At 38.1% G+C, this 240,672-nt stretch overlaps 11 protein-coding genes across 21 annotated transcripts; 6 read left to right on the top strand and 5 right to left on the bottom strand.

Moving 5' to 3' along the window:
* Positions 1-6,592: 6,592 nt before the first annotated feature.
* LOC126374563 (septin-7) lies at positions 6,593-35,203 on the top strand. Of its 4 annotated transcripts, none has more exons than XM_050021255.1 (10): positions 6,593-7,408; positions 21,891-22,226; positions 22,766-22,925; positions 24,531-24,741; positions 25,627-25,882; positions 26,138-26,333; positions 28,413-28,581; positions 31,138-31,216; positions 31,417-31,637; positions 32,758-35,203. In XM_050021255.1, exons 1-10 carry the CDS (start codon positions 7,283-7,285, stop codon positions 32,807-32,809), a joined length of 1,806 nt encoding a protein of 601 aa, XP_049877212.1. In that variant the 5' UTR covers positions 6,593-7,282; the 3' UTR covers positions 32,810-35,203. The 4 variants fall into 4 exon arrangements, with proteins under 4 accessions (XP_049877212.1, XP_049877192.1, XP_049877201.1 ...); XM_050021235.1 differs by lacking the exon at positions 6,593-7,408 and adding an exon at positions 11,622-12,166; XM_050021244.1 differs by lacking the exon at positions 6,593-7,408 and adding an exon at positions 14,840-15,404.
* A 63-nt stretch (positions 35,204-35,266) lies between these two features.
* On the bottom strand, positions 35,267-99,588 carry LOC126374517 (alpha-catulin). 6 transcript variants are annotated; one of them, XM_050021207.1, is made up of 15 exons: positions 99,459-99,588; positions 93,986-94,166; positions 55,618-55,760; positions 53,458-53,667; positions 51,021-51,158; positions 45,467-45,496; positions 44,179-44,436; positions 43,783-43,975; positions 42,757-42,878; positions 42,405-42,683; positions 41,981-42,150; positions 41,747-41,900; positions 41,463-41,669; positions 40,412-40,511; positions 39,673-39,803 (listed from the first exon to the last, which is right to left on the bottom strand). In XM_050021207.1, exons 1-14 carry the CDS (start codon positions 99,543-99,545, stop codon positions 40,413-40,415), a joined length of 2,271 nt encoding a protein of 756 aa, XP_049877164.1. In that variant the 5' UTR covers positions 99,546-99,588; the 3' UTR covers positions 39,673-39,803; position 40,412. The 6 variants fall into 6 exon arrangements, with proteins under 6 accessions (XP_049877155.1, XP_049877172.1, XP_049877179.1 ...); XM_050021198.1 differs by lacking the exon at positions 40,412-40,511 and having other exon boundaries at positions 35,267-39,803; XM_050021215.1 differs by lacking the exon at positions 40,412-40,511 and having other exon boundaries at positions 35,267-39,803; positions 42,757-42,839.
* A 449-nt stretch (positions 99,589-100,037) lies between these two features.
* On the bottom strand, positions 100,038-138,275 carry LOC126374506 (myosin-IIIb-like). Of its 2 annotated transcripts, XM_050021185.1 has the most exons (21): positions 138,077-138,275; positions 116,240-116,431; positions 114,575-114,730; positions 111,553-111,834; positions 111,172-111,474; positions 110,809-111,090; positions 110,541-110,729; positions 110,241-110,443; positions 109,982-110,162; positions 109,727-109,877; positions 109,434-109,644; positions 109,044-109,339; positions 108,580-108,872; positions 108,229-108,503; positions 107,974-108,139; positions 107,346-107,565; positions 105,684-105,827; positions 105,179-105,327; positions 103,143-103,321; positions 101,973-102,089; positions 100,038-101,179 (listed from the first exon to the last, which is right to left on the bottom strand). In XM_050021185.1, exons 2-21 carry the CDS (start codon positions 116,402-116,404, stop codon positions 100,822-100,824), a joined length of 4,320 nt encoding a protein of 1,439 aa, XP_049877142.1. In that variant the 5' UTR covers positions 116,405-116,431; positions 138,077-138,275; the 3' UTR covers positions 100,038-100,821. The 2 variants fall into 2 exon arrangements, with proteins under 2 accessions (XP_049877142.1, XP_049877147.1); XM_050021190.1 differs by lacking the exon at positions 101,973-102,089.
* A 20,662-nt stretch (positions 138,276-158,937) lies between these two features.
* On the bottom strand, positions 158,938-164,175 carry LOC126375421 (uncharacterized). Its single transcript, XM_050022337.1, has 3 exons — positions 164,087-164,175; positions 160,352-160,406; positions 158,938-159,957 (listed from the first exon to the last, which is right to left on the bottom strand). Exons 1-3 carry the CDS (start codon positions 164,173-164,175, stop codon positions 158,938-158,940), a joined length of 1,164 nt encoding a protein of 387 aa, XP_049878294.1.
* Positions 164,176-174,467: 10,292 nt separating this feature from the next.
* Positions 174,468-175,530, bottom strand: LOC126374661 (DBF4-type zinc finger-containing protein 2 homolog). Its single transcript, XM_050021356.1, has 3 exons — positions 175,189-175,530; positions 174,798-175,106; positions 174,468-174,599 (listed from the first exon to the last, which is right to left on the bottom strand). Exons 1-3 carry the CDS (start codon positions 175,528-175,530, stop codon positions 174,552-174,554), a joined length of 699 nt encoding a protein of 232 aa, XP_049877313.1. The 3' UTR covers positions 174,468-174,551.
* A 263-nt stretch (positions 175,531-175,793) lies between these two features.
* LOC126374684 (sperm mitochondrial-associated cysteine-rich protein-like) lies at positions 175,794-176,685 on the top strand. Its single transcript, XM_050021403.1, has 2 exons — positions 175,794-176,163; positions 176,350-176,685. The coding sequence occupies exons 1-2, from the start codon at positions 175,930-175,932 to the stop codon at positions 176,539-176,541; spliced, it is 426 nt and encodes a 141-aa protein (XP_049877360.1). The 5' UTR covers positions 175,794-175,929; the 3' UTR covers positions 176,542-176,685.
* A 522-nt stretch (positions 176,686-177,207) lies between these two features.
* LOC126374694 (sperm mitochondrial-associated cysteine-rich protein-like) lies at positions 177,208-178,024 on the top strand. The gene is made up of 2 exons (XM_050021412.1): positions 177,208-177,495; positions 177,774-178,024. The coding sequence occupies exons 1-2, from the start codon at positions 177,320-177,322 to the stop codon at positions 177,967-177,969; spliced, it is 372 nt and encodes a 123-aa protein (XP_049877369.1). The 5' UTR covers positions 177,208-177,319; the 3' UTR covers positions 177,970-178,024.
* Positions 178,025-178,594: 570 nt separating this feature from the next.
* On the top strand, positions 178,595-183,960 carry LOC126374650 (uncharacterized). Its single transcript, XM_050021341.1, has 6 exons — positions 178,595-178,797; positions 180,162-180,201; positions 180,910-181,280; positions 181,386-181,600; positions 181,914-182,106; positions 183,098-183,960. The coding sequence occupies exons 1-6, from the start codon at positions 178,761-178,763 to the stop codon at positions 183,313-183,315; spliced, it is 1,074 nt and encodes a 357-aa protein (XP_049877298.1). The 5' UTR covers positions 178,595-178,760; the 3' UTR covers positions 183,316-183,960.
* Positions 183,961-186,683: 2,723 nt separating this feature from the next.
* LOC126374596 (uncharacterized) lies at positions 186,684-190,829 on the top strand. The gene is made up of 2 exons (XM_050021289.1): positions 186,684-189,310; positions 189,455-190,829. The coding sequence occupies exons 1-2, from the start codon at positions 189,185-189,187 to the stop codon at positions 190,607-190,609; spliced, it is 1,281 nt and encodes a 426-aa protein (XP_049877246.1). The 5' UTR covers positions 186,684-189,184; the 3' UTR covers positions 190,610-190,829.
* Positions 190,830-190,894: 65 nt separating this feature from the next.
* Positions 190,895-196,385, bottom strand: LOC126374665 (guanylate kinase). Of its 2 annotated transcripts, none has more exons than XM_050021369.1 (5): positions 196,216-196,385; positions 195,875-196,142; positions 195,253-195,476; positions 194,138-194,245; positions 190,895-193,163 (listed from the first exon to the last, which is right to left on the bottom strand). In XM_050021369.1, the coding sequence occupies exons 2-5, from the start codon at positions 196,129-196,131 to the stop codon at positions 193,132-193,134; spliced, it is 621 nt and encodes a 206-aa protein (XP_049877326.1). In that variant the 5' UTR covers positions 196,132-196,142; positions 196,216-196,385; the 3' UTR covers positions 190,895-193,131. The 2 variants fall into 2 exon arrangements, with proteins under 2 accessions (XP_049877326.1, XP_049877336.1); XM_050021379.1 differs by having other exon boundaries at positions 190,895-191,207.
* A 1,442-nt stretch (positions 196,386-197,827) lies between these two features.
* LOC126374580 (G2/mitotic-specific cyclin-B) lies at positions 197,828-202,229 on the top strand. The gene is made up of 7 exons (XM_050021274.1): positions 197,828-198,002; positions 198,087-198,295; positions 198,519-198,648; positions 199,306-199,707; positions 200,174-200,296; positions 200,664-200,884; positions 201,055-202,229. The coding sequence occupies exons 1-7, from the start codon at positions 197,973-197,975 to the stop codon at positions 201,437-201,439; spliced, it is 1,500 nt and encodes a 499-aa protein (XP_049877231.1). The 5' UTR covers positions 197,828-197,972; the 3' UTR covers positions 201,440-202,229.
* The last annotated feature ends 38,443 nt before the right edge of the window (positions 202,230-240,672 follow it).

Raw genomic sequence — 240,672 nt, 5'->3', positions numbered from 1 at the left:
CTTTGTTTGTACATTGGATATCTATTGGAATTGGTATACATTTTGAACGTTTCCACCTCATATCGTGGTCGTTTATGTCGCGTTCCGTTTGGAGGATATTTTTCAAAAAATCAAATTTGCTCACTGACTGTCTGTTGCCAAAGTGTAGTTTTATTAGGCAATATTATTAGACAAAGCAATTTTGTTCAATAATAATTTTCATTGCTGTCATACATATAATTATTATAATCAACAGGATTTCTTCAGTGACCAATAATATTGAGTTTTTGTTTTCCTGTTGGCAAGAACGAACATCTCAAAAATCAATTTCTACCCGGTCCAGCTAAGGGCGGGTTGGACTGTTGACAGTTTGGTGAAGTGATAAAGAAATCAGTGTTTTCAAGACATGTTTTTAGTTTGAAAATTCTTTCTACAGCATTACCATTATGCAGAGATCAGGTAATTTCATTTATGACAATTATAAGGTTGTATTTTGTTATATTTTCATTAAAACTCCATTCGCGCCAACATTCAGTCAATTTGCTTTGAAACGATTTTGCTATGTTTTGGATACACGCAATTCAGCAAATTATCTTAGTATCTATCTCCGAGTCTTGCAAGTGACGTGATAGTATAGACCACATGAACGAAAATACCCCTTTTTAAAATTCAGGCTAACCTTGACTTACCTATTCATAAGGGATGTTCCATTAAAATTATTCTACATAGTCCCGGTGGAGTTATGCTTTTTCTTTTATTATTATAACCTACTGTGTATAGCAGTCACTGTATAAATAAATTTTATTTGCTCATTTTGATTCTCTTTTATAACGAGGAGAGTAGGTATCCTATTACTCTAGTCATCCATTTTTCAATGTTATATCCCCTGTAGTCTAGTTTTTAAGGGTATAATGTAAAGAACAGGGGGGTTAAAAAGGCCACATTGAAGCAATTCATCAAAAAAAACAATATTGCAATTTGACATTTGTACCGAGGAATTGGTTTTGTGGGGTTTTTATTGTACCAATATTTTCTGTATTTCTTATGAAAAATAAACATTTTTACAATTACAATTTACAATATATACCTAAAAGTAAGTGTGCAATGCACACAAATGTCAAATAGCAATATTACTTTTTTCAGGTGATACAGGTGCAGTACTACCACATAAAACAAAATTTATTTAGGTATTTTAGGACCCAGTATACTTAATCAATTAATAATCCTTCTTTATTGTATGTTTGCTCTCCAGATGATTCAGGTAAAACACTAGATCTGTAGTGGATTTTTAAAGATCACCATCATATTTTAATTGATGACAATGTGCATCAACAAAACCTAGTTGCATCAAATAATACTCATAAAAGAGTTTAAACTTGATTATGTTGCATGTATTTCATATTAACTACTATATGAAAACAGTAAGTTTGAAAAATATTACTTTTGTGGTAGGTACCTATGATTTTTATAGTGTAAATCTCATATGCATGGTTTTTACATTGTGTGTAGGTATGTGTTCTTGTACTTCTTGTTGGTATGTTCTACACTAAACTATTCAATTTAATATTTAAAATGTTTTATACATTTGTTTATTAATAGTATAACAGATAGTATATTGATAATAATGTTATCTTTGTACCTATGTAGATAAGATTAAGCAATATTTATCATCATATAATACAACTACCATTTTGTATATCACTATAATATTTGTTAGTAATATTCATTTAATATATTAGTTATCAGTTTCATTTTTATTGAGCCTGACGTGTTCCATGGCAAGCGAAAGGCTTCATTTTCTTTATTATAATTTACTTATTATTTAGTATTCAGCCTTTTTGCTTAAATGGTAGAGATACACAAGGTTTTATGCATATTCTTATGAGAAAATCTAAATATATTGAAATATAATACCTATTTATTGAAATATAATACCTATTCCACATTGCTTGTGGAATGGAAGCTGAAGGATTTATAATTTACATACTTATAAAACATTTTTACTATTATAATTTTAATGTTCCAAGTTGATGCTAAGCTAGACAGTATTCATTTCTTTTCTAAACATCTTTGATATTCTATTGTAATTACATTTAAACTTTTTAGACATAATGTCACATTTTAATGTGAATGTGAAGATGTAAATGGCTATAAAGATATGGATCAAGAGCCTTTATAAAGAGAAATATTAATTTCAGTTCAGACTCTAGAACATACCTACCTCTCCTTTTAGGCTGTATTTGGCACATTCTCCCTCTATTTGCCAAAGGCATTCCTTCAGTATGGCTTTTCTGCATAATTTGCAAGTGTAAATTATTATTATTTAAAATGACCTATTTGTAAATTGGGATTTAAGTATGTTTTTCTTATGAGAAATATTTTATTACCTAAGATCTTTCACAACATAATGCATTTGACCTATTATCTTACCTATTACCTATTATATTTTATTTCAGATTACCATATCCAATAAATGAATACAAAATTAATTATTACATCCCAAATGGGGTGTGAAGGTTATCACAGATATTATAGATTAATGTTATGAATATGAACTAACTGTAAGGGGGAGAAGCAACGAAAAATGCAATGATAATACAACTATTAATATAGGGTCAAAAATGAAGACCATATAAATTGGAAACGAATTAAAATCTCTAGACAGCGACAAAAATTTAGCAGAAGTAAAACCAAAGTAAGATAAGGCTAAAGGAACATACCAAAAGATAGAAGTCACTGGAAATACCTGGCTAGCATTATATATTATTTCTTTGCCTTTGATGGGTTTGCTCTTGGCCCCAGACTATCTGCCAAAAGATTTGCCTAAATAAGATAAAAAATAGTAAAGGAAAGAAATTCTTGGATATACCTAGCCAAGGGCTTTATTACTAAAAGATAGACGATTATTGATTGATATATTTATCTATATAAATGATATGAGACTCCCATCCCAAATGGGGTCTCATATATCCCTGATTTAAACGCGTGTTTTAATTATGATAGATTTTTGTTTTGTTTATGCATATTCTAAGACATGCGCAGTAGTTCTGTTTGTGTGAGTACTAGGGCGGTGAATGTTACTAGTTAGTGTCCACACGTGTGGTTCCTTGTGTCGAGGCATTGTGTCGTGCTCACCGAGCGTGTGACCTCATCCCGCTCCCTCGCGCGGAACCTGGCGCGCAGCTCCTCCGTGTAACCGACACCATCAGCTCAACAGCGATATCTCTCTCCTTGCGGTAAAACTATTGTTTACCTTACCTGTGCACACCTTAAAAAGTAAAATATTAAAACTACGTAGGTATGTTAATGCCACTTTCTACAAAACAAATTATTTCAGAGCGCATATTCATGAAATATTGACGTATTGCGTGTCCGTAAAATGTTTCAAATTCATTAAGTATGTAGTCATTACTACAGGTCGGAAATTCGGTAGCATATTTACCTAAACTTGATGGTAGCCCGTGATATATCATACAACTGTTATTCTACAGTGTTGATAGTACTATAAGAGTTGATATCACCATTTACCCCTTTACCTGACTTTTTAAAATATTTTTATTTGTTATTTGCTGTAAGGTACTCTAATATATTTTAATGTACACCCAAAAATTTTTTTTACTATTTTGAGACTAAACGAAAAGTAAGATTCCGTGCTTCGGAGGGCACGTTAAGCCGTTCAACCACCTCCACTAACCCGCAGTGGAGCAGCGTGGTGGAGTATGCTCCATACCCCCTCCGGTTGATTGAGGGGAGTCTTGTGTCCAGCAGTTCGACGTATATTGATAGATAGATAGATAGATAAAATACTTTATTGAGCACAATGGACACAAAATACAGAGATAAGGACAACAGGATACAACAGGACAACAGGAGGGATTGTTTATATTATGTTATTTTGAGACTAATATACATTAAGTTAAGTTAAGTTTTAATCAGTGTTATGCAAAACCAACCAAAATATACTAAGTACCTACCTATTTTATTGTTCTGTTAATGAATAAACTTATCGCTATTTTAAAACTCAGGTAAACGGTAATATCAACATATTATGTACTATCATCGAGTTTAGGTAAACGTGTCACCGAATTTCCGTTCTCTACTATAGTCATTACATATAAACTATAGTGATAACACACCGCAGACCAAGTCCCAATTCAGTTAATTGATCGGTCATTTGATTGCACAGCAATAAACTCATGAATCTGACCTTGCTTTTTACAGTGCTACAAAAAGCAAAATTTGTATGTAGGTATACGATATGTACCTACATAATGCATTGTATTGCATTTATTTTGACGCATAAACTAATATTGTAATTACTTATAGGTAATTATGCATCAGATTGCAAGTTCATACAAACAAGAAAAACGTACTCAGTTCATGTTTGCGGATGTAGAATAGGTAGGTTATGTGATAAAGTGTTAAATAAAAGATTAAAGCAGCATTTTTACATACAACTGATAGTAACGTTTATATAAATTGAAATTCATATTCATTTAAAGTATTTCTCCTCACTTGTACTTACTTATCAGAAAGTCGGTACATTTACGGAGTGTGAGATCATGTTCGTTGCTATAAGGGGACGGTTGACCTCAGGGGCAGCGTCCGCCGCTGCCACCCCCGGCGCCGAGGAATCCGCCGAGTTGCGAATTCCCTGCCTGTATTGAAATAGCTCGTGCAAGTTGCAAACGAACGTGCGCGACCAGCTCCGTCCTCTCTTACGAGCGCACACTCCGCTTGCTCTCCGACACCGGCGCATACGCACGCACGCTGCATCTCGCATACGTAAACATATAGTCATATATCTCTCGCGTCCTCAACACAAACATCGATAACTTTACCGTCAATATTTGTCAGGAACTAGGTCGTTGAATTGTTTATTTATCGATACTCCAACAAGTAAAGTTCAGCTCAGCCCCAGTGACGCTAGTGTTATGTTTCGGTGGTCGCTTAATTTCTAATGTTCCGTTTGATGAAAGTGGACGTTAGTTTAATTTAAGTTCAACCCTAACAACGTACTTGAAAACTATATGTTAAAAACCTAATTGTCGTCTGAATCGAAGATATGGATACTTCGTGTGTTTCATGTAAGGATTTTTATTTGATTAATACATACAAATCTTGTCACTTGCTTTGTTTATTCATCCTCGTGATGACCTCACGATGATGTCCATTACTTGCACGTTGCACCATTTATCGTAGTTACCGACTGCAGTAGGTATTCGTCTTGAATACAAATGTACATACATTTTACATTCTGCTTGGCTTTGGCATAACTTTAGTTTCTCAACAATCTTGCGGTAGTTTTTTTGCTCTTTGACATAATAGTATGTCTGTTTAAGGCATTATTAAGATAATAGAATAAGAAAAGTGTTTAGATTGGTTTAGATACTAGCTATACACGATTAATTTAGTTGAGATGGTACTATTTCAATATTTTTTTCCATATCATTTGCTACTATACTGCAAATACAAAAAAAGTAAAAAACAATAATGTCGACGATATGCTATCATCCCGGCCATGTCGCTAAAGTCGACTAAGACTTTATACCCTATTTTCGTTTATTATTTCCATCTTACGACTTAAATTACAAATGATTGTGGCATGTTGTCTTCTGGTTATTTGCCCACCCTTCGCACAAATAATTTCAGTAATAAACAATAATATTTTGAGAATGTGGTGTACTTGCTTCAGTGAAGCCCGATGCGGCCAAATGCTTGCCTAATCTCTTGCGGTGGGCGACCAATAATGAAGAAGAAATCTCTTGTTATTGATATTTAATAGTGCACGTCATCTGTTTAATTTCATCTTCGATTTGTAAATAAAAACAATCGGAAAAACAATGCCAGCATATTCATCTAGTGATTCATTTGTCTGCACGCAGAGTTTTGCTGCAACGCGTAGTATGTCTCGTTTGGCCAGACGAATCTGCGTGCTGATAAATGTTGCGAATAAATTTTTGATCGGTTGATAAACAAACCATAAAATATAGCATAAAACTTTGTTAATGGAAGTAGATTATTTGAGCAATGATAGTCTTGAGGACGTTGGTACTTGTTGTTTACCTTGTCTAGGTATGGATTTGTGTCAGCAGAAATTTTATAGTGACATCAGCCCATAAATCGATTACTATAGAAGTGCAATGTGTTTATTCTTACAAAATGATCTTATAAATGTAAAAGCATTTCCTGTAATTTTGTTTTTTATTGTTTCATGTGGCGTTGTTCGATCGATATGAACATCAGCGGTAAGTAACTATAATATTAAACCTACTGTATAGCTTCGTCAAAGATTGATTTAACACTAACACTAAGGAGTGACAGTCGGAGGTAACCTCGTTATACTATAATTTGTGCGTTACCATACACAATGAGTGATATCGAATAGGAGTTATTAGGTCGCCAGGACCGTTTGTCCGTTGGGCACGTAAGTGTTGCGTGCGAGGTTTGAATTACGAGTAGGAATTCGCGACCGCTATACGGTCCTCGAGCGTTGTTCGGGCTTCGCAGGCAGCGTGACACCGATACCATGTCCCTGCGGCCAGCAGTCGTCATGAGTGTAGTGACACTTGCACATTCGGCGACCGCTGCAGTGGCGAACGCGTTTGCTATCTACGACGCGCCGATTGTTTAATTGTTTCAGTAAGCGAATTTGTAATCGCGGAGCGGTCGTTTTTTTGCCAAGTTACTGTGTTGCTAGTAAATCCCCTATCAATTTTGCAATTGTATTAAACTCGCCGAATGAATCTCTTAGTTCTTTGCGTATTGCGTTAAAGCCCTTAGTCTCGCGCGTCGCATAGCACAGGACTATATTGGCATTCGTATCCCTTTCATTCCATTGAACCTATACAACTATTTTTGTTTCGCTCAGAGCCGCAATAAATAGCAAAATACGTCGAGTATTTGTAGAGACCTCTCTCCTTATTGTTAGAAATTGCTTATTAATATTTTAAATAATTCTTATAGAATATGAAACTGAAAGGAAATAGCTATTTTCGTAAGTGAGGCAGGTGTTTGTAAACAGTAAAACGATTAGCATTAGGTATCGGTGCTAGTTCCACCAGAGTGGTGGTTGTCGTAATCGGTTGATTCACCCGGGCGCGGACTGCACTCGACTCTCCTCCGGATGTGATTTGTCGACGGAAAAATGTGGTATCGCGTTTGTTTGTGGCACATTTTGCTGTAATTGTAACAGTATGTTTCCTTCTTAAACAGTTAACGGATGGATGTGCGCGGACACGTTTAATAGTGTTTTTAAAGATAGTATATTTGGAATAAATTTAGAAGTACAGAGTTTTAGTTGATGTGTATATTGTCTCAGTGGACTCAGTGTTTCGCAATGGCTTCTGTGTCAGAATCGCCCCTGAATAGATCGAGGAATAGGCCGGTGCTATCTCGATACAAACCAAATAATTCAACGTCAGAACAGGTAAGTTACCCTTCAACCAAGTGAAATAGGTTTTCGCTTATTTTAACACTATGCTGGTATCATTATAACAACCGCAATGTCTGTATGTATATTTAAGTATATTTCGGAACTCTTAGTACCTTGAGTTTCATGCTGATTCTTCTCAAAGTCATTTGTGGGCGTGTAGCTATTCAATTTTGATGAACCATCTATCACTTTTGCGTAGGATTTCCTTTGAAACATTTAGCATCGCCTTTACTTTTGACAAGATAACATCGTATCGTACGCCTGTGGGATGCGCTCATTAGTTGTGTTGTAATGACGCCATGGGTTTACGAGTGCTTGCGAAACCTGCTAACGTATCTGTGATTAATTATTTATATTAAAATCTAACTAAATTCGGAATTCGTTATCGAATTTTAATTTTGACGGATTTGTCGTACGCGGTATAATATTATGATGCTCTATTTTCGACCTAGTTTATTTCGTAGAATCGTTCCGAGTTGTAATGGTTAGTCGTTTGTGTATTGGGGTTTGTTTTAGAAACATTGCCTGTTGGGGCTATCGCACGTGCCTGTTTGCTAAACGACACGTCCGATTCAGCCGGCCTGTGTATTTGTGATCGGTGATAAATCACGATTTTCAGAACATTGGCGATTCCCGTTTAACGTTTTTATACGCTTTGTTATGCCATAAAAAGGGATAAATAATAATAAAGGTGTAGTGTAGATGCAAACTTGGACTGCGACTGTTCAAATTGCGGCAGTGTTTTTCCTTATAGTATGTTGACGCAAACCACAGAATCAAACTACGGTCAAGCTCACTTACCTACTCGATAATGACTAACCTAAATAGTTAAACGTAGTTAACGTCCATATACATTATTAACTTGTCAGTAAACGTTATCTGTAAAAGTACCTACGTGCAGTGGCTGTAGATAAACATGCTCGTACGTACCTATTAGTTTCAATTATCTTTACCATGTATTTAAAGAACGACATAGTTTTGATGGGTGTGGTATATGAAACGTTACCTAAATGTTTACTAGTGCTAATAAAGTAAAATAAACATGGTTGCTTGTTACTGTTGGCTAGTTTGTGATAACCCAAAACATTCCGCGACTACATACTAACATAAATTACTTAATGAAGCGTGCCAACTGCATGCCTACTCCTTCGTCATTACAAATGTTGGCTCCAGCCTTTAAACGAACTGTATGGCATTCCTGAGTGTATGTATATAAGACGTTGAATTGAGATAAAGTAACCTGGCCTGCTTTAGAAGCTTCTTTATTAAATATGTAACATTCTTTGTTGAGGAATTTAATGATAAATACATTCATAACACAATTTGAAAAAGATGTTTATACCGACGGAAGTTTGAGAGGTAGGTTTAAACTGCCTCGTTTCTTCAGTATATTTTTGATTACGTATCTGCAGTTTTGTTTATACTTCATTAGGCGTGTTTGTAGATTCACATCTTTATAATGTCTTTCACTATGTTTACGGTTCAACAGACTTTCCTTATACGTTTCTAAATGAGAACAGCACAGCGCGGCTTCCTGAAACTGTTTCACTTTCTTATAATTACAGCTCCTCGTAATGTATACAATTTCTTACAGATGACTGCTGAGTTAGTCAATGGATAGCGTAGTTATGTTTTCATCCACCTACATACTAATAAGAGCACAGCATTTTATCGTCTTCTTGATTGAAACTAGCTTTGTTTTTGCACATATTTTGTGAGGAAACTCTTGTTCTTGAGAATAGTTTGTATTGTGTGTCGACAGACGTGAGAAAAAGCAGTTTCTTTAATTTCTCATGTGCTTATTGTATATTTAAGAGAGATCTTCAAAAATATGGTTTTGTGAGCAAGTTTTTACTTTTCAAAAACAAAGATGTCTTTGTATGGGTTATTGTGGTATGTTTCTACAAGAACATAAAACAGTTTTACGGCAGCTGTAAATCGTGACGTAATCGAGATTATGATGTAAATCACATCTTGTTACTTAACGTTATGTTTATTGTTTATTTTGAGTTGTATTATGAGTGGACGACAAAGGACTTCTTACGATATTTATATAGTAGCGCCACCTAGTGGCGTCATGTAGTTGTAAATGCGACCATTGTTTTAATATGAGTATCGTGCGCAAAGCTAATGCCTCACTTGGCTACACACTCGATGTGGTGAACTAACTCGACTGGATGTGTGTTTAATTTGAAAGTCCATTAGATGGCGCTATCAGAAACATGCCTTGTATTCTTATGACGATATTAGAATAGAGTTCATATGCCGTTACATAGTTTAAGTACATTTTAATTTAAAAGTTTAATCTTTTATACAAATTTAAACCAAGACATAGGGTTTATGTCTTGTGGTACCTTCCGCAATAAAAAATATTGGCGTGGGTTAACGTATATTGATATATAATCACTTACTTTTGCGTAGGCATAATAAATCCGCAACGCAACGTTTAAGGAATAGCTAAAAAAATAAATGTAAAATAACGTTCTTTAAAGTAGATCTACGTTCTTTAAAGGTTTTATTGGTCGGCATTGACATTCAGTGCATCACCAGTGTCGTGTGATGCATCGGAGGGTTGTTAGTACTACGTAGAGAGTCGCAGGATTGGGGGTGCGGGCGCGCCTGCGCGGTGAGGCGGTCGATCGTTCACCACATGAGACAACCACGTGCTTATTTCATATTTGCTCATTAAACCAAACAAAATAACTTTACTCAAACAAAATAATAAATAAATCATTCTATTACTGCGAAGAATGAAAAGAAATCTTACAAACTTTGCTGCTACTTATCACCCCGAGCATATCGTCGAACTCTACTAAGGGATTAAATTACGTCACAATATCTAAAATGAACGGCGTATTGCAATTGATTGATGTCTGGTAACTACACAATTTATCGTTAGACACAAATTAATAAATAACAAAAGTGGCACAAACAACAGCTTTGTCTCCTGGGGACTGGCTCGACTATCCCAATACTTATTGTAGGCGTGAGTTTAAATAGGTACGGATGCACTAACCAATCCCGTGGGAAATAAAAAAACTGGCTCAGTTTGTTGACGTTATTTGCTTCAGAATTCTTCAAAGTAGCGTCTAAGTGCCGATGTCCACGCATTACTATGGGCCGAACTACTATGTCCTTAAACGTACTTCCGCCAGTCCCCCAGCTATTTGTCTCGACGTCTTCGGGTCAGGCCGATGAACCACGCGTCACTTCCTTCGCTATTGAAAAGCTATTGAGTAACAGGGTACTTACGACTACTTGCATCATTCTAGTTACCGATACTCAGTATTACTTGTATTTAAAAAAAACTCTCAACTTCTTAAAAATTTTCTAGACGATCTTCCATCGCTTAATTTTTAGTTACTTAAAAAAAATTAAAATGTCATATAATGGTGCTAATTCCTGTAAATACCATCTAATTTTATTTTAGGTTATATCTGTCATTTTCTTATCCGCCGAAAAGGAAAGGGACGGGTAATCGACAAGCATAAAATTTATGGAACACACGTCAATTTTAAGCACAAATCTAAAACAACCGTCTAAAAATTCGCCCGGGTTATTCATTTATTTACTCATTCGTCCTAAAATTAAGAGCTGTCAATCATCCGTCCCTTTCCTTTTCGGCGGATAAGAAAATGACAGGTATAACTTAAAGTAAAATTAAGAGATGTCTGCAGGAATCGGGGCCAATAACTCCTTAAAAACCTTTTATTGCAACGGAAGAGATGATATAAATGCATTGGCTATATCGAATCGAAACGACTAGATGAAAGTAACCCATTATACGAATTCAGATTGTGCCTTTCACATTTGAGATTGAATTTAAAAGGACAAGTCAGTAAGACACCTAATAGGAGTGACGCATTACACGTGTCTTTGTTCTCATAGCAAATGTTGAATCTTGAAAAACATTCCTGATGCGTAAAACAGAATAACAAACTTTCCGTCGACCATCTCTGGAAAAATAAAGTTGAAGTAGTTACTTATGCACTGTTATCGTGCATATTTAGAAAACAAGTAGATCGAAAGCGGTAATATGTATGGGTTGACCTTGAGGGAGAGAAGGAAGTCCAATGCAATTTCAACCCTCTAGTCGGGTGGTGTTGTAGCAATAATCCAGGGTTAGTCGCGGGGTCGACAGCGGCGAGTGGCGACGGCGGCGTCGCGTGCGGGGCGCCGACTGATTCCGCCCGCGCGCCTCGTCTGTACCGCTGAGCTGTCAAACCGCCTCCGACGGGCACCCGGCTCGAACGCTCCTACCTCTATCGCTCGAATTGTAATCGCAACCGTGCAGTCAGTGACTCAGTGTGTGATTTGTAACACTCGCATGACGGAAATCTTAAGGAAATGAACGGCAGTACGACGACGGTGAATGGTGGCGCCGCCGTCAATGGTACCAATGGAACTGTCAATGGAATCGGTGCCGCTCCACGTACCGCTACTCTTGGAACTCCCAGCAGTTATGCATACACTTCCAGTGGTTCACTCCTCGGTCGAGGATCTGCAAGGCCAGTGCCGCCGCCGACTTTACCGAAATACAGTGGATCCTTCAGTGCCGGAAGTACAACAGGTCTTCGGGATCGTGACCGGGAAGGCACAGGAGGATCACACCGTTTAGCAAGCCTCGAAAGATTAGCACTTCGCCAACGAATTATTGAACAAAGTGCAAATAATCAGGTCTCCTTTGGCAGCGGTATTCCGTCCAATGGCGGGCCCACCTCTGCCACAGTCACCCTCACCGACACGGCCACGGTGAGTCCCCTTGCCGTTCATCTTGCACCCTCAAACAGTTCCCCTAATCGTAGTTAGCGCACCCCGAAAAAGGGATACCTATCGTTATTTTAGCGCATTAAACCCTCTTGTACGTGCAGGTTCTAATGTTATGCTTCTTGCAGCTAAACAAACTGTATTGAATTACTCATATTGATATTTTATACACAATGTGAAACAATACAAGTGCTCCTTACTGCGTAGATATTTTAAGTTGTTTAATGTCTTGCTCTACGTCAATTTTGAAACATTTGTTTGTGTTTCATAGGTCATGATTAGCTCGTGCGGTCTTTTCGTGATGGTTAATAACCGTCTTGTTTACATTCTGATCCATGGACGGATAAGTACCCAATACGCTATCGTACACTGGTGTCAGGTGTTGTATTGCATAATTATTGCCATGCATTGGGTATGCAGTCTATATATGTATAACATTACACCGTCGTAGAATCTTTGTACGATCTATATTATTTAACAGTAAGACAAGATTTTATATTGGAAACTAGAGCAAAGTCAGGTCATAACAATGCGAGCTACATCGATGGAAATTCCTTATTATGAAAGTAATGGATTGAAGCGTGAAGTATGATATACTTACTTGTTGTTATACTTTTCACCATTATGGTTGTGAAGTTGATAATGTACACATTGGTCTTGATACGTGTACAATTTTTCCTTCCCAAAAAGGCAACTTTGTGTTGTTTTATTTAGACCGTCGCCGGGCGGCAGTGGTGTGCTGCAACGTCGTGACTCGATCCATATATTCTGTGTTATGTTTTTGCTGTTTTGTACTATCCTCTGCAAAGATATGGCTTACATCCCACCATATTCCCACGCAGTTCCTCATGTGATAGGACTGGTTCGGGTGGCGGGAGGGTGAGCGGGTGAGTGACCCCATGGCTATAAGACTAAAAATAACCCATGCAACGGCGGCCATTCTGCTCACATGTGTCGAATTCACTAAACAGACATTAAACTGTTTCACGGTCGCACCCTGACCTGAAAATTCTTGGAACATTATTATTGAACTTAATAGGAATCCGCTTATTAACTGAGCTTTTTCTTCAAGGTCAAGAAATCCCGTTGTACGCATCCGTGAGCATGGTTAGTTAAGTTTCTTCAAAGAGCCATCATATTTTATAAAGAAACTTAACAGCCTGAGCATTCATTATTTTTAGCATTAGCCGTAACTTGCCTGCTTTAAAAATAATAAAAAAAACAACAAAAATCTAATAATTATAGGGCAGTAAATAAATAATGTCTTAACAAGACTATGACCTGCTCATAAATAACAAAGAGTCTTGCAAAACCATAAGTGCAAATTGGAAACAGACGGGCTATTCACTAAATAGTCTATTGTAGAACGATGAAGGAATCATTCATGTTCTGTTGCCGATAACGTTATTTCTTATGTACATCATGTTATCAATCTGTCCATTTGTATAGACGTCCGTCTACTTCCAGGAATCCTTATCAGTGGGGTTGTTATCACGGTGGGTATGTTGAGAAAGTTGCATAGATAATAGCCCATGAAGATAGCGGTGCGATATGTTCATTATTGCATTGTTTTAGCATTCACACAATCCTGAATACGAGTTCACAAAAACTGTTGGAATCAAAGTTTTTCACCAACCGGCAAAAGCGGTTGGGGCACGTTCTCCTCTTGCATTGTTCGGTCCGATGCACAAAAAGCCAAACGCACTTAAGTGGCACCGTGTTTTCTACTTCACTCGATTGCGTTAAGATTCACTTTGGATTTGTTGAATCGTTTAGTTTATTTTCTTTACTGCGATTGGCCCTTGCTTTGTGTCTGGTGGGTATAGTGTGACGGGCTTGATACTTGGGATCCTTTTGACTGTATACGTAGATATAGCCATAATTAACTTGTACCTGAGTTAACGCGCTTATACACACGTAGTGCTTTTGTGTCGCTTTATTCTCCTGTTGTCCTGCGTATTTCTTCTGCGTTTTTTCTTTAAAAAAGTGGTTGTTTAATAAGTTCAATTATTATTAAAACTATTTTTTACTACCTTGATTGATGATTATCGAATTTGTTTACGAATTCATGTTTGGATCATAAATGATTATCACGTGCTCGGCGGTGAATGAAAACATCGTGAGGAAACCCACATTCCCGAGAAATGTATTTTCATCATGGTGACCTAACCGGTATTGAGCTGGTTTTCTCTTCGCGGGTTGGAAGGTCAGACAGGTAGTCGCTTCTGTAAAAAACCGGATCTGTCAAATCTTCAGGTTAGGTAAGCGGACCCAGTGAATAAAAAAAGGGGTAATGCTAGGGGATGATGATGTTTTTGACTACCTTGACAATGTTAAAGGAAAAAAATGTGATCCATTATAGTTTTTCAATTAGTTTACCAGTGGAATCAAACGCTTTTCTGTTCTATTATAAGGATTATACGAACAGTATGTAGTGGGATAGGATCGTACACCGTAATAGAACTTGTTTAAAGTTATAAATATTCTAATATTCGTGTACAAAAAGTTATAAGTACTTAGTAATCGTGTAAGTTCCATCAGATATAAAAGATGAAGGTCACGCCTTCGACAGATGTTTAGTAGTTTCGCCCCGTGTGCGTGCGGCCCGGTCGCTGCGCCCCGCCAGCCCGCCAGCCGGCACCGACAGCCGGTACCGCCAGTAACCTAACCTCAAACTGACACGGGCGTGAATGTGTTCAGGTTACAACTGCTCGTTTGTCTCACAATATCGCTCAAGCACAACCTATATTTGCAACAACCATTATTTTGACACGTTCCAATACCTGTATTACACTTGTATTTGATAAAAACCAAACAAAATACTACCGCGGTATCGTATAAATGTCAGAATATGCGCTCACCACAATTGAACAAAAGTAAAAGGCCGTTACAAAGGAATTAACTGTGTGCATGTGAATTCAAGTTTTGTAAAGTGAACGTTTTTTGATTTGAAATGCTCAACAAGTAGCTGCAGTGATGTGTGTGAAACGTGTTAAGCGTAGTTTGTGAACTTATGTTTGGCGTCGTCTGTGATTTTTTAAGTCGTGCATAAGCAGATGTGTACAGAATGGCAAATCGAGCTTTGACTAACGGCGCATCACATTCGACCAAGCTAGGTAGATGTGCTAGCAGCGTAGGTGACAGTGGAGCTGATAAAACTAAAGTGGGATGGACTAGTCCTCGCGACATCTGGAGAAACCTTTCGTTGCGAAGGAAAGCTGAGGTACCGATTGTTGTTTTTTTGTAACTAGGTACACTGTATATATGTGGTCGAGGTAGAAAATGAGCTAAATTTAGAACGACGTGATTAGTAGCGACCTGTCGGTAGTTATTGATTTAGCGTCACCGATATCAGCAGCGAGCCGACATATCAATTAGAGGCCCGACTGCAGTGGCGCCTGTTGATAAAATAGGTCGTAAACGTGGAGACATCCACCCTCATTGAGTCAATTGGCTTTTTTGTTTTCGAAGAATCGTATCGTTTTTACGGCACTGAGTAAAATAGTGGGTTAGTTAGTATATTTTTTATATAGTAGTAGTTCATGACGAATAGGTCCCGCTTTCCGTTACTCCGTGCAGAACGAATCGGTGTCCATTTCCTAATCCTCGGTGGCCGGGTCGTTGACTCGCTCTATATTATAATAAGTCACAATCGCACTCGCCGCCTTCGCCTCAGCCTGTTGCACTATCGTACAAGTGTCTCCTATACATACACACACACACACCGTCTAGGAGTTATCATATAACAATTGTAGTGCCTGCTGTATCTCTACGTCTTGCACAACAATGCACGTGTGAACTGCACTATCGAATACTTTCCGATCAATAATCCTTTGTTTAAACCGTAACAGTTTCCTCAACTTTCATTTCCACTTCCATTTACGATAATGAGTGATTTTATGACTAATGTGCCAAAAATTGGTTATAATTAACAACTTTAAAATTATTTACGAACCTTCATCACGCCATTCGTTCAGCACTCTTCCACAATGAGTTTATTTATATTGCAAGAGGAATTTTGAGTACACGTGTGAAACTTTATTAAGTCATGAAGGTTTTAAATAGCTTCCCACCAGAAACATCGGGGCATCGACTTGTGAACGCCTTATTTAACTCTAATCTCTTCAGATACATTTGGTATATATTTCTGTAGTAGTATTTTGTAGACAGTTATAGTGTTATCGAGTTAGAGGTTGTAAATCTTTTCTTTATGTCCTTCAGTGGATATATTACCTTTATTTAAAAGGTAATTTTAAATTAGATACCTTGTTATTTGTTCGTTTATACAGGAGTAGGCTTGCTGTGTTAATTTGAGTGACAATCCATTTAACCTCAATTAAAAAAATTCATGGTCAGCGCGCAGTAATGAGTCTCAAATTGTGCAAAATTAACGAACAGTGAAGTTGGAACGACTGCAAGTTCTCAATGACTTCAATTTAATTCTTGATAAAAATATTTAACTTGCATTAAATATAATACATGTTATAGATGTTGAAAGCAACAGCGGGCAAAGCAATCTGGCCTGTCCTCGCATCTCACAGAGAGGGCATGAATAATGCAACGGGCTCAATGCTGCACTCTGCTTCACTCCGAAGAAACTAGACTTTAAATGAAACTTAACTAATTGCAAGTATTTTGAAACATAAAATTTATGGAGTTGGATTGTAGCTAATTGGCTGTGGTAATTACTCATCTATTGTTAGGTACATACTCTGAGGCGTAATGTCTAAGCTATGCAATTCCATTACATAGATTTCTATCTGCGTTCTACCTCGCATATACGAGTATTCATGTTGAGTGCTACGGGGCATAAAAAGCAGTATTGATTTCTTGCGGAGTGTGTAATTTTGCTTCTGGGAGTGAGACGATAGACACGGATGTTCTACTTAAGGCGAATGCGTGCAACCATTGAGCTCGTTATCGCAACCATCTACCAGTTTGTTTTTCGTCATCTTCCCTGCTCGTCTCTCGTCGATGAAAGTTATCTGTTTTCGTTACAAGTTGTATGCTTCAGATATAATTTCTGTATTCCCTGGAAAATTATTTTACGACTTCAGCTATAAAATGTGACCTCGGGTGTTTTATTATGTCTGTAAATCATGCCATTATTCTGTACATTCACGAAATATTGAGTTCATTCGGTTACTTATATTTGTAATTGATTTTTTGTGTCTCGTCTTCTATTGCAGTCGGTCCGTTCAACTCCGGTTTTGCCCACGCTAAGAATCTTACACCCACCTTCAGTAATGCCTCTAGGTGCATCTATGAAGATTAATTAAGTGTCCGTGGCACTAAGGCGTTTGATATTGCCGCATTGTAATACGGTTTGATTACAAGTGGCGCCACATAATATATTCAAATAATAATTTAATGTTTAAATCCGTGATCAGTTTTGAATTTATGACTAAAAAGTTTTAAGTTCTACACTAAGCTTTTCACTGATTTTCTTAAGAAATATTGAAAATATGCATTTAATTAATATGAAATACTAAATTTTTGCTACTGTAACTATTCAATAACATGAAGTAGTTATTGTCTAATGTAACATTTGGGTTTGCTAGTACGAGGCTCGTCACGTCCTCATCGGTAGTTTATAATTGCTGCCAGAGAAACTTGTACCGCTGAGGTATTAACAATTACCTTGCAATTATTGTATTCAGTATATTACTAGTATTACACAGAAATTCTATACTATTACATTGGCACACCAATATATCTTTACAAGGATACACAAAATATGAAAGCTTCTAGTTTTCAATCGAAGACAAAAACACAGTTATCATTAGGCGAAAACTAAAAATATGATCAAATGTAAAGTGACAACCTACCAATATGCAGTTGTAGTATAAAACACCATAATGTCTATTTGACGAACTGGACTTAATCTATACGTAAATACATCAAATCGACTCTATAAAGCGTGCTTAATGCTTATCCCTGCGTGACTAGTAAAGAGTTTAAATTGGTTGCGATTACAGGTGTGTCGATTTCGAACAATATCTGAGAATTACGCGAATACGTAAGCGAGTTATATGGAGAAAGTAAGGTAAATGATCCGTCGCCCCAAATTGTATCCACTGGCGTTGTGTATGCAGAGAAATCGTTGCAATTAAACTGGTTGCACGGGGTACGCGGAAACCGTTGCAAACCCAAAGATGATTCAGAGATAGTGAGTGCACTCGACTTCAATTAACAGATATGGACTAAACGCGAGTCGTGACTTCTACTTAAATATCGTAGTACCGCAAGCACTTACTACTACTGCGTCAGCAAGGACAGTATTCACTTTATTATTGATTGCATTGGTATTGTTCAGAATGTTCATTAATTTCAGCATGAGTATCTGTTATAAATACGTACGATATTACGTAATGTGTTCAGTTCAGAGCCGAAGCTATATCCGTCATGCCTACGTTGTTGTTTTACAGAGAACAAATCGCAAGCAGCCAAACTGATCGACACTCATAACATTCGACTCCATCAAAGAATAGCATTAGCATTACCATAGAGTTGTGCACGTGCGCGTGTAGACGTTCATTTAGCGTTCACTTCCCGTAGAAGCAGGAGCTTTGTTTTGGAAACAAACACAACTGTTGGACGAAGCTGCTTGCCGTTATTTTAGGTCGCTATGGTTCATAGTTAATCAGTTTAAACTTCTCTCAGGACTGATTTGTAGATATCGGTATGTGGTTAGTACCGATGTTTATTTCGGTTAACGATTGTCTTGCCCTAAGGAGACGAAGATGGCGACAAAAATGAGTCAGAGGCGAGAGTCATTGCGGTTGCTTGTCCGCGCCTTGCGTCGCCGCCGGCAAAGGATTGCAATTATACTGAGAGCGGTATTTTTTACTATCCCCGTCTGTTCAGAACTCCGACGGCGCGACTCCGCCTGCCTCCCGGTTTTTATTCTGCTCAGAATTCTAGGCATGGTCACATCTTTTCTTATAACTTTTGAATAACTCGTCATCCCTGCGTTTTCCTTTTAATTAAGCATTGAGTACGATAAACTTGGAAATTCAAGGCATGCCCGGACAAAATTGTGATCTTGTGACAAAATAGATAGTTACGTACATAAGAAATGAGTGTGCTTTATGTGCTGTACATATTCTCTTGTATCTATCTATCGCATCGCCATGGGACAATGTAGCATTGTGGCAGGCGGAGCCAATCAAACGTGTAATGACTACCGTTACTATCTCTAATGAAACGACACTAAGGAATTGTGTGTGCTGCCAGTAAAGGAGCGGCCGGATACCCGTAAATTAGGGTTCCATTCGATTGATTTATATCTTTATTAAGTCGGAATTATACATTTAAATAGACCACACGTTCAGCAATTATTTAATTTCATACATACCATACGATACATACCAATTCTACAAATATTGTTCAAGTAGGTATTGTTTTCTAATCGTAAACTTAGTCATGGCCACTCTATAATATGTGTTTTGAGAACAATACTTACCAATAATTGTAACATACTTACAGAAAATATGTACCGACAAATCGCATGTTAATTAGTCATCTTTTTATAAGTCTACCTACTATGACATAGCCGCAAACAATAAATAAGTGTAAAATTTAACTCGGTCGCGTAAACACCCGTGAAGGTTTATCTGACAGTTTTACTCAGTTTCCTCGGCAAGTCAGAACTCTGAGCTGCTGCTTCATTCAGTCTCTCTAACTAATTCATAGTCTAATTAATGAAACGTTATTGGGCTGTATTGATTGGCTGTAGTAGCAGCTTATTCAATAGCTCATTAGTTTCTAGTGATAAAATTTACAACTGTTACACATGGTGAATATTAGTTTCGTGTGACTCATCGAATGGTGGCTGGTTCGAAATATGTTGAGACAGTTAAAAAACAGACTAAGCGTAAAAAACTGTAGTGTTAAAAAGAAGTTAACTTGTGAACACCATGAAGTTGGCAATGATGTGAATGTAAGTGTTTATTTGAATAAAACTAACGGATGAAATATAAAATGATGCGGTTAACTTTAGATAATTATTTTGCGAGTTCCGCGGATACTGATTAAATATCTCCCAAATGGAGTCATTCTTACTTCTACTATCAATCGACTTGTACAGGTTGTTTATACGTGTTTGTTCAGTAAACAAACAAATTCCTTTTCGATGTCGAGAACATTTGATTATTTACGTTACTGCACAATACCAGCGCTCGGGTAAACATTAGCCGGATGAGCCTTTACCGTACCAACGACATCATCAGTGAGCATTTGGATCTGCTTGTGTTTACGAGCTTGCATATTTTTTGCTACTTTAGTGTCTGTAAATTTTGTGCGTTTCTATGGTTTTGTCCAAAGGCAGTGTGATATGTAATTTAGAGTTGCCAAGATGCAGCCCTTTTTTGATGCGAAGAGCATCAACGTTGCACCTGATGCACGGCTGTAGCTGCCCACATACTCTGAATATTCTCAAAAGTACTAAATCGGAGCCTGTTATTAGAGACGCAATGGTAACACAAGTCAAACTTTCTATCCCTGTTTTAGATAATGCATGGTGGGTTCATTATAATTTGACATTTAGGTATTTTAACTATCGCAGTATGTGTGACGTCGCGAACCTAGCAGATATTATTAGACTGAAACGTCGCCGCAGACTCGTACGGTCGACGCACTTTGCAAAAGTGCATAGTTAAGCATAATTGCACATCATTTCTTGTTGTTTGCGTGTTCATAAAATATGTGGACATTTTTTATCAGAATAGTGAAGCGTTCTAACTTCTACCTCTGCCATTAACCGCGTCGTCCATTGTTTCGGCGAGTCTTTAATCTTGAGTGTCAATTGTCTTTATGGGCTAGTTGATGTTTAAATAGAGCGGTGAAATCTCGACAGGAAACGTTCATTGGGGCTGATGTTGATGCGACCTTTTAACACTCACTTTAAAAATAGGATAACGCGCTTAATGTTAATGAGTTTACGTAGCGACAAAAGCTTTTAAATTGTATTGGGTTATAGTAGAACAGTGTCGGCAAATGTGAAGCGTTGTTTACCCCGGGGCCCGTTAGCAGCCGAGATGTGTTCACGTGTTCTATAATGACGGGCAGGTTCCGCGTGACTCACCCCGCTTTCGTTCTTCGCACCTACATAATTGCACCAAGCTATCGACAGTACAACATCCAATAACTCGTTTCGCTTTTATAATATATTTCAAGTCGATGATACTGACTAGTATTGTGCATTTAAATTATGAGATTCCAACGAATTTCACGTCCCAAGTGTTCTTCACGCTTGATTAACTATAGCAGATTATACTAAGGCATAATATTGATGTTACTCAGAGTTGTTGATAACGTGTTTGGTTTTACATTTTTTATGCAAATGTTCGTTAGTCACGGTTTTTCGCAGGATACGCGTTCCGTAATTTATTATGGTTATCGACGATCATTAGTGTTTCTCTGATATTATTACTAACCAAGAAACATAACCTCGATTCCGATGAGTCATCGGACGTGAGCCTGGCAGCCGGCTAGACTTGACTGCGTGTACGCTGACAAACCGCCTATAAGTATACTGTTAACCGGCTACAATCGAGAGCGGATTTATGACTTCTCGTGGAGGGAGTGTCGTCCCTCGTTAGCTTCAATTGCTAGCATATTTTATATTAGTCGAAAGTAACGGTGCAGTTCCTATTGAAGCCTATGATTTTTGGTAGTGAGTAGTGATTGGATCGTCGTTGTGTTCCAGTTACAAAGTAAACGCGAGCTGTTCTTCAAGTCGGACTCGGTGAGCGGCAGCGGGGCGAGCGCGACGGGCCCGCCGAGCGGGGCGCCGCCCGCGCCGCCGCTCGCTCCTTCCGCGCTCAAGGACGCGCTCGCAAAGCGCGCGGCCACGCTGCCGGAGCCACAGGAGAACAACCACCACGAGGCTAATGGCACAGCCCCGGGGGCCAAGCTGACCAACAGCGCGTCTGTGGACAAGCCGCCCGGCGCCGCGCCACCACCCACGCCCGCGCCGCCCGTGCCCGCCTGTGCGCCGCCCGCCGTGCCCGCTCCGCTCAGGAGTACAGAGAATATCATCAAGGTGAGACTACACGAACTTCTTCACAATATGGGTAGGCTGACTAGTCAAACTAATGTTATAGTAATTCTAATTCCCCCGAATAAGTTTAAAACAGCTCGCTCGGAAATGAAAAACGTTGGATCATTGGAACACACATTATGAAGTTGATTGAACATTTTCTGGTACCACAATTCAGTTAGATAAATCAATGTTCACCGAGAATGGAAAAGTATCTTCACTGTGACCAAATTAGTCCGGCGATAACAATAGAGTTATCTATCATAACGTCCTAACATGGACTACGAACTCGGAGTTACACATTAATTATAACTATTTGTTTGTTGTTGGTCTTATAAACGACTAAATACGAGTACCTTCATAATAAGTACAATGGGGTGGATAGAGGTAAATATTATACAAACTTCCAGAAAACAATTTAGTGTTATTTCATTTCGAGACATCCTTAGTTTAAATTTTAACCCAGACGTTGCACGGAGATCCGTTGAACTAGAAATAATTGCTAAATAAAAAAGTTGATTATTTCTTTTTATATATTTCAGAAAACTGACCACCCACCCGTTGCGCCAAAACCAGAATTACCTAAGTTAGAGAAGCCAAAAACCAAAGAACTAGATGGATACGTCGGATTCGCGAACCTACCAAACCAGGTGTACAGGAAGGCAGTGAAAAAAGGATTCGAGTTCACGTTAATGGTAGTTGGTAAGTGAAACACGGTTTACATAAAGTATATTTTTTAGGGCTTAGTATCTAAAGGGTTACGAAGTCATTTTATTTAAGCAGTCGATAAACACAAATTCTATATCAATTTCAATGAAAAATGTGAAGATAGGCTGCAAACTCAAAATGGTTATTTTATTATCTTCATAATTTATGTCTTCATTATTTACGAGCCGTGGTAGCCCAGTTGGAAGAACGCTTGCCTCTCACTTTGAGGTCGCATGTTCGAATCCAGCACAGGTCTAAACCAATGATAGTCGAATTTGTTTTCGAATTCATGTTTGGATCATAAATAATTATTACGTGCTCAGCGGTGATGGAAAACATAGTGAGGAAACCCACATTCTCGAGAAATGCATTTTCGGAGGTATGTGACCTAACCTGTATTGGATTTGTTTTACCTTCGCGGGTTGGAAGGTCAGACAGGCAGTTGCTTCTGTAAAAAACCGGACCTGTCAAATCTTCAGGTTAGGTAAGTGGACCCTGTGATAAACGGGATAATGCTAGGGGGATTATCTTTATAATTTAGAGGTAACGTTGCTTTTCCCACCACTGCGGCCGAGATTTCCAGGCACAACAGTTAAAAAATGGGGTTTGGATTTTACAAGGATAGCTTTTATATATTTATGGTATAAGGCGAGACTTATAACGAGACTTTTTGTATTAAATGTCCGGTGTGTGACGTAAACTTGTTGCATTCGTTTCGTTCAAGACCACCGATTCATCAAGTAAGTGATGATGCGGCCTAAGGTACATTTTCAAAATGTCTACTCACTTTAGCCTTGCAAATTCCAAGATTAGTGTTCTACGATTCTTTATCTCAGTCTTTTAAACTTTTAGCAAACAATGATAATGATTGTGAGTCAACGTTTATTTACTATTTGAGGTTAGATAAAAATAATGACGAATAATCAGGTGAAACAGTATAATGTTGGGCAGCCATAACGTTAATTTTATTGTGATATCAAATAGAATTATTTCTTAGTGAAAGATTGACAATTCTATTTAGGGATCTCATGTAACGGTGTTAGGACTTTACAACAAACCAATTGTGGTCACGATATATTTATTGTATAATTTATCCTTAATTTGGCGTTACATGCTTTTGTAACAATATTTCGCAGCACTGGGAAATGAGCAATATCCTTTTTCAGCATAGTTTCATGTTTAGATTGAGTAACTAGTTATTATTATTATTTGTAAAAAGGTAAAATAATAGTAATAATATTATTGTTATTAGATATTATAATTGGCGGAGAATGAATTTAAAGACGTACATTTTTTTACATTTTGTACAATAAAAGACATCAACGCGTGCATGCTTTTGTAGAAATATCTTTTTTTAAATAGTATGGGATTTTTTTTCCATTTATTTAAAATTAAATTAAAAAAAATAATTTCATAAAACAGATTTGCGCAAAATAAATTTACTCGCTGTTTACTTTGTGTATATTTAAAAATGCATCTCAGACTCTTCCCGATACTGGCTGGCTGGGCACAGCCTTCGACTTTATATCAGCATAGGTACCCGACTACTGAATATTTAGGCTGGTACGTCCGAACTAATAAAAATAATCTGTTTTACAGGAGAGACAGGGCTGGGCAAGTCGACGTTAATAAACTCTTTGTTCCTGACGGAGGTGTACGACAAGGACAAGCACCCGGGGCCGTCGCTGCGGGTGAAGAAGACGGTCGGCGTGGAGACGAGCGTCGTGCTGCTGAAGGAGAACGGCGTCAACCTCACGCTCACCATCGTCGACACGCCCGGCTTCGGGGACGCTGTTGATAACAGCAACTGGTGAGTTGGATAGACGCATATTCAATTGTTAGTGACGAATGAAATAAGAATGTGAGAAAAAGGTCCAAGTCCAAACTCCCTATGAAAAAAGCATTTGCTCAACAGTCGGATCATATTAATAGGCTAGACTAGATTAGAAATGTGTGAGTATTGTGGTGACGCGATAACGGTGATGAATGAAAGAAGAATAGTGTTGTGCCGCCCCACTCAGAGTGTGACAGTCAGTGTGACAGTAGTGTGTGAATGTCAAATTATGTGGTTTAGTAGCGCGATGGTCGCACGCACTGCTCATTGTTCCATATTTAAATAGCTTTCTAAGCACTTGTTTAAGGATGTCGGATATCGTTCAGAAATTGTCAGGAAGATGCGTTACTATGAGCGATTAATCCGGCAGGTAGGCTTTACTAGTGGGAAAACATGTCCAAATAGTTCCTTCACACCAGACAGATCTCTGACTGTCGCGACTATGCCAGGTTAAGTAACGCCTGTACAGGTAACGTTGTTTGTGTAAAAGAAGCCATGACAATTGAAATGTAAATAAAATGTATCTAACTCATACGCCTGCCTCGTGCAAGCTTTTGAAAAATAACCTACTGCTTTTCCTAATACGTACTACGATACGATTTTGGACCAAAGGGAATATTTGTATTTTATTGTATGTAAACTTGTACAGTGAACAATAAGATACTTCAAAGCTATTGTAATTTATGTATTGGTACTTTTATATGGCTGTCTTGAGGTAAGCGTATAATTTAAATACTCCATAAATAGGGCGGAATAAATCGACTGGTAAGAAACAGTCGACGATCTAAAAAGCGCGCTTTGTAGCTAGAGCTTCAGCCACAATTTATCATACAAATTCACTTTAAGTAAATACCGTTCCAGTTGGCAACCGATTATCGACTTTGTTGAGTCGAAGTATGAAGAGTTCCTGAACGCGGAGTCTAGGGTGACCCGCAAGGCGGCGCCGCCTGATACCCGCGTACACTGCTGCCTTTACTTCATCGCGCCCAGCGGCCACGGGCTGAAGCCGCTCGATGTCGAGTTCATGCAACGGCTCGGAGACAAAGTCAACATCATCCCCGTCATCGCTAAAGCGGACACCATGACGCCTGAGGAGTGCAAGGAGTTCAAAGAACAGGTAATAAAACATAATATGACTAAACGTAAAAAGGTGATGTTGGTTTTCAAAAATAAAAGAAACAATGTGGGAATATCGTAAATCAAAGTGGTGCGCCTGTTTTGTATATTAAGGCCTCTGGTTCGACTGAAAGAGCGTGTTTGTGTTAGTCATGACGCTCCAGTTCTAGACTATCGATTATTGTATTATATCAATTGACAGAGTATTTTACCCCTGAAGCCCCATCCGCTTCTAACTTACCTACCCACATTGCAGATAATGAAAGAGATAGCTACGCACAAGATCAAGATCTACGACTTCCCGGAGAGCACAGGCGAGGAGGGCGAGGGTGCGGAGGCGACAAAGGCACTGCGCGCGCGCGTGCCCTTCGCGGTGGTCGGCGCCAACACCGTCATCGAGCAAGATGGCCGCCGCATCCGCGGGCGCAAGTATCCTTGGGGCATCGCTGAGGGTCAGTACATTTTACATATCTTTTGGAGTTTAAACTAATCCTTAGGAGCTTGACTTGTCATTATGGTGAAGAGGATTCGCTAATTTGCATTAGATGTATTGGTAAATTTCTCATAAGGTATTTAATACTTCGTTCGGTAGTATAATATGCCTATCTACACTTACCTGCTACGGGCACACATGCATAATGAGAATCCTACATATTGAACTCTATTTTGTTCCATTTTGAGTTAAACAATTCTTTTATACACAAGAGTTGGCAGTGTCGTCACAAAACAACCTAATATTTCTAATTTACTTACATTTAAATGAACAAAGCACCTCACTTTACGTTACGTAAATGGTACATTATAACAGTTTTAATTAGTAAAGACTCCTTAACTATGTGTAACTAGGGTCAAGACATAGGCGTGGGTGATAATCATCACTTCCTACGTGCGGTCTAAGGTTAACAACATAATGGACACATCCGCACGTATGTGAAGTAGTATTGCAAATTACTACTAAAAGAGTAACGAGCGTAATAACAGAAGATTATAATTGATTGCCTTTAATAAGCTTCTTTTTAATTACTATGTTTGGAGTAAAATAGCCGTTGAAAAATTTTCATATTAGTTTTCGAGCTACCTAAATATACAGACTGTAAATTGCACTTTATTGTAATAACTAACTTTATTGTATAAAATGCATAATTCTCTAAACTACATATTATGAATGATAAATTATTTGCGCCTTTGCCCAATCGGGGTGAGTGGGTGCGTATCAGTTGAAACAGTTTACATTTTATCTGAAACGTTATTTCGTCATTTACGTTATCTATCAAGCAATAACAATGCAAGTGCATATGAATGAAGAGTTCAAAGTGCGAAATACATTGTAATTTTGCTACATTAAAATATATTTTTTGCTAACTTAAAATAAAATTACTACTGCTACTAAAATGGTACTTAGTGCGCAATGATACATTAACCATTTGGCAAGTGTGCTATCGGTGCTACGAAGAATTTTCATTTGATATAAATTCGCCTCAAACTGTTAACATTAATCTAGTTTCCAACTAGTCAAATCAGTTACTTTTTACTAAACGTCAAAACACGAAAATAATATGGAATTTGTATAAAAAAGCACACTGTGACGTCATAAAAAAACGTGATAAAATTTCGGACTCTTCTATCGTGTGAGTTGTGAGGTGAATTACGACCCCCATCAACCCTGGTGTCAGGGTTACTATTGAGCCGCCAAAAGCTCTAAACCAATCGTGTGGGTTACGGATGTTTTTCCTGATTAAAATTCGTAAATAAGTTAAATAGAAAAAAGAAAATAATTTTCGTTAGTTAGACCTGTCTTTATTTAGTAAACAGAATTTCATAATTTATCTTGAACCTAGTCCACGACCCATTTGCAGCAGTCTCATTGCAAGTGATATACCTTAATTGGTGTGTAAGACCATTCTAGACAAACATGTTTAAATTCAATGTTGCTAATTGTCGTTTGCTGTAAAGGGTAAAGTATTTCTATTGCAATAGATACGACTCCTAAACGCCCCGTGTTATGTTTGAATTCGCACGACGTTAATTAAGAAATAGCAGAAAAATATGATGTCAGCCTTGGCGGCTCAATAGTAACCCTGACTCAGGGTGATGAGGTTGGTCATTGACCTCACAACCCACGAGAGAAGAATTTACCTAAACTATAACATAATTATAAAATATTATCATCAACCTGTCTACCTCTATGCACACATGATTTTTGCCGTTTTTCCACCTGCTAGCAACATTTTTATCATCAAATGAAAATCGCGGGCTGCTTAGCTTTATATGGTACAAAACTGTACTCTAATATAAATCCTGATCCCCAATTGCACGGCGCTTGTTATCTACTTTGAAGCGACAAATAACGCGGGTTTCCATCAAAATTCGTACTACGTTTATTATTATAAACATAGCGTCTATCTCAATGCCACGGGGGCTGGATGTTTAATAGTTTCGTTTCAACCTGTCATTGTGTGATTTGACTATTATACTAACAACCCGTACGAGTCCGTAAATCAATATATTAGGAAGATATTTTCCAATTACAGTGGAGAATTTGGAGCACTGCGACTTCATAGCGCTGCGGAACATGGTGATCAGGACGCACCTGCAGGACCTCAAGGACGTGACCAGCTCGGTGCACTACGAAAACTACCGCTGCCGCAAGCTGGCTGGGCTCTCGCACGACGGCAAGCCGCACAGGATCAACTCTAACAAGTATGTCTTGTCGTTTTTTCTTTTAAATTATTTTTACGTTTTTTTCTTTTATTTATTTTTTTGTATTGTTGCGTTTTGTGTACGGTCAGACATCGGAGGTTTTTTGGGAGTCAAAAAGTTTTATTTCGAAGCTACCATGGTAAAATTTGTGATGAAGTCGGCAATATGTTAACCTAAAGCGTAATAAAATACATACATAGATAAACTTGCGCAAATTGCCAGATTTCTGTAACATGTAAACTTTGATAGGAAGAGTTTAGCTAGCCAGAACATTGAAATGTATTGCTGTTTTAGTAGACTAAATACAATCTGAAATTACGTAAATAATCTTATCTGGTTCAAAACAAAATATCCTATTGTCTTTGTTAAATCTAATTCGGTTACGTATTAGTCACGGCTTTGTATTACATTCAGTAGTTCAGTGTAATTCTGCCTTTAGGAAAATGCCCGCTAACATAACTAGACGATGAACACAATAGTATTTATATACTGCTATCATTAACTATTACGTGATACCTTATTATCTTGTCGTTAGCACCTGTAAGTGGTCGGAACCATACTTGTTAATGGCTTGTTATTTATCAAGTATGTGGAGCTAGTATCTGGGGCAACCTGATGTCTGGATGTACTTACTCTTATGCAACTTTCCAACAACTTTAGCTTTGGCCGAAATGTTGTAACATTTACACAAACTATTTTGATCGAAAGTTGTCTTAATAATTTAGTTATTCCAGAAATTGATTTTCTTTAGTAGTTTTACTCGGTATAATTTATTTTTATAAAGAAGTCGACTTACGCAGATAAACTAGGCATGGATAGACTTAACAACCTCAGTAGACAGGGTTGGATAAACAAAGTTCATTAATGTACTAACTTTCAATTACGTATGTGTAGTTTCGTACTGCCGTCACCGCATTTAAGGTGACCAGACTTCTAACATTTGCGCCCAATAACATACTCTGAACTTGCTCTTTAATATTAATAGTAATAATTCAAATTGTTTTTGTCCTGTATTTTCATTGCTGCATGTCTGGTCACCTTCAACTGTGCCATTGAATCTTTCCTATCGCAATTGTGTGCTACAGAGCGCTAATTTTGTTGTCATTACGTCCTAGTTCTATTACTTGTAATAGTTGCATATGACATTCCTTAATATTGTGCTTGGGCATGCAGAAATGGAATACTCAGATAACGTTTCGTCATTTAACCTATCATGGATCATTTTAAAAATATACGCTAGTTTCGAGATTCGTTGCAAGTTTTCTAAATGATCCATGTATAAATCCCATGAATCATAATATTTTCTAATCATTGCTTCTACAGTGGCATTAAACAACTGGTGCACCATTCATTGTGTTTGAATGTTAAAAAAGTGTGTTTCACAATCTTGCAAACTTTCACGTTTGTTTATGTTCTTCAATGTCGTTATTCTGTTTGGTTTCATTGTTATGAGGATACAACGACTGTTTGTGAGAAATGAATCAGTTTTATGAACACGTAACCTCAGCACCGGAGTTAGTAACGCCACTGTCGAGTTTGAGTGGGCGAACACAGCCACATATTGTACAGTCGACTAAAGTTCCGCTTCGTCGTCCCTAAGCCTAAATTCGCTCACCGCGAGCAAATACTTTTGCACGTGCCCTGAAAAGATTTGGTATTATAATCCTAGTGGTTGTTGCACGGTACATTTTGATCAGTTATTTTGTATGCGTGAGCGTGTTTTGCCAAGTACCGATGGAGCGGAACCCACTTCGATAGTACATTAACTCTGGTTGTGTTGGTGTTCAGTTTGTGCCCGCAAGGACTGATGAACAGTTTCATGACCGTGTGGTAAGTCCCGTCGCACGAGACGTGTATTGTCTAACACTATATTAGCACTCCTTACCCAGACATTTTACGTGGTCGTTTCGATTGTTTAGTGGAACAATTTTGTATGCAGTTTGTTGTACTATATTTGTTAGATACACGCGACATTCCGACGCGACGTCAGTTCAAGAACCTTTTAATAGTAAACAGTGGAACTGGTTCTGTACGGTCTTTGTGACATTTATGTGTAGTAGATTAACTTTAAGTAGCTTCGATTTGTACGCAAATTGCATGCAGATTCAACCGCTAATCAGTCCGCATCGATGTAAAATCTCTCGGTTGGAATATTGTCAACATCGTATCACGATATAATTTAATTTTTTGTTGAGGTTCACCATCATACTTCTTGTAGTTTATGATCGTAACTAGTGAATGTTGACTCTGAACAGTCAGTACCCGTTCTGAGGTCTCATTAACTAGTTATTGTGTAAAGTTGTAGTTATTCTCCTTTAAGTAGTACCTAGTTGTTTGGTAGTGAAAGTGGACGCTTTTTAATGTCGCTTTTAACAAAACTTACTGTTGTATGCTTCGCATGTTTCTGTTACTTTATTTTTTATGTACACAAGGGTATTTAAAATGTTCATCTCTTTCTCTCGGGTAATAATATCATCTCGATTGACTGCTTTACCTTTATATAATATATTTGTAACGTGTTATGTAATATTTACAATAGTAACTTCTTGTTTCTAGGAATCCTTTGGCTCAGATGGAAGAGGAAAAGAGAGAACACGATCTGAAAATGAAGAAAATGGAAAGCGAAATGGAACAGGTGTGTTTTATTCTTATTTATTAGTGGTTATTATTAACGGAAAGTTATATCGGCGGTCGCTTCTGTAGAAACCCGACCTGTCAAATAATACCTTCAGGTTAACTGCATTTTTGGTTTACTTAGCCTGAAGTAAATACAGACCACAAGGACATTTCAAAACGCTAAATCAAGAAAATAAATTATCGACCTTTTTTTTACAGGTATTCGAAATGAAGGTCCGCGAGAAGCGTGCGAAGCTGAAGGAGAGCGAGGCGGAGATGGCGCGGCGACATGAGGCCACGCGGCGCACGCTGGAGGCGCAGGCGCGCGAGCTGGAGGAGCGCACGCGCGCGCTGCAGGCCGAGCGCGCCGCCTGGGAGCGCGACACCGGCCTGTCGCTCGACGACCTGCGGCGCCGCTCGCTCGAGGCCAACAGCAAGGAGTTAGTATGCAACACACGTAACACGTAATACTTATACATAAGCAACATAACAACAACAACAGCATAAGTAAAGTCACCGACATAGATCGGAGAATTGCAAAGCTGAAGTGGCAGTGGGCAGGACACATAGTGAGGAGAACCGATGGCCGCTGGGGCAGAAAGTTTCTGGAGTGGCGACCACGTGTCGGACGACGCTCAGTGGGTAGCCCCGCTACAAGGTGGACCGACGATCTGGTGAAGGTCGCGGGAAGCCGCTGGATGCGGGCAGCGCAGGACCGATCGTTGTGGAGATACTTGGGGGAGGCCTATGCCCAGCAGTGGGCGTCATACGACTGTTGATGATGATGAAACAACATAACATAAGCACACAACTACATCCCAACTAAACTCTTTATTGTACATATAAAAAAAGCAACTTTATTCCACAACTGAACAGCAGGGATAGATAAGTTAAAAAGGAAACGGTATTGGTACGGGGAACAGAGAGGGTTTTTGTGGTACTCACTCTAGGAGTGGCCACACAGGGTAAGGAGATGGATACGATTTCGAAGGTAATCAGGACACGAATCATTAATAATTTTGTACGTGAAGGAAAGGATGCGCTTATTACGACGAGAGCGAACAGGCAACCGCTTCAAACGCGCGCGATACTCTGACACGTGATCGAACTTGCGAAGTCCAAATATAAATCTTATCGCAATATCGCAACCCGAGAGTATGGTTAGGTAAATTCTGAAATTCTGATTACTAAATAAAGACAAATCTAAAGGTGACAAAGAATGTTGTATTTTTATTTAAAATAAAAATAGTAAAGAAAAATGTAATAATATGTGCAACATTATGTCACTTTTTCTTCTTTCTATGAAGTCATAGGTTGCTTTTTCATACAAAATTACTACTACTTACTTACTTTCGTGTTTTGGCGTTTAGTAAAAAGTAACTGATTTAACTAGTTGGAAACTACCCTATTCTATAACGTTGCTCCATGGTCACTACAACTTGGTAGAGGTGTTGATTGTACTTTAAATATGTATGTTTTTCGATACTTTCGGTAAAGGAACGGAACTCTCACTACAAGTTGTGTTGTACTTTTACTAATTATCGCATCTGTCTGTTTCAGGACTGTGGATGGGAAAGACAAGAAGGATAAGAAAAAGAAAGGTTTGTTCTAAACTCGCGAAGTGTCGCGTAGGCCTCGCACCCACCGTAACTCACGCGTGACTAACTCGTGTCGACACACGCCGCCTATTGACGACCGACCGTCGTACGACTGTACCACACCCCGCATCTTGACAACGATGAGTGAATCGATCGATTCCACAATACCACTCGATTACACTCCCGTTTTCAAAATGCGGTCTCCGATATCGTACCGACGATGTTAACCACCTATTTTAATAGGAGAAATACGAAAGGCGGCTCCAATTTTCTTTGTAAAGCAGTCTAACCTGTATACAGTAACATTACAACAATGGACAAGCACTACACCTCAAGTGAAACATGGTAACTGTACATATCGTACGTAATCGAAATGTTGGAACACGGGATTTGAGATGCATTGGACACAAACAAGCAATACTATTGAGATTTCTTTAAATATTTAATTGGTTTGTGTGCCTAATTCTGAGATTTAGTGCCATTTTCTGTGTTGTGATGAGTATCACTTCTATCACGTGTAACAACTTTTGTTGTCTGTAATAAAACTCATTTTATTTGTGTACTGTGTATTGTATTGTGTTGCTTAGTCTTTGTGTAATGCAAGGAGACTTCTACTCACTGTGCAACCTTACGGTTTACTAATTATTATTTCGTACTTGCACTTTGATGCAACTGAATTCTTTGTGATTTAACCTTCTTGGACGAGGGTAAATTTGATGTGTTATATTTTATGTTGTAAATATCTATAACATTACAGTTAATAAGTAGCTATAGTACATATTTGTGAAATCAAACATAACTTTAACGTTTTCTGATTATTGAATGAATTTAATGAAACTGTTTTATTAATGAACGTGGAATACTTGGCAATGAGATAAGCATGTTTTATATGGTTTCAGATTGGTCTTTTAAGAGTGTTGCGACCGGAATAGTACTATAATGTCGATGAAGCTTGAATATGTGCGCCACATTAAGTGAGTTTTAGGTCTATTTTATAGCATAATTGAACAACGATATTTAAAGACTACATACTATGTAATATTATTATTTCATTTCATAACTTATGAATTGAGTTATTATCAAAATTGGATCTTGAATGAGATTAACTTTATACGTATTTATTTATAAGATTTTTCCATGACAAAGCATTTATTACAATAAGTGAGGCCTAGTTTTGTACTAGTTCCGTTCGGAAAGACGTTTGTAAACATTTTGATACTTATTTATTTGGTCTCTTGGAAATAAATTATGATGATTCCGGTGACGGGGAAGCACAAATATTTTGACAGCTTACAAATCGACATTTTCGTCCACAAGATGCCAAATAGCTTGTAATAATGGTCGGCTTTAATCGACGATGGATGTCTTACTACTTTATTGTATTTATCATATATTCTATGCTGAGGTCTAATAGTGAACTAGTGACGGCGACGTGATTTATTCAGCTCAAAATCAGTGTGAAATTTATACATAAGCACCTTACTCCTTACTGATAAATATAGCATTAGATATTAAAAACGCTAGCGATCGTGTGAGATTTCATGTATTGTTATATTTATAAGTAGAGGACTACTATTTATTAGCTATTCGAGAGGTTTGCATTAGATACTACACCATTCTAAATTTTAACGTGAATTAGATATAAAATATTTTTTACTTCTATATATTACAAGTTAATAATACGATTTTGGCTTAATTGGTGCATTCAGATACCCAACTAAGAAGGTGTGGATTGGCACGGCATATGTTGTATACATCGGTATATTACGCTTAGTGATATTACAATATGCTCATAGTTCAGTTGTGACATAGATTCTAGCTTTAGCTAGGTGTTAGACTTTCTTATAATAATGTGTAACGGGATGAAGAAAGGAAAACACACCAACATTTTTTTTTGTCACATACACACTACACCACAAGTGGATAGTTCTCTTTCAAACGTTCAGTAATATTTCATGATAAGAATCACGACACAAAATTCCAAATTCCCCAATATTAGTTTCACATTAATATTTTAGAAGTTATAATACTTGTATCACTTTATATTACATATTTCTGTAAATATTTTCGTTTAGTCATTACAGTTTCCAGTACGAGTTATGTAATAAAGTTATTTACGCCAACTCTATATAATTGAGCTGCATAATCTTTATTTAATCAGCATGCCATGGTTAAATTTGTATTATTTCCTACACTCAGTATTGACTTCCGCGTTAAACTTAAGAAATTAGTTAGTAAGACTATGCTTAATTTTGTATTTTGTGTAGGGTCACGGCCCACTTACCATACCGATCATTTGCTTAGTCATTACGATGGATATGTGATGTGTGTTGGAGAGCAATCAAGTTCGGACGATGTAATATATTGTACCTTTGAATAAATATAAATAAATACGTAATATATAGGAATCACGTGTTTTCTTTTACAAATGAGTTCATGACTTATTAGGGGAACGGAATAAAAAATAAGTGTTTCATATGAATTCTTTTATTGGTGATGCATTATCCCATACACAGTGTTATACATTCCTCGACCACATAAAACACAATCCATAAATTCACGAACAACCTCTGTTATGTAAACAACATGACTACATCTAGTAATATTATCTTTGGCAGCACTATGGAAAATATACCTCTAGTTACTTTAATGAAAATGCAACTTCAAATATAACAATCACAACAGTTTGTCGACAATACAATCTTTTATCTTTATACACTTAGTAAAGTAGGTAATATTAGGTAAACTGATTTTAAAATATTCGACGATACGTGATTTATTTAACTAAGAACTCTTTTTTTTAAATTAACAATCTATCAAAAAGTAATTTTATTTACAATTTAATTTTATCGGGGTTTTACTCCTTCAGGGTTACATTCATTTACACGTTACATACAATAGAACAATAAAAATATAATTATCAGTAAGTTACGTGTAGGTACTTCGCACCTCAGATCAAAGCTTGTTTGTCATTAGGCTAAGTATTCTACTCTATAACTTGGTTCATTTGTCTCCGCCTCTGCAATCACCCAAAACGTTATTTTAGTACCGATAACAGTTTTGGCATTTCATCTTTATTCATCAATGGGAAGCTCACTTTCAAGATGTGTATATGATATAGATTGTTGATTTCTGAGGTTCTAAAATTCTTAAGAGAGAATAGGCGTACCTCTAAGAAGTGCTATCAAACGCAAGTGTCGGTTCAGCGTGTTCACAGTGGAAGCTGATTACAGATAGTCCATCAAGCTTCCGCATCCTTCACTTCGACCCTTCCCGAACTAAGTTTTGTCTATGTCTATCATTAATTTATAACTATTACATTACTATTGGTGTTCTTGTCGTGTTCCTCTATAATAAAGTTAACTACTATAAAACTTTGAAAATAAAGGACGTTGTACTAAACCTCATTAAGTATCTTGTAATATCACAAATCACTGTGTACCTCTAACTACTATTCCTAACCAATTATTATAAATATTTTTAATGCAATGGAAGTCAATTTGTTTCTATGACCGCAGTGGCGCTTTAATGAGATGATTTATTTATATGCACTGGGTGTAACTGTATGTTACTCGCATGGTGTATACAGTACTATCATTAGAGGCACAACGGCACAGCTATTGTATATTGAACTATTCTCACGGTATTGCTAATTAGGTTCAATACTTCTATCAGCACTTTCATATAGTATGCTGATTACTATGATCACGAATTTATAAGGTAATTTCCAACTGTGTGCTTAACGTTTATATACAGCTTATATCAATCCTTACTTATTATTACTCGATTTATTCAAGATGAGTGTATCGGTTTGGCACAATTAATAAAGTAGCTAGAGATTTGTTCGATACATGTTGGTATCTTGCAGGCGTCAATCTACAATGTTAATTGGACCAACGGTAAGCTAGGTGTAGGTACGTGTGAAATGAACGAATGGACTAGGATTTAATACATTGTTTTGTATCGATAAAATAGCAATGAGTTCGCCTTTATGGCCAGTTATAGAGATCTACAGAAGCATTCAGCCAATTTAAAAAGATGATTGTAGAATAATAGGTAGGTAGTTGATAGAGAGTAGTGTAGCCAAACTTTAGTGTTGCAAGTCAGCTGAGTTGTCGCAGCAGAGGAGTGAGTGAGGAGACAGGCGAGGCTAACTTCGAACCTTATTCTTACATCTGCTAGCTGGCTTGGCTATACGAACTATAATAATTTCTCGTTTTCAAAGAGTACGTGAAAAATCTTATTAAAACTTAATTGGTATTTAACAGTCAAGCAGTTTTATACTAATCATTGAATCTAAAATATTACGTGGCCACAAGTTCGATTCACAACTCTTCATTATAAAGCTTAATCAAGCTCTTTACATAAGTCATAATTTTAACGAGTAACTAGCTTAGATTTCATAATAAGAATTGATACTCTTATTTCTTAGTAATATAAACATTATAGTTAAATTTATTAAGAAGGCATTAAATAAGAGTAGGTAAAGTTAAGACATTATAGTGAATAGTTTAACAATCTTATTACAACTATAAAACATAAGCCAACATCATCAAGTAGATTTGAAGAATAAATGCTAGCGTGGAAACATGCGGAGTGTTATATAGACCGTGGCAGAGGACCGCCGAGAGGGCCTCGGAGTGTGCGGCGCGGGAGGCGGCCGCGCGCGCTGAGGAGCGGCCGCAAGCGTACCATACTATAGCGCGTTCTCAAGTAGTAATTGACAAATAATGATATCAAAAGTATAACTATTGTGATAATTCAGTTCTAAAATCGTCGTACACAAAAATAGCTCGAAAAAAGTTACTTTATCATATAGGCCGATGCGTGTGCAATAATAACGAAGCTAAAACGAAGTATATAACAGATCACCCTTGTAAAAAGGTGCTAAGTAAGTAACTTTAATGAAAACATGCCATGAGACGGGGTTCACTATGTTGTCTCAGCTGCCAAAGGAAACATTGATAACTATCTACACCGTAATAATAGTCTAACAGCTCAATCGTTCTCATTTTAGGCACGATCGACCGTTACCAATTAAATAACAATACTTAAACACTAAATAACGACTTTGTCGTTTCGTTCTGCAGTAGCAACGATTAATCCTACGAGTTTGATATGTTCATTATTGCCGTAACCGATTCTAGCGATAACATTAATGCGACGTGGATATGATGGTCATGCCGGCGATATGCAATGTATGTACAGACGAGCGGGCGAGCCGAGAGTCGAGAGGCAAGCGTCGAGCGCATGCAAGCAGCGCGCGGCCCGCCAGCGACGGCCGGGTCTATACAACACTCGCGTTCCTGGGCGACGTGGGTGCTGCCGTAGCAGCCACCAGAGTCAAGTTCCCTTATCTTAATATTAAACATCCTCCCGTCGGAAAGATGAAGTACGACATCCATGACGATAACACACATGCAACACACATCTATTTGTTCCGTTTCACAATCATGCAATGTCTGACCGCTGCCGCAGGGCAACTCGAAGTGTAAATATCCTAACCGTATTCTAACGTAGTATATTTACACGAAATCGTTGAAAGAGAAACGACTAAATGCGATAACATCGAATGCAAGATTAACAGTGTGTCGTTCTGAAGTAGAATGTAGTGACAGAGCATGTTCCCAAATAAATATAAACGGTGCCAAATCAAATAAGTAGAGGAAGCAGACGTGCAAAACTGAAATCAAAGTGCAGCAGGAGCATGGATGGTGCAGTAGGGTGCAGAAGATCTTAGAAGGCAACAGTTAAGGAAATATAGTAGGTAGATAAATATATAACAGACAGTAGGTACATATACAGGATTTAAAGTATACATAATATGTAATATATTACAGGTTTCATGAAAGGGTAACTTAAAAAAATAGGCTCATCTGTGTTATTGTTTACGTATTTTATGTAACAATGTGTAAACATTACGAAAGTGTCAACAAGTAAGTTTATTATTGTACGATTTCACTCTTCTCATAATTTATTGATCACAAATTAGTTTACCTATTCGAGGCAAAATTCGTTATACGTGTGGAACTACTGCCTGAATTTCTTAAATCCTATAGTAGAGAGACTACAGAAGACTCAGCGAGAGAATTAGACATGTGGTGTTAACAATAAAGGCGTAGTAACAAGTCGACTAAGTTATACATAGTTAGATTTAGATTAGACACAGCCAAATGCGTCGCGTACGCACGCTTGCGATCTACCTCCTAGCAGCGACGAGCTCGTGTCTACCATCGCGTCTACACCACCGCTTGTGTGTCGCAAGTGATCCAAACTTACTCTGTATATCGTACTGTCCATCTTAATATACTAATAAATACTGAAACCTGCGTAACACTTGCAAAACTCTCTTGCACAATGTTAAACAGGTCGTCAGCGTGACCGGGAGTAGAATCACACCTATCAATGTCTACGTTGAATGTAAACATCAACTTGACTCAGAAAATTAATGACTTTCTGAGAAATGTTGATATTTACATGTTGTGACGTAGCGTCTACTGATTTGTGTGGTTCCCAGAACAAGTGCTGAAATGGCGATGCATGACTTTAAGCAGACGCAGAATATTTTTTTAGGCCTATAAAGGTTGGTAGGACCTGTTTGTGTTGCTTCTTTCTTCGTTAAGTATATAATATTCGTTTTATATAGTAGATTATAGATATATGATGTCGAAGAACATTAATAATGAGATTTATCTTTCATCTGTTTACGCAGATTTGTCTACTTACAGTCATGCGTCTCACATAGCGCGACTCGTCCCCCGGCTTCAGGCGACGTTTTGTTTCAAAAGGACGTTTAATCCTTTAAAACAAGAGGAAGCTGACCCTGGTCCGGCGCGCGTCGCCCTTGCCGCGCCGGCCCATGCCGTACTGTCACATGGCCGTGTCGGAGGAGCTCCCCCCCGGCTTGGCGTCGCCGCCGCCGCCGCCGCCCGTGTCTTCATCCCGCGCCGCGCCGCGCCCGCCCGTGCCTGCGCCGCCCGCCGATAGACCCGTGAAGTCCAGTTTGTACTGCATCACACAACAACAAAGTCACCACCCGTCCACAATTAATACACAACTCCCCGTTCACGCCGTCAATTCTCCCAACAGCAGGAAATTGCTCTTTGGGGTTGTTCAGATCGTGCTGTTCTCGCTCCCATTTAACTTTGAACATGTTTTATATTCGTTAGCGAATTGACGGAGAGAATAGGAAGACTACGCGACCGCTACGCAGGTACCCATCGAGATGACAAGAAACACCATGCACACGAATTGATTTCACTGTTCAAAGCAATTTTTGTCTGTATGAGTGATTGTTGAGTTTGATACAGTTTTGATATTCTCATTCATTAGGTAGGTCAATTGAATCGAAATTAGGGGCACAAATCAGATGTATCTCTAGCAAATTCACTCAAAACTTTAAAAAATCGTCAATATACCACACATATGCTATGCTAATATATAACTGCAACATTACATTAACAACATTCAGTTAGCTATATACCTAATAGTAATACACCATCAATCAATTCTACTCTAAGTTTTAGTACACCACGACATTAGTCTTGTTTATTTTAGACATACTGTACAAACTCAAGTCGTTAGAGACTCTCGAGTTTGAACTCACAAATACCTACTTCAACCATTCAATACACTATTTTCACTCTTAAAAGTGGATGCTTTTCGTAAATTTGGCTTCCAATGCATAGGGACTCTCTCAGGCATACACAGGGAATACTGAAAATAGGAAAACATAAAACAAAAAATAAAGGCAACGGAAATAAGACAAAATTAATACTTAACGCAAATTAGGCAATAAAACTGTCGTCAGTGGAAACAGTCAAGTCAGGGACAAAAACTGGGAGAAGTTGGTTAATTCTCTAAGTATTTATTATGTTAAACGACTTTAGCAAGTGCCCACTGATTTACATAAAATCTTAGCAACTAAGTTTCGTCCTCACAGTTAGCGATAACTTTAATGAAGATGAATAAAATATCTTCTATCAAAATACTTAAAATTACGGGCATGATTACACAGAACATGCTGGTTCCACTACATACACAGACACACAGGTAAACATGAATCGGGCGGGATGTGTATGATAATGCAATATAGAGACAGACCGAGTCGTCCCCTGTATTCGCTGAGGATTTGTTTATCGCTTTGTCCAGCGGTATAAGACCCTGGAGTGGAGGGAAAATAAATATAAAACAAATAAATATATTATAACTGTAAATCATATTGGGATTCAAAACAGTTTCAATTGTTCTAATACTATTTTCGAACTAGATTCTAATGAACTATTAAGATTTATTCTTGCTGATCTACATAATTGTTCAATACGCTAACGTACGTAATTTTGTCGTTAGCGAAAGATTAAACAAGAATAAATCTTGAAACTGTGATCACACTGTTTCACCCTCTCCCGACAGTCTAACAGTTACGAATGAAATATAATCTTTAAAGTACTTAACAGGTGCAACACTCTGGTGCCTTTTAACCACTCCCACACTCGCCTCCCACGGCAAAGGTACCTAAGGAACATTACGTTCCAATGCACTAAGATCTTTAAGTGTCCTAAAAATTTTACTAATCTTTCAAAAAAGTGCGGCGTGTTGCTCGTATGGTAATAAGTAAATACATAATTCAAAAATTACACAGATTGCAATAAAAGGTTCAGTGATCACCTTGTTCGCGCAGTCGAAGCATGTGGTGACAACCTTGCTGATGACGTTCATAAGTGTCTTGGTCTCCTGGATGACGTTGTCCACCTTGCTGAAGGTGGCTGCGCGACCCACCGTCGGCTCTTTTACCGTGAACTGTAGTTGTTGCACGTATGTTGGAACTCTGTCTAGTTGCTCTAATAGCTCTTTTTTTGTCGTTCCGGCAGGCACCTGTGAAAGAAACAGATGTACGATAGTTTCACTTCCAGTCTCACATATTTGTAATAACTAAGTATTTATGTACTTACCTGATATGAAAATTGTCGTATAATTTTATATAATCTATTCGCTTCCTCCGCAAAATATTCAGCTTGTGTGAAGAGGTCTTGGGTTGTATTTAAACGACCTTCGCCTTTTGTGAACTGATACATAGCGAAGGCCATGGAAGACATATTTTTTGCCCTGAAAGTAATTGTTTCCATTTTAAAAATTTGATATAGAATATCATTGAACATTAGTTTCAGGTAGAGTTTTATATTCACCTCTTCACAATATCGTTGTTTTCATCTGCTGCTGCTCCTTGCCATTTTTCAGTCTCGGCATCCATCTCAGAGGACATCATTTTCATTTCGAGACCCGATTTCGCAATTTTTGCTTGCTCGTCGGAATCCAAACGCACCGCTTTCAAAGGTTTACTCGTCGTACCGTGTTTCTGAAAATAAAGTTGTGAATCTCAGTAAAGTCTAAGGGTGTATGAAAGAAGCCTATCCCCGAGAAACGAACTGATCCTTTGTTACGTTCCGCTTACCCAGGGAAATCCGTGAACAATTCTCGTGCGGATTAGCGAATCCTTTCACCACGATGGATGGCAAGTTAAAGTAATAATCTCACATGCATCGAATCGCTAACAAGAATAAGATGTAAGTAAGGGAGATTAAACTAAGTAGAAGGATACGTTGTACTTACACCAGGCCTAGGTAAACTGCTGTACTGGTGCTTGTCTGGTCGTTCGTCGGTGAGGTCGAGCAGCTCTCTCGCCAGTTTGGCGGCGTCAGCGAGCAGCCACGCCCACATATCCACGAACACGTCGAGGTTCTCCCGTGCGGCCGCGCTGCCGGGATGCGCCGCCAGCGTCCGCGCCGCTGTCACCACTTGTGGGCCGTATATCCTCAGGTTGATCTCCGCAAACTTCGCACTCACTTGCAGGGTTTCCGACATCGCTATATGTCTCAATAATTTGCATACCTGTCAATCATAACCCTTGTAGATTACTAAATAACTAGCAACATTTTACTGCCACAAGGTACGCAGGACATACCTCTATTATGTGATCTAATTGTTCGTGGAGCCGGCTGGCTATATTGTGCAGTCTCTCTGATTCTCTCTCACCACAGGAACTAGCTGCAAAACGAAAGACAGAATCGATCCTCCTCGACGCTTCTACACCAGACAAAGTTAGGAATGTTAGTTAGAGTTTGTGGTTAGAACAGAAGAGAGTGTTCATGTGATGCAGCGATATAAAAATAAGTACAATGTTTTTAAAAGTCTGAATGGAATATGGCAATATAAGCCTTGAAAGAATACGCGTGGCAGAATAATGTATCCCCTGGCCTAAATACGCGATACTCTATCATATCCGTCAGGCGTTAGCCAAACATGCACTGACTTCAATCAAGATATTATGCATTGTTCTCAAGCCCGAATGTACAATCAAAGAGCAAAAGTGCAGTCAGGGACCCCAGCGAATTATTTGTAAACAGTTGTGAAATTATGAACCTTTAGTTGTCATAATTATAAAATTTGTTTTTGTAGGTGTTTTGGTCTATTACAGAAACGACATGTAACCAGGAGGTCATAAGTGCAACCAGTTAATTTATTACTTTGCAAGAAACTGATTGGACTTTTGCACCTTATCGTACATTTTGATTATGCTATGCATACTCGCATACTACACATGAACGTTGCTCTTAGCACAAACCAGAAAGCAATATAAATTACGCATCACCCGTTATTTATTTGAAATATCAAAAGCGTAAATGATTCTTTTTATAGGTACCTATTTGTCCCGCGCATCGTACTATATCGTTCTCAAAACAGAATTATAGGAGATTCAAACTGTAACTGTCTGAAAACTAAGTAGATTTCGATAACAGTGAATTTTATGCAGTAAAAAAGTTTGCGGTGCTTACAGAATCAATTTATTATCATAAATGATATAGATGGCACGCGGGGAGAAAATCGCAGAAATCGGGATATTGTAGAGCATGTTAGAATTACTAATTAAATGTGTAATGCGAAATCTACTTGCTTTTTGGTCTGTGACTCCATAAATGCACTGCTGTACCTATTTTCCTGCGTAGGTTACCTATGTGGGCGAGGTCGGAGGCGAGCCTCCGAGCCTCGTCGGCGAGCGGCACCAGGTCTCGCGCCTGGTGCCGCGCCGACGCCACCAGCGCGCGCTCCAGCTCAGCCGCCGCATTCTGTGCGCCCGCGCACGCGCTCTCTAGTGCTGCGCCCGTGCCGCCGCCCTCTTCCTCCTGACAATCAATCATTATTACCCAGCCTGTCATTAATTTCCATTCACATATCTAGTAGTTCAATACCTACGACGTCATGGAAATCCATAGATATAGCAGCGGCGACAAAATAACAAAATGCAGGTGCTTTGGACCAGAGTTTTCTGGGACATTAAATAGCAAATTGTTAAGTAGGAACAGATAGATAATAGTCAAACACATACCATGGACACGGCAACAGCTACCAGCCTCTCGAGCTCGTACGCTATTCGTTCGGCGAGAGCTAGTATTCGTTGGCGGTGTTCATGTGAGGTGTAGGCGGAGTCGGTGAAATCGTGTGTGCGTTCAACGAGGGCGCGTAGGGTGGCGGCCATTGCGCGTCTTCTGACCGCGTCTGCGCCGCCGCGTGCCCTCGCAGCACGCACCTGTGACGTCAGGCCGCGCAGTGCGCCGAGCGCCGTACCCGCTTCCCATTGCGCGGCCTGGTACATCGAAGGCTGTTGCAATACAAACAGAAAAATCTTTCCAGGCAGACATATGGTTCCTTGCAGCACCTATTCTTTGGCAGCGTGTTAATTGATAGGACTACACTGACATTGTTATTCTGAAAATAATTTGTTCTAATATTTTTGTATCTTACTGCATATTATGTGAAGAAATCTGTGAAATAGTAAATTAAACAACAGTACATAAGTATGTTTTTAAAAGTAAGTCAGTTATATCTACTTTTTGGTAGTGAGTCATGAATTCATAATATAATATACGAAAGAAGAAGAGGGGTAGGTACAGAAATTGTCAAAATATTTCTGTATTTTTGATAGGTAAGTATGTAAAAATAACAGAAGCTGAGAAAAATATTTATTGAGAAAATTGTAAGACTATTTATTGCTCAGCGTGTGTTACTACTTGAGTGCGAATTGCCAATAAAGCGAATTATTGAACTGTTTACAATAGGTACTGAAGTAAATACAAGTTCTATTTACTCACCGAGCACTTTAAAAATATCTACATATTTTACACAATCTACAATTTTAAATTAGTAAATATTACATAGAAAATTAATTGTAAATGTCATATTAGTTGCTTGAAGCCAGCTAGCTAGGCCATAGTCCTATGCCTAAGCAACTTGGAGCGTGAGTTGTTAGCAAGATCTCGTGACGATAGGAATAACGTGTAAGTACCTAATATTAATTAATTACTCCAGAATGTTGATCAAAGATGAAACTAGTTCTAAAATTATATGTGCGTGGGATAAATAATTATTGCCTCCTCATACCGAAAATAAATTACAGCTTGCTTTTAGTTAAACCAAGTATTTAGTGATCATTGGATAAGACTATAAGAGTTAGTTATACTTAGTATGAGAAAGCAAATTGCTAGGTACTTTTAAAAGATCAGAGCTTTGATTTACCACAAAATAAGCGAAATTCCAAAAATGTTTCTAAAGTAGTATTTACATGTTGGATAGTGATATAACTGGAAGGCACTCGTCTACCTACATTCAAATTGTACCTGTTCGTGACTATCCGAGAAAGGTTGCATCTACAAGGAAAGAAATAAAAGTTGTGTTTATGCATTTAAAGACTGAAATGGAAAGTCAGAGATAGTCGCAGAGTATGAAAATAATCTCAAGTGGTTGTATAGACACAGATTATTTAATAGTTACTACATAGGTTATACAGGGGTTGTCCTCCGTTGCTACTTACCGTTCTCTTTCCAGATAGCTTATATAATACAATTTGAATCTGAAGGCTACCTTATCTAGACTATATTTAAGGAACATGATGTTTTGATATTGTTATTATCATAAAAGGGTTTGGGTATACACCCATATAAACTTTACCATAGCGTATCAAACCGGTTTTATGGCGGGGTTATATAAATTTGAATCATCTTGTCATAGAGATGGAAATTTGGAATCCCTGAATGTCGAAGCGTAATCTAAACTTCGGTAATAGTGGATGTTGCTTGGATGTGTAGTTTGGAAACGTTTATTGTCATTTCAGATTAAAGTGTCCGATGTTGGACAAGTTCATATGGAGTAAAGGTCGGGGCGTAGCTAAATGGGACACTGGTCGACAGGCGCGTTAGATCGGGACATGTTATTGTGCTGTGAGTACAAGCGGCCAGTTTGCCCATCAGATAGCGTGATGATCTTTATCGCGTCACCGCACACCCGTCCGCAGCAGGAAAATAAACTTATTGGACGTTTTTCTATTCGTATACTCTACACTATCGATTACATATGCCCTTTAAGTACTTACTTATATAACTTTTTCCTTAAAATAACAATAAAATGTTCTGCAAAACAGTTGCAGTGAAACATCGACGTAAAGATAAGACTTGAAATGACAGCTGGCAGGAAAATATAATTATTAGAGTTTTCACTGAAGTGGTTGAAAAATGTTATGCTAACTGAGATTGACTTGATTTAATTTTCCCTGTGTGCGTCCGATGAAATCAAATAAACTGATGAAGTACCTAAACCGACCAGTCGCTTTTTGTATCGTTCGTTATGTAGGTTTGTTTGGTTCGTACCATCGCTTTTCAAAAGAATATTTTCCGTGTCGTGTATAACAGCATATAATATGCAATGAATATCGGGCTCGTAAATAAATAATTCGTTTTGCATGACCCATTTATTTCTAAGTAAGTAGTTGCATTTGATAATTTAGCTTCAGCCTTGTTTAAAGTAATATACAGGTGTTAGTGACATGACACCGCACCGAATACTGAGGGGATGATTCAGCTCATGATTCTTTATAGTGTTTTCTTCTAATATTGCGCAACTGAATGCACACTAGCTGATCAAGGAAGTTAAATTTAATACTAGCATTACGCCTGCATTCTCGAAGAAGTAGGCATAATACACCCTCTCGCCAGCCAACGTTTAAAATGTATCAGGAGGGGGCGAGCCTATTTGAAGTAAATAACCAGATAGCTCGATACAGACTGATTTATTTCACCATTACCCTCACATACAATAAATATAAATATACTACATCATCCCCTATTAATACGTGGGTAAGTAATAAAAAGTTAGAACGCTATCCGTTAATCTCTAATAATTGTCCCCGCCAATCCATTAGCTTTTAACTTGGCTTTCACAACAAGTTGAGGAACTCAATAGTACTTGTTAGTCTAAGTTACGACTAGCAATTAGCAGTAAAACATCGTCATCTGGTTGCGTTAATGCCTCCTCACTCGTTTCCGGTATGTGTCGCAGAAGCCTCTCTAGTGCCGCATCTATACCTACCTACATCATAACTACGTGTACCCACCGTACATATGCGCATTACCTACACTACGACCACCTCCGTATTGGTTGCCCCATATACTTACCGAGTATTCCGTTTGTTTTCGCCGAATAATGTATGTTATTGGCATTCGTGTAGTATGCGAACGTAAATATTTATCGATTGCCCAGATAATAGATACCTACTCGTTGGTTCATCGTTTCCTTGAGGAAAATAGTGTATAGTATAAATTGTAATAAGAGTATCGATGTGTGTTTTTGCCTGAAATTCAAACTTACTTAAATATTCAATATTTTTTATTTTCATACTATGATGGTGTACAGGTCTGTAGGTTACATATATGAGTACTTACCTTACTTACTGTTAAAAAGTGGGAGAATACTTATTTGAGGGAGTTATACTTATATCTTTTTATACCAAATTTTAATGTGAAGACTACATGTAGCGCCAAAATAAATTCAAATAAGTACAACATTAATTTTCTTTGAAGAAAAATCTGAAATGACCGTTTTTTCCGCTACTACATATTACACTTATGTTTAAACGTGGCACTGTCGCAGTTTGCTATCAGACTGCAATGTTAAATGCATTTTGGTGTTGCTGTGGTAAAATCTGTTGCGCAATAATTTAGCTGGCCACTAATAGCTGTCCATAAACGAAATTCACCACGAGTTTTGATTAAATTTAATATTAAATGTGTTCATTTTCGGTTATCATTATACTATTTTGAATTAATATTCTATTTTAATAGGCAGACAAAGAATATATGACAATATGTCGATAACACTGGTTAAAATTTTTACTAGGTACTTACCTACTTTTGTCGTTTCATTGTTATCTAAGAATCTATTTTTCGGATAAAGTAAGTAGAAGCCGATTGTATGGCTTTTCTTTATAGTAAGAGTTTGACTGTCTGTATGTTTTTTTAAAGTGACTACATTACTTTTATCTTATGAAAACAAATTTATATTATGAATTGCGCTCAGGATCATCAAGTTGGTGTAAGTGGCGTCCAGTGGACACAGCGTCCTCTAACACGTCCCCGACGCTTACCATACGTAAACGGGTTACCTCACGAGCAACGAAGAAAATCGATAATGGAAATATTACCTTCCTCTGCCATGCAACCAAACTAAATTAGACTAGAAATGCAGTCTGGATATATTAGGAATTGAACGTTAAAACGTATAACTAAAGCCTAAGGAATTATTTTGTTACGTCAATATATATATAACTCACAACACAACAATATAGGCATTCACATTCACACGCATTCACATGGCAATAGGTAAGATAATCATCATCATCATCATCTCCCTAGCGTTACCCCGTTTTTCACGGGGTCCGCTTACCTAACTTGAACATTTGACAGGTCCGGTTATTACAGAAGCGATTGCCTGTCTGACCTTCCAACCCGCGAAGGGAAAACCAGCCCAATATAGATTAGATCAGATATCTCCGAAATACATTTCTCGGGAATGTGGCTTTCCTCACGATGTCTTCCTTCACCGCTGAGCACGTAATAATTATTTATGATCTATACTTGAATTCGAAAACAAATTCGAAAATCGTTGATTTAGGCCTATGCTGGGATTCGAATCCCAGAATTCGAAAAATTGAGAATGAAGCGTTCTACCAACTGGGATACCACGGCTCAGGTAAGATAATAATATACTTGTGTCTAGTTATGATAAATAATCCCACCAAAAATGAAACCCGACAACAGATCTTGGCAACTTAGTTATGCCACAAGAGGATAAATCCAATTAGCTAACAGGGGTTGTAACGTTATAGGTACATTTAATTACTGGGTATCCCTCTCTATGTGCTTACCACTGTGAGAATTATTAATTATCAACTAATATTGGATCTGGGCACTAACTTGCCTAATGGTCGGTATGTACGGTATGATTTGGGTAAACAGGTAAGTCCCGGTAAGCTTGCGTTTCGAATGTGATCCCTATTGTTCAGGACGGTCTGCATTGTCTTCGGCATAATAGTTCAAAATACAAATAGACGAAGATTTTTTGTTTTAATTAAGTAGTTTGAAAAAATAATGAGTCATAGTTTACAATTGTCATGTAATTTACGACAACGCTAGTGTTAATAATACAGCTCCGGGCTTTTTATTGAACCCACTGATAAAATACGACGTCATAAAAATGCACTGAAGTTGACACACATAAAATAAAGCTTGCGATGTGTTGATAAAATAAATCACCGACTACAAAGTAAAATACTTCATGCAGATTTATCGCACTGAACATCTTATATTTGGAGAAACAGAAATTCTGGTGTACCTATTTCGAAACCCAATTTTCCGAGACGACCGAACTGCATTTTTGTAATCCTGTTCAGTTTACTGAAAATCTTGATCAAATTGATGTTGAATAAGAACCTCTCGGGCGACACGCTACCGACTTTAACTAATGAATATCGAATTGGAAATATCCAATACGAAATACAGTAAGGAGAAATTGCTTCTACCTCTGCAATTTGATTGTGAAACTTCGGTTTGCAGTCTAGAAGCGTATCTTATTGCTATGAGTTGATTTCAAAACGTTTTATGCCGGTACATGTACACCCAGCTTCACGAGGTGTTTAATAACATCAGTTTATTCACTGATGTCTACGTGACCTATCGTACATCCCGACCTTGGTCTCAGCTTAACCTTTCGTCACGTCACCGTTTCATATTCACCGTTTCCAAAAGCCTCCTTTTCTTTGATGTTCGCTCCTTTTATCCGCTCTCAAATCGTGACCGTGAGCGCTTAAGGCTGTACTGAAGCTGATGGTATTTATGTGTGCGGCGGAACCGCGAAAATACAGTGTTTTATTCATACAAAGTCGCCTTGAGCATCTGCTGTAATGTTGAGATAAAATACAGCATAAACTGCAAATTGTGTCGTAAGACGTCAGTTTCGTTTAAATTTTTAAAAGGTTACGAGAAGCTATATGAGGAAGTAAATAATATTATTCCGGCCGAGAAACATTCTGAACTAGGACGGGATTCGGCCAACCATTTTTCTTTTTGTAACGAAATCTGTAGAACTAGATAAGTAAGTACGTAATAAAGCAATTAGAACGGATGTGATTGCTTTTGTTGTGGTGTGGCGTATATACTGCCTAGACTATATTTGAATGAAGCGTAATGATCGGTGGGTATTGTTACACGGTCTGGGTACGGGGACACAGAAAAGGGGTTTATTGACAACGTGAAATACGACCACTTTCTGACTATATTACAGAGCCATGTTACGGCACCTGTCGTCATCACTCTGAGGGGCATCTAAAGCATTAGATGATATCAATATAATGCCACTTCCATCTACGGCTACAGTATTACATACGGGTATTGGTACTTACGCAGACGGTTAAGAGATTGCCGGGGTATACCAAATAAAATTATGATAATCACATTACATGTTGATGGATTTTATAGAACGTTGTTCGGTTCGGCAGATGTTCATAATTATGTCAATTATCGATCAATGTCGAAAACCAATATACATAATATATCTTATATACATATTATCAATATATCGTATATATTACGAAGCTTTATCTAAGCTACATTAAAGTTTAATAATTAGTTAGTTTAGTTTCCGTTATTGTGCTGTAAAGTATAATTATTTGAACTAGATTGTTTACAGACAATAAGTCAGTCGAATTAGATATTATAACATCACAAACTTAGGAGGTCAGTAGTAGGTAATAGTAAAGCAAGGGTATAGAGAACTTGTGTTTCCATTTCAAGTGAGGAAATAGACAATAGTGGTAGATATAACTAGTATTTAGTGGTATGGTACCTCGTGGGGGTGGTCTTCGTGTCCCGGGAGGCCGTCGCGCACCACGTAGTGGATGAGGTCCATGGCGCGCCGCATCTGACAGAACACAGTGTCGCGGTTCTCCCGGGCCGACGCGCTGCCCGGGTGGCGTAGGCACGTCTGTTACAATACGAATGTTCAGGTGAATACTTGTGTTATTTATGCAGGTCTTCTTCTTAGTGCAGGTGCATGAATGTGATAAGCTGTAAGTATCAACAAATTATGACAAGTAACTTCGTCACTTAAGTTCATCGCAAAGAGGTAAGTATACAACCTAACAGCAAGAGTTTTTCTGCAGCTGAAATGTTTTGAAAAGCCCCCAACTTAATAAAACGATATATACGAGTATCTTACTAAAGAAAGATCTCTACCGGGCTCTTTATCTGCTGAGTCTAGGAAAAATTTCGCGGTCAGCGAAATATATCACGCGAAATAAAGAGAAAGTTCAGTGTGTTGCGGCGGGGCGAGTCGGAACCGCTGACAGATTGCAGGCTCTGCGGCCGCGGGGGCATTGTTCATGCCACGTACGCTGCTCCAGCCTTTACAATTTTTACGATAAGTACCCTACCGAACGCTCTAAATTTCACTTAAGGAAACGGACCCTTTAGGTAAGTATAATAATATAGATAAAATAGCGAAGCTAGTATAGTTTGCATATCTAGCTCGTAGGATGCTAAGCTGTAGCAATGAATAATGCTATTAAGCGATGTGCGGCGGCGACATTAAGTTTTTGCCGGAGTACGACAGTTGGTAGCACCACACCGACGACGCGTCCCTCCACTAAATGGTCCTCGCCCAGTTTACGCCAGACAGGCGCACTGAAACATTTCATTTCTTAAACCCGAGCAAAATAAAAGTACCATTACCTCGGCCGCCGGTAAATCTCTACACTTAAATGGAACGACGGCTGTTAGTCTTGCAGCTGCTGCGTCGCTGAGAAACTTTTATTTGTACAAAATAACGCTACAAGATCCATTAAGTGGGTTTTAGAAACGACATAAACCGAGTAGTATTATACGTTATCACTGACTATAAAGTCGGATGAGAAATGGATGTCCATAAAGGGCGCAGTCACAAACAAGGACTGCGGTCCCGAATTGGCGTGGTCTTACATAATTGATAGGAGGAATGGCGCGCGCGCGACAGAGCTAATTTACGTGGGCCGCGGGACGTACTGGACACAGGGATTGGGAATTTATTGCGATCCATTGCTCTCAATAACAAGCCCTAGAGAGTTAGGTTAAGGTGTTAATTGAATATCGTTTTATCTGAGAAAGTTATGAGGGTATTCTGTGATTGGTTTTCGAGGAAATAAATACATTACTAACGTAAATTCGAAAGAAGAAGAAATTGAAGATAATAATACTGTTACAGCCGTTTTTAACGACTTTGTAAAAACTTTCAGAAGTTGCACTGCGAACATTTCTTCAATTGCTTTCCGATGCGAACTGAATCATCCGCTTCTCACCTACTTCGTGGTTTGACCTGGAGCTGTTTTTAATGGCTATGGTTTAAAAAAAGAATGGGCATTTTAGTAAGATTTTTACATAGTTTAAGAATTTTGACATACTTATCTATTGTAGTTTTGTATTTAGGTATTATTGAAAATATTACTGATAATAAAAAACAGATAGGGCCAGTCCTAAAGGAAGCAAGCTGTTTTTTATTTTATGCCCGCTCCCATACGTCTTTCCCCATTCCCCTTTAATGGAGCGTTTATAAATAAGATCTCACCTTGGATAGAATAAGGAACAAGGGTAGACTTTGAAGGAATGGTAATGGAGTTTAGGAGTTTAACGATTAGGGTCTGTTATGGGCAGTTATAGGGAACAGCCTTCAAATATTATGTAATGAAAGATCGGCATAAACTCAGAGAAGAATAATAAAAAATATATGCCTTTAATCGTTTTTGTTACAGGATGATTTTCAGTATTCCGTTTGTAATTTATTTGAATATAGTACTTGTAGTTACTTCTAATATCTCTCCTCTCCTTCAGTAAATATTGGTATATCTTACTTCATCAACAGACAAAATAGCGTATGTGTTATCGCTCTCCATAACGTGCATCATACGACATTGGGAACGCGCTCAGTAGAACTTTGTTGTCAGGTTTATGTATCGTACCATGTCTTTGGTATATTTCCGTACTTATGCCAATAGTAAGCAAAACTTTGAAGGCTTATCTTCGAAATGTCATCAATACGACGGCAAAGAAGTCCTACCTGTTTATTGTTATTCAACAAGAGAAGTTTCAATAAATAATTTTATGTATTGTGTATTACTTTGGATGAGGTAAGGAGCAGAGTTCGTCGAATATGTACGCAAGTTGACGCGCTCATGAGCGGCAGCGTCTTGCGACTATGCGTACCGATCGGTAAGTATGCTCAAATAAACTCAGTTTCTGTACCGCGTACGTACCTTGGATGAGGTAAGGAGCATAAGAGTGGACCGTTCGAGCACGTTCCTAGCGGCGGCAACCTGCGCTCGGCGGCGCTCGTCGCGCAGGTCGGCGCGCCGCTCGGCGGTCAGTCTCGCTAGCTCAACCATGCCGCCGCCGAACTCCGTGAAAGCGCGCACGAACTCCGCGAAGTTCGACACCGACTCCAATCGGTCCAGGGTTCTCGCGACCTGTCCGGAATAAACAAATGTTTATTTATTTATGAACGCAATAGGATCGACAAAAGTGACATAAGTACCTGTAGAAAATAAACAGTTACGCAGACATGTCGTTAGTCGACTTCAGCATCATTTCTAAAATGCTCTGTTCAGCTCCCATACGGGACCCTGTTATCACAGTTAATTATAGAACATATTACATTTGAAGTCTTTTTCTTTTACAGGAACTATAAAGTGAATTAATAATTGCTAAGTGTAAACTTAATCCGGGTGAGAGCAGAAAGAGAGCTTTTATCCTAGCACGTAACAAGGTTATTTTGTAGTTGAGTTGTTGAAGGTATTTTATATAAAGCTGAGTAGACATTTTACACCAAGTAATGGTAGTACAATTTCCAAGGTATCAGGGAGACTAGTAATCGGAGGACAAGTGCGATTGGATTTTATTTTAAGAAAATGTTTAATTAGGACGCTATGTGTATATTCGAGAGCTTGAGGACAGCGCTGATATTTTTGATGCTCAATTTTTTATTCGTTTAAACCAAAATACAAAATTCAGCTGTCCAACATACAAAATTAATGGCCTATGCTTTTGAAGAAACAAGGTTATTCATAGGTTTTCTTCTTAGTAACATGTTTCAACAATAACTATAGAGTTACTAATGGAGATGGAAATCTGCTAGAATGACAAGGCCTCGTCTACTATTGCTTAAATTAACATAAACTCGTTGCGTACGTCTTTAGACGTTGGGCTTGATATTCTAACTTTTACACTAGAAATCAGGGCACCTGAGACGCGTGGAGACAATATCGTATTCAACTCACTAGTTACCGGGCAAAGTTCTCCCGTTTTCCCAGTAAGTTACTCCAATTGAGTTCTACTAACACCAAGTCTAATGTAGGTTTAGTGAACCTTTGCCACGTCAATCTATTTGCCACAGTCAAACTCAAACTGTTTTTTGACGTTTAGCGAAGCTACTAGATAGGGTTAGATTAATTGGTCTGGCAAATAATAACTAAGTTAAACAACTAAATGAATGAAATGTAGAACTTGTCAGATGTAGAAATGACCTAAAAGGCTTGGTCTCACTTAGCGCCTGTGGTTCTCCCAATTTATGCTGTAAAAAAAGGTACCTACTCTGATGACCCAGCATTTTTTATTGCAAGTATGTCTTTAGGTAGACTGAAAATTCTTGAACAGTTTATAAAGTACTTACCTCTATTAGCAAATGTACTAGTTGGAGGAAAGACTTCATTATAACTTTAAACATAGATAAGATAAAACTAGAGTGGGACCTCGCCCAAGTTCTTAGCAAGCACAAAGGGGGACGAAAAACATGGTCTAATGATATTTTGTGATGTTGCTTATTAAAACTATTAAATACAGGGGTAGATTGAAAAATCTAGAATTTTCTATTTTCAGATTAATATTAATAATAGGGTAGAGATTTTATGTGCATATCTTAGTAAATGACGATGACAAAGCGTTCTACGGTGGAATTATTAGGTAGTTAATGCCAATTTATTACGTAAGTATAGGATTTGGATTCGAGAGAATAGTATTATATTTTGTCGGACTAAGTATTTGCCATCTAGGGAAAATCTACAATAAGCCACGACAAAAAAGAACTGACCAGGGGGCCCTAACCATGTTTGTTGCAAACGTTCTGATTTCAGCACTCGCTAAGGTAGATAGCGTAGTTATACCTAGAACTGGGACGCCTCGCAGGTACACGTAATTTAATTCGGACGGGTTATATACGTTACCGACTTTACACATCGAAACGTTTGCAACTTGGCGATGCCCTGAGAATTGCCTCGGTTTTCTGAGACGGCAGAGTTTCTGTCTGCAAGTCCATGTTGCGACACAATGCGGGTGTAGTGAACGGTCACGATTTGTATGGGAATCTCGTCGTTAACGTCAATTTACACGTTATGAGGCAGAGTGAGACAGTTTGCACGTACCTTATCCTTAGCGAGTAGCAGTTGTCGCACGACAACCATGTCAGCCAGCAGCAACACCCGCGTGACGGCCGCGAGCAGCGCGCGCGCCGCCGACACCATGCCCGCACCGTCCGCGCCTGCGCACACGCGCTCGATTGCACGCCCTGGTAACAAATATAAATTCTCATCTTAAGCATATTTTTATTTACTTATACTTAACAGCTCATATATACATATGTATCAGCTCATGTATACTTAACAGTTTTTTCTTAAATATTAGGTACCTATACAAGTTTACGACACTTACAATAAAAAAAATCGAAAAAAAAAATCAAATTCATCCAAAACCTAAATAATTATGTTTTTTTCAAAACTGTACGGTGTAGTCAAAATTGTAAGTAAGGTAGGTATTTTGAGTGGCATGGCGATTTCATTTGATTTTATCTTGACTGTCCATTTAAGATTGACTAAATCTCATCAACTAATGCATGGAAAGGGAGTGCCGCGTTCTCCGAAAAAATTAGCCCTTTTCAATCTAATTTAGAAGGCCCGAACCTAAACCAATTGTAAAAGAGGAAAATGAGGGCTATTTTATTGCAAGTAAAACATTTCAGATGCTTTGATCACGCTATTGTAACATAAACTCTATTAACTTATTTGATTTCGTTGCAATCTAGATCTACGATAAATATAACATGAATCAAAGTCCAGAAAGCAATTCAGGGGGGTGATCAACGTAATAAACGCTGTAATTTATTGCAACAACCTGACTACAAAAGAGACGGTTTTCATTTTCGTTATTAAATTCCCGAAACCTATTGTGAATTGGCAGTATTGGCACTGTATTCGAAATACGAAACGGATGAAAGTGAATTGTAATTGAAAGTAGCGATTCTTATTCATAAAGAAAATAAAGTGAGGATGCAGAAACAAGGCGAGTACTTAATAGAAAAATAAAGATTTGCATTTATAACGAGCTGATTTCGCTTTATACTTTCAAAAGCAATAACAGAGTTTTTTATGGTAAGTATTCCCCACCTGATCTGGAATGTATTGATTTTAAGCTTTGCGTTTTCCCATTTAATAAGGGCATATGCGGGCGAATAGCTTCTAAATGAAGTAATTACAAACCGCCGCGATGTAATTGACTTGTTTCTTTGAAAGGTATTGGTAGAAGTACAAGTTATATTCGAATGGAGAATGTGTTTGACACTGTAACAACTGAGTTTTCTTGAGTCCTTTGAGTATGTACACATTAAAGTGGAGGCTGATAACATGTTAAAAAAATCTTCTGCTACATGATGTGAACCTAAGTATATTACGCAACTACCACTTGAGTCTAAACAATGAGCCTTTTGTATTAGCATACCCTTTTAAAATGTCTCAAATATTGATTTAGCGTAAGACCACATCGAGGAGGGAATAAACGAGGCACAAAATTGTATACGTGACAGGGCAGATAAATCCCCAGTCTCACAAATCACTGGAAAAGAGAGCTCGTTTGAGGTCATAGAAGCAATCATGGGTTTACGTGTGTAGGTTCAACGGTCGTGTATCATTGCAGTGCCCGCGCCCACGCTCCGGGCGCCGCCGGGCGCAGCGAACCACCGCAGCGCCCCGGAGAATACACTTATCTATGGCAGCTACTGCCTGCAGATTGCTGCTACTAAGCGATTTAGACACGCTAGTCTGCACACTGAAAAAATACTCTTAAAATCAGTGCATATAGGTGTACTCTTTGGTGCAATGGGAGAATCTAGATAATTATTGATACCAGAAACACCGGATTAGTTACCCGATCGGATCGGTTTTCCCGAAATTCCGAATTCTAGTATTGTGGTGGAGAATGCTCCGTGCTTCGTTCAGTCGATGTATTTAAAGTTTAGGAACGTACGTAAGTTGTTTATGTGTACGTTACGTATGTTATACAAAATCAATCTATATTCTAGTCACGTATAAGTAAGTATCGGAAAACGATGTCAACTCATAAATTTTAATATCTCTGGCTCGTTTGCATAAAAGTGAAATCCTTTCCTAAACCCGCTGAAAACCGCTCACGGCCGATTGGAGCGGCAATCGTGCTCAAATGAGATTAATAAACGACCCCAAATGTGGCGCGATATTCGGCGAGCAAGCCCATATTTCATTATTGCCAACGCCCCGACACTTTTGTTACATAACTAAAACGTTAATTCCGTACCAATTTATTTGTTTTTCGACGTACCTACAGCTAATGTTAAACTGTTTTATTCTCGTTGTAAAAAAAAAATAAGTTCACGGTGAAACATCTTCGCATTAGTTACGAGTATTTTCCTCACGTCGCAAAGTAGATCTGCACCCGAAATACGGAAAGTAACGAAAATAAGGGATAACATTAAAAGTAAATTACTTAGGGTAGCTTAAACCATATTATGTTATAGGATTTTGTTTTTAAATATTGCGATCTCGTTGAGTCAGAATAATATTTATATTATGCAAAGTTAGGGCCACTGAAATTTCAGGAGACTGGCTGTTGTGGCTGGCCATTTTAGCACAAAGGGATCCAAGTTTTAATAGGTTAGGGGGGACCGAGCGGGCTCATTGTACAGTGAGTCTTTAATAAATTTAAAAACTTCCTCTCCGTGCCAATGAGACAGTGAGATTCTGCCTGTGTACTGAAGTTGTCATTTAAGGACAACGGTATCTGCAATTAAGATTTCCTGAAACCCCCTTTAATATTTATGCCGATTGAATATTGAAGGATGAGTTAGTTTCTCTCCGAAATTCTCAAGTATTCGAAACACTTCATAAATTGGACACTTGGCGTGAGGACGGACGATGTCAACAACAAATTATGTGAGAGTTGAACATCGTTATAAAGTTTGTTGCAATAATAATAAGCAGATATTTGTTTCAGAGAAGAAGTCAAGGGTGCTTCTCTTGAGTTTGCAGTGTCCTCGATAAGCACGCCGTCGAGTTATGAAGTCTAGGCAAGGAATTTACAATGAACATGTAGTTCATATAAGCGGAAAGTAGATAGGGGTTATTCCGTCCCCTTTTCCCATGGTATTGCCAACCGGCCCTATTTTAGCGCCGCTGTGGAGAATATTGTGGAGTTATACATAAATGCATGCATAACCTCACGCGTGCAATACGGTGAGTAGAATCACAAGAGGGACGTTGAGTAGAGCTTATGTACGCTGTACAGTTTACAATAAACGATTAATCAAGCAATCGGAAGACAACTTGCGGCGATTCGTGATGCAAAGTCCTTAGATGGATTTGATGGTGACAGTTGATCAACACATCGTTCATTATATTGATCCATCATCATTTTAGAAAGGATAAATGTTCTGTCTCTTTTAACGATATGTTCAGGAAGATAGAAAACAGAGCGCGTTGTATGTTTTAGTTTGCTATAAGGCCAGTTTCAAAATTTAATCAAAACTGTAGTCATTATAACGTAATGTATTGTGTTGGGATGGCACCGGTGGGGCTACGTGGGGGCCCCTGTCAGCATGTCAGTCCCCGTTAAGTGAGCTTCACAAACACAGCGCCATGATTCAGCGTCTGTGAACTGTTTAACATACGTAATTGCGCCAAAACCCGCATTCTCGAGGGGTAGTCGTTAGTTTTTGTTTAAAATGCTATTTGCAGCTAAACCACAGAGTTTGAAACTCGATATTTTTATTCATAATAAAGTAATGGACATAGTTGATTCGAAAAACCGAAAAGACTTTAATTCAGTTATGTTAATAATACCCAAGTTTTACTACCTATTATGAAGAGAACCGCATACTTACATAATTCGTCAGAGTATGATTGTCTGCGATTTATGCGAAGGTAGCTTCGTGTGTGTAGTTTCTGTGATTTTTGACGCGATGTGGTGACGGTGACACGCAAAGTTTGCTTTGGCCAGCGAGTTAATGGCGTGTCAACACGTCGCGCTCAGCGTTGAATTTGCCCCCGCGGTACCACATGGGCCTACTATATGACATGTTTACTTGTATTATGAAAATCATCACACTTCGTTTTTATTCGCTTACATAACTTATTTTTTTTGTAAGTACCTTCTTCTTTACCAACCTCATCAACCCTGGTGTCAGTACTTACTTACATCAGTAAGTAGTAACCGAGACCAACGGCTTAATGTGCCTTCCGAAGCACGGATCATCTTACTTTCGGACATTCAGGTGATCAGCCGTTGGTCCCGGCTATTAGCCGTAAAAACACCTCCACCAACCCGCAGTGGAGCAGCGTGGTGGAGTATGCTCCATACCCCCTCCGGTTGATTGAGGGGAGGCCTGTGCCCAGCAGTGGGACGTATATAGGCAGTTTATGTTTATGTAGGTGATCAGCCTGTAATGTCCTAACTAAACTAGGGATCACAAAGTAATTTTCGTGATATTTCCCCACCGGGATTCGAATCCGGGACCTCCGGATCGTGAGCTTAACGGTCAACCACTGGACCACGGAGGTCGTAAGTACCTGTCGAGTCTGCACTACATCACCCGACTGCAAAACGTCACGGAGATATTAAGACGAAGACCAACCTCCTCTTGAAGGTGCTGCCGCTATGGTCACGTCACAACACAAACTTTATTATGTTGTCGTGGTGTACGTGCCGACGACTAAGCTGGACACCTTCACACGGGAAGATTTCTGGCCGAAGGGTGGTGTATATCGCTCTTCACCGACGATTGCCACCGTGTACCAAAGAAGCGGCACAAAATGTGTAAAACATTGGTTTTCTTATTTTTAATTTAGTGTTAAATATAATATGTATAGATGTATACTCTCGTTAAGGTATGTATTTATTGTATGGACCTTTGTAGCCTGAAATAAATGATTTATTATTTATTTTTTTGCACGGTACATTTCTCCATTATTTCTTTCCCATTACCCTGACGTATGCAATTATGTTTCAACAGTTATTTTCTACACGCTAAGATAATTTATTGTTTCTTCAAAGAGATGTCTCGCGCTAAGCGACTAAATACAATATATTGTGTGATTGATTGACGGATCATGCATAGTGTATTGCTTAGATTTCATGCTTGATCGCATAAGGTATGGTATGTCGATTACTAGCTACAGCATGTGAGTGATAAATTGCCAAGACGCATTTTATAGCCAGGTAATCCTGTTAAAATACGTAGTCATTTAGCGCTGTCTGGACTTTAGTGGCGCATATATACTCTATTAATTAAACCGAATGATGTTAAACCAGACTGATAAGCACGTACGACAACATTTTATATTTAAACGCAACGCTACATTTTACGTGGTGAAAACTGGATACCTTAGGATACATTGATTTAAGTACATGATGTTACTAAGTATAGTCATTCTGAAGCAATTTCAACGAAACTTTGTACCTAACCTACCTACCCACTAAGCGACGGGAGACTTCGAGAACACCGATTTAGAATATTAGAAAGTTAAACGACCTAACCGTTGGGGCATTTGTAGTTGGAGCAGTCCCAGGTGTGAGATTAAAATTTGTTGGCAAATAGCGTTATTAGTGGAATTAGTGGGTCTCTCATTGGGATGCACGGTCGCGGCCCCAAGTTTATCCGGCCTGACGCATTATGAGTTCGTGACGAGAATCAAATGAACCACCTTCATGTTTCACTTTTAACGACGTTGTTTCCAGTGAAAATTAAATAAAAAAATCAAATTTTAAATGAAATGATACGCAAGTACGTACGGTCACGAGCATTAATATGTATACACTTTGGTACCATGTCACATTAACTTTTTTGACAAATTGAACTGTAAGTCTCACTAAATGTCAAATATGTTAGTGCGACAGAGTCCTAAAGTGGGTACATTATATTGCTCATGACTGTACATATTTCGTTCAGCAGAGATAGGGATTTTAAGAAAATTACAATAATAATGTCGGTCAATTATTCAAGTTTGACGCTGTACCGGATTAGCCTCATTCCGTCATCATCCCGTAGGGTCGGTATTGACGAAAGTTCGACTGACAGGCTTAGGGTTTAAATGAAAGTGCCATTCAAACTTTCAGTTAGGTGCGGTGGGTGGATAAAATCGGTGGGGCAGTGGTTGAGTATCCGTGAACACATTTCGACGTTTAGTTTCACTAGTCCTGGCGTTTATGGACGGAGTGGAGGGTCATAAACATAAACACGCGCGTAAATTGTTAATCTTCTGCGCCTTACTCGTAATGTATCGTTATTGGGTTGAGTAGCAAAATGTACTACTAATTATTCACAAACATTGACTTACGTAGACGAGATTTAGCAATTTGTCTCGCAGTCTAGAGGTTATCAATATGTGTGCCTAAGCATAAGCGTGCTACTAGACCGGCTGGTTACGGCGGTCTATGTTGTTAGATCTCTATTTTATTTATAAGTCTCCAAGTATATTCTAACTATAAGCGGAAAACTGTCGTAAATATACCTTTATCAGTAGTCTTTTCAAGTTAGCTCATGGCGAGCAGAACAAGTCTATTGTAAAGGTATTACAAGTGCAATCGTCCTTTGTGCATCTGCGGCTACTGCAGTGGTAATCCGTATTCGTGGCAGACGTCTTCAATGCTATGCAGTGCTGAACCTAGGAAAGGAATGTTTCAATACCTAAATCATATTCATGGGCAAGTCAAAATATTTCATTTCCATTATAGTATCATGACTTCATGACAGAACGCTGTTTAAAAGTTAAGTTTTTTGGTTTTATACTACGATACTATGAAATGCAAACAATAGGGTAGAAGATAAATTGTTTATAAAGTAAGCAACAATTTAATTAAATCACACTTTTTATTCTTCACCTGCAGGTGTAAAAAGGTTTGAGAAACCGTATTCGTAACACAAATTTTGGCTCGATTTACACGTGTAAGATTTATTGTAGTAAATTGTTATTTTGAAAGTATGACAGGAGAAAAACACGCTTTGTACCACACCTGCGGTCGTGTCGGATGTGATATTTGCATGTGTGACAGATGCGTACCATGGAGTCCACCTGTGTGGTGTGACATTTCATGTTTAAACATTGTTTGCTCCGTAGTTATTATGTGTTTGGTACAATGGTATTTGTTTAATATAAATGGTATTTTTTAACGCAATAATCGCTAAAAATATTATCACAGGATAGATTAAGGGCTTGTGTATGTTATGTAAACGTAGTCGATATCAAAGGAGACTGAAAAGATTACGTACAATCCTGGGCCAGGATGTAATAAGATGAAAATGGTGAGAATTGTTAGGTTTAAACATAACAATCCTTCACTGTGAATTCTGTAGGATTTGACAATCGGAGAGCTGAGATCGTGATGATATAGTCAAAGTGAGGTTTGCAATCAGATTGATTACTACCAATTACCACAGTGCAAAAGATGTTTTAACGGTCTTAGACGTTTTTCCAATAGGAATCTCTTTATCCGGGAAAAAAAAATGTATAATTATGTTACTCTCCAGACCTTAAACTCTCTCCAAAAAAAAATGTCAATCCAATCATTACTTACTTATCAACGTGAAAGAAGAAAGAACAAACAAACACACTTTCACATTTATAATATTAGTATAGTATCCGTTACCATACAGTACAGTTCACTTTGGGTCATGGTAAGCGACAGGTATGGATTTGAGGAATGGAATATGGAGATGAAATGTGTAAGAATAAAAGAAGAACATATTTTATTAATATTTTATTCGTCTTCTATTATAATCAAAATGTCGTCGAGAAATTGTGCAGGAGGAACAATATTTTGGTATCTAGCCCAGCAAAGGTACCATATAATGCACATGACGTGAGCGCAGCAACCTACAGTACGTCTCCCTACAATGCCAAGTCCCAGTAAGCTTGACAAACATAGTCGCTACTGGTTACCTAAAAATGGAAAAAAATATATTAAATCACACTCAAAAGTTAATCTTTGGCCACCTCAACTATACTGATTAGCTATCATGATTTATAATGTTTTATATTTAATTTAGTCCTTTGCCTAAAACATTAACAAACTGCTTAGTGCTTTTAAAATTATATGTACCTAATGTCGCCAACCCGCCTACCAAGCGTAGCGAGTATTGGCAAAAACCCCCCATCTTTGGGGGAGGCCTATGTCCAGCAGTGGACTTCTGTAGGCCGAGATGATATAATGATATGTGTAGCCTACCAAGGTAGTACCCATCTGTGTAGATTAGGGTTGTTTACTTACAGATTGAGGTGCAAGCCATCTCCGAATAACGGACAGAATAGTTTCATTGTCTAAAGCTCGTTGACCTAGTGTATTGCAGCGACCAGTTGCTATCCCACAATTAACATAGCGATCCATAGTTTCAACAATATCCAATCCAAAAGCCGGCGAAAAAGTCCAAAATAACAATTCCAAGTCAAAGGTACACGCGATCTTCAGTGTCCAGGGTGAAAGCAAGAGTCGTTCGAGTTAGGTTCGAGTCGGAATCCGTAAAAACAAAGCAGAGGTCGTCGAAAATAGCAAAAAATTGGGAAAGCACTCAAAACGCATCGGAAAACACGGAACGAGTGAGCAAAAACCGGCATTGGCCGGCAATTGTCAATGTCATAGACAATGTTATGTCAGTGGCATAGACTAAATACAGATTTTAATCGATATAAAATCGATAATCATTATTACGTACAATATTTTGTTTTTCAGTAGGTAATTATTTGTTATTATGTATACATAATGCGACACTATTAAGTACTATTAAAATAGTCTAAAGGTGTGTATTGTTACCTACCTATTGTGGATTTTTTCGTAAATGTACTTTAATCGATTATAATATTTTGTTATTCGATAACATCACGGAAAGTATTTTTTCATATTTCTCCTCTTGTAGATTGAGAAATATGTTGATAATTTATATTTTTAGACATAAAAATATGTCCATTTTTTTAGTTCATATTCCAACTTATTACATTTTGGCCCACAATTTTCAATCTCCTTTATATTTGTATTTATATATTTATTTGTATATATTAGTAATAGCTTTCTGTATCCCACTAGGGCAAATGCCTCTCTTCATTTCTTCCATTTCTCCTTGTTCCCATCCTGTTTGTGACACCCACCATTCCAAAAAGCGATTCCATCGCGTCGCACCGTCATGTGTAAAAATAACGTATTTAATAATATATCGCGAGTTTCAAAGTCTACTGGTTGGTACTTTATTCTGCACCTGTGCCCGCTGCGGCAGGATATCCGCATTTGCGGCGGATGCGTGCTCTCAGGTCAAATGGCTTTTGCTCAATAAACGAATTTCTTACAACACTCACACTATTTACAACTGATGAAAATAAGGCGAAATTGACAAGGGTCATGTTAGGAATTCTGGTGACGTAATCTTACTTCAGTGATGTAACCTTTCCACTCCTAAAAGAACGGCTCAGCCGCGCGGCCACCTGCGTACTTCGGGATAAATCTAATCAATCAGCCTAGCGGACATGTCTATCCCAAGATACTGTAAAAATGAGCGTACTTCACGACACACCTGCCGCCTACCAGATCGGCATATGTAGAAGTATCTAGAGCTACGGGTGTACGTGTCAGGTCAATCCAGGGCCGCATTCTGAACCCACCTGCAAGTAAAACCAACAAATCCTCTGAGATTTTTCACTTTCCAAAACAAACCCACATTCACGGGCTACTGTTTGTTTTAGAGGATTTCATGAGGGTGTAATTCAAATGTTGATGATAACCTTTGTGCCCTCGTTCGGATCGCGACAGTTGTTATAAATTTCGGGACCAAAAAAATATTTTTATGGCACCACCTACGCCACACATTGTCACCGGCTGTTGTTAATGTTGTGTAAGTAATATTTTTGCATTTTATCATCTTTTACATTTAAAAGAACGTGTGCCCTAGTCTCGGGTAATGATCTGATGAGACTCTAAAGCACAATGGTAGTTTAGTACAGTTACTTCTAGCCGAACAATACCCTATAAAAATGACGTGTTATCGTTTGTAGAGTAATAAAGAAATATTGTAAGCAACAAGTGGCGACACCCTAAAATTTACGGCGTGTAAGTGATGTTGCAGAGCGATTACAAAGTTTCGATTTTCCATGTAGGTAGGGGAGCTGCCATTCTTGCGTTTAGTTTTGGTAAACACGTCGTGGGGATGATTTCGCGATATAGTGTGACGGGGAGACACGACGGAAACGTGATCTTTATTGGGATCGCGACATCCACGTTAATACGCACGTATATTGAACGTCTCATACACAGTTCGGCACGCGCCGAAAGTTATTCATCTTTATCTATATTGCATGAGAGTTTTATCACATTAACTCTTTTGCGTAAAAATATGATATGAAATGAAAAAATAGGTTATCTCACACCACGTGGATTTATAGAATAACAAGTTTATATAGCACGTAATACAGTAAGTACGAGATAAAAAGTAGGATGACATCAATAGTGGATATTTATTCATATTGAGTGAGTACTTTATGCCACCTACTTATTTGCACATTAACATGATGTACCTACAAACGATATTAAATATAAATAAGTTAGTTGGTAAAATGTATAAAATATCATAATATAATGTGTATTTAACAATTAACTTCAAGTAGGTACATAATAATTGCATGATAATAAGTTTTAACTCAGTTGTTACCAAAAGTGAAAAATTCCTTAAGTATCTATATGTATTTTGAAATAGCTTGGATTGGAGCGTGTAGGAGTTAGATAGTTTCATAGGTGAAATGGACGGTCGCAGTCGATGTCGTCTCTAGTTTACACTTTAAGCTTTAAACGGATAGTGAGTTCGAAATAAAATTGACGGCGGGCCGGGCCGCGCACGCCAACCGCGCTCGCACCGGCAAATGGTTTACGATAGCTTCCGATAACGCCTCAATATCCCTAACAACGTATTCTACGCGCGGCACGCTTGCTTCCACGTACCTCTTCCTGCAATCCCCACTCTTTTATACCCTTTTCCCTAATATTTATTAAAGTACCCCTTCACCTCCATAAACTAAACTCCATATACCTACCGTTAACCCACCTTTTAGGAACTTGTCGCTTGTATAAATCGTTAGATTTATGAACATTTTGCATAATAGCAAAACCTTAGAAAAGCATTGTTAACGAACTGATTAATTACGTTGGCCCCTAATTGGTAGCTGTAAACAATGTTTAAGTAAGATAAACGCTGCTCAGTCAAGCTGTGTTTTCCCTGTTGTTTAAACTTCGTTAATGTAAATAGCAAAACGTGAAAGGTGTGTTTGTGAGGGAATAGGTTCGCTACGGGGCCTTTGTCGATAAATCGAATATTTTAGTACGCAGAGTGTCTGAGAGTAGAGTTGAGGCCAAATTTATGACGGTTGGTCTGCGTGGAAAGGAAATGCCCCACACCATCCACACGAAATTGTTTATGGCCTCAGTTGAGTTACGAACCTGAAATGCGGGCAGAAATTCCTTACGTTGTAATATAAAAGGTTGAAATATTACGCTGTAGTCGGATAACTGAAATGACTGTTAGGAGATATCGTGTCATATTTACAACAATATTTTATTATTATCAGCTCCATGACTTTTTACGAGAATGAATGGAACTAATATCCGCCACAGTTACGTTTTCACGATACGTACAACTTTAAAAATAAAGTACAGAAGTACATAAACAGATGTTTGCGTAATATACATATATCTACAGCTTTTATCATTATATGACACTGAACATCACTGACGCGACTTAATCGAGCTGTAACAACGGGCGTGACCCAGTTCAAGTAAAAAAGTTTGAAACAATATAATGTACTTTTTGCCTTGGAAATGGGAAGAAATAACAGTTAACCTTTCAACCCGGAAACTTAGCCCCGTCAAAACCTTCCGGTCGACAAAATCTGAAAAGAGAACAATCTCATATCGCGTCATTTTCAATCTCTTTTTAGACTTGTAATAAATATAAAGGACCCGTTCAATGATCCACCGACAAATGACTAGACCCGAGATCCTGACTTTGATGATCATCAAGAGTTTGTAAAGTGTTCGGTAAATGTTGTAAGTATAGAGAAGCGTGCACCATGATATCTGCAGTTTATGCCCGAAACGTTCATTGTGATAATAATATCGCGGCTAAATTGTAGTAAATAGCAGAGATACATACAGAAACACTCCAGGCAGTTGTGTGGTTAGTTGGAGGAGCGAGATCAGAACCTCATATCCATAATCCCATTATGCCTGTATTCAAATTCGGTGGTTTGATCTCGGAACCGCCCGATGGCATTCAATTTCCTCACCGGCTGCATATTTAACCTAATCTATAAATCTTTGTGAGGCCATTTTATTTTACAAAATGTTTAACAGATAGCGTTTCTTCCATTTCGTTTATTAGGAAAAGGATAGGAAGATCAAGTTTCACCAACCATCTAATTTTGCCATATTTTATTTATACACAATAAAACAAACAAAGAAAACGGACAGTACAGTAAAAAAGTAGTTAATTAATAAGAGTGGTTATTGATCAGTAGTTCATAAAATAAAAATAATAATCAAAGAAAGTTTTTCTCAAGCCACGATGTTTTATTGTTGTAACGAATCTCTTTTATTCCAGCAATCAACTTGTTTATAACATTTGTCCGTTCGAATAATCTTCGGTGCGGTTCTCTGTTGAAAATGGCACTGTGCACCATCATTCTCTGTGATATTCGAGCGAATTATGAAAGTTGTCAGCATTGTCACATCACCATGACAGTTCATAGGTCATCTCGTGATATGCGGCGTGACGCCCCGTGACGCGTTTCGCTGAATGTGCTGTGTATTACGTCCGAGTATATTTACGAGAAAATGTCATACATTTTGTTATATACTTCCTATTTTGACTCATACACTGATCTCTTATAATGTTCATCTCGTTTTGTCAGTCACAAAAGACACAAAGGGTCATTACTGATAATATATCCGAAGGATTCGGTAAAATATCAGAGCCGGCGGCAAACGTTAAATGAGGAAAAGATGTCTTTGGGACTAGTTGCTTATGTATTTATATACTTATAGCTAAAATTAGTTTACTGAGAAAAAATGATTCCTTCAAAACTGAGAGTAGTTTGAAAAAAAGAAAGGCTGACTTACGAAGAATAAATTCATGTTTAAATATTCAAACAAAGAATTGTTTCATTTCAAAAGAGTACGGTAGCTTTCATAATAAACCCAAAAAATAAAGTAAAAAGGTAGATAAAATGTTTACATAGAGGTATGTCGATTAACAGAACGTGACTTGTAACAGGAATAAGTTTTTTCGACTGTAATCATTAACAGAAGGGATCTCCGCAATAGTAAGTAATTTATCGATCTACAATTGGTGGTAGTCAGAGCACAAATGACGCACAATTCGTTCGTCATGCAGAACTTGCTTGAGCTGCAGGGAGGCCGGGATTCCCAGGACTTTATATAATTTGTATTCGGTACGGGAACGTGGGACATCTGCTTCTTTCGGGGGATTCAACTTTCGAAGAGAATTTAACAAGTCCCTTCCGAATGTGAGAAATCACAATATCTAGCCTTTATTACATTTACGAGACGTGGAGACGACCACCGTTTTCTACCTAGTAATCAAAAAATATAAGTTTATACCATAAAATTATTATTAATATATCATATATATTATATATATATATCATATCTACATGTAGTGTAATAAATGAGACAAAAAGAGCACACATTATTAATTCTTGTCAACTGTAAAATTAGTACCTTATTCAAGTTACTCATTGTTATATTAAGGAAACATTGCAGAAAAAACTGAATTTAATTTATTTAAAAACAGGGTTTCTGGAAAGACATTATTAGAAGTCGTAAATTACATTTGTTCCAATCTATAATGGTTTTTAAGTTTTTATACTGCTATAGTAACCCAGCCCCTGGCAATAAACGAAGGGACTCAGTGGAACCTTTGAATGTGTAATATTGTCATGGACTGTTGGGGATCGTCCAAAATAGCGCTATTAGACCAATCCCAAGAGGCATATAGGACACATACCGGCGAGCTATAAGATTTTGTAGCCGTTATTGAACTAATTGGCTTGCACTGGCATTCTAAACTTCGGATATTCTCACAGCGCAACATGCAACTATTTCAACGGTAATTGCTCGAGAAATCAACGGCACTTTAACAATGTTAATCCATCCATTCACTCAGTTACAATTCTCGACGTGCATTTTATCGTTCAAATACAATTGAATTTAACAATAATAAAGAAGCGGCAACGCTTTGTAAATGTAGAATCGTACTGATATGTGTACATTGTTAACCCATTGTTCCCTTTTATATGAAGGGACCAGCCATAAATGCGTATCTATTAGGAAGGGTATTTTTGATTCAGGCGGCGGCAGCGGCATCGTGTATTTGTGACGGTACGGCGGACGGTCTGTAGAGGAGAAAAATAATTTGTAACTGACCTGGATCATTGGCTTCCAGCGATCTTTCCCGATCCCTCCACTAATATTGGATATATATCAAGACCGTATAGTTGCTCTATTTTTATATTTTGAGCACTGAAAGGCCTATGTTTTTTAATTCTTTGTTAACAGAACGAGTGAACCGTGAATCGTTCGTGATCGGGCGTGGGATTTATAGTAGCTAATATTTATTTTTTTCATTGGAAGGCAGTTTGCTGTAAATAGCCCCATTGACGGGCGCGGGGCCGGCGCGGGCGGGCGCGGGCTCGGGAGCGGGATGCAGGGCGAGCTAAAAATAGACGACCGCCAGTGGGACAAGGCCGCGCTCCCGAGCGAGCGACGAGCGCCGAGCGCCTTCACCCGCGCAGGTACCGCTTACCAACATCCTTGTGATTAATCCAACCGTATTTGCGACTACGTCGAGTGTCGGCTTAGCCGCCCTCGCGCCAAATCTGAGGCCACTTCACGTGCCGTGTTCGGGATTTGCTCCGATATTGATTAAACACAACGAGAATAGATTAAGATAGTCAATATCACAAAGCCGATTGCATGCCTACTGTTCATCCGAGTGGAGAAATCAGTTCAATGATCATGCATAAGTTAAGTCACATCTGAACAATGTAACGTACCATCACTGACCATAAACTGAAATTTTATAAAATAAAAAGACATTGTTGTTAGTCTTCGTACAGCCAAGACGTTACTTGAATAAAGCGAACGTGATCTGAGTGAGACGGAAAATGCCATAAGAAGGACGTTCACGGATAGCTTTCTCAGCGCAGTTTTGGATTCAATGGTCTTCACAATGTCGCCGTATAGTAAATTGTAGTCGACACTGTCGCTTCGTAAAGGCTACATTTAAACTTTTAGAAGTTAGGTGTGAGTCTAAGAAATCTAGTCCGCCAAGTTTTACTTGGATAGTGATAAAGTCAGTTTCAATGGACTAATACGCTGCAGAGATGAATGATAGGCATTAATACGATCTCTATAGTTATTAACGTAATGAAATGTGGTTGGTGGCGTCAGAGGACAATATACGAGAAGTGAGTGCGCGGAGGGCAGTTGTCAGCTGATTATAGGTAGTGATGGATGGCGCGGGTGACAGGCCGGCGGCGCGGCGCGGCCCTCCCCCGACACGTAATGCCGCCCTCATTTCGCTCCGACTCAAGATTAATGCGACGCTCAGCCCTTTTAATTATGCAGCCTTTATACTCCGAATGCCTGAGTTTTTTAATTTGTCCTCGAGGCCTTTGTTTTATCTCGAAATTAGCACTCGTTGTAACGAATTTGGATTATGCTAATTAACAGAACCTAGAGCTCGTAGTCGCTCTCGCAACACAACTCATTCATTTGCTGATATAACCGGATGGAATTAACATTCCTCCGAGTTTAATTAAGATGGAGGATGTACCTACCGTTAGTGTGCCGGGGATAGAGAGATATTCATTATTTTATCTGCCGGGATTAACATTGGGGCGGATTTAATGCATGCAAATTGGAGTCACCGCGAATACTTGGATTGCTCTTGAGATGTTTAATACCTGGAGGCTTTTAGGGGGGAGTTGCATTCATCGCGGAGATGTGTCTGAGAGGCTGTGAATGCCGTTTTCGACGGAGGTATGAAAAGGAAGAAAGCGCTTTGCAAGCACCTGTACATGTATTCATTCCTTTGTTCAGCGGAGCGGTCGAGTGCGCCGCGCCGCCACAGCCGCCGCCGCTGCGACGCGCAGGCCATGTAATTTACGTGGACGCGGATATTACACTTTATCTGTCTGAATAATGGAACACTAGGCTTTTTCTTAAGAGCAAAACAAACCATGATATTATAATATATATTATATGTCTTTGGCTCTTTTATTACTCTAAATAAGCTGGCTGAGAGTGACCTACTAGCGAAGATTTACTGTTTACTCATTGAAAGGTTAAAACTGTCGTTTGAGATTATAGTTCTGAGAGGACTTTGTTGTGATAGTTGTACGCGGTTCTCCGAATCCTCATTATCGCAATTTATTACTTTATCGAACTAATAATAGTTGAAATAAGCAAACTAATTTTCATTCGTAGCGCGATTATAAATATTCATGTGATATTCAACTTGTATCGGGTGTGAGTCTAATCAAAAAATAAAGTTGAAGCTGAAAGTAAATAAACTAGTCTGAAAGTTTGTAGGTAAGTTACAGCCAAACTTTTCAGACTTTGGCGGGGAATATGTGTTGAATGATGTAGAAGTTGCACGAATGGGGTTTTTATGAGGACCGCAGCAAGGAATGGCCAACGGGGCTCGTAAAAGCATACTAATGTGCTCGCCCTGACGTATGTTGCCTTATATTCGGGTATAAAGGATAATTGAGCACATCACGTGTATAAACATTCGTTTAAACTGGAACGACACGTACAGAGGTAAAATTGTGGCTGTTACAGGCGAAGTGAGGGATCTTATTGATGGTTGCGTAGATGTACGGGTAGATGGTTCATCTAAACTTTTTACACATACAATCAGTCATAAAACTGATTGTAAAGAAAGGCCTTGTCTTTAATACACAACTAAACTTGTTTGGTGTTCTAATCTGTTATTATCATTATTATGTACGGTGTAAATACGAGTAACTTTTAAGTTTCTTTACATTACTTAGCAAGTTTATTTTTATAGCCTACTTTAGTTTATCCCACAAATCCCAGAAGAGTCCGGTTTGCGTCATCAGTTTGCTGGACGGAACGTAACGAGGGCCGCTTAATCCTCTGAATTGCCTTGCACTGTTGTGGGTTAACGATGCAAATCCACTTGCGTTAGAGCACTTAGCTAGTTGAAAAACGCAAAGAGCAATTATACTTTACACACGTAGGAAAAAGCTGACGAAATCTCTCAGGGTTTGCGCCCGAAACCTTTACAATTATATAGGTTATACGAAGAAAACAACAGTGTCGAGATGACAAGTCACGATAATGATGGATGCTGTTTAATCTACGCAAAATCACCACGGCATGAATCGCGTGCCTTTTATAAAAAGGAATGGCCTTTTAAATTAAAAAGTAAAAGCGAACTAATTTTCCGGGAGGTGAGTTTGTGCGTAGCCGGGATTCTCGTTAGCTTAGGGCGGCTAACGAGGTGCATCTCGCAACAAATGAGGCCCCGCGGCTACGGCGCGCGCTGCAGCTACGGCCCCGCTACGCCGTAGCAACCGTAGCTTCGTACTCCGTTTCCTGACCTCAAAATTACTCTTTAATTTTCACAGAATGGGATTGTATGCAAACAGATAGGTTTGTTAATCATGTATTTTTTTTAAATGAATTTAAATGTAAAATCGTCAAATATGCGCACTAACATTTTGCAATGTAATAATAATAAAAACTTTAAGGTACTCGTATTTTCAAATAATCATAAATTCAAAAAGCTACCATTTCTTAGACTAATATTATGTTGTCATGAAATTACAACCACTCGGTAGAAATTAACATAAGAAGAGGGTTCCACTTTTTTGAAGTTCTTTCCTCATTCGCTTTTTTATTCCGCTCCTGAGTTAAAATAACTTCTTTAATTTGCATATAGAAAATCCCACAGCCAGAAAATGTAGGATCGGGTAGGTAATACCGTTATTTAGAGATTAAGTACAACAGTTTATTTTGAAATTTTTCAAAAGAAAACAAAACAATTCTTAAAATTGGAAGCCATTGGTGTGTATTCGCGTCTTAATTCGCGAGGTCAGAATCCGCGTACACAAAGCAAAACATGATAAAAGCCGCAGTTATCTAAACAAACGGCTTTCTTTGTTTTTAAATTCATCCGGTTCTTTCTTCTTAAATGTAAACCAAGCTCATTTCAGCATTTCATTTCCTTGGTTGTAATTTACATTCGTAAAGGTAAGACGCTTACGTTACACGTATGTTGAAGCTGTAAGAACGGCAACTTAAGAACACATAAAGTGCTGAAATGTTCCGCTTTCACGCACGATAAACAAGTGAATCTAACAGGTACAAACCAACTTCAGTTCAATAGCAATCTTGGCTATTTCACAGTGAATTAAAACATAAGTTTTGTTGTTGGGAGCTTCGGTACTCGGGCTGGCTACTGTCGTACGGTCGTGACGCGTAATGTCGTGGCACGCGGCCAAAACTTCGTCTTCAATTCGTAGGGGAGGATACAACGATTCTCTTTTCCTTTATTTCACTGTTTTGGACATAAAGGCCTTGAACGCATACTTGAAAAAGAATTTAAGGTCAAGATTACATTCATTTTAGATAGATTAGGTATTTTCAGGAAACAAGTACTTTATCTTCGCAGCACGTAGGAAGGAAAACCAAACATTTGCGCCGAGGTCGGTAACAGTGGACGTCTACAAATGGCTGACTATTTGCGATTTAACTGCTGCTTCTGACGTTTCGACATTGAGAGATAAAAAAACGGCAATTGTCTTGTGCTCCAAGAAAGGGCTATAAATATAAACAATGTCTGAGAAAGCGTCCGTCTCGAGAGTAATGTTAGAGAAACTTATCCAGTTAAAGTTTGCAAGACGTCGTGTGCCGGCTTCTATATGGTCTCTTGTACGCTCGACGCTGGCAACTCAGCTTTAGGTGGGCAGACAACCCATTTGTTTTACTTCATAGTACCTTCCCGATGTTCTTTTGGGTACAAATGTCCTCGTGTAATTGCGTTTCTCATTTATTCCCAGTAGGCAAAGTGATATTTCTCCGTGTGATGCCCAGTGCAAAAGTTTCAGTTTTCTAACTGAAACTGGGCCCGTGGAATACAATTTACTTAATGTGTGCTATCGGGACTTCTTGTTCGTGTCCCAAATACTAGGCGCCTTAATGTACAAACGTCCAACAAAGTAATAGTCTCTTAAGGCCGTAATGTCCTTCAATAATTCTTTCTCTGATCTACTGGCTTTACGAATGTATGTGTGGTACTCCTAATAGTTTTATTACTTGGTCTGGTATTATTTCAAGTTTCTGAATTATTCCCATTATTATAGATATTGTAGATGTATAGAAAGAAGCTATATCCGTGTTTGTTGGTTAAACTATTAATCATCTCCCATTCGCATGTCGATTCAAGATGACTGAGAATTAATTGCCCATCGATGGTCGTAGTCCCGCGTTGCATAAGGCCGCCGTTGCCGCAGCGACGACGCGGCGTTAGAATTATCTTTAATAGTTTTCGGTAGACGTACGAAGTATTTTAGAGTGCATTTGAAAGTAGTAATTGAGGCGGAATAGGAGCAATAAATTGAAAGCCGGCGGCGGGCCTGGCGCCTCCGGGGAAATTATTGACGTTTCTCCTCCAACAAATTGCAATGCTGTTGCAAATCACCATGTCTCGTTTATTTGTCTCCACATTGCTTTGTTGACTTTCAAACCACGCGTAGGTGGCAGTGCTGTGTTTAGGAATGATTTTCTGGTTTTGTGATTTTCCGATTTCAGCTTGATATGGCAATGGGTTTTGAATTTGAAATGAGCATTTCATTTTGGGTTGGCTGAAGCTGTAGGTATTAACAAAGTAAGTATAGTTAAATTCATAATGGACCGACATTATGTCCTTCATGAAATTTTTATCCCCGAGAGTTCACGAGCATATAAATGTGCAAATATTAGAAAAAAAGAATAAATGCCCACTCTCTTTATATTGATTCTAAAAGTACTTGTATGCGAAAAGGAAAGCTGTTTCCACACATGTTGTCTGCAGTCATTAATTATGCAGCATAATGCTAGCTAGAAATTATGCGAGTAATGTACCTAGCGGTAGGAAGAATATTCTTGTAGCCCGTGCCGGCATATGACTCCGCATGAATGAGTCTCTCGGTCGATATCCAGCCCGCCCGGCTAAGTGATGGCCATGTCGGGTTTCCCAACTTCCTTTACACTTGCTCAAGTACTTTTCTGCTTAAGACTGAGGAGTTTGTGGCTCCCACTCGAACGTCCAGCCGAGATAAATATCTGTCGATAAACATTAATGTTCTGTTAATGACGCGCGTTATATCGTGTGTTCAAGCCACCTAAAACACACACAAGTGGCTAGAAGTGCTACTTGGCCAGTCGTTTAGTAAACGTGCACCAATTCAGACAGAATATATAAATAGGTATGTTTCGTTTCACCAAAAGCGAATAGACTATACCAGAATCAGGTAAATATTGTCTAGTTTAATTTACTTAGAAGTACATGTGTCTCTTATTTGATACAGCGGATTTGGGTCATGCAATTTTCTTTGGCTTCAATATCTGTGTGACCAAATCCTCCGCAAAACGAATAAAAGTAGAGCTTTGATTCGGAAAAAGCTACCGAATAAACAAATTATTTTTTACCCGAAATTTAGCAGTGTTTGGAATAGCCATCATTAATACATGCCACGTAAGCTAATAACAGTTTGAACGTGCAATTTACATGGAGGGATTACGGGGTGGTGTCACGACACGAAGTCACGTTAATGTGCGGACAGACCGGCAGCGCGACTCTTTTGTGACTCGTTTGCTTTTGTCATCGGACGCTGATTTATACCCCGGGTTCAGCTGCCCTGACAATGGCGTATGGATCCAGCTTTATTTCTGCAGCAGAGAACACCTTATCGATTATACCTTACGTACATAGGTACGTAGCCGTCCCACTACCTAACGTCGCGATATACGTCCCTAGGCGATAATCTTGTTTGAGCCATTAAACCATTGGATCTTCGGCTTCCACTGAACATCTTGACACGTGACGAAGAGTCACGTCGTAAGAAGTTGTACATCATAATTATTGACAAATTTTGCTAAACATGCGATCATCAATCATCCATTGTTACGGTTAGAATGTACGCCGATATCTCCTTATGTACCTTATTTGCAAATTCCCTTCAGGAGCCAGTGAAATATGACCTAATACCGGCGCAGAAGTTAGTTATAGTTCAGAAATTTTAATAAAATGGAAACTTAAGAGTTATTTTACGAGTTCAGACCTCTTCCATAAAATTTGACTATAAAAGTAGGTCGCTTTGGCCGAGCAATAAAATGTGTAATAATTAGTTGGGGTTTAATAACACCCTCTACGAAGGAAATTCTGAACCATTGTAATATGTTTACGTACATTTACTTTACTTAAAAAAATGTGTTCTGTTTTCATTCAAAGAAAGGTAATTATGAGCAGTTTATTGTGGATAATTATGTAAATGTTCTCTGGACTTCAGAAATATTTGTCACTTTTTTCAAATACGATAGCAAGTAAGAAAAAAGCTATTCGTATAAATTTGTATTTTATAAGTAGCAACTATAGACGGTGAATTGATTCAATTACGAGTGGCAAGCGTCGGTTGTAGCGCTAGTAATTAAGTACAGCACAGCACTATTGATATACTACCTACTAGTACTAATATTGCACAGCACAGACCATTGCCACTAATGAGAGTAAATTGTCTATCACGCGGACGTATCTGCATAATTGACGGCAATTCACTATTTTTTTTCAAACGCTATTCTGCTAATGGTTTCAGGGAACGTCTAATTTTCCCCATACTTTTATTTTACTAATGCATATTGTTTACGGCGCTTAGTGATTTGCTTGTGTTTAATGTTTAAAGTGAAACAGACATAACATAACATAAGCTAATGACTATATCCCAGTTGGGGTCGTCCACCACATGATGAACTAAGTACCCACACCTTACCGAGCTTTCTGTTAGACCAACATGATACGTGGTGAGCTATATCGCCTTCTATAATGGTCTAACAAACTCTTCGGTATGATTTGTTTTTAAAGTGTTTTGAAAAGCCCATAGAGCTGTATCTCTAACCTTGAAATAATTTCCAGTACAATATAACCCGACAATACACCAGTAAAAACAAAGAAGGAACTTTGCAATAAAAAATTACCTTCACCGGCGTACTTAAACACAATTTGCTGGAGTCTTATCAGCCCTTACCTGAAACAAGGGAAGTTTTTATAGTCTCAAGACGAAGATATACGACCGTTATTCCCCGGTGAGTTCTATTCAAACGTTATTTTCTACTGAATATTATTTCTCTTTGCGTTTCCAATTCGTACATTTGCAGTCGACGTCTGTAACGAAATGAAGCAGCCGCATCCACAACAAAGTAAAAGGGTTCCATTAAAAACATTTTTTGTAAGAATTATTACGTACGGGTTAAATTGATAACCTCCTTGTTTTTTGAAGTCGGCTGAAAAGGTAAGTACTAGTAATTACTAGCATTATAAGTGCTATATATGTTTCTTGGCCAGCTGCATTACAAAACTGCCCTGTTTTTTATAACACCCAGCCATGTTGTAATATGGCCGGTTATACAATCGGGCTGCGACATACACACACAACGTTCGAGCTCTCATGTTGTATGAAATGTCAGATGGCAGCAAACTCCTATGTTCCTAGAGTAAAATTTACTTAGAAGTTTCTAGCGGTAACGTGCGATGACTAGACTCCGTATACTTTACTACTAGAATAATATTAGACTTTACGATGCTATATTTTATATGCTGATGTAGCTATCTCACTGCAGTCTGATGGAATGAAATGTCTAACAAAAGTTTGTAAGTAATTTACTTTATTGTCAAATAAATGGGACATGCTGTCGGGCTTGTCCAATGCGCCCCACACAAAAGATAGACAAAAATAAATTGCACTATTGTGTAACATTATGCAAATTCGAAAATGATGATCCGTTTTGATTTTCTGAGAACACGCAAATGCTTTCAACCTACGAAATAAAAGATCCATGTATTCCTTTTGGAGTAAATTTTGATTATGTATCTACCTAGCTCCACTGATAGGCGCAGTTTTATTTTGAAAAATGAATTACTTGTACCAAAAATAGCACTTCACAATCCTCTGACCAAGGTCCGACTTAATTGCGAATAATCTGAGGGAAATGGAGTTAAGCGGTGTTTCCGCAATGTACCATACAGAACAAAATAATAACTCAGTCCGAGTACATTTTCACTAGTTTCCTGAAAATTTTCAGCGGGCTACAAATTGCGAGCGCCTCGATGAATTTCCGCCGGCCGACTCGACATTTCCTGAAAATGACGAAGCACCCACATGTGCCTTAATAAGACGCGATTTTACGCCAAAACGAGTTTTTAACTACCGAGAATTAAGAGTGAATTAGGTAATTTGTTATTTTACTACGACCTATCACAGCAACACATTAGATTTTATAAATCTAAAGCTTTCTCAGTAACATTCAGCATCAAAATCGATTCTGTCTAATAAAAGAACAGAAAGACAAACATAATCGTAAATTATGAAGATTGAGGTTAAAGATGACACGTTACACAATTCCTCATATTTCACAAGGCGCAGAAAAAACACTGCGGCGTTAGTGGAAAGTCAACGTTGTGATTTATGACTTTTCATCGTAGGCATACCAGCGTGTTGTAAGCATTGAACATGTTAGAACAATTTACGATGGAGGTAAGCAAAATTTTTGTTTCTTTCAAAAGTTTCCGTGAACGTGCCACAAACATAGTAACACGCTACTTAGCCGGAAATATAGTTGTCATGTCTTGTTCATGTAGCTGCGACAGCGTGATTATAGACGACTCGGTGAATTTGTTTGACGTGTTTGTTGGAATGGAAACCTAACTTATTTTCTGCTTCATAACGTTTAAAATAAACGACTTTCGCAACCACTCTACTCATATTAAGCTTAGGTTTGTCATTAGCGACTTGCCTTCATGTGAAACGAACAAAGAGCATAGCAAACAGCTACGCGATGTTTCAAAAGGAATATTTGCTCGGTTTCGCTAGCAGCAATAATCCTTTGCATTGCGCAGCCGCAGCGTGCTGTAGTCAGCAAGTGTCCGTATTCGGATGCTAAGTATAACTGGGAAATGTTTGCGTTCATTCAATTTGCGGCGCGAAGCCCCTGAGGGCGGTAATCCCGGGCTTAGGCCTGTTGCGTCCCGCTTTTGATACTAAGACAGAAACACACAGCACTCGCGTACAATTGTTTATTATAGTATCTCACACGACAAATTATATTAGGGAAAAATACGCCCCAAAAACAGCACGTTCGTTTGTTAAATTAGAACAACACAAAGAACAATGGATACTCGAAGACAATACGGAAGTATATCCAAACAACTCCAAAGTTACTTCGTTACGTTGGATTAATAGGAAGAAAATCAGTTTCCTTATATGTTAGTTCCTGCGGGCAAATTAATGTAAACTTACAATAAGTCACGTCAAACTGATTAAACATACATTTATATATTTACGCATAGTCCCAACAAGAATTTGAAATCCTGCCATGTTATTGTCAGACTGGCGGGGCGCCTCACGCGCACAATTTTATTCCGTGCGGGAGGAATTCGCAGCTGAGTGGTAGGAAATACGTTTCACATCATAGGAGCTATAAAAGCGCCGCTTACATAAAATATATTTGGTACGTGTTTCAGGCAAACCGTGAGAATATCGCGAATACGGTAGATTACATCATCCCCTAGCGTTCATCGTTTTTATTCCGAGGTCCCGGTTACCTAACCTAAAGGTACTAATGGTCTAGTTCTTTACAGAAGCAACTGCCAATTTGACCTTGCAACCAAAAAGGGAAACTACTCTAATTACATATTTGGTTAGTATTATGTATTTATTAAAAATAGCAGCCAAGACATACGTGCCGTCCGAAGCTTCCATTAAAAAATCATTTAAAAATGCGATCTCAAACTGGCTGGCAATCAAACTACGTATACTATACTATAGTGTGAAAGAGTTTTTGGATGATTAGTACAAATTAGAACCATAATAATTATAAATATTGGTTTTACCCGCAGTGGAGCAGCGTGGTGGAGTATGCTCCATACGCCTCCGGTTGATTGAGCGGAGGCCTGTGCCCAGCAGTGGGGCGTATATAGGATAGGCTATGTATGTTTGTTGTATGTTGTTGGTTTGACATAGTGTTTGTATTTTTATAGTTATGTATATTGTTATTTCATTAATCTTTGACATTTGTTAGTACGTATTTTTTGTTATTCTTTGAAATATTGGTTGTGGTTGTGGCGTCAAAGATTTTATATTTTAATGTATATATATATTTTTAATTTCATTATATTTTTTGTGTTTCTCTGATTATTGAACACCCCTAGAGGGGTAGACTATAGCAGATGTTGTTAATAATTTAAGATCGTATTATTTACCTATTATAGTTATTCATTAAAATATTTTGACTTTAATGTTGTTATTAAGTACAAATAATGAAGCAAATAATACCGTATTGATATGGGAATGTATTTATTTGTACGTATTGGTATGAGATTAAATAACACTTAAGTATTTACAAATTTTCAGAATTAAGATGGAATGTTGAATTAATGTACATTTGTGTAATTCGGGAAGCAAGAACTGTCGGTGAGTGCGAAATAACGATTCCGTTTTGTACATATTCAAAGTCCATTTGAATTGCGTGTTGCTCGGAGTTTAGCAGTTGTTTCCTAACTAGGGGGAATTTGATAAATAACAACTCGTGGTTAGCCCTCTGGCGCGACGAGGTAATATGCGTCAAAAAGTGCCGGAAGTCGTTGGCAGCTCCACAAAGGTTGTCAGTTGGCATTGAAACGCAAATAAGAAGAATATTCAAGCAAACCTAGAGCCAAATGTGGTAGTAAATATGTTGAAGTACTTTTCTTTTTTCTTTATTATAATTTTTTAGTCTTTGAAGGAAATAATGTAAATGGATGACTGAAGATGAATTTTATATGAGTGAGTGACATCTTTGTAATTTAGCAAACAGCCCTGTGCAGTTAATAAGTAAGGAATCTGACAATTTTATGGCATCAACTTTGTGTGAAGAGTTGAAGACGATGCCGCGTCGTCTGAGTATTCTACCGATGTCAAGGAAAGTACTTTTGACATTTCCGACAGCTTACAAAGTTCCGATGTCGTTAAAAAGACGCGATTTACACTCCCCTCCCCCCTATTGATTGGTTGTTATCAGCTTCTCCTTCGAGGAAAAACAAAAATAATGCCTTCGATGACGGTAAATAATAAGTAGGTGACAGCTTAAATTTTAATTAAAGCCTGAAGGAATTGACACCACAAACCGACCAAGTTGGAAGTGGCAATTTTACTTGGGTGAGTTTTCATAATTGTTATTGTTGGAGCAGCTAGGGCACGCAAGGTTACTCAAAAGGTTGCCAGTACCTACAGTATTATTTATGTATATTTATCTTAATAAAGTACGAATTTCTATGTTAGCAATCTTTACGGGCGTAATCCAACAGCAGCAACCTCTATTAGTCTGTTACAAGGCTCGAAAATCGCTGCTAAGTTTTCTTTTTCGTTTGTAGTGGTCATGAAATCCTTCGCCTCTTAATATCTAGTGTGAGGGATAGCGGGCACAGCGTAAAGAGCTTATTTGGGCGTGGAGGCTGTACCCATAATCCTCAGGGTGCGGATCCCTCTCGAGGAGCACATTATCGCGGTATTATGCTGATGCGTCCCGGGCTGGTGACGTCACTTTATGGCGGGTTTATTCCAATAGTTAGTCCCACTTTCTTTAATAAATTCTATTACCTACCTACCGTTCTACGATATAAGTATGTCAGGTGAGATCTATAATAATGCGATCGTGATAAAGTTTAGGCCAAGTGATGGATGTTTTAGTATTGTACTGTATAAAAATCCAACATAAATCTTGGGAACCATGATAATACACTTTAGTAGAAAATGAGTAACCCTTACAGATCGTCGAAATCACTTAACAACACGTTGTTCTTATAGACGGGTTTACTAGGGGAAGTTCTTTCCTAAAAATACCCTCATAAAAAGTAATGGATTAGTGCTCACAAATTGCGACGCTGCGCTATCTGCGAAAAATGAGGAATTTACTTGAGGTTTATATTGAAATACTTTGTAGAAAGCCGGAAGAAATGCTGAATGAGGTTTTAATGAAAATTAATTAAGATCGCAACAATTTGTTACGTCGCGGGCAAAGCGTGGTTTCACGTCATTTTCTAATAAAGCGATCTTGCATGGTAATTTAAAAGGATAAACTGAAATTCCTGGTTCTTAGAACAATACAACTTAATTGAAGACCTATACCTACATTCTTTTAAAACTTGATCTAACTACTTTAAAACGTTTTAATTATAGAATATGACGTCTGGTTGAGGTCCCTTCCAGCAGTTTATCAGATATATATTTTTCGTCGTCTGTTTTTTCAACTCGTTATAATCTGGGAGTCTTCACAGCTAGAGTGAATAGGCATTTGATAGGTAAGCGTGATCCACCCTAGATCACATCGTCACTTACCATCAGATGAGATTGTGGTCAAACGCGAGCCTATTTTATAAAAATAATATATATCTGCGTGATTGGTTTTAAAATTTTTAACCGGTGATAAAATATAATGTTCTTCAATGTAAGCGATATTCAGTTGTACTATGTGCGATCGACAGTAAGGCTGTATAGTACATATACATCCTCATGTACTGTGCATGAGGGTATACTCTGCATGTAAACAACAGCATAAACGATTCCACTGAGCATCCAGTGCGTCTTAATACCAGCTATTTTATTCCTTTCGAACATAGCAGACATCCTTTAAATACCTATTATATAAATACCAATCTTTAAGTTCTGATTTATTTTCATATTTGATGTTAATAGAAATAAAGTTAAGTTTACTTCGTAGCACGAATAAAATATCAGTTTAACTGTCCAAGTGAGCCGACTGTTCATATTTGTTTAGCTTCACTATTGTGTGTATAGTACCTATACCTATAGTAGAGCTGCAGTTGCGATATGACGTAACTATGATATTTACGTTTTGGAAATGAACGTATGAGAATTATATATAGTATGGCGTGTAAACTATTTGAAGTTCCAAAGTGGAGATAGCGGTGCTCTCACCTGGGGTGTGTTATTGTTGGAAGTTGTCTTCGTGACGTGCTACCGGATAGTTATTGGTGTTGGACGGTCTACGAATAGCAATAAGGAAGTGTAAATATGGCGAGGGTAATGGAGGCGTATCAGGATGTTTGTGTAGGGCAGGGAGTAAACTCCATCACGTCTGAAGAGAAACACCTCCACTCAGCTTTTTGTTTAGCCATGTTGTTGTGTAAACTTCGTCATTTTCACGCCTGCTTCAGACGTAATCGGACATATAATTATATTTTTTTGCTAAATAAATGTATTAAAAACATAAACAACGAAATAAAACGTGACATATTTTTCTTTCAAAATCAAGTATGCTTCTATACCTATTTGGTATTTAATTCCCTTGTGTTTGGCTTAATAAAACGACTTCTGTCTCATAAAATCGAAGGGTTCTTCGTAATTTTTATGCCAAGATTTTGGCAGCTCTACGGAAATAAACCACGGAACCGTTCGATGAGTAGACCATAAATTACTTGGGTCTCAACGTCGAAGCAATATTCGAATTAGGTTCACGAATCTCGTTAAGCCGTTAAAGTGTGTTCAATGTTGTAGAAACTGCTCTGTGCAAGCGTAAGCTCACGCTATTGAAGTTATGTATAATGGATGTGACTTCCTGTTCTCGGCAGATATAACACATTACATTGTATAACAATATGTTTGTGCACTTATTTACTAAGAACTATTAAGTATACTTCTGTGAGACGTATATATCGGGACAGGGCCCACAGGGCCCTCCAAGCCCACCTACCCGCATCGTGTCGTAACTACACCGAGTCCTTACAGCGAGCATCCAACTACTCACGCAGCATGGTTGTCCAGGACGTATTATGTTGCCTTCAGTCCTCTTGATGTCCTTGTGGTCTCTTCTGACGTCTTATAAACTATGACATCTGTCTATAGAATTCCCGATTTGAATTTTATACCGACGCGTTAGGAGTTCTATGTTGCTGTTTTATGACACGCTGCATGCTCTCCGACACGGCCTTTCTCATACACACATCCTCGTGTGTTAATCTCGGGTCGCGATTATATTCTAAAACAAATCTTTTACTCGACACTTTACATTTTGTTCATCATGATTTTAGGGAATTATAAAATAATTATCTCATTCATCAATAGTGACATTCCAAGTATTGTAGGTTGTCTGTTTCTGGTCTGGTCTAGGTTACGACTAATTCAAAATTTTACTCTGGCATTCCTTATGCGGTTCTTCGAAGATCTCAGAATATGAATATATTCAGACGTTTTGTGAGATATTTAAGGTTACTTATACTTATATGTACATATTTTTAACAATTCAGCAACTAAAGAAAATGGATTTAAAGGAAGCTTTTTCATCTCTATTTAATATTACAATAACTGGATATAAAGCGAGGTATGTGTGAAGCAATAAAGCGATAACGTGGGCGTTTATCGGAGAATCACGCGTGGTTGGCTTCCACACTCCTCTTTATACTTATAGCTCGAGTAACTCGCGCGACACTTGACCGAACGACCGCGGGGCCGCAACTTAAGTATAAACTTTACCACAGATAACTTTACTTCTACCCAGGGAGCAAATGGAACGTCTTCTAGAACAATCACTAGTACCATGGTCATGATATTAGACTAAAAACTCTGATATCATGGCCGAAATTATATATTATTGTTTATTTTTCAATAATAATAATATATGTATTTTAAGTGGAATGAGATTTTGTATTGTATTGAAAATTAATCAATGATTAATAGTAATCAGTAGTTTCAAGAAATAATTAAAGCTCTGTTCTCTCTCTGTTCAATAAAAACACAAGTAAGTACGTTAAAAGAGTATGTTGGAATTACTTTACTGCATTTTCTTTCTTTAAAAAAGAAAAAGATTTGGACGCGTAGAGCGGATGAAGGATAATAGGATTATGTTAGCAGTATATGAAGCCAAGGTTGGTGGTAGGACTGGCAGAAGAAGACCTAGAAGGACGTATATTGACCAAATTGGAAATGTCCTTAGAAAAGGTTCAGTACGATCTACTCTCAACCAGCGTGCGGGTATGAATCGATTGATGAATGTGGAAGAAGCAAGAGAAGTGTGTCAGGATCGAAGCAAATCGAATTCCATAGTCTCTGCGTACCTCGGTGGAAAATAGGAGTGAGTATATGTATGTATATAAAAAAGCAAAAAACCGCATCTGCTCGTTTATTTGGAACCAGGGAAAATATTCCATTAAAGTCCTTAAGTCTGTTTGATTGAAATATTTGTACAGCGTATTAAAGTGCCAGCACACGCCCTTAGCAAAGAAGGTAAAGTACTTACAGGATAAAACTTACTTCGGACAAGTACGCTGCCTGAAGTTAAAGTGTTGTAAAGAGACGTTATCCAATAAAGCTTTCACAACTTCTTCTTTACGACTCTTCTGGGAAAATACAGTTAAGTGCTGATCATTATAGAAAGTGACAATAACATTTCGGTAAGGGACGCCGGCGTCTGTTAAATTCTATAAACAACAACAGACCGAGCTGATGTTATTTTTATTCGATGCCCATAAAATTTCAAAACGAATTCTCAATAGAAATGCCGATAATAGTTTTATATTATTATTCATCACCATTAGTACATTACTTCTTGTCTGTACACCTGTAGGCCAAATTAATGACGACCATTTTAATTTATTACTTCGCGCGCCGAAGCTGTCAGAGTATTAATTCTCATTTCCAAGGTCCCGAAGGATTCGTCTCTACATAAAGCTATAACCATAGACACGCGTACATGCTCGTTCGAACTTACATACATACAAGAGGGTTACTCGTATGTGATCAGTGCTTTGTTAATATTAAATTGTTGATAGCGGCAATGTTCATGAATAAATGGAAAGCAGATCCCCAGGTAGGCTGGTTTTACGAGAGCACGTGCGCGTTCCAAGAAACAATAAAACTTGAAAGGAAGTTCGGAATGTATGTAACCATCACAACATTGGGATGTTTTGACGCAACACAGTTTGCTCGCGGTCGTATTTACGACTCAAAACATTGAATATTGCACTCGCTACTGACGCTGTTCGCCAACTTCTCATGTTTACGTAACTCCAACAGATGAGAGTGAAAGCCCCCGCCGCCGACCTTTTAGGACTGAGCATAGTAAATAGGGCGCCGGTAAGCAGAGAACCCTCATACCTTAGAAAGGTTTCCAGCGATATACGCATACAGCAAGAAATGATTTTTTAAATTTTTTATCACGTTTTTAGCTTTCTGCCTTCTTTTACTTGTTTTTTTTAAAGAACAAGTTATACGTAAAACTAAACGTAACTTATATGCGGTTTTAAAATAATAATATAATTTTCAGCTTTCTAGCACGAAAAGAGTTACCAGTATAAATAAAGCATAAACAGTGTGAGATAGCGCGTTTTATCCACTTAAACCTCTCATTTGTCGAGATACCAGACACGGTAAAGTCGCGCGATTTTGTATGACATTTGTATTTAATTTAATAAATTGAAATGAGTATTTTTTTAAAGTACTTAATATTTAAAATAAATACTTAGATAAAAATGTACCTAATAAAATACATGAGAAAAATATAAGTGCATACCTACTATTTTTTTTCTCGCTCGTAGATGTGATAGTTTGTATGCACACGAGAGGAAATTTGTTTTATGTATCGTGTTTTTAATTTACTCACTGCGCTCAGTAGTCTATATTAGAATTATTCACTACGCTCGTGATTCAATTCGAGACTACTTCGCTGGTCTCTAATTTAAACTCGGCACTTAAACTGCAAAAAGTTACAATTAACAATTAAGTAACTGCAAAAAGTTACATTAAGTAAGTAGTGTTAGTGACATCGTAACGAAAACTTTGAGGGGTGATTGAGACCAACTTGATATCAAGTGGAATTTACCATCGCAAAATTTTCCGAGAGGAAATTCCACTTGATATCAACTCACAATCATGGTCTGAATCATCCCCCTCAGTATTCCTTATGGTGTAATTAACACCCATACGTACCTGTACGTATGGTTACCTGTACACGACGTACTTGTAAGGGGTGTAAGTGACATCGTACGAATACTGAGGGGGATGATTCATTTCATTATTCTGAGTTAATATCAAGTGGAATTTTTCATCGGAAAAGTTTAGAATTAAAAATATTTTTAAATAATACAAAAAAACATGAATTTTGCTACGGAAAATTCTACTTGAATCAGCTCAGGTTCATGGTCTGAAATTCAGAATCATCTACCTCAGTATTCGTTATGATGTCACTAACAACCTGTATGTGTATAAATTCAATAAATTCGCAAAAAGTATTTTCTTTATAGCATACGTCTGTTCTATTCTATTCATGAACGAATAGTTTTCGTAAATAAATAGTTGGAAGAGTATAGTGGAAGGCATTTGGATTGTGATCCATTAGCGTAGAAGTGTGGGAGCGGCCGCGAAGGCCGGCGTCGACACCTGTAATTTATTAGATTTGTTTCAATCCCGGATAATCTCGTTACGGGCGCGGGTGACCCATTCCACGGCCGTGTGACCAGTTTTTGTGGACGACATGTAGTGTTTTGTAACTTTCGTGTTCTATTCTATTGCCCTTAGATGTCAAATAACTCTGCTTCGAGACTTAGTGTAAAAGTAGTGAGAGAAAGCTCCCAGTTTTACGCAGAAAATAAAGTCTAAAAGAAAAGTTTCTTTGCCAAGTTCGACTCTACGACCAGCATACATTACGTAACAGTAAATTGTTCTTTTTGTCGGATGTAACATCTTCCCGTTTGGAGGTTTCGCCTTTTCACACCACCTTTTGTATTTATATTTTTTGTCATTAATGTATACAATAAAGAGTTTATATATTTTTATCAATTGAAACATTTTGAATTTCACAGGACGTCGCGAGGAATGGAAATCAGATTGACTAATACAAATTTTCTTACACGTGGACTGCTTCGAGTCGACAAACACATACGGCACGGGGGTCACGACTGCTACGTCGTCATTTTTCGACAAAACTGGGTTAGATTTGTATTGGCACAGACTCTACTGACGCTTTGTGATTGATGACGACTGAGATTGAAATTGAAATCGGGTTTGGAATTGATATTTTCCAGCTGTATCGAAATATTTGTCAATTTGTTGACTTTTATTCCAGTGCGTTGATCCTGTTTTCCAAATTATTTCCTATGATGCTCAACTGTTGAATTGCAATTTTGTGAAATCAAGACAAAAGCGTTTTATCATCGCTTTATGATTTATATCGTAAAGACGTGTCGACGACACTAATACTACTTACTTAAGTCAAGAAACACTTTTGAAATCTCTTTTCATGTCGTATTCCACTTATATGACTCGTAAAAATGACCTCGTAAAATGGAGTTCGAGAAAAAACGATTTGTTGCAGTGTGATTTTCCTGCACGAAAAATGAAGTCGGTACGTATTGTTGTGTTTGTTTTATCAATTATTTTCATTATAACTTAATAAAGTTTTTGGTAGTAAGTATGTTATGAAGCCGAGAATTATAACAGGGGACTTGTTTGTGTGGATCAAGTCGTTTTATTTTGTGACTTAAAAACGTAGCAAAGGTAAAAAAGGAACATGCCGAGAGGAAATCTAAAATGCACTTAGATCAGCTATTTTCGATTTATATTTTTTGTATTTCGCTACGAAAATATTGCTGTGTCATTTATAAGTATTTATGTACCAGCTAATTCATAAAACAGGGCGTTTTCCGTTACTCGGGGCTATTGTTTGCATCTTTTGTTTGTTGGCATGCTGGATCCGGTAATAACGTTCGACCATTAAAATTGGGGTCACGCCGTTGACACAAATTTATGAGGGCCTTACAAAATGCTAGCCTAGTCTTCATTTTCCGTAATGTCAACTGTTTATTGAAGATTTCAGCATGAACAGATTTAATTAGCCAGGAAAGGAGCAGGCAGGTGCAGTTGAATGTTTGCGGTTTAATAAGACGCCCGACTGTGAAGAGCAACGAATCCGTAAATGTTATTATTAAATTATTGTTTTGTTGTGAATTTGGCACTAGGTATTATGCTTTACTAGCACGGGTGCTAACGTACTTGCTAATAATTACGAGTTGGTTATGAAGTAGTATTATTTTACGAAATAATAGTTAAATTGTTTTTTATTTTGAATTACCAATTAAGCCTTCAAGACCGGGTACATTATAAATAAAAGACACACGTACCTAAAGACGAGCGCGGCTCAAGAGCTTATTCAAAAGACGTAGGTACCTAATGTAATTGATTCTTCCAATCCCTGTCAATAAATCTCAAACAACGTAAAGGCGGGATACGTTCGTTGATATACGTAGTAGGTAGGGTGGCATAATTACAGCGGCCTAGGGAGACGCGACAAAAGGAGGGTCCCGCGTGAAATGTCGCAATAGATGCGAATTGCGAACTTTAAATTAAAGGCCGAAAGCGGGAAATTTGTTCCTGCGGCCGTTTTGCTTTACCAATTGTTTGGTTTGTATTGACTTAAAAACAAATGTAACCCCAGTTTTGCAATGAAATCCTAAAAAAAGAAGCATCTGGAAATATTTGTCACAATAAACATAAAAAATCATTATCTCCTTCATTTCATTCCAAATTAAATGCCCACCTATGTATCCTTGCGCCTAAAATTCCTAACGGGGCCATTCGTCAAAAGACAACTTGAAGACACTGAGAATTGGGGTCTGTATGACAGATTACCAGCTAGTCTAAATCCATCGCGTATCTGATCGCAGTTTCTCTATTCGTCCCAGATCATGCATGGAACGGAATATAATAGGCTACATTACAACAGTATGGTGCGGTATGTGCATTGTGCATGTACAACAGACGCAGCGCTTCCGGGGATTTATAGGTCATTTAGCAGCCATGAAAAAGAGTCTCTATTTTAAAATCTAGCCAGCACTGAAACTTTTGTTAAAACGAGTTGAATGTTAGAAAATTCTTGTTTAAAAACCAGTTTTTCAACACTCGAGCAAACCATCTGGATTTGATTTGAGTTTTTGACATCGAATACTAAACTTTCATCGCTGTTAACTCGGGTACAGTAACGTAATATAGCGGACGTAAATTATTTCATGTTTCATGTGCGGCTCAAGCGATGTATCGGTTCATCAAACTGCTGTGAGAGTGAGTTCATTCTCTCATCAATTACAAAGTTTACAGCTTCCCCGTGACATATATTGACGCATTAAAATTTTATCGATACGACAGCCACATTATCAATGGCTTATTATTCTTGATTACGTTCCGTGAAGGGTCTGGGACCAAAATAATAACTTACAATGTTTCTTTTTTGTATGTTTGGGCTAATTTGTAGTCTAGAGTCATACTAGGAAGTAAAATTATTATTGGATAAGCGATGAATTGGGCAACGGTTTGTCATCTATAGTAAAAGTGGGTAAAGGGTAGCCTTTCTGGTGCTATCAATAGGGGGTATCGATTTATCTATTTTTAAGCAAGATTATGATTTTTTTATTAAAAATATCTAACTACCTAACTATTTGGTGAAGAGTCGCAATGGACGCTAACTACTCCAAAACTTGCTGGATTCCCATGCAAATTTATGACGATTCCAGCTCTGGAGTCGTTCAAAGTTGAATAAAAGGCACGGCAAATGAGCAAGCGGTTTAATTAGAAGTTGAAATAAAGTTGTTATCTCTTCAATTCAATTTTCGTAAAATTTTGAAATGAAATGAATTTATAGGTACCATAACTAAATGTTTAAAGAGAATAAATGTGCGTTTTATTAATTGCAGTCAGGCATTTGAACACTTAAAGTTATGTGATTGTTGATCTGCCTTACTTGTTTTAAAATATAAATTAAGTAATAGGTACGCCTTTATAGAGCTCATCATCCTCTAGCATTATCCCGTTTTTCACAGGGTCCGCTTACCTAACTTGAAGATTTGACAGGTCCGGTTTTTTACAGAAGCGACTGCCTCTCTGCCTGTTTGTGTACGCCTTTCTAGAGCTAATTTCTAATAACACAGGGTGTTACTTACATCCTAACGAATACTGACGGAATGATTCAGCTTATGAATCTCAGTAATCTTAGTTAATATCAAGTGTAATTTTCAGTCGTAAAATTCATATTTTTTTTGTGTTTATTTTACTATTTTCAGTTCGATACTTTTGCGACGGAAAATTGCACTCTTATCAACTCTGAATCATGGTCTGAATCACCTCTCAAAGTTTTCGTTACGATGACACTTGTATATTGCATCTTGTAATTTGTGAAGATTCTTCGTCAATTACTCTTAAAGGAAAATTCACTACTTGGGTCTGGTGCCATGTATTGTGCGATTGAAACAAGCTTTTGTAAGTTCATTTGAAGTCTCCAATAGCAATACTTCCATTAGACCATGCAAAGAGAACATGACAAAGGCAGACCCGACCGAATAATGCATGAGAGAATTAAACGTACATTTAAACAGCAAAAGAAAATACGTTCTTGTATCTCTGTATCAAGAGTACGTGACGATTTGTTCTATATTTTGATCTCTGATCTTTTAGTAAAGTTGAACCTGCAATCTCCATTGGACTATCGTGCCCGTCTCAGCGAGTCCGCTATGTATCATGTCAAAACGGTGCATACGCTATCTTAGGTATTTTTTTAAGTAATTAAAGACGGCCTTCGCTAAGTAAGAGGGGGTTTTGGAAACTGGATTTAGGTAGTAAAGAGAGCGGTTATAAATATTAGAATAAACGATTTGTTTAAGTGTTTGCATCAATATGCCCGAAACAGGCATCACACATGACAAATACTTGTACGTTAATTTGTATTTGCTTTCAGTATGTAGAGCAGTCCTACCTGAAGTTGTTTGCCTGATAGGAGACAGCTCGCACAAACAGGTCAAAACATTTTATGCACTATACAGAAACATTGAACTTATGCTCAATATTAGGCTCAATATTAGACCTATTAGTAATTATTAGTAAGTATTACTATTGAAGGAATTGAATAGGGCTAGGCAAAAGCAAATAAGGTAAGCAATAACCTCGAGATGACAAATGAGCAGACAAGCCCCTTTAGGTCTATAGACATTACCAACGTCTAAAGTGTTGCTTAAAATTACGCACGATGAAAAAGAAATTAGACATCAGAGGGGTTAAAAAGGCCACATCGAAGCAATTTATCTAAGAAAGCAATATTGCAATTTGACATTTGCGCATATAAAAGTAAGTGCGCAATGCAAACAAATGTCAAATATAAATTTTAACTCCCATCAGATCACTAGATGTTACATAGTGAGGAAACCTACGTTCCCGAGAAATGCATTTTCGGAGGTATGTGACCTAATCTGTATTGGACTGGTTTTTCCTTCGCAGGTTGGAAGATCAAACAGGCAGTCTCTTCTGTAAAAAACCGGACATGTCAAATCTTCAGGTTAGGTAAGCGGACCCTGTGAGCGGGATTATGCTAGGGAGATGATGATCTATGTACAACATATTTATCCAGATTATAGGAAGCTACTTCCTGCGTAGCAGTTCGAGCCAAAAAAAAAGAATACAAAAAGATTATAATCCGAAATTCAGTATAAATCGAACTGTGAACAGATAATAAGTTGAGTTTGCCATGGTGGCAGGCTTCCAAAAGTCTACTTAATACTTTTTAAGTCGAGTAAGTAATTCAAAATCGCTTTGAAAACCACTGGTTGCGCTTTGAAGAAAAATAGATCATAATATATATATATATATATATATATTTATATATATATATTTCTCAGTCTGTAACTAAGTACTACCACCGACAACTAGTCTTACTAGTAAGTAAAGCTTGCACAGCTGTATGAACTGTGTGAGCGATGGCATAGAAACCATATTTCGATCGTTGCGAGTCACAAGAAACTGCAATTTCTGTTAGAACAAATGCATACAATCTAATTCAAATGTTACAAAGAAAAAAATACAATTTTATGTAATATATTCCCTCTGCTACTATCCTACGAATGAAACGGTGTCTAATTTCTTAAATAAGTAAGTGATTTGAAGTACTAAACTGTTTTTACTCTACATATCTGCGTCGATAAACCACAGTCCACATTTGAAGAAAAGCCCGCACCGCATGCAAACACCGCGCCGCACCGCAAAGGACCGCATGGGCATAAAACTGTAGTAAATCTTCCGAAGTGGACCTAACCTGTGTACCTAATCAGTCTTGAAAGTGAAAAAGCAGCTGTACCTGCAGCCCTTGCCTCCTTGCAAGCCAGCACCATGCTGTGGCGCACGTCGGGGTTGTCGTCGGCGATGGTCTCCCCCACCGCCACGAAGCGCTCCACGGCGCAGCACACCGCCGCCCCCACCCGCTGCACCGCCGCGCCGCCTGCCCCCGCATCGCCCCGCGTCGCCACCAGGCTGCTGATCTATAACACCAATTTGAATTAGAAAACTTGACACCAGATTTGGTGAGGTCACCAAATAAGAGGAACATCGACCTTACAGCCCACACGAAAAGAAGACATAACTCATTTCGTTTTTATAGCCCGTGTCCGTGTTTAGGGAAAACTAAATATGCATAAACAGCCTGTGTATGCTCTTTTCTGAGCACAGGCTTCTCTTCAATAAAAAGGAGGGGGTATGGACCATGTTCCACCACGCTACTCGACTGTGAGTCGGTGGAGGGATATTCACAAAAAAATTGTGATGAAAAATTCTGACTCGGACGGGACTTAAACCCAAGATTTCAAGCCGGAACGTCGGGTTCTCCTCCTGTTTCCATACAAAACTTTTAACATGTAAAGTCATTATGCCGAGGTTAAAAGTAAAGTTATAAATAACAATTATGTTTTTTAAACTATAAGTCCAGAGAAAAATTATATAAGTATGTACTAGTAAGTAGTATAATATCATACATAAACTAACAAACTATGTTTTTAGGTACTAGAAACACTTTGACAAACACTCATAATGTTACTGTGTATTCAACCTTCGCTGTTTGTCCCGTTTCTACAAAACCCAGCAAAAGCATTTCTTTTCATCCATATGCTTTTTACCTCCATAGACGAAAAGCAATTTGCCCAGTAAATGTTCTTTTGAAGTTGTCATTTATGGTATAGTTAGATCGGAGTGAAAATGGCACACTATTCGGGGACCGTATGAATGAATACCACACGTCTGCCTAGTCTGTCAAAGCCGAGCTAGCAAAGAGACAAATTGGTCTGTCGAGAATCTTGAGAAATATTGGCTTCATGCCCCAGCGCAAAATGGAAAAAAAAATGCTAAAACCTTTCGCCTCTATACCTGCTCATAAGCATACGCAACTACTGCTCGTGGTTATAAGATACCCCCATACTAGCGTCTTTCGACTGTCGTCGTCGTGCCAGCGTCAGCGCGACGCGACGTCTACGCGACGTCGAGGCCGCGGCGACGCGACGTAAGCGCTGGCCGGCTGCCGAACGCCGAGCGTGCGCGGTGCCAACTCAACGTTTTTTGCGAATAAGTACAGTCCACAACGCAATCCACTATTATGGGTTTCTTGATATTTTATATCGTTCTGTATCAATTGTAATAGTTCGTCAAATATTCGTTTTGGCATCCGTAAATAATTATAATCATAGAAGTGTTTTTTATTATTTTTTATATGTTGACATTACAATACGAATTTATCGCTTTCCTGAACTCTAACACTGCACAGAGACGATATTTCCTTGTTCGTTTACGTAATTTTTGGATCAGTAATATCAACAGCAGTGTTTCTTCGTCAGAATCCATTTTCACATTGATTGTACGCGACAGGAACCGCGGCTACGCGACGTCGACGTCGCGGCAACGCGACGCCAGCGCCGTGGCAACGCGACGCCGCCAGCGCCGTGGCAACGCACGCTCGGCGTTCGGCAGCCGGCCAGCGCCTGACATCGCGTCGCCGCGTCGTCGACGTCGCGCTGACGCTGGCACGACGACGACACTCGAAAGACGCTAGTGTGGGGGTCTCTTAGTGTCTTACTTGGTTTGCAAATAACTAGAAATTATTTCAATCTTAGTGATTCTCAAATAAAAAAATACAGACCTTATTTTCGTAAACTACCTACTAATAGGTATTGACGAAGTAGATTTGTATGACTTCAAGAACTTCTTTTCGTTTTATTGGACTTAGACATGTTATGTTGTATATTCAATACTGTATTATGACCTTAAGAGAGTCCTAGTTCTAAAGTGTATTTGCAGTGCCTTAATAGCATTAAGTAAGTACGTAAAGCTTTAACAGAAAGTGGGATAATATTTTCTTTTTCTTTACATACGACTAATGAAGTGTATTTGACGTGACGAAGTGTGCTAAACTCACCCAGATATGCGCAAAAACTAAGCATCACGTTGGTAAACTTCATAGCAAATACGGTAAGTATATAATAGTTTTCAAGAACGTCTATGTTCGCCTCTGCCGAGGTTTCTTGCAGCAACTTTTTATCGGCTATACAGGTTGAGTTGAGAAGCTACGGTAGTTTTTGGTGGATGGGACGTCCAACAAAATAAAATGTACTTAAGTACGTTTAAAATAATATATAACTAAATGACAATTCGATTATCATACCAATTGAATACTTAAAGATATTGAGTTTGAATTCGATTAACCGTAAGTAAGTAGATGCCAAGGCGATACACAGTGATTGTGTTTGTTAGAATATTGAAGAGACTAGACAAAACAGTGAACAGAGGGCAACTAGGCAAACAAATAAATTAATGGCAATCGAAGCGTATCACAAAGCTGAAACAGAGATTGACATAAAAGGAAAAAGAAAATCGAAAAAAAGGCAGCGCGCCGGCTAAAACATCAGGATCTTATTGATGGTAATGGGTATGTGAATTTGTAGTTTTGTTTTATTTTATTCTACCCCTTCATGCGATTTTTAAATAGCTTGTAATGTGTGTGTCTTTTAGTTTACACGGTGTTACACCTTTCACACTTCATACATAATACCTCGTTTTACACAGACACTACACATTGACGTTATTGTACACGCGCATTTGTGTGTGTGACGTCTGATGACCGTACGATTGAAGACTAAAGTAAGGCCGAGGGGGGTGAGGTAAACCTAGTTCAGCCGCTGGTGGGGAGCAGAGAGAGTTCCCGTTTTATACGAAGTATTATTCCTTATTCTATGACGGTGTATACAATAGGGTACATTGTCGCATTACAGTGAAAACCACGTAAGCACCTTCTTAAAAAATCACATTCGCATGTGATTTTTGTTAACAAAATGTCGCAATGGACAAGCTACTTTCAATGTAGGTAAAAAAATGGTGTCTCAATTTAAAAAAAATTGGGATCTGAAATTAATTGAAAGAAATAGAGGTTTTGTTGAAGTAAATCACATCAGAATGTGATTTTTCAAGAAGGCGCTTCCATATTTTTCAGTAGGCGTCGAAATCGAGATGATACAATTACAATGATGATGTTACAATTTGATAGAAATAAATATAACCTTACGCTCTCTTCTCCATCCGGACAGTATCCATACTGAGTTTAAATTTTCCCTTTTAACTAAAATGTTAATGAAATCCAAATATCTTCTGCAGGATTGAACAATTTTCATAATAAGCCGTCATACATAATTAATCATTCTCTGTCCGTTCCTTAGTCTGTCAGATTCCATTGAAGATTAAAACGATAGGTATATTAATAAATTAAATCGCTTCATGTAAGTAAATACTCCTACCAAATCTATCTTCATACGTTAAAATTTATAAGAATTTCGTTGTTCCCTACCTACTCACAATTAGACGTATGTTCTTTAAAACAATTTTATGTAAGTAGCTACTCGTACTTATCTTAGCTATAACCCACAATATAAAAATGATACAAAGTTTTATAACGGATTTCAAATATCCACTATGTATGCGCCCCACTACTGAATTCATGCCTCCTGTTCTTATCGGGATAAATTAGAGAAAAAATCACCACACGTTTAACTTGTCCACTGCGATTCGGACGGAGGATGTCCTGTTCAAAACACTTTGAATTTTATGAACCTCTACTTAATCATTGCGGTAAATTGCTTCAGGGTTCCTATATGAGTAAATTGTATCCATAAACCAGATAGTGTCTGATTAATGGAGGTGTAATTTCACAGGGCGATGGAAGTAGCCTGCGTGACTTATAGTAATCTATTGTTTCATTCGTAGATTACGATGGACAAGCATAGATTGGTTCGTATTATATTCGTATCCACTTTATTTTAAGAGCTTCCGTTACATCAATGCATCAATGTACACACATTAACTACGCGGGGTTGATATATTTATTTAAGTATTGGACAGTATTATTGCGATATCTTGGTACACTTAATTTTGCCGTTTTTATTCTGAGAATAAAATAAAATATGAAGATTACGTCGTTTATTGTATTATGACTTCGTCCAGGTTATCTTTTCAGTATGTAAATGGATTTTCTAAATCGTCAAGCTAGCGATACAGTTAGTGAGAAAGTTCTTAAACGTACGCTAACTCATACACGGAGAGCAAAACCAGTTGATATAAGAAGTACAGCGTCTACGTTGGAGGTCACTCTCCTTACGACAAAATTAATATTTTTGTGTTTATTAACATTATATTTAAATTGCTCATAATTCTTGTTTGCAAAATTAAAACTCTAATAATAAGTAAGTATTCCTTAAAATTTCGGGGTGGCGGGCCGTGAGTGTCTTCGGTGACGGCGGGGCGCTGCGGCCGGGAAAACGGCGCGAGACCGCGCGGCGCGAGCTCCGATCAAGGTCGTTCTTGCACGCGAGCTTCTTTGCCGCCCCTGACTACTTGTTGCGCTTTTTCAGGATCACCCAAGGTGATCGCGCCAACTGACTGCTTCGGTAACTAATCCTAACAACTAACTCGATCGTCTACGACAACATACCTGAGCCTCGCGGCGCGCGTATTCGTCATCATCTGAGAGCGCGTCCATCTCGTGGGGTGTCGCGCGCGGCGCGCCAGCGATGGTCGCGCGCTCGGCGGCGCGCAGTCCGCGGGCGCGCGCACGTGCTCCGTGGCGCTGGGTGTCGCTGCGGCGCCGCGCCGCTCTGCCCGCGTCCGCCGCGGCACTGCCGGGCTGCCGCCGCCGCCGCCGCCGCGCCGGCCGCCCGCCGCCGCCCGTCACCATCGATCCGTTAGCTCTTAGTCTGACCCACCCCCAAACCTACCACGTGGCCGACCCTTACACTTGTCCATAACCTTTGCTATATCTAACTTTACCTAACACTGACGGTAGGGCCAACGAGCCGATAGGATCTTTCGTGGTTCAAAAACATAATTGTGGGTCATCCGATCGAAAGACACAATAGTATCGAATTAAATAGGATCATTATTGGAATATAAACACGTTTCATTCAAAACGACCGCTTTCAGGGTCGCACCTACTGCGACGGCGTCACTTCATGCAACAGATAGTCGACGTGGGCGGGAAATTCTAACGACGAACGTCACACGTAGTGAAAATGCGTGTGGAGACGCGATGGAGGATATCGCAGTAGGTAACGCTCCCAAAATAAAAGACGATTTTAGATTGCGCATAAATTCGGAGTTTATCGTCAGTTTCGAAGGAACGACGTCATCACGGACCGTTCCGTGAGTCGGTTCATAGAAGCGAACGTGCGCTGCAATTGCGAAATATTGTAGAGCCACGACAGCATTAGCAGAGGGGCGAGAGTTGGCATGCATTTTTATCATACCTGCTTGATGAGTGGGAGTAGGGTTCTCTCGATGGAGCGCGTTTTTATTTGAGAGAGGTCGACAAGCGGCAGGCCAGCGGCCGCCATGGCTGGCGCGAGCGCGACTGCGCGGCTGCGCGCGCACGCGGCCGCCGCGCGCCCATTGGTCGCCGCGCGCCGTCACGTGGCCGCCACCGCGGGACCGCCCGCCACCCGCGCGCCGTAAACAACACCGTGTGTACTCTACGAGGAGGTTAAAACTACGGCTTCACGTAAAATAGCATTGTTATGATTACTACATACACCAACGTCAATTTATACAGGAGTGCACATCGAAGCATAACACACGTTTTCACTCGTATTTTTTTGCATATTTTTTTTATAAATTGTAATGGGTATATATGTAACAGATATTTGTGCAACATTACTATACGTAGTATAGATAGGTTGCTTATACGTATAAAAGAGTTCAACGAGTTATGAACCCGTTGATATCTATAAGTTATTTGTGCCCAATAAAGTTGTAAAGCATAGTAAGCGCTGTACTTCTGCTACTGAAACTTTTATCTTGGTCACGAATGTTAAAAATAAATACACCTATTTGGAATGCACACGTTTTATTCACAGTAACTTTTCATATGAACTAACATGGATAAACTTAACAATAATCATTGGCACATTATCACAAAGGTTGTCAATGATTTATATACTTTATAATGTAATATAACAACGGACAAATGTATATATATTATATATCCTGAATAACTCATGGCATTATTTATCTTTCAAACAACTTCTCGAGTGAGATCTACTTGTGGACAACAATAAGACACTTTATATAAATAATAATACTGATTGAAATATAATCATTAATATAGAATAATAACCATAATTATATATTGATACCTACTATCATAGATGCATTTAATTTGCTTTATAAATTTACTTAAAAGTAAAGACTTTGGTAGTTTTTCTTAATATATAAAGAATAAACTAGGCTAAATATAGAAAATTGGTGGTAAATAAAGACACACATACTTAAATAACATGATGAGTAAGCTTTAGTAAATTGAACGAAACTTTAGTAGATCAAATTCTCTTTAACCATTATATAATTTTTATTTTTTACCTGTTTCTAATATCAGATAGACAGATCTATTACTATACTAGTCTAGATCAAAAATTAGAATGACACATTAAGACCTTTATACACGACCAACACTTTACTGCACTTTGGCTTTCTGTGTCTAATTCAAGCCTCATCATCCAAATCATGTTGGTTTAGCAGTAGTTTTTGCAGATTTTTCTAGCTCTTACCATACCTAATAACAATTATTTTGATCTTCCGAAAATACATTGCAGCTGACAACTTTTTAACAATTACCTAATTATAATACACGCCCATACTGATTTGCGGCCGTCGCTTATTATAAAGCTGTTGTTTAGATCCTAAACTGTCTTGCGAACTGTCCGACATCCAGGGACTTTGACTGGAGGTGTTTCGGACTTTTCTTTTGCGGAGGCTTTCAGTTGGTCCTAGGGTTGGTCTTAGGAGTTGTTTGAATCTGAATGGACCTTCGGTGTAGTCGTCATCGGAGCTGAAGATAGGAGTGGCGAGGATCTCTGGTGAGTTGCGCAGGATCTTGCGGAGGTCAGACTCAGGGTCATAAGTGGGGTTGTACACCGGCCGCGGAGGGGCCTCGGCTTTGTGAGCGTGACGGACCAGCTCGATGATCTTGTTGCTGGAAATTTGAGAATACTATGAATATTTGCAGAAGAGATTTCAATTAAATGCTATGCTAGTACTCTAGAACTAGATTGTTGCACGATGCATTATATTTATGTACAATATTCATGTGGATAGACATACTGCATCATTTGTGCTTGCTGTATGCAGGGCATGGGGTTTTGTATGATACCGTAAATAAAATCGCGCAGTCTGCTTTCCTAGCTCTGTATACATCAAGCTTTATAAAATCTTTCATACGATGTTTGGATAGTCCGCTTTTAAATTGAAACCAGTGGCCGAATTAAGCGATGTTTGATAGAGCGAGCTTTTGGAGAGAAGTTTTAATTAACACACAAATGCGCGGGTACACTCAGGGGAAAACCGGGTTATAAATTTAATATAACTATGAACAAGATTTTAATAGCAAAATCACAAATAACATATTAACATGGCAAACATAAAGTAAACAATAGAATTTCTAAGCGTATATACATGAACTTCCACTACTTGGTGTAAGACAGGAATATGTAGGTACTAAAATAAAACCAGAAACAAAACACATGAGCATATTAAGTGCCTCTGTAAACAAAAAGCGCCTTTATTGCTACGCAAAATTTTCAAATAATGAACTTTACAATGACTAATCTACAATAAAAAAGTAAACAATAAACTACAGGTAATCAACGAACAACAAACATCCATACCCATTTCTGCTAAGATCCAAAGTGTAAAGCATGCGTAAGAATAGAGAGATCTGTTAATAGAATCAGGGCCAGAAGGTGGTAAAGTCATGGAGTTGGTCGTACCTGACGAGGCCGCCGCACTGCCGGCTGCAAGGGAGGTTCTGCCAGTTCTGGTTGTTTTGAAGGTGACGGTCTTGGTCCGAATCGTGACCGTTTATCTGGTTGTGATTTTGGTTGTACCTTGAATTTGACAGTGAGAATTGGTTATGAGCGAGTGTAGTTGGATTGTAGTATAAACTTAGAGATCTTTAGGAACCTATCTCATTAAAACACTAAGGATACCTCGCCTGGTCGCGCAACCAATTTGTTGCCGGTAACCGAATCGTGAATAATTTTGCAGTTGGCGCAACCTTGGTGACTAAGTACCTATGATAATACGCCTTAGTTAAAATGCAATAATGCGCGCCCCTGTCCGTTTTCTTTCCCGGGTCTGTGAGCCTCTGTGCCTATATATGCGATACACACCTCTTCCCATCGCTTTACAACTTATAAACATGATGCATTATAAATCAAACCACAAAACACAAAATACACCTAAGTAACAACACAAAGACAACACTTCTCTACACATAAAAAGTGTATCATCATTAGCCACAAACCTTGAGGGTTTGATAGCATATTCTTTACTCAGCAAGGGTTCGTCCCAAGGTCTCGCTGGACTTTCCAGAAACTCTGGCGAGGGACTGTATGATCCAGGAAGCATGATAGTGTGCAGAAAAGAAAGGTAGTTAATAGACAAAGTTAATAAGTAGAAAAGTTTGTGAAATATTTAGAAACAATTATAGAAGAAATCTGCTAATTTTCTTTACCAAACCATCATTGCAAGATGATCTAAGTACTCACGCTTCACCTGAGCTTTTTGGTAGACGAACGTGATAGGTGGCAACTGATATGATGCATATAATTAATTTAAACGACAAATGCTCTGAAAATATGATCATTTGTTGTAAAATCTTTTGGGAGTCTTTAGCAGCTCAATAATAACCCTGATACTAGGGTTGATGAGGTCGTATCTCCACCGAACACGACAGAACAAAAACTAAAAGACTTACTGCTCCAACTGCGAGGGTTGTCCTCTGAGTATGTCGGGCAAGATTGCGAACCCGGGCAGGGGGCAGTACTCTTCCGGCGGGTGCTGCACGTCCTTCAAGTGGATGCTCGGCTTTTTGTGACGCATTGACCGTACAGAGATACACCCACCCAGATAGAAGAAGAAGAATCTATAAAATATACCTCGAAAGACGGCTAGCGTCCTGTTCCAACTGCGAAGGTTGTCCTCTAAGTATGGCGGGCACGAGGGTGAACCCGGGCGGTGGGCGGTACTCCTCCGGTGGGCGCTGGACGTCCTTCAAACGGATGCCCGGTTTGTTGCGGCGCAAGTTCTTGTGGACTTCCTGATTCTTGTCGTGCACCTGAAATGGTCATTTTTATTATTTATTCATCCCTCCAAAAAAGATGGCGTGACGATCTTGCAGCCTGCCGGAGAGATTGGTGGTAGTTCGCCGAAAACCGTGAAGGGTAGAAGGATGTAGGGGTCTCTCCTTTGTTCAGTTTTTGGACAAACTCAAGAATTCGGTACATAATTATAGTCACGGTAGTTATCAACTCAAAAAGACTGAAGCTTGTGTTAAGGTTTAGATACTAAGACTACATCAGTGTACATCCACTGCAACCACGGTAACTCAATCAACATAACCGTTATTAGGACCAATGTTAATCTCTTTTGTGTAGAGTTTTTAATTAAGTAAGTATATCTTAGAATTTCCAACTTGTGAACTCTATAAATACACTCACTCGAACACACTCACATACACACACCTATTTATTTACTGATGACCCATATCTATTTGTTCGTATTTTTTTTTTTATGATATGTTTATGTTTATGGTAAATCGTATTAATGTGTATTTATTGTAATTGTTATAATTTTGTAATACTAAATAATTATATGTAAGTAAGTAAGTTTAAGTAGTATGTATCTATGTACATATATATACCGCGATGTCCGTGGCCTCACTCGGCAGGGCCCGCAGAATACCAGCGTCGTGGCTCACGCCGCGACTTATGCTGAGCGAGGTCCTTTTATTCCGGACTCCACCGCAGATGATCGGGCCGTCAGTGCGTTATATTTAGAATGCTTTGTTTTATAATTATTATTTTTATGAATTTGGTTTGTTTTTCTTTTTGTTTTGGTATTTTATTTTTTTTATATTTTTTTTTTGTCTGTATACTTACTGATTTCCGTGTGTTTTCTTTCCTGTATTAAATGTAATGTACCTGTCTGTCTGTGTCTGTGGTGTCCGAAAATAATAAATGTTTCTTTCTTTCTTTCAAATAGCTATTGTTGGAGACGTAAATGAAATAAACACATTAGCTACTTTGTTTCAGTGTGAAATTAGATCCGTGGTGTTGTGCATTAGTGGGTAACCGCATTTTGCGCGGTGAGCGTACGGCCGGCATCAAGAACTATCCCACTGCTGGCGAGGAAGCGAATGACGGAATATTTCCTCAAAAAATACTGGATAAATCACTAAATTTGAAAACATAGGATCAAAGAATTTTCACCCGGTGATCAATTTAGGAAGATAACGAGCGAATCGGATACTATTCTGAAATCATTCTAGTAGAGAGACACTTATTTTCTCAAGAAACGTACAAATTACGCTTCGATTCAGTGAAAACGAAAGAGACGAGTTGATTGTTCAGATTTCATCATTCAAAGTACTTAGTACTCCGTATTTTCCTGAGGAAGTAGTTCGAGACAAACAAAAGTATCGCTCACTCGCCTACAGTAAGACAAGTGCCTGATAAAAGAGGTGTACGCCACGCAGTCATATTTTCGCTCTTTTCTACTGTTGAGATTTTATGTAAAATATTTTTCTTTTAGTTTTGTTAATACATTACTACTACATTGTATGCCCAGAAGCAGAATAGTAGGAAGCAGACTCCACGAGCAGCCACTTTTGATACTAAATCCCAAGATGGATACTATAAAACGTATGGTGTTCAGCCCGTTGTTGGTCCCGAATACTAGCTTAAACACCCCCACCAACCCGCACTTGAGCAGCAGCGTGGTGGAGGATTTTTAATAACGTCTAGGGCCCTGTGCCGAGGCTTTTTTGCAGCTACTTTTCTTCGGCTATATAGGTTGTGAGAAGCTGCAATAGTTTTAAGCGGATGAGACGTTCTACAAAAAATATATTTACCAAAGTAAAATTGAGGATTCAAAGTGATGTTACCTAACGAATAAAGATATTTTGAGTTTGTACCTGGTCAGAAAAAGTGCGCAGTTGTGAGGCGCGCTCCTGCGCAGAGTACTGTTGCATGAGGCTGGGCACGGCAGGCGCGGGGTGCGCAGGCGGCGGCGGCGGCGCGCGACCCTTCGCCCACTTGCGCCGCGCTGTGTAGCCGCGGAAGTCTGCAATATACATTCCATAGTGTCAGGTGGGGGCAAATATTCAGGAGATCAATTTCAGACACTTTTGATTTGATATTTAAGTTGGATGCCTACGTCCAAGGTTTCTATACCACAATAGACAGAGTTCAGTAGACAACGAATCTTTGGGACCTACTCGCTTTTGGTAGGTCAATATTATCCAATTCCGCAACTCAACTTGTTTCATAAACATATAAAATGGGACCCAAATGACAACGGAGCATAGCATTTGGTAATAACTATAACAAAAATATATCTAGGTCGATTATTGAAATATAAACGAACTCCATAAAAAGAACAAAAATGCAAGTCTTTGAATAATTTATATCTAAACTTACGACTCTGAATGATAACAGCAGCTTTATTGGAGTCGACGTTTTCTTTATTGCTTGAACTGGTTTCATTGCTGTCGCTGTCCTCCTGTGACGTCATCCTTCGTAGGATCTTCGCCTTCATCATCGCCTTGTTTTTGTTAAGAGCGCCTGTAATTAATAAACATAAATAATATTAATTTCGGAATCAATTGATCGTTCCGTGTCAGACAACTAAGAAAAGCAGAAAGAGCATAAAAGTAGGACAATATTATGCTTAAAACATCACTAGCATTTCGTATAGGTACTCAAAGAAATCAGTAGTTGCATTTGTAAAGGCGGTTATTAACGTTAAGATAGGATATTAATAAATAAGCATAGATTAATCTCCTAACTGTTCGCGGCCAAGATCCCGGCCGCCATCAATCAATCAAAGAAGCAGATAGCGCTAAGCCAACGTTTTGTCCTCAAATAATAAGTTGCTTCATAAAGATTACCCGAGCTCGCAAACTTTGTTACACCATTAATCAATGAGGGACTTTCCAGGCTACTTTCCTCAGAAAGAATATAGATGGCGCTGTAAAGATTTTCCTTCGTGAAACCTTCTAATTTCATGAATAACAAACATATTACACCCAGGCTTAATTACATCTTCAATGGAAGCATTATAGGTAGCAACATAATCTATTCATAATGTGATCCAAATATCAAGCAACAATATTTTTTTTGTATGCTCCTGTCTTTACATTGTACATAAACTGCCTATATACGTCCCACTGCTTGGCACAGGCCTCCCCTCAATCAACCGGAGGGGGTATGGAGCATACTCCACCACGCTGCTCCACTGCGGGTTGGTGAAGGTGTTTTTACGGCTAATAGCCGGGACCGACGGCTTAACGTGCCCTCCGAAGCACGGAATCATCTTACTTTTTCGGACAATCAGGTGATTCAAGCCTGAAAAGTCCTTACCAAACAAAGGACAGTCTTACGACAGTGAGTGATTTCGACAATGTCCCCATCGGGAATCGAACCCGGACCTCCAGATCGTGAGCCTAACGCTCTAACCACTAGACCATGGAGGCTGTTAACATTTAGGCTTTACATTGTATTTTTGAATAATTATGTACCCCGAGTAATGAGAAAAATAGTTAATTATCACGTTAAATATGAACAGGAACGTAGCCTGCAAAGCCACGAATTGAGTAAATACCAAACTTCAAAGTGCTTTATTTCAGAACTGTCTCAAAACATAATAAGTGACGCAGCGAATGTATTTCTCACCGCAAGTTATTTCTTATTGAGTTAAGTACTTATAAACCTTTTAGCACCCTACATTTTTTTTGCACCGTTACAAAAATTGCAAATTGCACAGTAAAATATTAAGTTTAAGTAATAGGACCGCATTTTCATGACATCTGCTAATTAGGGTTTCTTACTTTGTATGAACGTTATGATTTCGCCCAGTATCCCCGACACATATACAGTTATAAAATAATCGTAAAAGGGAGAATTGTATTTTTGCTGCTTTAATTAGTCTATATTGTAGAATTCATCTAAATGATAATCCTCTATTGAACATATACATTATATAAGACTTAGATACCAAAACGACTAACATTTTTGATCGTTACCTACTCACTTCAATAGAGAGAAAATTGGCATGAGTAGATACCTCAAGAAAATCTTTACCTGGCTTATGATGTTTCCTGCTATCTTGTTCCATCTGCTCTCTCTGGAACTCGCGCGCCAATTGCCGCTGTCGCTCTTGGAGGCGTTTCCTGGTGAGCCAACCGCGCACGTGTTTCTGAAGAGTAAGCACCGAGATGGCCATTTGAGCCTTCAGTCGCTGGAAGTGACGACGAGCCAACCAGCCGCGCACGCTCGCTTGGACTAGCACCACTTTTCTTATCTGCAATTCAAAAGCAAATTGTAATGTTAAATTTTCGTCGTGTTGCATTTCTTGTCTACTTGCCAATTTATAAGCGGTGGCTACTGTGCTTAGTACTTTTGCTAGGATTGCTTCATAAAGTAACGTACCCCGTAATTGCATAATATAAATACGAAATAAGTTGTTGATGGTACAAGTTATTTACAGCTTTGGTACTGTGGTACCTACAAATATGAATCTAGACATATAGGTTTATGCCAGATTGTACTGTATCTTTCGTCCATGTGTGTAAAACTTATTTTGTAAATAAGTTAAGTATAGTAAATACAAATATACTTTATTGCACATAACAATGTGCAATAAAGTATATTTGTATTTATATTCATAATGACGGCAAGTCTTTGTGATATTTTTTTTATTACAGCTCACCTGTTCCTCATAAATCCTGGCTAGTACTTCGACGTGATAATACTTGAGGAAAACCTTGGATTTGCCAAGCGCCCACCCATCCATTTTCAGTCGCAAAAGAAGAAGACGACTTGTGTCCCGATTGGGTTTCACTTCTTCATCATAACTGAAGGCCAGGAAACCATATCTGCCAATATAAAACATGCGTAATATAAATGAAATGTTATTTAAGTCGTTAACGTCTGTCGTGCGTGACCTCCACTTTGTGTGACATACCTTTTCAAAAAGTCTTCAAACGTTAGACGGTGGGAAAATCCATTTTGTCTGATCCTTATTGTTTCTAGGACTCCCGTATATCGAAGCTGCTTTAAAATTTTTGCAGAGTCGAAATGTTTGGGAGACCGTGAATCGTTTGGTTTTAAACATCTCACAAATTGAGGAGTTCCGCTGACCATTTTCTGAAGCAACTCCATGAGAGAGTACCGAAAATACGTGGACACAGTTTGTTGAGCTCTAGATTGAGAAGCCAAGCCCCGACTGTTGAAACGTTCCTACAAGATTAATGAAAGCGTTAGCAAGTGTTCTCCGTTAAATTGCGTCGCTATCAAACTTGCACAAAGTAATTACCCGCGTATCTCCAGCTAAAGGACTTTCCAAACTCCTCGAATCCATATCCCCTTGCAAAGGTGAATATAAGTTGCCAGTTTTAGTGATCGGACATTGGAATAAAAATCTGATGATATCATACTGACTCTGCCTCATTAACTGTACAACTTCAGGCGGTAAGAAATTGCGATTTTTTTCTAAGAAACCATCCGCTTGATACACCACTCGACCGGCAAAGTGATGAATCGCAAAACAAATTGCATCAGATTTTGGCCGGACGTAATATTTGCTCTTTATGTTGTTATGAAACTTCTCTGCAACAAAAATTTCAGATTACAAATTACATTTCATGTACTAATTAGGCAAGCTAATTATTTCAGATAAAAGCTAGTGCTGATAAAATTTGGTATGCAATAAAATGCACGTAAATATGGGTTTTGCAAAAGGATTATTAATTACCATTAATTAACTATTACAACATTTACCAATTAGGGTTCTGTCGGTGGCTCGTGGAAAACGGCTCTCTTCATCGAGTAATGCCAGCAAACCCATCGGCCTCGACAGCAGCATGTCTAACACCGGCCTGTTATCGGAAAACTCCACGAGGTCTACCGGCACTCCTTCTGCCATGTATTCTTGTTGCTCCCACGTAAATATGTGTTGGTTGAAGTAATACTGAATTTGTTCGTTTGCAATGTTGATGCAGAGTTGTTCGAATGAATTTCTTGAGAAGTTTTCAAAACCGAAAATATCCAGGATTCCAATTGACAATTGTTCGTTACTGGGAAATAGATACAAGGTAAGATTAAAAGAAATGAGTAAGTACTAAATATATTAGTAAAAGAATAAGAAATAATGCTGAAATTATAACCTACTTCTGTGGTCTATTTTGGCACAATAAGGCGTTGATTCTTTCCACGATTCGGTCAAAGGCTCTAGCATAGAGGCCACGGGCAGTCGCATCTCTTGCCACTGCTGCTTCTGTAGGGGAGCTGTATCGAGCAATTGTTTCACCTCTAGCAACAACACTGCTGCTTGTCAGGCATTCACGAAGATCAGAGGTCTCCACTCCAAGCAGACAGGATGCTATAAAAAAAACAATAATTGAGTGATGTCTGTTGTTGTCGTATTTACTAAGTATCGAAATTTTAAAGAATAGCTTACTTACCTCTGTGTAAAGGCGCTGTATCAATAATAGACGCTCGATTATCGGCATTATTTTCACCCGCCGCCTCTCCGAATTCTATATCACCGAGATGTAGTATAGCTGCAAGCATCTTGTATATTATTTGTACTTCTTCGTCTTGGAATCCAACCACCTGTAATTCGAAAAGTGCGGAATTTATAATATTCACCATTTGTAACCAAAAATATATTGATAAATAACAAGTTGATTTTGATGACGATGTCAGAAAACACTTACTTTAAAAGCTTGATTGAGTTGTCTCCAACGATGCACATTGTGTTCCCGATGTGCAACTGAGAGGGGCTGCAAATAGCGATGTCTGGATTTAAGCTGTTCGTCAAAGTAAAACTTCCTCCAACGACCTTCGCTCTCCAAACCATCGTACAAATAATAGAAGACATGAAAATTACTTTCGCCTCTGGAATAAAAAAATAATGTCGTTCATATCAAAAATGCAAACAAATAAATCATAGATCATAGAACATATTAAACTTACAGAGCTTGATGAACTACCCTGGATTGTTCGAGAAGGTAAACAGATATCCGAGCACCCGATATACGCCCAACTCTCATCATAGACAAATCCAAATATTTGCCAAACCGAGAGCTGTTGGCATTGATTCCTGTTCGAGCGTTACCAAAAGCTTCCATAATCGGATTAACTTGAAGTATTCTTTCTTCTAAGTGTTTGTTTTGCGTCTGGAAAACAAAGACGAAACGTGAAATAGTTGGATATCATAACAAAATTACAGTTACAGAGTTCTTACATATTTGGTGTTATTACATACTAGCTTACCTTTGATAAAAACACTAGCTGTTTTAATAAGAGGTTAGCAGATTCAGTTTTGCCGGCCCCGCTTTCCCCGGATATAACTATGGCTTGATGTACTTTCTGATGCATGAGAGCTTGGTGCGCTGCGTCAGCCACTGCATAGATATGAGGGGGATTATCCGACCGGCAACGACCTTGGTAAATTTGTTGAGTCTAAAAACATAAGATAATTCTGTTAAATTTGCTGTACGTAAGTGACTCAAATTGGTACGTGTAGTGGCCGTGTACTTACCTTAGTGGTATAAATTCCAATATCTGTAAATGGATTTACTGCAACTAAAATATCTCCAATATAAGTATAAATCTGATTTTGAGTATATCTTTTTTGTAGTTGTTCGACGATTGCGTCTTCGGTTAAGACCTCTAGTGTTGCTAGGTCGTCGGTGTACATTTTTTCAGCACGAACCTTTCTGTGAGATTTCAGTTTCCCTCTTTTAGTAGTTGCTTCAGCAGCGCGACAACTTCGGCCTTCCGCCCTTTGTCTTTTGATTTCTGTTTGGAGCTCTTTTCGGATCTAAACATATTAATAAAATAACATTGTAATACTTTCTGAAATTCATCATCAAAAAATATTTATTATTATTTTGTTACATACCTTATCCTCAAAACTACTAACGGCTAGTAGTAAAGGGTGTTCCAAGAGCTCCCTTGCAAATGGCCTTTGGTTCATATCTTTTACCAGACATTCTCCTATGAAATCTACAAGATGTGGCGAGAACACCTCTGGATGTGAAAGACTTGGTGGTGGGTTCCGTGGGATTTGAAACAAGGCCCTCATTGGATGAAGGCCTGAGAGAGGCGGTTCTCCTTCCGCTAATTCTATGGCTGTAATACCTACTGACCATACGTCGCATCTGCAATCGTATGACTGGTCTAATTGTTGCTCGCATGCTATGACCTATAAGAAATAAACATTTTAGTACGATTTGATAGGTAAGTACTTCAGTTATTTTATAATGTTTTGTCGTGTATTTACCTCTGGAGCCATCCAGTATGGTGTACCAACTGATGTATTCCTCCTAGCAACGGTTGCAGCCAAGTGTGAAGAAACTCCAAAATCTACAAGTTTGACTTCAGCATCTTCTGTAAGTAGAATATTGTGTCCTTTGACGTCACGATGCATACACCGGTGAGCATGGAGGTGGGTCAAGGCCCGGACTGTTCCCCGCAATACGTAGGCAAGTTGGGGCTCGGTGAGACTCGTTCCTCGGGCGCGCATGCCCGCGCACAAATCCGTCACCGAACCACCAGTACAAAGCTGAAATGTCGATAGTATTCAGATTTTCTCACTTCATATAAAAATTAAATAAGTAAAATAATGTGAGTTGTAAGATTGATTGAATAAATAATTAGGTAAGTATAATATTAAAAACAAAGGAGAATGGGCGAATCTGGTCCAAGAACCTCTACTGATGAGACTTATATGTAATGAAAGCTTATGCTTTCTCTATGAATCTGGCAAAGTTCTATCAGATTCTGTCCCGGGGTTCTTTTTTTACGGCCATGTTTAACCTGGCTAAAAATGTGATAAAATACAGTGGGAGCTAAAATCGTCTCAAGATTTGTTCCTGGATAACTAAGTCTACATAAATAATTATGTATCATATTGTATATCATTTTAAAGAGGATCTTTTCCAGAATCCGAAACATAAAAAAAACAAAAAAAAAATCTTTTTGTAAGCGAATTATAGTCAATTTATATCTGCAGCGCCATTGTTTCTCGGTAGCTAAGTTCAAGTTTCATGCCTTTTACCCCTTCCAAAAGTATCTTACCGATTTTTTTTATATTGCTTCCGGAATTTGATCTGAGTGATAATAACAATAAAAATAAATAGACACCTCTCCGATAGAGACCGCCTAAGCTATTGCCTATTGCAAGAAATCGTCATCATTAGCAAGTCATTAGTACGGTATTGCATATTATAAGCTTATCAGCAACTTGGAACTTGGTCCAAGAACCTCCACTGGTGAGACTTGCATGTAATGATAGCTTATACTTGTCCTATGATTCTGGCAAAGTTCTATCAAACTCTGTCCTAGGGTTTTTTTACGGCCATGTTTGTCCTGAGTGTACAGTAGTGGACTGCAAAATCACCTCAGGATTTGTTGACGAAAAACTATTTAACTAAGTCTATATACATAATTATATATCATAATGTATATCAATTTTAAAGAGGAAGGTTATCAGAATCAGAAACACAAATAAAAAAAATGCATTAAGTATGTAAACGACTTTTAGCCAACTCACGTCCGTAGCACCATTTTTCTCAGCAGCTACGTACGAGTTTCGCGCCTTCCAACCTTTCCAAAGAAGCCTAATCATTTTTTCCTTCTTCTGATATTGCATTCTTAACCTGACAAGTGACAACAACAAGAAATAAAATAGATACCATTCCGATAGAGGCCGCGTAAGCTATGGACCTATTGCAAGATAACGTACTCAAAGGCTAGTCATTATAATCCAACAGACGTAACATGATGCGGACATGATAACGGAATGCGGGAGGACGCAAATGTAGTATGTTTTCTTTCACCACAATCTTGTTTTATTAATCCAGGCTTATATCTTGTCTTATAAACAATGCCGAATGGTACAACAAACGTATCGTAAACGTAAGGTTGCCTGGTAGTAATTGCTACCTTGGCAATAAAGCCGCCTTTTGCACCAGTTATTGCCTGAACTTGTTTAATAAATGTGTTTCTTTTGTATACAATAGAGTCATTGTATTGCATCTTGATTAGAATGACTTATTTCTTGTTTCTCTCGTACTAAGCTGTATACTGTTAGTGTTAAAGAGACACATATTTCGTCTCTTTCGCATAAGGCGATGTACTACATTTCCGTCCCGCCGCATTCTAATCATGTTACGTCTGTTGGATTATAATGACTAGCCTTTGAGTAAGTACGTTATCTTGCAATAGGTCCATAGCTTACGCGGCCTCTATCGGAATGGTATCTATTTTATTTCTTCTTATTTTTTTTTCTTTGTTGTCACTTGTCAGGTTAAGAATGCAATATCAGAAGAAGGAAAAAATGCTTGGGCTCCTTTGGAAAGGTTGGAAGGCGCGAAACTCGTACGTAGCTGCTGAGAAAAATGGTGCTACGGACGTGAGTTGGCTAAAAGTCGTTTACATAATGCATTTTTTTTATTTGTGTTTCTGATTCTGATAACCTTCCCCTTTAAAATTGATATACATTATGATATATAATTATGTATATAGACTTAGTTAAATAGTTTTTCGTCAACAAATCCTGAGGTGATTTTGCAGTCCACTACTGTACACTCAGGACAAACATGGCCGTAAAAAAACCCTAGGACAGAGTTTGATAGAACTTTGCCAGAATCATAGGACAAGTATAAGCTATCATTACATGCAAGTCTCACCAGTGGAGGTTCTTGGACCAAGTTCCAAGTTGCTGATAAGCTTATATGCAATACCGTAATGACTTGCTAATGATGACGATTTCTTGTAATAGGCAATAGCTTAGCCGGTCTCTATCGGAGAGGTGTTTATTTATTTTTCTTGTTATTATCATAAGATCAAATTCCGGAAGCAATATAAAAAAAATCGGTAAGATACTTTTGGAAGGGGTAAAAGGCATGAAACTTGAACTTAGCTACCGAGAAACAATGGCGATGCAGATATAAATTGACTATAATTCGCTTACAAAAAGATTTTTTTTTGTTTTTTTTTTATGTTTCGGATTCTGGAAAAGATCCTCTTTAAAATTATATACAATATGATACATAATTATTTATGTAGACTTAGTTATCCAGCAACAAATCTTGAGTCGATTTTAGCTCCCACTGTATTTTATCAGATTTTTAGCCAGGACAAACATGGCCGTAAAAAAAGAACCCCGGGACAGAATCTGATAGAACTTTGCCAGAATCATAGGGAAAGCATAAGCTTTCATTACATATAAGTCTCATCAGTGGAGGTTCTTGGACCAAGTTTCATACAAAAGTGCCCATTGTCATTTTCTAAATACTAACCTCCATAACGAACCATATCTGATCATCATCGGCACTTAAACCTCGTTTCAAGAAGAGGCCGAAAAACTCAGGAATATTGGGATGAGTGGACAAGTCTCGGAAGACCAGAAATTCCTCTTCTATCTCCTCTATATTTTCTGTTATATTCTCTAAAATCTGAAACAATAGGAGTATTTATTTTAATTAGGTAATGACATCATATTCATATAACAACCTATTATGTATGTTACGTTGTGCGTGTACATTGACACTAGGCGATGTAAAATGAGAGGCTACTGTATTGTTTAGTGGCCTTGACATCAATACAAAGTTTTAAGATATCATCTACACAATCAATTACAAGCGCTACTCCAACAATACCCTCCATAATATGCGAGTGGCCGCCTATTCTTTACTCACCTCACATAATTACAACGAGTGTATATAGTTATTCGTAATAAAGTTATTCAGCACACAGTACATTACATTATGCATGAGGAGGTTCTCGCCAATTACTTACTTATCAAGTTATTAACATAATTTACTGTTTATAATAATTATAATATAGGTATTCAGAACTTATTGCCATTGCATTTGTAAGAGGAGAAATTTTAAACGGTACATATTTTGAATAAGCAGACGGACGCAAATACAGCCATGAACAGGTTTCTTTATAATACATACGTACATACATAAACTCACGCCTATTTCCCACCGGGGCAAGAAGACACTGGAATTCCATTTGCTTTGAACCTGACACACTTCTCTTGCTTCCTCCACATTCATCAATCATTTCATACACCCACGGCGCCGGTTCAGAGTAGATCGTAATAAACCTTTTGTAAGAACATCTCCAATTTGGTCTATGTACGTCTTTCTAGGTCTTCCTCTGCCAGCCCTACCATCAACTTTCGCTTTATATACGTCTTTCTTTATATATAATATTTTAAATGTTAGTCGATTAAATGTAAAGAATGTTAATACTAATAATTTATTTAGTAAATGTCAACTTTAACAATCCCGATGTTGCGTGTGAGACATTTAAATAAAGTTAACACAGGGCATAAGCCCATATGTACTGTGACCGACATTTCTCGTGTGTCGGATTTCTCCGACCTTGGTAATAAAACGACTCGCAGAGATTGCTGCTCAGTTTCGATGTAGCTTAGATTTCAATTTCAATTAGCTGGCACTAGCAGTCTGTAGTCCCATGTTACAATTATTTTCGTACTACATTGTATTTTATAGCACTTAAATGTGTGTCCTTGTTCTGCTATACTTATCCCTTCACTTGTAATGTGATAGAATACCTAAATGAAATGTAACACTTCGTTTCGTTCTACGGAGTAATTTTAGGATAAACCTTATTGATGATTCTGTGCTTCGGAAGGCACGTTATGCCGTTGTTACCTACTATTATTTCCCGTAAGTACGAAGCACTAATAAACCCAAAAGCCTTAAGCCTTAAGTATGAAGCGTTAATACGCAGTCGCTAAATAGACCATGTCAGAGGTGGCTCAATAATAACATGCCTACCAGAGCTGATAAAACAAACCACATGAAAGACGAAGTTCTTTAGCAGTTCGAATCTTTAGCTCTAGTTGATAAATAAATATACTGTCTCTTCTCTATTATTTTTTCGATCGAGGTAGGATATGGAAAGCAGAACTTGATAGATGAAGTTACCTTAACAGCGACTCTGCGGCCGGTCTTCTTGTCCCTAGCACAGTAGACCTCGCCATAGGTGCCTTCCCCGATGAGCTCCTGCAGATTGAAGCGGTCGCGAGGGTCCGCCGCACGGTCCAACTCTACGTGCTGCGACAGCCCACGGTACGCCATGTCGCTCCGCATGGCTTTGCCTTACCTTGACACAAGCATCTGAAACCAAATACGTCATGTTAATATTGATATGACCACTCGTACATGACATTTTTATAAATAAGCCTATTTTCTACGTCTCATAAAATAACCACAATGTGTTACGCGACGTAGAAAAAATATAAGATTAAGAACTAAAATCAGACACTATAGTCTATAACCATTGGATAATCAAGACGATTCTAGAGATAGGTACCTCATTAAATTTGTTAAATTCTAACAGGTGGTTTAGAAGTTAGGTTAGAACGGACCCTTTTTGCTTCGCCGCAGTCGGGTAAAAATAGGTGCCTATTATATTATATGGGATGTTGCATACCATAAAGATGACCGATGAAGGGGCAAAGAAGCTAGAGCAGGGGATGCGGCGATGCATGACAAATGATTGAGGTGATGCATGTTAAATATTCCTCAGTAGGTACGGTCACGAGCATTAATATGTATACACTTTGGTACCATGTCATATTAACTTTTTTGACAAATTGAACTGTAGGTCTCACTAAATGCCAAATATGTTAGTGCGACAGAGTCCTAAAGTGCTCATGACGTACAGTGCTGATTGATATTGGTAAGTTCCAAAACATTTCAAAATTGTTTCGTTTTTATATGAGTTGATATAATTATCTTATCAGTAGATATTGTAAGAAACTTTGGCAATTAAATTCTACATCTATTTACGAGGTTCCGAAGTATACTTATTGTAGATTATTCAAATATGATGTGAGGTCATGATCGCATGCAAATAATTTGAGGTGCTTTATATGTCACACTTCGTTTTAGCATAATATTAGTGTTTTCATTCACAAATTCCACGCTAGATTGTTTTAAACAAGAGTTTTTCGTTTTCGTTGACTATGCGTCCAAATACTATGCCGTGCGTGCGTTGTATGAATAGTGAAATCGGAACTGCTGACAGCAAATTGGTGAGAAAACTCCAACTAATGAGTACTGTACTTTTATTGAATTCGGTGATGCGTTAGAACGCGACCGCGCGCAATCACGAACGATATACAAATGATTTGTATTAATTAACACAATCATTACAACCGCTTCTAAGAAAAAAATATAGCAATTAGCACGTGAATCCGCTGAAACGTCCGGTAAAAATCGGGGCTATTGAATGTAACTCAAGAAAGTTTTTATTAATTTCTATTTCATTATTAATCGGGAAAATCACCACTTTCTTAAAATTTTAGGTTTGCATTAAAGCGGATACAAATATTGCGAGGAATGTGCCACGTAGGCCATTCTTTTTTTTGACGTGACTTATTGTAGATTTGCCGCAGATGGCATTAACTACTTGGCCGGACAAATGGGGAGCGCTGAAGGCTCTCACCCGGTACAACTTTTAAGACAACAGCCTGAGGGTGCCCAGTTATGCCCAGTATGCCATTCAACACCAGCACTATTGTACTATTACTAGTGATATTATTGACACTGGTATTATTAAAATTAGGCGGCTGTGAAGGTAACAATTTATTATGCATAAACAGTTATCCGGTCATATTAGTGATGCATGCATAATAATAACGTCCATCATCTATGCTTAATAGGCAAGCATCGGCGGTCTTCGCAGCGGAAAAGGAAAGGAATGGAATTCATAAACAAATTGACAACGAATGTACCGTTGTTGTATGCGCCAGCGCCTGCACGTCCAAGTCACGCGTGCGCATATCGCCCGGGATGCCACGCTGTATGCTGTCAGCCTGTCATATAAAATACTAACCGATGTCAAGCGGACCCTCCCACTTTCATAGAAAATGTGCGTGATCATACTAATCTAAAGATAATCACACGAGTCATCTATTAGGTTAAAAAACAACAAAGCAAAGCGTAAACAGCATTTCTAGTGATATTAAACATAATTCAAATGCGCGGATTTCAAGCCTGTTCCATTCGTAGCAAAATAAATTATTACAATATTTAAGTACACAGCGTCATAATAAAATTCATTAATTGCAATTCAAATACTTTCAACCTCTCCTCACTAACTAAGGTAACTATTTTGTCGAAATGTGGGGGAAATAATTTTATTAGATCGTTAGAGGCAGATCTTGAAGATAACTTTCATATTCACACATAAAACGTGCGAAAGTTGATGTCCCAAAGCTATAATTTGGTAATGATGGTTTAATGCGAGTATTAATGCATCATTACAAAATTATAGCTTTGGGAATACAGATGATGCTAGGAAAGTGGTGCTGGATGGAAGGCACCAACTGTTTTCTTGGCAAATAAGGCATGTTAAAAAAGCAGAGTATGTTGGCTGTATGAAGTATGCAAATGTTACATATTGGTTACATTGGCCTGAGTGTCGTAACCCACGTTCTTTTATTGACTTTTTTACACAAGTGCTGTGTCAAATTGGTGTCAACCTTGTCGCGTGGCGCAACTTGGTAAGGTGAATCGACAAATATTTGTATTGTACTGTAATTTGACTAATTTGAGCCAATCTAAGATGACTTGACAGTAATGTAGCAATAATTGCGACAGTTATTATATTACTACACAGAAAAAATACTATAAATGTCACGTACATAAATGATTAAAGTTACGCTACCAAAAAAGTTACAGATTTCGATAGTTGAATTAACACTTGACTTTTCAATACCTAAACAGGTAGAGAAAGTAGTGAAACTGAATATACATAATAGAAGTTGATGATCAATCATTGCCCTGAAGGGGTTAAAAAACGTGCATGGATTGAATACGTGGAGGTCGCACCCAGCGAGGCGTTGAACTAATCCATCAACTACGTCAGCGACAATTAGCCCACACAATGTAGCGTAATGGAAGCATTAAAATAGTTTCATGCAAAAAGAGGCGGTCGCCGGTCGCTGTGACGGACGTCGGACGCTGAAGAGACACTTTCACTGTTTGTTTTTGTTCTGAGCACATTGCTTTGTGAACGATTTGACACTACGTACCTAACCGAGTTAGTGTTGGTTCTCACAGGAAAATTTAGTGTTGCATCATTTAAGTTTGCGTCTACCTTTGCGGTTTCTGAAATTGCTTTTATTAATTGCACAGTAGGATTAACAATTTGAAATCTCGTAAAGATAGCTAATTCAAAAATAATAATAAACACGACCTATTCATAACACAGGTACCTAATGTAAAGAGCACATCTGATTGTAAAACGATATTATAAACGCATTTGCAAAGAAATATTCATTTCCTCGTTATCAAATTCACGGATATGTGAACTGGTGACTCAATAAATAGGAAATCAGATGGATACCGCTCAAGTGTCTCGTTACGTGGTCCGACCACACCTAATGCCATTGTTACTCTGTTCCTGTATGTTAACAATAACATTATGTTCTCAAACCCGACTAAATCTAGATCAAGTCTTTTAATTAATATCTATGAAAGCTAATTAGAAGTACAAGAATTTAAGAAAAAATCCTTTGTATAATCTCAAGCGTTAAGAGGGCAATGTTTTCCCATGAATAATGTATGCAAACTACACCAAAGTTCTCAGGGCCCGGGCACGTTCCATTGTGTATCATAATATTTCCTGTTGTAGCTTATTGCATGTTAGTCGCTATGTTTCCATAGCTTGGCGTTGCATACCTATTTCAAACAAAGATTTCATTTCCAAGGTTAAAACTATTGTATATGCAAATTGGGAAAATTATTGTTGGACAATGGCAGAAAGTGTTAAAATAATGGCGCGGCAAGGTAGAAATGACTGCTATTCTCTCGCAGCGAGCACGTCATTAACTTTTGGTCAGCCGCTAGTGATACGTAATTTGTAAAATTACCACCAATGAGCGAGATGGCGCTTGGTGTGAACGCGATTTTCCCCCTTAGAATCCAAATAATCAATTTAATGCTTTTGTTATTATATGCTTTGTAAGAAGCGAAAGCGTTGAATTACACCGACATCAATCTTTTTTTTGCTGCAAGCTATAATTTTATTTTAAAGAAAATGAGATCTACTTTATGGTGCACTATTTGAGTATAGAATACAATATGCGAAAATGCAGATAATTCGTAACAATACGCTTGGTTGACGCTAACAAAAAGTGCGACAATGATTGTAAAGGCTTTGTTGGCGCAATACAGCGCAGAATGAAGCCCCACAGCTGCATAGTACAATCCTTTCAAAGTATTAGAGAGTGCTCTGTACTGTAATGCTTCACCGCGGCCGTCGGGAGACAACTCTACCAGGCGGCAAACACTTCGCGCCCTGTTTGTTTTTACAAGTATTCAAGCCTACAAGGTGTTGGCTTGGACACTTTGTTTATTGCATTAAAATCAGTGCAACTTACGTATATTTTAAAACTCAAGTAAATATAGTGTGAATTTTTACCTAAAATTTGCTTTATCTACCTCTACTAATTCGAAATTTTGTACGGCCTAAATGCATTAGATGTGTAATGTGAATAATGACATTGTAATTCATTTTATTATTATTTCACAATTAATGTACCTACTGATTGACATTTAAATTATCAATTTTATTTTATTTTATTTTCTATTTGCATGTTATAATTTAAATAAGTAGACCAAATGTTAAATGCTGACCAACTGCAAACTGTAATACCATTTTTATTGCGAATAAATGGATTATGAATTAGATATTTAACGCTAGGCTAGAGTTTTCCTACGTACACCTAGATTATTTCAGATTTACTTATTTTAGGTAACAAATAATAATAATAATATATGGTAATTTAGGGTACAAAGGTATCTTTGTAATAGTTGTTTTGGTGCAATAAAGTGTATTTGTATTTGATATCCAGTGTAGTACGAGTATCAAGATAGGATATGATAAGGTGGCCCATATTCGATCGTTCGAGCCGCGAGATATCGATCTCAAACATGGAAACTGGAGCAACAGCCGCTTCACAGATCTCATACATTGGGTTTCACAGTTGAAAGCGTTCAAAAACTGTTTTGTCTTCCTCTTGACACAGACAAGTGACAAAAAGAAGTTTCTTTCTGCACTAATGTTGGCGTGACGGCAGTTAAATACCCGAACAGAGCGTGGAGTCTTCAAAATAAACGTGAAGTTGAAATTATTCTTACAGCCATGGCGAGAAAGCAAAACTTTCTAGTCGTAATCAAGGGTAAATAATGGCTTTCAATTATAACAATAACTATCGCGGTTAGCGGGAAGGAATCAATTTGTTGAAATCAGCGTAAGTAACTCTTTTATGCTCTCTTTTTCAACAAACTTACATAATTCCATTTTTTAATTTGAACCGATCTTTGAAACTATTGTCTTATCCATCAGCTCAAAACATCATTATTATTTGTTAAAATCTTATTTCGTAATATAACTTACCTACTTATTTGTTTTTTATTTTAACAAATTCTCGCTTGCCAGCCCTTTAGTAAACAGGTAGGTACTTATTATCATAGTTTAGCAAACATTCATATTAAGCTTAGTTACGTAAATACATCGTAAAAGCATATTTTAATTCATTTATCTTATCGTGAGAATGAAATTACTCAGATATGCTTATTAATACAGCAAATCGCATACCTACCCGCTGTGAATCGATCGTTAGTAACGGTAAGCAATGTCACGCTTTACAATACCCAAGATTTACTTGTAATATCATCATGCAACACAACACCAATGTGTGGGTGTATGCTCTGATACTGGAACAAGAGAACAATGCAGTAATGTACGACATGAAATACGTTGATTAACTTTTTTAAAGCGAGAGTAATTAAATATAAATTTCTTACAACACGCACGAGTGCGGTGTCAGGTTTTGTTTACTAAAACTCGTACGCGGAATTATAGTCGACCTCAAAAACTGGTGAAAAATGACAAACGCGACCACTTTCCATCCGGCGAGGCCTCATTGCAGACTACATTATCGGTTGATTTGTTTACCGGTGTGATGAGTCACGACCGCAATATTAGTGTATCACGTTGAGCCGGTTTTGGAACGCCCTACAATTGCACCTATTTGTGGCCAATGGTGCCCCGGTGATATAATACACATTACATGATACGGTACGGTTCAATAAGTCAAGTAAACACGAGAGGTTAATTACCCACATCGTTGGATAGACGAGCGATATCCACATGTTTCTTACATAATCCGAAGGTATCTGATAATCATGGGAATTTGGAAAGGTGTTTATCAAGTTTTTGAGAGAAATTTCGTAATTAATATTACCTACTGGTTGTTAGTAACAGATAGTGTGTTATCGACTTCTATACAGTATAAACGATTGTGCATATTTAACTATTGAATAACCATTTACAAGAGCATTGAGGCAAACAAAGTCCGACCAGTGAAGCGCAGTTCCTTAATTGCATACTAAATGTACTTCTCTACCTCTAATTATTATGAATATCCCCCTATTATAAGTTCAATCGTCGTTCAATCATATCGTTTTTAATATGGAATATCATATTGTACTATCTATAGGTATTCAGGTAGGCATTCCTCAAATATGAGCTCAATTATCTATAGATACCTATCCAGGTTCCACAAATATGAGTCAATCAATATCTATGTACGAGTTACCTTTACCGTTTCTATGCGGTCATCATCTACGATATCCACACATCGCATGACGACATCAAAAATTCCTAGAAATAAAATTCCAGAATTAATTTACTTAAGTAGTTATATAAAAGTATTGCCAAAGACAATTGAAGAATTTTTTTTGATGCGTCATTTACTAGATTTATTCCTGGCGAAAAGCTCGAACCTATGCCACCCTCATTCAATCAGTAAGATGTATATATTTTTACGAAATATCAATTTCCAACAAGCTAAACCTGTCTGGGACATTTTATCCGAGACGCATTTATATACTTAATTCAACAAAGATTAGTAAAATGCGTCTCGGATAAAATGACACAGGCGGCTTTAGTTTGTTGCAACTGGATATTTCGTAAATATATCTGGAGCGTGTAGTAGAAACTATACCAAAAGACATTCGATACGGATAGTTGTTGATAAAGTAGTTAATAAATAATAGCAGTCGTGGGTAGGAATGTACCATAGTACATTCCAAACAGTGTATGAGGCATACCCCATACACTATTTCAGCTGATTTTTTTTTGGGATATTCCATATTACTAGTCGTTATTTCTTCATGCTGGCTATATGATAGATGAAGTCATCTATTCTCTGTGATAATTTATCACTGCAAAAGTTTTGTTTATTTTTATAGTTACAATACAACACGATACAAATACACATCATTGCACCAAAATAAAAAGAAATAATTATAAAAAGACTCTTAACTAAGTAAATGGCAAATGGCGGCCAATGGAATACTTAAGTATTAGTTTTGAATTTTCCAGATCTGGTCGAAATTCAAACTTTTATTTGATTTAGGTTTGAATCACTTTTGTTAAGTTTGAAGGAAGTTAATGTTATTAGCTAAAGAGAGGAAGTGCTATCCGTCGTAAAGAAAGTTATAGTCCGGCAATCTCGTGCGCGACCCTCCTGCGGGGCGACAGACGGTGGCGGGGACGGGGTAGCGCGTCATCCTTTTGACATTCTAGAACACGGCTGCACACGTAGAGAAGTGTGCCAGGATAAATCTTGCAATAAGTCGTACTTACTTGTGACGTAATATATGTAGGAGTGAATAAAAAGATAGAACTATTTTATTTTATTTTTATTATTATGCTTGAGGACCAATTATTAGGAAAACTAAAATATTAATAGATTGTTTTATTATAAATCAATTTCCATATCGCTTTCATTTTCACTCTCCGTTTGATATTCTTCGTCACTTCTCTTTGATTTCTCCGTGTTTTGCTCATTAATTATTTATGTACAACCCCCTTAAGTTGTCTTGAGATCGCCTTACTCATCCTCAGATATTAATCTCGTGTGCGTCGCCCTCAAAGTAGAACAGATTATCAAACACGTGTTGCCGCTTCGGCTGCGCGGCCGAGACTGCCGTACTTGACGCGCAGATGCACGCGTTTCCCTTCCCCGCTACACCACCTGCTACCCGTTGACATCTTAGCTACCCCGTCCCCGCCACCGTCTGTCGCCCCGCAGGAGGGTCGCGCACGAGATTGCCGGACTATAGTTTTAAGTTCATGCAGGGTCTACACGACAACCGCGGCGCGAATTATATCGACGGTTTTGACTAATAAACGCAGCGAATGCCATCTACGTAGATAGACATTGAACGGTTATTGGTCGAAGCTCTCGATATAATTCTCATAGGGTTCATATTGAACGCCGAATCATATTGGAAAATAGAGGTACTTATTTTTTTCTCACCTTTATTAAAAACCTAGGAAGGGTCGAAATAAGTTTTCATCACAATTGTTACGAAAGGTTACTTATTAGATTGCCTACGAAGCATTTCATCATTGTTGAAGGTGATGGCATAGGATTAATGACTAGGCCTTGTTCATGACATTGTACTTGTGTCCAAACCAATGAAGCCTTACAAATAGGTACTTATAATCACAATTCACGAAAAAAACTAACTCGTTATAACCAACAAGGTATAGGTAGGCATAACAAAATACATGCAGTGCATTATTATTATAATGTATATTGGACCGAATGTCATAAGTGGTTGCAGTGAAAACTTTCGGCTCTGCGATCCCCGATAGGTATACATGTCTGACTTATTGTATAGTATCGTACAGAATATAAAATATTAAAAAAGAATTGAGTCTCGCATGAGACATTGTGAGTTGATACTACGCCAATTTTTTGCTACTGTTTTGATACAATTAATGATACTATAATAATGTGTTTATGAGTAATTCATTTTTCATTCCGCTGTACGAGGTAGACAAAATCAGAAAGATAATGATATGTAATCAATCACATGCATGACCAAAGTTACCTTTAATAATCCGTGTAGAAGTCGTTGACACCTACGTGCGCATTTCATTTGAGTGAGTCAGACCGTCAGGTTGGTACTACCACATAATTTATATTATTCAAAATTACTAGAGTAAATAATTATAATAGCGAAGAACTATAAAAAGAGACTTCCCTACATACTAAATAGTTTGCCTGAGAACATTCGTTCGCAAATAAAAAAAATACTTATACGATACATTTAAAAGTCGTGTCCCAGCTAATTCTTGTCAGGTACTTACTACCTAATTGTTAATGATTGTAAATAATGTGATATTATTACCTATTATTATTAGTGACTTGATTGTAGATTGGCCGCAGATTGCATTAACTACTTGGCCAGACAAATGGGAAGCGCTGAAGGCCCGGAACAGATCAGCCGGCACAACGTATAAAACAACAGGCCTGAGGGTGCCCAGTTGGGCGCGAACCTCGGCTCAGGGCGTCGTTTGAGAGGAAAATTGAGAAAAATCGTCGATCACGCCGGCGGCGTCGGTATCGGGGATTGGAGACTCATTCCTGCAGAAAAACTGTTTAAACAGTTTTGCAAGGCATTGCTAAATTGTATATTTACTATTAAGATTTAATAAATACATAATAATAAAATAAAAAATCTTCGTCCTAGACATAATACCTGAATTACCTCCGTATCTATTGTATACACCGTTATCCCTAGAAGTAGGCAGAGTGGTATATCATTAGAAGGCAACTTGCTATCACGTTTTTTATTTGTCGCACAAACATGATTATGCTACCACTGTACATTATTATGGGTAATCAACCCATCGCCTATGGGTTATGTAGCGTTATTCCTTAGTCAACGCTGATGAAGGATGGTAGAACCTATATTATAAGTTAAGCATAGATCGATACTATCTACAAATACAGGGTATTAGTGATATCGTAACGAAAACTTTGAGGGTGATTCAGGCCATCTGAGTTGATATCAAGTGGAATTTTTTGACGCAACAGTAAAGACCGGAAAATAATAAAAAAAAATTCTAAAATTGTTATAAATTTTCTGAGAGGAAAATTCACTTGATATCATCTCAGAATCATGATCTGAATAATCCCCCTCAGTATTTGTTACGATGTCACTGACACCACAGGGATTTTTGCAGATTTTTCATCGAATAGTGTGCCTGACAGGACTAATTAAAACATATCATTCAATGTTCAAATGTCTTTGTTAAGTCCTAATAGAAACAAAGAGTAAAAATCAACCGTAAACAACGTCATATTTCACCAATAATACGTAAGGACTGGTAATTTATAAGGTTATATGTATTTGTAAGGTTTCCCTGAATGCGTGCGTGTGATCACATGGCCGGGCAATGTCACGAGCAAGGCTAATCCCTGGCCGTCACCTTCGGAAACGTGATGCACGTGGAAACCATACCTTGAACAGTAATCTATTGATTCTTCGTAAACAAAATTAAATACATAAACTCACAAGAAACATGCGCTTCTATTGCGGTAGTCTGAAGCACTTGACACTGCCTTTTGAAATGAACTTGCAGTGGCTTTCGGTTTTTAAAGTAGCAGCACACTATGATGGCCGTCAAAGGACATTTATTTGTATCTTCATGAGAGGACAAACGTCAAAATTACCATAATAGCGTGCCGTTACTTTAGCTTCTTTATGATATGACCATGTGACGTAAAATGTGACGTGCTGTATTTGATAGGTACTTTAGCAGGAGCGGTTTCATCCCGTTACGTTCCTACAGTAATGTCTAAGTCAAAAATGGAACAGCAAATACACTTCTCATCAAAAAAATCGAAACACTTCCGTTTTCATTGTTTCTGTCCGAATTTAACACAAAAAAGAATTCATACGATGAAAAAAAATACATAAATGTATAGCTGGCAGTTTGGCCATTACAGTAATAAGCGAAAATTCTAAATTCAAAATTAGAATTTCATTTGTTTATCTTATAAACGAAATGAATCACTGTTTTGAGACAAATGTGTATTTAGGGTTGGAGTACATTTAAACTTTTTGTTTTTTATTTCAATACTGTGACTTTGGGACGTCTGAAAAAAGGTTTTTTTTCTAAAACCAATGGATACTTCGCCCACAGAAGCCGCCCAAGTTGTGGCGTTGCTGGATTCTGGCGTTAGTCAGCGTGTTGTGGCTGCAAGACTGCATCTAAGCCTGTCATCTGTTCATAGAGTCTATAAACGTTATCGGGAGACTGGTTTGTTCACGCGCCGTTCAGGATCTGGCAGGAATCGGGTCACTTCTGAGCGAGATGATTGATTTATTGTAACAACTTCTTTAAGAAATCGACGTCTTAACGCTTTTCAACTGCAGCAACGGCTTCGTGTTGTGCGAAGGGTGGCTGTAAGTGACTCTACAATTAGAAGAAGGTTGAAGGATCGTGGACTGGTACCGCATAAGCCAGCAAATGGGCCGAAATTAACTGCAGACCATCGAAGAGCGCGCCTTAACTTTGCACGTGAGCACCTAAATTGGTCATACCTACAGTGGAGCAAAGTTCTCTTTTCTGATGAGTGTAAAATTATGCTGTATGGTAACGACGGAAGGAACAAGGTCTACAGAAGAGACGGAGAACGCTATGCACAATGCTGCATTGAAGAAAAGGTCAGCTATGGTGGCGGTTCGTGGACGGTTTGGGGAGGAATCAGCGCCGACGGTAAGACAGAGCTTGCTTTCGTGTCTGGGCCACGTCTGCCTGCACTAAACTGTCATCGGTACGTCGAAGAGTGTCTCGAGCCTCATGTGATGCCCTATGCACATTTTATTGGCAACGGCTTCATATTCATGCACGACAATGCTAGGGCTCACACCGCGGGCGTCGTACGAGATTATCTTAACGAAGTCGATATCTCTATTATGGAATGGCCAGCAAGAAGCCCGGACATGAATCCCATTGAACATCTGTGGGATGAATTAAAGAGACGAATTCGAGCAAGAGATCCTGCCCCAGAAACACTTAGCCAGCTGCAAGATGCAATCCAAGAGGAATGGGACAATATACCACAGCATGTGATCGTGACTCTCATCCGATCGATGAAGAACCGTATGGAAGCAGTAATTAGAGCTCGGGGAGGGAATACAAGTTATTAAATAAACGTTTTTTAGCTTTTTTTTTCATTTACGTGTGTTGTTTTATCCATTTCCTTTATACTCCATACGGAATAAAAATGACTCATTTAACAAAATACGAAACCTATGAAAAATTCATTTAAATTTAGAACATTAACATTAAGATTTGATAAGCTCATATTTCTCACTATTAAACGACATTTAACATTTATTCCTAAATGTACACATTTTTCTGATAATCCTGACAAAACGTAAACTTGCAAGGTGTTTCGATTTTTTTGATGAGAAGTGTATATTATTTTTTAATTCCCACAGCTGAACACCGTACCAACATCAATAGTTTGATGTCTTAATTATTAGAATAGTGGTGGTATAAATGAGAGTCACTATAAAAAAAAAAACATTTTAAATAACTTGGAATATGTTTCTTTTTCTAACGGCTGTAAAGAATCAAACGAGACCTGTCAATATATAATAGGTACTTACATAGGTACGTTGTGGAATATTTATCCGCATAATCTGACCGATAAATCATGTTACTACGAAATTGTACGGACCTTTCGTAAAGACATAAAGTTAATCCTAATTTCGGTATAATGAAAATCTAATTACTCAATTCAAAATGCATAATGGAGATGAATGTAGCAGTTACATAATTGTTTTGATTTTTTTTATGCAGTATTAAAATAAAATCTATTATGTGACTAAACGGAAAGTAACTTAACCGGTTCGAAACCAACGAAACGTTGTAACTGACCATCTTTCTCCGTATAAAGACAAAATAACATTATGTAAATTTTGAGTATCAAAGATAATTCATTGATAGAAACCACATAAAATCATATCGAAACGAGTAAGGTTAGGTTCAAAATTAATTCCACGAAGGAGATTGCATAATTTTCCTTTCTATGAAATAACTGTCAACAAATGGTTGGAAAATGAATTAAAGTAGCCATTAGGCAAATTAAAAAACAAATTATTATTCTTTTATTATATGGTTTTTTCATACCTAACATTTTTAAAATTGTGGCTAGGGGGTTATTTTTATAAAATTCCATGCATTCATTAAAATTATTTTACCAACGATAAATGAATTTTGCTTAAAAATCAATAAAAACTGTCCTTCTTTTAATCTAAATCAAGGCAGCTTTTTTAATTCTTTTTATTTTATTGTTTTTCATTTATTTTGTTTAAAATAAAGAGTTGTTTTTATTTATGGATGTCGTTAGGTGTGTTTTGTTGTTTTTTTTTCGTATAACTTGATACCTAATTGTACTATTATATTATTATTTAAGACAAGAATAATTTACTATATTACGGATTTCAAGCTTTGTTTGTCTAGTTTTTCATGCCGGAAAGTATAGCAAGCGTATTAACATGACTGAATGCGTTAACTATTTGAGCGCTGAGGTCGCTCGCCAGGTGTGAAATTTAAGACAACATGCCTGAGGGTTCCAAATATGGCGACAACCTCGGCTCAGGGCGTCGTCTGAGAGGATTATATTTGAAAGAATCAATCGACCCTTGAGGGCCGATAGCGTTAACCGCTGAATGAGGGGGGAAAACATTGACGCTGGCGATGGGGTCGGTGTCGGGGTCCTATCTACTTTATCGTAGCGTTTATTTATTATAAGTACGTGATTTGCGTTCATTATGATAATTAGTAACACCACATGGTTGTTTATGGGGTTATATTAAACTAATATTTATTTATATAAAATTAAATGCGTATGATGTGTTATCGAATATTCATTAATAATATCGGCACTGCCTTAGCTTCTTGTAGGTACAGTACCAAATTATACACTGAATCTTTATACCTCATTGAATGAAGGCAAATTGTGTAAAGATAGCTTTCAGTATCCTCAACCGCCTCAACCTCAAATCCTCAACCTGTATCAACATCTCCAACTTACCCCGGTGGTAGGTACCTAACATTGAATATTATGCGTATTCTTTACTATCTCAGACCTCGACTGGAACAAATTCACCCAGACCATACAAGGAAAGTATATAAACCTTTATTGTAGGGCTCTAATTTGGTGCTGGACTCAAAAAGTGCGCCAATGACAGCCCGATTGTTGTCGAGTTATTGTTCGGCGCAGTATTCAGTGCATGCATGCCACTCAACCGTTCACTATTGCAAAACCTATACGCTAGAACATCAGATGATCATTATGCTAAATTGTTTTTATAACGTTTACGAGTTGCTGTGAGAGTAGCTTGTTGTTGCTTGCTAAAGTTATATGGAGTACTTATATTAATATTATTCGCTTTAAATCATAGTTTCGATTTTCCCCTCCAGACACCGTTATTAAGTATAAATAATCAATTCCTAAAGAAAAAGAGTTGATACTAGGAACGTAGCTGAATACGATGCGATGCGAACCTTATCTAACATAGCACTTAAAATCGTACTCTGATTGTAAAAATCTTACGTAAGCATAATAAGATATCTTCGACAGGCGAGAAATTCTACAATATATTGTATGGAGGAAAGAGAATGAAAATGGATTTAGCATCATTTCCTTGGTATTGAGTAATGTGGAATGGCCGCCCCGGTAGAACGAATCTGAAGGTGTGTGATGTAATATTGTATCTGAGTGCAAGTAGATACTTTGCGGTGTCATTAGCGCATTGAAATGAGATGTTTTTGTGGGAAGAAGTTCATACTACAGACTGGTATGGTTATCTGAACGAAGATATCAAAAAGTCATTATTATTATACACAGAAAGCGCATTTCTTTCTTTCTGTGACTGATCCAGAGTGAAAATGAACCTATTCGTATAAATGAGAATTCCATCAATCCTCTATGCAATTACAATCTTCTGTTTATAATTAGAAATGAACTAGAGTCGGTAACCGCAATGGGTACATAAGGTCACGAGTACTAATATGTATACACTTTGAAACCATGTCACATTAACTTTTTGGACAAATTAAACCATAAGTCTCATTAAATGTCAAATATGATAGTGCGACAGGGTTCTAAAGTCGGTACATGATATTGCTCATGACTGTACAGCTAGATACAAGTGGTTACATCCCTACCTATCTATTTTCCGCTACTTATAAAACTTGTGTTATATTGCATTAAACACTACAAGTTAAGCATATTTTGTATGCGTTTTGCAGTTATTGTCCAATAACTTTACACCTTATATCGTCGCTTAATAGTAAAAAAAAGTAAACGCCTTTTTGAATAATCACATTCGAATGTGAATTTTGTTAACAAAACTTCACAATACACGAACTAGTTTCTATCCAGGTAATAGAGTGTATTTTCAACCGAAATGAAATGAGGGACTTTCCAGGGTACGTTCCTCAAAAACAATATAGATAGCGCTGTTCAGTTTTTCTTCTTTTAACCTTTTAATTTCATAGATAGCAGACATATGCGTCTTTTATCTTTGTTTTTGGGTATACATGATTACACCCAGGCACAATTACATCTTCCATTCATTATTATTCTGATCGAAATAAAGAGAAGCAATATAGGTAGCAACAAATTCTATACATAATATGATACATTTCAAGCAACAATTATTTTTATTTATACATTGTTTTAAGTTTACGCGGTTATTATCATAATCCGCCCGTGTTTGTCTGCCCGTAGAAAATTATGGATCTACCTACTCCACTCCAATCTCATCAGTCATCCCGTGATCATGGCACTTGCAACAGTGTCGAAATATCGGGAGTCTCATATCCCCATTTAAACGCGGTAAGAACCCGTTATTATGTGCTTTAATTATTTTTATTTATGCTTCTGCCATTGTATTTTGGAGTAATTATGTACCCGAGTAATGAGAAAATAGGTAATTATCACGTTAAAGCTGTACAACGCCATCTGTATTGTTTTTGGTGAACTTAGCATGGAAAGTCCCTCATTAATTAAAAGAAAATCACATTTTCAAAATGGCGCTTAAGCGCTACGCTTATTGCGTGGTTTTAACTATAGGGCGACGATAACAAGTGCAGTCTCCAACTGTAATCCTTCCTTTTTTTGACGTGACTTATTGTAGATTTGCCGCAGATGGAATTAAGTACTTGGCCGGACAAAAGGTGAGCGCTGAAGGCTCTCACCCGGTAAGTATAATCCGTAGCCAACTGGGTTCGTTACAAATATGTACTTATTCATTATGACATTGGTAAATTCCGTTTTTGAATTAATTATGCACGAATGAGTCAGTTCACGGCACATCAAGGTTATGGGTCAATACAGTTCAGGTCATTTCTTCTGATTAGAAACCATGACGAAGTCGGCCTGCCCAATACAATGCCTCCTCACTTGCTTCGCAGTGACCATACAGCTAGCCATAGCTTGTCAATTAACCTTAAGTGTCCGTTAGTAGAGTTGACAATTGCAGTCAATTTGTCGCCGTTCAGAGATCGTTATCCCATCAATGGGGTAATTCTATTGGTCTAATGATTGTTTTCTTATTCTAACCTGGGCAGTGTGAATCGTTCTAATTGAAATTGGGTATGTAAGGTACTTATTTCATTAATTTTGTTAACCTCACACTCATTTTGACATTTTACCCTAGTGATGACCACAGATTATATTAAATTGGATTTACTATAAATGGTATTTGACAACGACAATTGGGATAAACAGACCTTTAGAGGTTACATGAAGGTCAAATAAATACACGATTACTTATTGCTAAAATAAACACCATTTGGCTGATTTGAGAGCTAAAGATAGGGAAATAAAGATAATGAAGACAAAATATCGAAATTGTTTTAGAATTAGCGTAACATACCGAATTGCCGCTGCGTGATATATGAAGATAGAGCATCTCATGCTGACTGTGCAACTGGCGCGATGACAGCTGTTCACGAACAGGTATTTATTGATAATCATCAATTCTTGCGTTTATATTTAGTTATTTACGTCTGTTAATATTTGTAGCACTTAGGTATCAGTTGCATATAAAATAAGGTTAAGCGCTTCCCTAGTAACACTTCCCATGCATCGACCCTCTTTTCTGGACATAAAAAAAATAACGGGATCAACACCATCATATCATGGTTTACAATACAACTTTTATCTTTTTTCCACGGTAGTCATAATTTTAATTTACATCCACATGGGAAATGAAAGCGACAATCATTACACATATTTTATAGCAGTGTAACAGTCACGACAGAGCCAACATTAGCCTTAATTTTGAATAACTACCAATTCTACCGACTGTACTGTGTGGAAGTATCCACATAAACTTGATGATCCGCGAGAAAACAGACGGCCTCAATATTCTACTACCTTTGAAAAAGAACTGCTTCCTAACACTTATATTATTTTTTATATAAGTAAGTAAGTACTTTAATTATACAAATTCTGTTGTACAAATGCTGTAACTTGACGATCAACGAGGCAATCTATTGCAAAAGCGGCCTGTGGTTTGTTAAACAGCAGAGATGGGCAGTCCAGTGCGGTGGTTCATTGCAGAATTTTCGTAGTTTTTATTGTACGTTTGTATCGCAGAGAAATCAGTCGAACGGGGTCGATATCGTGCAATAAATGTAAGCATCAGCTCGGCCCATCCGCTCTGATTGACAGCGGCCGTGTCGTATCGATGCCAGACCGCTTTCCGACCGCAACCAATGCGAATTAATAACAACCGTGCTGAGAAATATGAAACAAATTGAAATGTTTTCTAGCCGACGAATCGCGAACACGTAGATCTATAAGTCTCAACTGCCTGTAATTTAGTTATAACAGCGACTAAAACGAGGGATTTTCCAGGCCACGTTCCCCAGAAACAATATAGATGGAGCTGTAAAGATTTTCCTTCGTTTAACCTTTTAATTTCATGGATAACAAACATATGCATATTTTATCTTTGTTTTTGGATATAAATGTTGACTTTATTACACCCAGGCACAATTATATCTTCCACCCATTATTATTCTGATCAAAATTATGAGAAGCAATATAGGTATCAACATAATTCTATACATAATGTGATCCAAATAATCTAGCAGAAATCTGTTATCGGAGTATACCTACCCAAGTCAAAAATTCCGATGACGGCATTTTATAGCCGATGGTGATAAGAAAACCCATAAAGCATAATATCGAAATACTTAGCTGTACTGCGATTCGAGTAAATTTGTTCACGAGAATGCTTTAATTTAGCCGTGAGCCAGGAATTTGAGCCACCTTGAGCAACGCAAGCAATCAGATGCGGAAGAATCTCCGGCGACGGCGGCGGCGCATTACCCGCGAACCGTCTCTAATGCTGCCACGGCAAACTCACTGACTCTTACTCAAATAAAATGTTTTTTCACTTACAAGAACAGATTTTAAACCCAAATATTGCACAGTTTAGTTCGGGTAGTTCTACTCTTCTACTCTTTGAAAAATCGTTTTAAATCACATTAGGTGGTAACAATGCAAAATAATTTTGAAGTGCAAAAAACAAAATCTCTTGCCGAAACGATGTTTCTCTTACATATGGAATAATTTAAAATGCCTTTGACACCTTCAATTACGTGATCTTGAAAGAAACGCCGTTATTGTTCCGGCACAGATATGTCAGTTAGCAAAACCGTGGGGTTTTATAGAAAATCATGTGAAAATTGCTGAACGAGACGCTCCCACGTGCAGTAACCGCACATTATGGGTGTAAAAAATGAGGCAAGCATTCAGTTGTGTCGGTTCGAGAAGTGTTCGATCTAGCGGGCGGGTGCGAACGCTGCGCCGGCGCGCCGTTTCTAAGCAAGGTATACACAGTGATTAGTTAACTAACTTGTACATAGAACTTCTTTTTATAACAATACGGCATAATTTAGAACAAGACTGATATGTCATAAAAACAGTATCCTCAGGCTCTGATTTAAAACTTATTAGCCGGAAACCCTATATAAATGACATACACATTTAAAGAAGATTGAGGGCTTGATATGCGCATTAGGGCAGGTTTGTAATGCCATCATGTATTTTTTCGAGCCTTCATTAAATCCAGGCGTGCTTAACTACTCCACCGCCACCACAAAATATATCTTCAAATCATATTAACTTCAGTCTCGGGTATACACCGAGCTCAGCGTATAATGCATTCGATGCACTCGGCTGCGGCTCCTATAACGGCAATTATCTCTTTACGCAACTCGTACGTGCTGCGACGCTGCACTTATCACTGTAACGCTCGAGTCAAGGTCAGCACTTGCATGTGCTTGGTGAAACTAAATATTGCCTTTGCTTCTTCAGTTACTTGTATCGTCGTCTTCTTTAACGTATTAGTCCCAATTTCATAATTATCATCATCTCTGCCTTATTAGCGTATTGATCGGTTTTAGTGATCGTCCCCCCGTAAGTGCCTTTCGATTCTTCTGTGTTAACTCGTCACTTCAGCGCATTAACAGCCTTTAAACGTCCAATTTGTGATATGCCCGGTAGAGTAAAGAAAAAGTTTTAAACTGCGTATCATTACGGGCAGACCAAGAGCAACGGCGACGTTAATAGTTTCTGATAACACTGAACATTGGATTGAACTTTACTATTTACTTAAAATGCATCGTCTTCTCCTTACCGAATATCGGTTTGCGGCGCGTGGCGCCTCGAGCCCATTCGACAAATTTGCCGTAGTTTTTTTAAGGGTTGTTTTTTGGTGTTGTCAGAAAGTGATCGAGTGGTGGTTATAGAGATCTACGTTGACGATAAAGATGCCAAAGGATTATGTCTTCTCCAACGTGAAGGACTATGTAGAATGAGCAATGGGTTTGTATGCATGTTCCCAGAAACTACAAATCGAATTGAAATATTGTTTTATTGGAATAAGCATCATTCAACTTGTTGAATAGGGCAAGTTTAAACATAATCGTGTAAGTAATTTCAATATTATGGCCAAAATTCATTACTATGGAAGGAAAACAATAAACTAGTTTATGTCTTTTATATGAAGAAAATCCTGTATCCTTGTTGGACCGTCGTTCATAAAACATTTCTATTTCTACTGGCGCTAACTTCAGAATTCTCTATTATAACGTTGTACAACAAAATATTAATTCTTACTTTTTCAAAATACTTTTTTATTAAGTATTATTTGATATGAGAGAAATCTGAATGCCATCGAAATGACAAGAAGAAGAAGATATGAGATTTGAGATTTCGTACATAATATATACGTATATACGAGTATACGCTCATTCCTAGTATCTTAGTAGGTACTAAGAATTATAATCTTCTACTAGACGTGAAAGTGTGATAGGTACCTAAGCTAACAGAAACTTGTTTGGTTGTAAAATATTTAGCATACTCTCTGTACCTATCTAATCTAATATAATCCCAGTTTTTTTATCTATGTCAGTATTACGAATCGATGACTAAACCATGCGAATTTATTAAATATGTTAATCGGTACTCTGACCTTTGACTAACAAATAATTCAAGGTTTCATATATACGTATGTAAATAGGTATACATTTTTCATTAATTTTATTCAGAAACAAAAAGGTCAATATAATATGTTTTTGTATAATTGTACTTCCTTATATATTTTTATATACCTGAATTTAATTATTGTTTTTTGAATAGTTAGGTTAGAATTAAATCCCCCCTAAAATACATAAAGACGAGAATGCCTATATGCCAATGCCTTGCAGACAAAAATAATATACTTATATTCAAAGGAAAAGTATTTCCTGTAATACTAATATTGTTAATACTAACCTATTTAACAGTTAATTACCAAAACACGGCTACAGTTTGTTACGATTGCTGCTCTGGTCATTCCTCAGACAAATTTTTCGTTTGCTCATTGGTATTGTTCAGCTAAGGGCTTGAGTCCAGTAATATTATTTCGTAATGGATTCAGTATTTTTTTCACAGTTATCAAAATATTTCATTGCGGTGACGTTTCGCCATTCATGACAATCGACATGATAGGCGTAACGTCACCGCGGCTGCGGTTACAAACATAATTAAATCACTAATTAAACAAAACAGATTCAAGGTGAAACTTAGTACTACGTGATATTTCATTTTGCTGAAACCATTTGAATCATTCGATGTCCGCTCGGAGTCATTTTATTTATGTTTGCAGTGTCAAAGCAAGTATGTTTAGTATGTTTGTAGTATGCGCCCCAACATTATCTGCAGGCAATCCTCCATATCTTCTTACCTGTTATTTTGGTGTTATTTGAATTCGTACTAATATTATGATCTTTCACAACTTCAGTACCTACGACCTATACGTGTTCCTAATGTAAATACACCTCGGAACCTTTCCGTTTTCCTAACAGCCGGAAAGAATTTATGTAGGTAGTAAGTAGGTACTACTATACCTACCACGCAGCTTGGCAGTTTTTCCTGTTAGGAAATTTTTACCGTATCAATAATCGGATTTAACAAATAAAAAAGTTAATCATCAGACAATAGTTGAATTTCCGACAGGCTGAATCTATTAGCAATAGGTACGTGGTACCTACCTACTTATACTTGGCACTTATCCACTTTTACAAATCGAATCTTGAGTATATCATTGTTGATCCATTTTATGTTATTTTTAGTAGTGTAGGCACTTAATTAGGTTTGAATGTTCAATTATAGTAAGTATTTCGAATATTATCATTCTAAACATTTATATATATATTTTTAATCAATATTTATAATACGAACCAGCAATGTCCATAAACGCGGTAAAAAGTGTGTAAACGAATAACTTGACAAAAAAATCGTGTCAAGAAACAAACAGCCGAACGAAATACAATCCATTGTCTAAGAATAAAATGAAACTTACCCGCTGATAAAATTTCCTTTCAAGCCCTCAGCTCGATGTAGTATCGAGGCTTTTCTTTGATGAACAGTCAGATGCACATACACTTTTCATAAACTTTTCGTTTGAGTTTATGTTGCCGGCATTTTCCGACGAATGCACAAAGCGGCCGCGCGGCGACGTGGTTCGACACATGTGAAATCAGCTGTGCCTCGCCGCCTAACGGAACAGAGCTCCCCACTACAGCGCACCACAAACTAACACCCAGCTGTGGCGAACGTCGGAACTAAACGACATCGTACCAACTTTGACAGCCACTCTTCACCACTAGCGCCACCCTCCAATTGCCTTTTAACTTTGTACACCAACACCTTAACACCTGCGTTTAGCAGATAAGCGATCAGATAACATTATCGCCTTGTTTATTTACGGATTTACTACCGAATGATACATTGAAAGGTTTGGAAGGTTCGTGTATATCGATAAAGAATTACTGAAATATTCAATAGTATATGTAAAATGTTATCGGTGTTGCATACCTGGTGCGTGACGTGACTGCGTGAAGAAATTAACCATCCATTGAACATGCAGATCGATAAAGTACTTACATTCAGTGGAGCAAGTGAATTTTCAATTTGAATTATGAAATTCTTTATAGCCAATTTCGGACAAATTAAATAATAATCCTCATTAAATATTTGAGTATAAATTGCACCAAACATCTACAAGGACAAGTAAACAAGCTAGCTGTAAGATTTCTCAAAAAGATGAAATTGCTCTTCAGGCCATCTTATGTAAAGATCTAAAAATATCTTCAGTATTATTTAACGTAACCAATGCCTGGTTAGCGGGCCTTCTGCCGAGTATCCGTAGATAATCGATTACAGCCTAATTAAATAATTGCCCCGACGCGACGGTTAGAGTTCCATGGCTTACAAGTTTCGTGTATTTATGCTATTAATAACAATTCATGCCTGCTTCACTCTTCAGGGAAGATTGAATCGTAACATCAAGTTTTGTGTAGAGATAGAAAGAAACATTTATTATTTGAAAAATCAAATATATTTATTAAAAAGAAATACTTATTTGCCCCACTCAAGATATTTTTGACTTTATCAATTTAAATCGGACCTGTCCCTGGCAAGTTAGAAGTGAAACCCTTCATTGACTCCACTAACTAGGCTGTATTTAGATTCCTACTATCTGAATCAATGTAGATTATTTAATGGATTGAAGTTTGTGTCTAGTCGATTAGTATGGACTAAACCTGCTTTGTGAGGGCTACAGCTCTGGGCTACTACACTTACAATAGTAAAAATGAAGGATTGTAAAAGTGTATTTCTTACTACGTACAATAAATGAGAAGTACTTTTAGAAGTAAGTAACTAAGTTCGCTATGGTGTAAAATGCAAAGTTGTGTGATAGATTACAGTGGGAAAATAATGTATTGATTCCAACAATCAACTAACTGGTAGTCCAAAAGACTGTAAAGTGGCACTTATAAATCTTATTTCTGTATTAGCTTGTTTTATGTCTATATTCGATATAAAATAAACAGTTTCTTACCATGTTTCTATTATACACAGCGGCGGTATCTATCGATTAGCGCATTACAAAGTAATGATAATAGATGTACACACTTTGTCATGATGTTGAACATAGAATTATGGTAGAAAGCTTCACGGTATACATCAAATAATAGTCATTATAGTTTGTCCCGTAAAATCTTATCGCGTCATAAAGCCCAGTGTGTAGAACGTCACGATTACTTTGGTGCCGTGAAACTGTCGTGATCCGAACGAGACCGAAATCCGTGGGACCCAGCTGCATGCTCTACTAACTGAACCGACATGGTCTTTATTAGGGTACTGCTTAATGCTAATCCCTTATACGGCAGAGGGGAAAAGCTTCAACCCATGTTAGTATCTATGATCGTTATCGTAAGCCCTATAATCGCCGTCTACTTTGGATACACTAATGTGTATCCAAAGCCTTAATAATATAAGGCTTTCTCATGATGTTCTGAGAACAGTTAATAGCAATTTTGGGTACGTGCTTATTATAGCGCTTGTTTAAAAGACCACTAAAATGATAATTACTGGTTGAACTGAATAAATCTTCATGCGTACTTAACACCTGTTATCTCAGTCGCTACTGGAAATCAGCGCTACGGAACCACAATGAACGCACGGTATGCGTTTTTACGACGCATGGCCGCGACCAAGATGCTATCTGAGCACTCACCTTGATCTTTAGACGAAACTGCGGACACACCGCTTGACCTCCCCAGTGCCTTTCTGTTGCGCAGGCGCATATAGATAATTGAACTTAACAATACATTCTGCTATAATCAGCAGTCACGTCTTATTTGGCTAGGCTAAATCGTGTGAGAGACACCTTGAAACCAATCAGTTAAAACGTGGGTTCTACAAAAATAACTCTCATTTTCGATTGAGGACGCTTGCCAATTAGCACAGCTTATCTTACATGATTATCGCATTTACAGACTTGATCAATTAGAAATTACGTTCTTACATTTCAAAGTAAACAGTGTGCATTTTTTTTGTTTGTAGGGCGTTCAAATTTGTTGTGGCTTATTATATGAAAGGGAAACCGGAGCCGTGGGCGATAATTTTGTAGAAATTGCTTGAACTAGAAATCTGTCGTTTACAATAAAAGCAGTGTTCAATATTTTCACCGCAAATAGCTTTTATCTGCACGACACAGCCTTAACCGAGCCTGTGGTGGATGTTGAACTGTGTTACTTGTCAGAGGCGATAATATTATTACGTCCATTAACATTATCATCTTGAGTAGGAAACTTTGAACTAAATTCTCAATCTCTATTTAAAGTAGGCAATTGGATCAAATTCCGTTACATATTATTATGATCATTCCGCAATTTTCAAATTGTATTCTTATGTCAACAACATGCAGTATAAAATATAACACTTGCTGCATAATCCAGTTAAAAGATTTCATCGCCTCTGTGCTGTGACAGAAATGCCGATCTAAGCTGTCATGATTAACTTAATATTTCTTCATTGCTTTTAATTTGAAGTCGCAAATAACGTTTATAATGTGCAAAGCTGTCGGTGCATTAAAGAGCTACTTACGCAGCATTATAGTGCGATCACACGTTATTATAATTTTAATCGTTTTTAATCACCGGTGTAAGATGACGTTGCGTGCATCCATTTTCTTCTGAGACCAATGAAGCAAGAAGCCGCTCTGCATAGTGAGACATGTTTAGAAGAGGAGGCTTGTAATTACTTGTCTTGTATATGCAAAAAAGTCAATTATTGGTTGAAGAACAATGGCGCAAGACAGATTGTTTCACTTCCTTTATGTACTGGCGAATGAACTTGAAACTTCAAAACAAGTTCAGAAATGCGAGTAAGTAAGTATCAGGTTCTTCAGTTAACCCTTAAACAGGCCCCGAAGAACTGCTGTAAGAAATAAAGTGTTATATATGGATTTAGGCTTTGAATAGCGGCCTGTATGATTCCTTATCAACACATTCAGAAAAAAAACACTGAAAGTCCTGAAAAAAAATGTGGGAAAACATAATCCCATTGCCTGGATAGAGACTATCCTTTATGTGATAGCTATATATAAATGTCGAATGTTTGTCTGTTCATAATTCTAGTGTTTGATTACTAGATCATTATTATTTTAAATTGTAATTGCTATTACTTATTTAATTATTTATTTATAAATAATTTAATTTAAAAATAATTGTATTATTTTTTTTATATTTATAGAGGTTATTATGTGGTAAGTAAATCAAATACTTTTTATTATAAATCCCATTTATTTCACATTTTATTATGAATCCCGAATTTAGTATAATTTGTGTATAACATAATCATAATAAATTTGTGTGTAATCGAAATGATGCGTAGTTTTTAGTAAAACAAATATGTTTAAAAAAACACAAGTAACGTCGGGTGCAAAGGCTAGTATAAAAAAATTGGTGATTTGAACAGGCAAAGGATATATAGCTCCCACAAATAAGTTCGACTCAACAGGCTTTGGTCACATGTTCCCCACATTATTATTTGCCTTGTTTTAGACAATTTAGCAAGAAATCAACTAGAAATAATGCAAATCCTGTTAGGAAAATTCAAAATCTCTAACATATCAAAAAATTGCACGACTTAGCTTTCTTTGTTTCGCCATAATCTGTATAAAACCACCACAGTCACTCAAAAACACGTCTCTAACGGACAGACGAAACTCGAATGGCTGTCAGTGTCACTTACGTTCGGATACACAAAGTTTGAAAATTCGGAACCATAGAGTATATATTTACGATTAAATTTTGACAGATTGTGGACTCTTTATTGCCAAAACCTGGCTACAGCATCGAAAAATCAATGTGGGACACATATGTCCGCGGCCTGCTTAAGGGTAAACAATCTTCAAAAAGAGGACAAGATTCCTTTCTAAGTGAAGGGACTAATACCTACTTGACAAGTAAATACAAATAAAGTCGAGGCAAACCACTAATATTACAGTCTGCAAGTGCCCCTTTCCCTTCGTATGATACGCTTTTTGGATTTAATGTGTATAGTAACAGTTGCGGATAGTCCGTGGCTTTAACTTTCCTTCGTGGGGTTCAATGGACAATAACAAGCGTATCGTTTGCGAGCACAATAACTATATGGACTGAGAGATCGTGGTCTCAAATTTAGCAGAGTCAAACTCTATTAGAAAAAATCTTTGGGCCAATTTTTTAATGCTCTACTTTGTATTGGTTTTCCTTATTCATCGTCAACAAACTATTTTATAAAATATCAATGTTATGTAGAGAAAGGCTTACCGCACCTAAACATTTACCTATGCGTGTAGGATTTGAAATAGAAATAATTAAATGCGAATTACTTAGTTACTTATTTGGAAAGGCTGTTTCCGACTAAAGGATACTTAGACCAGATAAATTCACAATAATATTCGTAAACTTAAACATCTGTATTGGGCTTTTTCTTTTGCGGGTTGGAAGGTCAGATAGGCAGTTTCTGTAAAAAACCGGAACTGTCAATTCTTCAGGTTAAGTAAGCGCACCCTGTGAAAAACAGGATAATGCTAGGGAGATGATGATTCGTATAATAGCTTAAGAAACGTATATAAAATATGTTTCTCATCACTATCTCTGGGTATAAGCCGGTGGTGCGCATTGCAGTGTGCATTATGGTCACAATACAAATCGCCATCATTTATCATAACGTCTACTTGTACAACCTAATCGAGGGTAGGTGTGAGCGTTTCACTATTACAGAGCTATCAGAACAGAACACGAATATGGTTTTCTCAACATTTCTCCTATGTGCAAACTATTGCGTTTGGTAGAGTTCGTATTGATGGGTACACAATGCTTTTATTACTAGAAATCGCAGCTGATAAATAACATTCATTATCACACCAGTAACTTCCATTATTAGAAGTTAGTCTTTTATGTGTTGTACTTATATACAATTTTGTAAGTAAGTAATCCAAAGCGAAAATAATATTGCAGTACGATCAATTGAAAAAGTTTTGAATGATAGGTTTAGTATTCTAATACGAGTAGGTGTCTACACTCCGGCTGGAAGCGACTGGTGTATTTAGATACGATTGTAGCGGTAACCATAATCGCTTTATACCTATATACACTAAGTACCTATTGTTATTTATAGTACACGGTCTTTTTTCTCGATCTAATAAATCATACTGCGTAGTACGTTAACAAAAAGTTAGTAGTTCAACATGATACGATACAGGGAAAATTAACAATATTGTTAAAATGTAGGAAACAATAACCTAATCACTCTTAGGTAATTTAGTCAACTTTTTAACATCCACTTCATTATAAAATTCACATGGGTGAATGCAAATATAACAAGTACATATAAGGCATGTTGTCAAGATATGAAATGGTGATATATTTCATAGAGTTGAGGCTGTGGGAAATTGGAAACGCCTGGTGGATTGTAGACACGGAGCTACTGTCAGGGGTATTCAAGGAGGAGCTACTTAAAAGCTTCGTAAACAATATTAATAAGGTCCTATCTGCTTACAATTCAAAGGAGATCATCGGCTCTCCATACTTTGGCCGGCCCAAATTTAAAAGTGCCGGCCAGAGAAAAAAAATGTGTCAAACCTTTCGAGTAGATTGCTCTGAACATTTTGTACTATGACATCAGACGTGTATGGCCATTAGTCTGGCTTTAATTGGATTTTAAAAATCACAATTTTTCATACATTTTGTAAAAAAAATATTATGTCCGTTAGGAAAAAGAGGTATACAGGTGTATTACAAAGGACCGTTAGAACATTTATTAGTATGGCGTCAAACTTCTATGACCATTATTTTGACATTTATTGGACTTTCCGTTTTGATTTATATGTTAAAATGCCGGCCATCGAAAAAAATACGTCAAATCTGTCTAATAGTTGCTTCTCAATATTTTTTAATATGACACCAAACATCTATGACCATTATTTTGACTTTTATTGGAATTTACGTTTTAGTTCAAATGTGAAAAGTGCCGACCAACAAAAATACCATGTTGAGAGTATGGAGTAGATGCCTGTTAACAGTTTTTACTAAGAGTGCCAAACGTGTATGACCATTAGTATGCCTTTTATTGTATTTTAAAAATCTTGATTTCTTATTTATTTTGTTTAAAAATAAAATGCTTTGGGCAAAAATTGTGGTACGGCGGATTACAAAGGACCTTTAGAACATTTAATAATCTGGCGCGAAACATTTTTGACCATTATTTTGAGTTTTATTCGTCTCTCTTTCCGTTTTGGTTCAAATGAGAAAAAGTCAGCCAGCGAAACAAAAGAAGTCAAATCTTTTGGTAAACGACTTGAAACGTATTTTTTTACTATATTACCAAATGTCGACTTTGGCTTTTATTGGACTTTTTTAAAAAAAATATACATTTTAACAATGACAACAAGCAGAGCTTTCCCAATTACTAGTTATTAGTCAGATAAATACTACTACTACTACTACTGATACTAATACTTTGTGTTTTTGTTTTGTGTGTTGTTAGGTGAACTTCTATATTAATACTATCTGATTTTAGATACGACGTTGGCTGTAGTTTTTGCATTCGACTCAACGTTACGGCCTAAGTTTAGGTTGAATTATGGTATTGATTCATCTTGACCGTAGATGGTTACCAGTTACCACCCTCCAAAGATAAGCTTGCCATCTAGTGACGAAACTCGTATTTTGGCATGACGTGTGAAGTAGCTGTTAGGGAAGACAGGAGTCGGGCAGTTGTGCTTTGCATGTATGCCGATCACAATGTCCTGGTGCTACTCGGCCGATATAGCATAGTACCTCACTTTAAAAAAAAATAAGCTTCTAAAGCGTCTATCTAAAGTGTAGGTATCTATGAAAACTCCAGATTTTTGAGAAATCTAATTGAGTTCAGAATAGTGGCCATAGACGTTTAATGTCATAGTAATAAACATTCTGACGATCCTTTAAATAACGCGCCTGTCATATTTTATTTTATAACAAAATAAATCAAAAATCGAGATTTTAAAAATCCAACAACAGCCAAACTAATGGTCATACACGTTTATTGTCATAGTAAATAATGTTTACAGGTATCTTCTCGATAGTTTTGACATGTGTTTTTTGCTGACCGGCACTTTTCACATAGAAACTAAAACGTAAAATCCAATAAAAGCCAAAATAATGGTCATAGACGTTTGGTGCCATAATAATAAATGGTCAAATGGATAAGTTTTAACGGGATATACCAATATTGTTTCTTGGCCGGCACTTCATATTTTCACCAAAATGTATGAAAAATACAAGTTTTTTTTAATTCGAATAAATCCGAAAATATTGACGCTACAGCTTCGGTGCCATAGCAATAAATGCTCAGACGGATAAGTTCTTAGGACATATACCATTATGGTTACTTGGTCGGCACTTCACATTTTCACCAAAAATGTATGAAAAATACAGTTCTTTTAATTCGAATAAAACCGAACATATTGACCCTACAGCTTTGGTGCCATAGTAATAAATACTCAGACGGATAAGATCTAACGGAATATAGCAAAATTATTTTTTGGCCGGCACTTTGACTTCTGGGCCGAAATCCGATGATCTCCTTTAAATTCAAAAATTCTCATCAAAAAAATCGAAACACTTCCGTTTTCATTGTTTCTGTCCGAATTTAACACAAAAAAGAATTCATACGATGAAAAAAAATACATAAATGTATAGCTGGCAGTTTGGCCATTACAGTAATAAGCGAAAATTCTAAATTCAAAATTAGAATTTCATTTGTTTATCTTATAAACGAAATGAATCACTGTTTTGAGACAAATGTGTGTTTAGGGTTGGAGTACATTTAGCGTTTAAAAACTAAAAATTGGCGCCTATCCTTAAACTTTTTGTTTTTTATTTCAATACTGTGACTTTGGGACGTCTGAAAAAAGGTTTTTTTTCTAAAACATATGGATACTTCGCCCACAGAAGCCGCCCAAGTTGTGGCATTGCTGGATTCTGGCCTTAGTCAGCGTGTTGTGGCTGCAAGACTGCATCTAAGCCTGTCATCTGTTCATAGAGTCTATAAACGTTATCGGGAGACTGGTTTGTTCACGCGCCGTTCAGGATCTGGCATTTTTTTTTTTTTTTTTTTTTTTTTTTTTTTTTTTGACGTGACTTATTGTAGATTTGCCGCAGATGGCATTAACTACTTGGCCGGACAAATGGGGAGCGCTGAAGGCTCTCACCCGGTACAACGTTTAAGACAACAGGCCTGAGGGTGCCCAGTTGGGCGCGAACCTCGGCTCAGGGCGTCGTCTGAGAGGAAAAATATTTGAAAGAATTAATCGACCCTAGTGGGTCGATAGCGATAAGCGCTGAATGAGGGAAATCGTCGACCACGCCGGCGGGGTCGGTATCGGGGTCCTGAAGTGTTTGGTGTCGCGAGCTGATTGGCTGCCTCTATGGCTAGGGTAATCGGGTCGTCGGGATCGTATATTACGTCCTTCGGACGCCGATACTTTTCAGTACCGTCCCTAAGCGGGATGTATTCGGAAGCCGCAACTACCAGGGGATTTGGGTGGTGCGGAGCAGAATCGAAAAAACGTTTGGAAGCTAATTTGAGCCATTGGGCAATGGTTGGCAGACCTAGGTCAATGTGCAGATTTTCATTGCGAAGGAACCACGGAGCTCCCGTGGCTTTCCGCATGAAACGATTTTGTATTACCTGTAGACGGTGAATTTGAGAGGGGCTCGCGTGAGCGAAAACTACCCCTGCATAGGTCATGATCGGACGGATGCAAGTCGTGTAGATTTTCACCTTATTCCTAAGGGACAATTTACTTCGCTTGTTAAGGAGACAATGAAGACGGCCCATTACAAACGCGGCGCGATCGCGCACTCGTTTGATATGGGCCTTGAAAGTAAGACGTCTATCTAAGACTACGCCGAGATATTTGACTTGCTCCTCCCAAGGGATCGGCTTGCCAAACATCGTAATGACTTTAAGTTGACGGCGTGACCGTGGCGTGTTATAATAGCCCTTTGAAAAGTACACCGCTGCACTTTTCTCCGGGTTTACCTCGATTCTCCATTTGCGAAACCACTTGCCCAAGGCATTGGCCGCGCGTTGGAGGATTCCGGTCATCATAACTCGACCACGGCACGAAGAATAGATGGCTGTATCATCCGCAAATAAAGCTAATTCGGTATTAGGGGATTTGGGAATGTCACTAGTATATAATGAAAATAGTAAAGGGGAGAGGACGGAGCCTTGTGGGACTCCGGCATGTATCGGGTGCGGTGACGAGAGCGTCCCCTCCACGCGGTAGCGAAAGGTTCGATTTGAGAGGAAGTCTCGTATGATGTGCACGAGACGGTCTGGCACTCCCAGTGAATAAAGCTTGTAGATCAAGCCGTTGTGCCAGACTTTGTCGAACGCTTTCGCCACATCGAAGAAGAGCGCTCCCGTAGCGACAGGTTTTTTTAAGTTTAATCTACTAGAGATATGTTCAACAATACGGTGCACTTGTTGAACGCAGGAGTGTTTGGTTCTAAAACCAAACTGCTCTGGTGGAATAAGACTATTGGATTCGGCGTAGTCCCGTAATCTAGCAAATATGAGCCGCTCATAAACCTTCCCCATGGAATTGAGGAGACTTATGGGGCGGTAACTCGAAGGTTCGTTTTTAGGTTTCCCAGGCTTTGGTATACCAATTACAATTGCTTCTTTCCACTGCTGTGGAAAGACGCAGTTGCTCAAGGCGACGTTGAATATTGCCGTTAGTAAGCAGATGAGGGGAGCACCGAAGTTTTTAAGGACACGATTCGTGATACCGTCTGAGCCAGGGGCTTTTCGGGTATGAAATCTTTTGATAATACCTAGGACCTCTTCCTCAGTTACCTGTGGAAGAGGAGGATCGGTGGGAGGTACAGAAGCCCTACGCTGAACTTCAGAGTTCACCGTCGAGAGGTGCCTACGATCGATAGGGAGAGTGCTGGGCGAGCATTGGGCTTCGAGACTGTCGGCAAGGCATTCGGCTTTTTCGTCATCGTCGAAAGCGGGGGGTTGGTTAGGCCTATTGAGAGGAGGAGTAGGAACAACCGTATCCTTTTGAAGAGACCTAGACAGCTGCCAGATGGCCTGGTGGTGGGGCTCAATGCCGCTCAAAAGATTGTCCCACCGATTCTGTCGCATGTCATTAATACGTTTTCTTACAGTATGCTGCAAGAGACGCAAATGACGGCGACATTCCTCGGTGCGATTGGAATCATATGCGCGGGTGGCTGCGTTTTTCTCCGTTAGCAGATCACGGATGTCGGTAGGCAGTTTCCAGCGATGGTCTTCCATCTCCGGAACTTGTTTTGAACTTTCGTTCAAAACCGACCTCACGTGATCCGTGAGGGAGTTAATAGCTGTCGAGGCCTCCTCTAAGGAGGTTATTTCTACTGGGATACTATCTAAGTACACTGAACTGGAAGACTGGAGGCCTTCGGCCACCTTCTCCCAGTCCAGCACTGTCTTAGGGGGTGCTGGATTATCAGGGGCGTCTAAACGGGAGCCTAGTTTTAATATAACAGGTCGGTGGTCGGATTGTAACTCGTGTAGTACTTCTATAGAACATAAACGTAAGTTTATGTTCTTTAGAAGCGCCAAGTCGAGTATTTCTGGTCTGTGGTTCAAGTCAGGGGGATATCTAGTGGGCTGCAATGGTGTTATTATATCATAATAGAGGGGCTCGGCTAGAGTTTCTAATACCCTGCCTCTTGTGTTTGTTGTTAAGCAACTCCAAGAAAGATGTTTAGCGTTAAGATCGCCTGCAATTATGACTGAATTACTGAGATTAAAGAGGGCTTCGAGGTCACTTCTAAGTAACCTCTTAGAGTTATTAGGAGATAGATAAGCCGACACTAATGTGATCGGCTGATGTCCTGTCATGCCTACTCGACAGATCGAAGCCTCAATGTCAGTGAGGGCAGGTGGGTCTATGGGGATACAGTGAAGTGACTTTTTATAATAAATGAGAGTGCCCCCTTTGGGCGCGCAGGTCCTGTCGTTTCGCACTAGATTATAATTTGCCATCTTGGGGTCGCGGTTAGAGGGTTTGAGGAAAGATTCCTGCACTAATAAAATATCTACCTGATGATGTTTTACAAACTCGTGAATCTCTGCACGTTGACCTAAGATGCCATCAGCATTGAAAAAACCTATTGTAAGGGAACGCGGTTTGACTCTACTTTTATTCGTACAATCCATTATTAGGCTTTAAATTGGGACAGGGAGTCTAATAAACTGTCAAGTTGACTAAGGGCCGACTTAAAGAGAATACTAAATTCCCTAAACTGGTTGACAGGAAATGCAGAGGCCTGAGGGGCCATCGCAGGAACCGGACGAGGCGCGAGAGAGGCTGCAGGAATACCTAAATTGCTACTAGGTTGGGCGCGGGGCGGATTTGTGGGTCGGACGATTGACGGGGGACGAGTCCATGCGGATGGACGCTGCGGCGCGAGTTTGGTCTGCGTGAGTGGCAGAGCCGGGAAATCGCGAGTAGAGTGCGAGGAAGGGGCCATATGGGCTTTAGTGGGACCGGGTTGGGAAGCTGCAGCTCGGGCTGCCCTTCGTTGGGCTACCTTGTGGTGGGTGCGTGGAGCCTTGGTGCATCCGCGATAGTTCGCAGGATGACCTTGCTGACCACACAGCACACAACTAGGGGGTTCTACCTCGTTTTTGCCTCTAAGGCAATCCGACGTAGCGTGATCCCCTAGGCACTTTACGCACCTAGGCTTGGCATGGCAATGCCTACTAGAATGCCCGTAAAGTTGGCATCTATGACACTGCGTTGGGGGGCCTCCCTTATGGGGAGTTTCGACTTTAAGGCCAGATAGACCGCAACAAGTCTTCAGGTTGAAGATCTTCTTGCCCTCATCCGTCCTTTCTAATATGACTGTGACCATGTCATACGGGACCTGGCCACGACCGCGATGCATACGGTGCACCTCAAGCACCGGAAAACCGTTGTTAACAAGGTCCTCCTTAACAAGAGTGGTTTCCCACTCCTTAGGGATTCCCTTTATGATGATACGGAGGATACGTTCCTCCGGGAGGGCGTAGGTATGGAATTGTATTCCTCTACCTTTCAGAATTGTAGTGAGCTTTCTATGCTCAGAAGATGACGGGACTTGAATTTTGATCCCATCTTGGGTCGTGCGGGCGCTGGTGATTACGATGTTCTCCTCTTTCGCCCGAAGGGAGACTTCGTTCCACCTATTTTTGTCCCTCATATACAAGGGCGGAGGGGTGGGACCTTTTTGTACTTGAGTGCCGCTGATGGCACTCTTACCATTGGGAGCCTTAGAAGGGCTGGAAGGGGCCTTACGGGCCTCGGGGATGGCAGAGGGAATCGACGTTCCCGAGGACGTCTTCTGGACCTTAGCAGGCTCATATTCGCGGTGACGGCGGGCTCGTTTTCCCTTACGGCCCTCCACGAGCGTGAATATGTCCTCCGAAGAGGACGACTCCACACACTCCGACGACGAATCGGACTCGGCAACGTCCATAAGAACATCGCACGATTCCTCATCGTCACCGGTGAGGAGGGTAGCAGGGGAAGGGGAAGAAGCGCGCGATTGGGACAATGCAATAGACGCGGTGGGGTGGGCAGACGCAGTAGGCCGGTCAGTGCCGGGAAGCGAAGCGAGGGACGCGGCAGGGCCGGGGGTCGCGGGGAGACAGGGTGACGACGCGCGGTCGGCACGAGCACTATCAATGCGGGGCGCGGAAGGCAAGGTTAACGCCGCAACTTGCGGTACTAATCGACATATCTCAGCGTAAAGCGCGCTGCTTTTATCCGCTAGGATATGCGTCAAAATGATTTTACCGATTTCGGCCCACAGCTCGGAGCTGTCGGCCATTTTTAAGGGACGGCCAATCTGCTATATAATAATTACTACCGCTTCGCAAAAGCGTTCCTCAGAGAATAAGCGGCGCAAGAAACTCTGAGGCGATCGCTGGCTAACTTTCGCAACTCGAGTGGGATTGCTCGAGGGTGTGTAAGAGTGAGTTTTGCCTCTTTGCTTGGGGTTAACAAAGAAGATGTGTGCTTATGGTGTGCCCTAAGCTGGTATCCCTTTGCCGATCTTATTGTGCAAGAGGGTTCCTATGCTCTAAGTGCGGAGGGTTTTTACACCCCGAAACACGAAGAGAAAAATATAAGGGGTAGAGATTGGTCACTCTACCCCGGGTGACAGCTAGGGTCGACTAGGGTAGACCCCAAGGCCGGTGGTTCTAGCCCCGTCCGGGTAATGTGCCTGCCTCAAAGTGAGGCAAGCGGACGCCCCAGGGCCACGTCCCACTCAGCTTAGTTAACACCGCAAGGTATCCACTGAGGACCACGAAACTGTGGTTTTAAAATTAAAATCGATGCAACTGTAAAATAACAGTCGTTATTTTATCCTTGAAACTTAGATAAGCCAGCAAGTTCTGAGAAGAACTATTGTTGACTCAATGAATGGCGGCAGGGTCACGCCAGCAGGTAGCCGGCAGACAATGGCGGCACGGGGCGCGGGGCGCGCGGCGGGGGGCTGCGGGGCGCAGCGCGGGGAGCTGCGGGGCGCAGCTCGGGACCTCTGAACAAACGACCGTTCGGGACGGCCGCTCGACGCAGAGTCTCCAGGATCTGGCAGGAATCGGGTCAATTCTGAGCGAGATGATCGATTTATTGTAACAACTTCTTTAAGAAATCGACGCCTTAACGCTTTTCAACTGCAGCAGCGGCTTCGTGTTGTACGAAGGGTGGCTGTAAGTGACTCTACAATTAGAAGAAGGCTGAAGGATCGTGGACTGGTACCGCATAAGCCAGCAAATGGGCCGAAATTAACTGCAGACCATCGAAGAGCGCGCCTTAACTTTGCACGTGAGCACCTAAATTGGTCATACCTACAGTGGAGCAAAGTTCTCTTTTCTGATGAGTGTAAAATTATGCTGTATGGTAACGACGGAAGGAACAAGGTCTACAGAAGAGACGGAGAACGCTATGCACAATGCTGCATTGAAGAAAAGGTCAGCTATGGTGGCGGTTCGTGGATGGTTTGGGGAGGAATCAGCGCCGACGGTAAGACAGAGCTTGCTTTCGTGTCTGGGCCACGTCTGCCTGCACTAAACTGTCATCGGTACGTCGAAGAGTGTCTCGAGCCTCATGTGATGCCCTATGCACATTTTATTGGCAACGGCTTCATATTCATGCACGACAATGCTAGGGCTCACACCGCGGGCGTCGTACGAGATTATCTTAACGAAGTCGATATCTCTATTATGGAATGGCCAGCAAGAAGCCCGGACATGAATCCCATTGAACATCTGTGGGATGAATTAAAGAGACGAATTCGAGCAAGAGATCCTGCCCCAGAAACACTTAGCCAGCTGCAAGATGCAATCCAAGAGGAATGGGACAATATACCACAGCATGTGATCGTGACTCTCATCCGATCGATGAAGAACCGTATGGAAGCAGTAATTAGAGCTCGGGGAGGGAATACAAGTTATTAAATAAACGTTTTTTAGCTTTTTTTTTCATTTACGTGTGTTGTTTTATCCATTTCCTTTATACTCCATACGGAATAAAAATGACTCATTTAACAAAATACGAAACCTATGAAAAATTCATTTAAATTTAGAACATTAACATTAAGATTTGATAAGCTCATATTACTCACTATTAAACGACATTTAACATTTATTCCTAAATGTACACATTTTTCTGATAATCCTGACAAAACGTAAACTTGCAAGGTGTTTCGATTTTTTTGATGAGAAGTGTATATTCAGTAGCTAACATAGTTACACTTTTAATCGTCAATTTTTACATAACGCGCGTCTCATCCATCTAAAACTACTGGAGCTTCTCACAACCTGTATAACCGGGGAAAAAAGCTGCAAGAAAAACCTTGGCCTAAACGTTCTTAAAAAAAAATATTGTTTTTAATAAGAAAAATATAATGTAAATAATTTGGCTGCCTAATATCGATTTTTTTTTACATAGTGTCTCACACTCAGAATTTGCCTTTATTAAGACAGTAATAAAGAGTTATTACTGTCTTAATACTGTCCAAAGGTAAATTCTGAATGTCAATGGGAATTTTAAACACTGTAAGGAATCTAAACTGAAACACTGCGTCGAAGTTTCGACCTACAGTTCCCGGTGTAGACGTATTCGTACAATCAGAAGAAAATATCGGCATTGGTACATGCAGCTCTGTCAAGCTGAGACGAGCGTGATAAAATTAATTGATCTGAATCTTGAGAAGGCATAAGCACGGGAAAATGCTTTATAAACAAAACACCAATATAAACTTAATCCCCTCTGTAACAAATTATAAACACTAGTCTATACGTCTCACTACTGGGTACAGGCCTGCTAGTACGGATTTATTCAAATAATACCCTTGTACAGCATTATTAGAACAAATTTCTTAAGCAAATACCTATTAGTAAACTCTTTGCGAACACTTGTGCTAATATTTGTATTACTTTACTAGGTGGTAGCCGCAAGCTATTAAAATACTGTCTAATATAATTGTACGTAACACATGTTACAAAAACTTGTTGAATGAAAACTAACTTAATCTAGAACATGGGCCGGTACTGACCGGAATGCAATACTGCATTTTATTAAAATGAAACGAATATGGGCTTGGCCTTAAAGTTATGACAGGTGGTTTATAAATAATGGATGCTAGAAAAACATAGTCAGTGGCGCAGTAAATTAAATACTAAAACATAACTTTTTATTCTGTCACTATATTAATATCATTGCTACAACGACATCCGTGGTCCAGTGGTTGAGTGTTGGGCTCACGATCCGGAGGTTCCGGGTTCGATTTCCGATGGGGATATATCACAAAAATTACTTTGTGGTCCCTAGTTTGGTTAGGACATTACAGGCTGATCACCAGATTGTCCGAAAGTAAGATGATCCGTGCTTCGGAAGGCACGTTAAGCCGTTGGTCCCGGTTACTACTTACTGGTGTAAGTAAGTAGTCGTTACATGAGCCATGTCAGGGGCCTTTGGCGGCTCAATAGTGCTGTTAGTCAGTAGTTGGACAATGGGTTGATTTTATTTTTCGTGTAGTTAAGTTGGTACTTAACGTTACGTTACGTTACGTTGGTAGGTAATTATGTATTGTATTGTACTTCTCGGTCAATTTCTTTTAAGAATTTATCATTTAGCTTTTCTCTTAAGGTGGATATATATAGTTAGGTGAATTTTAAAATTAACGTTTTCCGCACTTTACACCTCACACATCGTTACTCGTGCCGCTATATGGCCAAAACTATTAATTAGCAATCATAAAAATAAAATTCTCTTGAAAGATCATCTTAGCTGCATCACGAAAAACTTTCCTCGCAGATTTCCTAGTCTTTCTTTTACTTGTTTACTGTTTTTATGAGTAATATTCGTGTGGTATAGACAACAATGGCCTAGGTACGGTGTAATTAGCACGAAACATGTTCGGCCAGACGAGAGTCACTCGTAACAGGTGTATACAAGTATTTTTTTTTAGACAATGTCGTGTCTATCGTCGGTTGAAGCGCTATTGTAACGACATGTTATTAAAACTTTTTTATTATTTTTTTCTCTACGTATTATTTTGTGCTCTTGCGCACGGCTGTGATGGCGTAACATTAATAATGCATTAGATATGAAATTTTGTATTAAATAGCTACCTAATTCTTGGACAATAATCATACGCTCAAAAATTTTTCAATGTGTTTGCAGGCTCCGGAAAAGTAAAATGATTCCGTGCTTCAGAGAGCGCGTTAAGGCGTTGGTCAACAAATTCAAATGTTGATGTAAAGTAAAATGGCTTAGTTTTGTATAATTCAAGTCTCATGGCTCAGTCATGTTGTAAATCGGTTTAAGCTAATGCGCCAATCGTGTGCCACGAACAACTTCATCATACTTTCGCTGTCAGCGTGGCGTCTGCGCGTACCGCATTCGATATAGTATGCAAACAGCGGCCATCTTAATCAAAGATCTGATTCCCTGAATGAGACGATTTAAACCGTAGCCACAACATGCGACTTGCCTTCTTGCAGATTTTTATTGAACGGTATACTTCCAATTATGTCTTCAATAAGGGCTCCTCATAGAGAAGAGCGGTTTGAATTAGTCCAATAGGTAGAAAACTTTGAAAAATAAAATGTCATCAAAACGATGTATGTACTCGTGAAGCTCGTGATGATGGTTTATAGCTATAGCTTGATATCATAAAATACTTACCTTACAGATTCAATAACTCCTTATTCTTCTACGTCGCCGCTAATGATGCATGAGAGAAAACCATTTTTTCTCCATCCTCGCCACAACCTGTCAGCTGAACTGTTCTCTGCTACCCACTGGACCGAATCGCAGTAATTTGCCATACACCACCACATTGATTATGCAGCTCATAATGATCACTGGTCTTTACATAAATCGCGAAGATTTACGAGTTTACTGACGGTGCATAAACTGGAAACACGTTGGCAGTCTTCAAAGAGCACAATGTAACTTCGTCGCTTAATATTCTTTCAACTGCATCATAAATCTCTCGTGCATTCTATTCTAATTAACACTTCGTAAATCATCCAACAGTCTTCCGCTTCCAGGGAATTGTCGAGTTACCGAATATCCTGATGCTAATAAATGTTATCTTGACATGTGATTTTTAGAACGTTCCTAAAACGAACCCTTAACCCTTATTTAACACGTTGACAGTCCCCATACAAAATGTTTTGACTTCCTTGTAAGTCCGGTACTTAAATTGTTATACGTCCTATTAAAAACCCTCCTGTCATGTATTTTTGTTAAGTATTTTATTTTTTTGTATGTTTTGTGTTAATGTATTTTTAACACTTCACTGCAATGGGTCACGGACGCATGGAACTAGTCCGTCATGACCCGTAGATGGGTCACTGGACTGCAACGTGTTAACTAAGCCTTCGAAAGACCGCGCAAGGGCTCAGCGTCACGACTTCAGGAAACACTAAGTTTAACATACAAACAATTACTTTAAATATATTTTATTGGCAGTTGTTTGTTGCAAATAATACTTTTACTATTTAGATTTAGGTAGATTCAAGACATTATTTTTATACGAATTTTATGTCGTTTTATTTTTATGCCTTGACATAGATATTACTCAGTTTATGGTTTGGTTACATGTTACAGAGAAGGTGTTTAAGGTTTTCTTCCTGTTTTGGGTGCAGGTAGTCGGCAGCATTGGAGGGACATGTTTATGTCGAAGAAGGTCATGTGGTGGAAGCTGAAGTACTCGGGGTTTTTGTACAGACAGCACTTGCCTGCGCCTTGTCCAAGTATCTGTGAAAATGGGTTTTTAATTATTCCTATCCGGATACTTTTTAGTACTAAGTACTGCTAGATGATTGACCGCAACTATAGCTAGATTCTTTTTGTCATTTGGAGCAGATATAATTTGACTCACCTCTCCTGCGGTGCACCTGAATACCCCCGTTGGTATGCAGGGGAGTGTATCAAAAGGTGGTGCTACTGAATCGTAAGGCAATTGATGGCCATATTTTCGACACTGAAAATAAATATTGGTCAAAAGTTTAATACAAAAATAGGTTGAATGCTAGTTTTAAGCGACTTCTCATCGCTCCCTTTGATCGCTTCTATATTCAGTGGTTCGTGGTCAAAAATATTTCTTCACAAACATTTCGTTCCGTCGCGACTTAAGGCATATTTTCAATTGCATGGAAGCGAGAAAATTACATTACCTGAGCATCCGTCCGATTTAAATTCTCGTCTTTTACACAGTTGGCTCGAATATTCGACGACACGGTTCACCACGTAGGTCTAACAGAAAGCTCAGTCAAACGTGGATAGGTACTTTGTCCATCTTGTGATGGATGCGCCTCTGGCTAGCCCAGTTGGGAGTATAATCATGAGCTTATTATGTTATAAATAAAGCTTTTAGTAGTAGCGACTTAACAAAATACCTTGAGGGAGAAAATAGGTAGAACTTAAAAAGGTCACTTACGTCGTACATGTTTGGGCAGTCAGTGGGACAACAAGAAGAGTAGTTATTCCGCATGAAAGCATTATTACCAACGCGAATGATGTACGGCACGTTTACAACAGCTCGAGCAACTTTACAAATCGTCGTCATTGCTATTCAAAAATAATCAGGCGACCCCAGTGGACCAGACAAGATGTTTATAATAACAAAGTTACATTTACATAAATATTTTTACACTGTTTACTATTTTTAGACGATTATATCATGTTTCAGTTTTGGTTTACGTCATTTTAAAACATAAATGTTAATTAATCACGTAGAATTTCTGATGTTAGAGAATGACTTTTTCAAATCAAAACGCTATACTTTTTTATTTCCATGTTTTTCAGGTTTTTTTAATCTGTGCCATAGAGCTACACGGACCTCCGGCGGACCGAATAGCATTGCAGTGCGCTACCCTATTTATTCGTAGGCGCTACCTCAGTGTGCTACCATATGCATCTTGCGTCTTTATCTGACGCCATAGAGCAACACGAACCTTTTTTTTTGACGTGACTTATTGTAGATTTGCCGCAGATGGCATTAACTACTTGGCCGGACAAATGGGGAGCGCTGAAAGCTCTCACCCGGTACAACGTTTAAGACAACAGGCCTGAGGGTGCCCAGTTGGGCGCGAACCTCGGCTCAGGGCGTCGTCTGAGAGAAAAAATATTTGAAAGAATTAATCGACCCTAGTGGGTCGATAGCGATAAGCGCTGAACGAGGGAAATCGTCGACAACGCCGGCGGAGTCGGTATCGGGGTCCTGAAGGGAACGTATATTACGTCCTTCGGACGCCGATACTTTTCAGTATCGTCCCTAAGCGGAATGTACTCGGAAGCCGCAACTACCAGGGGATTTGGGTGGTGCGGAGCAGAATCGAAATCTCGAGGCCCGTGTTAATTATGCATGCATGCATTATCGTATGGTCGTTGGTCGTAAACGGCAAACACGTGTAAACGGGCTCTATTCTGATAAGCGGTCCGAAGGGGTACGGAACCTCTGAATGCTTAGGTTGGACTGGTTACATGATATTGTATGGCGAGGATTCCCTACTACTCATTGCCTCCCAACGTTTCGCAATAAAATAACATTTGTGACCGGTGGTTCTGACGTCAGGATGGCTGGTCACTGCGCGTTTATGGCTATAGAGGCCAAGATACGATAATAGTTATACCAAAAATCTGAAAGTGAACAAGTGAAAGAGGGTTTATACAAGAACAACATTTATTTGATTCGAGTTACATAATTTATAGTGTTTTGCACTTTTTCTTAAGCTTTCTTGTTAATCCAGGGAGGAGGTAGGGTTGGTATCCAAGTCTCAGCAGAGCTTCATAACCAGCACCGGCATCCCGTCTGCGGGTCCACCACTCGCAGATGCCCCGCCATCACTCGGCGCACAGCAACCTGTGCAACATTTAGGCGTCAGCGTTTTGATATTCTGGTTCTGATGCGAAGTTTTATTAGATTGACCTTGGCCTGATCGCGAAGGCACCGCAACGAAAGCGCCAAGTCCCTTAACTAACGGGTTGCGACCCGGTTGAATGCCGGGATGAGCCTCGAAGCAATCCGCTTTGCAAGGCAAGTCCCACACGCAAGGAGGCGGTGGCTGCCAGTGCACACAACCGGGCCTGGTGCAAGGTTCCTCTTTTTTAGTAGGTGCAACTGATTTGTTGCCGCGCCATCCACCTGAACTATTCGTAGACGCTAATTCCTTTCTATCAAAATGTTGAAGAATGTTTTTAGTCATTTGCTCGTCAAACACGAACATCGGCCTTGTCGCCCCAGCAGCAGTTGCAGCAGAAGCACACGGACATTTTGACGCTTTCGGGGGGGCTTTAGTTGGAGTATACATGCAGGCACCCCCCATAAACTGTCCAGCATTCGGGTTCTGCTTAGGTGCAGGGTTAGTCGCGGGTTGACACTTACAACACTTTCCAGACTTGTTGGCGGCAACTTCCGGAGTGATCCCTTTGAGTTCGCAGACGATAAACCTCTTGCCCGGGCCGGAGCTGGAGGCGCCGGAGGGCCCGGCGCCGCCGCCACCCTGCGCTCGCATGTGTGCAGCCAGCGGGCCGGGGTCAGCCAGGCCCCGCGCGCGCGCCAGCTGACTGGGCGCGCACACCGGGTCGGGCAGCGTCAGGCATGCAGGCTCGCCGCCGCAGCCCGTGCGGCGGCAGTCGTGCTGAAGTCCATTGCGCTTGATGCAATGACAGCTATAGTACATGATACCACCTCGCAGCTCGCGGCTTTTAATCCTTCTCAGCTGAATTTCATTTTCGCCTTTTTTTTGCGCACCGCCCTCCTCCGCGCGTTTGCCTCCATCGGAAGCTTTGCCACTCTGAAAAGAAATGCGTTATTAATTTATGCACTACAGGGAATCGCGCTGTCCGCCGTGAACATTGATGATCATTACCGAGAGCCGCAGCGGCTAGTGAGCGATGCACTACCACTGCGAGAGCAGATCGAAGTCGCTGAAGCGCGTAACGTAGGTCTTGCCGGGAGGCGGGCGACGCACGCACGGCGGACAGCGCGGCGGGCACGGCTGGCAGCAGCCCGGGCCCGACCGGCACAGGTACCGGACCGACCCTTGCTGGAAGTACTGGTGGTCTTGCAGTCCATTGCGCTTGAATGCAGACCGAGGGAGGCAGCACAGCTGAATATCATACCAAACCCTTCAATTTTTTGTTCCGAACTACGTTAATTTGACATCTACAAGCTATAGGTCAACTCACCGGGGGACCGCAGTCTTCATATTTGTAACAAACCATGGGACCACATGGTGAACACCTGAAAGTAACGCGTGTCCATTATCTTGCCCGTTTACTAAGAAACATACTGCTCCAACTATCATACTTACATTTTGTATAGGAATCGAATATAAGCGATCCTACACCGAAGATAAAGAAACTGAGGAGGGTGGGGGTTTAATTATATTTTTATTACTTATATAAAGCTACATAAAGGGGATTAAAATTGTTACGTGATACTAGAAAATTTAGGATTTTGTAAAAAAATACAATTTTTTTGTAAAATTACATCTAAACTAGACGAAGCAAAAATACTTTCTGTCATTTTGTTTCTTCTTTTGACCTCGGTTTTACTTCTTTAGTTTCTATATTTGAATCTACGCTAATGTGCCAGTTCTTTATATAGGTGGTATCCACTTTACATAATATTTTAGAAAGGTAATATAAAATAATAGATTGTGGAGACGTTAAGAACTTCGCTGATTGCAAATGATCGAGAGGGGTTCAGCATGTGGATTGAGAGCGTGTTTGATGCAAGCTTGTCGTGAGGGCTCGCAGATGGGAGCCGGTGTCGCAGAACAGAGCGGTGAGGTCTGGCAGCCACTGCGGCGACAGTCGTACTGCAACCCGTTCCTCCGCAAGCAGTGACAGTCCGTGTACAGCACTCCGCCTCTCAGCTCCCGGCTCTTCACTTGATGAATTGGCACCGTCGAAGAGCAGTTAAGCTTGGGGTGTACCTAAAAAAGATTTTTTGTAAACACTTTCATCAGAACAAAGTATTCTTCTCAGGCAAAACTTACCAAAAATTTACAGAAAACACTGGGAAGAGTTCTTAAATAAATTTCTATACAAATAATTTTGTTATTTTCTACAATTTTTTGAAATCTAGGAGGCCATGGCTTGAGTCTTCAAATTCTATTTCTATTCAAGAATTGCTATTTATAATTCTATTTTTAAGAATTTGAAGACAAAACTTTTTCTGTTGCTGGTCAGGTTTTTATTTCCCGGTGATTATTCCATGATATTTCCATTATATGTTTTCCACAATGGGTTGCGGCCTGGTTTTGCACCTAGTGGTGTCTCGAAGCAATCCGCTTTGCATGGCAAGTCCCACACACACGGCCGTGGGGATAGATTCAAGCGACCATTCTTTAGAAAAGAATCCTCTTTAGCTGCCTCAATACAACAACAACAGACCTTAGCACCATTATTGTTATTATTTTGCATCGTTTGTTTACCGCACGTCATTTTTTTTTTTACTAAAACTCTCAATTTAGAAAAATATATAAGTAGTACCCAAATTTATTAAAAAAAAAAAAATATGAATATCACTGGAAAATTTAGATTTGAAAATATGTTACAAAATTTCACTGTTAATTTAGAAAGACTTCGACATGCTGTGCGGGGATTGTTGAATGAAATGTGATCCAGTGGGTCGTGGAGCAATTTTTTCTTTTTATGAAATGAAAAATCTAGAACCATGGCGGTATAACTAACCAATGGCGGTACCTATAAAGGAGCTCGGTGGCGCAGCGGTCAACGCGCTCGGTCTGCGATTGTTGAAGTAAAGCAACTTTCGCAGAGACCGGTCATAGGATGGGTGACCACAAAAAAAAAAAGATTTCATCTCGAGCTCCTCCGTGCTTCGGAAGGCACGTTAAGCCGTTGGTCCCGGCTGCATTAGCAGTCGTTAATAACCACCAATCCGCACTGGGCCCGCGTGGTGGTTTAAAGCCCGATCTCCCTATCTATCCATAGGGAAGGCCCGTGCCCCAGCAGTGGGGACGTTAATGGGCTGATGATGATGGCGGTACCTATAGCTAACCTAATTAAGGTGCTAATACACTAGTATTTACTGTACTTCGCTGAAACTCGGCTATTTAGTCCATCATTTGATGCTTTACCTTTGCCTGCCCCAATTCGGTATGTAAGAAAAAAATACCTTCATAAATACATGCAATTGCAATACTGAATTGGGAATAATATAGCCGTGAGCACTATTACACTGCCCGTAGTTTTTTTTTCTATGACCGCTGCGCTGTTAAGTATAAATAAAACGTATGAAAACGGTATACTTACCTACCAAACTACAGCATTCACAGTCGCAGTGAAGATCGGACCTGAGCTGCTTGTGTGGTGTTACGCCACAGACTATGGCTCACCTGACTTCTTGCCCCGCCTACCCTGATACCTTTACGCGAGAGGAGCTGATGAATGCCGGCGAAAATTCTGTCCGGGTGGCAAAATACTGGCCTGAAAAACATCTGAATGCCATCGAAAGGACCAAAAAAAACAAGGTCGCAGCCTGCAGTCAGTCTCGGCTACTATCTTATAATACGGAGTCTACATGATACATGTTAGGGACTTTTGGCAGCTTAATAGTAATCCTGACACTAGGGATTTAGGGGTCAGTCATTGATTGCAGAACCCACACGAAAGAAGACACTGCATTTACAAAATCTAAGTACTTACTTACTTATCATTATCAAGAAAGTAATAATCGTAAACGAACCTGACTTGGAAATGTACATACATTTCTTCCAACAAATGTGCTAGTACAGTTTTCTGCAGTTTAGTTTATAGCAAAAGGTGAGGGCAACATCTTAGTAAAGATTTTGGAGGTAGACCTTCAATTGGCTGAATTTTTGTATATCCGTTTGCTCTATGTCCATCTTTAGCCGACGAACATGTGAATCCCGGGGTGTGGTGGTAAACAGAATTTATTCCACAATCGTCCAGCACTATAAGGAACGTAGATTGTGGAGAACATCTCGTTTCTGTTGTATAAAAACGCAGACCTTTAGCAGCATCGTCGTTGACAACATGACGCCGCCATGAATTATTTTCAATTTGAACTTTATACCGTTGTTTATCTCTTTCCAAGTTCTGGTTGAATTGTTGAATATAGTCTCTCGAAGTATTTTTATAGCTGCTTTGAAGATTTATCTCTTTAGGATTAGTAAAATCGATCTTACGAACACGTGACAAATCTTTTAGTTTAAGGCAAGTCCAACTATCTTCTGCGTTAATGCAAATCGCCATTTTTTCTATAAGTTTTTCACAATCTACGCAGAGTCGGTTTTTTGTAGGGCTTTCCATGTCGGAAGGATTATTGCAATGTTGGAATAATAACGAATTTCATATACAACAAAAATTTACATTATACAGACAAATATTTCACTCCGTAATCCTAATATTTCTGTTTGTGCATGACCCATGAGATTAAAAGCTTGAGATTATAGCAAACCTGTTTTGTGAAGTTAACCTTTTTCATAATTTTAAGAAATGTATTCCGTGCTTTATAAAAGACTGGCATAAAATAATTGGCCAAATATTTTCCTTCCTGTATTTTCTTCCAAATTTAAACGAAAAAAAGTCAATGAGTAGAGGTATGTGGCAGAGGAAGGGTAGTGCAAACAAATCCTCTGCGCGGTATATACATGAAAAACAATAAAAAAAGTAGTAATACTAGTTATTTCCACTAACTATTTTAGTCATTAAGTACATTATTTTCTCATATTCAAAATGTAAGTATATTGATGGTTTGGACTGCTGGGGGTTGACCAGCTTTCAAGTCTCGGGGGAAGATAATGTCTATTAACCAACTCTTTTGATTGCAGGTGTGGAGGATGCTGTGGAGGATGCTGCGGGGGTTGCTGCGGGTGCGGCTGCCCTTGCATAACCATCTACACATGCTGTACGAAGATTTGCTGATCTAACCTGAAAGCGCTGCGTCGGAGCAGACGAGCCATGGCGTCTGCACCGGTGTGCGGCCGCATTCTGCGCTTCGATGTAGTGTTATTACCCATAGTGCCGTGTTGTGGAAATATACTATGATTAAGCGTACTTATGTTTACTTTATTCACAAGACACACTGCGAGTTAGATTCACAAGACACACTGCGAGTTAGAAAGACACACTGCGAGTTAGATTCACAAGACACACTGCGAGTTAGATTCACAAGACACACTGCGAGTTAGATTCACAAGACACACTGCGAGTTAGATTCACAAGACACACTGCGAGTTAGATTCACAAGACACACTGCGAGTTAGATTCACAAGACACACTGCGAGTTAGATTCTCGAGACACACTGCGAGTTAGATTCTCGAGACACACTGCGAGTTAGATTCTCGAGACACACTGCGAGTTAGATTCTCGAGACACACTGCGAGTTAGATTCTCGAGACACACTGCGAGTTAGATTCTCGAGACACACTGCGAGTTAGATTCTCGAGACACACTGCGAGTTAGATTCTCGAGACACACTGCGAGTTAGATTCTCGAGACACACTGCGAGTTAGATTCTCGAGACACACTGCGAGTTAGATTCTCGAGACACACTGCGAGTTAGATTCTCGAGACACACTGCGAGTTAGATTCTCGAGACACACTGCGAGTTAGATTCTCGAGACACACTGCGAGTTAGATTCTCGAGACACACTGCGAGTTAGATTCTCGAGACACACTGCGAGTTAGATTCTCGAGACACACTGCGAGTTAGATTCTCGAGACACACTGCGAGTTAGATTCTCGAGACACACTGCGAGTTAGATTCTCGAGACACACTGCGAGTTAGATTCTCGAGACACACTGCGAGTTAGATTCTCGAGACACACTGCGAGTTAGATTCTCGAGACACACTGCGAGTTAGATTCTCGAGACACACTGCGAGTTAGATTCTCGAGACACACTGCGAGTTAGATTCTCGAGACACACTGCGAGTTAGATTCTCGAGACACACTGCGAGTTAGATTCTCGAGACACACTGCGAGTTAGATTCTCGAGACACACTGCGAGTTAGATTCTCGAGACACACTGCGAGTTAGATTCTCGAGACACACTGCGAGTTAGATTCTCGAGACACACTGCGAGTTAGATTCTCGAGACACACTGCGAGTTAGATTCTCGAGACACACTGCGAGTTAGATTCTCGAGACACACTGCGAGTTAGATTCTCGAGACACACTGCGAGTTAGATTCTCGAGACACACTGCGAGTTAGATTCTCGAGACACACTGCGAGTTAGATTCTCGAGACACACTGCGAGTTAGATTCTCGAGACACACTGCGAGTTAGATTCTCGAGACACACTGCGAGTTAGATTCTCGAGACACACTGCGAGTTAGATTCTCGAGACACACTGCGAGTTAGATTCTCGAGACACACTGCGAGTTAGATTCTCGAGACACACTGCGAGTTAGATTTCTGACAAATTCTAGACTAGAAATGATTATGCCTCACATTCTGGGATTTGGACTTTTTGGGATATAGACGATATGGATATATTTTGATACAGTGGTCTTTTTGATACAGTGGTCTTCTTGACTAACAGGACATCTTGAAGTGGTCATTATGATACAATGGACATTTTGATACGGTGGACATTTTGATAGAGTGGACTAGATGGACCGAAAGGGTACGGTTGTTTTGTCCGGTCACGTACTACTGAGCCCTTTTTAGTCTCATTAGTACGGTTATGACGTCAAACCGAACTGTTGAGCCTATAGCTGCCTCTAGTCTCAGTAGTACGGTTGTTTTGTCCGGTCACGTACTACTGAGCCCTTTTTAGTCTCATTAGTACGGTTATGACGTCAAACCGAACTGTTGAGCCTATAGCTGTAGTTCGGTTAGTGGTGGGCAAAACCACCTGGTGTGACAAAATATGATTGAATGAGATATGATTTTATCAAAATATGGACTATATTTTTAGAACAACATCGCACAAATAATACAGTGGAGGGCTGGAATTTTAAAATAAATAACCTCCTGAATAAACACCCGACAATGTTGCAAATTTTACATGTTTTAAGTTTACGCGGTTATTATCATAATTAAAGCACATAATAACGGGTTCTTACCGCGTTTAAATGGGGATATGAGACTCCCGATATTTCGACACTGTTGCAAGTGCCATGATCACGGGATGACTGATGAGATTGGAGTGGAGTAGGTAGATCCATAATTTTCTACGGGCAGACTATCTGTCTGAAATATCGGGATTCTCATATCCCCATTTAAACGCGGTAAGAACCCGTTATTATGTGCTTTAATTTTACATGTGTTAAATGACGATGATGAGTTAGCACATTTTAGCATAGAACAAATTAAAAAATTTGGAGTGAAGGTAATGTCGAAAAGGGCGAAAAAGGATATTGACCGGGAAAATTTTATCCAAAATTGTAAGTTGCGTCTTGTAACAAACCAAATATCGACAGAAACTTATTTACATAAAATTGCATCGTATATAGCATCTTAATATGAGTAGAAGAGATGAAATGAATGAAGAAGGGAAGTTAGGCAGAAGAACAGGTTCTAATTTTTTTTACAAAGAAAATGATTTTGGATCCGATTTTTACTATTAAATATGAGTACTGAAGTAGTACTGAGGTACTGAAGTTAAGTACAAGAAGTAAGTAAGTTATGTTATGTTTTTTTACAAAGAAAATTATTTTCGTTCAATATTATTTACTATTTAATAAAAAATATTTCGCTTTCTAATACTTTTTGTGATTTTTATATAACCTCCTTAACCGGACTACTGATACCAAAAAAGTCACATGAGTTCGGTTTGACGTCATAACCGTACTAATGAGACTTTTTTGGTATCAGTAGTTCGGGGCCGGACAAAACAACCGTACTACTGAGACTAGAAGTTCGGGATTTGGACCTTATGGACCTAAAGGAACGCAAGGATTTTCTCGACCCACAGCTTGCTATATTTAACCGGATTATGCGTGCGTGTTTTGACCTTATCTTAGAAATCCAGAGAAAGGAACTAAAAGCAAAAAGTCTAAAATTACCATTTTTATCTGTAAGTAGGTATCTACTCATATTGTAATGTTTGAACAGCAACACCAAACCAGAAGTACAAGCACAAACAGACGTTCATGGTATATGACCCTGGTTTTTTTCAAGTAAATAGGTATGTTTTAGATTTGGACTTTATGGACCTAAAGGTCAGTAACTTCGACTTATTTATTCCCAAAACTATATTTGAAAATCGTAGATAATCCTATATAGTCCTTGCATGAAGTCTCCAGGGACAGAATGTACCAGACAGGGTGCCAATATAGACTGGTCGAGTAACGCAGCAGTAATTTCCTTAGTGACATAGGCAGCATAGTTAGTTAGCATCCTCCGTAACAACTGAAAAAGAAAACTCTTTTACAACTGCGATCCACTTACGATATAATATATACAGGGTGGCCCAGAAGTTCAGGTTCAAAATGAAAAATTAGAAAGAGGGGCTCATTAGCTACCAGAAACACCCCCATGTATGTTCAGAAATTATTTACGGTTTAGGAGATATGACCCATTTTGTACCTTTTTCTAGATTTTCTACCTTACTTCAGAAATAATCATTTTGTCGCTATCCCTTTCTTAATAATTAATTTATTTTACTTCACAACTATGCCTAAGTCTGTGTAGCGCTCAATCAATTATAAATCAAAGTGAAATCAAAGATAAAAAAAAAGTTATCGGAAGTCAAAGTGAGAATTCGACCAAAATTGTTACAGTTGTTAAAACTTCGCCGAAGAATAATAAACACATGAGATTGTTATGGACCCTGAAAGTATTTCTAAAAACTGCTCCATTTAATAGGCTTTTAGAAACATTAAAAAAAAGTACCCTTAATACCGGCAAAAAACTAAGTAATTAGCCCTCAAAGATTGCAAGACAGACAGATTTGAAGGAAAATTTGACATTCTCATACAATGTAGCTGCTACTTTCTAACGTTGTTAAAGGTGCTCAAAGACACATTTTCAAGACAGACACTGTTGGTGATTCATACTATTGGATACTATGAATCACCAACAGTGTTTGGGGATAACTTTTTCCTTGAAATCTATGTACCTTCATTAAAATACGAATACCAAAAGTGACTGCAAGTTTTGTCTTCGGATTGTTGCTATGTCTACCCTGTTAGCGATTATAAGCGTGATTTTTATTTACTTTTAATTGAAAATGTGTCTTTGAGCACCTTTAACAACGTTAGAAAGTAGCAGTTACATTGTATGAGAATGTCAAATTTTCCTTCAAATCTGTCTGTCTTGCAATCTTTGAGGGCTAATTACTTAGTTTTTTGCCCGTATTAAGGGTACTTTTTTTTAATGTTTCTAAAAGTCTATTAAATGGAGAAGTTTTTTAGAAATACTTTCAGTGTCTATGACAATCTCATGTGTTTATTATTCTTCGGCGAAGTTTTAACAACTGTAACAATTTTGGTCGAATTCTCACTTTGACTTCCGATAACTTTTTTTTTATCTTTGATTTCACTTTGATTTATAATTGATTGAGCGCTACACAGACTTAGGCATAGTTGTGAAGTAAAATAAATTAATTATTAAGAAAGGGATAGCGACAAAATGATTATTTCTGAAGTAAGGTAGAAAATCTAGAAAAAGGTACAAAATGGGTCATATCTCCTAAACCGTAAATAATTGCTGAACATACATGGGGGTGTTTCTGGTAGCTAATGAGCCCCTCTTTCTAATTTTTCATTTTGAACCTGAACTTCTGGGCCACCCTGTATATATACAATACACATACGTAATGTTTTAAAAAATGAAGCAAGCATCACCGCTATAGTAAGATAATTCTGTCTCAACCAGATTCTGTTGTTCAATGTAACTAATTACTCAAAGTTTACCATTGATGTATATTATGTTACTATAGTAGTTTTACAGTAGAACGGAAGTAAGTAGATCTCTGTAGGTATTATACAAAAATATGAAAGGCCTGAAAAGTTTCACTCCAATTCTTTTAAAATAAAATTCATAGATGTCACAAAATTAACTGTCAGAAAATTTTAAACACACTCCATTATACAGCATTTTTGCTGAAATACTAATAAAAAAATCAAAAGTGTTATAAATTTAATAAATCAATATGTGCAGCCCCGTACTACATTTACCGAGCAATAAGGAGCCTCCACAATACTACCCTTGTATTCCAGTTGCCGTAAGTAACATTTTAGCTACACTATCAGAAAGAAGCACTCTGATTATGCCACTGCTGGGCAAAGGAACATTACCTTCGCAATGAGGTTCCCTGCTGGTGTGCGCAGAGTAGGATCTAAGATTTTCCACAGCCTTTTTCTTTATTTCTCATTTTTCACGATCGAAATAATTGAATGTGATATTGTTAAATGTGTAGCGTCCGAAATGCTTGCCTTGCGGTATGGACCCGGTAACCTTGAGGCGACCTCTGATTGTCCACGACAGCACGTTCGACTACCGCCCAACAAGTTGGCCGGGGATGCTCCTCAACAACCAAGACAAGAAGATTCGCTATCAACTTATAAACTTTGAACGGCCGGTATGTTTTTATAGTTTGTACAAACAAAATATATATCTTTTATTTTTATTCTGAATACGAGGAGAAGCTATTAAAACGAAGCGTGCATTGATTAAAGAATAAATTTATTTTCAGGCACAATCACATTATGCTCGGTGTGCACCTTCCTATAACTAACAATAGTGGTTTGAAAAAAGTAAGACCCTTGAATTTTCCCATTATTTTTTTCATTGAAATCTCTTTGCATACATGTACTTCTTACCAGTATAATGGCAGAAAAACTTGACATATTTAAGAAATAAGTAAGTCAATAATAATTTTTCGTTTTTGAAAATAGAATGTCATGTTGAAACAATAATTCCTAGACAATCAATTCAGATGACAGTAAAGTGACTAAACCAATACTTACTTTTGAATTTGAATCAAAATTATCCGAGTTAAATTATTAAGAAATCCCAATCATTTTCAGAAAAACAGTAAAAATGTGTGACAGAATGAGAATATGTGGACAAATACAATCAATAATGTCAGCAATACAGTGAGTATTAGCAATATTTTTATTGGTTTGCATCATCATGGGGCTCGATCACGACTGTGTGTATGGTTCGAAACTGGAGCGGCATGGACCGATGCAAGCTAATAAAAAAATATTGCCTTATCCTCCATAATCTGGAGTCATCCGTGCAGCAGTATATTCCAGTCATGCCTATACATACACATACCTGCAGGCTTCGCCATACTTATTCTATATTCTAGTGAAACAGTTTGCAGAAGACTAGTTTCCTTTTCCTTCCTTCGGGTTTTTCCGTATGTCTAAAGATAAAAGATTTTAATTGTGTATAAATTTAGGTACAGTTATAAAAAATAATAGTTGGTTGTAGTTGAAATTACGTTTCACTAAATTTTGCCTTTGCAGGCATATACACATTTCACACAGGCAGTGTTTTTTCAGGGGAGGATGTGGGGGATGTCGGCCTTGCTGCCACTCCTGCTGTAAATCGTGCTGCGGCGGCGGCGGTGGCTCGTTCGTCACAGTTTACAGTCAAGTAGCAAATATCCAGTGAAGCAACACGACGCGCTTCAACGCAAGCTCTTGCGTTTGTAGCTTCCATCTGTTGCTATTAACACCATACATACACAAACTCACATCCGTATTTCGTGGGTAGAGCCACAAATAATCAGAAGACAACTTGCATCCACTTTTGATACGGAATCCTAAATGGTGGTGTTTAGCCTATTGCCTTTATAGTGGTACATCATGTCTGTTTTGCAGCTCGACTCATTTGCTTTTTTATTTCAGCATATGAGCAAATCACAGATTATTTATTTATTTATTTATTTTATTTTATTTTGTTTGGGGAGCTTACAGCTTAATTCACACAATGTTACACTTAGTAGTAAATAAAGGCCAATTACAAGCTACCACAAATAACAGTATTATACAGTTGAATATTGATTTCCAAATAACATTCGAATACTATCCAACTATTTACTCTTTCTTCTGTTGTATCTTCTATTTCTATTTGTTACTTTTGTATAAATATAATCAATTAGTAATATTTTTCTTCCTACAGATGCTGTAGTAGCGATAGGCCAACCGCCGCGGCCAATCCTGGCTTTCGACCAAGCTTTAATAGAAATTGGATGTCGACATTGAAGCATTTTATTTTTGACACAAAATTGTGAATCGTTAAGTGAAAGAAGGTGAAAAGTACTGTGAAGTTTGTGAAAATCCATTGGCTTGTTCCGTCCTATTTATATAATTTAAAGTGTCAATAAAAAATGTTAATTATTATTATAGTTTTGCTTTTCTCAGTCATCTACGTCCAATTTCGAATGTTTCCGACTTCATGTTTCCATCATCGGATATTTATGCTCAAGGTTGAAAGAAAACATTGTTAGGAAACCCAAATAATACCCGACAAATGTTTTCGGAGACATGTAACTTGTATTTGGCCAGTTTGGGTTACCCTTCGGGTTGGGTTGGACAGACCAAATCGGGGGCATGTCAACATAATCGTGAACATCAGAATGACTGCCCAAAATGACAGATCAGCTTTAAAATATTACTAACATTCAATACCTATTGTATAGATATTTTCTACCTAATTAATAAATAAGAAAATTAATTTAAAAAATGGCCAGTCATTCTGATGTCTGAATGACCACCCACATTTAGAATCTCCACCAAAAGGCTCCGAAATGTAATTTCGCCTATACACAAATTTAGTACCTATCAGTACCTACCTAAAAAAATATTTTTTTTAGATTTTTAAAACAACAAATAAAAAAATATGAGCAAAAAAGTTTTAACGAAAATGTTAATTGTTCAGCTTTTTTTCCCCGGCTATACAGGTTGTGAGAAGCTGCAATAGCAGGCAGGCAGATGAGACGTTCGTTATGTAAAAATGACGATTGAAAGTGTAACTATGTTATCTATTTAATAAAGATGTTTTTGAATTTGAGTTTACTCGAAGCTTACTCCAGCACCACCCGTTTGAAATTAATAACTCAGTAGGTCCGTGTTGCTCTATGCTCAGTACACACATAGTCCAATCTTCATCCAGTCTGATAGACAGTCCGATCGACCCAATAATGCTCTGATCGACCTGAAATGTATGATCTATGACGAGTAGCTACTGTTGGCTTTATGTATGATGTTATGTGCGTAGAGCAACATAGACCTCTGAAATTATGTGAGTGTATAGTTCTACGGAGATTTGGGGCGGCGGGAAGTATACTTAATCCCGTCATAATACTGGAAATTAATGTGATGGACCATAGCATAACAATATTCAATTGGCTGATCACTATTGTCACTACTGGGTTCATCAATTATTTATCATAGAATTGAAACTGCAAGTTATTTTTCTTTTTACTTATTGTAGGTTAGCCTCAGGCAGCATTTACTACTTTGTTGGGAACACTGAGGGCTGCCTGAGGGGGCCCAGTTAGGCGCAAACCTTATTACGAGTACTTGTGTCTTGTACTTATCCCAATCTTCTTCTATCGTGTGGGTTGTGAGGTGGAGTACCAACCTCATCAACCCTGGTGTCAGGGTTACTATTGAGCCGCCAAAGGCCCCCGACATAGCTCATGTAACGACTACTTACTTGCATCAGTAAATAGTATGGTTACTATTTACTGATACTATTTACTGGACCAAAGGCTTAAAACATGCTTTCCAAAGCACGGATCATCTTACTTTTTGACAATCAGGTGATCAGCTTGTAAAGTCCTGACCAAACTAGGGACCACAAAGTAATTTTTGTGATATGTCCCCACTTTTTTTTTATTATTTATTATTACTGGGAATCGAACCCCGGATCTCCGGATCGTGAGCCCAACGCTCAACCACTGGATCGCGGACGTCGTTCCTATCCCAATAGAGATTACGGAGTGACTATGTACTTGACAAAAGTTATTTAGTTGCCAACTGTCCTACAAACCAACTAGTTCATAGGCCATCGCGATTTCTCAGCAAAATCTTGTGCACCTGGCAGTCAATATAAAAACACGTGCATTCACGCGGCACCTCATTTCATCGTTCACACTCCATACCACAACTGCCGCGTTTAGGCAACAATTCAGTAAAATTTTCCGTGTGTTGAAGAAATAAGTACAAGATGAGTGGGTGCTCTGTTCCTGTCTGCAGTCCCTGTCCTAGTCCGTGTGCACCGAGTTGTGGCCCGTGTGGACCCCTTGGGGGCTTCTGCTGCAACAACAACATCCAGCCTCCAACCAAATGTTGCCCAGTGAACCCCTGCATCAACATCTACAGCTGCCACACGCAAGTTTTGTAATCGAAGAAACAAGCCACAGAAGCAGATCCAGAAACTAAAAAACAATTTTGTTAAACGTCAAATGAAGCATAAAGTGTGAAAATCTAATAAATTATGGAAATGTTATTTAATTGTATTATCTTTGGTATCTATCTCATTTACATAATAACCAAGCAAAATCCAGATCTATTGACAGATATATTTTGTGAAATCGGGTCTATAAATCCCGATACCAGGTTCTCTACTAGTAGGCATATATACCACTGGTATATACCAGTAGGGTCTTGGAACAGGTAGCTAAAGTATTACGACGATAATTAAAAATTTGAAATGTGAATCAAGTAGTTGACGCTTTGCGTTGTTGAAATAGCGTAATGAGAAAGCAGTCTATAGAATGTTGCCAATTTATAAACACATTAAGTACCAAAGTATTTATTTAACAAGTAACTTGAAGAAATCCTGCGGTATTAAAAAAAAAACAGTGCAAGCCCCCTGGATTTCGAATACCATCTGGTTTTCCTGAGGGAAATCTAGAAGGTTACAGCAATGGGTCAACCCACCGGGACCACGGGTAAAGGCTGTATTATCAGCCAATAGATATGGATTTTGGACTCAGTCTCATTTCATCGTTCATTCAAACCCCATCGATGTAGAAATAAATACGTGCAATTTTGTGGATTATTGGCTCCAACATAGCATCCAGCTCCTGCTGTGCCTCGTTGTGAACATAGCGGTGGAAACACTGTAGTGCAGTGATACAAAAAACAAACGCGGATCCAAGTTTCACAAACATTTTCGTTTATCCTCAATGTTTGTTTTTAGTGTGTAAAAGTCTTATTTAATTCCAGGTAAGTAAAAACGAATTAGGATAGATAGGAATGTTTCGATTATCCCTTACGTTAATTAGATGAACGCACTCTACATTTTTATTTTCTTCAGTCGCATAATGTACCTTTTTACACATTTTACGCTGCATACCTCTTATATTATTTGAATTCAACACAAAAATAATAAGTTATCTTTATTTCAAATAATAAAATATTTCCAAACGGCACATTATTTGACATTCACAACCTCGGCAGGGCAATTTTGCAATCTTCGCTACCGTAGAGGCACAGGTACGTGGTAGCAGCATCCAGATTGAGGGCCCTGTTGATTATTAAAGCAATATTAATAGAGAGCAAAACTAGAAGGCAAAGACTGTGTGCTTATAACTGCGAAAATGTCGGAAATCCAACGGAATAAAGTATGTAGTAAGCCAGGTAGAAAGTCCTATTAAATTCATTGAACAAAAAATAATTGCACTACTGTTAGAAAAACACTAAGTATTTCGTCAAACCAACTAACCTGTCGGACGTAGTTAGTGCAGGTGTACCGAACGTTTGGATTTCTTCGCACGACGCTTTCGGCGGGTAATCCTGACGGTCTGTTGGCAAACACGCTGTCATGTACTATGAGCGGCCTGCGTCTCGTCACCGGGTCCATGCCGTCGCAGAATGGGCACGAGCTGCGGCACACGGGCAGGCAGGGGTACGGCGCAGGCGGGGCGCGCGGGCATATCGGACGCTGCTTCGGGATAATCGGGGGCGGGCACTGCGGGTTGCAGCAAGGCAACACCGGTTGGTAGCACGGCGAAGGTTCCGGGCACGGGCACACCTGTTGAGAAATATATTCACTTTGTGATTGCATAACATAAACAGCGGGTGACTAAGTTTGTTGAAATATGTTTATAACGTACTGGCGGAGGATCGCAGGGCTCCGGAGGGTGGCAGCACGGCAGCGCCGGCGGGCAGCACACGGGACACGGCGGCGGCGGCGGCAGGGGCTCACAAGGGGGCGCGCGGCGTGGTTTGCAGCACGGCAGCTCCGGGACTATTGGCGGTACCAGGTCCGGTATGCAAGGCGCCGGGCACTGTCGGAACACGGGGCAGCAGCGGCACGGCGGGCATGGCGTGCACGGCACCGGCGGCGGGCAGCACGGCTGGCAGCATGGCGGCGGCGGCGGGCACGTGTGCCAGCACGGACCCGTCCCGCATGGGATTATTGCCGGACAAGTGGGACAAAATGTACAAGCACACATTTTCTTATATCAGCTTCTTTAACTTATTAATAAATATATTATACACTTTTTATCTGATTTTTCATAAATTTTCTTTAATAAACTTGATAATTTTGTTAATTTTTCCTTATATTTTTAGAAAATATTTAAATTTTATAAAATATGATTTTTCATTTCGTCATTTTTGGCAAGTGATTAAATTAAAACATTATTTTATTAATGACTTTTTGTTTTCTGCCAGTCACAAACGAGGCTTTTCCCGTTCTTTTTGCTAGCAATGAAAATAAAATAACCAGTTACAAAAATGACCAAAGGCTTTGAAAGAAAAATATTAAAAACAAAATTTCTTGTGTCAATCTAAAAAATCTAAGTTGGTTAAAATTTTATAGTAAATTTTATAAAAAAAATAAAAATCCGAAAATGAGTGCTCCTTTCTACAGTTTCGATCCTTGTGTGTGCAGTGGGGCTCCTTGCGGGGCGTGTTACCCCTACACGACGAAGCCGTGCGTGGCGTCCCGGAATTGCCTGACGCCGTGCTCCGTGTGTCCAGGCGGTGGCTGCTCGCCGTGCCCCGCGCCGGTCCGGCCGTGCCCCTGTCCGCCCCCGCCTTGCCCCGTCCTGCCCTGCTTGCCGCCTTGCCCTCCATGTGACAAGGTCTACAAATTGTACTTGAAGTTTTCTTTTGATGATGCACTCTTCACCGTATGCTATCAGTGATATCGACCACTGGTCGAAATCTTACCCTGAAGACGTCATCACCAGGGTCAAAGTGACATCTAAACAATACCATCATCTCACCTTGTCATACTCCATTACAAAAACAAACTTGTTTTTCCACAGCCAGCAAACCCGATCGCTTGCAAGCAGCCACTGTGCGACTCAGTGGCGATACCATGTTGTCGGCCGAACAGATGCAAGCCATGCCCGTGTTACTGCTGCACGGAGCCAGGAGTCTGTCTGCCGAAACGCTGCAGCTTCCCCGGGACGCCCGTGTGCGGCGGCTGCTGCGGACCCTGCATGCCGGTGTGGTAGACGGGCATCCGGGAAATGTGCCGTCTCGTGCAAGTCAATAAAGTTTGGACGTTACTCTGGTCTTTTTATTTGGACGTCAACGTACGACATATGTGTAATAATTGTCACTATTGCATACCTACGATAGTTTAGGGTGAGGTTTCAAGATGCCACAATAGTGCTTATTTGATATTGCACTATCTGTAAAAAAATAAGGCCAAAGTGGGAAAGAGGAAGCTACCACGAAGCATTGTTTAGTTTTTAGTTTACTATGGAGCAGGCAGAGAACCAATGCAACCCGTGTACCCTTCTTCGCCGGAGGTCCGTGTTGACCTATAATTAACATGTAATTACAGTACTTACCTACATACTTATAAGGTAGAATAGCGATGACCTTACAACTGGCCAACATAGAGCAACACGGACCTCCGCGGACCGATGGCCAAGTAAAAGCTGAATTCTTCTTCTATATGACGCTCTTTTAAATTATCTGTCAATTCTGTCATGTCAGTCATGATAGGGATTTTATAGAGAAAATATTATTAAATTTTTAATAAAAAAATATAAAATAACAAATAAAGAAAATTCCTATAAAAATTGGAAAATAGGAGAAATAGTGAAGTTACCGCACAAAAATAGTAAGTTAATAATAGAAAACGGAATATGCAACGGCAACATACGCGACGGTAATGATTACAAACCTGGTATTTTTGTTTTGTATTTTTCATTAACAAGTTATGTTTTGTTACAGAATAATTACCAGGGCATCATAACACATCACAGGTGACGGTATACAAGCATGTCGGTGTTCCCGCGAGGTTACGAGTGCTGCCGCCCTATGCCAAGATATGGGGTCGTACGGGGCGAATGGAGCATCTACCACAAGAGACCCCCTTGTGGCCAGCCACGACCACAACCCTTCCAAAGAGAATGCACTCCCTGTTGCTTCGGACCTTCCAACGCACCATGCGAAAGGTAAGTATCTAAATACATCCTTACCTACCTATTATCAACTTCCTAATTAGACAAATCAAAATATTTTTCCCAAATCCAATGTTTATATTGGCTTCGTGTTAGAAGTATGAAGAGATTGACTGGTGTGCTAACTATTAATAAATCCACCTGAAAGATTCCGATAGCCTCCTATTTTCGGCCGCTTAGTCATTTCGCTTCAGCAAAGAAGATTATCTTGATTGATAACATGCATAATATGCATAGTGAGGTAAACATTAAAGTGTACTCCTCGTTTCTAGGCCATGCTGCTACGACTACCCTTGCAAGGCGCATTGCTTCAACCACGGGGCCTGCACACGGCCCAGCGGTCGATATGCTCGCACTGTTTGGTATCCTGGTGAATGTTGTCCTTGCGTGCCTCCTTGCCAAGCATTCACCTGCCCGAACCCACCCTACCATCCCTGCTGTTACCACACGTGCAACAAACACGTCTAAAAGTAAATATTGCATTGAGAACCGCATCGTTCCAAATTCTAAAGCGAACAAATTCACTGCGGACTTCGAAATGGAGAATGATAGTGTGATGTTCGTGTTTGTGCAATATTGCAAGTTGTTTGTAACGTGTCACCTGTGCTGTCTAATAAAAGTTGAATCATTTGAAATGTTTTCTTTCTCTTACAAACCTGGGGGGTTAAGAAAGCCACATTGAAGCGATTTATCGAAGAAAGCAATATTGCCATTTGACATTTGTTGCATTTGTTAACATTGCGCACTTTTATATGCGCAAATGTCAATTTGCAATATTGCTTTTTAGGGGTTAATTGCTTCGATGTGGCCTTTTTACCGACTTCAAAAAAGGAGGAGGTTCTCAATTCGACCGTATATTTTTTTTTAATCCCCTGGTCTGATACCACTAAAAGTTAAACAAACTGCAACCAATTTGTTAATGCCCTTCTATAGAGCAAACAACGAAACAATTACAGAATCCAGACTTCCTAAGTATACACCTTTCCAACATAAACGCGTAATTGTATAACCTGTTATTATTATAATATAAACATACCTACGTTATTCTGGCAACGGCTTGGCTCCTCCCACGTCCTAGACTAGACTACACTACACAGTTTCCGATTAGTATTTTTCGCGCGCTTTTCGCGGCCAGTACCTTGTTAAATTTAAATCAAAATTTTTACTTCCTATTCTTTTGTAACTTTTATTGATTATTTTATTATAACAAATTATAATAATTTAGTAGACATCACAGTGTTACGAATGGTTTCCTCAAGATGTTCCTTTGTGCCTCTGTAGTTTTTGTTTTGATTGGTAAGTGTCTTTGTAATATTAAAAACATCACAGAATACACCTTGAAACTCATTTATTGTTAAAATAAATAATATATTATCTAAATAATGCTTTACCTAAATCTTTTAGCAATAATATTTTTTTATTAATTTACTTAGGTAGGTAAGAAGTAAAAAGTTTCGTGTAGTCTACGAACATTCTTACAATATAACAATTTAAATTATGAAACCTGAGCAAAACACGCAAAGCGTTAATTAATACCACAACCAACAGAAATAATAACGATTAACACCGTCAAATAAATAGATAAGTACATTCAAAGCACATGGAATAATAAGGCGCATATTAATATAGGTTCCTGACACTAAGTACCTACACATTGAATTTTAATAACAACAGACCCCAGCCCACACGTGAAATAACAAAAACTTAAAGAGAGCAAAGCAAACATGCCCATAGTTCCACTTTTATGCATCATCATTATTTTTAAAATAAAATGATGTCATTTATAAGTTCTGCAGTAGTAATAGAGTATTTAAAATATCATTATCATACTCGGAAACGTTAAATGTAATTTCAATGTAAATCTAAGAGATTTGAATGCTGCGAGTGATATTATTTACAGCTTTTGCGGCTACCAATGCTATTGTTTATTGGCGCAATGAAACAGCGATGCAATATGCATTGGTATCTGCAAAGCTGATTACTTTTGATCCTGCAATTTATAGTACAAGTTTATTTACAATGTTGCTACCGGTCTAACACTTGAAGAAGCAGTCTGTTATTGACCAGAGACTTTGAAATTGACCATCGAGTTATGGCTCCGTCTAATCCGTTCCGTTTGATGGGTATAACACGTTGCGGCGTGAGTTTAAATGTTGTGGTATGAGTTGATAAAAAGAGGTTCACATAATGGAATAGAAATACCAAGACAAAGGCACGAAGCATTGAAATCTTGCCACATTAAAACTATTACGGTAATGGGAACAAAGTAGAGGATGACATCCATTAATCATAAGCTATATTGTAGATAATAGGTATCGGTGTCAGCTGTATGTACTACGAAGAATGTGTACACATACAGAACACTAGTCTCATCATCATCAGTCCATATTGAAACAGTGTGGGCTGGTTTCCTACGCGTCAAGTATAGGGATTGCTTATGTGGATTAAGTTACTAGAGAATAGGATTTACTTTTATATTTCCTTGCGTTTTATTTTTGTTTTTCTGTATTTTTAATATTGGGGTGGGCCGAAATAATCTGTTATATTCACTTACGGAATGATCAAAACATTTCTACAAAATGTATTTGATGACAGTGGTGCAAGCGACATAATTTAGTTTTATAGAGGAAGTGAGTGTTAAATTATTATAAACATTTCAGGAACAGTTGCAGCTCGCGAGCCGGACATAGATATCAATAGGTGAGTGGGTGCGCGTAGTTTGGCACACACCAGACACGAGTTTGCAACACATTGACATTCACATGCAAACTGTAACCGACACTTTCAGCATTTCTCTAAATAACATTAACTGAAGGACGCTTCCACTGTTGTAGGTACGCTCTAAGACTGCAGATAGTGTCGACAAGTACGGTCGCGAGCATTAATATGTATACACTTTGGTCCCATATCACATTAACTTTTTTGACAAATTGCACTGTAAATCTCACTAAATGTCAAATATGTTAGTGCGACAGAGTCCTAAAGTGGGTACATTATATTGCTCATGACTGTACCTCATAGGTTAAGTTTATTTACTGTCTAACTTGTATACGATCAAATATTTATAGCACCTTTAATAATAAATTCTCACAATATCAAGGACACATGAATGGTTTTACTTCAGCGTCAAGTCAGTCTTAAATTTTTTAACACTTCATAACAGTTTATTTTACCTATCTTAACAATCTAGCGCATAGATAAATGGCTATGAAACATTTCAAACAACGGGGTACACCAACCGAAATAGCAGTTTCTGCGTCATTCCTCGCATATTTCAATATCCAATATAAGTATTTTACGAGCTTTCGTGTTTTCAAAATCAACAGCAACGTTGGTAAATATTTAGGTTTATAGGTGCAGTGGTGCAGATTGATTCCAACCGTATCTTACCCGTTTGTTTACTTACAGAATACGGTTATTACGGGAGGAAACGGCTACGAGTTTGAATAGTTCGCACGAGAGGCGTTCTATATCTGAAGCGTATCAATTCAGAACAAATGATTATGACGATCATAGCAGCGGGCACTTCGGGCCACCACCGTCACTACGGCTACATATACCGAAGTTCCAACCAAAAACTACGAAGGCACCAATCAAAGTGCATCAGCCACGCGAAGACCCGCGCGTCTTCTACCAGTCTGCTTCTTATATTAAAGAAGTTAATGGGCAGGACATGAATAACGAAATAACTTACATTTACCCTGGACGAGAAGTAATAAGAGCTAACGAAGTCAGTCCAAGATCTATGCCTATTCGACAGCATAATATAAAGAATGACGGTTTGTATTCATACATAAATAATGAAATGTTATTTATTCCTTTCGAATTCTTTGGTTCGAGTAAATCATGAAATATTTTTATAATGTTTCTACCTTTTCTTTCAGGTCACAATCTCTGCATTAGATGTCCTCACGATAGGACTTTAGTAGCTAGAGCTGGCTCCAATAGAGTTTTACTCCAGAATCCTCGCTTATTCAGCTGTTCTGGTCATAAAGCGTCGAGAAATGTGCGATATGTTCATATGTACGGACCGAAATTCGGCTCTCTTGTGGAACAGGGTTCTCATATGATTGTAGGTAGAATCATGTATAAAAACAAAGTAAGTATTTGATTGTCGTAGTTGTTTATTTTCAATTATGTTAGGAAGAGAATGGTGGAATCTGGGCGGCAATGTTCTTTTTTTTTTGAAAAGGCGAAGCTAAGACCGAAATGTTTAGAGAGAGGAGCAATTCAAATATCATTGAGGAATTATTCATCATAAATCTATCATAATGTAAACAATGGAAGACTTTCTTTATTGAGTTTTTGAATCCGTACCTAAATAGGACGTAGGTACTGCTATAAAGGTTTTAAGTATTTTCGTTTCTAGTACCTTATATTTATAATATTTAAGTAATATTTTTTTCTTGTAGAACATCCAGTTGTGTAAAATGCAAGTCCATGTAGTTGTACAGGGTTGCGTTACACCGAAGTATTTGACAGAGCACTGCAAAGACCGCAACTGTAACTTCACATGCCGTGATCCGAAGTTAGAGTTGTATGGACAATCGTCTCTGGCTTGTGGACCTGATATGAAGTGGACTGGAGAACTTCCTATTTGCCGAGGTTTGTATTGCTACACTAACACTACTATTAAAAATATAGTCAAATATTTACTTGTGTAGCTAGTATATACTATCACCATCAATATTTCTAATCTGTTAAACTTCATCTTATGTTATTGTTTTATGTTGGTTGGCATGCAAGAGCATCGAAGAGGCGATAACTTTCTGATATCACTGAAAAATTAAGTTATTATCATGCTTACAAAAATTCAACATCAATTCCTATAAATACTTATAAAAACGATATACTACCTACCTAACATAATCTACCTCGATGATGATAATATCATAATTATTATAAATGCAACACATTATGTATCTACCTATTTTGAGCAATATGCTATTAACTTTATTTATCTATTTAGAGAAACATTTTTACCTAGTTTTTTTATTCCCCGTTGGGGGATGTAGGCCTCGAATAACAGATTTCCACTCCTCGCGAGCTTTTGCAGCTTCTGTAGCTTGCTCCCATGACGTGTCGAGAGTTTACTACTGCGCTAACGGAACATTAGTCTGTAAACTCTAATTTATCTCTAATGCTTCTAGTTCACTGCTGGGGCTTCTAGTTCTAATTATCAGATTACCTAATAACTAAGTAGGTAGGTACCTACTTACCTACAGCAAACAAACACATATTTTTTATCATTTTCACCTACTTTTTTGCTTGTTTTAGCTTGATTATGTTACCTCTAAAATTATAGTCTGCTAATAGTGAAAAAGAAGAGTTAGGTGGTTAAAATGTCTTACTATCACAATACGTCATACATATCCTAACAGATACAGTTCAATACGAAAGCTTTATTGCACTTAAACAGAACATAGTGACAAGCGAAATACTACACACCTATCGTGATCTTTAAAGAAAGGTCTCTCACAGTCCCAGCCTTATTATTGTTACTTACGTTCCGGTAAAATATTAATTAATTTAACGCTATCTTTCACGAACTCATAGTTTAGTACCTACATATTTGACAATAATTATGAATTTTCAGTTCGTACCTGGTGCAAGCCGCCGCCGCCTCCAGAGCATGGCAGATTAAGCTGTAAAGGGGCGATGGCAGACTCCGGCGCAGGTCTGGTGGAGGGGGCGAAGTGCCGTGTGCGCTGCGCAGCCGGCTGGCGTTGGCACCCTCGCTCTGTAGCCGTGTGCCGCCGCGGCGCGTGGACCACTGCGCTGACTTGCCAGAAAACTAATAAATCTCGATTATAGTATAGTAGAGATAATTATTAATTATACTATCTAAGAAAAGAGTGGCTAATTCACAACGCGGTTCCAGGTACATAACCTCATGTAGGATCGTTTTGTGTGGCACAGGCATCCGATAAGCGTTGAAGGTGGAACATCTACCTTTTCAGGCTACTGGTAGGTAAGTACGGGAGCAACGTCTCACTGTCCTACACTGAAATACTTAAATATTTTTCAAACCTTTGAGAGTGACTACAGATACACGTACCTTGATATAAATAAAAAAGACTTTAATAAATATTAGAATACTGTTTTAAGTAGGTACTTAGTAAGTACCTATTTAATACAAAGTTATATAAGTACTTAGTCTTTTGTTTTCTAAACAATAACCAAAGTTTGCTATTTTTTTTCAGTGTAGGTACCTACCTACATGCAGGACTGAGAATTTGCTAGAAATAAATATATAGTGAATTTGTTTATTGTTATACCTATATACCTAAGTAAAATTGAATCTTTAATTTTATACTTACTTTGGAACATCAAATGCTATGTTTAACAAAAGCTATTAAAATAGTAGATAGATAATGGATAGAATAACTGAATACTTATAAGTATATGTATACTAAACTAATAAAATTGGTATTTATTTGTTATTACCTACGTTATCTACGTATGTTTTTTATTTTACCTACCTACCCCTTGTAATGTTTTACAAGATTTTATTACTTCCATCATGACGGCTGACTTCGATAGGCAAAGGCAAAAAAAAAAAGGCAAAAGGCATAAAAGGTAAAAAAGGTAAAGGTATAAGGTGTAAAGGCATAGGTACGCGCGGTGTAGCCAGTTCCAGGTCATATTTCCCTTAGTTATGTGGTGTATATCAGGATGGCGGGTGTATTACTCACCCCGATACCGACCCCGCCGGCGTGGTCGACGATTTCCCTCATTCAGCGCTTATCGCTATCGACCCACTAGGGTCGATTAATTCTTTCAAATATTTTTCCTCTCAGACGACGCCCTGAGCCGAGGTTCGCGACCAACTGGGCACCCTCAGGCCTGTTGTCTTAAACGTTGTACCGGGTGAGAGCCTTCAGCGCTCCCCATTTGTCCGGCCAAGTAGTTAATGCCATCTGCGGCAAATCTACAATAAGTCACGTCAAAAAAAAAGGGTGTATTTCTCAGATTAGCCTAAATATATTGCAGTTATTTGGTACCTTTTGTGTACTTTTACGTACCTCACCTGAAAATCTGTGTAGGTACCTACGTCCATACAATGATATTTTAAATATTAGGTACACCCGCCATCGTGATGTCAGAACCGCGGGTGTACTGTTAACCAATATACGTACCTTAGTACACTGTTTAACTAGATTTGGTACCTCTTGTGTACCTCAAGAAACAAGTATTAAACCAATAAAATACGGTATACTATCTAAGAAAATTTAAAAAAAAAATTTTTTTTCTCTTTTGCGTCGTTTCTGTTTTATAAAACGTATTAGAAAAACAAACAAAATGTTAGAAATGATTTTTTTGTAATTAAATGGTAACAAAATATGAGTAAGTATTTAACAATTAATTGATTAAAAATGTAATAGAAAGATAATTTTTAAATTATATTTATGAAGATTGAACGTTTTTCTTTTAGGTACACCTTGTATTTATTTTTATTTAGTATCTATCTTGTTTCTTGTCTTGTTTGATCATTTTTGTTTAAAAAGAAATGCTTCAGGAGCAACAGCTTAATCTTTACCAAAATAGTTAAATAATTTCAAATATCCACCGGAAACTAAGACCTAAGAAACAATGGCACGCGCAACATTTAAATGGCCGAACTGTAACGCGAAGAGTTGCCAATTAGGTATGTATGCCCACTACTCATAAAGTCACACGCAGCGTCGTTTCTGGTGGAGAAACATTTTCCCATAAACATAAAGTAAATCCACACATCCACGATATCACCGAACATAAGAATACTCCATGTGTTCGATTCAAAGGTGGGTTACTTTGGGTATTTTCCGTTTAGTCAAATGAGTTACTTTTTCTAAAACTCTAATCAAGAATTTTATGAAAAACTCACTTTTTTGATATTTTTTTAGACTATCATAATTTGTTTCCTTCTAACTTCTAAGAAAAACTATTTGTAACATTTGTAATGCTCCATCTATATTTTTCATCTAGAAAAAATAAGTCGTCGCTATATAATAATATAATACATAATAACACCGGTCTACAGCATTTTTGCGCACGGGTTAAACATAACTTATTTTCATTGCTTTTATATCAATGAATGACAATCAGAACAAAAAATAGTTCTGAATTTGCTTTTATTAGTAAAAATTGGGAAAATTAAAATTAATGAAAATGCATTAAAAATTGACATAGAGGTGATTTATTTATAAAGACCGAACGTCCATTAATCATATATTTTTACAATAGAAATTTTAAAAGAGTGTAACAATGTTTAAAAATGAACAGTTTTATTTTTTCTATCATGTTCAGTAGAAGTTTCTCTTAGAAACTACTCTTCATAATTTTCAGCTCTACGGTTACCAAAAAAACCATGAACTACTGCCTTAAAACCAAAGACGTATAGAATAGACGGAGCATATTTAAGACGAAAGAAAAACATAGGTTTTGTCTTTCGCACTCATATGAGCCGTCATAAGTTAAAAAGAGATAAATATACTATCGTGGTACGTCTTTTGTACTCGCGTAGCGGGTTTGTTATAGAAACGTACCTATTGTATATGTTTTTGTATCAAGACCACTAGTGCCGTTCCATGTTTTTATCGACATTATTATCGGCTAAATATTTCATGTTAGTCCAAGATCTAAAAATTTATACTTTACAAATTGAATGATTAATTAAATACAGAAATAACGACCTAGTATTCATATCTGGGTGGGTAGAACCACAAGTAAATTAGTTAAAACGATTTACTTGTTCAACGCAATTATCATCGACAAACTTGTTAAAGGTCAATTTAACATTTCTAAATCTATGTCATTTCGCAAGGTGTTATGGCCGAGGAGGCCAGGACGGTCCATCTAGTCCAAATATACTATAGTATCATTTTAATACGACATTGCGGCCAGGTTGCTATAAATCACATACCTACCCCGGGAAGAACGCTTTGTTTTGTTTTCGCTCTAAATCATGCTTGATTCAAAAATATTTTATAACAATTAAATACACGTTTTCTACGTTTTTCATTGACTTGACCGGGAATCGAATCGGCTCTCGATACAAGAAGCAAACGACCTTTTAGTATATTTCGGGGATTATCTTAATGCGATTAAAGAATAAAAGCAAATACTTCTTTATAAGATTTTTATTCAATATAGTTAGAATACAATGACCACGAAGCACTGAACAATTCCGACTTTTGGTGATAAAAAAAAATATTTCCTCTTGTTCACTTTCTTTAGAAGTCTATAGTGTCGGCTCTGGTCGTTATAACTTTACCTGCAAGAATGGCACATTTAACGTGGAGCACACAAATACACAAGCATTGCATGTTTACACATTGCACATAGAAGGAATAATCACAGGTACTTACAAAAATAGTTATTCATACTAATTATTTTGTGCAATAGAGAATATTTGTATTGTATTGAATTATTTTTTCCATGCTTATGTAGAATACAAAAACGAAATAGCTGCAAATTCATCTATAAACTTATAACTAAACTTAAACTCACCTTATGTGAGATATGTGAGTGAATATTGTTGGTACTGCATCTTTATGTAATATTTTTGTTTGGTATCCTGCTTGATAGTAAGCAAGATACATCGAAATGTAATTAGCACAGGCTTAAATAAGGAGAAGGCGTCCTTCAGAAGAGAGAATCATCTCGTTTCATGGTCTGAATCTAATTGTTTCTTAATTTCTTGTTTCGTAAATTAGGATATTTAGGAAATCTGGAAAATACAATATCTTTATGTAATCTTCATCCAAATCGGAAACAGGTCGAAAAATAAATTAAACGTGAATAGAATAACACAACATGTAGATGTTACATTCAAACATAATACCTATTATGTTATCGACATCAAAGGACAACACTACTTATAATACTTTGGGTACATGATCTGTCAAAGCTGATTAACGTAAAATGTGAAATCAATTATTTGTACAAATGTGACGGCTTTGCTGAAAATATGCGTCTGCATCGTGTTTAGGGCTGAATAAACTTTACAAATACCAGACCAGGTAATGTATTTCTTGCACACAAACATGTATTATGTGGTCGATAACTTACCCATGGTGAGACATAATTGGATCGTTCTCCATTATAATACCCATTCTACTCTCACAACCAATAGCTTCGCAAGCCATGGTTCATAATGAATAACTATTTCACAGATTTTTTATATAAAAAGTTAAAATAACGTCCCAAAACACCAAAAAACTAACGGCAGGTTTGGTATCCAGCTGGCTACCACAACATCTCAAAACGGTCAACACTGACGTTCTAGCACGCCGTGAAATCTGCGTAGAACGAATGTTGTCGATAGGCGCCATATTTTTTAACGATGTATGACAAATTGTGCTGGCCTGTGATTGGTTAGCGGTGACAGCCATCTTTATCGGCCATCTTTACCGGTGTACTGTCAAAGATGGCCGACACAGATGACAAACTGTGTGATCGAGTGAAGTGTATTTGTGCTTATCTTCTCCACTTTATCTTGTAATACAAAGCCCAGTATCTTTTCGCATGTATTTTCTTTCGAAAATGTATCGCGAGTGCTGTGTTTGCAAAAATTCGTGACCAGGCGCTGTTTTCATTGCATCATTTTCCATGCACCGAGAAAAGACTCAATAAGTGGCGGAAGTGTCTCGAAAACGAAATTAATTTAAAAGATACACCACGAAGTGAACTTTTGAATCTCTTTGTGTGTAAATCGCATATTAAAGGGCATGGATTTATCCCGTCTAAATCTAAAGAAGTGTGTGCCTCCGATGTAAAAACCATTTCTTGCATTACGTAAAAAATATTGTATAAAATTAAAAAATAAATAATTTAATGAATAATCTCTCACATGTTTTTAACCCTACAAACCAAGCCCTAACTTAAAAAAAGAGGTCATTAAGTCTTGTTTCTGGGTTCGGTATTATTTTCTACAGATTTTACGTTTATCTGGGACTTTGAAATAAGTACTTACTTGTTTCAAAGTCGAATTCAAATCTGTAGAATAATACCGATTCCAGTTACAAGACCTTTTCTTTTGAACGTCCCTCTCCTGTACACTATGCCGCATGACGCGTAGTCCTTTGCCAAGTAAAATTCGATTATTAAAAAAAACCAACTGTCATGTATCATTAAAACCAATCAAACAAAACGTTAGTACTAGAGATGTTCGTCTGATACGTAGTATCTCTTACTAGTCTGTGCGTTCTAGACAGCGGTGTTTGTCTATGTTTGTTTCTTTTTTTCACAGAGATTGTTGCCATAGGGAAGAACGAGAGCTGTGATAGTTTGATCGTCACTCTAAAATATTATCTGTCTATTCTATACAAGGTCTTTGCTTAAAACTGTTTCGCGCTCAATATTATTTCAAGTGTCCTGTTTTGTGTGCTACCTTGCCTCCTAAAAAAGACCTCTGAGAAGAGAGAAAAAAATACATATTAGTATACAGCTATCTCTGTCATTCTTATTAACCAAGCATAGTGTGCAAAAAAAACGTCATCCAGAATTTGAAAACCGAACGTATGATTTGACATTTATAGCCGTTAGATGTTTTGAGTTTTTGTTCCCGAAAGAAATAATAAAAAAAAGACTTTAATTCAGCTATATTGGGACAGATTTTAAGTGTAATAATGGTTGGTTGTCTTTGTTAAATGTGCAAACAAGATAAATATTAAGATAACGAAACAACTTCAGTGAAAACATGGGAAGTAATACGAGTAAACCCAGCGGCGACGCAGCTGTTCTTAAGCAAAAAAACGACTTGGATATTGATGCTAATTCTGATCCCAGATCTCCGACTCCTGAGATAACACGGACTCCGTTACAGGTACGTTTATTTAGTAACAATATTTTTTTAAAAATGTACATGGCAACGTATTATTATACGGTTAATGTACATTATGTACATTTCTTGCTGTAACAGACGTGCTTGTTTGAATACCTATCTCAATTACAATTATATTATTTACAGGGAAAGACCGGGTCTAAACACAATATAACTAAAAATGCTGACTTGAGGAAAACCTTCGAGAATTCCAAAGGTGATGAAAAACTTATCCGTAACAACCCAATTCTATCAGCTGTAATAAAAAATCATTTACAGTCGTATGATCCTCGCTCACCAACACAGGACTTTGAACGAACACCTATCATTATTGCAACTAAAATTGATGAGCTCACAAATGACAAACAGGTACAGAGACTTGAAAATGGCGGGAGTCCCTGCCTCAGAAAAGATGATAATGAGGATAACTATGATAGTTGTGCTGAAGCTCAAGAAAGTCCAGATTTGATGGTGCCTAAAAATTTGTGCAATGGTTTCTATGACTTGACTCTTAATGAGAGTATTAAAGAAACTGATGAGCCATTAGGATCGTCTACTGCTTCAAATGAAGCTTTAGAGGATAATATGACAAATCAAAGTGCTGAGAAACCAATACAGTTGCTTGAAACTAACTTTGATTATGTTGAAGCAGAGGTTGACCAATTTGAAGATAGTAATGAAACGGATCACGGCGCTTGTGATAAGGAGTCAGTTGAAGATAGTGATCTAAAATGCATTCCTCAGTTCAAAATCCTGGATGAGGATCCTAGATCACCTTCTGCAGGTATTGAGAGGACACCTATAGTTGTTGCTAAAGTCACGGAGGATGCAGGTGCAGATAATGTAGAGGAAATGTCAGATGACACATTGATTAAAGTTTTACAGAACACCAATGCAGATCTCCGCCAATTAGTTGTTAAATCTACAAACGAGGGAGTGCTTATCTATGAAGATGAAGCTAATGATTTATTGAATACCCCTAAAAAGCCTAAAAATGGCTCTTGTAGTGGTTCTAGGACACCATTATCTTGCATGAAAAATAAAACTGATACTGGACACACTCGATCTAAGTCAGCTAACATGTTAGAAGATTCCAAGGACCAGCAACTAGCTAAGGCTAGACGGGTATCTCATATTCCCCGGCTGAAATCTTTGACTAAACAAACAAAACTAATGCCTACGGGAAGCACAGTCTCATTGAAAAGTCTGTCAAAGAAGGCTGCCATTAGTGGAGATTGTGAGAACACACCACCACACTCACAGCGTGATAAGTGGGATAAAGACAATAGCATTGTTCTGTGAGAAAATCATTTGACAATATTATTAAGCTAGTATAATGAAACTTTGGAATTGTTAAATTTACAATGTAATTTCATAACTGTTTATTGTTAAATAATATTTGGTTAACAATGTTCCAATTTGATTTCTCAAATATATTGACATCATGATATTGACTGCTATTTAGTTATTTAAGTACTTATTATTCTGCTAATAAAGCACACATGCTTTCATTTGAAATATTTTTGTTCCTTTTCTTTGCACACTAATCCTACGAATAAAATGTAAAAGAAATAAAACAATTACACATTACAATTAAATAATTTTATTTACTTTCACAGTTAGTATAATAGGCAATAATTTACTGACTTAAGAGATTTATCTAGCCATAATAATTTGCATTATCTAGCAAATATATATTTTTAAAATTATTATGCAAATGATCACACACACTAAGTTATGCACAACTGCTTTAGTTTTCATGGAATGGTTTTGAATTTGTGATGCATCCAACGTCAAAATGGATGATCATGAATTATAAAAAGCTCCACAGAAATAATATTAATTAAAATGTTATTTTCGATTTCTTCACCAAACAGTTGTCCTTACAGTCCCCGAAGAACTAAAATAAAAAAAAGAAAAATAGTTTCATTCATTGAAATAAATATATATCCCTGCATGTTTCTAAACAGATAATAAATAATGTTAGTCACCTGAGACATCCTTCATGCAAATATATGCGTGTCTCAGACATGAGCATAAGCACCGGAAGGAAGATACAAGAGTGAACTTGCACACCCTGCCAGAAAAGAAAATACTCAGAAAACATAATTAAGAACTAAAATTCTATTGGCAAGATGTAAATGGATGAAAAATACCTAATTAATAATTACAAAGATTTATTGCACAAATTTACTGAAAGTAATCCTGCCGGCGCTCATGAACATGAAACTACTGTTATTCATGTTGTCAAATATGACACTCTGACTTAAGAGTATTAAATTAGCTGAACAGCTTTAATAAACAAAACACAACACAATATTTTACTGTTATAGTTATAAATGTGATGCACCCATCATACACCAGATTTCTATGCAGCCTCTGCTAAGCACCTATGTAATACTAACATGAAGAGTATTTATCTATCTGATCAACTTTTACTAGATTATTACATTTCATAAGTGAGAACTACAAATTCTGATGTGTATGGGCACTAAATACAACTTATTTACTATTTCATTTATTACATTATAATGGTTAATAACAGAACTTCAAGTAACTTTTGGCACTTTTATGTGGATATCAGAAAATATATCTCTATAAATGGAATGTACACAACTAACCTAAGTATTTTTCTAATGTAATGTGTAAATGCTCTATGAATAAATGCTGATACATATAAATTCTGTATTATTTACAACTATATGGAGATTCATTATATAACTTTCAACTATAGCTTCTTACAATGCAAAATTATTATTATTGGGTACTACAATTGCTGTAGAGGGCAGGTACTTACATGGGTATCCGGAAAAAAATTATAAAATATGTAACAATATTATGAATGTGGTGAGTTATTTGTACTAATATAATAAATAACTGTATCATAGAGCTTGTTATAAATAAAGGCACTGAAATTATAGATCACATATTTGTTTAGTGTTCCATTCATTAATTAATGTGGTAAAATTAATATACAAAACCACGACTGTCTGTGTAGCTTGACCAAAGACAGGTTTTAGCATACAGTATTGAACTTAGTTTGCCTTTCAAAATATTTTCTCATTGATTGTACAGCAATTGTCACAATAAGCGTGCTACACCCTCAGCTCTGAGCTTACCAACTTTACAGTAAGTACCTAAATACATAAGTTAACAATCAACAAAAATATTAAAACGTGCGCACATTTCACTAACATTAAAACTCGCTAACATTCCTAATAGAACATCAATATATTCGAAAATTTTCCTATAAAGATTTTTGAACAATACTGTATACTTACAGTACTATGGAGGTAGTTTTTTCTTGAATTCAATACTTGATTTTAAAAAGTAATAAGTCTTACTTAGTTACTTTTTTATGGCAAGAGAGCCAAGAGACCGAAATTCGCAATAAGTACCCAAAGTTTTCGTTGAAAACTACTACTTACAATTATTTTTCTATAAGGTGAAATAATGTGAAAATTACAAATATATTGTAATGAACTAATCACAACAAAATGGGCAAAATTTCCATGGTAATGTAAACTAAACTACACTAAACCACCCATCGTAGTCACGTGTACGACAGCGTATTTAATTTTGGGGCCTTGAATATCTTCGCTGAATATTTTAAAATCCAATTTTAATCTTATGAATCTACTTCTAACACCAAAAATATCGACATCTAATGGCAATATTTCTATTTACCTCAGGAATCGACTTAACAGTATGTACCTTATATACAAATTCATATTAATGCCAGCTTATTTTATAAGCCTGGTGAAACTCCTGAGGTATCTAGAAATAGAAGCAAACTTTCACTAGTAGCAAAACCATGCAGATGTTTACTGTTGCTTGTCCTCAGTTGGAGTATTTGCTGTTGAGAAATTAGTAAAAAGTCACACATTAGTTAATTGAACACACAGACACACCACACACTATTATACTATAATAAGTGAAATATTGGAACAAGAAAAAAGTAAGTATTGTATTGAACTATAACTAAGATAACTGAAGTTGATTCCCTCAATCAATAAAAAATAATAAAAGTAAATAACATTTAACATTTAAAATATTCTTATTTTAATAACATTTAGGCTGTCACACTACATAAAAAAATTTGGTCTGTAATAGTCAAATATCAGTTAGTAGTCAGCCATTCTGTACAGTGACCCCTGGATTCTTCCCTGGAGTCATCCTGACCCTGCTTATGTTTCTAAAGGAAATCAAATCCCCACAGAAAAGCTTGGTTTGTTTCCTAGGATTTTAATTATTAGTTCTGCATTTTGTAATCAAGGTTATAGTATTGCTAATCGATAACCCATCATCTATCAATAGTCTATTTGATACTGTTAGTAGTGGCGGCAGTAGAAAAATATTTAGGTGGTGCAAGACATCACAGTATTCAGTGGCGCCCCTCAACATACTTTTTTCGATTAGTTTATGGCCACTGAAATATACCTAATTACATCTTTTAAAAATGTTGTTTACGGCCCCCCCTTCAAATGTAGGAGGTTTATGTGGCCGCTAAGAGGTCTAATTCACAGGGCAGGTGTGCCCAATCTAGTTACTCCCCTGTAGATCTGGGGCTTCCGGGACTTGTTCTGTCTTAGCAGATTTTGGCGCCCCCCCTAAAACGGCGCCCGGTGCGATCGCACCGTTCGCTTGCACCGCCCCTAGGGCCGCCACTGACTGTTAGTGACTTTTATTTCGATAGTATCGGTTGCTATTGTCTGCAATAGTCAACAGCAACTATTGATACTATGAAATTGTCAATAATCCTCAACGTCAACTATTGATAGTGCAGCAATACTGATAGGTAAGTAACAATAGCTTATCTGGACCAATTACCTTCATCTTTTTCCTTGATGTTCTGGGAAATAAATTCCCGAAGCTCAGCATATGCCTTGTCCAAGTTGTCATTGAGGATAATAATGTGGAAGTTGCCTGGTTCCTGACCTGAAAATATAACATTATTTTATTTATTACCATATGTAACGGAAAATCATATAGTAGGTAGAATAGAATAGAATAGAATAACTTTATTCCCAAAACAGTGCAGTACAATAGTAGAGAAGATAAAGATAAGTATACAAATCAAAAATACACTGCCAGGGAAAAGGGACTGACTCAGCATGTTGTTGCGAAGGATAGTAGAAATACCACTCTTAGCAACACTGATATTCTGCCAGTACCTAAGTTACGCTTATAAATACTTTGAACTATCGTGCCAACAAAAAGTGTCGGGATTTACTTACAATAAATAAGAAAATAAGCAAATTTAATTATGAAGAAAATATATGAATTAAGGGGTTACGAAAAATATGAAAGTATTAGTCAAAGGTAGATAGTATGCCAAGGGGTTAAAGTATACATAATAGATACGACAAATAAACAGATGTGTAAAATAAAAGCCACAGATAAACAGATAACGAGAGAGATTCATAAATTATATATGACAAGTAGATGTATATAACATAATTATGAAATAAGTATAAAGTTCAGTTACCGACGTTTTTCTGAATATTAAGAAGATATTCCTTATATTTCACCTTTATAAAATTCCAAATTCTTTATAAAAACTACCACAGGTATGTGGTAGTTTTTATAAAGAATTTAGTTATTTAATAATTACAATAACTTTTTTCTATCAATTTAATATATCAGGTACTAAAAAATATTCCAATTGTTTTGTTTATTGTTATAGTTAAGATAAGAACTTCATACATAATGTATTATGTAACTATAGTTTTCATTGATAAGCAATGAAAAACACATTTAGTTCCAACACTGGATAGTATTGCTTATTTACTTGGTTTTGTTACCTAATTAGAATTAGAACTTAAAAAAGGAAATTGTAATTTGAATTAGGTACTATGGGACAGCAGTAGTTGTAAACAATTGCAGAAAAATGCTTACTTTACTGAGATTAAATGGTGAAAAAATTTGTAATATAGTATCTTTACCAAATTCAATCTCTCGTTGTGCAGTTGTCAACCTTTTCTTTAGTGCTTCATCATTCTCTGTGTTGCGTGCACGTAGACGTCTCTCCAGCTCTTCGATGGACGGTGGCATAACAAACACCAGGAGAGGATCTAAATCCGTCTTCTTCACTTGCTTTACACCCTCAATCTCAATGTCAAGGACACATATCTTGCCAGTGCGCCGGACATCATCCACAGCACGCTTGCTGAAAAATGTACAAAGCAAATTCTTAGATGAATAATGAGTTAATCAATTTAGCCCCATAGTTGACTTTTACAAATGTTTTTATAAAACAAGTTTTTCTCTCCTTATCTACATGTTTTTTTTTTACATTTTATATAGGGAACAGATTTAGTTGTAAAATAATACTTATCTCAAGGTCTAATATCAACAATTTACATAAGTATAAATTTACATAAGTAAAGTCTAAGATAGCTTAATTTAGCTTGTTTATAAACAAATATAATTATTTTAAGCATAACAGCAAGTAAACAAAGGCGAATGGAATGAGAACAATAAACTTTGGCAGAGTGCCAATGCCTGAGCACATGGCCTCTTTAGCTTACTGCTAGCAAAATCTATAGAAAAATGCAATGGACTAACCTGGTTCCATACATATTCCCACTGAAGGTTGCAGTTTCGATGAATTCGCCCTTTTGCACAGCCTCAATCATATCTTTCTTGTTAGTGAAGTGGTAGTGTACGCCGTTGGCCTCCCCCGGGCGAGGAGCCCTTGTGGTATGAGATACACTGAATCCGAATTTATCTGGGAATTCTTTGAGAAGACGCTTCAACAGCGTGCTCTTACCCGATCCCGACGGACCACACAGAACCAACGGACGAGGCCCTTTCTGCACCATAGTGGTAAAATCTACAAGAAATAAAATTAAGTTACAAAGCCGCACTATAATAAAATCTATGTAGAAATGGTAAAAACACATTACGTTTTAAGAAATTCGTGGTTGCAGGTAAGCAGTTTACGATTTGCTTTAATTTAATTAACGTTGGAGCGATATCGGCTCACAGATAATGAAATAAATAGGAAAATAGGTATGTAAGTACTGTAAAAGTATTTCATGCGCGATACGCGCCGTGCCGTGAAAAGAAATGTCAATTGACAGCTATTCATAGACAATATTCTTTAGGGTGCGTTCAATTTTCTAAAACGCTCTTCACATTTTATACACTGCGTACGTGACACAGTGTCGGAGACACTTAAGCCAGGTTTATATTAATTTCATACAATGATCTTCTAGCGCTTACCCGAAAAATGAAATTCAGTCCGATGTCCAGTTACAATAATATGCTTCCAAAAACACATTTTCTGGGACCATGGGGAGTTTTCCAGTTCTATCTTTATACAGAGATTGCATTGACATCACTTTAGGAAAACTTGTTTCCATATTTAAGGAAAGAAATCCGATAATATGGTCTTAAGGCCGAATATCCTTTTATAATCCAAACCCCTTTGTTTAACTTGTGTCTAAAAATCTCTGCCACAAGCAAGAGGATTAATAATAATTTTGAACTATGTACTTTTATATGGAAATATGTAGTTTCTTCTTATTAATTATTGTTCTCCTGCCATTTTTATTAATAAATAATATAAATTATGAGAGAGAATTGAATATTGAGCACCATTTCTTCTTATTGAAAGAACTAAAATGATTATGATTTTTGTTTTTATAGCACTTATCCGTGCTAAGAGAAAATTTAAATCGAAAAAAATTTGATTCGGACGGTACTTGAATCCACAGTTCTTGTCAAGCCGGTCGATCCAAGTCCCGTCCGGTTCAGATTTTTTTTCGATTAACAGACCCATGACATTCTTCGTTATAGTTTTCACTGGTCAGCAATTTCCTAATTCAACACACTTACTTAATTTTGTACAATCCAATAATCTTTTTTAATCTTAGTTAGCATTAAAGTTTATACTTTATATTATAGGTTGCTATCAGTTGGGACTAATTTATAATAATGAGGACTATGTGTAAACAAAGTTTTAGCTTTCCCAGACTTAATAATAATAATACGTTTTCTGCCTTTTTGCCGTTTGTGCAGCGTAGTATCCTATCAGCAATGCTTGTTAGCTTATAAAAAATATACTGAATTATTCTTAAAATATTATATGGTCATATTAGTGAAGAATCCATAAAACCATTATTACATTTTCTTATACTCGTTAGATAAATAAAAGTTATAATTTTATAGAAGCCTATCCGGAGCAGTGACACGGTGTCGCATACAAACCTGGCTTTGTTTCATAAATTGAACGCAGCTGTTTTCAATTTAATCTTTAGTTTATGGTATTCAGCTGTTTAGAATCAAAATTCAATGCAAATACTAATATTTTTCAATAATTATTAAATTCTTAAAATTGACAGTTGTATGTAAGAATAACAATGAATAAAAAAAATATTCAATTTACTAATTAGGTCATTATTTTACGACCCTACAGTAATGTTACATTCTATATTAAAACAACTAATTTGATTTCCGTTGTAAACCAAACGGCCAATCAGAAGCCGCGTCCAAAGAGTCACAATTTCAGTTGATTGACTTTTCCGTTATTTTCAACTCAAATCGAGCAAATCGTCGGTCAAGATAACATCGTTTACAATAGTCTCTGTAATAACGGAGTTTACAAAAGAATTGTTAAAACTTCATAATTATCAATTATATACCAGTGCCAGGTGGAATAATGGAGATTCACACTAGGAGGCATCACACGGTGAGTTCTATGAATATTATTCAATGTGTGGAGAATTTGTTGGATATTACGTGTGTTCGTTTAACGTAGGAAATTGTCAAATAGATCCAGGATCAAGAAAATATCTATGCCGGAAAAGGCAAAGGCAATGTGGGGTTGGTGCCAGTAAAGCGCCAAGGATTGGGTGTCAGGGGAGCTTTGGGCGATGTGAACACGAATGTTCAGATCCAGCGCGATGCAAACGTCGGCAAGGTAGCTGTGGCAGCCGCCGAGTTCGAGAAGAAAGCGACTCAAAGCCGCGTCGCGTTGAGGAGGTCAGTATTTTTATTTTCTTCTACCTCCACTATATATGTAGGTAGGTACCTAGTTTAGTGTTCGTTTTCAATTTCGAATAGTTTTTTCTAAAGTACTTAAAAGCGTCATAGTCATGAAATATTGTATGAGTAGGTTCAAGTTATTATTACCCCCTTATAGAATAAAATCTTCAAACAATTTTCATACTGTGTGCACAGTGTTTTATGTTGCTTTATATTGCAGTAATTATGGACATGTGCAATCGAAAGTGGACACAGGGCTTGCTGCGAAGCCTATACAACCTTCTTCGAGGCCTCCATTGAGACGAGAGGAGAGCACTGCTGGCTTGGCAAGGGCTGCTGCTCGTACAAGAGTAAGATTAGCCTGAATACCTTCTATCTATCTACTCAGCCTGTATCCACCCAATGCTGGGTGTAGCCCTCCTCTCTTATCATATTTCTATATATTTTATCATGATATAAGGGTTATTTAAGAACAGTTTGTGATTTAGAAATTCAATAGGGTAGTTTCCAACTAGTCAAATTAGTTACTTTTTACTGAATGTCAAAACACAAAATTACTATGGAATTTGTATGAAAATTTCATTTTTCTTTAATAATATTCATAAAAATTTTGTCACCTTAAGATCTGTCTTTATTTAGTAATCGGAAACTATCCAATTTTAATATTACACTACCCTTCAACAAATATTTTTATTTGGAAAAGAAGTAGTTTTATACATGTCATGGTGATAAATAAGAATGTTTTATCTGTTTGTCATCCCAGTACTGTTGTAGAAATTAACTTGTGATCACTTTTTGTCTTTTGTGGTCATGAGTCATGACATGGTCACATCTCATTATACAGTTCATTATTTCGTCATTCAGTTATGAAGACAAACCTAAATAGGTACCTTAGGTATTAGGTACCTATCAAAAGAATTATGTTAGCAAAATAAGGAATGTATTTCATAGATTACATATTATAATTTATAATAATAATAATTTCATGGATTAAATTTGCTTTTCAGGCTGCACTAAAGGAGACCCAGAAATCAGTTAAACCTAAAGATTCTTCAAATACTTTATTACAAGCTAAGAAAGTTGGAGAAGTAAAGAAGTCAAGCAAACTACCTACAGTAAAAGAGCAGTTTAAAGGAAAGGAGAACAAAGAATCAACCAGACCTATAATCAAGGACCCTACAGAATCACTGGGAAAACTGAAATTGGTTGATACCTACAAGCAATATGAGAAAACATCAGTCAGTGTCACAGTTTCTCCTTTTATCAGTTTGCCCAATGATATTGAGGATATTGATGCTTCAGACAAGAATAGTCCGCTGCTTATGTCTATGTACATCAAGGATATTTACAAGTATTTGACTGATTTAGAAGTACGGTACCCAGTTGAAGAAGATCACTTGAGAAAACAGGTAGGTATTTCTTATATCATGAAGTTTATTGTAGTTAAGCCATTGCTTAGTAAAAGCACATGCCAGACACTTCATACAAGACACCTTGTTTTACACAGACACTAGACATTAATGTTATCATACATGCGCATCTGTGTGTGTGCTTTGTGACGCTCATACAATTTAAAAGTATAACCGAGGGGGAGGTAAACCTATGTCACCCTTGCCATTCTATATGTATATAAAAGTCTCCGCTCTCATCTGAAGATAATGTATCTGGATATAATTTGTGCAGATTTTGTATTTGGTCTCTGGCCAAGTAGTTCTGTCATCTGAGGCAAGCCTATACATTAAGTCCATCAAACAAATGTTTGGGTCCTTGTAGGAACCTACCTTTTTGGACACCTGTTGCAATGTGCAAGCAACATAATGAAAGTAAACTCCTTTAGATAGTTTGTTCCCATATTAATGTGTTTTTCTCTTTCAGAGTGTTATCACCGGAAAGATGCGAGCAACTCTTATTGATTGGTTGGTTGAAGTTCAAAGGCAATTTTCTTTGGTTTTGGAGACGTTCCAATTGACTGTTGGAATCATTGATAGATATTTACAGGTATGGTTTAAATTATTCTCTAGTTTAAGTTTACCTAATGTTAGACCAAATTTGTTTCTTTTTTATTTTATTGTTGGGTAATGAGTTTTATACTTACTGTTAACTTTTGTTATGGAATCAGTTATTTCAAAGAGAGTTCAAAGAAGTAAAGAGAAAAGTCTACTAGAGTTTGATTTATATTATGTGGTTAGTTGTATGCTTTAAAAAAACAATGTCAATTAAAAAGTTGCAATTTCAATTTGTTTCTTACATACCTAGTAGGTAGGGTTGCGTTTGTAACTGGCCTATGCTATGTGTGCAATAAAGAATTAGATTGGTTGTTTGAAGTAGGCTGAACCTAATGTACCTACAAATGTCTTCATTCCAGGTAGTGCCAAATGTACAGCGCGATCGTCTTCAGCTCATCGGCGTAACAGCGATGTACATCGCGAGCAAGTACGAAGAGATTTACTCGCCCGCTGTCCACGAATTTGTCTACGTCACAGCTAATGCTTACACCAAGAAGGATGTGTTCCAGTGCGAGAGGGAGATCCTCTCCAAACTTGGCTTCTGTCTCGCGCGCCCGATACCGCTTAGCTTCTTGAGGAGGTAAGCCTTTAACCTTCTTTTAACAATTTAGTAAAAAAATACCGGTTTCATGCTGACTTACTTCTGCAAAACGAAATTAACTAATATTCTGAAGATATTTGGCTCTTTAATATTAACAAAATCATGTAGCCAACCTAAGTACCTACTCACTTAATGCTGTATCTGTTTAGGTTTGTGAAAGCCGCGCATGGAACGTCAAAGCACCATCATTTGGCGAAATACTTCGTGGACCTTTGCTTAGTGGAGTATTCGATGGCGCACCACCGGCCCTCCGAGCTGGCGGCGGCCGCTATCTGCCTCTCCCTCCACCTCCTCTCCAACAAGAAGCTCGAAGACGTATGGACACCCACACTCAGGTACTACACGGAGTACACACTCGAACATATCGACCCAATCATTAGGAAAATCGCAAAGATTGTCACCAATGTTGAAAACTCTAAATATAAGGCTGTTTACAATAAGTATTTAGATGTAACATTAGCTAAGGTATCCAGTCTTCCTCAGCTAAAAGGCGATGCTATCTACACATTGGCTAAATTGCCGTTTGACTGTTAATTAATATTTGACCGACATATTTTTTTAAGAAGTGTGAAGCTTGACTTAGCGCAATGTGTATGGTAACCTAGATGTTTTCGAAAAATGGACTGAGTTTTGTATAAGGTTTGTTTTAGGTAATCAATCAGCTTGTTTAGGTATAGTTTTAGCTTTTAGATAATGTTTGTACGACGAAGGTTTTCTTTAAGTAATATTGACATGATATAAATATTTATGTAATATTGTATTCCTCATGGTGGAATAAGGCGGGTGACAGATATTATAAACATGTTATTGAATTATTAGTCTGCCTGTCATTTAACAAGTGTGAATGTTTTGGATTATTATTTATTGTTTTATTAGACATGCCCAATGAATGACTTACTGGATCCGAGGTTCTTGTAATCTCACAATGTTCAAGATTATGTATAATAATAATTATTACACATACAACGTATATAGTGTTTATACAATTGCTATATGGAATGGTCTCTTAGAAGCAAAACTTTATTATTCCGTTGTTCCTACTGTCTAATATACCTCTTCATACTGATAATAGTTCTTTCCGACTGAATAATTAATAAGAATAATGAATATTCTATTCGTAAATTTTAGTATTGTGACCAAATATGATTGACCTAAATGTTTGTCTAACAGTTTGTAACATGACTATGCTTTGTATGGTAAGTTGTATTGTATGGATTTTTGATTGTGATTATAGGATAATTGTTTGGATCTAATGTAATTTGATAGAACTGTGATTAGAATTATACGCTGTAAACTTGTTAAAATAAAATCTAATGTTTTTAGACATTTCAGTTTCATATCTAGTCTTCTATCCATTCCTACCTAATCAACATTGAATTATCAACTTAGTCTAATCGATGAAAATGAGTGCAAATGATTCTCTAATCCGGATCTTTTGACGCTGAAAAACAGGCACAAAATTGACAGGTCTCATTAAAGTTGAGACAGCTTTTAATGGCGAGCAAAAAGATTAAAGTGATGATCGTTTCGACACTGCGGCCGACATCGCCCTCCGCGAGACTGTCTGATATAATTTTATTTTCCCCATGTGGAATTAGTTTATAAGCTGGTTAATGTATGTACTACTGTTGATGTACCATAGTAAATAAATAAATAAATTTGATACTTACAATCCGCCAGAGTAATCCTGGATGAATTTGATGTCTGCCGGAATATTGTAGCAAGGGACAAACAAACGGCAAGTGGTAAATAGCCTCCGTCGTCTAGACTCTTCTTCTATCGTGTGGGTTGTGAGGTGAATTACCAACCCCATCAACCCTGGTCAGGGTTATTACATGACCCCTGACATAACTCGCGTAACGACTACATACTTACATCAGTAAGTAATAACCGGGACCAACGGCTTTACGTGCTTTCCGAAGCACGGATCTGTTTACTTTTTGGACAATCAGGTGATCAGGCTGTAATGTCCTAACCAAACTAGGGATCACAAAGTGATTTTTGTGATTTGTCCCCACCGGGATTCGAATCCGGGACCTCCGGATCGTGAGCACAACGCTCGACCACGGAGGCCACGGGGGTCGTCTAGACTTATATATGGGTTGTTTTGATTTATAGAAAATGGGTCTAATGGCAGTCTCGTAGCTGTGACAATTAATCTGCCGTGCCTATACAAAAGTACATTTTTGGTGCAGTGCCCGCAGAACAACAGCGTCTGTCGCCGCTGCAGTGGGCGCTGCGTTTTCCATGGTTTTTCCCTCCGCAAATTCGAAGAATTTATTAACGCTTGGCGGTTAGCCGAACCGTTTTTGTTCCCCCTTTTTTCAGTGACCCCGACTCCCTGCAGCGGGGGCAACGTAAAAAGAAAGAAATCTGTTCGGTAGTTCGGGACTTGGAAAGCGCTTTTTTTGGATTTCCTTTTTACGTCATAAATATACCTAAGCTGCAAACAAATGTTAGGTACTCATTTTTAATTGATGTTATCCAGTATCATAATACGTAAATGGCTCTTTTTCAACGCGATTATTTTTAAATTTACGCGGCGGTGGGTCGTTAGGATTTTCATTATTTTTGCTGATAATAAAGCCAAATATTTGTTTACATTAAATCGTCAATGAGAAAATTAAATTTTATTGTAGTGTTATGATATAGCGTGTTCTAGCTCTCGCCCGCCGCGGGGGTGTAGCATTTTTGCAACAAACACGTCGCAATGTGCATCGTATGCACATGGCCGCTGTAATACCGCGGGAGGCTGTCTCGTAAATATTTCGCGCACGCAATTTACAGCTTTGGGAATCCTCTTAACGGAATACTGGGGCAGTTAGTGAGCCCCCGGATATTTATAATTTTAACGACGCCACACTAAACCGCCATTGTTCTCCGCTAGTTTTGGATTGTATGATTCATCCTCGCCCTGTTACAACGGCCCATAAAACAATCGGTAATCCACTATCACAAGAGCATCTAGTTCAAAAAATAAAAAATATAGCAACGTGTATCCGTAATGTTATATAAATAAATAGCCTAGGTGATGAATAGCCTCATAATATAGTTAATTGTGTACGTGAACATCAGGTCTCTCGTTCCAAGTTTCAGGTTACAGCGTTGAAAAATTGAAAGCCATAAGTTTCCCTGGGTATCAGCTTAAATGTCATGAACTTTGTTCGCGTAACAAAATGTTTCATATTATTGCAGCTACACTTTCGTACTTAACGTCGGGAGTAGCAAGTGTCTCGAAGTAAGGGGCTTCCGTTGTTTCGCCAACTTTTAACGAGTTTGTCGGACACCGCTGGAAGTGCCGACGACCGACGCGACTCTGCCTGCACATGTGCAACATATAAACAGTAAACACTCTTGACAATTTTACAGCTTCCACAACTACATACGGACACGACATACATTTGCACATACGTTGAGGTACTCACAAACGACTCGCCGCCATGCTTCCAATCTAGAGATCATCAAAATCAAATGAAGCCAAATATATACTTTATCGCGTGTGAAATCAAGCATGTAGGCGTGTATGTGTACATTGGCGAAACATTTTAAAACATTACACAAGAAAGATTATAGCACAATTGGTGACCTTAATCATCTTAGATCGTTGTTGCAATGGAATACCTACGTATCTTCCTTTCCAGAAACTGATACTCCATCTATGTTCCATCTACCCAAGAAATGTGCGTGGTATCGACTTAGTCTTATTTCAATGATGGCTTTAAATATTATTAACATTTCCTAATCGTTTAGCATTAGGTAGGTTGTGGTTGTGTCAGTAAAAATCAGGAAACGGTTTATTAAATCATATTATTTTTGGAGCATTGCACTCTATGGAAGTGAAACGTGGACTATGACACAGAGAAACAGAGAGAGGTTGGAAGCGTTTGAGATGTAGTGTTGGCGAAGGATGGAGAGTATAAGCTGCACTGAAATGGTGTCAAATTAAAAAGTGCTAGAAGGAGTAGAAGAAAAAAGAACCATAATAAAGACTACTTATAGAGAACCGGAGAGGAAATGTGATTGGCCACCTCATACGACACGATACGTTTATAAAAAACATCATAGAAGGAGAAATTGAAGGAAGGAGTGAAATAGAACAACATTCATGAAACAAAAGAGAAGGTGCGTGTCGTACCTATCAGGAGGTGAAGGATTTGGCGGGAAGAAGAGAGGAATGCCGATTACTCCACCGACAAGAGCGCAGCTCTTAAATAAAGAAAGAGGTTGTGACATATGATCGAAGCTAATGAAATGTGTTGGTTGTTGAATTATGTCGTGTAATAATGTAAGTACCTATGCGCAGTTAACTAACAACATTAACAACGCGACTGACAATATTGTGCAGGTATATAAGGTACGTTTCACGTTGTTCGATGGCCCAAGTGACAGGCAACGGGACGGGATAAGTGACGGGTTTTGTTATTCATTTTCTGTACCAGATAGTTTGTGGTTCGGAACCACGCTACGAACCAAACGATTGAAAGCGAGGATGTAGCGTTAGATATTATCTCTGGCCTGAATAAAAGTAAAAAAAAGACTTCAGGTAGAGTTTGGAACTACCTACATAAACGTCAAAGTAATTTGAGTGGTACGAAATCGACGAACAAAATGTAATAAAGGCTTTTTAAAAGTTTACTATAAGTACCTGAGTTATATCCAACATTGAGTAATTAAGTAGGTGTCAAAACGTGCAAAGCTCCATCAGTTGTTGGCTTGGGCCGCGATCGCAACGATCAGCGATCACAGTTCGCCATGGGTAGCACTTAAAAGTGCCGTTAAAAGGGGCCCATTTCAAAAGCTCCGTATAAATAACGCGACCAAAGCGTTTACCAGCCATCGACGACGATATTTCACTATATAACTCTCATTTCTGCACTTTTTAATCTGTTAGTTTCACCTATTCTTGCATTATTCTTCATGGAAAAAATAGATTAAACCTACCTACCATGAGTGTTATAGACTACTTCGAGAGTTATCTGTATAAGTATTCACGTGCCACATAAATCGGTTAGATATTCCATTTACTAGGCTGTTCTTGTTAGGTATTTATCAGAACCCCTATCCTAACCTACCCTACGAACCTATTTGTCTGTCATCCCACAAACTTGAAAACAGGACGTGCTAGCTGTATTTTTCTGTAAAGTAAAAACTTTCTTTTAGAATAAAATTCTTTGGGTAAAAGGACAACTTAGTGAAGTGAAAACGTACTTACACTTATAATTTGAAAAATGTTTTAGTTATGTCAAAACATAAACCAAGCCGCCGTATTTTTTTGCTTTTATTTATATTTGCTACACACAGATTCGGGATTTTGTAGAAACCCGGGTCCCGGCCCACTTCTCCCGCTTTCCCGGGTCGGTGTGTATCAACCTTTGGAGAAATACCAAAAACTAGTGGTAGACAAATAATTGAGCGAATTTAACGCGTAGGGATGTTTGTTGTCTCCGAAGGGCCGGTCAAGTGGCTTTGTAAAAACGTTGGGGTGGAAACTGTTGGGTGACCTGGGTCCGCCTCGGGTGAATCGGATGCTAGTTATCGATAAGACAAGTAGGAAGACTGGCTCATGAACTAAGCACTATGTATTGTAACATAAGTCCTTAGTTCACTGCGCAGCAAATTTTCGTATTGGTATTGTGGGGTGTGGTTTCTAGTTTTAATAAGAAATATAATATGTAGCCCTACGCTTATGTTTTAGACATTCGACCAAAGTTAGAAAATAATAAAAAACTTGAATATAAACATTAAGTACTTAAGTACTTACATTATAGGTATTGGAAGTAGCTAGGTATGTAGGTATACAATTAACATACGTCTCACGTCCGCATATAACTTTCCTTTCATTTTATTCGTTCAAATCCCGTTCCATTTCAGTCCAAACATTAGTACCAATACGTGCCGCGAGTCTATTTAGCAAGGAGCTTACCCTGTTTGTCTAGTTTGATCCACTTTACTAATTACAAAGGTTATTTCGTGAGGGCTTAGGATGAGCTAAATCAATGCCTTCACAAACCGTGTTCCATTACGTAAACACGAGTAGATTTACAGCGTGTGATCAATAAATTCCCTGGATGGGTTAGGGCTTGTGAAGCGTCAGCAGGGTCTTGGGGCGGATTGCTCCATCTATCTGCACGGAGGGTACGGCGTAAATAAAATAAGACGCGGATAATCGACGCTTCTTCCAAACGGAGGTACACGTGCCAGATCCGATATCAAAATACAAGGGTTTAATTTCGGCAACCCTTCCAGCTATTCATACATACTTAGCATTTTATTTCAGTATATAAAGCATTGGTAGTATTCGTATTTTAATCACTTAAATTATTTTTTGGATGGATATTGTATTCCGAGAATGACAAAAGACGTTACAATAGGCTAGTGTCCAACTAGTCAAATCAGTTTCTTTTTACTAAACGTCAAAACACGAAACTACTAAAGAATTTGCATAAAAAGCACACTATGACGTCATAGAAAAACGTGATAAAATGTCTACTTAATTACGTTTATCTTGATTAAAATTAATAAATAAGTTAAATAGAAAAAAGAAAACGTTTTTCGTTAGTTTTAGATCTGTCTTTATTGAGTAATCAGAATTTCATAATTTATCGTAAGAAGATAAATTATAAAATGCTAATCTACAAATAGAAGCCAGTCTAAGATTGTTATGTTCAATACGATCTACTCTGAACCGGCGTGCGTGTATGAAGCGATTGATGAATGTGGAGGAAGCAAGAGAAGTGTGTCAGGATCGAAGCAAATGGAATTCTATAGTCTCTGCTTACCCCGGTGGGAAATAGGCGTGAGTTTATGTATGTATGTATGTTTTATTCCCGAATTAAGTAACAATAAGTACGACGTTTGAACGTTTTTATTGATGACGTCACAGTACAGTATTTCCATACAAACTCCAAAGAAAATTTTCGTTTTGACATTTCGCAAAAAGTATCTCATTTGAGTAGGTTGTCAAGTAGCCAATTCGCGTAACCGATGACAAGATGTGCTGAAGTTATGAGGAAATAGCCCAATACTGAACTGAAGGCTTAAAATCCTGCAATCAGATACTACAGGCTAAAGTATAGTTTACAATAGATATTTTTGATTCAATCACATCAAGATTAGATATAGAACTGTCGACCATTTCGACGAGTCGTTTTAAATAAAACATCAAAATGCAGATAGAAATAGACTGCTGCGGTATAAAAAATGGAATTGCGTAGTGGACGACCACAATCCATTCGGTGCATGCGAGAGCAGCTATAAAATTGCCTATTGTCGATGCAAGTAAAGCCAGCATTAAACTGAAAGCGATTTTGAAAAGCGTCGCGACGTAAAGTAGGTAGTGGTTGGCAGAGAGCGTAGTGGAGGAAATAGTAGGTCGGTACTATGTGGAAAATAGAAGCAGGGTCATTAAAAGATCTCTGAATAGATCGTCGTTGCTATTTTAAAGTTTATGGCATGTTTACTAAAATATTCAATAACGACCCTCATGGTTCAGTGGTTGAGCGCTAGGCTCACCATCCGGAGGTCCCGAGTTCGATTCCCGGTGGGACATATCACAAAAGTTACTTTGTGGTCCCTTGTTTGGTTAGGACATACTGGCTGATCACCGGATTGTCCGAAAGTAAGATGATCCGTGCTTTGGAAGGTAGGTTAAGCCGTTGGTCCCGGTTACTACTTACTGATGTAAGTAAGTAGTCGTTACATGAGCCATGTCGGGGGCCTTTGGCGGCTCAATAGTAACCCTAACACCAGGGTTGATGAGGTTGGTTCTCCACCTCACAACCCACACGCTAGAAGAAGACTAAAATACTGTGGGTGCTTAGGTAAGTATTTTTTAATATATAATTTAATATGATGTTATACCATGAGAGATTTTGATATTGCTATAATAGACATCATGTTAGGTTTATAATTTTCATAAACAGTATGTTGGCAATCATTTTGAAATACACGAATTATCTTGCTATCCTAATGAGCAGTATTAACGTCGTCTTTAAAATTACAACAGAATCGCTTTGCACTTTATAGAAAAAAAACGCTATGAAATCGTGCCACCACTCTACCTTCTCCCTTTGTCCAGCACTTTTCTTCCTTTAGCCTCTTGAACGCATTGAGTAGAACATCAAAGCAGCTAACTGGCTTTAGATTTTTCACTAAGAGCAAGAGGTTGATAAATCGTTGAAATGGTCCTCAAACGTACTATACTTACGTTTATTTTCCACTTCGGGGCAGACGCATTAAAACATTAAGAAGACACAACTGGAAAGATTTTATTTCCGTCTGGGGCAGGCAGAGATCCAATGTTTTCAATATACAAACCCATCCATTCTTGACTTTCTTCTTCTATCGTGTGGGTTGTGAGGTGTATTACCAACCCCATCAACCGTGGTGTCAGGGTATTATTGAGCCGCCAAAGGCCCCTAAAATGACTCATGTAACGACTACTAACTTGCATCAGTAAGTAGATTCCGAGATCAACGGCTTAACGTGCCTTCCTAAGCACGGATCATCTTACTTTCAGACAATCTGGTGATCAGACTGAATGTCCTAACCAAACTAGGGATCACAAAATGATTTTCATAGTATGTCCCCACTGGGATTTGAACCCGGGACCTCCGGATCGTGAGACCAACACTCAAACCACTAGACCACGGAGGCCGTTATTTTTTTTTGACTTTGTTAGCTAGTTTTTGGGCAGATAGGATCAGAGTACAAGAAAGAACAATTTCAATAGAAAAAGAAGCCCGTGTCCTAGTTATTAAAGAGTTTTTACAACAGGAACATACCCTTTTTGGGAACATTCTCGGGAAAGTCACATTACTGACTACAGTAAAAAACTCATTAGATTATAAATAATATAGCCATCTACCTCTCATGTTAAAGATGAAGTGGCTATTAGTTAACTTGTATAATTTACGTAATATGACCAGAGTGTATAATTATTATAAAGGGTGTTAGTGACATCGTAACGAAAACTTTGAGGGATGATTCAGGCCATAATTCTGAGTTGATATCAAGTGGAATTTTCCGTCGCAAAGGTATGGAACGGAAAATAATTTAAATAAGCTCTAAAATTTTCATGACTTCTCCGACAGGAAATTCCACTTGATATCGACTCAGAATCATGGTCTGAATCATCCCCTTTAGTTTTCGTTACAGTGTTACTAACACCCATACCTACTTGTATGGCTACTGTATGTACTTGTATGTGGTGTAAGTGACATCGTAACGAATACTGAGAGGGATGATTCATGATTATTGTGAGTTAATATCAAGTGGAATTTTCCATCGCAAAAGTATAGAATTGAAAATAATTTAAAAAAACTAAAAAAATAACATGAATTTTGCGACGGAAAATTCCACTTGATATTAACTCAGAATCATGGTCTGAATCATCACTCTGAGTATTCGTTACGATGTCACTAACACCCTGTATAATATTATATCATATAAAAAGGGCACTGTCTCACTAGGACACCACGGTCGCGCCACCAATAAAATGTATCTATTCAGTTATATAAACGCTTTCTCGTTGGCTGTTTTGTTGGTTGCGTAACCGACAAGACGTTAGTTGATAACTGCATTTATACCGGATTTCTACGCCGTGACCAGGCCGTAAGTAGGTACCCATATAAATTGATACCTAGGTCATAAAATAAGGAATAATACTACATATAGAACGGCAATTCTCTGCTCCCCACCAGCGTCTGAGCTAAGTTTACCTCACCCGCCCTCGAAGACAGTTTTCCGACGTCACACACACAGATACGCGTGTACGATAATGTCAATGTGTAGTGTCTGTGTAAAACGAGGTTGTTTGTGTGAAGTGTCCGGGGTGTGCCTAGGTGTAAAATTCTAAGTCTGTGTCAGTTAAAGCTTTTTACCAAGATATAAGGGTTGATTAATGGTTGAAAATGGCCAAGTTAATTTGTATTTCGAAATGGTACTTAGAGTGAAATAAGATAACAATGCGTACTGAATTTATAATTGTGAAAATGCTAATTCAATTTTGTCTATTTCAGACTGCTTAATTATTTCTTTAGGACACCCAGTTTGCGTCAATTTGAATTTTAAAGATGAGTTTTTATTTTTTGTTTTTAAATCGTCACCATTTTCCTAGCGTGATCCCGTTTTCACCGCATTATTTTTAGTTTAAAAAGATTATTTTTAGTTTTTATTAGGTATTTTTTAATACCGCCGAGTGTACTGACTGGTATAATTATACTTACCAATTGAAATATAATATATGTTATTATCACGCTATTATCTTAATGTTATATTGCGTTTCGATGAAATGGACAGATATAAAGCCTTCGGTTTGGTTCTTCACCTATTCTTACAATGCTTTCCTCCATATAAAGCTTGTTAGCTGGCATTTCCTAACACGACTGACGGTCGCACAACGACGATGAAAAGTAGTACTATCACTTTTTATAAAAAAAAGGAAACTACAAGAACTATCTCTTATCTAGGAGAAACATTTTTTGGAATAGTACCATTGCGGTACGAATGATCGCTGGTTACAACCTTGTCTTGAAAAAAAAAAATGTGGTGTCTTTGCAGAGCAACAGCAAATACATCGCTACGGCTGAAACAAAGCTTATAGTTGGATATACTTTCTTTGTTTTATTCATGTTTCTAAGATAGTAAGTTCCTAATTGTTGTTATTATATCGAATGATTATGTAACAACCTGTACTTATCGAAAATATTATACCCCGTAGGCGGCTTTGTTTTAATCCTAAGAAGTATTTACACCTGCTGAATTAATCGCATTTCAACTTCAACTAAGTATAATCATCATCATCGCCCCACGTTATACTGTTTCGCACGAGGCCCGCTTACCTAACCGGAAGATTTGACAGGTCCTTTTTTTACAGAAGCGACTGCCTGCCTGGGAAATACCTACAGGTTAGGTCACGTAACTCCGAAACGCATTTCTCGAAAATGCGTTTAAGAGAGAAATGCGTTTAGGAATAATGTTTTCCTTGCAATAATGTTTTCTTTCATCACTAGCAAGTGATAATTATTTATAATCCAAATATGAATTCGACCTACTTGAATTTTGAGAAGCTTCTAAGCCATGATGCATTGGCATGATAATAACCAGAAGCAGAGAAAAGTAATGATAATGACTTACGAACTTATTATTTTCTAATCATACCTTAGCGGGTGCGCAGACGTGCTCCACATCATTGATAGCGACGCGACGTAGGTACTGAAATCTAAGTAAATTGTTTACGTAAAAGTAACAAATATCTCGAATTTCCATCAAGTTTATGAGTAATAGTATAAATTTCAGTAAAAAGATCACGTAAAAGCTTCAATTTCTCGAGTAGCTGCCGCGCTGCGGGAGTCGGCGTCAATTGCTGAATCCCATCCGGTTCCGGCGCGCCAACCTCCGGCTTAGATCATAACTCCGCTGCTTAGAACATTGTTGACGCCAGAAAAATGTCTTCCTACCCCCACTGAATTTACTACTACGCCATTATTTTTGGTTAGGCACTCAAGTGCTAGTGCTGTTAAACTACAGCCTTAAATTTTATAAAAAATATAGAGTTAAGTACTTCGATGTTTTAATCATATTTTTAATTAAAAAAAAATACTTTTCTGCTAAACTGGGAGCAAAAAATCCCGACAAAATCCTATTTTGTTCTTCAAAATTTCAAAGTATCTACTTACCACGGGTACACTTTTAGTAATCGCTTGTTGATAAGTAGTTACGTAACACTTAAGAAAGAGGTGCTTGAAAATTCGTTAGTTACTAATTTGATATAAACTCGTAAACAATTCATATACTTGTGAAATAATCCGATTTGTACTTACCTATGTTTATAAGTACCGGTACAGAAACTTGAAAGTAGGTATTCGGGGAACATGGAGCAACGTTGCGACTACTTAAAACTTCTGTTGCAAATGAAGCGTTACAAAAATGAGCTCCCCAAACCCAGTCTCACCTCCGTCGCTTCTATTCGACGGTTTCGTTTTTCGAATGCGAGAAGCGGAAACGTCTGACACAGTTTGGTCTAGTGTTGTATTCTCTATGTCGATTTAAGTAGCTGTGTACGTTTGTCGGACGATACTTGCAATCTACCAATCAAAGTTCACAATTAAAAAGTATTTTTTTGCTAAAGTATAAAAACAGAAAGTGAAGTAAAAAGTATTTTGTAATAAACTTAAGTAATCATTGGTCTTTACCACACTGTAGTGTTAGATAGGTATATATTTTGACATAATTTGATCAGATCATAATAATTGCGATTAGGAAAATTATAAAGTTTAATGCTTAGAGTTGATCTTAGAAAATCATCAACAGACGAAAATACAGAAAACAGATCGTAACGATACCGTAGGCAGATACGATAAGACGGCGGGAACCTTCACCCGATCGGCCGGGCCGCGGCCCCCTCGAGTCTCGGCGGGAGGCCTGGCCCAGGAGTCACTTTTAAGCCATTACTTACTCGCTTGTTTTCGATTTGTTTTTTCCACGACGAAAAAAGACAGCGAGCACAAGCGGGACTAACTTTCGGGCAATCAGCAGGCCCTAACTTTGGAAAGGGTTAAATCAAAGGGTTCCGGTTTTATGAAGACTTATTTCAGACTTACCTTCAAGTTGAAATTAGATTTAATCTGGCTCGTAGCTTTAGGATTGAATTTTGTAAACAATTTCGAATACCTCTACAACTTCCAGGCTTTGTTGGAATACCATTGGGAACTCGGGAAGCCGTTGTTTAGAAATTCCTTTGAAATGAATTCGTGCTTATACTCGTATGAGGTCGAGTTTTGTAAATACGCCAACTTATTCAATTGGCGATGGGGCCTATGGAGGTAATGCCTTTTTAATCAAAATGTTCTTTCTGTTTAAATTGAATGAAAAACGCATTTGGTTAATTGTAAGTCAATCATTAATTTTCAAGTAGGAGGCCTTAATATTCTGTTGTAGAGTCATGTCGGAGGGTGTAAAGGGTTGTGAGTTGTAGTGGGGTAAACACGGCAGGGTTGGTCTTCAAATGCTACTTCGTCGCAACAATACGTGCTCTACCTTTGTACGGCGCTTTTAAATCTCGTCGATCAGTTGTTATACTAGCTGAAAATAAGTTACATTTATTTCTAATATAATCAAAAACTATGTTGCGTGTTATATTATAGAACTTTATAATAATAATATTCAATGTAACTGTAGGGTCTTATTAATGATACCTAAAGTAAAATTAAACACCTACGTAAAAAGTCTTGGTAAGTATAGATATAAATATTGATAGGTAGATTAAAGGTTCTTAAGTAAGGAGGGGCGTGATGTAAAAGATTATATTGCTCTTACTTACTCGTGCGGTACTTCTCGATATTTTTGCAGACGTTACGCTAAAAAGGTACGCGACCCGTACGGCGGTGAATTTCACACCGTCACTATTTTTCCGCGAAAGGCACTGAACATCCTTTGTGTACAGCCCCAGCCCTCTTTCATCCATTGACCAGATCGCCATCGATAGGAAACCGATGACGTGTGCCGAATATACCACTGCATTGTTGGAATATATTTCTATACCTCCCTATATATTGTATTATACATACAGAAACGTCAATACTTTATGTGTCTTCAATAAAATAGATAGATACTTGTCATTACAAAGGTCAAGGTAGACAAAATTTGATTGATTAAATTACATTGAAATGACAACATCAAAGAGTTAACCTCCTTTTGATAATGTAATAGAAAGTCTTATTTTAACAATATTTTACGGAAGGGAAACACGGTGAGGGCTCTTATACCGAGCGGCTGTAAAAAGCAAGGCTGCAGGTAAAAAGCTAATTATCCCGAAGACCTTTTCCGTTCAAGAGTTCGCCATCAAATCGCATGAATCGGTCGCTTATATTTATGGAGGAAGGAGGGGTGAAACGATGTGCTGAATTAGGCGTACATTTTTTCTAAGTGGGCTGTAAACGGCTTCAGCCGTATATATCGGTGTGTCGTATATTTTACGATGGATCGCGCTGGCGTCGAGGCAATAGGCCGAACATCCGCATTGAGTGGACGAAATTACTTCTGTCGTGTTTTACAAACCGGACCCGTTTGTTTTATAATACAAAACGCCGCGTCTAGAATTTCATCAAGTTATGCTCTCAATTTAATTGACATGATGAAATTGTAAGATTTCGATAAAAGCCTGAGTGATATTGGTAAAATTTCTAAAATATGTTAAAGTGAAATTACTTTATTAAAAATAATTATTTAAATTCCAAATAAACATATGAATTAATTAAATTACAAACTTCCTTATTATTATTCCAATTAAACTTTTCTCAAAACCACCGCCCGTAAAATCGCACTTTTTGTGTCAATTGCGTGTTTGGTGGGCAGGCGTTAATTTAAATTATTTCGGCGAATTTTCCGAGATGGGACGTTTCTTCCGGACATGCAAACAATTAATTACAGGGGTTATTAATGTGAGGCATTAGTCACGAGTCCCGTGTTAGCGGTCTGGACCGCCGCAGCCTACGCATATTTAAATTGTTGTTAAATATCACCCAGATATTAAATATAATACTTTGAATATAATAGAGACAATGGGTATTGGGGTCACTTGGAAAATGATATAGGTGATAATGACACTGGGAAAACGTTTATTCAAAGCGTATTGATGTGGCTATTGCGTGTCGTGTGATCAATTTTAACTCTTTTGTTTTTCGATTATGATATAGTGCTAATAGGAAGTATTATTTCATAATTAATTATACAATTATATTGGTATCTACCATTAAAACACGGATGTGGGTTTCCATAGTAACATATTATACATCAATGGTTTATTTATCACACAAGCGTTTTGTTACGTAGGTGATTATGACAGTTGCTTACAGAATTTCAACGCGTATGCAATGGTGATGTGACGAACCCGATTCAAAAAAGATAGGGTAGTCACAACGATGCTGAAAATAGTTCTACCAATATATATTTAAAAAAAAAGAATATTAGGAAAATATAAATAGTAGTGCGCAAAGATCCACACCAGGGTAGATGAGGTTGGTATTCTATCTCACAACCCACACTATAAGAAGATGAGTGCGCAAATATTTTTTTTAAGAAATTACTTAATTATTAACCTTAATAGTCAAAGTTAAAATCATTTATTCAACGATATATGGCTATGGCTGTATACATACGTGCGTTGTGGTGGGTTAAAACAAACTCAGTCCTTTCTATGGCTGATTGTCAGCTGCAAACGAACATTGCAAATTGGTCTAAGCAACTCATGAAACGTAAAAGACAATATTATTTTTACATTTTCTTCATCCAATTTCGGATGGTCTGCCAATCAAGGAGTGAGAGTACAAAGCAGGGCCGCGGGCCATCCCGTCACGTTACGTGCATCGAAAGAGAAACATTAAACAGTTTACTTAAAACCTCACTGAAGAGAAACTGGGGAGTTTTATTATTTTGACGTTGAGCGACGAGCAAGCACTTGAAGCCGAGCTTTCTTTAGACGTCCGTAACAAAATGCCGTGGCCTTTATCTATTGAATAATCTCCATTAATTTTCATCAGGTGCCCTTTTCTTAACTGACTGCGCAACAAAACAAATATTGATAAGAACGGATTATTTTTGTTTTGTTTACCTACTTTTGCTTCTATCTTAAAACCTCATTGAGTATGAAATGGTAACAAAAATATTAACCAAAAATATCGAAAAAAATGAAATTTCAATATTCCAAATTTTGATCTCGTGTTTATCAAAAAGGTGCTTAAGTACGTAGTATTTCTCTAAACAACAACGTTAAGTTCTACAATAAGGCTCATAATATATATAATAAAATAATATATAATAATAATAATATAATATATATAATAATAATATAAATTGTCTTAAGGGGCCTCTACGTGTTGGCTTCGGCCCCACGCACGCCTTCCAAAAGTCCGAGACTCCATAGTCCCGAGATATGGAAACGACATAATAAGTAATATATACATACTCTGGTAAAAAAGGTACTGGGAGTACCGTTGCGTTAATATGAAAGGAGTTAATTTACCGTTGATGTTATAAGAAGCTGACCGCAGTGTGGTGGGCCCGATAACTTGGTAATCCGATAAAATATAATTATTGCCTGCCGCCCCACTCATTATTTGTAATGAACTGCCTTCCCCATGTCGAAGCATGTTTTTTTATTAAATATATTTACAATAGGTACCTATCTACAGTTCGATGTTGAGATAAGGTGTCTCGGAAATAAGCTCGGTTGGTTTTCCTAAGATTGAGTGTTCGATAGTGAATACTCGCTTAAAGAGTAAGCACAAATAAATAATCACATAAATAATCAATTAAATAAGCGAATATTATACGTCTCACTACATGGGCTATTATTTTATTCTGGGTGCCATGGTTAACTTATTCGCCAAAAAAATTTTTTTTTATTTATGCTATTGTTTGTTAGTATTTCTTACTATTATAACAATAATAATATTTAAATTACATTTTACAGGAATTTGCAGCGATGTTTACCAATTATTTTTCACTTATTTTTATATTTATACTAGGAAGGGTGCAGAAAAACAACAACTGTGTTACTTTGTTACATTATGTAGTTTTATTATTGGGAACGTTCACATTAAATTCAAACCTTTTCTTTTTTAAATTAAGATAAAAGATTTTTGACGTTATGTTATTAAATCACGAAACATTTCAGTCTAATACATCTTTTTATGGTTAGGTTTACCACTTCGTTACCTAATTTTGATTTTATGAGATAAACTTTTGCAATAAAATAGAAAACAATAGCAGTTCAAGCATTTTATTTATGGAGGCCATTTATATATTAAAAATTATCAAAAAAAGTCAAAAATTTTAAAACATACTTAGATAGTTTTAGTTCTAAGTCTGAAAATGTCTCCATAAAAATGGGGGACAAAAAAGTAACGCAGTAGTTTAGTAAGTAACATAATGGTAAACTTTCCGCATCTATGGTGTTTAACTTACTAAAAACAATTAAAAACAGAATACAATTAAATTGAAACCATAACAAATTAAACAAAACTCTCTTAGAATAAAATAAAATCAAAACTTCTCAATAAAACAATATTAAACATACATTAATTTCTGTCTGAGTCAAATATATTTAATGGGACATCAAATTCATTCAATTCGTTTTCAGCAAATGGAATTCTATAGTCTCTGCTTACCCCGGTGGGAAATAGGCATGAGGCATGATTATGTATGTATGTATGTCATCATCGTCATCAGCCGTACGACGCCCACTGCTGGGCATAGGCCTCCCCCAAGGATCTCCACGACGATCGGTCCTGCGCTGCCCGCATCCAGCGGCTTCCCGCGACCTTCACCAGATCGTCGGTCTACTTTGTAGCGGGCCTATACTGAGCGTCGTCCGACACGTGGTCGCCATTCTAGAACCTTTCCGTCCCAGCGGCCATCGGTTCTCCTCGCTATGTGTCCTGCCCACTGCCACTTCAGCTTTGCAATTCGCCGAGCTATGTCGGTGACTTTAGTTCTCCTGTGGATCTCCTCATTTCTGATTTGATCGAGCAGGGAAATACCGAGCATAGCTCTCTCCATTGCCCGCTGAGCGACACCGAGCCTCCTCACGAGACCCATAATAAGCGGCCACGTCTCACTGCCGTAGGTCATCACTGGCAACACGCACTGGTCAAAGACTTTCCTCTTGAGACACTGAGGTATTTTGGACGAGAAGATATTCCGCAGCTTCCCGAACGCTGCCCATCCGAGTTGGATCCGACGAGAAATCTCTTTCTCGAAGTTGGACTTACCTAACTGGATTATTTATCGTAGGTAAATGTACTGGTCTACAACTTCGAGTGTAACGTTCCCAACCTGAACTGGAGTGGGTGCGACATGGTCGTTGGACATAATTTTTGTCTTTGTCATGTTCGTGCTAAGACCCACTCGTTGGGATGCGTTACTGAGATGCTCGAGCATGGTGTTCAGGTCTTCCAGGGTCTCAGCCATTAGGACTATATCATCAGCAAATCGAAGGTGCGTCAGGTACTCGCCGTTGATGTTGATGCCAAATCCTTTCCAGTCCAGAAGCTTAAAAATATCCTCCAATGCAGCAGTGAACAGTTTCGGAGAGATGCCATCTCCCTGTCTCACTCCTCGCTGCAGTTGGATCGGATTAGAGCTCTGGTTCTGTTCTCGAACTGACATAGTGGCATTTTGGTAGAGGTCCCTTAGCAATTCGATGTACCTATGGTCCACTTGGCACCTCTGAAGAGACTGCAACACCGCCCAGGTCTCGATCGAATCAAAGGCTTTCTCATAGTCCACAAGCGCCAAGCAAAGTGGCAGATTATACTCTTCGGTCTTCTGTATAACCTGCCGCAGTGTATGGATGTGGTCTATGGTGCAAAAGCCTTTTCGGAAACCCGTTCGTTCGCTTCCCGTCTTAACGGCATTGATTACAGAGACATCATTGAATATGTGCTTTTTCGTCGACATGATAAAATCGATCTCGTTTTTATAATTTCCACTGGGACTTATCCAGGTCCATTTGCGGGTGCGGGCTTTCTGAAGAAGGAGTTCATCATATAGAGGTTCTCCTTTTCCATAAAGTCCGCCAGCATCCGGCCTCTGGTGTTCCGGACCCCAAATCCAAATTGCCCTACTCTCAGCTCGTTACCACAACGCTTCCCCGACTGTGCATTAAAGTCCCCCATCACAATCGTGTAGTGGCTTTTATGGCTATGCATGGCTTTAGAAATCTCCTCATACATAGTCTCCACTTCGTCATCGTGGTGTCCCAAAGTCGGAGCGTATACCTGGATGACAGTCGGCGAATATCGAGATGATATTCTGAGTATCAAGCACGCTACCCTGCTCGAAACACTACCGATGGTCAACACGTTGTTGACTAGGGACTTGTGGACGATAAACTCGACACTCTGTAACGAAATAATTATAAATTAAATTATTAAAACTATTAAATTTGTAAATATTGAGCAAAAACTTTGAGTATTTCCACTGCGTTATGATGGTTACAACTGCGTTACATTTCGCAGTAACACAGTGCATCGGTAACTCAGTTGTAGAAACCACGTGTATTCTAAAATAGCACTCATATGGTAATTCATTTTATAAAACAGATCGTGTACAATAAATATTTGCTCCTTTTTTTAAAGATATAACGGAAAAGATTATTCAATATTCAAAAAACTCACCTATCACAGCGGTCACGCAGCGGTCTCCCAATTAATACACGCACCTATCCCGCCGGCGTCCTCGCGACTGACTCGGCGAATTTCCAAGCCACGCACTCCCCCCGCGCCCCAATATTATTTGATTATATGTTATACGACTTTTGGCGCAAATGCATACAAAATTCTAATTTTAAGACTCAGTTTCGTATGGTAACATAGTGTTCGTAATTTTTTGGTTTGCCGCGGGGACACAATAAATATTTTGGAATAATTAAAAACTGATAAAGGAAAATAATATTTAGTATTGTTAAAGTAAAGATTAAATTACGTGTTATTACCGCAAATATTACATTTTAATAGCGTCTTGAAGAATTTTTAAGTAATGTGTGTTTATATGGAGTAAATATATGAGAGGGACAGTGGAATTTTGTAGGGAAACAACTGCGTTACTCAAAAGTACAACTTAGTTACCGTGTTTTTGGTTAAATTCAAATAATTTTGATAAAAACGTGGAACATAAAAGTACGAGTATAACATCAGAAATATACCAATAGTGTAATTATTGAAAAAATAAATGTTTGCTTTATAAAAATCGTGTTTGAACGTGAGAGACAGGTTATGGGACCCAAAATAAAATAATAGCCCACATATGTCATGTGAGTCATTCTAGGTTTTCCTCAGACGGTAATAACTACTTGGTTGGACAAATGGGGAGTGCTGAAGACTCTCACCCGGTACAAAGACAGGTCAAAAGCGTCGTCTGGGATATTTGATAGAATTAATCTAATCTAGTCAGCTGATAGCGATAAGCGCTGGATGAAGTATATCGCTAACCACGCCGGCGGGGACGGTTTCGGGGTCCGGAGGCGTTTGTTGTTTCAATCCATCGTATGCAAATGTTTGCCTTGTAATAATATTAGCGTATTGCTAGGTATAACTGGTAATATTATATTTAAGTTTTGTAAAACTTTTAGTTAGGCTGTTGGTAAACCAATTAGGCAGAGTTTTCAAGGCGTAGTTCCAGGTTGTAAAGCTGGATTGAGGTCGACATATCCTGCAACGTACTAGGCGCGTGTATTCAGTGGATGCAGGGCTCGCACACTTTTGAGGTCAAGTGGCAAATATTTCTATGTCTATAATCGCTAACATATAACCCGGACGAAATAAGTGAATACCGTTCGTTAAGGAGATGATGCGTACCACAGTACAATAAAAGAAATCTTACCTGCTAAGCAGCGTCCCGATTTGTACGAGTTATACGTTAGCGAGTCTAGTAATAGGAATAGTTGCAACCTGACCAGCATCTCAGAGTTTTTGTGTTAATCAGCAAAGTATGAGAAAAAAAAATTGACAAGAATCAATCAAAAATAGACAGCTCATCTACCCACATACCTTTTTCTCGTGACTTAACATGAAGACATTTCCATTTTTCCTCAAATAAGCAACTGAATAAATGAATGATGAGTAAGTATAACACCCCCTGTTGAATGCAAACTGGCCTGAACTTGCAGTGGTATACAAATCATTTCTCTTTGATGTAAGTTCCCGGATTTGTTGGATCCAGTAACTTTCTCAGCTTCAACTAATCAGCGGAAATGTTGATTCTTAAAACTTTTACGGGTATAAAACGGACTTACTTACTGAGCAATTTATTTCGAGTAGTATTTTTTATTATAATATACTTAGTTACTAACTTAGGTACTCTTTATAGAAATATTTGTCATTCTTACATAAAATACATGTTTATGAACATGTTTGGTAAAAAAATAAATCTACTTTTTTATAAATCACAGTTTGAGTTAGAAGCTAGATATTGCGGAGAGCATTATAAAAACCGATAAGTACAAAAAATAAATAAGCTCTAAGGAGACCATAAATTTTCGAACCAAATGTCACTACTTACACTAAATCTGTATGACCATAACTTTGACTTTTATTCAAATCAAATCGAATACACTTTATCGCACAGAACTTAATTTTTAATCAGACATAACATATGAATACAGTACAACATCAACCTCGGCTTTTCATACATTTTGGTAAAAATTAAAATATATTCGTTGGGAAAAAAAGTTATAGAGGCGTGATTATTTTGACTTTCATTGGACTTTCCGTTTTATTTTCAAACTAGCTTTTGCCCGCGACTTCGTCCGCGTGGCGAGTTATAAAAGAAAGATCTTTGTGTGTGTGGGAGAAAGGTTAAAAAATGCTTAATTTTATTATTTTTAAATGAGGATACAGTATAATAAGTAGCTCAGTTAAATAATGAATTGTTATTAATTTCTAGATTATTAGTTTATGATTTGGTTTGATATTTTAGGAAAATACGATCAGTTTCGAAAATTTAAACAAAATTTAAAAATTACAACAGAAATAAGCCGTGAAACGTTCGCCTGGAAAATTCAACAGAAAACTACCTACGAAAGATTTGAACCATCCAAGAATAGTGAAAAGTTCGCCAAAATTCAATATTTGACACGACCATCAACGACGTCTACCCTCACGCGTCTACCGCGTTCCGGTTGCTCACTCGGGTATCTGCCCCTCCTCCGCGCCTCGCCACCGCTGTCGCCGCCCCACAAACGCCGCCGCGGCCGCGACGTTTCTTGGTTGCCACTACCGCGAGCTATAAATTTCAAGCCTCTAACTCGCTTCCCGTTCCCAGGGAAATTTTTAACTTTGAATTCACTAAGGTATATAATATATACATGTCAAATTTCAAGCATCTAACTTATGCAGTTTAGATTTTTTCATACAATTTTTTTACCCGCCAATTCCCATTTTTCAAAATACAGCCATAACTAAAATTTATATTTACTAAGGTATGTATAGATTGACATCTATCTTACGCGGTTTAGATTTTATCATACAAATGTTTTTTCCCGCTAACACCCGTTCCCGTGGGAATTTTGCAATATCCAGTTGCAACTAAGCTTTGAGTTAACTATGGTACCTGCATGCCAAATTTCAAGTGTCTAACTTAAGCGGTTTAGAAATTTTATACAAAAGGGTTTTCCCGCTAATTCCTGTTCCCGTGGGAATTTCGGGAATTTCTTTCTTAGTGCACCTCTACGGTACCTAAGCTACGTCCCTTCCTAATTTCAAGTGCCTACGTTTAGCCGTTTAGGCTGTGCGTTGATATGTCAGTCATTCAGTCAGTCAGTTTCTCCTTTTATATATTTAGATATTTCCGTCATACATGATTTCTATGTAACTTTAACCATTAAGGCTGCTCACGCGACGGAAGCTTAAAAAATGGAGTAACTTCTCCCGTTTTCCCAAAATTTCCCTTCACTACTCTGCTCCTATTGATTGTAGCGTGATGAAAAGTATACTATAACCTGTCCAGGAGTATAAAGAATAATTGTACCAAGTTTCATTAAAATCCGTCCAGTAGTTTTTGTTTCTATAAGGAACATACAGACAGACAGACAAAAATTTTACTGATTGCATTTTTGGCATCAGTATCGATCACTAATCACCCCCTGATAGTTATTTTGAAAATATATTTAATGTACTTACAGAATTGACCTCTCTACAGATTTATTATAAGTATAGATGAGAAATGTAGAAAAATGTATCCGATAATTTCCATTGTTGCTTTCTCATTCTCGTGTCATTATATTTTCCATAATTACTATTAAAGACTACAATTTATAATTTATACAATTCAATTCAGTTCAGTTCAATGTTTACAGTTGGCTCACTACCTGTCACGTTCTAACACGGTCTAAGAAAGTTCGGTGAGGTGTGGGCACTCCGTTCATCTTGCGATCGATGTATCTTTGATCTATTTATTTGATGTAGAATTGTTAACAATTGGACTGAAACATTTACAAGGCTGGGTGATTATCACTGCTGTGAACACACCACGGGTAGACATCGGGCGGCCTCAACGACGCCATAACGGCGGATCCCTCGTGGACACTCTGAATCTCGACACTTGCTCACTCGCCCTTGGCAAGGTCTAAGCCAAAGCGTATGTAAACATCCTGTTTCAATGTTTCGGTAAACGTTATTTACTACACAACAATTGAGATCTTTTTATCAGTATTTAAGTAACGTAGTATGACATTCTCTACTTGGCCGAAAAAAATTGGGGAGCTAGCGACTCTTTTATCAATTAAATATTTTCACGAGGCATAATTATATTAAAGACGGTAAGAGTAAATAGCGTCATTCCCGCCGCTTATATGAAGTTCTGATTAAGAATAACACCCCTTAATTATAATTTACCCAAAATATTTTAAATATAGTCATCACAAATTTAAGAGCCACGCTCTTATCGGTGTAGCATTTCCCATTCTTGGCTATCAAAGGCCAATTCTTTCACTTCCTTATAAAACACGACGTTCGCATTTTATTTAATATATTCCATGTAAGCTCTCCTTGGTCTTCCCCTTCCTCTCTGTCTATGATGTTTTTATTAAATTTGTCGTGTCTTATTAAATGTAGTAGACATCATAAATAATGGGATTAAAGTAAAAGATACCTGTTTTATAAATTGTGTTAGTTACGCTAACGGTTCACTTCGCAACAAATAATCCAAATTTTGTTAATGTTATTACTCGTATTGCAGTTCAAATTATGCTAATTGCTGATTGTCGATAATACCCTCTGTTGACTATGTATGAAATCGCAATGTTTCCATGTAACAGTCTAATCATCGGATCAATTTGTTTAATTGGAATTGAATATCGGTGTAAATTAAACTGAATTCTAATGTCAACGTAAATTCTGTTGCTGAAGCAATTTCACCACAGAATTTCACACTTCTAAACATAGGTACAAAATTAGTGTTTTCATCACCTTTGGTGAAAATCACATTCTAATGTGATTTCTGTTAACAAAACCTCGTAACAGACACATTCGTTTAGGTCCAGGTAAAAAAGGTAGTTTTAGTTTGTAAGTGCCTTGAATTGAAGTGGCGTGTTTCGTAGGGACATTTCTTTAATTTGAAAATATGACCTAAGTAATTTGAATTTCGAAGGCTTTTGTCGCTATAATGCCACAGATTAAAAAAAAGGTACTAATAATGAGATATCATGGATCTTTTCACCCTGTCACTGAAACAAAGTTTATAATATTCAAGATTATAATATCTTAGAAGAAATAACAGCAAAGCTGAGGTTAGATACCAGAGCTTTAGCTAAACCTACAGAGAAACGAGAATGTCCCAAGATATAGGTCCAATGAAAGCGTCTCGGTGGTGGTAGTAGTTAGAACGTTTTGTAAATAAAATCAAAAATGTTACATACAAGTTTATCCATGATAATTACGTTGAATAAATGATTCTGATTTCTGTACTTATTATTAGAAGCTATACACACACAAACCAGTCTTGTCTTAAAATGTATATTGATTCATGCTGTTTGATAGGAAATCGCTACTCACTCTAAGCTAATCGTTCTCATATCTTGTTGTTAATAATCGAGTCGCATTAAAGTCAAGTTGGGATACCCTCCTAATTCTAGGTATGCCTATGATAAGTACTTAATTTTAATTCTTCTCATCCTTATGTTCTAAAGCTGTGTCACAGGACAACAACGCTGTACTACCAACTTGTCCCTCTTTTGGAAAACCTTCCGCCTGGTCTGGCTGACAAGGCCAATCTGGATATCTTGGAATATAGGTACTAAGAACCCAGGTTGGCCAAAGTAGGCCCAGGACAGACCAGCTGGGCCTGGACAGGTTATCTCTACTTCAGAAAACCTGGGGATTTTCAAACAATTGGGCCTGGACGGTGAGTACGGTGCTACACCATAGACTATGGATCATCTAACGTCCAGAAATTTTAAACAATAATAATTAATTCTTTTTGTAACAAAATCTTAGATCTTGACGTGTTCCATGATCCGCTGAATATATATATATGAGAAAAATTCTAGATTATATAAAGCTCAACAGATGGTAATTACTTATATTTACTTACACATATATTTACCTAATATTTTTCTAATTTCTAATTTTTAAGTTTGCTGTGTAATTTTAATTTTACTTTAGTTTTAAATACTTACCTTTAATTGTATTATGTAATTGTTATATATATTAGCCACAATACCGTAACCATCTAAATGTAAAAATGTTTTAATGTATATGATGTGGCTGTACTTTATAAATAAATAAATAAAAGTCTTGTCCTGCGTTCCCTGACACCAGTATATGGGTGAAGCTGGTAAACGCCACTGAGAATGCTGCCCGGTTGGGTGGTAAAATGCTGGGCTCATAATGTATGACACACCATCGAAACAAGAAAAAGGAGAACGCAGAAAAATTGTCGTCACCAAAGACGTCTCCGACGACGACGTTTCCCGGAGCCCGAGTGTATGTAATAAAACATCTCTCCATTACGTGTTGTGGTGAACTTTAGGCAGGATATTGGTTATAAGGCTTTGTGAAGGGTACTGTAGCTTTTTGGTTCTCTAAATAGTCCTTTCCAGTCACTCTATGGTTACGTCATGGAGTATGACTGCTGGTGTTCCGGGCACTGCGACTGGCCCGCGCTTTGAGTCGCGGCTTCAATTTCGCCCCGTTTGATGTGTTTAATTACTTTGTTTGTTCTTGTTCGTCGGCCGATGCCGTGCGGTGGCCTCAAGTCGAAAATGCCAAAACTGTTAGCGTTTCTAAATTAAATGTTACCCACGTCAAACCAACCAAATAGTTTTATGCTGTAAACGAAATAATTAAAGCGAAGTAGGCCGTACGTATGTTTCTTCATTTGAGAATTTAATTAGTTTCATTATAATACGTAATAATAGTAATAGACTTATTTAACCCGTTTAGTTAGTTGGTAAAGTTATGGGTTGAAACTTTTATAGGGTTACCTACTACGAATAAATAATTACCTATTATAATAATTATTTTAAGGGCATGATTTGGTTAATGATGTTGTCAATACGCTTGATTTACAAAATACCGATATCATATTAGGTTGATTTTGCTTCTAAAGTTCACTTTTATTTTTAGAGCGTTAATTTACATCGGGTTTGGGATTAAGAAAACTATAATACCTATTATTATCCAAACAGGGTTCTGCGTTTAGTGAGATAATATAATAGTTGAGGTAGAGCGAATAATCATTAAAATAGTTAATTTTAAAGTAATGCGAGGGCAGGGTTTCGCAAGGACGGGCCGGGTCCACAATATATCTTGTGGGCAGCCAACCACGATTTGACTGACGGCGCACTCTGAAAGGACATTTATCAGCCTCACTAGCGGGTTACTCTAAACCAAACAACAATGAATTCTCATTGACAAATTGTCTTGGCATTCTCCTTGCAGGTCCTCTCTTTTGACTAATAGACTTAGTAATATTACTTGACGAACTAAGTTCGGCCGTGCCTGAGGTCTCGGAGGAAATGCTTCGGTTCGAACCTAATGCTTCTCGTTCCTTTTGCTTTTGAGCTCAATAGTAAATGAACGTAATTTTCTATTAATGCGTAGTGATTTGAGTTCTTAAATTAACTCTCCCTCAACAACTACAATTATTCATAAGCAGTCGACTCATGTCTAGGCGTGGAGTTAGCCGGTATTCGTTGAATGTAAGCCACTTATGAAAATGAATGTAAAACGCGGATAAACCAAAGCCTATTTTCCGCGCGAAGTAAAGCGGGCGGTTACAAATTGCTTTGGGCAAAGCGTAAATTTTAATTTTATCTCTAATACCCAAATGAGCACCGTGACTCGACATAATAAATGTACACTTCCCACGTTAGCGCTGCGGTCGATTCAAGTAGTAAGTACTTAGCGGTAGTCGGGCAGAGCTCTGCCGCGGCGTCTGCCCCACAACGGTGAGTGGCTTAAGCCACGTCAGTGCCGGGGAAACTATTACTACAACGATCAGCTTCAAAAAAATATAGTCAAGATTTTTGACCTTTTTAATTTTTTTAATAGTTCAATCAGCCACTCATGTTGTCGGGTAATTTACGACCTAACTAGATAATTTTCATCAGATAGCCCCTAAAGCCTTAGATTTATAGGACTATCGTCAACGTGATCCGGACAGATGGAGGCGTTGTGTTGACGTAACAGCTCCACTAGAAAGATATATGAGGGATTGTATAACATGGGTCACTGTTTTTAATTTATGTATGAAGGTTTTATAAAAGAAGCGTTTAAATGCAACGTCCCGACGGGTGAGGTCGATCAGCGTGCGAGTCACGACGGGACAGTTTATTTCAACTTCTCAACTTCTCCGGAGCGTTCGAATGGGGCATAATTTTCATAAGAAACGCGCCTCTGCGCCCCGACACAAAAATTAGATTCATCAGACTTCCAGGCACATTTGCTCGAAACATTCTGTAGCTACCAATTTGATTCCAACTCGTAACGAGCGTGTGAACAATGCGAAGCCAACTTTTGTTACAGCAATGCGGGGAATATTGCACAATAATCATTGGAACGAGGCTGAAAAGATGGGTTCATTTAATTTGAAAATTATACCAATACATCGCTCTTTTATTATCTTACAAGAGGAAATAACCATAAAATATTCGGCCATCTTCATGTCGGAATAATTCTGCAATCCTGCATACATTAGGGAACATAATTTTTCCTCAATATATTTCAAACACGTGAATTTGTAAATGCGCTTTCATCAGCTTTTAATATTGTAATGGGGTCCATTACGTATCTTTTATTACAGGTAGCGCTTTTTACGTAATATTTTCTCGGGTTTCTGTTGTAATATATGGAATAAATATGTACTTTTAAAGTGTGTTCGCAAGTTGAAACAAGTTTACTCTGCTGAAGTTGGCAACGTTATTTAAATTTCACGCAGGCATGCCGAATCTGGCGCGAGACATTGAATACAAGGTAGCGTTCAGGACACAAACATAATTTACTTATCTCACACGAGACCAGAAAGTTTCGTTCAAACAAATAATATAGGTTTCCATCGGCGGGAGCACCTGGGCGGCACTACGATCGGTGTGTCCCCGGGGAAATAAAAACTTTGTCGCACGTCGCTTGTCCTAAAGCCTTCTTACAGTCTCGCCCCGTGACACGTCCACCGATTTGCTACCGACGTACAGTTTATGGCTTTGATTCTCAACGACACTACGTTTACGATATTGTTTCGTATTACTGCTGCGTAAAGCGAGAGTGTAAAACGTTGACGAAACTGAGCCGGCGAATTGAATAGCTGGGAATATTGTCTCCACTCGTTCTGCTCCAGAGCTGATGTAGGGAAACTATTCCGCGCATACAGACTACACCAACGTCGCAGTAAGCTCTTATGCAGAAATTTTATCGGCTTCACCAGACCCTCTTTCTAACGTCAGAACAGAATTTCTCGAAACGACTTCGCTAATATTACTAGTGTTGAAAGTTTGCGACGTACCAAGTTCGATAACTGCCTGAATCTCAGCAGGAATTTTTAAATTAATTCAAAGGAAAAATAAAATTAACGAAGTTGGTGAAGATTAAATTATGTCGTAGTAATTTGTGTTAAGAAACTTGGAATGTAGATTACGGTATCAAGCTGTTTTGGAGAATCGGTCGAAAATTTTGTTAGTGATTACAAAGAAAACATTAAGTACTTATATTTCCACTTAAACATCAATGCGATGGCGTGATGTGTAGATGTTGACTTAACAGTTTCCGTGTTTAAATAATCGACAGTTCGCGGAAATCTTTGTATTCAATTTTGTCTTCCTTTCACGGCACACAATCTATAAAATCTTTGAATAAACATTTGCCTTCTTTGCCCTTTTGCACTCGTAAAAGGGGTTTGAGAAACTCCACCCTAAACTTATTTAAACTTTTACCCTAGAAAATCCTTTTCGCAAGCAGTTTAAATGTAGAATAGAATATGTATTAGGGAATGGGGATAGGGGGGTAACGAGGATTTGGTTAGCAGGTAAGCGAACGATCGATAAGCACGCGTATAGTGTTAATGTATGCAACAAAAAGTTTGTATTTGCGACGAAGTTAAAGGTTTTTCAAAAACGCGTGAAATTAGGACATTCTGTGTAACCTTCTCACTCGTTATTATAAGGAGTTAGAAACCTGTCATTTTCGTGTGAATAGTTAACGAAGACGTGATATGGGTAAACATAGGTAGGTACTTGACTTTCCAATAACGTTTATCGTATCAGCTTTTCAGTTTTCAAAGGGTCCAAAGTCAAAGTTCGCCGGGAGGTATTTCTTAGATCATCAAGAAGCTTTTCCAATTCTAACTTCACCCGGTTATGGGAGGTAGCGGTTTTAGAATTAACTTGCTTTGACGGACTCGCAAAATTGTGTTGATCTTTCAAAGGATTTCGTATATAAGTACTTTGTTATTTTTATATCGTCGTCAGCTTTCATAAAGCTTTAGGGGATTTTCTGTTGTTAAAAGATTTAGCTTGAGAGTATAATTATGGAACCAAATAAGTACGTAAGTTTTTCGTTTCATACTTCATAATTCATAATGATATTATGCATCCTATTAATCCATACCTCTCAGCCAAGCGTCCATCAATACCTATAGACACATTCACTTCCATTGTTGTAGCTGTTGAACTATGCAGCTTTTGATTGACAGGTGATGTAGTCGGCCGCGTCTGCCGGAGTCACGTCATTGTTTGGACTGCGGCGCCGGAGTGGAGTCAATATGCGGAACATTTCCTATTACACGCCCACTTCTTCTCGTGCACGCTGGATCTATAAAGAGATGATAATACCGCGGGTCATACTAGAAGTTTTAATTCCTTTGAGTAGCTTGTCAACTAAAGTGTTGCCATAATTCTAAAAATAAATAGGTAAGGGGATGCCTGACTTGTTGGGATGTTTGACTGTTGATAATTATTTATAGTAAAATGTAACGACTTATTTACAGTTTTATGTATTTATCTTAATATTACACAATGTCATACACTTAGAGAAACGTTTCCGTTATAAAAAAAAAAATTGTAAAAAATGTGTATGTGTAGTAAGTATGATAAATAAATAATATCTAATTATAATAAATAAATAATAATATTATCAAAAAGATCCAAACTTACAAGAAACGTGACACAGCGATCATTTCGATTTGTCGATTATTTCAATTTTAATCCGACGCGGTAATATTCGCTTAAAATACGAATTGAAGCCCTTCAAATGGGAACAGGTTCTAAATTTAAATTGCCATAATTAGAAGTTAGTAAACACCAAAAATGTATCTAATTATATAAGTTACAATTCAATGTTTTTTAATGATTTCTATATCTTGTACATATAATGTTAGTCATTCGTATAAAAATATTTTTCTAATTCACACGAAATTGATGATTTTAAAAATATTCTTATCTTTTTCTCTATCTTAATAATATATTTTTTTAACTTGAACGAAAACAGAAGTCATTCCGTTTCTCAATTTATCAAAATCAGAACTCTGGAACCCAACATTTTATATTGGTATAAATAATTAGAACTTAAGTCGTTTTTATTCTGGCAGGGTGGTGACAACAACTCCTTAGAGGGCCGGCCATATTTTTATTCCAACACAATTTGTAATGGAAGCGACACGCAGAGACACAAGAGCAAGGCGGCGCGGGCAGCGGGCGGGCGACGAAATTACTTGCAAATTCCATTTACCAACTTGGTAGCCAGGCGTCAAAAGAAACTGCTGGATGTCCCTGCACTATCAAGTCTATGGTTTAGCTTACATTGTTTTAGACAATATTTGCTTACCCACTTTAAAGATGAATTTTGAACAGCCTTGGATAATGATAGACAATGTATAGATTTGAGAATGCAAATAAAACGTGGTCTGTTTTCTATACTGTCCAGAAAATGCCAATATCTCTTTTTATAGCTAAAACTTTTCTTTTGAAACACAACAGAACGCAACATAGTATCACACCTATATCCCCAAAGGGGAAGGCAGAGATGCATAGTACACCCACTCCTCGACTCAACTATACAATATACAGGGTGTTAGTGACATAGTAACGAAAACTTTGAGAGATGATTGAAACCATGATTCTGACTAGTTATCAAGTGGAACTTTCCATCGTAAAAAATGTATTAAGTACTGTACTTATTTTTAATAATAAAAATAATAATAATAAAAGTATAGAACTGAAAATAATTTTAAAAACACAAGAATTTTCACGAATTTTCCAACAGGAAATTCCACTTAATATCGATTCAGAATTATGGTCTGAATCATCCCCCTCAGTATTTGTTACGGTGGCACTCCCATACACACTTGTATGGCTACCTGTACGTACTTGTACGGGTGTAATTGACATCGTAACAAATACTGAGGGGAGTAATTCAGTTCATTATTCTGAGTTAATATCAAGTGTACTTTACCATCGCAAAAGTATAGAATTGAAAGTATTAAATTAAAAAAAAAAACATAAATTTTGCGACGAAAAATTTCACTGGAATCAAACTCTGAATCATCCCCCCTCAGTATTCGTTACGATGTCACTAAAACCCTGTATTTACATTCCATGTAATAGGGGGCGAGCCCATTAACTGGGTTGAACTCCTGGAAACCAAGTAATATCAATTAAGATCTATGAAATTGTGTTTTGAAACAATTCTGAATAATTTGATAATGAGTAGAAATAAATACATAATAAAGACAAATGTCGTACAATAAGAGCCCTGTTTCAATATGAAAATGTTCGCTACCAGCAGGAAATTATTGGGGATTCGGTTGCCGGCTACAAATCGGTTGCTAAGCTACGCTAAAAACTAGATGAGGTAGCCTTCATACAACTACTTACATACATTTTGTTCATAACGGCCTCTGTGGTCAAGTAATTGAGCATTGGGCTAACGATCTGGTGGCCCCAGCTTCTAATCCCGGCGAGGACATATCATACAAATAACTTTGTGATCCCTACCTTAGTTAGGACATCACCTGATTGTCCGAAAGTAAGATGATCCGTGCTTGGGAAGGCACGTTAAGCCGTTGGTCCCGCTTATTACGTACTGATGTAAGTAAGTAGTCGTAACATGAGTCATATCAGGGGCCTTCGGCGGCTCAAAAATAACCCTGACACCACGGTTGATGATGTTGGTAATCCATCTCACAGCCCATATGATAGAAGAAGATTTTGTTCATCAGGTAATTAAAAAAATCATGTGGTAACCACACTCATCCGAACGACAGAGAAGAATTAAAAATAGGACTGAAAAATACTAACAGCTTTGCGAAGGATCTTACTACTAATATTGCGAAAGTTCAGTTTTAATTTTCCTGCGCTGAAAGAAATAAGAGTTCATAAACATAAAATTTATACTACCATGTGAATGCTACGAGCTACGACGCTTCGTAGCAGAATGCTACGCCGCATATTTTTATAGTCGTAGCTGTTTCAAATTGCGTAGCGAATTAAAAATTGTAGTATTTGGAATGAGATGTAAGTAACGATGTACGAATGCAGAGGACGAATAAGTTTTCTGTTTTCCATGTTTGTGGCGTGATTACCAATGGGTCGGGGGCGATCGGAATGTAAGTTAGGGCGAACTTAGCTCATTACCAGAGGTACGCTCCTCGAATGACAATGCTCGGTATTTTTACTCCATCCCTGTCCACGGTTATTATGGCTCGGGAAAACTTGGACATGAAGTTTGCTAGTGTCTCTGTGCCGGACTTAATCAGTCGGGTGAGTCACTTTGAAAAGTTGTTTTTAAATTAAAAATTTTATATTTATTTAAAAGAAAATAGATTCCTACCCTTCTATACAAATTGAATGTAAAATCAAAATTATTATTAATATTTATTCTCTTTTTATCTTTTTTATAAATGTAATAAGAGTTTATTTAAATAATATGTGTATAACTACTTAATATTCGTAATATGGACTATGTTTTAAATCTTATCGGATTATCTGCCTAGTTCAGGAAATGAATCAGTGAGTCATATCATCATAGATTCAGCACCTCTAACGCTTATTAGGTGCTCGAACGTAGTGGCAAGAGACCGGGATCGGTGCGCCCCGTCGCCATCGCTATATTGAATTTTTCGCCGCGGCTGCAGGGTTAACCGCAGACGATGTTTTGTTTTTGTTGCGGTTAAACAGCCCTGAAAGCATTTGGCTGCACGTAGATATTTGGTATTCCAATATTGTGAAAAACAAATATAAAAAAAAATGTTTTGGAGGTAAAATATTATGTGCTACTTTTACTTGCTTCGCTGCTTGCCGCTAATAGGTATCCAGATTCATGAGAAATGCGAACCGGTGGTATATGACCTAACTTGTATTGGGCTGGTTTCTTCTTCAGATTCGAAGTTCAGACAGGCAGTCACTTTTTGTATAAAACCGGATCTGTCAAATCTTCAGGTGCTAATGTTAAGGAGATGATGGTGCTTGCTGTTCATAATAATACGTACGTCCGCAATAAATACTTAAAACATCATAATATATAATTGCTGATATATTACAAATTGTCTTGCAATATTATGCTAACTCACATCGCAACCGGGTGTCTAGAGTCGATAGTGTCTATTCTAAGACTTGTCGCAAATCTCCGGCTTATGAATAATTTACGCGACCGGCGCGACCGCTAAAGTGTTTATTGTGATAGCGCGGCTGGCTTCACATCGAACCGCAGTCTCGTGTGAAATAAAACACCTAGATTTTTCCTCTCAATCTCTTGAGGTATGTCTATGAAACCACCCTCAAATAAACGAACTTAACCACCGCGCTGGCATTCGCAAAAGGATGTTGTATTGCCATGGCATAAAGTTGGATTGAGCGCAGTTTTTTCGAATCGTTCGCTTACTGCCATTCTGGCTACAAGTCGGGAAGGTAAGGAGTTATGCGAGCAGATTAGTGTAAGGCATTTAGTGTCGAATGTTAAGGGGATAAGGTCGATAATTATTTGTGGTGTGACACGGTGTGCCCGTGAGAGAATTGAGGGAAGGCGGCAGTAAATAACAAACGGGATCGGATTATTTCGATAAGATCGTAAAATGAAACAAGGCGCGCCTCGGCGGGACGTTTTCTTTTTGAATATGTTACACGTTATCCGCCACGTTGGCCACGTACAGATGTAAAGTGTAGAAGTTTGACTAAGCATGTTTCCTTGTCTTTGTTTTGGTTTGGATGTAAAGTTGAAAGTTCGATGCTGTTTTAATGGTAAAAGTCGTTTAGGTACATGCCTTGTATTTTAAAATCAAACTCTAAGGTGCATTTTAGTTATCCTTATTCCGTATTTTTATTACGTAACCATCTATTATAATAATATTTCCTCATAAGTACAGGTTTGTTAATATTATAGGTCACATTGGATAAGCTCAGGACTATATCCTAATTCGGGTAGTCAGAGATACATAAATACTTATGTATTTACTAAGTACCCACGCTTCACGAACCTTTTAAATTATAAACTTGCATTTAAAATATTTGCAAATCAGTAGACTCCTTAGTGGATAGTTTCTAAGTAATTTGAATCATCTTGAAAAATGACATTATCAGGTGGAGCGTGTCGTTAACGAGGGCCGGGCGGTGCCGGCGGCACTGGCGCGATGCTACTACAGCGAAGGTGCCAGCAGCAGGGGCAGTTTCACTGGAATTTGAACAGGGACTATCTGGCTGAATTACGTACACTCCACCTGAATTCACTGAAGGACCTATACGAAAGTCAGGGTTTAAGAGACTGCGTGTAAACGCATGATAGTTACAATGTGTGCGTGCTCTACATGGCATTAGATCGGAATGTACCAACTGTAAGCCCCTTTACTGTGGCGGTATGTGGGAGCACGCGCGGTCGGACCGTCCGGGTGCAATCTTATTTTTCCGGCCGGCTCGCTGGCTCTTTGCCGGCGGCTTATTGCCTACGTGCCGGCGGTCCGGTCGCGCGCCCGTCATATTATTCTATCGGGCGGCTATCGGCTGCGCCCACACGCCCGATATTAGTATACCCCGCGCTACTGCCTTCTTCAGATATTCCGTCACATCGTAAATAAAACTACCAGGCACGAAAAGCTCCACTTATCACCCTAAGAAGACTTAGGACGGAAAAATAGTCTCGCCAACGCAACACTCAAATTGATACCCGCAGAGATTGCCGCGTTAATTATGTTGAGTTATATTTTTACTTGAAAAATGAAAGAAAGGCGAGACGGCATTTATGACGAAACTTGTGTATCACAATTACGCAAACAATAACGTAATAAGGACAGCCACAGCCGGCGTTATTGTCGTTGGCGAATGTCGCCGCGGAGAGTTGTCTGAAAAAGTGAAAGTTTTTATCTGTGGCGGTCCCCGGCCGCCCGTTTTCATTTCCACGGAGCCACTCTTGATCGCAATCGACCGCCGTAGGGTTGAGTCGTGTGCGCTTAACGGCCGAGTAATTGCTGATCTCCTGATACGTACCTGCGCGATACATCTCTGTGATTTGGGGAAATTATTTCTTTTGTTAAGAAATATTGTGTTTTATTTAATAAATGTATACATTCTGTGTGAATTTGTAGCACTTTAGATGAGTAAGTCGGCACCACTAAATAATTGTTTAGAAAAACAGCTCGAGGTGAATCAATCATATGCAAAATCGGAGTTGATTATAAAAGCGATTAATATAGGTACCTGTTTCGTTATATAATTATTGTAACATACTAACGTAACATAACATAGAATCATGCGTGTATTCCTGAAGGGGTATGCAGAGGTGTTATATTGTAATATTAATTTTATTTTGGCGCTATAAGGTATATTTGAATTTAATATAAAAAAGACACACGAGCTGTTCAACTTTTTGGAACAAGACCAAAGTGTTTAGAAGTAAACAACCCTAGTGTAGTGAGCAGCAAAGAACAAAGAAAAAAGGTGTTCACTCTTGGGGGTGATACGTCAAAAAATTATGTGACGCAAGTTGGGGGAGGGAGTTCTGAGGAAAATGACACTGTTCCATTGTGCAGTGAAGATGGCAATTTGGATCATTTGACCAATTATATCAGTAAGTGGACATTTCAAATTGTTTTGATAAAAAAACAAAGATTTTTAGAAATAAAATCATTGATATATTATATTAAATTACTCTTTCGTTATTTAAGTGCTGCGCTCTTGTTGGTGGAGTAAGCTTCTCTCCGCCAAATCACCTCCTAATATGCGACACGACCTGGAACTTCGCTTTTATTTGTTTGATAATGTTCTCCTAGGACTACCGTTTCCTCTTTTTCCTTCTATGATCTTCTTTATAAATGAGTCGTGTCGTATCAGATGGCCAATCATATTTCCTCTCCGGTTCTCTAAAGTCTCTATTATAGTAAGTTGCTATAGTATAAAATGAACACAACCTTCTATATATCCAAATAACATTTATAATAGGTCTTCTTGTCGACTACTTTTGTCTAGCCTAAGGTGTGTAATGAAAAACACAAAAAATATTTGGTGTGAAGAAGGCAAATTCCTCGTTATTAGCACATCGTGGCCCGGAGTGTGCGCTGAAGCTACTGTGTGCGGGAGCGCGGGCGCGGGCGGCCCCTAATAAAATGAGCCGAGGTAACGTCGTGTTTGCGGTGACGCCAAGAGATGACAGATAGGGCACGCCGCGGCCCGCCGCGCGCCGCAACCTTCTATAAACTACCGAATAAACAGCCACCTACAATAATAAAACTAGACGGATTTTTAAAGCATTTTTACTGGATATTTTGCATGTTACACTTTGTTCGATAGTTTGAAGGTGTGTTTAGTGGCGCTGTTCCGACATCTTCGGCGTCGTAAGATGTTTTACGAGGATGTAACAGTCGTATTTTGTATCGCACTTAAGCGCAGTCTTCGCTTAACCCTTTCACGGGTAGAGACCATGGGTCATTGATGGTTCATAATAGATAGTATGACACCTTGGAATCGGAACGTCATTAGACGTTCTGTCCTTGGAAGTGTTAATGGAGGATAGAGTACTCATATAAGAGATGATAATTATGTTAGTGACATCGTAACGAAAACTCTGAGGGATGATTCAAATCATGACTCTGAGTAGTTATCAAGTGGAATATTCCGACGCAAAAGAATTTCACAGAAAAAAATATTAAAATTTTCATGAATTTTCCGACAGGAAATTCCACTTGATATCAACTCAGAATCATGGTCTGAATCATCAGGCTAAATAAATCTTTATTCTCAAAAGAAATTTACATTTCACTTCATGAGAACTTATAAACTAACTAAATGTAAGTAAACAAAATATAAAAAATTACCCCCCTTAGTATTTGTTACGGTGTCACTAACACCCATACGCACTTATTTGGCTACCTGTACTTACTTGAACGGGTGTAAGTGACATCGTAACGAATACTGAGGGAGGTGATTCTGCTCATTATTCTAAGTTAATATCAAGTGGAATTTTCCTTCGCAAAAGTATGGAAATGAAAGTAAATAAAAAAAAAAACATTAATTTTGCGACGAAAAATTCTACTGGATATTAACTCAGAATCATGGTTTGAATTATGTCTCTCAGTATTCGGTACGATGTCACTAATATCCTATATGCAGTACTATGCGTTTTAATTACGGATTATAATAAAAGAGGTAATCTCTTTTAAATGTAGTGTACTGATACACTACTTTTAAGTATGTACTTCCAAATTCTGCAAATGCGTAATGCGTATCCCTGTTAATACAAGGGGCATAATACATTGCTATGCTACTCACTGCAGTAAGAAAGAGTTCCTTTCGGCAGGTATTAGATTTCCATTGTAATTTTTACTATCTTTCATCAATAGCAGCCAAGTTAATCTTTTTGAACTATACAAAGAACGCACTCCAATAATAATAGTCTTGTAGCAAATTTTGTGATGAATATGAGTGAGTGATTTAGTCAATTGTGTGATATAAATTTGCTGTTTATGTATAAACGAAACATAAGTAATTGGAAAGTTCTCATTACTAGGTATAATGAAAACCAAGCGTAAGCGAGACGTTGACTTGAACCATTTCACGAGTAGTTTCGCTCACCAAACCTGAAGTTTTACTTGCTCGAAATCCAATTTCCCAAAGCGAGTACCAACGTACTTAATGAAAACTAAGCTTAGGATATTCTAGTTCAATAAATAACATAGCGCAACTAGTACCAGGGGCTCATAATTCAGACCCGGCTTGTGTATAAATCAACAGTTTAATATCATTAAGCGGCTGCGCCTAAAGTGCGCTAAAGTTCACAATTTTAATTCGCTTGTAAGAGATTTTAATTTAGCGCGAAACTGTTTCCTCGAAGTTGCTATAATGTATTCATACATTAAACAAAATACTGACATTCAGCGCTCGGGCCGTTCGTTGGAACAAGTCGGGTTTTTTATGATTCGTTTTATTGAAGTTAAAGAAAAAACTGCAAGGAACTGGGAGCGAAATGATCGCTGATTTATTACAAGGTAGTAGGAGTGCGCTGCTACATAGTCTAACGGAATAGTTATGTAGAGATTTTATAAGAGCAAAGTAACCACGTAGCTTAATTATTTGACAATTACTTACATAGCAGGTACTTACTTATTAATTTTATTTTCTATTGTTTTACTTGTGCAATTCCTACAGTTTACGCTTTGTGAACTCGTGAGTGTGTTGCATATTTCTGAAAAAAATAAATGTTTATGTTTTTTAGTGCAATTTTCATATAGAGAATTTCCTTTAACGATTTCGGCTTCAGTGTGGAGTGTCATTGATTCCAGTTGTTTATTTTATGCATATTAAGTGAATACACAATTTGTCCCCTCATCGGTAGAGCGGGAGGCATTACTTTAGCGCTGCAGTGACATTTTTCTTTATGAACTCTCGCCCTGTTTTTATTAATTCCTACTCCCTCGCCTGAAATAAAAGCGTGACAAGATTTTTTGTTCTTTAAGTTAATGTTTAGAACTTGTGAATGTGCCTACTGAAAGGTACTTTATTAGTAAAGAATAGTAAACGCTATTTGATTAATTCTTTTTTAATCGTTTCATATAAATAACGAAAGGCAAAAAGAAAATCTTAAAATGTTCCATGATGCTTATCGTTTCTTGTGACCATCGCAGAACACGAGCGGTAATTTATTTTCAGAAACTTAACCCATGGGAATTAAAATAAATACGTTTTAATATAAAACAAGCGGCGACGGTGGCAAGTGAGTTGTAAAATTCACAATATCATAATGTGCGGGAAGGAGAACTTCCGATGAAAAAAGGTTGAATGTTCTCTTTTTATTAGCTGGTCATTTCCTTCCCGCGAGCTACGAGTTGTTTCATTACCGACTCTATTCCCATTGACTCGGATACTCAGGTATTACTTACGTACTCTTGTTAGTAATTAATTTAGCTGAATATTCATGTTTGTGTAAGTAATGTACCTAACCCTAACCCTAGCTTTAAGTTTGCATTGTTACTAACATCTATGGACCTGTGTCTGAAAATAAATAATTTGAATTTGAATGTACCTAATGGTGTGTTATGCATTACATTACTTATATCAATATTCCATGTCGTAATTATTAGTAACTAATTTCGGAAACGCCTTGGATAGAAAAAGTAAGCTTTTTATAATGTGTTTGCAATCTGTTAAAATGTTCATTACAGATGTCTTTTATCCAATGGCCTGGTTATCTGTAACCATTTTACCTTCGGATATCCATATTAAAATGTTATATATAGAGACAGTTGTACTAGTGTTGCCTATTGGTACCTCAGTATAAATAGTTTAAAAGAACTAATAGTAG

Source organism: Pectinophora gossypiella, chromosome 2 (assembly GCF_024362695.1).
Source record: "Pectinophora gossypiella chromosome 2, ilPecGoss1.1, whole genome shotgun sequence".
Classification (NCBI taxonomy): Eukaryota; Metazoa; Arthropoda; class Insecta; order Lepidoptera; family Gelechiidae; genus Pectinophora; species Pectinophora gossypiella.
The sequence above is the reverse complement of the archived record's forward strand: the minus strand, read 5'-3'. Positions and strand labels throughout refer to the sequence as shown.

Excerpts from the sequence above, each read along its gene's own strand:
- LOC126374506 (XM_050021185.1), bottom strand. The coding sequence starts at position 116,404 with ATGCGGAGCGACATGGCGTACCGTGGGCTGTCGCAGCACGTAGAGTTG. Across the intron at positions 110,163-110,240 it reads AGGGTAGTTCATCAAGCTCT|AGGCGAAAGTAATTTTCATG; the intron begins GTAAGTTTAATA and ends TTTTTATTCCAG. Across the intron at positions 108,504-108,579 it reads CTTTAGCTGGAGATACGCGG|GAACGTTTCAACAGTCGGGG; the intron begins GTAATTACTTTG and ends TTAATCTTGTAG.
- LOC126374694 (XM_050021412.1), top strand. The coding sequence starts at position 177,320 with ATGTCGGTGTTCCCGCGAGGTTACGAGTGCTGCCGCCCTATGCCAAGA. Across the intron at positions 177,496-177,773 it reads TCCAACGCACCATGCGAAAG|GCCATGCTGCTACGACTACC; the intron begins GTAAGTATCTAA and ends CCTCGTTTCTAG.
- LOC126374580 (XM_050021274.1), top strand. The coding sequence starts at position 197,973 with ATGGAGATTCACACTAGGAGGCATCACACG. Across the intron at positions 198,649-199,305 it reads GGGCTGCTGCTCGTACAAGA|GCTGCACTAAAGGAGACCCA; the intron begins GTAAGATTAGCC and ends TTTGCTTTTCAG. Across the intron at positions 200,297-200,663 it reads TCATTGATAGATATTTACAG|GTAGTGCCAAATGTACAGCG; the intron begins GTATGGTTTAAA and ends TCTTCATTCCAG.
- LOC126374517 (XM_050021198.1), bottom strand. The coding sequence starts at position 99,545 with ATGGCGGCCGCTGGCCTGCCGCTTGTCGACCTCTCTCAAATAAAAACG. Across the intron at positions 44,437-45,466 it reads TCTCGGATAGTCACGAACAG|GCCGCGCAATGGGAAGCGGG; the intron begins GTACAATTTGAA and ends TCGATGTACCAG. Across the intron at positions 41,670-41,746 it reads TACGACAATTTTCATATCAG|GTGCCTGCCGGAACGACAAA; the intron begins GTAAGTACATAA and ends TTTCTTTCACAG.
- LOC126374563 (XM_050021235.1), top strand. The coding sequence starts at position 11,762 with ATGAACGGCAGTACGACGACGGTGAATGGTGGCGCCGCCGTCAATGGT. Across the intron at positions 22,227-22,765 it reads GTACAGAGAATATCATCAAG|AAAACTGACCACCCACCCGT; the intron begins GTGAGACTACAC and ends TATATATTTCAG. Across the intron at positions 22,926-24,530 it reads GTTCACGTTAATGGTAGTTG|GAGAGACAGGGCTGGGCAAG; the intron begins GTAAGTGAAACA and ends TCTGTTTTACAG.
- LOC126374661 (XM_050021356.1), bottom strand. The coding sequence starts at position 175,530 with ATGTGTGCTTGTACATTTTGTCCCACTTGTCCGGCAATAATCCCATGC. Across the intron at positions 175,107-175,188 it reads AGCCCTGCGATCCTCCGCCA|GTGTGCCCGTGCCCGGAACC; the intron begins GTACGTTATAAA and ends ATTTCTCAACAG. Across the intron at positions 174,600-174,797 it reads GCACTAACTACGTCCGACAG|GGCCCTCAATCTGGATGCTG; the intron begins GTTAGTTGGTTT and ends AATAATCAACAG.
- LOC126375421 (XM_050022337.1), bottom strand. The coding sequence starts at position 164,175 with ATGGGTAATAACACTACATCGAAGCGCAGAATGCGGCCGCACACCGGT. Across the intron at positions 160,407-164,086 it reads CTCCGACGCAGCGCTTTCAG|GTGTTCACCATGTGGTCCCA; the intron begins GTTAGATCAGCA and ends CGTTACTTTCAG. Across the intron at positions 159,958-160,351 it reads ATGAAGACTGCGGTCCCCCG|AGTGGCAAAGCTTCCGATGG; the intron begins GTGAGTTGACCT and ends ATTTCTTTTCAG.
- LOC126374596 (XM_050021289.1), top strand. The coding sequence starts at position 189,185 with ATGGGAAGTAATACGAGTAAACCCAGCGGCGACGCAGCTGTTCTTAAG. Across the intron at positions 189,311-189,454 it reads TAACACGGACTCCGTTACAG|GGAAAGACCGGGTCTAAACA; the intron begins GTACGTTTATTT and ends TATTATTTACAG.
- LOC126374665 (XM_050021369.1), bottom strand. The coding sequence starts at position 196,131 with ATGGTGCAGAAAGGGCCTCGTCCGTTGGTTCTGTGTGGTCCGTCGGGA. Across the intron at positions 195,477-195,874 it reads GGGAATATGTATGGAACCAG|CAAGCGTGCTGTGGATGATG; the intron begins GTTAGTCCATTG and ends TACATTTTTCAG. Across the intron at positions 194,246-195,252 it reads ACAACGAGAGATTGAATTTG|GTCAGGAACCAGGCAACTTC; the intron begins GTAAAGATACTA and ends TTATATTTTCAG.
- LOC126374650 (XM_050021341.1), top strand. The coding sequence starts at position 178,761 with ATGTTCCTTTGTGCCTCTGTAGTTTTTGTTTTGATTG. Across the intron at positions 178,798-180,161 it reads TGTAGTTTTTGTTTTGATTG|GAACAGTTGCAGCTCGCGAG; the intron begins GTAAGTGTCTTT and ends TAAACATTTCAG. Across the intron at positions 182,107-183,097 it reads AGAACTTCCTATTTGCCGAG|TTCGTACCTGGTGCAAGCCG; the intron begins GTTTGTATTGCT and ends ATGAATTTTCAG.
- LOC126374684 (XM_050021403.1), top strand. The coding sequence starts at position 175,930 with ATGAGTGCTCCTTTCTACAGTTTCGATCCTTGTGTGTGCAGTGGGGCT. Across the intron at positions 176,164-176,349 it reads CTTGCCCTCCATGTGACAAG|CCAGCAAACCCGATCGCTTG; the intron begins GTCTACAAATTG and ends GTTTTTCCACAG.